Source organism: Sinohyriopsis cumingii, chromosome 8, assembly GCF_028554795.1.
Source record: "Sinohyriopsis cumingii isolate HCF-2022 chromosome 8, ASM2855479v2, whole genome shotgun sequence".
NCBI classification, from domain to species: domain Eukaryota; kingdom Metazoa; phylum Mollusca; class Bivalvia; order Unionida; family Unionidae; genus Sinohyriopsis; species Sinohyriopsis cumingii.
This window is the reverse complement of record NC_142968.1, coordinates 84,709,759-84,998,116: the sequence shown is the minus strand read 5'-3', so window position 1 is coordinate 84,998,116 and position 288,358 is coordinate 84,709,759. Positions and strand designations below refer to the sequence as shown.

Here is a 288,358-nt window from a genome sequence, read left to right as displayed (position 1 = left end):
AACATTTAGCATCCCACTGTGCAGGAATAAACCCATCGCACATGCCCTTTTGGGCGCACGCGATGTAAATCCAAGTAATAAATCAGTCGACAACAAGCTTGAGGAGCTCGAAACATTGTGAAACTGTTTTTGTTTACATATATGTTTAAAAATTTTCTTTTGTACAATCAGTTTGCAGATTTTACTTAGTCACATAAATGCCAAAGACATAAACATATGCTATGCATTACTTAAATGAAGTTGTTGCCACCTGAAGTGGCACACTGTTAAAATGCATATAAGTACTATACACCTTACTGAATTAAAATCCACATTTCTTTTTATAAACCTGAAATATAAAATCAAAAGCACTTAGCATCATTCTAGGCATTCTGGCATACTGAAGAAAGATACAAAATATCTTGGTCCTAGTTTTTGTCAGTTGTGTCTTGAGAGACACCAGTGATTGCATTGAAGTTACTTGCATCATATAAAAGGCATGTACATGCGACTAGATTGATGCTTCAGGTATTTTGTGAACCTTTTTCTTTGATAAGTAATCCAAACCTTGCACATATGTTTCGGATTTTCTCAGCCTTAGAAATTTGACTCTGCTAAGCAGTGGCAAAATAAAAAGTATCTGAACACGAAATTTGTTTTTCTCATCCATGCGACATGTTTTGCTAACCTTACTTTTCTTATCTCAGTCTAGTCATCTCAGATCAGTCATCTCAGTCAAGGTGTCCACGTGCTCAGAAATGCTTTTAAAAAAGAAGACCTTGTCTTCTGCTGTGCCTGACATAGTTGTTCTAAAATTAAACAACAACAACAGCAACAACAAATATATAACAAAAACATAGTAACTTAAGGTCAATCCATCTTTGAGAACACACCTTACAAAAACATTTCGAGAGAGACAAAGACACACACGCATAAGATGTTGAGCTTTTTGGTATTATGCTAGTTCGTTCCATACAGCATGGTCAATTTTATCCTATATGCAGGCCTAGCTCAGTACATTTTCAGGTCACAGTTATTAAATGTAGCTAAAGCTACCTAACTAGTTTTAAATACTTCGTGTGAAACAAATTATATACTGTTAGCTGCATTTAATGATGCTGACTTGAAAATTGACTGTGCTACAGATAGGATACAATTTTCAATGCTGTGTGAAATGAACTATGACAGAAAACACTGATCCAATGCACATAGACTATAGACCTATACACTTCATAGCCTCCCAACTCTCTTAAGAACTATGGAAAACTTAGTCACAGCCAAAAACGTGTTATGTCAGACAGGATTTATTGTAATTTTATTACGCATCTCCATTGTGCCCCAGTTGAATAAAAAATATATTACAATATTTAATGACAAATAATGCATTACCAGCCAGAAGGAATCATTTATCCGTCACCACATTAATCCATAAACAAATATCACTGTAGCACTTGCCATATTTCCAAGATAGAAAAATAATTTTTCAAAGAATCTGTGAACTTGAAAGTTTAGCACCTGGTTATCCGCTGGGGTCTGTTTTTTACATGGGGGTAATTTTACAATCAACATTACGGACAAGACAAGTATGTCACAGTTTCACCTCCTCCAATGAAAAGGAGAGCTATATATGATAGTGACACAGATTACTAATTAACCATGAATAATCTAATGCAAGATGTTACTCTTCATTACAGCTTGTACTAAGTATAACCACCGTAGAGCTGAGTACCCAGTATCGTTTCATTATTTACATATAAACTTTTCAAAATTGGAACTGATGTAAATGAAAAAGTTTCTTTTAATAAATATTAATTATTTATTGTCAGTTTAATATAACATCCAGACATTAAATGTGATAATACCTCATTACTGTGTGACGTTTTATGTTATTTTTCTTTGCTTGCGCATATAAAATTTACTTCGGATGCAAGGGTCACACCACAGCTCTCATTAACATATTTGTATTAATGAGTCACATGTAAACATTTGTACCTGAACTATATTACACTAGTGAAGAGTTCTTTTTACTTTAAAAGAAAATATTAGGTGGGAAAAATATTCTGCATTGGTGTTTAGATCGAGACAAGGAAATCCCAGTCGATGGGTTACATTATATGACTCCCCACGAGGCAAGCCTTGTGGGGAGACATATAATATAACCCTGCGACTGGGATTTCCTTGTCTCGGTCCAAACACCAACATAGATTCTATATATCCCACACTTGCTCAGCAATAAAGGAATGCTCCTGCTTCAAGCTGACTACAAGATTTAATTCTCATGCCACTCATTTTAAAGATACATTATTTCTATACCGAACAATGAATTAAAACTAACAGAGCCTTCAAGCTATTTAAAAAGCTAATTTATGTTACATATTATCTTTAATAACTGAAATGAAAGATTTATGGCTAAGATTGTAAATCCTACTGACATGGAACTGGGTGAAGCTGTGGTTAATGCACCCCCCAGTATTGATAAGGTTAGTTAGCCCATGCCATACCTCAGCATGCATTGCTTTTCATTTTCATATTTGTAGAAAAATCATCACATAACTGTCTTTGACAATTTTTGATGGGCTATAACCTTGAATCTTTATTAACAAATAGCGAGGAACTGAACATAGATTATATTTCAGTATAGAAAACACTCTCAAATCAGACTGAGGCTTTACCTAGTAAGGTATAAGAACAAATGCTAAGATAATCTGTTATACATGTATGTAGTGTGGACAAGACTGTCGCCTGTTGTGGCATATATAACTTAAAAATGTATCATTCTATTTCATAATAGTGATTTTAAAGGCCTAATGTATGCTGGAGGTCATGGGCCAATGTTTGACTTGCCTAATGCGAAGAATGTAGCTGATCTAGCTCTTGCCATATATGAAAAGGGCGGCATTCTGGGAGCCGTGTGTCATGGAACTGTAGGTAAGAACTTTTACTAAACATTAAATAAAATTTTGATAACTTTGACAACAATAACTCAATTGTTCAACATAACTTGAATGACTTGCTCAGTCATTGTGAAAGGAGTTATTTTGTTTGCCATATAAAAAACTCAGAAAAAATCGAAACTTTGACTCAAACATGTTAGCCTGCAAGCTCTTTGAGGTTAAAGTTTTTAAAGTTCTGAGAAGATGCGGTATTGCCAGTGGACGAAACCAGAAAATCAAGAGGAAAAGAATACTCCGATTCGTATCTACTGATATCATTTAGAAGGTAATAGAAAATAGCCCCACCAACCAAGAAACAAACAAACAAAAGACATGTAACAGAAAGAGTGAATGAACGATCTAAGAATCTCTACCCTGATAAACTGTTGGCGATGAATGGTCGACCCAAACTATTGACCATGATCATTTGGTACAGTGCCTGGACCTGATAAACTGTATACTATGAATGGTCGACCCCGAAATATTGAATATCATCACACAGTACAGTGCCTTGATGAAATAAAGCAATCATCTTTTTTTACCATTTTTGCATATGTATGCTGCTATGTATAATTAATTTGCATTGTTTGATAGTTATTTTTTATTTGTTCAAATTTCGTTGTATGCTATGGAAAATTGTATGTTGGACTTGACCTTGTCCATAATCACAATAATTTTCTACTTGACCTGAATCCTTTTATTCAAGAAAAATAATTTATTAAAAAAAACTAATACATAGCAAATAGTTTCTTATGAGTATGGGTTAACTATTAAGATTATTATCTTAGCCTAAGTGAAGAATATTGTGTTTATTTTATGTTCTAATTATAACCAAGATTTTATTTTCGTAAATATTAGGAACCTCTTAGGTTTTTTCCCTTAGGTAATAGAGTTTCTTTTTGATACAAAATGCTGAATGTGACCCGAGGTCAAGATTATTGACTATATAATCTTGTTTTTCTTTAAATTATTCATTCATGTTTTAAGATCTGAGCAGAATCGATTGTATATTGTTGTTTCCAGTAGTTTATTTGGGCTGGAAATTTATTTATTCAAATTTGTATTCACTAGAAATGAGGATTTGTTCTTGGACTGTTTGATTGTAATCCAAAAATAACGTTGGCATATCACCACTACACGAGCAACGAACGACACATTAACACTTCCAGCGTTCGATTTAATTTGGATTTCCCCATAAGGTTTTACAGAACTTTAATCATTAGGACTTGTGTCTGTTATTCCATTATTATTCTGGAATTTAATTCACAATATCATAAGTTCATTTTTTCTTCCAATTTTTATTTTGTGTTCTAGGTAAATAACTTATTTGTTGAATTTTACAAAGCTTGATGATTTTCACGCTTTCTTATTACTTATTGTAAGATCATATAGTTGTAATAGCGTGTGTCATGTCACATAATTCCTTATCCATAATCTAATACAGAGACTTAAATCATTGGTACGTTTGCAGTTCTCCAATCCACTGAACCACCTTCCCCAGAGAAGGAGATGATGAAACAGGAGGGGTTAGGTAGCAGAAAGAACCATGTCTATTTTTCTGCAGATTTTTTTATCATCTTGTAAATTGCTTATGTTATTCGATATCACATGGAACACTTTCATTTTGTTACCAAACAGAATGTGAATATTAAAATCATCTGTGAATGAAAATCATTTGTATTCGCTGTTGTCGGACATGTTGTCCATAATGACCTCCACCCTGGAGTATGATGCATTCTCTGAAACGCATCAAACTCTGCATGATATTTGTAAACTGATTTCACATTTTTAGTTTTAATAATTCCTATTTTCAGCAGTTCACATTTAAAACAGTGTATCCATACTTTACGCATAGACTATTCTCGACCCAAGTTTTCAGGAGGTGGAAAGATTTAATTTATTTGGGTCTTATCCTTCAGCTTTTCTTAAATGTTTCCATTTTTTTTATCACAAACACTCTGAAAATAATATCAAAGTCAAATAGGTACATGAATTAAAGCCAAGTCAGCCACCTCTTAGAACGAGCTATGACAGCAATGATGCAATCGTAAAAATATGGATGTTCGCATACAAGACAAGACTGGATGAAACAGATACTGCAGCCAGATATGTGAAGCAGAGTAGAACTTTATTAGGTCTCCACCTTATCCGTGTCCCTTTTGAATCACCAGGAGTTACTTATATCCTATACTAAAATCTGAAATAAAGATTATTTTTCTGCATATATCTAAGAATTTTAAAATTATTTTAAACAGGTTTTGTTCCTATCAAGCTCAAAAATGGTTCCCCTTTGGTGAAGGGTGCCACTGTAACAAGCTTCACTAACAGTGAGGAAGAAGCTGTCAAGCTTGTGGAAGCCATGCCTTTCCTTCTGGAAACAAAGCTTAAAGAACTTGGAGCAAAATTCGTGGGAGCAGAAAATTTCAAAGCAAATGTCCAAGTAGGTTATATTCATTGCATGTAGTCATTTGTTTTTCTGCTTGTCCATCTCTTTATTTCTTTATTTGCTTGGTTTTTTTATTATCAGATATGACAATTTATGTAGTTCATTGGCTGGATAGAAAGGTATTTGATGCTTTAATGTTTGTGTTTAATAACAAAATGTCGAAATCTATGTAACTGGGTGTTTTTTAACAGTTCTTAGCTAGAATTTTTTTTTTTGTATTTCACCCTATGGATAGAATTTAATCCAAATTTTCTAACTTAAATTAACAATGAGTACGAGATTGAAACTAATGGAAATATATATTGATCTTTATTTGCAGACATATATTTCCTTGCACAAACAATGGAAGAGTTCAAAATATCAATACACACCCATGTTTCCTTTATTGTTAAGAAAAATCTCTATGAAGCCCTAATTGTTTGTAAAACTGTGCATTCTTTTGTTCTTTTCTGTCATAGATGCTTAATTGCAATATATTCCTTCAGAGTTAAAGCAGTGTAGTCATCTGTTTAAACGAGACAGAGAAGCCCAAAATGTTATGGTTGAGGATCTCTATATATTTTCGTATTTAATCAAATGTAGATGCATGTAAATTATATATAGCAGTTATTTGTTTCAATGCAGAACTACAAAGGAAAAGCTATTTCTTAATTTAAAAGTATACTTTAAAAATATTGCGTTGTTTGCATTGTTTTGCTACAATATTCCTATTAATCAATCAATCAACAATATTCCTATTCACAAAGACAAGCATTGGTAGCAAATGTGTCGAATCTAGTTAAGTGCTTATGATTCTTTTCGGACAAAGTGTGGTCGAGAATTAATATAATTTTGACTTTTGATTAAGATCACAGGTCTTATTTTAAAGGCGGCCTTTGTTTAGTGTTTCTCCCTGTTGATAAACTTGTTTTTAATTTATGAGGGTCCCTCTTTTCAACTAATTTCAGGTGAGTGATCGTTTGGTAACAGGACAGAACCCAGCTTCATCTACACCTATGGCAGAAGAGATGGTTAAATTGATGAACAAATAAATAAAAAAGTTTTTGTTTGTTCTTTTACAATATTTTGTAAACAAAAACTCTTTTATCCTTTCTCAAGATGTCTTTTATTTTGTGTTGAAAAGAGGATCGAGGAACACTCTTATTGTTTGCAAGTCAGTGAACTTTAAAGCATTACTCACTAGTCTAAAAATAGGAAAAGAAAATAAACGAAAAAATAATCAGTGTTAAAGTTTTGTGTGAAAGTTAAAAACTCATGTTGACCAGTTGCTGTATTTAAATGACACTTTGGTAACAATATTACTAAATGACTCGAGTTTATACCCTGGTAAGCTAGAATTCCTGTCACACATGCATAAACAGAAGGATATGTCATCATAAGGCTCTTCACAGGCTAGATATTACCTTCCACTAGAAACAAATGTGAAATGTATTTTGCCAGTGGTATTAAAAAACATTTAGCTTGGAGCATAACACCAGTATATTGTGTGGAAATGATTTTCTATGACGAGTCTTTTAAACCTTATATGAACATCTTTTCAAACTAATTATAACTTAGAGCTTTAAATCTGAAATGCTTAGTAAATTCTTATTTCAAGGTAAATTTTGGTTCAGGCATGTAAACGTTATTTAAAAAATACATTATCTTGGTTTAATTAATCAACCTCAGAAAGAACTGTTTTATGTTCACAATGACTTACTGAGTAATGTGGCAAATGTTGTCGGTATGTGTAATTTCTTTTAATGTTAACAGTTGTATGAACAGGGCTACATTGTCATGCTTCGATTCTTTATTTTAAAATTTTTGCAACAATTTTAGGATTCTTTTTATACTTTTTACAAATATGTTAAAAAATCTTTTTTTATGTTAATACATATCAAATTTCAATAAAGCCAAAAAAATATATTTTCCCTGCTTTTGTGTTGAACCCCTCACATCATTCATCAAATAAATTTAGCTACCTAGCTACCAGCTACTGGAATTCTCCATTCAAGTCCAGACTGTTATCTGACCAGTTGGAATAAGTTCCCAGTACAGAATTTTAGCATTTCATCGAGAGAGAACGTGAATGTGTAAATGCGCAGATAAAAAAAAACGTTTTAAAACATAGCAGGGTGTTAAGACATTATTTGTGCCTGTGATTGTGCACTCAGAAGTCACCTGTGTGTTTGTGGGTGTTTTATTCTACATTTCTTGGTATGACTTGTGACATGGAAATCTCAATTTTATCACAAACAATTAATTTTTTAAAAAATTCTGGTACCCATGTTGAGCTGGTGCCCTTAGCACGTGCCCAGTGTGCTTAATGGGTAATCCAGCACTGCATACATACATACATACATACATACATACATATGTATGTACATAGAGCTATACTTTTGTGCACGTTTTATTCTCGTATTCAGTGTAACAAGCACAAAATAAGAACATAAAAATATTAAACCCAAAGAGAATTAAGTGAATTTACCTAGTAAAATATCCAGAGTTTTACGTCCAAATAGTAATATATAGAAATTGTCACCGTTATTCATATAACTTGATCACTTGTGAATTAAATCATTTGCACTATTTTTAGAATTCTTTTATGTAAAATAAGTAACTACATATATTCTCAAGACAACCTGCATTCTTTTAATCGGTCAAGTGACATTCTTTTAATCAGTCAAGTGTCATTAAGTTTTCACTGGGCAATAATGAAATAGATATGTACATCTCAAGATAGATTTCGAGGACACTTTACGAAATATTACACTCAGATTAATGCATGAAACTAGATAAGATATGAATATGATCGTAACAAACAACCAAAACATCATCACCATAAATCATTAGCAACACCACCAACCACTACATTTACTTTTACTGCTACTACTATAACTTATACTGCTATAATGAACATCTGGAATGTTTTACTTTGACATAGAATTGTTAAAAAAAATTATTCTGATAATTATATTGTTTGGAAAAAGTTAATGTTGTAATATTTAGAAATATTAAAATATATTTTAATAAAAGGATAAGGTTGTTATTAAAAGAAATCCCTCATTTTCCAAAGAATTTTATATGCATTTGAAAACCTTGAAGTCTTTTTCATTTGCGAGTATCACCTTTAAAGTTTTCAGTGTTGTAAAATAGTTGATAAAATATATATATTACAATCATATATAAACCCTAGGCAGAGGAATCTATTATAAACCATTGACAAGTGTATTACATATTCTATCATGATAACTGAAACCAGTTTGCTTGTTATTCATCTATGTGATAAAGATACTTCTGAATTAAAAACCTGAAATGTTAGAGTTATTTTGATATTTAATTCCTGTGTGTCAAACATTTGCAAATCTCATATAAAATAATCAATAAGGAAGAAATGTTTGAAATTTTTGAATACTAATACACATCACCATGGACTGAATATCAATTAAAGATGGAAGCCCCATATAAAGGTTTTGCTTTTTTGATTGTTGTTACGACTTTATCTCTTCAATTCAGTAACAGAAAGAAGTGAAATCAATAATTTAAGTAAAATCAGCAAACAATCTATTCCTCTAAGTTGCGAAGTGAAAATTGAAGAGACTTGTATATTATTAGGAATTAAATCCCAAATAATCATAAATGTCTTATCCCAAGTCCAAAAGTAAAGATTGTTCTGAATGAATTCCATTACACTTGAGTGTCCTGATGCAAACCAAATTGTTTTAAAATGATTTCTCAATAATTCCAAAAATAATGTGTTAATCCAACGTCAATAAGCTCTTAGCAATTCCACTGAATAATTTAAATAAATAATTCTTTCGACTTCAATCTGAACACAACTGTAAAATCTTGTGACAAAATGAATTCCAGAGACTGACCTAAGTTAGGATTGACTTGTTTGTTTATCAATTATACACATTTTCACTTGACCTAGATGTGAATCGCTGTAGTGGAAAATTCCAATCAAATTGTAAACGAGTCAGTTTCTGAATATATTATGAACTCGAAAAGTTGTCCACATCTTATTTACAGTTTACAATCATGGACAAAAGAGTTGGCTATGTAAACATGTTTACACATGACCATTATCTTAAAGTGCAATCATGGACAAAAGTTAGGAATGTATCCATGTAGTATGTATGGATTGGAGTAGGACACATATGCAAGCTATTTATATAAGACAGTGTATCGCAAAGTGGGCGGTATAGCCCTTTTGGAAGCGGTGGGATTACATGGGGGGGGGGCACTAATTCTGAATAATACCTTTTGCGGGGTAAGTTAGGGGAGCGCTGAAGATAACCTGGGAGGGGGGGGCCTGAACAAATTTGGGAACCACTGATATAAGATATATAGTGTTATGTATATTTAATTTAATGGTTCATTTCTTATTTTTTATTTTTTATTTTATTTGATTACATGCTACTGTAATGTAATATTGTTTATTGGACTTGATTTTTTTATAATTAAGTTCAGTTCTGTTTGACCTAACTTTTTTAAATTTTCGTTGCTAAACACCTAATAATAGAAACATTCTATCTAGTTTCTGACCTTGATTCAAAACCAGTGATAGGTTTAGTAAATATTTTTTAAAATTCTTTCTCAAAGAATTATTAAGTCAATGCCATACCTGGATTACATGATATTTATCATGTAACAAACTTCAATTTCTAGAAGGTTGACCCCCATCCGGGAAACTATTTTGCATCTTAGACTTATTACTGATGTATTGAGAAAGAACTCAGTCGTGCCTTAACACTTGAGGTGTCAAGTTGTTTATGTTGTGTCCAGTTTGGGCTAATTATTTTATTTTCTTCAAATTGTTGTATTTCAGGTGATTGTTTTCTCTGGAAATACAAGTGCTCTAAATTAATTTTTGAGCAAGAACATTTATCAAAATTTTTAAAGATTTCAAAAACTGGAATAATATTTTCTGTGATTCATAAAGAGACCATTGACACTGCAGTACTTCGCAGGTTACAACAGACGTCATCGTCTTCCATTTTGGATTTCATTGGGATTTAAACTCAGTTTCATTCAGGACTTGTTATTACTAGGACTTCTATTTTTTAATTCTTGGATTATTTTGTGGATTTGATTTGTAAAACCATAAGTTTTATTTCTCTCATTTTTCACTTGATATTCTTGGAAAATAAATTATTTGTTAAATTTTACAAAGCTTGTTGTCTTCACTCTTTTCTGTTACTTTTTGTAAGAGCCTAGACTTAACACAATAGTTTCAAACATTTAGAATTTCAACATCACTCATCTAAATTTGTATAAAATTTTCATAACTGACTTAAAACATCCCATGTCAACCAAAATTGTTTTCAAGCCAACCCATTGTGGATTTTAAGAAACTTATTGCTAATTTGTGGAAGGAGTGTTTCCTTACACGTGTGGGGTCATTTGACTTATCGGTAGATCCAAGATATCCAATCTTACTCATTAGCATATTACATTTTTAAAATCCAAGTATTATATGTTGACACATACTCCATATGAAGTAGTGTTCATTCTTTAGTGTAAACTCAAAATCTTCAAAGGATTTTGAAGTTCTGAGTTACTTAAAAAAAATTGTGATACGTACGTCTGTCTATTAGGTGACAGACATAAAACCTGAAAGTCTCACAAGCTTCCAGTGATGTTTCACACTGCTGCAAGTTTTGTACAGGTCAGCCATCCTTTGGTATGTGTTAAGGTTTGACTGACAAACAGTGATATGTTCATTTACCAAGTAGGTGCTATATCCGGATCTATTTACAACTACATCCAACGATATAGCTATAGCCAGTGCAAACTTGATGCATTTGAAGTTTTCTTGTTAAGGAGAAAGTGGCTTTTTATCTCTATGGGCCATTCAATAAAAGATTTGTCTCAGGATGTGGAATTATGAACTCGCCCTATACATAGTGAATGACATGCAGATCATCTGCTAAAAGACTAACTCGCTACATGTATGCTTCAACACTTTTGACTTAAAAGGTCCTTTTGGAAAAATCCCCCCCCCCCATTTGTAATAGCCCTTTGAAAATTTACAATAATGGTTTAATGATCCTCTTACTTTAGTGGAAGATGTAGTTGAAATTTTTTTAGTCAGAAGCCTAATGTTCTGTGACCCATTTGTAGAGTTCTGGTAGTGATGTTCATTTTCCTTGAGCAAATTATTAGGGAACAACGGACACTTTTCCAATCATATTATTTTCACTATATTATAAAAAACAAATGATTAGAAGACTGGCTGGTATTTACTAGAAGCGGATGTTTTGTACCATATATGTTGTTGTTGTTGTTCTAGGGTTTAATGTCATTTTTCAGCACAAGATAGGCTATACATGGCGGCCAGTATAATTGGTGGAGGAAGAACCCTGGGAAACCCCGGGAAGAACCACCGACCCATGAGAAACTACTGGCAGGCTTTCCCATGTAGCCACGCTAGCCGAGCCTTGGACTCGAACCCACGCAGACAGAGGTGAGATGGCTGTGATCCTGAACGGTGAGCACTTTAGATCACTCGGCCACTCAGGGCCCCGTCTTACAATATATAGTCATGGACAAAAACTAAGCATACAATACATATACACATAACAGGAGACATATTTTGCATTTCCAATTTTGTCAATGAAGCCATCTGTCCTTGGCATTAAAAATGAATTTAGTATAGTGATGCTACAGTTGACTTTCTAAAGTCAGTACACACAATGTTTGTATGGTTTTGGCACAGAGTATACTGCAAACTCCAGTTACTTTTACTTTGTTCAATAAATTTGTTCTCTGAAAAATATCGAATTTCTTTATTTCAAATAGACCTGCTTGAGAGAATCCATCCTATAAGGATTCTAATTCACAGGTCTACAATCTACAATCTACAATCCCAACATCATGACAGATTTAATTTGTATGCTTTGGAACATCTGGAAACAAGTGCTCATATTCACATAATAGCTATTGACTAAAGTTGTGATAATAATGATAAAGAAGAAAAGGAAAATTGTTTCAATGATAAAGCAGAGTTGAGCAAATCCCATAGCCCGCCATCCTGGACTAGTAATTTTTGAAGTCGGACAAGAAAAATTTTCCAAGTCACTAGTCCGGAACAAGTTCTTTTAAAAAAAGTTGGGCTAGTCCTTATTTTCGTGCTTTAATCACTATATCTACATTTATTTGGCCAATCGTGCCCTCCGGGCATACTGAATACTTGATTCTACCCCTCTTCGTGTATACATTTACATCCTGTTACCGCTTGATTGTATATTGGGCTAAGCGACCAAATTATCGGCAAATCAAAACACGTCAAACAAAAGAAAGCCAGTATGATCAATTAGCAGTGTTGTAAGCGGTTTTGTTCCAATGAGTTTACTCAGTCTAGATCATAACGAGCGACTCACTATGATTTTAATTCAGCGAGTCAGTGTAATTAAACTAAGGAAAGGTACTTGACCGACATCAGTGTTGGTTTCCTTTATGAACTGATTAAATGACAGTAATGATTCTTTAATTAATAATTGATTATACAGATAGCAGCAGAGGGGGCGAACAGACCACTTGTCTGAAACCTCATTTGCTTAATATATAAGCTTCTTCCACAATAAAAAAAATAAGATCACTGCTAACTTAACCGAGAGTTTTTATCGAAATTTGTCTTTACGTACCGGAGGTCCCGCCCCCTCTGCTGCTATAAATTTATCAAAATTTTTTATCAAGTCCAATACAATATCTTGTTCTAGGATCATGTAAATTTATTGTTATAAACCCGTACTGGGTTGATTGTGCCTGTGAAAAGAAATTTCTGAATTTAATTATATCCATGTCCCCGCTACACCAAGTTTGATGAATATTTCGCAACGTGTGCATATCAACTCCATTAAACATAACTAAAATATTACAGTTATCTCTGATCACTTTTGGTATTTGTGTGTATCACTGAGTAACAAATCACATCAGTGTTTTTATGTCTGCCACGTGAAAAAATTCTGGCAGGATTTGATTGTTTGTCCAGCATTACATCATCGTATACAACTAAATTATTAATAAATCCATCTAAAACATCAACGCTGGGAGCTTCATCAATGTCGGTTATAAACTCTACAACATTATTATCTTCATCCAGTAATCTTGCATTTTCATTGAAATCTTTAAGTACATCATAACATCATTGATCATCCACAGACGGGGCTACTAAATATAACTTATTCCATTTTAGCGATCTCATTATCAGATTAAGTAATAATTGCGTCTTACCCGATCCAGATGGACCTATTATTATCATTCTGATCGAATCTGGTAACGCATGATGGTGTTAACTGGCTCTTGTTTTCGTGTCGCTGAGAAATCAATTATATCCATATATAAATAATATGAATCTATATTGTTTATGTTGTAGAGTTAAAGCTCCAACTAATGATCTATCTATGGTTACAACAAAAAAAGCGAGAATAGCATATGGTGGAAGGTGTGCAGTATGTAACAGAAAAAAGTTTTCTTTTTTACCCAAAAAAGATGGTGGTGATATTGCTAAATTAATGTCAAATTTCCCAGGAACCCCATGGGCTAAATACCCTGGAGAAAAACATCTACCAGGATATAATTATTGTGGTACTGGTATTCGACTTGATATCAGGCTTGACAATCAGGATCAACCAAAACCAGGTGAGTATCCCACAAATGATATTGATAAAGCATGTCACGTTCATGATGTGGCTTATAAAAATAAAGATCTACAACATAGGCATATTGCAGATGTGAAGTTGATTCATTCGCTAGATTCCATAAAAAATAAAAATATCAGAGAATCATTAGCTAATTGGTTAGTAAAATCTGCAATGAAAGGTAAACTCGTATTAGGGGCTGGTAATTAATTATAAATGGAATCAATTTATTATAGTCCAAGGGGATATTGGAGGGGTAAAGCAGCAATTAGTAAACTCGCTGATGCAGCAGCGGTTAAACAGTCTACTGCTAAAGCGTCGTTATCCAAACAAGCAATATGGCAAATTTACCTACCATCACCGAAACGAATTCAGTACGCGTATTTCGATGTTAGAGTTCTTAATGAAGTTCATCAAGCAGATATTCTGTTTTTACCTTATGATACGATTAAAGTACGTAGACGTCAAATAACATACAAATTCGCGTTAACTGTCATTGACGTTGCAAGTAGATATAAAAAGGCAGAACCATTATCAACTAAAACATCATCTGAAGTAGCTAATGCGTTTGAACGAATTTATCAACGAGGACCATTACGATGGCCACAACTATTACAGGTTGATCCTGGCAAAGAATTTCTTGGTCCAGTATCATCTTTGATGGAGCAACATAATGTCAAAATCAGACGAGGACACACTGCAATTCATCGTGATCAAGCAATTGTTGAACGATTTAATCGAACACTTGCTGAGTGGTTATTTGGATATCAATACGCGAAGGAATTCATTCAAGATAAAAGATCTCGCGAATGGGTTACAAGATTACCAAGTGTGATAACTGCGTTAAATAATGAGATTACTCGAACGACCAACATGAAACCTATTAGCGCAGTCACAAAAAAACATATACCTGTACAACGACGTGATTTTTCAACACAGCCAGTACTGGGTAATACCACCGTAAGATATTTATATGAACGAGGTGAACTTGAAGGTGGTAAGAAAAGCGACTGATCCCATTTGGAGTATTACGACACACAAAATATCTAACATAACAAGATCCACTGGTAGACCAGCAATCTACAGACTAGATTCAACTGCTCCTCAACGTGGATTTGTACGTGAACAACTACAAATAATTTCCCGAGGACACTCAATTACCACCGCAATCACTTAACTAGCACCCCTACGTCGATTACATTCAAGACAGGTCAACATCGTGTTTTCTCGTGTATGGCCAAGATGATTATCTTTCCTATCTACGGTAAATTGTCTTGGATCTTTTTCAGATACCGCCATAACATTATACAATTACAATTTGTATAATGATTATTCTGCTGCTGTTTCAGCGTATTAATAAATTCAACGTCAAGATCAAAGTCACGTTTATTTTTTTATCACATTGTTTATAACCAGCTAATTTTTTTTCTTATTATGTCACCGCCAACATCATCATCATTGATCACTGACTCGTCCAGGACAATCCTTCGTAGTTGAGATATTTTTCTGACTCGAGACACTGCGAGATAAATCAAATTTGACCACTCGATACGATCATCGACGATCCAAACAACTGTATCAGAGATGGTTAATCCTTGAGATGAATGAATCGTCATCGCGTATCCTAGCGTCCACGGGATTTATTTGTTTTTAGCGCATCTTCAACAACATTGACATCAACTGCGACAATATCATTCAACACTAAATTCTGTTTCTCGGTCTGTCCTGGTATATCAACGTCAATATTTTGTCGTCGTGTATCAGCTGGTCGATAACATAACGGAACTGGCAATGTTGGAAACTTTTCTCGTTGTAACTGAAGCAACCGTTGCTGAAGTATGTCTCTGACCATCTTTCTACTTGCAACTATCAGATCGTTTGGTCTCCACGTTTGCAAAAAGTCTTTCATGGGTGTTTCTGAAATCACTTCACGCATTACTTCACATTGAATTTTATTCGGCTGTAGTCTGATTAATTTTTTTAACTCACTTAATTCTGGATCAAGTGCTCTATGATCATCAGCCACTTCTTCGAAGTGGTGAACAAAATCTTTCAGCCAATCATGTGGAGATGGTCCAATAAAAGGTGGTGGTTGACCGTGATCGCCACACATTATCACAGCAGTATTTCTTGTTAATAACCAATGAAGAAATGTTTTTAATGTTTCTAATGATACTGCACATATTTCATCCCAAACGATAATCCTCGGAATATATTTTTCACCCATCCTTGAAGAAGTCCATGCATCACCCTTCCATCGGAAGAAGCTGTGATAAGTAAACGAGTCTATGTGTAGGAGTTAAAACGATCATATCTGAAATCTGAAATAATTCGATTGCTCGAGTCGTCTTACCAGAACCTCCAGGTCCGTTTAGATAAACGGTCTTGTGTCTGGTTATTGGATCGTACACCGATGGTGCAGAAGATAGCTTTAATGTTTGATATTTTTTACAATAAATATCTTTAATCGTAACATCAGCGGATTCGGAATAATCGAGTATGTTTTATTTTTTTATTCTCCACGAACCCCACGGTGCACAAGTATCGATATGTAGTTGTTCTAATAATACTGAATATTTTTTGTTGATATAAAACGAGTCCGTGGCAACTCTGACAGCAAACTTAGAAACCTTATTTATCATCGATAATAGATTTATTGAAACGTACGCGAGCATCGATGATCTTAAATGAGTATACTGAGGTGACTCACCGTTCATGTAGCTCACAATTGTACCTAGTTTAGTTCCATTTGACAAGAAAGCTATTTCTCGACTTATAAACGTGTTTTTCTTCGTTGTATCAGCGATTATTAAATCTAACTCAGCATCGTCCGTGATCAATCTTGCGCAATGTCGTTTATGATTGTATGATCCTCCTTGAGTGAACTTGCCGATTATTTTCTGCCAAGATCTTTTGTAATTTTATTCTCGTAATCTGTTTTATCCGGGTTTTCATCATCAGAATACTGTTTTTTGTGGTAACCAAACTTCGGTTTGTTTCCGATATAATATAATTGCTTCGCTGATCGTCAACGATATTAACATCGCACAATCAAGCAAATGCCATAACAATACTATTGGTACCCACAATTTTTCTGCAAAATGTTTTCCAAGCCAAACATAACAAATTGGATGAAGTCCCATAGCAAACTCGAATGACTCGATACAAGCGAATCCAGTCAGGTCAAAATCCGGTAATGGTCCATTTCTTGATACTCGTGTCATTTCGTGCGTCGGATGAGCGAATCTTTTAAAGTATACAAAACAATCTCCCATCCCGAGAAAACTTGCGGGATAACACGCGAACATATCAACCGAAATAACATCTCTGTGATCGTATTTAGTATTCCATAATCCACCGTGTCCGTATTCGACGCAATTGGATATTATATGATTGAGAAAATTAGACCGAGTTGGTTTCCACGAATTTTTCTTTCTAGCAAAATGAGCCGCAACTGACGAAACAGTAAAACAGTTGCTCAATAGTTCGTCAGTATTATCAGTATATTGCAGTGAAAGATTTTTCATTTTCTCGTGGAGAAGATCTTTTCGATGAATAACGCCATTTGGTCGTACAAACTGATCGAACTTGATTTTTTCTTCTGTACAAATACTTCCATCTGATTCGTCGTTAGAACTCTGAAATAACCATACTGACACAGGATCATCTTTACTTATTTCGTTGATAAAATCAAACATATCTCCGCGGTAAATTCTAACAGTTCGATTTCGTGGAAACACTGTTACTGCGCTGGTCCATGCATGTGCGTTATGATCAATAATTTCGATCGAAACTCCTTTTGATTTATATTTTGATTCAAACAATATTTCTCCTGTTATCGTCGCTACGGTTATTGGGAACTTTAGTTTTTTTCCTAACTCAACCACATCTTTGATTGACGCCCCGGTATCTTTAACCATTTCTCCCCATGTGTTTATTATTTTACGTCATTTATCCGTTAGACCGTTTCCACGAGTCGAAACGGTAAAATTTCTGTTACTCGTTCAGTCACACAGTTTATTTTCTAAAATTTCATCGGCGCCAGTTTATCAACGTTGGGTTTTTCATTTATCACACAGATTCCATAAATAACCGCGGTCACGGGATACGCTCGCTCATGATACGGTTTGTCAATGCATGTCAATAGACCTGGTTTAGAATCTTTACTTAGTACGACAGTTTTTTCACCCTTGTCTACAGGATGATATTTGTCACGGATAATCCAATTACCTGTTTCTGTTAGCACGACAAATTTCATTCTAAAAAGATATTTGCGATTATCAATATAGTTAATGATAGTTGCTGCTCGTTCGTCATTCATCGTAGCGTCGATGACACCGCTGCGTATAATCTTGAACGTTGACCATACATGAGATGCACCATCTGTGTGAAATTTTTTCTTGGCGCCGTGAATTTTATTAATCAAGCTTTTATTTTTCGGATCAACCAGATCTCGCATCGGTAGGTCGGGCGATATTCTGTCGAGATTAAAGTTATCTGCGCTCAAGGGCTTGATTTTGGACAATCCATCGAACTCGCTCATATTATATTTCAAACAAGTATTCAAATCAAAAATATTATGTATAATGTCTCGATGCAAATGGTTGATGATCGGTTCATTAACTCCTTGTAATAAATCCTGTAAAAACGAATTCTGCGGACAACACTTGAAGTGCGTTCACCGTGGAAGCTTGGGACCAATACCGTGCCTGCGATGTGGTGTTGGAGTACGGGGAAAAACACAATTATGCGCAAATTGTGGTGGAAAAAATATCGCGAGCTTAAAAGATACTATGATAAAAAAATTAATGACAGTGACTGATCTATAAAATCCGTAGAGGACTATCTAAATAAGTTTTCAGGCAAATTATGATTTAAACAAATAATATTATCGTATAAATGGAGCAAAATATGAACAACGAGTTTGTAAAGCATCCTACAATAACAAACTACGAATCAAATCGTAAAGGTGTAGTTAGAAATTGTAGGTTGAAGAGACCAGTTGGTACTGTTACTAATACTGGTTATCTCCAGTTTACTGTCGATGGGAAGAAAAGATATCATTGTCATAGATTTGTTTTCGAATATTTCTTTTGGATAATTAAAAATGGTCTTGTGATTGATCATATTGACAGAAATAAACTTAATAATAATTTGTCCAATCTGAGAATTGTCAAGCAAGGTCAGAATTATAGACTTGGAAACACCGGTTGCAATAATAAGAGTGCCAAAGCAGTTTTATCTATAAATTTTGAGACGGGTGAAGAGAGAATATTTCAATCGATGTATGCAGCTGGCAAATATTTTGATATTGAGAGGTTTTCAATACATTTTGTCGCGGAAAATATAACCAGATCCACTTTCTTTAAAAAATATGATCAAAGAATCCTCTTCCAACATCAGCAATGGAGATAAATCCTCAAGTCAGTAAGTAATTACCTCAAATTATATTTATTAACTATTTATTTAATATTTGGGTCTGTATTGTACTCGCATACTACTTACCTGAAGAAGGGAGATAACTCCGTTGAGCATACTCATGTAACTGAGTTACTTCCCTTTGACCATGTCAAGGATCCGTAGACGTGTTTACCATCGTAAGCGGAAAATTGTTGTGCATGAATATAAACTTGTAAATAGTATTTTTTCTATGTATTTCTAAAGTCAGTTGAGTTCGACAAACCGTATTTATTTAATTTTGATTTGTCTAGAGCTGGCTAACGGGAAGAATATCAGTTATTTTCCGTTGTCTTACAGGAAGAGTATCAATTATCTCCCTTATCAGTGACCGTATTTAGCACAAACAATATACTTTTTTTATTTTATTAAATTGGTTCGGTTTTCCTGGTTCGCTACGATGTCTAAAGTGTGGCAGTTTATAGTGATGTCTAGCACTGATTGTCTTCTGCGATAATAAAACAAATAGCAAGTAGCCAGAACGTTTTTCGAATCGTTTTTCAGGTACATATATTATCACGAATAACTTTTTTAAATCTGACTTGTACGTTTTATCTGTGTTCAGAACTGAAAAATCAGTTGTATTTGGGGAAAAATACCCAATACTGATTTCAAGCATTAATTGCCGCAGCAGCACCTGCCGTAGCAAAAGCAGCCGCATTAGGTGCTGTTGGAACAGCTGGTGGAATGGCATTAAAGAAAGCAACAGGGCCAGGATTAAAAAAAAGAGGGACCGGATTAAGATTACCGGGATATTGTTGGGGAAAAGGTCTGAGGCTTCCTGGATCACTTCGTTAATTATTTCAGCATCAAATTTTGATTTACTTGGTGCTGCTAAACAACTAAAAATAAAAAGCTTCAGAGGTGTATTTATCAAGATCAATTGCCGGCCGACCAAACAGCGCTGAAACGGGTATTATTAATCTCGATGATAATTCAGGACCCAGTACTCATTGGACCGCATACGCAATTGATCCACATGGAATCGTTTATTTCGATTTGTACGGGTTAGCTCCACCTCGTGAGTTTATCAAGTATGTTGTGCCACTTCACGCAGCGGTTTGGAATTCAACGCTACCAACACAAACAATGACGGATCCGCCAATATGCGGGAGTGAAGTAATTAATGTACTCGACGCTATATCAAAGTCCTCCGCCGCACCTCATAAAGTCGTGCATGATTATACAAGTAACCGCTTCGTATTGAACGGATCTTAAATTATAATGGTTGATATTTACAGAAGATCTTCTACCAGTAAGAAAAATCCGACATTGATTTGTCGAAGTACGCGACTAAAGATGAACTCGCTGATATTATGAACCTGGCTGGAGTTGACCGAGATTAAGTTGTTGTTTTTCAGGACCGATACAGAAAACTAAAAACGAGCAATATCAAATGGAATGATATAGTTCGACGAGTACTCGGTGTGGTCACGGATAACATTCCTGTGTTTACTGACAGTGGTAGAATCAGAGACTCAAGTATATCGTTTACAACCATCAGAGATGAAATAGCAAAAAGTGTTGCTAATCGCTTAAAAAATACCGGTGACATAATGACAGGTGAACTCAGCATGAACGGAAACAAGATAACAGTGTTAAGAGATCCAACATCCGACGAAGATGCCGCGACGAAAAAATATGTGGACGTTAACTACAATACCGCTGACGGTAAATTATCCACGTTGCGGGCCGAGTACGACGTCGGCTACAGCACCGTAGATGGTAAATTATCCACGTTGCGGGTCGAGTATGATGTGCACGTAGGCGCTTTTGGAAGATTTCGAAGAAATTGGCAAAAAAACGATGAAGCCATAGATAAATTCTTCTTCACTCCGCACGCCGTTGACATAAAACTTTCCGAAATCAAAACTAACCTAGACACAACTAAAAACCACTCGAAGATGTCGTATGTGGAATTCCTGATATCGTTAACAAAATTAGTCTGATTAAAATTCCAGCCCCCGGGCTTATTGCCAATATCGTATGCACGGTGTCATCTGGATTCGCAACATGGTCGCAGCAAAATAAAACTATTAAATATACCTCAACAGTCACTCGCGTGTACAGGCTGTCTGTGTTTAGTGCTGCAAAATTCGAGATTTTCACAACGTACCCATGGCGTCATTACACCGACAAGTTTTCTGGAGTTGTGTCTATCATATTAAATAAAGGAACTGAAGAAATATTTATTCTGGAAGCAGATGATAAGAAATTAACAGCAACATCTTTCTGGTGGTGTCTAGAATTTGTGGCTGAAACACCTCAATTGGTTACTGTATAAAACATAATGAGTACCTCAGCATCGCAACATTACAGGTACAATCAAGCACGTGAATGGCAAACGAACTTAAAAAATCGAATCGAACAATGCAAGATAATGAATCCAATCATCAATGAAGGATTTATTCAGTCATATTTTGATCCTGTTAATTCTGAATTTAGACAATCAATCAAGAAACTAAGAAATTTCTTTTCTGACATCACAAAATACTACAGTGATGATGTGAAACAACAAATCGTTGAGACGATAAAATCAGGTTATATCGGATCTTAGATACATCAATAAAACTATCATTTGGAATATGATTCGCTACGGTGATGATTTCTTTGATCGTTATACAAAACCACGTTCAACAATGACCCTTAAACAGTTGTTCCTCAATCATTACAAAATAACTGAACAACAATTACCAACATTTGTAATACCAGGATTTAATATCGACGAACTAGTAAAATCACTCAACGATATTATCAACGAAAACTTTCCTAAAATCATCGAATCATGGAGAAAAATAGCCCCACCTCCGCTTGTTCTCAGACATGACAATGATCCATACGGCGGCGGCAGACATATTTCACCAGGAATCGTTAATATAACATCGATAATCGAATCTAGTTTGTGACGTAGTCGATGGTAGCTATCAAATAGATCTTGGAAAGTCGAATCAGGCTCAACAAGGATACATTTTATACACGTTCACACCACAAGTACCCCTTGGAAGTTTAACCGTGCAAAAACCAACTAATCCTGTATATCTGCGGTGTCATAATAATATGTTAACACGAATAAATTTTAAACTAACTGACCACCTCGGACGCTTAATTGACCTGCGGGGAGAGGAATTAATTGTGAATCTGTATGTGAAATCGTATATTTTTCAGAAATATTTTATTCAGAAATATTTTATTTATTCTGAAATATTTTATTTATTCAGAAATATTTTATTCAGAAATATTTTATTCAGAAATATTTTATTCAGAAATTGATGGGGTGGTTTGGTACAAATCGATCGGTTTGTTAATTCTGATGGGGTGGCTGGTACTCAAAATCATGTAAATCGATCAGTTTGTTAATTCTGTTGGGTAGTTAGGTACTCAAAATTATGCAAATCGATCGGTTTTGTAAAAAAATACTACAAAAAATATTATTCTGAGATATTTTATTTTGAAATATTTTATTATTCAGAAATATTTTATTCTGAAATATTTTATTATTATTGGGGTAAATGGTACAAATCAATCAGTTTTTTAATTCTGATGGGGTGGTTGGTACTTAAAATCATGTAAATCAATCAGTTTGTTAATTCTGATGGGGTTGTTGGTACTCAAAATCATATAAATCAATCAGATTGTTTGTTTTGATGGGGTAAATGGTACTTAAAATTGTGCAAATTGCAATTATTATTATAATCTGAAATATTTTATTCTGAAATAATTATTATAATCTGAAATATTTTATTCAGAAGTATTTTATTTATTCAGAAATTGATGGGGTGGTTGGTACTTAAAATCACGTAAATCGATCAGTTTGTTAATTCTGATGGGGTGGTTGATACTCAAAATCGTGCAAATCAATCAGATTGTTGATTTTGATGGGATGGTTGGTACTTAAAATTGTGCAGACTGTAATAATTATTATAATCTGAAAAATTTTATTCTGAAATAATTATTATTATCTGAAATGGTTTATTCAGAAATATTTTATTTATTCAGAAATTGATGGGGTAAATAATACTCAAAATTGTGCAAATCAATCAGATTGTTAATTTTGACAGGTAAAATGGTACTCAAAATCGTGCAAATCAATCAGATTGTTCATTTTGATGGGGTGATTGGTACTTAAATTTGTGCAAATTGTAATAATTATTATAATCTGAAATATTTTATTCTGAAATAATTATTATAATCTGAAATATTTTATTCAGAAATATTTTATTCATTCAGAAATTGATGGGGTGGTTGGTACTCAAAATCATATAAATCAATCAGTTTGTTGATTTTGATGGGGTGGTTGGTACTCAAATCGATCAGATTCTATGATAAATAAAAAATATTTCAGGATGAAATATTTCAGAATAAAAAAATATATATTTCAGAATAAATAAATTTCAACAAAAATAAACAGTAGCATGATGAGCGGTTATCAATTTCATGGGTTCCTGCACTAGCCTGTGTGTCTCCATGGGATCCTTTGTTTGAGACTTTTGTCTTCATTTGTCTTCTCGGCATCCCATGATCGTTTCTTTTAGCCAACATTCTTTCTGAATGCTTCTTTTCTGTGGGTACCCATAGAGCTTATACATCCACGCTACTACTTAATTTTGGGGCGTCATAGACATATCTCCGGAGAATTTTTCTTACCGAAACGAACAAAAGATTGTCTATGCGCCATGTACACACCCCAGGAGAAAACCCGGGGTTCAAAAACGGACCCACACTACGTGGTTTTCGTAGCGTGAGATATACACGGGCTGCTGCCGCCCCCACTTTTATACAGGAAAAACCCTACCATAGGTACCGTCGACACTGTGTCCGTTACGAGATTCGAACCGCCGACCCCTTGACTGAGAGTCAGCTGCACTACCACTTGCGCCATGGTTCTAATATGCTTGTTTACGCTTCAGAAGTTATTATATAGTTAGCCATTCGCTGAAGAAATAGCCACGAGAAGTGGAAAAATACCACCTGTTTTAATTGAGTCTTTAACCGCACCCGCAGAGAGATTAAGTTTGACGCCTGTCTTTGATTGTTTAGCGCCGTTGAAATGTTTAAGTTGACGTTCTGATAATGATAATTTATTTTGACCACCCGTGATCTGATCTCGCTTTATTGATAATTTCATTCCGCAGTTTTTTTGCTGAATTTGTTTGAAGGTTTTTAATCTGACCATGAGTCAGACTGACACTGACGTGATGCTATGGCATTTTATGATAATACTCGTGTTTTTAAAGAAAATGATTAAAGATTTTCCACTGGTGCATTAACGACTCTCATTCGACCACTACCACCTTCAAGTAACATCGCTTTGTCACTGAGTATAACCGCGATTGCTCTGTAGGCGGCACCACCACCTGGCGGGTCACTAACACGAGCTCGAAAGTGTATATCAACTACAGATTGCTTGGATAAATCAGGATGCTCCAGCGAAAAGTAATAAATCAGATACAGATTTATAAAATCTAACTGTGATATTTGCAGCCCAGTATCCACGTTTTGATCACGTCCCATAAATGACATCAAACGATGATATGCACGCGCTACGTGAATTTGATTAAAATGTAGGGAAATATCTTCAGCTGGTTCTTGATGTCCATTTATCATAAGGAAACTTCATCAACTCCAAATTTGTCAAATATCATATGTGAACGTTCTTGACTATTCGTCCGATCACTATTTTGCAGCGCAATGAAAATATGTCGTGGCTCAGAAACACCCTGTTGTGATTCTATATGCCAAGTAAATACATCTCTAACAGTACTTTGAACAGCATCTGTGGTTACTGTTAACCATGATAGCAATGATTTACCGCCTTGATCCGTAAAAGAGAGTAATTTTTGTTCTTCAGCAATAGATGGAATCATTACAGGCATCCACAATGAAAGCTTCGTTATATTTACTTTACCAGTATCGGCAACACCACCACCTCGCCAGATTGCATCATTATCATCACCTTTTCTTACGAGCACAACTGTGTGTTTAGCTCCAAAGATGACCTTTCTGACATTTCTGCAAAATCCAAAGATGTGAGAGTGGAATTGCACATGAAAAACTTATATTATTTCCTGACAACGCTGCTCGGCGTGTTGCAAATCCTAAGTTGTAAGTCGCATTAACTTTTCCCATAACATCAAAAGCACCTGCTGGTCTAGGTTCATGTTCAAAATCAACTGGTTGTGGATCGGCTGCAGTACCCTGTGCTGTCCGTATTTTAGTATATTGAACATGATCAGCGTGGTTAGTAATATCCTTAGCAAACATCATTGTTGGACCGGCTGATCTTGTGTAATCATCAGAATATCTCGCTAGACCAATTATTGTTGTAGCAACATCAACATCCTTCTGAATTGATTCAATATTGTTTCCATCAATCATGTATGTGGTGCTATCAAACAGTGCCATAATCACGTTGTTGACAAAACCAACTAGCAAATTGGCATCATATGGCGTATTAGCCGCAACATTTGTTACAAGTTCACCTTCTACTTCAATAAACGCCTCAGCGGGCAAGAAATATCTACTTGTATCCTGAACCTGTAATTCGATTCTCCACCGCTGATTTGGTTGTCTTGCGTCATAGGAATAAAATTGATAATCACGTACTGATTCATCTTTGAGGACCGGTGCATCCATGTCAAATGCTGGGTCGGACATACGCTTGAACATTTTATTATAATTACCAATTTTCCAAATGGTGATCTAAATTATTATTGTCTGACATGAAGACCACTTCCCGCCATTAAATTTGCAGTTATATCTTTTTCTGCTTCTTCAGATAATTCCGCTAGTTTTTGATTTGCGGCTTGATTTATTATTTTACTGACATTTGCGGGCATAACTTCAGTGCTGGCCAGTCTCACCGGTTGCTGCGGTTTTCTTCGTACTAATTGAGATAGACTGTCATTGACTGTCGAGAACGCTTTACTGGCAAGATTACCAATAGCGCCAGGAATTGTATTACGAACAGCCTCAGTAGCCTTCATCCCTAATTGTTTTGCAATCGGTATTGCTTTTGGAGCCATCCTTCTAAATAGACCCTGAACAACATCACCAAGTCCATCTCCGTAAGTTGTTTTCTAATTAGGCAGTCGTGAGTTTACTACCCTGACCATGATCAGTCACGTTGAGCAGTGTGTACAATCATTTTTGCTGATTAATCAATTGTTTAGTCGCTGTGATAATCATCAGCAATTTCATCAATAAGAGAACGATAAATGCTGAGATCCATAATACCGCCTTGAAATAATCTTCGACAAATATCAGATATTTCATTAACAATTTCTGAAGAATTGTTTCTAGCTCGTTTTTCTCCAATCAGTATTTCTAGTCGTTCTACGTCAGAAAGAACATTGTTAGCACAGGCAATAGGACCACTCCCCAAACCACTTGTTGTTTCCGTGCTTTCCTTAAATAGTCTTAAGGGTGATCTTTCTTCTTTCTCTTTTGATTTTTTAAGTAGCTCATCAGCCTTTTTAAATTCCGACATCAACCTTTGCTGCGGTGAAGAAGATTGTTGTTGTTCTTTCTGTTGCAGAGGTGGAGAAAGCTGATAGGAAGGCTCTTGCTGTGGGGATTGCGGTGGAGAAGATTGTTGTTGTTCTGTTTGTTTCAGTCTCTCTCTATAAAGTCTTCGTACTTCTTCAAGAAGATTTATGTATTCTAAATCATTATTTCTGGCTTGTTTTTTGTTTTTATATACGCGATATATCCACTTAAGATTATGATCATTACACTTTCATGTCCGGGTTTTAAAATTCCATGTTTATTAAATATACCAATTAATATTTTTTCAGGTAAATCATGTTCTTCAGTATTTCTAATTTCTCTGATAAAATTTTCATTAAATTTTTTGATTATTTTAATATTTTCTGTTATTGGTTTAGACGCAAGTTCTTTTTTCACGTCGGCGATTTCAGTACGAACTTTACCAACACCTTCAAGTATTTCTTCATCAGGTAGAGGTTGAGCTGCAGCTATTTCAGTTGGAAGACCTCGTAAAATCTTTTTTGTTTTCTTGGTTCTTTCTGATTTTTTTTTTAGCCTCCGTAGCGGTTTGTTTTAATACTTGAAGAATACCCTTCTTCTTCTTTTTCTTCTCCTCGTCCTCGTCATCTTCGTAATCCTCATCATCCTTAAAATCTCCCCATACAGCTTTTTCAGTAATTGTTGTAATGGGTTTAAATAACTGTTCTGTGCCTTCTGTAAATTCATCTTGCGCTTCTTGACGTTCTTGCAATTTTTGTCCAACGGAATCAAGAACAGGAAGAAATATTTTGATTGCTTTTAGTCTCTCTCTAGCTAATCTAGCAGTGTGAGATTCCCTAGCTGGTGGCATTATTAATACGATAATTTTTAATTGATAGCAGCAGAGGGGGCGGGACCTCCGGTACGTAAACACAAATTTCGATAAAAACTCTCGGTTAAGTTAGCAGTGACCTTATTTTTTTATTTGGGAAGAAGCTTATATTTTAGGCAAATGAGGTTTCAGACAAGTGATCTGTTCGCCCCCTCTGCTGCTCAGATGATTAACTTCCACTTGCGATATTGTGTTTGAAGCGAAACAATTACGCTAATTAATGAGATGTTTCAGTTCGTATTTACAAGAGAAAATTGATGTTATGATCACTTCAGAAGTAGGTGTCAAGCAAGCTGATAGTTACTTTGTGGATAAAATGAGTTTGCTAAATTATTTTCACAAGGAAGGTAATAGCGGCGATTCGGAGAAGGTAAATATGTTTGAAAATGGAGGGTTAAAACGTAAGACGGATATTGAGTGTGCGGTAGCTATTTCTGAGTGTGAACGAGGATTTAGTTAAATGAACTTAATCAAGACTTCTTTAAGGAATTCCTTAAACCAAAAGAGTTTACAAATGCTAATGAACATTTCTGCAAATGGACCAGAGCTTGAGGACTTTAACCCAGACACAGCTATCAACTGCTGGCTTAGTGCTGGTGTAGGTGGCAGACATATACATGGACATATTTTCAAATCCATCAGCTAAAACATATATACATGAACCTGAAGAAGCCAAAAGTATAACAACCAATGTTTTTGAAAACTTAAATTCTTTTAAGAAATAATGATGTTGTATATCATTTTTTTCTTTCATTCTATGGATTAAGCACATACGTCTCATCAAATCTCAGAAAGTGATTACCATTTTGGGACCAGTGAAAAGTAAGGTGGGACTAGTGAAGAGTAAGGTGGGACTAGTGAAGAGATATGTGGGACAAATGAATTTTCTGAAACCACTTGTCCTGGACTAGTAGTTAAAAAAAATTTACTCAGCCCTGTAAAGGTTTAATACTATCTGTTATTATTATTATTACTGGTACCATTATCAATCATCACTACCACTTCTATCTGTAGAAAGACTAAGAAATGTATCTGACGTACAACAATACCCTATTCCCTTTTCTAAAGAACTAATGAAAAAGCATTTACCAATGGAATCCATATTTAAATTCACTATACATAAAAATATGCAGTATCTTGAATATGTTTGCTCAGTATCAATTCTTGTCATATGATTCAACCACTGAGCATTTAAAAAAATGAATTAAATGGAAATAAGTATAAGAACATAAAAAATTGTATTTAATTTGTAAACCCATATAAGTTCCATTAATTAAAGCTCAGTAAGTTACCCTCCCATTTATTGGTCACCAGTAAACTGCAAAATATTCAAAGTGCCTTTAATCAAAGGGTGACCTTTAAAAAGCACATAAGCAAGAAAAATGTGCTTCAACTTCCGAAGATGATTCATTGGCAGTGAATAAGAATCAGTTATTTTGGCAATATACAGCTTATGGACTGACATACATAGATTACATTGGGAGTGGACTCTAAATGGTCAAAACCAGTAAAAACTGGAGGAATAACAGTACGGAGTCGAACACCATACCCATATATTACTTACCAACTGTCATGTGATATTACCATTAGTTAAAAAAAAGATTGTGAAAGTGTTTCAAATGCAGCAACAGAAGTTGTTTCTTTAAATGTTATTTCTCCAATTGTATAGGATGAATTCGGGACCTTGTTTTTGTTGGGCTTAATGCCATTTTTCAGCATAAGATAGTCTATACATGGCGGTCAATATAAATGGTGGAGGAAGAACCCGGGAAAACCCCAGAAAGAACCACCAACCCACCAGAAGCTACTGGCAAGCTTTCTCACATACCCACCCTGGCTGAGCCCTAGACTCAAACCCGTGCGGACAGAGGTGAGATGGCAATGATCTGTACTGGTGAGCGCTTTAGACCACTCTGCCACTCCTTTAGGGACCTTGAATATAGGTAAAGCAACCATCAATTCCAAAAATACCTAGATATTATGATATTTGGCTAATGGTCCAATACAGGTCAGGTGAGTGATCTCAGACCCCCAAGGGCCCTAAAATATCCCATAAAATTGCATGGATTATAGAAGGTGAAGATTAAAAGTCAAAGAACCTGCTTTCATTATTTTTGTCGCACATGACGATAATATAATGTTCAAGACATGGACATTTCTAAGTATGTGTGAATAACACTTTTAAAAGCAAAAATCAAAATCCAAGTAATTTTCATAAATTATATGAACTGTATAAAAGATGCAAAGAACAATATGCACACATTGAAAGGTTAACAAATTTCATTATAAATCCCTTCAGCACACATATATAATTCATGGAATAAGCCGACATATACAAACTACAACATGAAAATACCTTAGTAAACCTCACATCCCACTTTAATATTTTGTCTTAACAATGGTCATCAAATGCACTTATATTTTATATGTAAGAGATAAATGTATTGTGTCTTCACATTATGACTTAACAATTATCATCAAATAATGGCCAAAGGCAGTTTTAAGCACTTATTATTTATATGTAAGATATAACTGTACTGTCTAAATATTTGCTGTTCTGTATCATGGGATATTCTGTCATGCTTAAATTTTAACAGCACTGTGTTATCATAGACAATAAAACCAAACTGGAAAAGACAGTTCACTTATAGTTGTCAATATATACTCGGAATGACTTTGTTAATAAACACACTTATTCAATAAATAGGATGAGTTTAATACAACTGCACCGGCTTCCAATTGTATATCATGGATTATGTTGCTCAAATTTTATGTACTACTTTGCAGACCTAATTCAGTGAGCAGATGAAATATGACAGCAAGGTTTCAATCTCTTTTACATAAAGACCTTGAGTCTAATTGGTGAATGACTGGAATTAAGTGGTAAATAGCAAAATAAAACTGTATTTAAATACCGGGTTGTCACAAGACCTGTTACATTCCCTGAACAGAAACAATCTGGCTATGCATAGCAACATGTGGGTAGAATGGCACAAACTGAACATATGAAATTAAACTTCAGTTTCCATGCTGGAGTAACAAGCCTCCCTTCAACAATCCTCTCTACATCGAAGCTTTTTATTTCCCTTTTGCTGGTTTCTTCATATACTGTGAATAAACCATCTTTCATAGAGTACCAATTTTTATGTATTTCATGTTTTCAATCACTTTAAAGTCGCAACAACAGAACACACAAAAATCACTGTGCAAACAATAGAACTCCTTCCCCATATCCACAAAATTTTGTTGTTGTTGTGGGATTTAACGCCATTTTTCAGCACACGATAGCCTATATCAGGCGATCAGTATTAATGGTGGAGGAAGAACCCAGGAAAACCCTGGAAAGAACCATCAAGCTACCGGCAAGCGTTCTCACATACCCACACTGGCTGAATGCAAGACTCAAACCGGCGCAGACAGGGGTGAGAGCAGTGATCCATAACGGAGAGCGCTTTAGACCACTGGGCCACTCGGGGCCCCACAAAATTAAGTACTGACAAAAATGTAATATTTTGTTTTGCCTATGAAAATAGATACCCATAAAAATAAATGAATTCATAGTTTTTACCTCACTTCAGAAAGCATATGTCTTAACAAGCAATTTTTTTTTCTTTATCCCCCAGTTGGCTATTTAAGGGTAGATGCAGTCTATGATTTGTACTTCAAGAGACTGATACTCTGCCTTTATATATTAGAAAAATTGGGGGCGGGGTGACAGAGTCAAATATTACAACAGCAAACTGCATATAAATCAAGTTTGGGGAATCTACCAGGTTATAAAAGACTGGACAAACATGACCATTGCTTCAGTACATTCTGGTAAGAGGAATTTCATTAGCTCCTGGCATATAGTTCTCATTAGCAGCCGGCAGTGTGTTTAAAATCTTTATGTTGTAACAACTTGCAACATTATGCCTATATACCTTACAACACTAACATTTTTTCATTACACTGCTGCAGTGAACCTACTTAATATTTTTAAATTTCAGATGGCAACTTCAAAAAATAATTAGAAGGGCGAATTCTGATAAAAATCAAATACATAGCACGCACAGACTATTTAAAGACAAAATGTTAAAAGTAAAAATACCAAAGACAACACTACAATTAACAAAATAAAATAGCAATTAAAACCATTTGTTTACAATTATGTACAACTGCATCAAGGACATTATATGACAAATACATTTTGGGTGTATGATGTGAAACAAGAAAATAAAAGTAGTATAAAAAAATTTAAATTACCTTAAAAGACATTATTATCTAAAAACATAAATAGCTTTTAATCACAAACAATCTGTGTTCATGTATAAAATGGTTCAATAAGACCTTTTTCACAATCATGGCAGGAATGGAAGAATAATATCGATTGAATTTCTGCTCTCCTTCTATCTCTCTTCCCCACTCCCAATGCACATATACAGAAAACTGTAAATTTATTCATCATATTTCCTTTCCAATGGTTAAGCCCATTTTTGTCTTGAAATCTTATCGGACTGGCCATACCATCTGTTTGAGCTCATGGCACTCCTCAGGCATATACTAAATGTAAAACATACATTCTGACTTACCATATATTCACACATATATCCTGCGAGTTATACAGAATTGTATATACCCTGCACTCCCCTATGTGGTGTATCTCACTGGGCATATACCCTGCATACACACCACCATGCAAGGTATCTAAGTGTGTGTATATCCCACATTCAGGATATCACATTGGGCAGGCTGTAATATAGGTTACTGCATTTGTATGGGAACATATCAACAAGTTTTTCGGATGGATATGCTGCATGACCTTGTAAGTGTAGTATATCCATCCGAAAAAACGAGTTTATATTTGCCCATACAAATGCAGTAACCATTTTATTATATGTTCATTTTCTTATTCTACTTAAGGCTTAATTATATAATAATAAAAACACTACAAGAAACAAAGTGACTGAATTTATGCCACATTCCAGACTAAAAGCACAAGTGCAGATTTATCAGTACACAAAAAAAACGTTATTAATGTGCACATAACTCTGCTTAGATAAATTTGAACTTAGTTGCACACTAGACATAACTTTAAATAGAAAATGGCATTTTATTCTAGTTAAAACTGAAATTTAGATTCATATTTTGAATGAATGCACATTGCAACAACTTTTCCTTTTAGTCTTGAATGAATATATTTTGACTGCAATTATCAAAAAGATGCTATAGAATATGTTTATTTCATTTTGAGTGCAGTAACGAGGATGTAATTGCACTTGGAATATATTCGAAATTACGGTACAATTTGAAAATGTGTATTCAAGCTTGAGAACCTGTGACATTGCTCATGTAATTCGGATTTGCAGAAGAAAGTACATTTTGAAGAAATTCAGGATGTAAAGATGTAAGTATATTTTTGGCCATTCTTATTACCAGCTAAAGATGACAGTTTATTCCTTGTCACTTGCATGTTATTTGTAGAGACCCAGACCTATCTGGTTGTCTATCTCTCGCCTAAATCTGTAACACTGTATCAAAAAAGTTAATGCGGAATGTGGCAAAGCTGCTGGTATGTGGCAGTCCCTGAAACATGTGCTTTAGTTCATACAGAAACAAATTTAACCAACCAAAACGTAAAGCATCTACTACATTAGTGTACGTGATTTGTTCACACAGTAGTTCCTAATACACTATTGGGCACACGTGAGTGCAGTATGAAATGCACATGAGTGCAATATTGTAAAATACTGTATGATTCTTCTGACAATGAAAAGTTAACTTCTGACAATGAAAAGTTAACAGAGAAAAATATGACCGTGTAATAACATTGTTTTTAATACAGCTAGTAGTCATCAGCTTATTTCTAAATGTATACAGTTATAATTTTTAATAATGGTGTTTAAAAACAACATTAGCACATATAACGAATAAAGAATGAATCCTCGCTGCGCTTGATTTGACATTGTTGTGTCCGTGTTGTAGCTGTTATCAATCACATCACACACAAGATTGACCGCGACCACGAGTTATGTTTACGATTTCCGGGGATACATGTCGTCCTTGCCCTTGTGGATCATTATTGTGCCGGAGAATAGTTGCCACCGAAGTGTTTCTTTGTACCGTGCAAGTTTATCAGGAAAGATTTTGTTGATTACATCATTGACTGATTTTCTTAATTCGGGTGCATTATACCCGGGAAATTTAAAATTTGGCAGCGTAGCTTCTGTTATTTTATATTCCGTTAAAAATCGTTGTTTGTGGTCGGACTTTTCAATATTAATTATTGCTTGAATTACTCGCTGGTTAATATATTCCATGTCGGATACGAGCTGATTTAATATTTCTACGTGTTTGATGATTTCGCCGCGTAAAGTTATTTCAAAAAGATGTTCTTGGAAACGCTGCCGTAGTCGCTGTAGTTGTGTTTTATGTTCTTGATTGATAACTTTAAAGTATTCAGTGATACAGTTTAGGTCAATAAGTACACCTCTTTCACTAACTCCTCCTCCATCAGGAATTCGCTTAATAAAAAAGTCCACCGCATATCGTCCTTATCGTAGAAAGCAAAATTACTACTCAACTATGATTCTCATATATCGAGTAAATGTTTTCTGTATCATGGATTAACATCGTGGTATGATTGTTTGTCTGTGACATAGTCAGACTTTTTGGGCTCTGGTGGTATCGGTGGCGCCAGTGGTTGAATTTCAGGCCATCCTAACACCGTTCTGAGCGAACTCTGATATATATATATATATATATATATATATCCACGGCTTAGTCAGGAGAGTTTATCTCAATTGTGGAAGATAGCGTTGGTTCGTCAGCTGTTATTGCTATTTTGGATTCTTTCCCTGTGATATTTTTTATTCGACGTTGTAATTCCTCATTGATTTCTTCGAGTTGATAGCTTCCGGTTGGTATTCCAACAACGTTCCAGTCGGGTGTACAATCTTGTTTATTTTTATTTGCAAACACAAACGAATTATTTTCTGGTAATCCACCAAATGATTTTGATCTGAGTCTGGGCCAGCTGTGGTATACTCACAACTGTGCTAGCGCGATCTCGCTTACCGGAATCGCAGTTGAAAAATTAATACTGAATTCAGGCTTGGTTGAGCTCACTGTTATCATTGTGGTCCTTACTGAAGTTGCATTTGCGGCTATCTGCTGAAGTAATTCCGTCATTATTCATTTTCGTTGTTTTCAAATGGTGGGACTCGGACTGCTTGCAGTCTGTGTATGCCTTAACCATTGACACGAATTCGGAATCTGATATTGTTTCATCGTTGAGGCTTGATGATATCAGCGACGCTAATTTTGAATATGCTGCTGCTGCTGTGCTTAATCGTGTAACCGCGTCATGGTATTTTGTGCTTGTGCACGTTGATATCTTTTTCGCGATTATATTAAAAACACCTGCGATTGCAGCCGATGATAAAACGCATAGTGTTACTGCTATTGCAGTTGTTACTGGCGTTAGCGCTGATAATGCTACTCCGGTTGATGTAACTAACGCGGATACTGAGTATACTGGAACCATAAGAATAACTGCTCGTCGCTTGTATTTTTCTACTTTTATCGTGCACGTGTTGATTCTATTTTTTAACTCTTATTACCATTCGCGCACTTGATTGTATCTATATTGTTGCGCATCTAATGTTGTTGTTGACTTAGTTTTTGTCAATGCCATTATTATTTTACGCAGTGACCAATTGAGGTGTTTCAGCTACATATTCCAAACACCACCAGTAAGATGTTGCGGTTAATTTCTCGTCGGCGGATTCCAGTATAAACGTTTCTTTGGTTCCGCTATTTAACATGATAGTCACAACCCCGGAAAACTTATCAGTTGAATGACGCCAGGGATACGTTATAAATATCTCAAATTTTGCAGCACTGAACACAGACAGTCTATACACACCAGTAACTGTTGCGGTATATTTGATAGCATTATTTTGTTTTGACCATGTTGCGAATCCAGATGATACTGTGTATACGATATTGGTAATATGCCCGGGAGTAACTCCAGGTGGGATTTTAAGCAGACTAATTTTGTTAACAATCCCAGGAATTCCACTTACGACATCTTCGAGTGTTTTCTTGATCGTGTTAATGTTAGTTTTGATATCAGAGAGTTTTGCGTCAACGGTCAATGGGGTACCAAAGAATTCCTCTGCGGTTTCATTATTTTTTCTAAAGTTTCTACGGAGATTTGTAAACGCGTTTACGTGAACATCATACTCGGCCCGCAACGTGGATAATTTACCGTCAGTGGTGCTGTAGTTAACGTCAGTATACTTTTTCGTCGCGGCATACTCCGGGGGTGTTGGATCCTCTAACATCACTATGTTATTTCCGCTCATGTCAAGTTTGCCTGTCATTGTGTCACAAATGTTTTTAAACGAGTAGCAAATATGGTTTCGACGGTTGTAAATAGTGCGTCAACATACTTTTTCGTCGCGGCATCTCCGGGGATGTTGGATCTCTTACAACCACTATCTTGCTTCCATTCATGCTCAGTTCACCTGTCATTATGTCACCGGTATTTTTTAAGCGATTAGCAACATTTTTTTTAATTTCACCTCTGATGCCGGCAATTGATATACTTGAGTCTCTGATATTTCTGCTGTCAGTGAACACAGGGATGTTACCCGGAGTAGCTCCAATAACCCTACGAATTATTTCATGCCATTTGATATCGCTGGTTTTTAGGTTGCCATATCGGTCCTGAAAATAACAATCTCATCTGCGTCTATTCCGGAGAGGGTTAAAAGATTATTGATTTCATCTGTGGTCGCATATTTTGATAAATCTACATCGTCGCGTTTTTTACCTTTACTCGTGCCGAAAGATCTTCCGTAAATATCAACCATTATTCTTTAGGGATTGTTTAATTTATCCTTGGTATACTCGTGCACGACTTTGTGAGGTTCTTTGATTGATTTTGATAACGCGTCAAGTACATTAATTACTTCACGGCCGCATATTGGTGATCGGTTAATGTTTGTGTTGGTAGCGTTGAATACTAGACTGGAATAGGAGTGCCGTATACGTATTTTAGGAATTCAACTGGCGGTGCTAACCCATACGAATCGAAATAAACAATTCCACGTGGATGTATCGTGTAAGCAACCCAATGAGTTCCTGGACCATCGCTGTTATCGAGATTAATAATTCCAGTTTCTGGATTATTCGGTTCACGCGGTAACCGATCTCTCATAAAAACAGCTCTGAAATTTTTTATATTTATTTGTTAAGCGGCATCGAGTAAATCAAAATTTGACATCGGTGTCAGCGGCGTTTGGGGTACCGTGAGGGTGGAGTTCCTGGAAGTCTTAGACCCGCTCCCTTTTTTGTATCCTTTTCCAGTAGCTTTCATTAATGCCATTCCAGCAGCGGTTCCAACAGCACCTAACGCGCTGCTTTTGCGACAGATGGAGCAGCAGCAGCTATCAGCGCTGGTATTGCTGCGAGAAGTGTAAATATACAATAGGTTTTAATCATGTCCTTGATGGCACTTAGAGCCAAATCAAGTTGAACTTCGGTTTTTGCTTGCTTCGCTTTATTGAAATGTTTTAGTTGAGTTTTAGTCAACGATAACTTGTTTGGACCACCATTAGCAATTTGATCTTGCTTTATTGTTATTTTTGTCCCACATCCGCTCGCGTTTTTCGATTGTAATTTTTTCACCTGACCGGTAGTCAGAGTGACATTAACTTGACTATATGACATTTTTAAAATAAACGCGGTTGGTCTAATTTTCTACATGTTTTCCACAGATGCATCAACGACTCTCATTCGACCACTACCACCTTCAAGTAACATTGCTTTATCGCTGAGGATAACCGCAATTGCTCTGTATCCGTCATCGGGACCACCAGCTGGCGGATTATTAACACAAGCTCGAAATTGTATATCAACGACAGATTGCTTGGATAAATCAAGATGCTCCAGCGGAAAGTAATAAATCGGGTACAGATTTGTAAACTTAAACTGTGATATTTGCAGCTCAGTATCTATATTTATATTACGCGCCAGGAATGTCAGCAATCGATGATATACACGTGCCACACGATTTTGGTCGAATTTTAATGATATATTTTCAGACGGTTCTTGTTGTCCGTTTATTCTCAACGAAACCTCGGTGACGTCGAATTGGTCAAATATCATATATTAACGTTCCTGACTATTCAACCTATTTTTATCTTGCAGCGCAACAAAAATTGTCGTGGCGCAGAAACGCCCTGCTGTGATGCTATATGCCAGGTAAATGTACCTTTGACGGAACTTTGGATGGCGTCTGTGGTTACTGTAAGCCATGATAGCAATGATTTACCACCTTGATTCATAAAAGACAACAATTTTTGTTCTCCTGTGAATGATGGAGTTAATACCGGCATTCACAGTGAGAGTTTTGTTATATTTACTTTACCAGCATCAGCAATACTAGCCCCTCGCCAGATCGCATCATTATCATCACCTTTGCTACACTGTGTGTTTAGCTCCAAAGATGACCCTTCTAATATCTCTGCAAAATCCGAAGATGTGAGACAGTGGAATCGCACACGAAAAACTTTTTCTATTTCCTGACAACATTGCTCGGCGTGTTGCAAATCCTAAGTTGTAAGTCGCATTACCACTAATAATTATCGGCTCCACATCTGTGTCATCAGCAGCGGCAGAGTGTTTTTTTTTTTTTTTTTTGGTGGTCTCGTAGTATATTGAATATGATCGGCGTTGTTGGTAATATCTTTAGCAAACGTTATTGATGGACCAGCTGATCTTGTGTAATCATCAGAATATCTTGCTAGACCAATTATTGGTGTAGCAACATCGACATCATTCTGAATCGATTCGATATTTTTCCCATCAATCATGTATGTGGCGCTACTAAATAAGGTCATGATCCCGTTAAAGACAAAACCAACTCGGTCATTAACTTCATATGCAGTATTATTCGCCTTTACAAGTTCACCTTCTACTTCAATAAACGCCTCAGCGAGCAAGAACTATCTACTTGTATCATGAACTTGAAGTTCGATACGCCCCCGTTGTTCTGGTTTGTTTGCATAATAGGAATAAAATTGATAATCACGTACTGATCTATCTTTAGGGACCGGTTCATCTCTGTCTAATGCTGTGTCGGATATGTGTTTGAACATTTTATACAATTGCCTATTTTCCAAATGGTGATCTAAATTATCGTCTGACACGAAGCCCACTTCCTGCTATCACATTTGCGGTGATATTTTTTTCTCCTTCATTAACCCATTGATTTATCACGGCTGCTAGTTTCTGATTTGCAGCTTGATTTACTACCTTACTGACATTTGCGGGCATAATTTCAGTGCTTGCCAGTTTCACTGGCGGTGATGATTTTCGTCTTATTAATCGTGCTAGTCTTTCTTTGATTTCCGAGAACACCTTAGCAGCAAAATCGACAATTGCACCAGGAGCTCTTTCACCAACAACGTTAATAGCTTTCATCGATAATTGTTTTGCAAGAGGTCCCACTTTTGGTGCTAATCTGGCGAATAACCCCTGAACAACATCACCGAGTTCATCTCCGTAAGTTGCTCTATAGTTTGGTAATTGTGAGTTTACTGCTCTGACCTGTACAGGTCTATAATATCTATTATACATGATCATTTTATTATATTTGCTATTGTCTAACAACTAGTCACTGTGGCAATCATCAACGAGTTCATCAATAAATTCCCGGTAAAAACCGATATCATGATACTGCCTTGAAATAATCGTCGACAGATATCAGCTGCTTCATTAATTATTTCTGGTGAGTTATTTCCAGCCCGTTTTCCTCCTATGAGAACTTCTAGCCGTTCCACATCTGGTACAATGTTTTCAGGGAATGGTGTTAATATTCCTGATCCGGTTTTTGTACTAGTCGGCCGTGTTGTTATCGGTGTTGTTTTTAACGGTGTTTTTAACGGTGTTGACAGATATGCGGTTACAACAGGACTTGCAACGACCCTTGCTTTAACATCTTTCTTAAGTTGCGTAAACTCATCGTCGTACTTTGTCGTGACCCGATGAATATTTGTATGTGTAGTAAACACCAACCGTTGCCACTGGTCGTAATTCAACGGTTGTGAACCAGGTTCCAGGTAACGGACATAATCATTAAATTCACCTACAAGATCAAGCGCGTTATCGTAATGTTTCAACTTGATATTTGTTGCCGCATCTTCCCTGATTTTTGCTTTACCACGTTGGTATTCCGGCGGAGCTTTGGCTTCAGGTGGCTTTTCTGGTGCATCTACGAAAACTTCTCCGGGCGGTCTTGTTGCAACTTCCCTGATAGCAGTGGCCGCCCTAGCAGCTGCCTCAGCGGATCTTTCAGCTGCGGCTGCTAACCGCCTTGTTGCAACATTTTGTTGTTGAGCAGTACGCGCTAACGATGTAGTAACATGCTTAAATAATAGTTCAGATGATTCTGCGAAACCTTCTTGTGCTTCCTGCCGCGTTTGTAAGTTTTTCCTAAATTCGTCTCTGACAGGAATACATTTTTTAATTGCTTCTAGTCGTTCTCGAGCTAGTCTAGCTATGTAAGATTCCAGATGTACCATATTATGATATAATATTTTTTTAATTAATTAGGAGCAGAGAGGATGCGCCTCCAACTTGGCACCGACACGATCGCGTATTTTCATTCAATGTATCGCGATCAGAGAAACCTATCAGCGATAAACCAATTCGTCGTTGACAGGGTTGTCTTACGCAGGATATCGCGATTTTTTTGGGAGTTTTTGCCATTTTCCAGGAAGGCGTATTTTGGCAAAATATGAATGAACCAATTAGAGCTTGTCCACCCTCTCTGCTGCTACTTGTCCTGGGCTTGGCTTAGAGAAGAATCTTGTGCAATTTCAACACTTGTATCAGTGTGCATTGTGGCTTTTTTTTAAGATAGCTCTAAATGGTAGTGGGTATATATCATGTTCTTCAACTGCACACTGTTGTCTTCCATTTGATTTGATGACTAACAGCTATACTGTCTACACAGTAGGCCTCAACATCAGGAAAAATTATGTATACTTCAGTTACAACTGAAATAAGTTTTGCATTAGCATCCTGAATCAGGCAAAAAAGGTTGTGTTCTGGTGTGTGAATAGAAATGCCTAATAGAAATACATACAAAAGCCATAAGAGCACACACGTTACATATGAGCAGCACCAATTCGCTTGCATGTGTGGCGTAGAAGTTCAAAGATTTGATTCTTGTTTATCTATGTGCACACATTGTTCAACACATAAGATGTTTTAAGAGCTATTTATCTATTGTATACATAATTCATTTACAAATATGATTAGTGGGCCAAACTGAAGGCCATACTATTAGTTCACTTGGCAATATGGTAACGTCAGCTGAAAAGCATAATCATCCATTAAAAGAACATTATGATATGAACATTAGGTATTTAGAACATATAGATTTTTCTTTTCCAAATGGAGTCCAGGTAAGTATTGCCCAATCCAGGTATAATTTTGTATAAAGAACAAAATAAGATTCATTTGCAATTGATAATACACTTCTTAATGAACATAAACTTTTACATTTATTTTGTATCACTTGAATAAACAATATTTCTTTCAGTTCATTCTAAACTTTTATTTTATATCACTTGAGTAAACAATATCTCTTTCAGTTCATTTAAAACTTAGAAAACAGGTTCTTCCAGTTACAATAATTAACTTTAGAAATAATAAACAAACTAGAACTTTTGACCTAATTATATTACATTTACTAGGGTTAAAACAATAAATTCCTTAACATAATAAATTAACAGTTCCAGTTAATCAAACACAAAATCATCTTTTGTACAGGGTGTGAACTGTTAATATTTACAGCATTAAAGGTCATAGTTTCCAAATCGATTTAAACTTACATGTTGCAGTTGCTGACATATGTATTTCCAGCATGGTTTGCATACATTCCACCTTTAATAATTTTGTTAATTTCACCCACCCACCCCCATTCAGTAACAAGTATAAAAAAAATCAGGATCATTCTAAGGCAAAGTTTATAACTTGTGTACCACAGTCGTCAAAAAGACAAAGATGCAAAACTTTAAGTTGCCTGAACTGTCAAAGGAAGAAAACAGTTTGTTGTTGTCCCAAGTTTGAATTGTTGAACCAGTTAACTTGAATTTTCAGACCATCAATTGCTACAGCCCCACTAATTACAATTGTTAAGGAATAATGAGAACTCACCCTCAATTATCCGTGTGTATATATATATATATATATATATATATATATATATATATATATATATATATATATATATAATTTTAATAACCAAGAATACCGCATGTGTAGAAACATTATAACCTTCAATGGTAAAGTCAGAACTGAGAAGAGAGAATTAAACAAGCATAGTACATGTCATACTATATATGCATAAACTATTGACTGGGAAAAATACTACAGAACACCATTTCTGCTGGCAGTAAGATGTTGGACCCATATGTCATAAATATCAGGTTGGACATATTACATTTAGGACCAGTAATATTCATAATGGGCAGTCCCCCCCCCCCCCCTTCCTAAGTGAGAAGGACCTGATTTGTAATCTCAGCCACCCAACCTATCACAGCCTTTATGGTACTTGAAACAAATATTTAGTAATAGTAAAACAAATTCTGAAAGTTATTAAAACCTATTTGTTATATTTCCATAACTCTGCTTAGTTAGCTGTGCAAGAAGACTTAAACATATCAGTGTATGACAGCTAAATTGAGCTATTGTTAGTTAATATCATCGATTAACAGAAGCTACGAATTCATCAACAAGCAGTGAACAATCATCTTCACAATAAATGTCAAATATTAGCATCCATAAGGTGTCAAGACAAGTTGTTACACTGTATGTATAATCATCCATTTATTTCAAACAAGCCGTGAAAAACGAACTGTTTTTTTATATATAAAACTGTCGGGTCTTTCCAATGTTGATGCCCCCACATAAATATATTATAAACAAATAGAAGTTTGTAGCCTGCCTATTGATAATTGGGTTTGAATAAGATAGACCTGTATAGTCAAAGAAATGGCAGGAAAAGAAAATACACCAGTTTTTCCTATTGCAAAGATTGCATCGAAGTTCAATATAAAGTAGCAGTACATTTATGAAAATCATTTAGGCCAATGCATGAACTAGTCTAACCCAAAGCGGAATACCAATCTACGTGTAACTCGATCTAGCTGGCAATGCCTCACATCCGCTATATGGAATCGGGTCACAATTAATACTTCCAGTTCAGTACCTACGAATGTAGTTCTAGTCTATTTTTAGAACATTTTTCTCTATCTCATTTTGGTGGTGATAGAACAGTTTTATTTATGCTTTTCTGGTAGGGATTTAAAGGTAATTGTTCATTCTTGAGAATATGAGCTCAGAGAAAACTGTTTCGACCTCTCCATAGGTCTCGTCAGGTGGTAGTAAGTAACACAACTGCACATAACATGCGTTGTGTTACCTACGGATTTCCAAACTACAGTTTTCCCTTTTGTACACTCTGTTCTTCGTGGTGTCTTTGAGCACTTTCATTTTGCACATTGAATTAAGATAACGTTTTCTGTCTGCAGTGTCCATTGGCTCCTGCTAAACCTTTGCATAGGATTGATCACCCTTGGTGTCTAGCAGTCCTTTGCAGTAGTCCGACTTCCTATTGCCTTGCTGTGTCCTGTACCTTAGATGGGCCTGTATTATATTTCCTCATTTTGCTAGAATATGTTTCCTGGTTTGTGGAGTCCTTGTTGAAAGTTTACCTTCCAAGTGTGTCACTTTTAATTTCAGTGGTGATCCCAGGCTGTTATTGAGTCTATGTATTGTTGATTGCACTCTTGCCTCAAAGTTTCTGGAATAGTTCACATTTTTAGGTAATGAAACACTGATTTATCTGTCCACCGCCTCACATTTCTGTGTGTTTGTGTTCAGTCGCTGTCTTTCTACAACAAAAATTCACAGGAGAGTTTCATTTTCAGAACTTCTTGCAGGATATTCTTATCATTTTCTGTCATGTTAAGATGAGTCACTTGATGAGGGCCCAGGTATGCTGATCGCATCCACCAGTTGTTAGTACTTCCTCCACCACAGACCTTTGAATAATGCCTGCATTTTGAGCAGTCCCCTGAATAACAGTGCAAAGTGGCATCCAGTACTTGGGGAAGTTTACATTTAATTTTTGTAACATCACCACTATTGTCCTCCATCATTTGCTTGAAGATTAAACTGCAACGTGCTTTAATGTCTTGGCTGACAATTTTCTGTTTGAACCTTTTTCCTTCTCTTCTTCTTATTCCTGGAAACATGTTTTCACTAAATATTGCAGAATTACACCGTTAGAACTGTAAATGACCCAAATGGATGGGATCCGACAGTCTTTCTACTTTCCATATTGGATGCAGAATGGTGTAAGCATTTTGGAAGCCAGCAGCAGCCTGTGCATCTCCATCTGTTGATGCATGTCTAAAGAGAATCTCTTGCAGCACAAACTTGTTTCCCATTTCTCTTGCCATTTCATACTCTGAATGTGGTGCAACTGGTGACAGATTTGCTGTGCAGTCAACATGGCCTCCTGGACATTGCACATCAAAACCTTTCCCCTTCAGCCATGATCCAGTCCAACACAGCTTGTTTTCTACTGTAGTCCCCACAATGTATTGCTTCTCTGTAACAGTTTCGCAGGCAATTACAACAGCTTGCGATGAACTTTGACCAGGTTTCTTTTCATGTCCAAAGCTAATGGCATTGTATCTTGCATCAAAAGCAACATTTATTTGCTCAGAATGCTGAACACCACGTATAACATTAACTTGTCTGACTAGTTTCAGCTTGTCTGTCATGTTCATTTCATTGAGCTCCACATTTGCTTTGCCTATAAGGTAAGAAGCCCTTTGCATAGGTGCTCTGCTAGGTGTCGGAATGTCAGTGGCTGCAAGCAAGTGTCTAGCCCTGGTGTTGCCCATTGGTGTATCGTGTAGTCCAGCTTGAAACATCATATTTACAGCAGCGGGATTTGGGCCAGGTTTATTTGTTTTTATCTCTTCATACAACTTATACTCTGGTGTCTTAAAGCTGCAGTTTTTACACATCATAGTATGCTTCCAAGCAAGTCCCCATTTTATTTCATTAGCAATTTGGAACTCTGGTCTGCCACATATGTTGACTTGATTACCATGGCGATGAATGATATCATTACACATTTGAACATTTTTTCATACAGATCATACGTGTCCCATCGTGCTCATTCAAATTTGTCTCTTTCAGGTCCAGTTTTGCTTTGGATGATGGTCGCATAATTTCTGCAGACCCAGGTGTGCCATTACAGTCTGGTCCCTGAACTGACTTGAGACCCCCATTTCTTGGCTTTGTCACTGCTATGAGAGAGAACTTGTCAGCATCAATTCTTCCGGTCATCGGAACAGATGCAGCACTGGAACTTGGTAGAGTATCATCACTCAGATATGTGACTCCTTTGTTATGTGGAATATATTCAGGTTTACAAAAGTCGTCTTCCTCTTCTTGTACCCTTTCATGGTTTCAGTTACAATAACTGCATGTAAATTACAAGAATTATCCTCTCTCTCTCACTTTTATAACTAGGAGAAGTCATGCTAGCTTGGTTTCAGAGAACTTCAACTCTTCGATACTACTAGAAGCCTAACATCTGAAGACTCCTCCCCTTCATGGGTGGAAATGATGTCATGTACTTGGTTAGACCTAGCTTGTTTATTTAGATGCCACCAGATTTCAGATGTTACCTTTAATTGACAAGCTCTGGTTTAATTGCTTCACACCTGATCAAAAAAAATAAAAACAATTGATGTTTATGACAAAGGAATGGAGAAACTTTGCCATAGAACAAAATTTGTAAACTTCAGGTTTTAAATTTTCATTAACATTTAAGTTAAATTTCAATTTTCATATCACAATATGTATCATTTTTTAAAATTTAATTGTCTAAGAAAGTGAAACAGTCAAGTTTAATTTCTAGTACTTTCCAGATTGGTGTTAGAAGTAAAAACTAATTACAGTTTATTTGAAGTGTTTATCTTGATTAGCAAAATCACAATTAAACTTTAAGTTTTGTGCATTTTTGAAATTCGGCCATTTGGAATTGGCTTGTGCTTGTGTTACAGTGGTGTCAGCTAAAAGCCTCTAACTTTCCTATTCATGGATGAAATGCCTTAAAACTTTGCAGCAATATTTAAGAGACATTGATTTGATCACGGATGGAAGTTTTGTCTATGGAGGTAAAATTGTCTAGCCCTGTCAGGAATCGGGTCACAATTAATACTTCCAGTTCAGTACTCACGAATGTAGTTCTAGTCTATTTTTAGAACATTTTTCCCTCTCTCATTTTGGTGGTGATAGAATAGTTATATTTATGCTTTTTAGGTAGGGATTTAAAGGTAATTGTTTATTCTTGAGAATATGAGCTCAGGGTGTTGCTGTCTGTGTGTATTTCGGCAACAGTGCACAGTGAGTAATAAGGCCTTGGTGATGATCCGGAAGTGAAATCTGTGTTCTGTTTACATGCTGCTATGTTGACAGTCGAGCATCTCAAAAAAGAGCAGGTCAACCTTTGACGAGAACTTCACCGTGAAGTCATCTTTGAAGGTATTTTAGATTAACATATGATTTGTATTGATTGTCACACAGTGGAAAAGTCAGTACTGAGAAACAAATGTAGAGAACATATAGTAAAATTAATTGTGTTCTATGTCCATATGTTCGCTGACTATTCCAAAGGATGCTTTAATAAATTAATTACATAATGTTTAGCGTCTTGTCTTGACAACCAGTTTGCGCCGGCACACCGGAAAGTCACGCTATATATTTGTTCCTTGTGAACGTATTTGTGGGCAGTATGCTTTATATTGTTCCCCGTGAACGTATTTGAGGGCATAATGCTATATGATTGTTCTTTGTGAACATATTTGTGGGCAGGTACTTTGTCAACTTCAACCTAAAGGTCAAAACTGCCCATGAAATTTATATATCTGCCCACGAACTGAACACATGAATAGGACTATAACATAACTATTTATACTTATTTTCAACATATACATAATTACAATGTAAGAAATAATATATATATATATATATATATATATATATATATATATATATATATATATATATATATATATATATATATATATATATATATATATATATATATATATATATATATATATATATTGATTTGAAATTTAAACTATATTATGTCCTTCCCGTAAATGTACTTTCGGGATGACTGCCCATAACGCACCTAAAACTGGTATATATATATATATATATATATATATATATATATATATATATATATATATATATATATATATATATATATATATATATATATTGAAAGTCTGGTCTGGATGCCATTGATATATTATTTGTGCTGAATACATTTTCTGATATAGTGTGATCTTCAACTTCTTTGTTAGACATGTCACTGCTTATATCTACTCGCAACTCAATAATTGTCAGCGACAGAACGTTTTTTGCACATCATGCAATAACTGTTCTGGTGCTTTATTGTAGTCTTCTCTGCGTTTCCGTCGTGTACGCTCCAACACAATCCCTAGCTCGGTTACTTTATCAAGACGCTTCGTATTCGTATTTAGAAACCTGCAAAGCATGTTCTGGACATGTTTTAACGACTCGATATGATGCAATATGGCTAAGCAGCGATTGTTCTGCTCTTTAACGTCACAACCACACCATTGCTCTGGTAATTTAATTTACTTATTAACTTCTTGTATGATTTTTTTTCTTCATAATACTCTACGTGTCAGTCAGTGGTGCTTGTGGCTTTATATATTACTCCTTGTGGTTGTTTAATATAATATTTTCACACAAAAGGAAACTTGTGAATTATATTTCGTTGAGATTTATAACCACTATGCTACCTGACACGGTTGCACACCATTGTCTTACAATAAAAGACGTGTTCTGGTGAGTGTCGATTATGGTGGTGTGAATTTGCAACCCCCAATGAGCCTCCAGTCTGCCCTAATACATCCTAAAGGACTAAGTGGTTGTTTCAGCCCGAACATCGTCTCAAAGAGTTATTATGACTTTGAAGATATTATGATTAACACCGACAGTACATCGCCAAATTTTACATTCATTTTCGTGTATAACTCAACTTGAGATCGATGTTACTCAAGTATAAAGACAAATATGATTTTCCTCGAGCATGACTCGAATGTGGAATGTCTCGATCAAGACTATGATAAGACCAAGCAAAACATTTTATACAGGGGAGAAAAGAATTCATATTTATACTTAAGAGAGCTGAACAAGCAAGTAAGATACCCAATCCCTTGAACAGATTTGAAAACGAATGCGTATTCTTTACTTGGCGCGGTCACCTACAATAATTCGATTCGTTTTCTCATCAGTAGTGGATAAGTTTGTCTGGTAGAGATTTGTATCTAAGGAATTTTAAACTCTTCTCTGAGAATCAGGAATGCAGAACCAAAGATTTTTTTTAAGATTACTCTGTGCTATACAAGCCGACCAAACTTACAAACAATGCAGCTGCAAACAGACATGCAATATATATATATATATATATATATATATATATATATATATATATATATATATATATATATATATATATATATATACCAGCTTCTAGTGATTAGTGCCGCGTTTGTTTCTCTCGCGAGAGGAGCTCATGAGCGAACACCGACATCATGCGAAAACTAACGTTTGTCACCCAAGAAAACTCGCGTGTGCAAAAGAGTATAACCATGAAAAAGAAAGGAACGAAGCCAATAGAGTAATAAAAATCTCAAACTCCTGTTAAGCATTTACCTCATGTCTTATGATCCTGCAATAAGGTATATAGAAATTGCTGTCATGGTGAATCATCCTTTTATTTTAACGCCGAAATCTATTCGACTGTCGGCAGTCTTTAGCCAATGTATTATTATAAACCAAAAAAGTGCGTGACTGAAATGTATTAGTATTGTCAGTTTGACATCATGTAGGTGTACATCCCATTGACATGCGTTCGGATACCTGAAAAACTAAGGGTTATGAAACAATTTGACACGATACCAAAGCGTAGTTGATTACCTGTGGCAGTTTTTAGCGTTAATGGGATAAAAATAATAATTAATAAGTCCCCATAATTCCCGTTCTGGTAAAAGACTGTTAGAAACAAAATATCGCATCAGGCCTATGCATAAGAACAACGGTTGATTCGCGGGAGATTTGTTTAGGAGTGGTATTCTTCTTGCTGTCGTTTTTGTTGTTTAGCTAGAAACATTTGTTGAATGTAGAGAAAGATGCATCAGCAGCAATGGTAGTAGAATAAATAGTGGTAGCAGAGGAAAAGGTAAAACAAAAGTAAGTCAAACAGTCAAACATTCAAATTGCTTTTAAGTTTATTAATGGAACTGACCTTGTTTTCAAGCACGTAATGTTGTCTTAGAAAAGATAAAGTAGCATTTTTCGACTAGTTGAAACTCATTTTTGTTTATCCGATTTCATTAGATGGTACAATTAAGTCAGGGATAAACAATGAAATTTTACAGTTCGTCATTAAAGCAGCTATGTGATATGTTCTTAAAAATGGCTCTTATTTCATGCGAAATACTCTCAGCATTCTAGGTGATCACGATGTATCTAGCATATATTCTACTTTTTTAGCAGTTTGTACTTGACAATAAAACTAAACCATGATATTTTGTCAAAGAAGCAAGTCTTGGGAATCATCAGTTGCTACGAATTCTACAAGCAAATACCGTTAGAATAAAATAGAGTACGGGTAAGTGCAGATAAATAGGTCAAGCAAGATATATCTCCACCCCCACCCTATTCCCACTACCAAAAGAAATAGGAGTTGTGAAAGATCGGGAAATTTAAGAATGCCTTCTGCAGTTAATGGGGATTCGATACTGAATAGCCTGCATACAAATTCAATGGTGCATGACGAGGTGTCATATACAAGGAAGCTTTCTTACTGGGGTGCCGTATACACTCTCGAAAAGTCAACTGTAAACAACAGAGAACGTGATCTCCCGTAGCTTGTGTTATTTGATTAGTTATAACAAAACAGCATAGCCTCTGATCTGCACATGCTTTTTGCGGCGACAGATTTTGGTCTATACTGTTTGCAGCTGCAATAGAACTGCACACGTGCATATACGATTACAGACAAGCAAAGAGCAATTCACACACACTTGAACACAGTGTAAAACGAAACAGATTAAATTAAGGTAAATATAGGAATTCTTTTTGATGTTTTTATTGCAATCACACTGAGAGTCGAACTTGTAAAAGAGGAACTCTACAAATTCAAACACGACTGATATATTTGCTTCTGCAGCTTATTTATAAACAAATATTCAAATGTTTTATATACATAAATCAAATTACTTTCAAATTTTTATCATTATTTTATAGCATGTTCATTCTGAAGCTTTTTTATTATCTTGGGATATTTACGTCATGTGACCTTTGATGAAATTTGGAATTTGCTGTTTTGTGTTATTGCCTTGTGACTTTATGTGCTGTCAACTGAAATGATCAATACCAGATGGAATTCGACAGCACTGATTTATGTTTCCGCTGCTTTTGCATATGGGATATATAGTCATCAATCATGAATAATTAAAAAAAACTACCAGAATGTACAGAGTACCCGAAAAAATTATCATAAATGTAAATATTTAGAACATAATCTTTTATTGCGGCACAGAACTAAATCTCTTTTCGTAAGACGCAAACAAACGTTTTTAAAGCAGCAATTGCCTTAGACCCCATCAATAGATCCACATAGACCCCAGTCAGAGATCCACATCCATAGCTCCACATAGAATCACCTAAGAGAACCATCTTTTACGAATCCACTTTTTCAGTGTCCCTATTAAATTATTGTTAACATCACTAGTTACTCCGACGATCACGACATTGCAAGCACACTGAAAAAGTAAACCTCTTTCTTTACTAATATTTTCCAAACACTTTATAGGTCTAATTTCACAAAGCTTAACACAGATAAACTTACTAGAGTATTGTAATTTCAATATCCCCCAAAATTTAATTAACCGATACCATTGATATTATAACTAAAGTAGTTCTAACAAATCAGAGAATTGAGATGAAATTCATCCCAAACAAATCTTAACTGTCGGTTTGTCAAACTGATGTAATTAACTATTGTATGACTTCCGGACAATTTCATAAGTCATTGAAATTAGTCAAGCTATACAATTCATGGGTAAAATGAAGAAAAAAGGACACATCTGATAATCGACCCATATTTGTTCTACCTGTTCTAAAATAGATTAATGAAAAATATTTCATCAAGCATCTTTTCAGATATCTTGACAAGTACTAACTCCTCCATAAATCATAATTAGTTTTCCGACAAAACCATTAACGTGAGACTACCTTGACGAAACTTATATTGCAGTGGATATTAGGTGTTGGCAGTTTCCTTGATTTTTAAATAAAACAACTCATTCGACTTGTCTAACCATTCATTTCTCATTAAAACGTTGTCAGCCAACGAATTTTTATGTAAACCGCGTTTTTTGGTTTAAATCATATTTCGCTAACAGATTGTTGGTTGGTTATACTGGAAAATATACTTATGAGTCAGATCATATACAAAGTGGTGTTCTACAAGGCTCTATATTAGGGCCTATTATTTTTCTCCTGTTTATCAGTGACTTATCTTTGTATCCCGTGTACCATAACATTGATCTATTTCGATGACTATTCCTCACAATACACATCTTGTAAATATATCAGGTCTATTGAATATAAGCTTCAATAGGCCTCAACGTGTAAACGAACCAAATATAAATCAATGCAACTAAAACGAAATGCACGACAACCCAACCAAGGCAGTTTCTATCCACTGACATGGATGTACTTCTCGTTCAAAATGCCTCCGACATGTAGAGTGTCTCGAATATAAAAAAAAAAAAATGTTTGGTATCTACATTGATGAACACCGTACTAATCGATCACCTATGTACAATGGTAGTCAGAATAATTACTCTCTTAAAAGTAATGTCTCAACTTCTACCCCCCGAGTCGCTTAAAGTTTATTTCTTTGGATATATACTACCGCTAATAGACTATATTGGGTAACACACGTAATCCAGAATTGATTAATTCTAGAAGGAAAAGCTGCGCGAAAGTTTGAAACTTCCTATTTTGACTCCCTATAATGCTTGTTTTCACGTCTACAATTTTACCAATGAAAAAGTGTATTCGTTTTCTTAAAGAACCAAGACATTTACGTGTCACAATAATCTTTCACCTGATTATATCCCTAGTCCAATATAAATCAAATCATCAAATACAGAGCTAAAATCTTAGATCTACCACTATTGATGAACATCTTTAGTCTTAGGTCAAGAACCAACCATTTCAGAAACTCTTTTACAATATAAACATATTCCCTTTGGAATTCGAAACATTTATCAATACGTAATTCAAAATTCCTTTGCTTCATTTAGGATCGCATCACATAAACTCTTTCGTAACCAGCTTGAATGATATGCAAAGGTCCCCAATACTAATTTTAACACCCTGAGATAATGTATTTTATTCTATGTATGTAATATGGAAAGTAATTGAATATTTTGTCTTTCTGGTCTTCTCTTTATTCCAATACATTTTGTTGTTTTCGATGGCTACATGGTCGACTGCTGCCAATCACACGTATCCGTGTGTAACACCCGCCCTACTGTGAATAGCGTTGTCCCGGATATGCCGTCCCATCATACACCAGAAATACCTGGTTTACGCTGTTGGCTTTAAGTCAAAAGCAGAACGAATAGCTCAGACAATATTATCACTCAAGTGATGGGATGGTAGATGTGGATGTATGTTGTAAGCAATGTGTACATATAATACCCATGTCTTTGGGATTTTCTTCCGTCTTATAGAAACATTTTGAGCACGAAGCTCAAGAAGAAAGTCCCAAAACGTTTACAATGTGGGACTTTAATATAGTATAAAGTTAAAATGATAAACCCTTCAGTAATATCTTGACTAAACCGTATAATATATATTGCCAAATGTCCTTGACCTAGATATAATCCAAGCACAATCTCTCATTTTTGGTTTGGAGCTTCAGTTAGAGAACAGTGAAACTTTAATAATGAATAGAACTTTATGTAGAAATACCGAAACTGTTCCAATAAAAAAAGCTCATGTAGATGGCACTGAATCAATCCAAAACAAACTACCGGTAGAGAGAAGTGAACTATTTCCAATAAAAAGAAACTACAGGTAGAGAGCAGTGAACTATTTCCAATTAAAAGAACTACAGGTAGAGAGCAGTGAACTATTTCCAATTAAAATAACTACAGGTAGAGAGCAGTGAACTATTTCCAATTAAAAGAACTACAGGTAGAGAGCAGTGAACTATTTCCAATTAAAAGAACTAAAGGTAGAGAGCAGTGAACCATGTCCAATAAAAATAACTACGGGTAGAGAGCAGTAATCTATTTCCAGTAAAAAGAACTACTGGTAGACAGCAGTGAATTATTTCCAATATAAAGAACTACGGGTAGAGAGCAGTGAACTATTTCCAATATAAAGAATTACAGGTAGAGAGCAGTGAACTATTTCCAATAAAAAGAACTACAGGTTGAGAGCAGTAACTACAGGTAGAGAGCAGTGAACTATGTCCAATGAAAAGAACTACGGGTAGAGAGCAGTAATCTATTTCCAATAAAAAGAAGTACAGGTAGAGAGCAGTGAACTATTTCCAATTAAAAGAACTACAGGTAGAGAGCAGTGAACTATTTCCAATGAAAAAAACTACAGGTAGAGAGCAGTGAACTATTTCCAATATAAAGAACTACATGTAGAGAGCAATGAACTATTTCCAATATAAAGAACTACAGGTAGAGAGCAGTGAACTATTTCCAATTAAAAGAACTAAAGGTAGAGAGCAGTGAACCATGTCCAATAAAAATAACTACGGGTAGAGAGCAGTAATCTATTTCCAGTAAAAAGAACTACAGGTAGAGAGCAGTGAATTATTTCCAATATAAAGAACAACAGGTAGAGAGCAGTGAACTATTTCCAATATAAAGAATTACAGGCAGAGAGCAGTGAACTATTTCCAATAAAAAGAACTACAGGTAGAGAGCAGTAACTACAGGTAGAGAGCAGTGAACTATGTCCAATGAAAAGAACTACAGGTAGAGAGCAGTAATCTATTTCCAATAAAAAGAAGTACAGGTAGAGAGCAGTGAACTATTTCCAATAAAAAGAACTACGGGTAGAGAGCAGTGAACTATTTCCAATGCAAAAAACTACAGGTAGAGAGCAGTGAACTATTTCCAATGAAAAAACTACAGGTAGAGAGCAGTGAACTATTTCCAATAAAAAGAACTACGGGAAGAGAGCAGTAATCCATTTCTAATAAAAACAACTACAGGTAGAGAGCAGTGAACTATTTCCAATAAAAATAACTACAGGTAGAGACAGGGAACTATTTCCAATAAAAATAACTATAGGCAGAGAGCAGTGAACTATTTCCAATATAAAGAACTACAGATAGAGAGCAGTGAACTATTTCCAACAAAAAGAACTACGGGTAGAGAGCAGTAATCTATTTCCAATATAAAGAACCACAGGTAGAGAGCAGTGAACTATTTCCAATATAAAGAACTACAGGTAGAGAGCAGTGAACTATTTCCAATAAAAGAACTACGGGTAGAGAGCAGTAATCTATTTCCAATATAAAGAACTACAGGTAGAGAGCAGTGAACTATTTCCAATATAAAGAACTACAGGTAGAGAGCAGTGAACTATTTCCAATAAAAAGAACTACAGGTAGAGAGCAGTGAACTATTTCCAATATAAGAACTACAGGTAGAGAGCAGTGAACTATTTCCAATAAAAAGAACTACAGGTAGAGAGCAGTGAACCATTTCCAATAAAAAGAACTACAGGTAGAGAGGAGTGAACTATTTCCAATAAAAAGAACTACAGGTAGAGAGCAGTGAACTATTTCCAATAAAAAGAACTACGGGTAGAGAGCAGTAATCTATTTCCAATAAAAAGAACTACAGGTAGAGAGCAGTAAACTATTTCCAATTAAAAGAACTACAGGTAGAGAGCAGTAACTACAGGTAGAGAGCAGTGAACTATTTCCAATAAAATGAACTACAGGTAGAGAGCAGTGAACCATTTCCAATAAAAATAACTACAGGTAGAGAGCAGTGAACTATTTCCAATATAAAGAACTACAGACAGAGAGCAGTGAACTATTTCCAGTAAAAAGAACTACGGGTAGAGAGCAGTAATCTATTTCCAATAAAAATAACTACAGGTAGAGAGCAGTGAACTATTTCCGATATAAAGAACTACAGGTAGAGAGCAGTGAACTATTTCCAATAAAAAGAACTACAGGTAGAGAGTAGTGAACTATTTCCAATAAAAAGAACTACAGGTAGAGAGCAGTGAACTATTTCCAATAAAAAGAACTACAGGTAGAGAGCAGTGAACCATTTCCAATAAAAAGAACTACAGGTAGAGAGCAGTGAACTATTTCCAATAAAAAGAACTACAGGTAGAGAGCAGTGAACTATTTCCAATAAAAAGAACTACGGGTAGAGAGCAGTAATCCATTTCTAATAAAAAGAACTACGGGTAGAGAGCAGTGAACTATTTCCAATAAAAAGAACTACAGGTAGAGACCAGTGAACTATTTCCAATAAAAAGAACTACAGGTAGAGAGCAGTGAACCATTTCCAATAAAAAGAACTACAGGTAGAGAACAGTGAACTATTTCCAACAAAAATAACTACAGGTAGAGAGCAGTGAACTATTTCCAATAGAAAGAACTACAGATAGAGAGCAGTGAACTATTTCCAATAAAAAGAACTACGGGTAGAGAGCAGTAATCTATTTCCAATATAAAGAACTACAGGTAGAGAGCAGTGAACTATTTCCGATATAAAGAACTACAGGTAGAGAACAGTGAACTATTTCCAATAAAAGAACTACAGGTAGAGAGCAGTGAACCATTTCCAATAAAAGGAACTACAGGTAGAGAGCAGTGAACTATTTCCAATAAAAAGAACTACAGGTAGAGAGCAGTGAACTATTTCCAATAAAAAGAACTACAGACAGAGAGCAGTGAACCATTTCCAATAAAAAGAACTACAGGTAGAGAGCAGTGAACTATTTCCAATAGAAAGAACTACAGACAGAGAGCAGTGAACTATTTCCAATAAAAAGAACTACGGGTAGAGAGCAGTAATCTATTTCCAATATAAAGAACTACAGGTAGAGAGCAGTGAACTATTTCCGATATAAAGAAGTACAGGTAGAGAGCAGTGAACTATTTCCAATAAAAAGAACTACAGGTAGAGAGAAGTGAACTATTTCCAATAGAAAGAACTACGGGTAGAGAGCAGTAATCTATTTCCAATAAAAAGAACTACAGGTAGAGAGCAGTGAACTATTTCCAATTAAAAGAACTACAGGTAGAGAGCAGTAACTACAGGTAGAGAGCAGTGAACTATTTCCAATAAAAAGAACTACAGGTAGAGAGCAGTGAACTATTTCCAATAAAAAGAACTACAGGTAGAGAGCAGTGAACTATTTCCAATAAAACGAACTACAGGTAGAGAGCAGTGAACCATTTCCAATAAAAAGAACTACTGGTAGAGAGCAGTGAACTATTTCCAATAAAAAGAACTACAGGTAGAGAGCAGTGAACTATTTCCAATATAAAGAACTACAGATAGAGAGCAGTGAACCATTTCCAATAAAAAGAACTACGGGTAGAGAGCAGTAATCTATTTCCAATATAAAGAACTACAGGTAGAGAGCAGTGAACTATTTCCAATAAAAAGAACTACAGGTAGAGAACAGTGAACTATTTCCAATAAAAGAACTACAGGTAGAGAGCAGTGAACCATTTCCAATAAAAAGAACTACAGGTAGAGAGCAGTGAACTATTTCCAATAAAAAGAACTACAGGTAGAGAGCAGTGAACTATTTCCAATAAAAAGAACTACAGACAGAGAGCAGTGAACCATTTCCAATAAAAAGAACTACAGGTAGAGAGCAGTGAACTATTTCCAATAGAAAGAACTACAGACAGAGAGCAGTGAACTATTTCCAATAAAAAGAACTACGGGTAGAGAGCAGTAATCTATTTCCAATATAAAGAACTACAGGTAGAGAGCAGTGAACTATTTCCGATATAAAGAAGTACAGGTAGAGAGCAGTGAACTATTTCCAATAAAAAGAACTACAGGTAGAGAGAAGTGAACTATTTCCAATAGAAAGAACTACGGGTAGAGAGCAGTAATCTATTTCCAATAAAAAGAACTACAGGTAGAGAGCAGTGAACTATTTCCAATTAAAAGAACTACAGGTAGAGAGCAGTAACTACAGGTAGAGAGCAGTGAACTATTTCCAATAAAAAGAACTACAGGTAGAGAGCAGTGAACCATTTCCAATAAAAATAACTACAGGTAGAGAGCAGTGAACTATTTCCAATGTAAAGAACTACAGATAGAGAGCAGTGAACTATTTCCAGTAAAAAGAACTACGGGTAGAGAGCAGTGAACTATTTCCAATAAAAATGACTACAGGTAGAGAGCAGTGAACTATTTCCGATATAAAGAACTACAGGTAGAGAGCAGTGAACTATTTCCAATAAAAAGAACTACAGGTAGAGAGTAGTGAACTATTTCCAATAAAAAGAACTACAGGTAGAGAGCAGTGAACTATTTCCAATAAAAAGAACTACAGGTAGAGAGCAGTGAACCATTTCCAATAAAAAGAACTACAGGTAGAGAGCAGTGAACTATTTCCAATAAAAAGAACTACAGGTAGAGAGCAGTGAACTATTTCCAATAAAAAGAACTACGGGTAGAGAGCAGTAATCCATTTCTAATAAAAAGAACTACGGGTAGAGAGCAGTGAACTATTTCCAATAAAAAGAACTACAGGTAGAGAGCAGTGAACTATTTCCAATAAAAAGAACTACAGGTAGAGAGCAGTGAACTATTTCCAATAAAAAGAACTACAGGTAGAGAACAGTGAACTATTTCCAATAAAAATAACTACAGGTAGAGAGCAGTGAACTATTTCCAATAGAAAGAACTACAGATAGAGAGCAGTGAACTATTTCCAATAAAAAGAACTACGGGTAGAGAGCAGTAATCTATTTCCAATATAAAGAACTACAGGTAGAGAGCAGTGAACTATTTCCGATATAAAGAACTACAGGTAGAGAGCAGTGAACTATTTCCAATAAAAAGAACTACAGGTAGAGAGCAGTGAACCATTTCCAATAAAAATAACTACAGGTAGAGAGCAGTGAACTATTTCCAATAAAACGAACTACAGGTAGAGAGCAGTGAACCATTTCCAATAAAAAGAACTACTGGTAGAGAGCAGTGAACTATTTCCAATAAAAAGAACTACAGGTAGAGAGCAGTGAACTATTTCCAATAAAAATAACTACAGGTAGAGAGCAGTGAACTATTTCCAATAGAAAGAACTACAGATAGAGAGCAGTGAACTATTTCCAATAAAAAGAACTACGGGTAGAGAGCAGTAATCTATTTCCAATATAAAGAACTACAGGTAGAGAGCAGTGAACTATTTCCGATATAAAGAACTACAGGTAGAGAGCAGTGAACTATTTCCAATAAAAAGAACTACAGGTAGAGAGCAGTGAACTATTTCCAATAAAAAGAACTACAGGTAGAGATCAGTGACCTATTTCCAATAAAACGAACTACAGGTAGAGAGCAGTGAACCATTTCCAATAAAAAGAACTACTGGTAGAGAGCAGTGAACTATTTCCAATAAAAAGAACTACGGGTAGAGAGCAGTAATCCATTTCTAATAAAAAGAACTACGGGTAGAGAGCAGTGAACTATTTCCAATAAAAAGAACTACAGGTAGAGAGCAGTGAACCATTTCCAATAAAAGAACTACAGGTAGAGAGCAGTGAACTATTTCCAATAAAAAGAACTACGGGTAGAGAGCAGTAATCCATTTCTAATAAAAAGAACTACGGGTAGAGAGCAGTGAACTATTTCCAATAAAAAGAACTACAGGTAGAGAGCAGTGAACTATTTCCAATAAAAAGAACTACAGGTAGAGAGCAGTGAACTATTTCCAATATAAAGAACTACAGGTAGAGAGCAGTGAACTATTTCCAATAAAAAGAACTACGGGTAGAGAGCAGTAATCTATTTCCAATATAAAGAACTACAGGTAGAGAGCAGTGAACTATTTCCAAGATAAAGAACTACAGGTAGAGAGCAGTGAACTATTTCCAATAAAAAGAACTACAGGTAGAGAACAGTGAACTATTTCCAATAAAAGAACTACAGGTAGAGAGCAGTGAACCATTTCCAATAAAAAGAACTACAGGTAGAGAGCAGTGAACTATTTCCAATAAAAATAACTACAGGTAGAGAGCAGTGAACTATTTCCAATAAAAAGAACTACAGATAGAGTGCAGTGAACCATTTCCAATAAAAAGAACTACGGGTAGAGAGCAGTGAACTATTTCCAATAGAAAGAACTACAGATAGAGAGCAGTGAACTATTTCCAATAAAAAGAACTACGGGTAGAGAGCAGTAATCTATTTCCAATATAAAGAACTACAGGTAGAGAGCAGTGAACTATTTCCGATATAAAGAACTACAGGTAGAGAGCAGTGAACTATTTCCAATAAAAAGAACTACAGGTAGAGAGCAGTGAACTATTTCCAATAAAAAGAACTACAGGTAGAGAGCAGTGAACTATTTCCAATAAAAAGAACTACAGGTACAGAGCAGTGAACTATTTCCAATACAAAGATTTTCAGGTAGAGAGATAAAACTCAACAAATCTTTGATGCTCTGACGTGCTGAATTAAACCTAAACCCATTTTAAATTCAGTTTCACAAAAGGACCTCTGTTACAAAAAAAACTGTTGAGTTTAACTTTATTTTAGTTTATCTGGAGTTATTATTAAATGATGAACTAATTAGGTAATGGAAATGATTAGAAGAAATGGTGATATCATATTGGCTACCTAAATTGGCCGAGTGCTTTTAAAATCTCGTCTTTACAGAACATTGACATCTCGCCTAGTCCTCCCGATGTGACCTGTGACACTTTTATTTCACTTTGATGATTCATACGCGTGTGCACTAATAACCCGAATGTATACATTGTTTAATTATTTTACCTGGAAGTTAAAGTCATCGTTATTTACTAAAATGGGTCACTTCCTTTTAACAGTATCAACTTGCACACCTTTATTCCAAAATTACTGGTTATACTCCGTGAAGCTATACACCGGCAGGGGTATGTATATTTTCTGCTCCTAAAACATTTTGTATCTTAAAACCGGATATATCGTCCCTGAAAATCATTGTGATGAAACGAAATATATTTTTTAATTTGTACCAGAGCGAAAGATTAGTGGTGTGAGGAGATCGGTCAAAAGAACTGAAGACTGATCCCGACCAAACGTTGGATTATGAGTTTCTATAAGTGAATATGCACGATTATACCTTCCTTTTTATTTGCTTTGACGTTTTGTAATGGAAGCTTCACAAAAAGTTAATTGTGTGAATATAAGCTTCCATACAACATTCATTTGGTTGGCTAATCAGAGAGCCCAACAACATGGCTGACGATTATTTTTTATCCATTAAACGTTCGACTTCATTGAATACAAACAAATTAATCATCATCAAATTTCCGATAATGAGACTGTACTTTGATACAGGAAATATCTTAACCCGATGACAATCGATTGTCGATGGATGAACCAATCACAGATATTTAAATTTCACTGTTTCCACTACCCGCAAAAGAAAGAAATGGGATCGTTCTTGGGAGCAGTAGCTGATTTCAACTGATTCCTAACACTACTTAAGAATCCTGCCTAGAATATTTGTACAAGTAACTTGTGGACCTATAGACGTTTGAAAGAGTCACTAACCGATGTAAGTGATTTGTGCTCTCAGTCACTTAAGCTTGACAGGATTATTATATTACGATTTAGGCATAAACTTCTGAAATCTTTTTTTTTCTTTCTAGCTTTGACATGACGACCGTCTGTCTCAAGCTTTAAAAAAAGGTCAGTTTTAGATTCAATTTAGCACCAACTGATTGTCTGCTTTTTGGCAGATAATGAAATTAGAGTACCCTTCACATGCTCTGCTTCGTATTATTCATGCTACGAACGCATATCACCTAATCACGTCACTACTGTGTTATTTATGTTCAAATACCCATATCATAATTGTAATATAAGCAGCTTTTGAAATAATACGTCAAAAAGTCATTAATTACCTAAGTACATCATGCATAAAGGAAGGGCGTAAAAAGTGAGGCATCCGAATGTATTTAATTTCTCTACACTCTTACTCGGTTTGGTCACAAAATATCAGTACTTTTCTTTATGCAATAAATGTGATCGTGCATTTATGTTCGTTTTAAATAAAAATTTATGAAACTCGGCGATTAATTTCGATGTTTTGCTCGCCAAGGCTCACAAAAAGAATGAAAGTTTTTCGACTCATTTCAAAACTGCCACTTTGAAATGAGCTCTGATATAAGATGTTCTTTTTATGACGACACATTTGAAATAAACGTAAATTCCGAGTTGGCCAAAGTAATCATATTTTACGCTCACTCAACGTCATTAAAATATGAATTATGTACGATGTTCCCATTTTTACGTGGACAGTTTCCTGGTTCAGAACAAACTTGAACCCTTAAGAATATTCGTGAGATTGACCAGAGAGTCTCCACTATCAACTCTTGTGGTAGGATTTTGTTTCAAGAAATGTAAATTCGTTGAATAACGTAAATATTTTGCTCGTTAATTGTTACAGTAATTATATGGTTATTCAAAGAAATAGGATATTAACAATTCCGTGTATTTAATATCCTGTACCTGCGCACCAGGGTTTTGTTTTAATTATTGTTCAGTTCAAACATGTGGATGGAAACTCGGGTCTATATTAAGTATTTCAACATGGACAACCCTTTCTCATTTTCACATCGGGTATGGCAATACTACGAGTGCAAAGATAAATTAGTACATATATGACAATTTTAAGCCACTAGAAAAATTCATTATTCACACACATAAAATAGCATGTACGTACCTGGTTCAATAAAACGTCAGCACATTCATGATTTTGAAGTGCGTATTAAAAGTTAAGTTGCAAAAATGTACGTGGAAAAATTGAGAGAAAACCTTTAAAATTAACATTATTGTGTCGTCCTTCATTATAAAAGACAAACAAAACTCTCATAAACGGTGCAAAAATATTAAGATTAATGACTGCATATATGGTCGCAAATTTTTAAAGGCTTAATAAGCTAATATAACATTGTATCTATTGCAGAGAGTATCAAAGTAAAACTATTTGTCGCATTGAGTAATATAGTAAAACTGTACATGTCGCATTGAGCATTATAGTAAAACTGTATCTGTCGCATTGAGTAATGTAGTAAAACATGTATCGGTTGCATATACTAATATAGTAAAAATGTGTGTTGCATAGAGTAATAAAGTAAAAACAACATAGATGACCTCTTAAACCTTATTTGTCTAATCACCCTAAAGTTCCACGCCTTCAGTACATAATAATTCACGCCTAGATACAAACACGAATAAGTTCAGTCTGCTTCAAAACTGTCGTACAAGAAGGAAATTTCTGTAAAATCCTGTGCTAACGTTTTACTATTTTATCATTTCCTTCATAAAATGGGCTTGAGTTCTGAAGTTGCTTTTCAATGGTCCAGCTGACCTTATATATTCTTTCTATGGCATTGATGGGGTCGCTTTGTTTAGAAAAAAAAATACATTCAACGCTTACTCCAACATTGTCTCGCAATGTGGAAATTAATAGGGACATTTATTGCAAAATGACAAGATGTACTAAAGCGCCACGGTGAACTGAAGAGTTTCACAATCGCCGACAATCAAAGGTTACAAGGCATCGCTGATTGAAATCGAGGCTTAGGTCATATCTACTCGTTTATCTGTACAAAATGCAATGGTCGACTATTGTTGCCGAACAACCTGCTTAATACTGTAATTGGACGTTGATGGGTTTAGCTTGAGCAATGGCTTTTAAAACCTAAGAAAAACGTAAAAGGCATCTCTTGAACCCATCCCGGAGACTACCCCACGAAGGCTCGGAGATAATGTATCGGTCCGATGCGCCATCTTGCTTGTCGTAAGATGCGACTAAATGATACAGGAGTCGCGTTGGTTAGAATGCCAGACTCGCGACTCAGAGGGTGTGCGCTTGAATTCTACCATCGGATCAGTTCGGCTCGGCAACCTTTGTGTGCCCTTGGATAAGGAACTTGAATTCTCTCTTTATTAAATAACGTACGTGTGTGGCCACCCAAGATATTTTGGATTATCTGTAAGGACACTTAAAAGGTTGATATTTGCATTAGATCGTAAATGGAAAATATTTTCTCACTGTAACTTTCATCAGCTATTTGACTTATAAATTTGTGTGGACGTCGGGTTTTGATTACAATAAAGTCAATGGCATTTGCTATTTAAAAAATCCTGGAATATAGAAGCGATAAGAAAATTATTTCGAAGGAAAAAAAGTAATTGCCGAGGAAAACAGAGTATAGAGCTGGTGTTGTCTTTGTTACTGGCAATATTATTGCATGGACTAGGGCCTTCACTCTTGATTGACTGTCTTACCAATCAATTATATAGATTAATACAAAAGCGAGATATATGGTGTATACTGACTAAATAGCCATAATTAAATGGCAATGCACTTAATAAATAAGTATCCGATACGATAGGACGACTTTCGAGAGCCGATGGGGAAGGTGCAAAACACTTAGTATACATACAAAACTTTGTCCTCATACACGTTTATTAACAGAGTGGGGGCGGCGTTGACCCATTAAACCAACTGGCCAGTCATATCTGTTTAATACATTAAAGTATATAAGAGCAGCATGTAATGTTTCACCGTGTCTTTGCATCATTCTCTTGTCAAGCATTGTTTTTGCGTCTTTAGCCTCGTTCTCGATATGATCCTAGAATTGGAGACAGCAATGCTCAGGTTTTATACTGTTAACATAGTATATTGACCCTGCCACGAAATATTTTGGCTCTTCGTATCTTATTTGCATATTCATGTTGTAGAATTTTTTTAATTTGCTAAGAAGTATTTTTATGTTTGGTAACGCTTTTAAAAACAAAGTAACCTACCCAGGAAGTGACTCTCAAAGTTACTACTTTTATTCAGCTATATTATGATCATTTGTCTCAGTGCATAAGGTGTGTGCAGCTAATTAGATCTTATCAGCAATCATTTCTGACATGTTATTGGTCAGTTTATATTTATGTCATGCAGGTGCGTGGAAGAGTGGTAGGATTAAATATATCAACAAAAATAGCCTTCATGAATCAAGCGTGCAAAACTGGTTTGAGTTTTTCAAAGTAAAGATGATACCTTTTTTGATTGACATAGTTATGGAGATTAATATACAAATCTTAACTAAAGAAATCTTAATACAGATATGAGTCAGTGGTCAGCATTCCAGATTCTCAGTCACAAGGTTGCAGGTTTGAATCCTTCCCAGCTTCGTCTGTGTGGGCCTTAGCCTCTGTAGAAGGCACTTTTCCTCCATTTCTCTTGGCACCGTATAAACTTTCCTGTGTCGATGTGCCGTTAACATCCCTGGTAAATAAAACCATTTATTTCAAGACTCGCGAACCACATACCTATATCCACTAGGGGGCACCATGTGGCCGCCAAGTGATCTAAAGCGCAGGTGTTTACCGATCACTGCCATCTCACCTTTGTCTGCGTGGATTAGAGACGGGGTCGGCCAGTGTGGGTTATGTCAGAAACTTGCCAGTAATTTCCCTTGAGTCGGTGGTACTTACCGGGGCTTTCAAGGGTTCATCCTTCACCATTTATACTGGCGGCCATGTATAGCCTATCGCGTCCGGAAATATGGCGTTAAATCCACAAAGACAACTTACATTCACTTAGGTTTGGACGATTTAAACTTCATTACTCAAACAACCATAATATACTCTCCAGTTTTTATTTCTGTTGGCTAGCATTAGAAACAAGCAATCCAAGCAACATTTTTGAAGTGTGAGATATCTTATTGGGTTACCTGACAGCCGATACATTTGGAACACTAAATAACAACATTTCAGAAAAATATTCTACCAAAATGCTGTCTAATTTTATTAGGCAAGCAATTTTAAGTGATCTTGTTGTATATAAACTGGAAGACGTAAAGAAAGAAATTACTAATAGAGGAGTTGATAAAAGTTGAAAAAAAATTTTGAAGACAAAACAACTATTGGCAAAAAATGTGAGGATAGGTTGAAAATGCTTTGGCTATTCTTTAAACAACTGGCAACAAGCTGAAAATATTGTATTGCTAAAATAAATGGACAGCATAAAATTGTTTTGTCACATGTCCAAAGGTATAGAGTATTCAGAATGAAATCCAATTGTGTTCAAAATGAATTCCAGTAGTGTTACAAATTAACTCAAATCTTGAAAGTGCAGATGTCACAATAGCCCGGAAATTTGTTGATGTGCTAACAGTATTGATGTATAATTCAAAATATCTTTAGATGAATCAACAATAATTCCAAAATATGATTTAGTCGAGTCGTAAATAAAGAAATCCTCTCCAATATTAAGCGAAACACAACTAAAACTGATTTCATTTGGAATGAGTAATTATGATGTAAACAACATTTACATTAAAAGTTGAGACTTAATTTAGTGATTATAAGCTCACATTTCGCGTCTAAGTAGAACAGCGTGAAAACTGTGATGTAATATGCCATTTCAGTTTGATTGCAGACATACGCATAATGTTACACTCTAACAAAGATTTCAAAATGGCGGCCTAATGTTATTTTTTTGTTTAGAGGCCATAAATGCTTGACCTGTTTAACACGGGATTCCTGTTAAAGGCGATCTCACCATATAATACTACTTTGGATGCAAAGGATACGGCATTCTAACAAATCCTTTTTTACGTAAATATTGTGTCATTTCAGTCTATCTTGAAATTGTTCTCAATTTCAAAATTCCAGATTCAGAAGGACAAAAGATAGCTTGGTAGTGTCATGTCATTAAATGGAAATCAAGGCAGGTAGTCTAAACAATATTCCAAAACAAATGAAAGAAAGCTCTATTCCAGTTCCAGTACAATGGAGGTTGAGAATCATTTTACTTCAGAGTGTCAGTTATACAACTATTTAAAGATTAAGTACACATATCAGTATTATTGGAAAACGAACAAATATGCTTAAATGTATTATAAAATATTATAATTGTACAACACCTATTTCGCAGCAGTGAACCAATTATTTAGTGAAACCTCATAAATTTTAATATGGTCAGTTGCACTGTAAACCATAATTGTTATAAAGAACAGGGATATAATGGTTACCTCCAAATTTAAAGCAGTTCGAAGTAAATTCGAAAGGCACCGGGCCATCGGAAAAACGATTGCCGTTGACATCCGTACATACTCAGTTGTTGATGATAGTGGCTTTAAAGAACTGATTGATGTACTTGAATCAAGATACGTGGTACCAAGCCGCAAATTCTTCAGTAAAAAAATCATACCTGAGATGTACGATACAGTGAGGGGTCGTGTCCAGGCTGCCATCAGCGAAGCAACTTTTGTGTCTAACTACAGATACTTGGACAGCGCATACAACGACACATCTTTCATAAACTTAACGCACATTTGATCGATGAAAAATTTACACGCAAAGCTGCTGTCCTTCATTGTCAAAAGGTTGATGGACAGCACACTGAAACTCGACTAGCTGATGCTCTGCTGGACAAGATGAATCGCTCGAATATTGAAAAATAACGTGTCCACTTGGCCATACGTGATGGGGGCGCCAACATGGTGAAAGCGATACGTGATGCAGATCTTCCCAGTAACAATTGTTTTGCCCACACGCTGCAGCTGTCTCTGCATGACGCCATTCTGACACAGCCATCTGTTACTGACTTGATAACACTCTCACTAAAGATTGTGGACATTTTTCGACATTCTTCAAGTGCTACCTCGAGCCTTCATGCCATTCAAGAACAACTCGGAGTGCCAAGCCATCAGTTGCATCAGGATGTAGTGACTAGATGGAATTCGACGTACCAGGTGCTGGATCGTTTGATAGAGCAAAAAAGAGCCGTGTCTGTGTATGCCGCTCAATGTGACGAGACGTACAACAAGGCGCTATCCATGACAACAAGCCAGTGGGCTTTAGCAACAATAATTGATGCAATTCTGCAGCCGTTTGAACAACTGACCCATGAAATAAGCTGTAGCAATTCCAGTTTTTCAATGATCCTACCAGCTGTTCAAGCTATCTCATTGTACCTTCAGAATGATGCTTCTGATGAGGGCATCAAGAAGACAGTCTGCGAACTGATAGCATCATTAACGAGGAGATTTTCGGGATTGTATGAAAATAGCATGTATGTGGTGTCAGCTGGCTTGCATCTACGCTATAAGCTACGCTTTGTTACCACTGTGCAGCAAGTACGAGCCAAGACAGATATTATGACTGCTACAGTACTATGCCAGCCAACGTCATCTACAGCTACAGTCCAGCCGTCTGAGGTTTTTTCTGCAGCTGACAAACAATTGCCAACAACAACAAAAAAAAAATGAATAAGGACGACTTTTAGACCTCATGGGATCAGTTGCAGCCTGTTGAAGCACAGAACAAGGACATGTATGTCACCATAGAAACAGAAGCTGGCGATACCTTCAGTGAAACGAGAAGCTGCCTTAATATCGACAACATGGAACGATTGATGTTTTTGAAAGCTAACGCAGCATTCATGCGTTGACTGAACTGTAAGTGACAATTTCTAAGTTTAGTTAAATTAGTTCCATTCCTAGTTTACACAAACTGGCAGAAAGATGCAAAAATTACATGCAGTTAACTGTTTACTTTTAGTTTATGTATTAAATTTACTGAACTGAAACTTTTGCTAACATATGAAATTTTGAATGTTGTCGGTAGACCTATTTTTTACACTATTCGTATTCGGCTGAATGGTGATAATCACCTATTCGGTACAGCCATATATGTGTATGTATATATATATATATATATATATATATATATATATATATATATATATAACCATTTTAAAACTGTCTGTGAGTGATTGCGCTTCTTAGTTAATTTGTTTATAATATAATATAGGTAAGTAGTTTTCAGACGTGTTAACCTTGTTAAATAAAGATTATTATTATTATTAGTAGTAGTAGTAGTAGTAGTAGTATTATGTGCACCAGTAAACCAAATGTGTCAGATTTCCACCTCTGATCGCAAGTACAAAGCCAACCACTAGTCATAATACCTTCTTTATTACTAAAGCAGGTCACTTCCTTCTACCAGTAACAATGACCACATTCAGTATTCACAAATTCTCGGATATACTGGATTGAAGTAAACCTAGGTATTGTTATGTATATTGTTTATTCGTAGAATATAGTTTATGGCTGAAAGCAGGATATCTGGTCACTGACGATCACTGTGATAAAACGAAGTATATTTCTCATTTCTTTACAAGAAGGAAAGATTAGTGGTGTGACGAGATTAGTGAATATAATCGAAAATTAGTCAGCCAGTTTCAAACGGTCAACTGCTGGATTATGATTTTCCATAATGGAATATAAATGAGCATACATATAAAGTTATTTCTTTTTTAATTCTTCCAATTTTTGTAACGAATAATCCCCCTTCCACTGGAACCACCCTAAAACGTATATTACGTGAATAACTACTTCCCGTTTTGGGGCCCCGAGTGGCCGAGTGGTCTAAAGCGCTCTCCGTTACGGATCACTGCCATCTCACCTCTGTCTGCGTGGGTTCGAGTCTCGGATTCGGCTAATGTTGGTATGTGAAAAAGCTTGCCAGTAGCATCTCGTGGGTCGGTGGTTCTTTCCGGGGTTTTTCCGGGTTCTTCCTCCACCATTAATACTGGCCGCCATGTATATAGCCTATCGTGTGCTGAAAAATGGCGTTAAACCCTACAACAACAACAACTTCCCGTTAATATAGCACTTATTGCTTAGTTCAAACCGAGCAGACGACATATATTTGTAAACAGTTTGAATTCAATGGTTGCAAGCAAAGCTGCCATTATCAAATATGTGAAAATGACATTGTACATGAAACATAAATATATGTCCAATATCTCACACCGATAACAATCGACGGTTGGTCGTTTATGGTGAATCGAACATCGATCTTAAAATTTAGAAGTGCCCCCCCCCCCTTAATACTTGAGAATTTGGGCACTCTTTTTACCCCTCCCCCATCACAGCATTTTAGCGTTCTGAGTTTAGCAGATTCCTAACACTAGTAAAGATTAGTGTGTATATACAAGTAATACATTTTACGGAGTCACACTTCAATGCATTCGATTTATCATGGCTAAATGCCTTTTGAATCATTAACTAAAGACCGGACTATTATAGTAGGATTCAGACTTAAAGTTTGAATACTTATTTTTGTCTAACTTTGCCATGACGAACATCTGCCGCAAAACACTGAAATATTATTCACATTGATATACAATTTAGCACCTGCTGTTGTTCTTTTTTGGCGGAAGACATAATTGGTATGAGCTTTACGTGTCTGTTTAGTATATTACGTATCTATTCAGTACATTACTTGTCTATTATTATAATACATAATACGAATGTGTATCACGTTTTTATTTAGTACACTACGTGTCTGTTATTATTATCATCCAGAATACGAATGTGTATTATCACTTAATCACATTCAAGATGGAAAATTCTGTAAACTTCTCTATTCATATTTTATTTTGTAACCACTACCTTTGTCATCAATGCTTGACTACTATAGTCACTTCTAATGTTTCTATTATCCCTACGAATTATCTCTCTGAAAATGATTGGGCCACATACGATAGAAAACAATAATGCAAACTCTTGCGCAGGCATAATCACGCAATTGTGAACACGATATATAGACTGGCTGAACAACTTAAAAGGATGTTAAGACCCATGAAATAGACGAGTTTCACAGTCACCGATAATAAAAGGTAACGAGGGTTACTGAATTACCTCGCTGATCTATATCAAGGCGTAGGATATATGACTCGTGCATGATTACAAAAGGCAATGATGGGGTATGTAGTTAAATAGACTGCTTAGCTCTGTTATTGGACACTGATGGCCCTAACTTGAAGGAAAACCTTCAAAAACTGAATGTAGAAAAAAATCAACTTCCTAATAAGCATCCCTTGATTCTATCCTAGAGGCCACCCGATGCGGGCTCAGAGATGTTGATTCGGATTGGTGCGCCACTCTGCTTGTCGTAAAATGCGATTTAATGGTTAAAAGTTGACTTACTGGTTAGAGTAACAGGAACGTGACGGAAAAGTTGCGTGTTCGAATCATTCCATCGTATCAAGCTGGGTCGTCTACCGTTGTGTTTCTTTGTTCGAGGCACTTTATTCTAATTGTTCTATCTGCGTGAGTTCGAGTCTCGGATTCAGCCAGTGTGGCTATGTGAGAAAGCTCGCCAGTAGCTTCTCGTGGGTCGGTGGTTCCTTCTGGGGTTTTCCCGGGTTCTTACTCCACCATTAATACTGGCCACCATGTATAGCCTATCGTGTACTGAAAAATGGCGTTAAACCCTACAAAAACAACAACAACAACAATTCTAATTGTCTCGTCATTAACTAGCGTACTTGTGTTGCTGTGCCTTAAAACACCAACCCAACACCCATCTCCGAGGCTAACAACTTAAGCGAGAATGATCTGCATGATACAATACAAACGTGCACGCCATATTGAATTAAATATAATAACTCCTCAAAAGCTGATATTTACGTCAGATCATCATTGGACATTGTTTTGTCCGTGCAACTTTTAACACCTATCTGAGTACAAGCAGTGAGGACATGGGGGATACAATGACAGCATAGTCAATGGTATTTGCTTCGAAAAACGCAGAGTTTCTGATTTTGAATAAAGAAGGGATAAAAGAAGAAAAATTCTTTAGAAAGGAAAAGTCATTGCAGAAGAAAGCATGACGAATATAGAGCGACAATCATCTTCGTTAATGCAAATATTTTTGTATGCACTAGGGTGTGAAGACGCTCTTTCTCTTGATCGACTGTTGTACTTAATAACCATATTCCTATCAATATAGAGAGTAAAATTTATGGTGCGTATAATGACCGCATATCCCTAACTTAAACCAAATCATACTAAAAAGAAACCCAACAAATAGCTAACTACATTATACGATACAACAGCATTTTAGAGCATGTTGCGAGATCAGAAGCAATCTAAATTGAGAGATATATAAGGGCTATCTATATAACCAAACTGTATTTTACCAAGAGATGACTTTAATTAAATCCTCCTTTAATGAGTTTAATACAATTAAGGCGACGATGTATCTATTTGATAAAATAAACAACCTCTCCTATGGATGTATTCGACGTTACAGGACTTTCACGCTTGTAATCAAACAGATGCGAGAGGAGTTGGACTAAATGTTGATTTATTTGGTTTGTATAAACCTTTCACAACATTGGTTTCCTTAAACTCAATTCCAGCTGACTTTTTATATTGGAACAAATGTCCAATAAACCTAACACTTTCATCCGAATCCTTTAGGACACAATTCCATTTCAATATTGTCAATCACTTATATTACCTACTAACACTAACTGTTAACTTCGTTAGTTTGGCTGCATTCTTTTTTGAATCGTCTAAATCAGCACAGTCGTCTATCAGAAACAAAATGTCAGTTCCCTGTTAAAGGTAATTAGTAATTCTAACCATTTGTGTACTTTGTCATCCGTATATATCCCAAATAAAGTTTCTTCTCGATAAGCCCTTTGTATAGAGAGGATAAGAAAATGATTACAACATTGTACAAAAGTGATTGCATTCTATTTCCATCAAAGTTAGTTAAAGCTGTGTTTTTCCGAAACTTTTAACATCTTTTGAATGTCTATAAAAGCGCCAGTTACAGTCGGAACGCCCTCGGCCATGGCTTAAGAGAAATCGAGTACTGTGTGTGTGTGTGTGTGTGTGTGTGTGTGTGTGTGTGTGTGTGTGTGATTCCGATTTTTAACGTAGCTTTAACAATTTTTCATTCACATCGCTACGATGTCTGCAGTGTGGCAGTTTATAGTGATGCTTAGCACTGGGGCATCATATCGCAGACATGTAGCACGATGTCCCACCCAGTCACATTATCCTGACACCAGGCCGACCAGTCCAAACACTAACCTCTTAATGCTGAGCGCCAAGCGAGTCAGCTGTTAGTACCATTTTTGTAAGTCTTTGGTATGACTCGGCCGAGGATCGAACCCATGACCTTCCGCATCCAAGGCGGAAGCTCTAACCACTAGGCCACCGGAGCGGTGAAATCGAGTATTGATGATCCGATTGACATTTCCCTCACTGTCGTGAAAAAGCTATCGGAGTTTATCTTGCTGTTAATCTCAGTGTAATGTAGAAATTACTCCTATATCGATTCGTTGCGGTTTAATTCGTGACTGCCTTTTTGTGTTCGAGGGTTTTATAGATGTGCCAAAATCATTCCTGGAAACTATCGTGTCAAAAAAAAAAGAAGGAACATATGGTTTTATCACCGCATTTGATTTGGATAAATGAGCAAATAACTTCAGAACATTCGCAATCAAATTTATAATCTTTCTTTTTATTCCAGCTCCCTTTAATCTGATTGGTATCTCATACACCTATTTATTGTCATTTGCGCTATAGTTTTCTTCTAAAGGTTTAGCGTTGTATGCATATTATGTTATTTGACTGATCTCGCTTTTACGACGATTTCTTGATTTGCTTTTTATTCATTTTGTTACATTTGTTATACTAGTTTTTCAATCCTTTTTTAAATTCTTCTTCAGTGTCCCTGTTATTTGTACCTCCATGAAAACAGCATTGTTTCAAGTCATTTTGGATCCATTTAAATAGCGTAAACTTTGCAAAAGGTGGTGAAGACTTCTATCGAATATTAATTATTCATGCTAACAGTAAAGATGATTACAAGGCAAATGATTATTTCATTGATACTATATTTCATTAGGTATTCGAAACTCTTAAATGCGCACCAGAATGACTGTGAAAATGAAAACAACATGCCCGACAACAAATCGACATTGATTTTCAAAATTCTCTTGAAACTACTTTCTAATACGATCAAATATCATTATTAAATAAATAATATATAATGACTGGCCATGGAGAATAAATAATACATAATGATTGGCCAGGGAGAATACATAACACATAATGATTGGCCAGGGAGAATAAATAATACATAATGATTGGCCAGGGAGAATTTAAAAACTGGGAGAAAGATTATGGTATATCATTAGGAATATCAGGTGAAAAGTCCATTCATTTGAAGGATATACAAATTATAGATCAGGGCCTTCCCGCAGAATAGAAAATGCAAGCACACAACTTGGTATTCGTGTTTGTGTACTTCGTGTCGTCGGGTGATTTAATGAAATATGTAAACTGGATATAAACACAAGCAACAGAAGAGACACAACCAAAATGTACATTGTATTCCACTGTTCAACTAGCACAGACGGTACATCTCCAGATGAAATAGAGATGAAATCGATGGAAGAAATTTTGAATGATAGAAACTTATTTGATAGTAAATAAAAAAGGCAGTTGTAATTCTAGGCAATCACATTATAATTAGAAAACTACAATTCATTAAGGTAGTGTTCAGATATTATTCGTGCATTACAGAAGGGTCGTGTAGTAGTGTTGTGGTAGTAGTGATAGTGGAAAAGGTAACAGAGTAATTCATTGACAGAGTCAGACTAGGCAAGAACAATATTGCTAACTATTTGTTAAAGCTATCACAAATATAGTAGCAGTGTAATAACCTGCTTTTAAAAAGAGCTTGACCTATTGTTATCTTTCTTCTATGGTTATGTCAGTTTGATTATTCAAACATAAGCTCGTTGCGATTGTATTATTGGTCAAAAGCGTATACACGGCAACAAAATGGGAAGCGAATTCGTCCTGTAACCATCGCCTCAGTTTTAAACATTTGTTTAGTTTATCGTGATACATATATTTAACATCCCGCGACCTAATATCTTGTTCATTATCCAGTAATTCCAATTTTTATAAATTGACCACGTTTTCTACAATGTTCTCTTTATCTTTTTATTTAATCATCATTATTAAATCTTATAGATTGTTATAAAAGAATCTTCAATTTAAAACAGCTATTTATGTGCAACACAAATGCAGTCACTCGCATGCCAATAGTGTAGTCTAACTTTTTAACACACGGTTACTTCGCACTATAGGTAAGCACACAAACACTAGCTAGAATTTGACTGGGACAAAGACGGAGTTCTTAAAAACTTCTCACAATGAAAATCATTTGTTTCTTATATATAATTTCACTATTTCAGAATACGCCAAGTATTGCTGCGCTGAAGATGTACTACCTGCTTCTAGAAATATTTATATCCTCGTCTATCTTCATATATAGCACACAAGGTACGTGTATATGTCTAATACGGAAATATTTAAAGTAAATGCAAACTAGCAGGAATACTGACACAATTCCCAGCGGTTGCGATTCATTTTCGTGTATTACATAACCGCAGCTTGATTAATAGTTGTAATAATTCCTAAAAGACTGCCAAGATATTACAATACCTTACATATTTTTATTTTTATTTTCCCTTAAGGTCAGACTTGTCAGTAATATCACTTATATTGAACGATCACATGTCCTAGACAAGTATTTTTTTCTAGATCCCCTTTATTAAAATAATATAGGAATAAAGCATCTTTGTGGCAGCTATATTTCTGTGAGAGCCGTTTATCATTTGTTATTGCATGTACTTTCTAAAGCTGCTTCTTAAATCAACTTGTCTTTATTTGGAAAAAGACAATGTCCGCGAGATTTTCCACAGCAATGTTTTGTCTGTATGTCGGGCTTTCATAAAACACAATTTCTCTCAAACTCTCAGTAAATTAATAAAACGATCACACAGCCCTCATTTTTTCCATTTTGTTTACATAGATTGTATCAGGTTCTACATTTGACGCTTGTTACAGTGTGACCACACCTACTGTTTTTGCATATTGAGGACGTTTCTAGTCATTGTAAAATTTAATCCATTTATCTACATTATACGCATATTTAAGGCAATCGCAATCCACAAATACAACAATGCCAGATCTTGTTAATTTGAATTAAAGTTATAATTTGATTTTAAATTGCATCTATTTAATGCTAGATTGTATGTAAAGTAAAATGCATTTAGATAAATAAACTTCTTAAAATAAATAGATTTAGATCTAAGATGTCTGTAGATGTTTGTGGATTTATTGTGAAATTGGACCTGTGTTCAACATTTGCTCCCTTTTATTGAATCTGTTTTGATATCAGACATTTTAGTGTTAACGTATGATTAATTATTATTCAAATTCTATCTATCTTTCAGCTTACATATATCTATCTTCCACCAGACCAATACGTGGTGGAAATGTCACCATCTACTGTAATACCTCCTCTATCGTGGAGTTTTACAACACTCAAATACAGAATCAATCTTTAGCCGTTTGTTCCAGCTCTTGTACACCTATTACATTTTCGTCAGGTGGTCCGACGATCTACGAATTTGGAACTGATGGTACGATATCTTGGGTGAATATTCTTTCCTTAAACAGAACAAGGGATCAGACAATGTGGAGATGTCAAGATAACGTCAATGTGTCGAAAGCGGAAGTTATTAATCTCACAGTGTACAGTAAGTAGACACTCTGCTAAAGTCTTCATTCCTGATGGGTTATCCAAGACAAATATAAAACAATGTATTTCAAATTCAGTCGTGAATATTGAGTACACATTAATCCTACGGCAGAATTTCACAAAAGTAGAACAAGTAATAAACTCGCAAGAATGACAGAAAGAAATATGGATAGTGGATAAAGAAAAGGACGATAGTAGTGGGTTAGTTTTGCCATTTTTGTCTCCCTTTGGGTCAAATAAATATTTAGCCCCTAGGTGACCAATGCACGTTAATTTTGTACGCTAGGGTGCAAGCACTCCCACACACGTGATCCAGTCATAGAAGGTTGAGTCTTATCCCTATGGTATCGCCGCCAAATTGTTTTCAGAAAATGGCAAAATCTAGCCTTTAGTTTTACTCTGTGATTGTAGAAACAAATGTCCTCTGAGTGTAGTAATTATTCAGGCAAGCCTATTGCAGCCATCAACACACACACACACACACACACACACACACACACACATAGCGAGCTAATGTGTTTTGATCAGTAAGCAGTTGTCTGCGTACATTATTTACTGAGCATAATGAAATTATAATGAATGAATATAGTGTGTTTGTGTCGACAGACAGGCTTGTGTTACTTTAAATAAAAGCTCTGTTTTGATTTTCTTTCCAGTCGAGTATAGTTTATATAGTATATCTTGATTTGGCACTAAAAAAGACGAAACTACTGTTGATATACGAATATTGTGTATTGAAGAGATATATGTTGTGGTTTATTATACAAATTTCAAGCATCCAGGCCACTGATTCATAAACTATACAGAAGGAAGTTATAGAAGTTTGTGGTAATGACGTAAGCCTGCTAAAAGAAAGGAATGTTAATGATGTGGCCGATAAACTATGATCGCTGTATAGTTTGAATACATCATACAGATTCATTAAAGAGGCACAAAAGATGTCGCACCCACTTTTCCGAAAAAAAGTGGGAGTAAATTGATAACTTAGTTAATCTAGGAGTGACCTTAGAAATAGAACGAAATAAACTGTTTGCAGATTTTTTTGACAAATAAACTAGAAAGAATTTGCATCATATCGTGCATAACATCCTCAAAAACCCAAACATAATGCGCCCATTACGTCTGAAGCGAGTGATCTTTTTTATGAGGTCAACGACGAAGATGTTGAATAGCAGGCTTATGAAACAATATTTTATGGGTCATAAAGTATAAAAATGGAATCCGAGCTCAATTCTATTCAGTAGATATACGAAGGGAATTATGAAGACGCAAAAGAACAGACGCCTGGTTATCGACTACAGTCAGTTTTTAGAAGCTATTGCTCAAAGGGACGAAGCAAACACGATTGAGGAAATTTACCAGCGTTCTAATAAATTTTATGTCATTAGATTCCAGCGCACAAAGTCTGGCTGTTTTTGAGTTGGCATAGTTACTCAATGACTTGTATTTTGAGATCCGTGATCGGTTATTGTAACTCATGAGACATTGAATGTTATGACCTTATTTGCATTAACATATGAATTGTATGATACTAATGATAATCACTATCTGTTTTATGTGAAAAAGCCTGATCTAAATCTCAGAATTACCCTAATGTCGTATAATGAACTTTTTAAGACTCACTTTCCACTCAGCGATGAAATAGGGGACAGAACTAAAAAAAAAGCGGCGACAGGCAGACATGAAATGTTGCAGTGTTTCCACCAATTAGCTAGCGCTTGTTTATGTATAGAAAGGTCCATGGCATTAAGACGCAACAAGCGCAAAACTGCCTGCCTCGGAAAATAAAAACTCTGGGCAGAACATGTCATTATGAGTACTGCAAAACACGTACACAAATATTACGTGATGGCCTTTGTAAGATCCTGACTTAATTTGGTATCGGAGTCAAATTACGTAACCAACTTATCAAACCTGAGGATCTGTTCGGGAATATTACAAACAGCACAGAAAGAGATCAAAACCACAAACACATGTGGCTTCCCAAGCACAAACATATACCACAACAACAAATAATAAAACAGAAGTAGATTTAATAATAGCCAGGAGTGAAGCGATTGTTGTTTCTGATTCTAGCAAATTACAAAAAATAAGACAAGCCATCAACAAAATTTATAAATTAGAAAGACGATTCATCATCCCCTTAGCATAAGCATGCCTACTGTGTAACAGCTGAAACAGATCGCACGACAGCGTGGAATATACATACCAAGTCGTATGAAAAAGCAAACATTCTTTAACTATTTAGACCCATATTTGTAGAAAGGCTAAAGGTATTCCACAAGTGATTGTAAAGAACGATCTAAAACACGAACTGTACCCGGAATGTCTTCGAGACCGACGTGAATTTGCAAACACCACAAATATCATCATATCCCAAACACACTGTATGGGTATATACTGATGCATCAAGTGAGCTTGTCGCCGCTCGATACCAAGCGATGGATACTCTCCTATGGAATCACAACCAACGCGATTGGTAATCGTGCTATTATGGTTAGTGCATCAACGTGTTAAAACAAACTGTGGTGTCTTTTCCGTTTTTGCTGGAAGGACTTGCAATTTCTCTAGCGAAATGCACAGCTGGAAGCTTTTGTCCCACCAGATGATGATGGCCCCAATCGGTAACGTGTTGGTTGTTTTGGAGTATCAGTAAGTTCCGAAATGGTGAATACGTCTAGAGACCATATTGGGTCAGTGACATGGCGTTGTTGTCCACTTTCCAACTCTTTAATTGTATACAAAATACTTGACAAACTAGTCTCCGAGTAGATGTAGCAGTGAAATCTATATCTGATTGGAGGCGGGGCTCTCGTGACAGTCTTTTGTCGAATTGCATTGGCTACTTTTAATCCAATTGTGCATGTGCCTTCATAGTTCAATGCTGCTATGATTAGTGGAAGTCGTGCGAACCATTCCTGAGACGACACTGGCCTTATCAACATTTCTTATTCATACTGATGACCCAATAACCGTTCTGCAAGAGTACGATTACAACGTTCCACAATAGCTTGGTCACGGTGTACAATGCCATGCTCGACACGTACTCACACGTGGTGTTTGGCCAGCGTCACAGCCACAGACCGGAGAAATTCTTTGCCAAGATACAATTGTAAACAAACGTGGCATGTAAGTGGTCTTCGTGCATAAATATGTTTTACGCGCATCTGTAACACTTGCATAATCTTTTGATGTCAAAGTCTCCGCTTCAATGTATCGGCTAGCTACATCGACAAACGTTATCGCCTATTTATAAGTGTGAAATCTACCTTGTCGATCGCGGACAATATCGTGTGGAAGAAATAACAAATCTGCTTGATGAACCTTACTAGGTATTAGGTGTTTGGACATCGAACTGAACCCGTGAAATATTTCTTGGTACTGGAAAATAACTATTCCTCAGCGCGTTTTTGCGCAACCATGCTCGGACATTTCAACGAGTGACTTTGGCAGCACAGGTGAACTGTTCCAAGGCGGCTTTATCTCTCCAGTACCCTCGCGTAGAGTAGCATCTTTCGGATAACGTCCTAATTTTTGTGTCCATTGCGTTTTTTAAGTTTTTTTTTTATTATATCAGCATACATTTGATGTTTTTAATGATTGCCACCAAGTGCAGTCTTGGCTTTCATGCCTCCTTTGACGGCCTATCGTGAGATTCGTTCTCTAAATGTTGGATTAATCTCATTGTGATTGTGGATTAGATCCACAGCAGTCCGTTGATGTTTACGGATATCTGTTGATGCATGGTATGTAATATCATGTCCGTAGCACGCAGCATCAACGCGGTTGATAGGTGCTTCACCAGGCCTTGGTTGTTTATTACAGTAGAGTCGTAGATCAAGCCGTGCACCACATTAATTACTGCAATGAATATGATTTTTACCTGGATATTTACTTCATAGTGTCCAGGTATTTGTGTTGACGTAGCCGCTATATCAGAACCGCCAAAACCAACATTTTTTGTTTAAAAACTGGACCCTGCGCGCGAGACCGTTTGCGATACATCTTTGCGATACGTCTTTGTGCGCGACATCGCATACAATATGAATGTATAATCGTAGTATAAGACAATTATTTAATGTTTCTTATTTTAATCACGCAACCAAACCAACATATTTGTTTAAAAACTGGACCCTGCGCGTTAGATCGTTTGCTTTCACCGATGGAACTGGAAGTTCCCATAAACGTAAACTTCTTTGCTCCACATCGAACATTGGTTCCAGTAATTGCGGGTAAAAACGTAAGTGTTATTTGCGATACGTCTTTAGGCGTGACATCGCATACAATATGAATGCATAATCGTAGTATAAGATAATCATTTAATGTTTATTATTTTAATCACGCCAAAGAACGTTCGCAGATTTTTCGTTTATCGAATTTTCCGCACATGCACTTGCTAAACCGTCCGCAAATTTAACCGGAACTGTGTTTCCAGGCTCAGTTTGTGCACTGGTCATTGGCCCTGCACCCTGAAACCGTGTCATGGTGCGTTTAAAATGTTCATAAAGAAGAGGTAACAACACCAAGACGACATTTTCGTCCAACATCAATTTATTTTCCAACATTGACTAAGCTCCTACCAGTGACGATTTAGATGCAACCAAAAACGATATGTGGGACACTGTTATGCTAAAGAACTAAGTTAATCCCGCAAAAATAGTCATTTATTTGACTCACGTACCAAATGTGATTCGTTACAACTGTAATATGCTGATGTTATTTCGTGGTATTGACGCTCATTGTGTTGAAAATATTAGTTGGACTTAGTGTTCCGCCGACCATTCGTAGGATGAATTTCATGACATGTTTGCACAAATCACAAAGGACCGGTATAGTTGTCTAACGATTGGTTTGGCTGTCAGCATTGATAAGATGGAAAAGTATAAGAAGCGCCGCCATAAACTGCTTAAGAACTTGACGATCCGATTCAAAATGTGATAGAAGACCGCACGAAAGACAAAGATAAGTTGTCGCGACAAACGGGGTTCGAACAAACATTTGCGCCGCTGATGAAACTTACAAAGGAAATGGCCGAACGTGCCGATAATATTATAATGACCATCAGATCAAATATACAAGTGGCAAAGCTTACGAGAACAGAAGCAACCCCTGGTCCAGAAGCAACCCACTGATGATATGAAAAAGCCACAAGCGTATGCTAAAGGCAATTGGGGAATTCAAAGATGTTGGTGAAATAAAAGAAACCATTATGGAATTTGAGAAACATGATGAAGACGTTATAGTGTTTTTTTCCAGAATACCAAACGTGCAACCCCAGTGAAAGTCGCAGATACCAACGCCGTCCCATGTTTTTAAGAAAGAAAAGTGCCAGGCTTTATAAATCATGTAATTGTTGCTCTTAGTTTACCTCCTACTCGAGAGACCACATGCTAAAAGTACTATCAAAAACACATGATTAATACATAAATTTTTAAATGCCTAAAACGGTATTCAGGGAGCTCACTGGGATAAAAACAACGAAGCGACTGGTGAACAGTGGGTTCATTCGGGAAAGAACATATAATGCATTTGATGACAATGCCACTATAATATGTTAAACTTTATGGGTAAAATATTTGGCAAAGTATATACATCAACTAATTATACAACCACAAAATTCGGCACAGCAAATTCCTAGGTCCCGAATACCTCGTGCAATGCTAAAACATGTAAATATGCAAAACAACAAACGAATAACTTACACTAGAACAACGTGAAAGGCAAGAATTTATCAGATGGCTGGAGAAACAAACTGTACCTAAATTTCGCTCAGGAAAAGAACAATTCAAATGGCTTAACAAGCAAGTGAAAAAGATTAAAGAAGAATCAAAACATCTTAACAGGAGTATAGTAAAATAAAACAAAATCCTGCACCTGCACTCACACAGGAGTGTAGTAAAATAAAACAAAATCCTACACCTGCACTCACACAGGAGTGTAGTAAAATAAAAACAAAATCCTGCACCTGCACTCACAGAGGAGTGTAGTAAAATAAAACAAAATCCTGCACCTGCACTCACACAGGAGTGTAGTAAAATAAAACAAAATCCTACACCTGCACTCACACAGGAGTATAGTAAAATAAAAACAAAATCCTGCACCTGCACTCACACAGGAGTGTAGTAAAATAAAACAAAATCCTGCACCTGCACTCACACAGGAGTGTAGTAAAATAAAACAAAATCCTGCACCTGCACTCACACCGGAGTATAGTCAATTAAAACAAAATCCTGCACCTGCACTCACACAGGAGTGTAGTAAAATAAAACAAAATCCTGCACCTGCACTCACACAGGAGAAAGAAATTCGGATGAACGAAAAAGAAGAAAAAAGTCAAACGTAAACAAGAGTTTCCGCTAAACGTGGAACCAGGTGATTTGATATCGTTTACGCCAGCAGCACCTGTATATCTGCCAACCGTAATTGTCATATGACCAGCATTCGTGTTTTCATTGTAGATGAAGATGATCACGTGATTTATTTGGGAGTGAAATACAAACTATACATCTGTAAATTAGAGATCGATCTGACATTTGGTAATAATAATAATAATAATAATAATAATATTTATAATAATAATAAGAATAATAATAATAACGAAAAGAATAAAAATGACATATTATGGAACTGGCTCCAATGACGTTGTCGGTGGGTTATTTACATGCGTACCAAAAGCCCTCACAGCCTTGTCATCACGAGGTGCACCCATTGCTAAACAAGCTGCGATGCTAATCGTAGATAGTATTATGTTGTGGATCTATAAAACAACTGAGATAACAAGCATTTCAGGCTCTTAGAGATCAAATGCGACAATTAGTAACACGAATACCATCAAAGGCAGCTAAAATTGCATAACCATCGACAGTTAGTAATGAAGTCGCTCAACAGCGAATGTCAGCTTCGGTGATTGCACACCGGGCAATGTGGAGTGGATTTACGCGTTGTTAAATAAAATCAATAATGTATAGTTTTGTAATGACGCAATTCAGAGGTCTTTGATCCAGCGTTTGACATGGAATCGCCTGCGTTTAGCGGATCGAAGCAAGAGAGATTTTCAGTATTACACATATCCAGTTAGAGAACTCAATCAATTCAAAATAGAATTGCAAGTGCTAGACACGTCTAAGTTTTTCCTTCCATGTGAGGCATTTTGGAAGTTGAGAGAAAACTTGTACGCGGTAGAAATAACAATTGCAATGCCAATACCCTAGTGCAATTTATTAACAATTATATCGTGGCATTGTTTAACAGTGCACATTATTCCATTTTGGACAAAATTGACGTAACCACAACCCATTTTGGACTCGCCAGATACAGCGATGATTACATGAGAACAGCTGGCCCAACAATGATATTTGTCAAAGATGCAACTGATCATGCAGATCATAAACCAAATATGATCAGATGGCCTTGAAAAAATGCCGACAAAGCTGATTCAGGTGTAGAAAATGTAATGTTTCCTAATTCTAATTTCAATTTTGGATTCGTACAGCGTCGATCGCTCATTGGAGCTTCACTGAGATTTTCGTGTGCAATTCCTATCAATCTTTGGATTTTTGAGAAGAGGTTTGCAAGGTTATCTTTAGAGCTAAATACACAGTTATTTTGTTTCGTAAGACAACTCCAGCGATGCCATTTTACATTATGCATGTGCTCCAGCTGGCAAAGTTGTATTAGAAACATTAACATTATGGACGCCTGTGTAATCCCTTTAAGGACTACATAGTCAAGCTTGTTATCGTTTATGCAAACAGGGACCACTTCAACGTTCTCGTTTCTGGCACATACCACAGACGCACACCAACCAACTTCTATTTCGGGACAATTTACTTGGCAAATAAGTACCCATTATACCTTTCAAGCACCTAAACATGTGTTTTAACGTTTCAACTTACAGAGCGAGATAGTTTCCAGACACAGAGTAAAATGATATTTGACAGCTTAGAAGTAACGGAGATTTCTTTGTGGTTAAACTGTCATCAGGAACGATCTGAAGAAATTCGCCTTAGTTATGCAGAAGCCAATCTTCGTATTGCACACAATATGTTGTCGTACATGGACTGGCATCAAAACGATGACACAAGGCTCCAAATTTCCCAACAAATACTTTCGAACGTTTTTAGAAACCTTGGACTTGTTTAGGCAGTCCGCCGTTGACATGTATTTTCATGCACGTGTTGTTAGCTACAGCGGTTCTAGTGGTTACAAAAGCTGCAGCGATAGGGGCTGTTGGAACTGCATCAGGAATGGCTTTGTAAAAGGCAGTGGGAGGCCGTATAGAAAAAATGCCTTCGATTACCAGGCACGAGTCATCGAATACCATTGGTCAAAGGTCTTTGATTACCAGGTTGCAGAAGAGCACGCCATTGACCCGTTCATTGACAAATCTTGATTTACTCGCGATGGCAAAATCAATTAAACATTTTCGTGGTGTTTTATGCGGAATGAACTTGCATCGATGGTGACGCGCACATGTGAAACTGGCATCAGCAATCTGGATTTATCAACATGCACTCACAAAGTCACATCCGTGTTACCACCTCAACATAGATTGTATTTTGACTTTTATGGACTTGCACCACCAGTTCAAGTTGATAATTATTTATCAAAGCGTGGATAACAATCGTTGTTTCATTCGACCATACCAGTACAAACTCGGGGCTAGATGAACCCATGTGCAGTCATCCTTTTGTTGAAGCGTTGAGTGCACTGGAGCGCTCACCAAAAACGCAAATACTTGATTTCACATTAAGATTGTTTAATATCATTCAACAATGACTACCAACATTTACAGTAGTTACTTAGCTCGATGCCACGGTGCTGGTGCAGATTTGAGCCGATTTACCACCGAAGTGGATTTGTCTACTTTAGTAATCGTGTTGTTGTTGGTGTCGATCCAGGTGAAAATGTAATTTTTAAAGATCACACTGGCAAACTGAAAACATATAACGTAGACATTCAAGATATTAATGTCAAGTTGAAAGACGACTTTGTGGTAATGAATCTGGTTGAGATTACTGACAAAGGAGGAATCAGAGACATTGGGGTTTCGGTAGCGTTTATCAAAGACTATGTTGATACAGCAAATATTGCAACAAGACAATAATACGTGCAAGAAGATCTTGCTCACGTGCCCGCACCACATCGCATGCTAACTCTATGGGGTGAAATTCAAGACATATTAGTCAAGGAAGGAGTGGAACACACTATCTCCAATGTCACAGAAAGTGGCCAACTTATTTTTAATTATATTAACAAAGTTTTGGATATACATCAACGTCCCATCTTAAAAGTACCATAGTCCAGGTCATACTTGCTTATCGTAACTGGAATTTTGAAAAATTATAGAAAGCATTTTGATCTTTATCTTACGCCAGGAATCACATATAATAATTACAATCCGGACATTAATGTTATGGATTTGTTCACATTTGTATTTACAGCATCATTAGTTGCCGAAGATAAAATTCAATTCGAAGGATTATACATTTATCAAAACGGCTACTTCTGTGGTGTTAGTGTTTAAGATTAGATCGTATCATTATTATTAAATACGTAATGTAATCTGACCGCGGTGATAAGGCTGCGGAATTTACCAACGACGGGGTGCTGGATCTGCTGCAAGCGGATGTAAACATCGATAACTAGTTAGTTCCACTTGTAGATGAATAATTGCGTCAAAACGGCGGTACCAGACCCTCGTACACACTGAAATATAATATTGTGAAAGGTCAAAGAGAAATCGATAGCTGGATCCAACCTGATATATTAATGCCAACTCGAGACCAGCTTGGAATTATCGCATGTGCACGTGAAAATGCTGAATCGTTCACTGCAGCACCAGATATAAGAGCACTCCAGGATTGCTTCTACAATAATGCGGTAGCATTTTCCGATGTATCCAACCATTGCAAGCGCACCAATCAATATTATTGTCGAAGCTATATTGATTATAACTGATGTCTCTGGTGATACTAGCAAATTAATTTCCCTGCGACTCCGTTTTGAAACTAGTCAATTTTAGTTTATTATCTGAATAAATGTTTGAATCTTTATCTAAACGGGACAGATAAAATAAAGCACCGCTATCTAGATATCGATATATAGTTTAGTTGAAACACAATTTATATGAACAATAGGATACAATAGGATTGGGCACAAGTTCTAGCAACTTAAACTAGCCCTCCTCCTACGTGATACATGTATTACAACAATTAGCCCTCCACCTACGTGGTACATGTATTGCATCAATTAGCCCTCCATCTACGTGATACATGTATTACATCAATTAGCCCTCCACCTACGTGATACATGTATTACATCAATTAGCCCTCCACCTACGTGATACATTTATTACATCAATTAGCCCTCCACCTACGTGATATATTTATTACATCAATTAGCCCTCCACCTAGGTGATACATGTATTACATCAATTATCCCTCCACCTACGTGATACATTTATTACATCAATTAGCCCTCCTCCTACGTGATACATTTATTACATCAATTAGCCCTCCACCTACGTGATACATTTATTACATCAATTAGCCCTCCACCTAGGTGATACATGTATTACAACACATGCAACGTGAGCACATAATAATGAAATAATCATGGGAGTGAGAGAGAGGCACAAAGACAGCAATCACGATTTGAGTAAGTTAATACAATCCTCCAGCAGTGATTATATATTTGCATACATAGTGTAAAATTCTATATTTTTCACTTGCATCACGCCTTCCCGAAAGCAGTAAATCTATGGTAATATTAGCATATGGCACTGAGAGTAATTTTCTCGTCAACTCAGTTCGATATCTACTCTCTTTGGGACAGAACATGAAGAAATACATGGTGGTTTCGATCCCTTACATGGCAATCATTTTAAATATCAGAGATTAGGTTGTTAGTACAAAAAGTCTTGATAGCTACTTTCTCTTTTGGAGTTTTTTTATAGAGTTTCTCGTGTATCCATTGTTAATGATAAATGTATTTTTTCAGCTGCATTTTATCTAGACAAGGAGTGAGAATCGTCATAGTTATTTTTAATGGATATATTTAAACGTCAACCCGAGTGCGGACATTAATTAATCGACCTGGCATCGTTTTTTGATCACGATCCACTTAGGGAATTAAATTTAATACAGCTATTAAACAGTTCAAAAGCTCAACCCGATTTAATATGATTAGTAAAGAAACAAGAACAAAGGTTTTACGAGAAAAGAGAAAATTGCAAATTTTTCAATTTAGTTGAAAATATATTAAGTAATAATGACAATTTAGGAATATTACATTGAAGTGCATTCTTAAATTTGTGTCAGCTTTAATAATAACGTTGTCAAAAGTGATGCATTGCATGTTAGTTTATTTCATTCAAACATACATAAATAACAATAACATTGATCTCTATATTTTTGTTCCAAAAGATAAGTTATGAAACTGATATAAGAAGTCGATTCTCTCTTTGTTCTTATTTCGACTGCTTTCCTAACCTGCATGATTAAACCTTTTGTTTAACGCATATCATTACTTAGGTAAGATTTATACATCAAATATACAAGATGAAAGAAAGAACGCACACAGTTTACACGTGAGCTTGTAATTTGTATGCCAACATATTATAAAGTTTCTTCTAACAGAGAATGGGGGGGGGGGGGCAAAACATATTTAGGGGGCACTCACCAGTTATTATGTACTTTTGAGAGTGTGACGTATGATGGTGAAGTTGTTTGCATTTAAAACATGCACAATGGAGAGAATTTTGGCATACCTACATGCTACATTAATGTAATGTGGATGATATTTTTTCGGATATTGTACTTTTGGAAATTGTACAAGATCTAAGCACACTGCTAACTAAAATGACTGCTCCCTTGTGATAAAAAATTCAGTCTGAATTAGTCTAAAGTACACTATCCATAGCAGCTATTGAAATAGGGAAAATGAATTTTGCCAGACTAGAAAGGGCAATGAATGAATTACCAAATATATAAAATGTAAAAAAGGTATTCGGCTCTTTTTTTTTTAAATTTACCTCTAAAGTTCAGGAAGTGAAAATGACCAAGTGAAGCCAGCACTTTTTTAAAGGTGCATATCTGGAGTAAGGCCAAGCTGTTACCCTATAACTCATATTACACCCATCAATCATACACCAAAATAAAAGTGGCCCCGAGTGGCCGAGTGGTCTAAAACGCTCACCGTTCCGGATCACTGCCATCTCACCTCTGTCTGTGTATGTTCGAGTCCAAGGCTCGGCTAGCGTGGGTACGTGGGAAAGCCTGCCAGTAGCTTCTCGTTGGTCGGTGGTTCTTCCCTGGGTTTTGCAGGGTTCTTCCTCCACCAATAATACTGGCCGCCATGTATAGCCTATCTTGTGCTGAAAAATGGCGTTAGACCCTACTACAACAACAACCAAAACAAAAGGAATTAAAGGTTCTTTGAATTATATCTAAGATACACAAGGTCTTTTTTTAAATAGCCAGTATAGCCAGTGCGGAAAGCCGGGAAAATTCTCTTTCTTTAAAATTCTAACTCTATGCGAAATGCGAAACTGTAGAGCGCCACCTTAGAGTAAAGATCCAAAAGGCTATAATTTTACAATCTGATTCAAATCAGATTTTCAGTGTCCTCCGTGAAGATCTGACAGTGACCCCTTAGAGGTCATGTTCTCGTGACCTATGTTATTAATATACTCGCTAATTTTATCGGCCAGTCAGATGAAGCCTTGTATCATCGCTTTTGGAAGACGCAGTATAACTGAAGAGCATAAGGGTGAGTCAATTCAAGTTTATGAAAGCTGCATTTCCACTGCCTAGCTCAAAAGTCACCAGAACATGACTTCTAAGCGGTCGCAGTAAGATCTTCACCCAGGACAGTGGAGATCTAATTTAATCAGATTGAATTTTTTGTTACTAAAGCATGATATAAGCATATGATTATGAAGTAAGAGGTCACGTAGATTATGTAAAGTGCGTGCCCTTCCTGCTTTATTCGAAAGTAAGCTTCGAGATTTATATTTTGGTTTGGTATGTAACCCTCTCTCTTAGCGTGAACCAACTGATTTTGAATCCAAGACAGAAACCCTGTCATAGTTTATAAAGGATTTGATAAGAAGTGTATTTTTGTAAGTTTTCTTGTTGGTTATGTCCGAAACAATCTTGACACAGTGACAGTATGAATTTACATTTTCAAGCTCTTCCGTCAGCAATGAAATACGTGTCTCCTCTGCCGTCATCTACTGACCTAGCCCAGATTTCTCTGACTCTTGAATGCCAAACTGAAAACTGCACTTATCCAGAACCGCAAATAACATGGCGTTATTCGGTAAGTACAATACAATATGATTTTTATTCGATTCAGGTCACGAATGTGACAAATGAGGATAACACGGTAAATCAAAAGCAGATACATCTGCGAATGAGATCTGCTTCATATTTTGTCACCAGGGCTAATGATGTAGTTACAAGCGTATTGTGTTACATGCGATGTTCTAGGCAATAGAGTTACACATGCTTTTACAATGTTCTTCATCTAATAAAAATAGCTTCAAACATATGTCAATGCATTCTTGGTTTAGATTTAACTATTATTACGACATGATAGAAACATAACAACACATTGGACTCTACATAAACGGTAATTACAAATATTTGATTGACGTACAATTCTTCATTTTCATGGAGTATTACGACTCTATGGTTTCAAACTAAGCAGGCAAAGCCGACAGGCTTAGTAAAATTCAACAAAGAAGTTATTTCCCTAGAATGCAAAAGTTATAATTTAAAACGAACTTACAGTATTGTGAATTAAATCCCAAGATCCTAAAAGTTATATCACAAGTCAAGCGTATAGCGTTCTGAATGAATTCCAGGTATTAAATGTGCTGACATATCAATGCTCTTTAATATGCTGATATACTAAGAGTCTCAATGTATCACAATAATATAAAATGTCTTTGAATGAGTTTATAATCATTGCGAAATAGTGTTTTATTCCAAAATGTCAATTTGAATGAGTAAAAATAAATAATTCTGCTCAAATTATATTTGAAAACAACTAAATGTGATTACGCAGTGACTGGTTTTTAAATAGTAATGAATAATTTTGATTATCAGAACCTTATATGGTAACCCAAAACACAATACGATAACAAATATGTAAGTTATTAGTTCGCTTCCAGAACTTTCTAAGGCGAAAAGACCTTGTCAACATGTTTACAAATGTTATCTAAAAGTATAACCTACACTTATGGACAAAAGTTATATATGTAATATAATGTTTACAAATGACTCTTACAATGTACAATGGTTAATCTATCTATCTATCTATATATATATATATATATATATATATATATATATATATATATATATATATATATATATATATGTCGAAATTTAATTAACATGGAGTGTATTTTATGTGATGGCTGAATTCCACTTGAATCAATAATACTTCTTTTATGTATGTACATACATACATACATCCATACATACATACATACATACATACATACATACATACATAAAAGAAGTATTATTGATTCAAGTGGAATTCAGCCATCACATAAAATACACTCCATGTTAATTAAATTTCGACATTATAACTAATAAATTTATACAACCTTAAAAGCTCAATATCTTTGAGGTAAACATATTGTTACAAAGGATATTTCTTTCAGTTTTAGGTAGAGGATTCTTTTATTTTTGAAATAGGGACAATAACATATATAATGAAGTTAATCACCTTGACCTATTTTGTTCCCTGTAACATAATACTGTCTGCTACGTTCAATTGGAAAACGGTGGTTTGAGGCTCAATTTTTAATTTAAATAATGCAAATGCGTTGGGGTAATGAAACCAATTATTCGCCATTCTGAAGGTTTATTTTCAATTGCCCATAGGCGTTCCTCATACAATTTTGTTTGTGTTCCATATCTGAAGATACATGTCTGTCAGTATGTTCTTCATGCTATTTGTGAGCTATTACTTACTAGAAAACATTGCGAGCACAAAATGTATCCGAATCCACATTCCTCCAAAATAGATTTAATGTTATCGAAAAATCGGTAAATATTAAAACGTTCTTTGCGATGTTTTCAATAAAATATTACAATTGACTTTCACGTATTTTTCTGATGTATTTCAATTTTATCCTAAGAGAAAATGGTTGTCGTCCAGTTTCTTCATAATACATATATAACGATGTACTCTTTTTTCATTTTAAAAACCATCTTAGGATATATGCATAAATTTCTCTGATTATACTGCTTTCAAAGCCACAAATGCTAGCCCAATATAGTAGAAAATGTATTATGATATATTATTAAATGGCAGCCTATAAAAAGGTCAAGTTCCAAGTACGCTTTCATAACAAAACCAATGCTTACTTTTCTTTTAATGTTTGCTTCATAGTTGATAGAAGTCTTCAGGTCCTGATCAGAACAACCCCAACATCAACTGATTCCTTAACCTCTTCCAGTATATAACCTCTGTATGTAAAGGCAAACTTTTTATAAAATCGACACTGTCCACCATACTCAATACCTCCAACGAAGAACCTACATTAGTTAAAGATAACGATGTACGTGATTATCTCCAAGATCAGAAATACTCGGCACGAGTACACACAAGAAACAACGATAGGGAGAGAAGGTCACCATTAGCAAACAATCCGGGCACCTCATTGAAGGACACTGATAAAGTAAACAAACCGATTGAAGTTATCACAACCAACAGAAACTACAGACCACATAAACGAATGAGGAACTCTTATGAACGTCGAGTTCTAATGTCAAGAATACCAGTTGATAGAACAAGAGAGGAGATGAGAACCTGTATTAAAAAACACGCTAAAATTAAAGGGGTAGAAGTAATTGACTCTCAGATATTAAAGCATTGGCGAGTAAAAGGAGGAAAGGACACTTTTACTGTTTTAATCACGGTAGATAAGTTAGACTTTGAGAAAGTTTTAGAGGAAGGTTTTTGGCCAAATTTTGTATGGGCAAGAGAATGGTATGAGGATTATGGTGATAAGGACACCCAGCAGTACTGGCGTAAATAAATAAAGGAGTAGTAAGTAAAATACATATATTATGGTAAATTGCTATATAGTCTTTGCAATACTTGTGTTGAAAATCTATTTTTCGTTAAGTCAACTAATGTCTAGTCATACATTTCGTTTGTTGACGTGGAACGTAAAAGGAGTCATGTACGGGTCACCTTACTTGTATTCTTTGCTAAATGAGGTAGATGTTGCTGTACTTACTGAGCATTGGCTTCTTCCGGAGCAGCTCAATTTCCTAGATAATATACATCCAGATTTTAAATCATTCGCACGCTCTGACAAAAGACTAGCAGTAAATTTCGAAGAAAGGCTAAGGCATACGGGGTTCGGGGGAATAGCAATCCTTTATAGGAAATCACTCCGCGTTAATCCCTTGTCGAGCGCTGGCAGTGACAGAGTTTTAGGGATAGAGGTAAAATGTAATGATAGACTTAAATATTTTATATTCGGGGCACTTTTGCCATCAACTAATTTTCCTATTGCAAGTTACTCCGAAACAATAGAAGAACTAAAAGATCAGTTTGATATTTTCTGCAAAGAAGGCATTCCCGTACTTGCCGGAGACTTCAATGGTCAGCTAAGTTCACTGTTTAGCTCCAAAGCAAATTGTTTGACATCAAACGCTAGAGGCACTATTCTGGAAAAGTTTCTGAGCGATAGACATTTAATATCTGTTAATAGTCAATCCATTTGTGAAGGGCCAGATTTTACTTTTTTCTCAACCGATGGCAAATCAAAATCTTTGATAGACCATATACTATTGCAAAAAAGTAAATTCGATTTAGTGATTAAGGCAGAAATAATAGATGATCATCCTTTGAACATTTCAGATCATCTTCCTGTAAAAATAGAGTTGGTCACACCTTTAGTACATAAGGCAACAATGGCTGACGAGCATATCATTCATTCCATAAATTGGAAGAAAGCCTCAGCAGAACAAATGAATAGATATAAGGAAGCAACACGCAACGAATTGTTAGCGCAAATGCATAAAGCAGAATTAGCGACGAATGTCGATATTGAAATTATTATTCAAGACACAGTAAAGATTTTACATGAAGCAGCATCTAGGTTTCTCCCCATAAAGAGGTTTTGCCCATACGCTAACCCCTATTGGAAACTATTAAACGTAAAAAAGTTTCACACGGAAATGCGGCTGAAACGCAGGGTATGGATTTCTAATGGTAGGCCAAGAGGTTGGGAATATATATCATATGCGAACTATAAGAAAGCGAAGAAATTGTTTGCAAAAGAATTATTGAAAGCTAAAGAAATATACGATAGAGAACAATTTAGTGAGCTTGAAAAGGCTGCAGAGCTCGATATTTCTACTTTCTATAAGTTTATACGGAATAAAAGAAATAAACGCGATTACATTCACGAAATCGAATCAAACGGAAAAATTGTACGCGATCACGACTCTATTAGAGAGTTATGGGCAAATCATTTCTCCAGTTTATCACTGCCTGACAATACTTATCTGTACGATGAAAATCATTACCAGATGGTCTTAGCAGAGGTCAGAAAACAAACTAAAGAAACCTATTCACACTTTGATGAACTTGTTGATAAAATCCCCACTAGAGACGAAATCAGTAGTGCAATTAGCTCTCTCAATAAAGATAAGGCATGTGGCCACGACGGTATTGTTGCTGAGCATTTACTGTTTGCGGACCCTCCAAGCAGTGTACAATTACTTGAAATTATATTCACAAAAGTGTACGAGGCCGAGAAGTACCCGTGCCACTTTAAACAAGGTTTGGTTATACCAATATTCAAAGGAGGGGGAAAGAACAAATTAGATATGAATAATTACCGCGATATAACTATAATTCCAGTGCTTCAGAAAGTTCTAGAACAAATTATATTTAGTAGACTACTTATATTTTCTAAACAGATTTCTTTTCCAAATCCGTTGCAACAGGGTTTTAGAAATAATTGCGGTAGTATCACTGCAGCGTTCTGTATCAAAGAATCTATATGCTACTATTTGGATAAAAATACTCCTGTCTATGCTACATTTCTTGATAATGCTAAAGCCTTCAACACAGTTTGGCATAACGGGTTATTCTACAAGTTGTACAGACTTGGCATCAAAGGGAAGACCTGGCGCATCATGAAAGATTCGTTTGAGAGAGTAACAAGCTCTGTTTTATATGCGGGCAAGCTGTCCAAACGCTTCGATATTATGCAGGGTGTAGGACAGGGCCGTATCTTGTCTGCCTGGTTCTTTCTTGTAATGATAGATGATTTGATCACGGAATTAGATCACACTTTGCGAGGTCTAAATCTTGTTGATCTCCACCTGCCTTGTGTCTTATTAGCAGATGACACAACTGTAATGTCTAACTCGCGTCATTCAATGCAACAGCTGCTAGATACAATTTCCGACTATGCGAAAAGGTGGAGATTAAGATATAATGCAGATAAAAGTTGCACCATCTTGTTTACTAACAAAAGAACGACTGGTATACCTTCTTTTATGCTCGACAAATCTCCAATTCCGGCAGTCAAAAGTAAGAAGTATGCCGGCATACCTATAAAATACAACTTAAAACCAAACGACGCGATAAAAGAAGCATGTGATAAAGGCAAACACTTGTTAAACTCTTTATATTTTATTGGTATCAGAGATGGAGGAATGAACCCTCTAACAAGTCTGAAGATTTGGAAAAGAATTATTCTACCCTCGGTCCTATATGGATGTGAACTATGGTCAGGTATCACAAACTCAAATATAGAAGAACTTGAGTTATGCCAGAGATATGCAGCGCGACGTATGCAAGCTTTCGATAAATATTCGCCTACGGAGGCAACAAGTAGTACCTTAGGACTCTGGTCAATGGAAGCATACATAGATAGGATGAAATTGCTCCTTTTCAACCGATTATGTAGGGCGATTGGACTTTTATCTGGAAAAAGATTTTCATTATGCGCCTATGTCAGTATCTGAACAACCCGCTAAAACAGACGGGATTTATACCTGATATTGACAAAATAACTAAGAAATATGGTATGGGAAATGTTCTTTTAGACTATGCAGAAAGTATACAAACTGAAGAAAAACTCATCTGGAATCGACATATTACTGATATTATCCAAAACCATGAAGAAACTACCTGGAGAGCAAATATGGAACTAAGGGATGATTTAATTCACTTCAGAAACATTCATTTGGACTTAAAACCAAGTAATATATGGTTTCTTGGGCGTAAATATCCATCCATGTTATGGCCTCTCTCTGAAGTAATGAAACTATATATCATGCCTGTTGGTAAAGTTATGGTATGCAAACTCTGTGGAAAAGAGACTGACGACAGAGCGAAACATCTTATTTTAGGCTGCGAAATGCTGCTTGAGGAACGAAATGTTTTCTTTGAGAGAGTGATTGACTCTTTAGAAGTGAGAGACGGGGTTAACTTATTCAATCAAGAAGACGATATATTGTTGGAGACACTTCTTGGAAGCAGGGTTGACTGCATGTCGTCTATTGACGATGACGTATCAGATAGGCTCATGTTGGTGACCGCAAACAGCATAGCTTCATTCTACAATAAAATGTGTGCCCTACTATCAACTAACATGCCCTAACATGATATTAAAAGTAAGTAGTAAATTAACATTAAATATAAACAATTAAAGGCCAAAGTCTTCTTGTCAAATCCGCAAATTTTGTTGTCTGACAGCTGTTTGTGTGTGCGTTTATGTATTTGTTTATGTATTTGTTTATGTTTATTTCCAAGAGATTTCTATATGGTTTTCTGTATTTATATATCTCATTTTGTAAACGCATTAGTTGACGATGTATATATCATCCTTGCGTTCTCGTCTATGATGTGTCTCATAATTCTATGATATGTATAATATGTATCTTAGCAACCTGATATACTCTTTGTTGTAGAGGTTACTAAGTCATTTAGACAGTCAGTCATAGATAAATGCATTCACGCACGCATACGCGCAAACAAGTATATATATGCATAAATACATGCGTCATATGAAGAAAAGAAACTACATATAGAATTACACTGTTATAAGTTTTACATTTCATTTTTGTTGCTATCTCGGACTTAATGTTAAGCACATAACACTATAGACGTATTAACGTTTCGAAATATTATCATCATCAAGCAACTGTTAAAAGATCAGTGGCATGCTCCGCCAAATGATTGCAGATCTGCATAATTGCAGGTATCGAGATATTTCGTTTTGTCAATACGGTAGCTTACACAGTATTACAATTGTATTACTACTGTATCTTTGTCACTTTTCTGTTCTATTTTATGATCTTGTATTATTCTGAATTTGTTTAATCTGATGTAATCTCTTTTTAAAGAGGAAATAAAGTCAGTCAGTCAGTCAGTCAGTCAGTCATACATACATACATACATACATACATACATACATAAAAGAAGTATTATTGATTCAAGTGGAATTCAGCCATCACATAAAATACACTCCATGTTAATTAAATTTCGACATTATAACTAATAAATTTATACAACCTTAAAAGCTCAATATCTTTGAGGTAAACATATTGTTACAAAGGATATTTCTTTCAGTTTTAGGTAGAGGATTCTTTTATTTTTGAAATAGGGACAATAACATATATAATGAAGTTAATCACCTTGACCTATTTTGTTCCCTGTAACATAATACTGTCTGCTACGTTCAATTGGAAAACGGTGGTTTGAGGCTCAATTTTTAATTTAAATAATGCAAATGCGTTGGGGTAATGAAACCAATTATTCGCCATTCTGAAGGTTTATTTTCAATTGCCCATAGGCGTTCCTCATACAATTTTGTTTGTGTTCCATATCTGAAGATACATGTCTGTCAGTATGTTCTTCATGCTATTTGTGAGCTATTACTTACTAGAAAACATTGCGAGCACAAAATGTATCCGAATCCACATTCCTCCAAAATAGATTTAATGTTATCGAAAAATCGGTAAATATTAAAACGTTCTTTGCGATGTTTTCAATAAAATATTACAATTGACTTTCACGTATTTTTCTGATGTATTTCAATTTTATCCTAAGAGAAAATGGTTGTCGTCCAGTTTCTTCATAATACATATATAACGATGTACTCTTTTTTCATTTTAAAAACCATCTTAGGATATATGCATAAATTTCTCTGATTATACTGCTTTCAAAGCCACAAATGCTAGCCCAATATAGTAGAAAATGTATTATGATATATTATTAAATGGCAGCCTATAAAAAGGTCAAGTTCCAAGTACGCTTTCATAACAAAACCAATGCTTACTTTTCTTTTAATGTTTGCTTCATAGTTGATAGAAGTCTTCAGGTCCTGATCAGAACAACCCCAACATCAACTGATTCCTTAACCTCTTCCAGTATATAACCTCTGTATGTAAAGGCAAACTTTTTATAAAATCTAGACCGAAAAGTAGCCGTTTTCATGTTCACATTCATTTTTAATTTTCATTCATATCAACAATTACTAAATTTATTGATAAAAATATTGGATATCTTTGCGGTACTCAACGAGGGTAACTGTATCATTTGCATAAAGAAAGAAAAATGTTTTTAATTATTCACTGATTTCACGAAATTAAATATTCAGTTCGAAGCTATAGCAATGATTTGATTCAATAAATAGATAACAAACAATAATGGTATTAGATGTTCACCTTGATGAACTCCTTTCATGTACGGTATAAATAACTAGAAACATTGTCATTCACATTCAGTTTCCATTTAGCGTCTTTGTCTAGATTTTGAATATACCATTCAAGAATTTCCCTGAAACGCCACTTTTAAATACTTTTTCCATTGTTAATTTTCTTCGTGTATTATCAAACGAATTTATAAAACCAGCTAATAGACAATATCACTTTTTTACCTAATGATTTATTTTTAACAACTTCAGATATTCGAGAAGAATATGTATTTTAATAATAGTGAAAGAATAACCTTTATATAAATTAATACAAATAATAATATCATACAAGTTAGAGAATTTTTAATTCATACTCTACCAAGATTCGAAGGCAGATCCGCGGGTAAACGGCACCCATCGCCTTGCCTGCACACACAAGCCCATATTCCCTCACGACTAAGAAGATTACGAATTAAAAATTCTCTAACCTGTATGATAATATTATTTGTGTTCAAATATTAATTCTGCCTACTATTATCAAGCATTCTTCTATATAAATCCAGGAACAGCACTTTCCGTTCTGTCTGATGTATATTTATAATTCTCTATAATTAATTCTATAGACCTTGATTTCTTTCATCGGAATCCAGAATGACTGTGTAGATACATGATAATTAAGTAATAGATCGTCATGCGAGTGTGTCTGCTACACACGAGTGCAAATAACACCAACTGAGTAACATCATTTTTGGTGATGTGTGCTTAGTCGTGAGGGAATATGGGCTCGTGTGTGCAGGCAAGGCAATGGGTGCCGTTTACCCGCGGACCTGGGTTCGAATCTCTGTACAGTACGAATTAAAAATTCTTTAACCTGTATGATAGTATTATTTGTATTAAAATAATAATTCTGCCTACTATTATCAAGCATTCTTCTATAGGAATCCAGAGATAGCACTTTCCGTTCTGTCTAGTGTATATTTATATATAAAAAAATTCTCTCTCTCTCTCTCTCTCTCTCTCTCTCTCTCTCTCTCTCTCTATATATATATATATATATATATATATGTGTGTGTGTGTGTGTGTGTGTAAGAGTAATAATCGTTTAATCAGTGCTTCAGAGCAATGTTTAATTATGATCCCTTTTTTTTGCATAGTGTCTCCTTTTGTATATATTGGTTTTATTTTTATGACGGTCCATGCATATGGAATTATTCCCGTGTTCAGCTGATGTACATTTTGGTGCAGTTACCTAGGCTAACTGGAAGCTCATACTTTACGTGACTTAGCACCGTATACATACAATATCTAATTGGCCATCATATCATTGTATGTTTTTGTAGATAATGCTATCTTAACGTAAGGAGAAATAGTGAAATATTCATACATATAAACAGGACCAAATAATATTGGCCAGTTCATGGAGATTATGGATGATAATGATACGAAAAACGTTGGGCATCATTTGGTCAAGTTAAACATTATGTTTGGTTGTTTTGCCTTCTGTCTTTAATACTTAACTGATTCACCACTTCGTCCCACATCTTTAAGTATTTTAAAAGATTTGACATTACTAATTTGTTTGTCTTCTCTTTACAGAACGACTCCGTTTCTTTCAACATAGGCAATGTCACCTTGGCCAGTAACAGTTCGACGTGTAGCCAATCAGAGCAAATCTACACGAGTACATTGCGAATACCGCGTGGTACAGTTTTCCCTAGCAACATCCCTATGACGACCAAATTTATATGTGGAGCTCGCTACTCATCGATCAATTCTACATATGACTCACCGCTTTCTCAAAGCGTCATATTTGCAGGCAAGAAATAATATTTTTGCTAAAAGTATATGTTGTCCCCAATAGAAGAAATTACCTTAAATCTCTTGCTCTATATATATATATATATATATATATATATATATATATATATATATATATATATATATATATATATATTAATTAAAAAGAAAATGTTTGTAAGAATGGAAATATGTGCAGTAGCGGTGGTGATGGCCTCTATTATTGGTCTTTTGAGAGATTATGGAGTTGCTCATATCGATATAAATATCTGGGTTAAGAGTTTGTATGTCAAATATAGACTAAATTAAACACATATGTATTTTTTATTTAGATATTTAGTGAAGAGACACTATGATCTAATGTTGTCTCACTAAAAAGCAATGGCACTTTATGTTCGACTATGTTTGATAACGGACCCATGCCAGACGAGCAAGATTATATATATAATTCCACACCAGACAAAAGAAACAAGAAACCAATAAAGAAGACTCCAGCTCTTCGATTTGCAAGCTGGAATGTGCGCACCATGTGTACAGGCATCTCCGACGACCTCAGAGAAGTGGACGACACCAGAAAGACGGCCATCATCGATAGAGAACTCACCAGACTAAATATCAGCATAGCTGCCCTCCAGGAAACCAGGCTCGCCTCTAGTGGCTCCCTCAGAGAGGAAAACTACACCTTCTTCTGGAAGGGTCGAGAACCTGAGGAGCCCCGTCAGCACGGAGTGGGCTTTGCCATCAAAAACAATCTCCTGGCCTCGGTTGAACCTCCCACAGGGGGCACTGAGCGTCTCTTGTCCATCCGCCTCACCACTACTTCAGGTCCTGTCAACATCATCAGTGTCTACGCCCCAACCCTTACGTCATCAGAAGACGTGAAGGATCAGTTCTATGGGCAGCTGGACGAACAGATCAAAGGATGCCCCAAAAATGAACCACTATTCCTCCTCGGCGACTTTAATGCCAGAGTAGGTGCGGACCACGAGTCATGGCCTACCTGCCTCGGATATCATGGCACTGGAAAGACCAACGAAAACGGCCAGAGACTGCTGGAGCTATGCACCTACCATGGCCTGTGCATCACAAACACCTTCTTCAAGTGTAAGCCACAACACAAAGTGTCATGGAAACACCCCAGATCTCATCACTGGCACCAACTCGACTTGGTCATCACCAGGCGCTCTGCCCTTAACAGCGTCCTCTCCACCAGAACCTACCACAGTGCAGACTGTGACTCCGACCATGCCCTTGTGAGCAGCAGAGTGCGACTACAGCCACACGCGCTACACCGCTCAAAACCAAAAGGACGTCCTCGCATAAACACTGCACAGATGTCAGTCCCTGCCAAGGTGGAGGAGTATGTGTCTGCCCTGAACAAGGCTCTCCGGGACCTGCCTGAGTATGACGCTACAGCCAAGTGGAATGCCATGAAGGGTGCCATCTACAGTACGGCTATGTCAACGTTTGGCAAGAAGGAACGACCCAGCCAGGACTGGTTCAATGCACACCTATCAAGGATGGAACCACAAATCGAGGAGAAACGAAAAGCCTTCATAGCTTACAAAAAAATGCCCTAATGAACGGACGCTTACTGCTCTCAGAAGTGCCCGATTAAAAAATTGCTAGACAGTGTGCGAACGAGTACTGGCAACAACTGTGTGAAGGGATCCAGCGCTGTGCCGAGTCCGGACACATCCAAGGCATGTACAGTGGCATCAAGAAGGCTCTAGGCCCTACAGTGAAAGGGGTCGCTCCCCTAAAATCCCTGACGGGAGAAAAGATCACAGACCGTGGGCAACAGATGGCCAGATGGGTGGAGCACTACTCAGAACTATACTCCCGAGAAACATCAGTCACTGATGCAGCCCTCAGCAGCATAAAGAATCTGCCCACCATGGAAGAGCTCGACAAAGTGCCAACCTTAGAGGAGCTCAGCAAAGCAATCGACTGCCTTCCAAACGACAAAGCACCAGGTAGTGACAGCATCCCGCCCGAAGCTATCAAACGTGGAAAACCAGCATTGATTAAACCACTGCACGAGCTACTTTGCCGCTGCTGGGAGGAAGGAGTAGTCCCCCAAGACATGCGTGATGCCACAATTGTGACCCTTTACAAAAACAAGGGCGACCGCAGTGACTGTAATAATTACAGAGGGATCTCGCTCTTGAGTATTGTTGGTAAAGTGTACGCCCGCATCATACTCAACAGGCTGCAGTTGCTTGCAGACCGTGTGTACCCGGAATCACAGTGCGGCTTCAGAGCAGGCAGGTCGACGACAGACATGATTTTCTCCCTACGACAACTCCAAAAGAAGAGCAGAGAGCAAGGTCAACCACTCTACATGATGCTCATCGACCTCACCAAGGCCTTTGACTTGGTCAGCAGGAAGGGCCTTTTTGAACTTCTGAGTAAGATCGGTTGCCCCCCAAAATTCCTCAGCATGATAATCTCTTTCCATGCAGATATGAAGGGAACAGTCCTGTATGATGGATCATCCTCAACTTCCTTCCCAATTAACAGTGGTGTGAAGCAGGGCTGCGTGCTGCCACCAACACTTTTTGGGATCTTCTTCTCCCTGCTCCTGTCCTACGCCTTCGACACGTCCACGGATGGCATATATCTACACACCAGGTCCGATGGGAGGCTGTTCAACCTGGCACGACTGCGCTGAAAGACCAAAGTGAGAGCTGTGTTCATCAGGGAGATGCTTTTTGCAGATGACGCAGCTCTTGTGGCCCACACCGAGGAAGCCCTCCAGAGACTGGGAGACCGTTTTGCTGTTGCCTGCACGCAGTTTGGTCTCGCAATCAGCTTGGAAAAAAACAAATGTCAGCGTGCAAGATACCACCATTGCCCCTTCAATCAAAATCAACGGTGTCACCCTGGAAGCAGTCAACAACTTTACCTACCTAGGGTCAACCATCAGCAACACACTCTCGATTGATATGGAGCTGGACAGAAGGCTTGGAAAGGCAAACACCATCATGGCTCGATTAACAAAGAGGGTTTGGGAAAACAGCGCGCTGACAGAGCACACCAAGGTCCGAGTCTACCAGGCCTGCGTTCTCAGCACCCTTCTATATGGAAGTGAGACGTGGAGTACCTACATGAGGCAAGAACGCCGGCTCAACTCCTTCCATATACGGTGCCTAAAACGCATCCTGAAAATCAGCTGGCAAGACCGTGTTCCACACAGCGACATCCTGCAGCGTGCAAGTACCCCCAGCATGTACTCCCTGCTAATTAAACGCCGCCTTCGATGGCTGGGTCACGTCCGACGCATGGAGGATGGAAGGCTGCCAAAGGACATCTTATATGGACAGCTGGCCACTGGCATGAGAAGAGTCGGACGCCCCTCACTCCGTTTCAAAGATGTGTGCAAGAGGGACATGAAGGCATGCAACATTTCACCCGATGGCTGGGAAGAGCTGGCTGAGGACCGAGGCACCTGGAGACTGATGGTAAACAATGGCATATCAGTCGCTGATGCGAGGAGAGGCCAGTTGGCGGCAGAGAAACGTAAGAGAAAGAAGAACGCAACAGCAACCACAGTAATGCAGACTTCCCAGTATGTCTGCACCAACTGCAGTAGGGACTGTCACTCACGTATAGGCCTGCACAGCCACAGCAGACGATGCCAACAGAGACAGACAACACCCCAAGGGCGCTATTCGCATGGTCTTTCGAGACCGAGTCGCCAATGATGATGATGATATATATATATATATATATATATATATATATATATATATATATATATATATATATATATATATATAATTTGCACATAAACATTATTTCGTTTGGGGTGGTTCAGCCCACAATAATATATTCTTCTGTATAAAAATGTGTGCCTCTGTCTCTAATAGAAATAGCATCCGTTATGCTGACATTCCAAGTATGGTATTTAAATTTCTTGAATTTGGTGTGTATGTATGTGATATTTGAGGAACGTTAAGTGTACAAAATTTAATTCATTGTATGACAGAGGCTTGCTATAATCGAGAATGATTACATTGATGAACTACTAACGATTTTTCATTTGTTCCACATCACGTATTACAAGGAACTCTCGCTAGGATTTCAGAAAGACTTTATATTTGTTCTTTTCTCTAAGAACGTTACCACTCACACAGTTTTATAGTTTCGTTGTTGCTTTGCTAGTGTGATAAACAAAACATCACTGTCGTCATCCAGGAGATACACACATTCTTTTCAAGACAAAAAATAGGGATTGTATTATTACCGAAACGCGTTTAAAATAGCAACATGTCATGAGAAGACATATCGAATATGGTCTTCGTTGGATGCCTGCTTTGCATACATCAATGCAATCTATTAACATATTTACTACAAAGAAAGCTTAAAATGTTATATCAGGTTGTATCTAATGACAAATATCTAATTGACAATCCATAACCTCCTAGATTTGTCGATAAGATTTCTTTTTCAAATCTTTCTAAAACTGGCAGCTTCTTTCATTATTTTAAACTATCTTTTTGTCCACGGTATCTTTCTAAATTTGCTGTTAGGAAAACGCAATTGTCCAGAGATCAAACTTATTTTTCATCGGAATGCTTATTTTATTCCTTAAAAAAGTATTGAACAATAAAATATCTATCATTTTATGAATCAAATTTTCTCTGGCAAGCAAATATCAGTGAATTATAAATAATAACGTATATTTTCTTCCTTTTTCAAAATCAGGGACCATGGCTAAGGGATTAGTCATTTTTAATATAATGTATCGATTAGAAAAATAAATCACTTTATGGCAGTTCAGATACATTCTGAAAGACGTTCCAGTTCATTATCTATCTATATATCTATCTCTCTCTCTCTCTTTATATATATATATATATATATATATATATATATATATATATATATATATATATATATTAAAAACGTGTGTATTTTCAGTATTTCTTACCTATATCAATATATCTGGTCCAACTAACATTACAAATGGTACACAAGTAAACTTCACCTGCGTGACATCGGGGAGCCGACCAACCGCTTTAGTCAACTGGTATCTAGGAAATATTTCGGTCACAACGGGGATTGATACGATCATTAGAAGTACCGCCGATGATATGGTCTATGTGGAAAGCAGGCTTTCCTTTGTAGCCGAAAATACTCGACATCATGACAAAATAATATTCTGTCAAGCTTACACAATATCGGCGACTGATGTTGTGACATCTGAAATACGGAGACTGTATGTGAGAGGTTAGTTACTTTTTCTGAAATGAAATTCGTAATCACTATCGTTGCTAGTATTTAAATTTATTATGTCAACTTTTTTTATTTTATTTTTATATTTCATACAATAAATGAATAACATTTAGTAAGTTACAATAATACATGGAAAACTTCAGCTGATTCATGTTTTTAATTAAAACGATCCGACAGAATTGCACAATCCCCCTGTTATGTATCTTTAATTTGTATTTGTTATTTTTTTCTCCATGATTAAATGTAATGTATAAGTGTATTTTGGACTTGACCTTGTCCGGAATTAACTTCGCTGTGTCCCCAACGAAAGACACTTATGTTAGTTTTGTTTTGTAAACAAATTATACATAGTTAATATTATCTCTATGAGTGTGGGTCTAATGTTAGTATGATTATCAAAAGAAGTAAACATGTTTATTTAGTCTGTGTCATGATTATTGTAATCTCTCCATAAATATATATAATATACCACATTCTATTTTATAATTGTAGTAACGGATAGCTCTATAATGGAACATTTCAATTAAGTCATAGTATTTCAAGAAAATGCTAATTGTGACTTAGGTCAAGAAGAGGGTTTTATAAGTTTGTTTATCTAAAAGGTATTCATTCTTGCTTTAACATCTTTATGGAGAATCTGTCTTATTGTTGTGTTCAAGATTTTGGTTTGGGATAGAATTATTATTAACTTTATTATTCTCTGGAATTATGAAGTACTCAATGATAGTTTTTGACGTAAACATTAATTTGGAATTATAATGAATTCAAACAAGGTTATCTTGGATTATATCATTGTGATTTATTAAAACACTAGTGCGCATTGGCACACTTCAAGCCCTTAGTACTTTAGCACATTTGAGACCACAGGCACATCAACACCTTCAGCGTTGGATTTTATTTCGATCACCACTGGAATTTAATTAGAACTGCATTCATTAGGACTCGTGATAGAACTTTTTGGACTAATCTCGGATTTAATTTACAATACTTAAGTTAATTTTAAATTTCCACTGTGCATTTTAAAGAAATAAATTATTTATTGAATTTTACAAAACTTGTTGGTTTTCGCTCTTTTCTATTACTTAGTTAAAGACTATAGAGTCGTAATAGGAAATTGGGGTCTGTATACGGGATGTGAATTTCTCTAAAAGAATTCAGACAACTTTGTGTTTAAAACTTAAATTCACTTTGTTTCGAAATTTTCTAAGTCATATGTTATTTTACATATTTAAGAAACCAACAGTGAAACTAACAAGCTTTGACAATGTCATCTAAAATGAAGAACTTTATTTTAGATCTTACCCAGGAAAGTTAGAATCCTTAAAAAAGATGAATTGCTTGCAAGACAATATGATTTTTCTGAGACGAAGGCTTCTTAATCGATGCAAGAAATAAAACATATTTGGTCCAGTATTTGGCAGAAAAGAATGTTTTGGATAAAAGTTTTTAGGTTTGATTAGTGCGTCTGCATCTGGTTCTGACTTGAAATTAAAAAAATTGAAATTAAAACACTAGATGGAAATAGAGTTAAGAAAGCTTCAGCTTCAGAAAGACAGAGATGAGAGACCATTGCAGTTGCAGAAGAAGAAAGAGCAGAAACATTGGTGAAAATTTGAATTGGCCAAGAACGCATTGGATTCTATTATTACATAGTGTACTTATTGGAAAGCCATTTGAAGTCTGCACTTCCTTGTAGTTCAACAGTGCTGATTACGATGTGGATAGGAAATCTATCTTGAAGGGTAATGAGTTGGTACCTGAGGCATATCAACAAAGATTAGGAACTATAAGAAAGAAATTGGACAGATCCATGACGAATTTGTAAGAGAATAAAAGCAATTATTTGATAGGTGGTGCTCAGCCAAGACGTTTGGTCTAGACAAAGATAATCTCAGACAATTCATATTACTTGAAGAGTTCAAGAATTTTGTCCACGGTGACGTTGAGACCCATCTTAATGAGCAAAAGGCTGAAAACTTTAGAAATGCTGCTCGTACAGCTGACGATTATTCTTTGACTCACAAGTTTATTTTTGTCAGTACGTCTTCCACTCATCATGTTATTGATAAAAGGCCATTTCACCTCAAAACGAGCACTTCCAAATCTCAAACTGGCACAACTTTTAGGAATCGGGTTTCTGATAAGACTAATAAGAAATCGTTATCTCTTCCTATGTGCAACTATTGCAAGAAGAAAGGGCACATTATTTCTTGCTAGTTATTCTGCCAATCCTATTCCTATTAAACTTTTCAGAGATACATGAGGTTCTCAGAGTCTTTTGTTATCAGATACTTTGCCTTTCTCTGAGAAGTCTTCTTCTAATGAAATTGTCTTATTAAGGGAGTAGAGTGCGGCTTTGTTAATGTTCCTCTCTGTTGTGTAAATTTGTTGTCAGAGTTAGTCTCATGACCCACTGACAGTCAGAACAGGGATCGATGGTATTCATTTACTACTAGGCATTGACCTAGCTGGAGATAAGTTTGTGGTTAATCCATTTGTAACTGACAAACCTTGTTTGGATCAGAAAGTCGATCCTATTGAAAAAGAAATCCCTGGTTTACAATCAACTAGTGCTGTTACTAAAGCTATGGCGAAGAAAGCTCTTGGGAATGATGTTGATCAGTAAATTACTCCTTTATATGCCATATGTATTGGTCAGGCTTTTGATGATGTCACTTTTGCTCCACATTTCGATCAATCAAAAGGTATTGATTCTCTCTTTACAACCCATTCTCTTTGTTCTAATCAGGATGACAAACGACAAACACTTGTCTAACAGGAAAAAGATCTCGATATCCCCAGTTTGTTTTAGAGGGCTATTAGTGAAATTGAAGCCACAGAAGCACCCGTTTGTTATTTTGTTAACAACGGGGTCCTTATGCGAAAGTGAAGACCACCTGAGGTACCGGTTGGTGACGAGAGGTCAGTGAGCTATCAAATTGTAGTTCTAAAGTCGTATCGACTGGAAATACTTTGTTTAGCCCATGATACTTATTTGGCTGGTCATTTAGAGATCAATAAAACTTATCACAATATCTTGAACATTTATATTGGCCAAAACTGAAAAGTGTTGTTTGTAAATACTGCAGATCTTGTTACACTTGTCAGATGGTAGGAAAACCCAGCCAGAAGATACCTGAAGCTCATCTGCAACCTATTCCTGCATTAGACTAACCATTTAGCATAATAATGGTAGACTGTGTCGGTCTTTTAACTAAGACCATGTCAGGCAACCAATACTTGTTGACCATAATGTTTGCGTGCACAGATTCCCGGGAGCAATTCTTTTGAGGCATACTAAAACTAAAACCATTGGAAAACTTGGATAAAAAAAATTTCTACGCATGCAATTTGTCCTTTCTAAATCTATTGAATCTGGTCAGGGGTCAAATTTTATGTCTTCACTCTACTCAGTCGAAAACGAAATTAAAGTATGAAAAAGTTCAAAGGAAAAGATTTTTCAGCCTGGTGATATAGTTTTGGCCCTATTGCCCTTACATCAAAATCCTCTTCAGTCTAAGTAATATAGCCCTTACACAGTTGAAAAGAAGGTAAGTGATTTAAATTAAATCATTAAATACAGATGGGGGGGGGGGGCGAAAACAACAACAACTTTGTCATATAAATCTGCTGAAAGGAGTATCCTAATAGAGATAGCCACGTTAATCATGAAGTCAGTTTAGCTGTAACTGTCCCACATGGTGAGGATTTAAGTGCTGGAATGAAGTCAGACTGTAGTGGCTTTGGAGCAACCAATCTTCTGAATTCAGAAATTATGAATAATTCCATTGAGGGAAAGGGCAAAGGAAATTTCGGCATTCGTAATTCCAGAGAGACTTTATCAGTATAAAGTGATACTGTTTGGGATGAAAGATTCGTCTTGCACTTTTCAACGTTTACGACAATAAATCTATCGAACTGTAATTTCTAACAGTGCCTTTACTTTTCTTTACTCCACGGATTGCAAGTTGACATTAGTTGTGTAATTGATGATCCCATTTCACCCCCTGGTTGTATTGTTGCGGCTATGTTTGCAGTTCTGAATAATGCCATTTTAAACGCTTTTTTTGCAGTGCCTGTTTATAACGTTAGTCTAAGCCCCGCCGATTCCATGATAACTGCCCTGGAGGGTCTAGAGATACCTTTTGAATGCATTACTAGTGCAGGAAGACCTGAGCCTTTAATAAGATGGTGGTTGGGTGGAATGCAGCTATTCAATGTCTCCATAAATCAGTCAAGTATAAATGGAACCCTTGTCTCTTCACAAAGCATTCTGCGCCTTCCTATGAATAAAACTCATCACAATAGAACAATATATTGTGACGCCAGGGTGGTGGACCAACCAACAGTAGTGGAATCGACTAAACCTGTGTTAAATGTCTTGTGTAAGAAAATTCTTAACATATTTCCTTTTGGATATCTTATATATATATATATATATATATATATATATATATATATATATATATATATATATATATATATATATATATATATATATATATATATATATTGTATTACCCTTAAATTAAGTACAGTAAGTCTTATGATTCTAGTATAGAGCTTTTCCGTGTTTTGCAACTTTAACAATCAATTTAGAATTGTTGTCTTTTGACGCTCAAAATAGTTTCAACTATAAAATATCTAATAGCAGAATCACTATGCACAATGTTGGTATCTGTTGTATTTTGTATTTTCTATCAGTTCACGGTAAAGATGCTCAGAATCTCACATATGCATAGATTTTGGAAAGGAAAATTCCATCTGAGGGTGAAAATGATGCGCTTCCCTTAAACTTTGTCGAGTATCGGACACAAATTAAAATTAGGATCCGCAGGGTGGAATTTTCCTATCCAACACTGATGTATCATAATAGATTTTTTCTCACATTCATGAACGAAAACTGAGGTCAAAATCAAAATGACATATTATAATGCTGACTTAAATGTAACCACCAAACAGCAAAACACCTTTTGAAAACTGTCTCACCTCAACACAGAGCTTAACATTTTTAGGTTCGTAGTGAAAGTGTCAGAATAAACTTTAAATGACGTTTAAAGACAGATCCGTGTTCAAAGAACAGTGGATTGGAAAGCCAAGGTGATGGCTGCAAGGTAGTGTATGCAGAAGTTTGCACAACGATGTAAATATGAGTAAGTCCAAACGAACGGTCCACTCTTATCCATAGAATTGAAAGAGACGTTCTATTTGCGTGGCACTAACATCAATCGTGGCTCATTTTAATATGAAAATTTGTTGCAATTAATAATTATTGTGAATATTGTTGAAGTCTGCTGAGGTGATGATGAAGGTCGTGGAGGTTTCTGCCAGTTTGTGTGCACTATGCTCACATGTGATGGTCAAATGAAGAAGCAGGCACCTTATGGAGGATAGAGATATACTCCACTTGTGTTCTACACTGGAAAACATAATCCTAAAGTATAGGAATGTGAGAAAATTTACATGCAAGTGCTTTGTACTATTTTCTTCCAAACGTATGTCCAATATATTTTGTTAACTCCCAAACGTATACACAATATATTGGCATCTTCCAAACGTATGTACATTTTATTGGTAACTCCCAAACGTATGCACAATATATTGTTAACACCCAAACGTATGTACAATATATTGGTAACTCCAAGACGTATGTACAATATATTGGCAACTAACAAACGTATGTACAATATATTGGCAACTCTCAAACGTAGGAAATTATTACAACTTTAGTCTAGGTACTTTGTTGTGCATACTTATTTCACAGTCTGTATAAAAATGTTGCTCAGTTAATTTTAACCACGGAATCAGATGAAATTCGATGGGTCTTTTTTCAGAAGCTGATACTTTTTCAGTTGTTGTAAAATCTAGATGAAATGCAATATAAACGCATTATACATGGACAAAATTTCAAATAATCGGATGTAAAAGTTAGACATGGTTTAACGATGCAAATAGTGAAATAAATACCAATATGTTTTGTATATTAGTAAGAATTATTTCTTGACGTTAGCAAGTTTACTATTCCTCTACCTTAAAGAAATGTATAGTTAGAAAAGCATTAATTACGTATTGTTAATCTCGTTTGGACGTAAAGATTTCACTAATAATTATGTGCATTCCTGACTTCTATTTATTACGAATTAGCAAATAAATGCTTCGTTTGATGTAATATATCTCTTGGTTAATACGGTTATGAAAGGTTTCATGTCGTAAAATGCCAAATTGTATTAGATAATATCTTCCTAATTATCCATTGAGGACATTTTCTATTGTTTAATATTTATTTTTTATTTTTAATTATAGTTTTTAAAAGCCATTCAAATTAACATATGCTACTATTTGATTAATTTAGATCGAAATTATGGATGATACGTTCTAAATAAAATGATTTTCTACAACAATTTCGGTATATTTGATTAAGCCTACGCTTAAAAATAATCTATATTCGATATTCAGATCCACCCTCTGTGCCAATAGTGAAGCCATTTTCGAAAAGCTTTCCATGGCTTGAGAACAGTACAGAACGTTTAGAATGTTTTGCCTTTGATCGAGGTAATCCAAGCTCTTCGGTGAAATGGAACACTAGCAGAGGCACTGAAGAAGCTAATCAGCAGCTGATAATTGAGAAACTTGGAGCGAATGATCATGGGATCCAAGTGTGGTGTCAGTTACAAAATAACTACACAATGTTGAAAAACATTACTTTGATTTCAGAGGCCATTTCCCTCAATGTTGAATGTAAGAATCCTTTCTGATCATTACATTAGACAATTGAGAATAGTGTTCGCTAATTGTGAAAATGAAATAATATTCAATAATTTATTTGGGATAATAAAATAATTCAAGAAAATAGCATCCCATAAAGATATATATATATATATATATATATATATATATATATATATATATATATATATATATATATATATATATCCAACAAATCAACTTAAATTTTACCAAGCCAGTGTTGTGCATAGAAAAATGCAATCTGAATGAAATGCGTCTATCGAGAATGAGGATTAGGTGTTGTAGATAGATCCGTTGTATGACACAAGTCAATCAATATTTATCGAGACAATTTACACATAATATATTTTACTCACATTATGAAGATTAATATTATTGTCAAAATGCAAATGGATAGCTTGTGTCCTCATTTTAGACTTCACTTCACAGTTATAGAAATAATCTGTAATAAATTTGATATTTTCTTGTAGAATAAATGTACTTTTCTACTGAGAGTTACTATTTTAAGTATGTGTCATAGCCTACCATAATTTAGAGAATATAATACAAAAAGACATTATGTCTATTTAAACTTTTATATATGTGTTGAACTCTATCATTTCAGACACTCCCATTATAACTTTGAAACCACCGAATACATCAATTATAGTCAATGAAACTAACAAACTAAATGTAACATGTTCTGCAACTGGGAATCCGGCTCCGAACTCAGTTTCCTGGGTGAACCAGTATCCTTTAAGCACATCACTGTACATATCTGATATCAGACGAAACAGAACTGGAATCTACACATGTGCAGCTCAGAGCACCAGCAATAGCAGCATTACGTTACGTATGACAAAACAAGTAACAGTTACAGTACAATGTAAGTGAACAAAATACTGTCTAAAACATTTCATATTAACTAACCTGGGTGGGCACATTTATTTAATCGTACGCAAACCTTGAAATAAAAGTTTAAGGTGAATTTCGTCTGTTCTTTCTATTGGTGATAACTACTAGAGATAAAGTTCGTACTCCGCATGCGTGGTTCGTTGTCATATATTATCCAGATAATGGTAGAAAGAAGAAAAGAAAGTAAAGATGTTCATCACATTTTGTTTAAATAATCTGGATATAGACACGGCGTATTGAATTAAATATCCTAGAATACGCAATAAAATAGTCACTTAGAACATTCCACACTTACTAGATGTCGAACAGTGTAATTACTTGTACGAATAGAATAAATGACCAGCTGTGTAATTTCTTGGAAGAATATAATATTTGCACAACAGCAGTGTAATTATTTGTACGAATAGAATAAATGACCAGAAGTGTAATTACTTGGACGGATAGAATAAATGACCAGCAGTGTAATTACTCGGACGAATATAATATTTGCACAACAGCAGTGTAATTATTTGTACGAATAGAATAAATGACCAGCAGTGTAATTACTTGGACGAATATAATATTTGCACAACAGCAGTGTAATTATTTGTACGAATAGAATAAATGACCAGGAGTGTAATTACTTGGACGATTAGAATATTTGCAGGATGTGTAAATCCTTCTCTTGATGATAACCTGAAATTGTACACATTATCCTGTCGGCATAGACTTATATTATCAAAAAGCATTTATATTGTACGAAAACAGCATACTATTTGCTCCTTCCTAATAGAAAACATTTCCTTCCTTAGATGCGCCTGATATTTTTGTAAGGATAGTAGATTTGGCACCGAAAGAACAAAGAATATCAATTAAGTGCATTGCTCAGGGAGTGCCGTCTTCTTATACATTCAATCCCTGGGTTCACATGTTTGGAAATGTTGTCGTCAGATCCGGATTACAAGGTACTGAGGCATATTCTGCATCTGTACTAAATATATACAACGCATCCCTGGAAGACATGGGTACATACGTTTGCTCAGCTGCCAACGGAATTACAGGACTGAATGGAAATCTTTCCCAATCGAATGCTACATACCTGAATGTAACAGGTACACCTAAATATGCCCTGCCGTGCATACAGCTTACGTATGAGGCAGGTCTTAAAACAAAAGTCGTAGTCTTTACGATAATCGAACATAGAAGTTAACAAATGGCTTACATTCTTTTACAGATTTTTATCTCACGAAAACTCATGACTCCAATCATTTGTTTAAAAAATACAAGAGAGCAACTTACAGAAAGTATTTGTTTTATTGGAAAGTTGTATGCATAATTCCATTTTTTTTAAAACTATCTGAATTGTTATCTAAGGTGTAATATTCAAAGTTTTAAAAAAAATAGTAAGAAGGTTTAAGAGTTTAAGCTTTCTTAATTCGAAAGTTGATTATATTATTATCAATGAAAATATAAAATATCCGAATATATATTGGTTACACACGCACACACACACATACACACACACACACACACACACACATATATATATATATATATATATATATATATATATATATATATATATATATATATATATATATATATATGCAATAAACTGACAACGAACATTGCGAAGCTAGTATCTAACTAGCCCGAACGCTATCGACTATTTAACGAGTCTTTTTCAAAGGCAAATACAAAATATAGACAAGACAAACAAATAAAACAGATAAACGGTTACGTTGGCACAACTTTACGTGGCTGTTTCTACCTAAACCTTTAACTTTATTATGTTTCAATTAGTTTATTTCAGCTTGTTGCTGATACTGGAAAATATTTGTATTGACCTAGAAATCGATGAGCCATCGAAGCTTTATTTACCCATTCTAAAATGCAAATCAGAACAAATAAATAAAGCAATGAATTTTAGAAAATGTATTAATGACAACCTAATAAATTAGCTGAATAAATTTCATCGCTTGTGATCGGATTAAAAGCAACCATTTATCGACCGAGTTTGATGCCCAAATAATGTTATCCATGCCAGGCATAAAATCTGCTGCAATTAGCTTGTATATGCAAGGAACAAATAATTTTTATCACCGGAGATTTACGCATGTTTTCGCGTTTCTTGTATTTCTAACATATATCAAATGTTAGCAAAACATAACATATTATTTATGTTTTCTGTATCATTTAGGTCCACCTAACATATTTACAGAACAGCAGTACATCATTGGAGAGGTTGGTCAGTCTCTCAACATTTCCATACAGTTCTACAGTCACCCTTACCTGTCTAATATCACCATAAAGAGAAATGGGATATTAATTAATGCTACCGGTAGAATCACAAGGTCTATCGCTTTTTTGAACTTTACCATGTACAATAAGACCGTTCAACTAAGCATCGAAATGGCACATTTTATTACCTCTGTCCTGAAGGAGGAGGATTTCGGAAGGTACACGCTAGACTTCATGAACCAACTGGGTACCAGAGAGTTCATTGTGGATTTAAAAGCATCTGGTGAGCTGTAGATCTTTTGTAAAAAATATATTGTCTAAGTTACATGTGAACTGACTAATATTAACATTAAATACAACAGAAAATTATTTTAAAACTGAGATTAAGTTTCATTCTGCTGTTAAAAGAAAATTCTGCCCAAACACGCTGCCTATACAACTGGACTATATAAATATCACTTATCTCATTGGTTACACATAAATTACAATTATGTAATTTTCTACGACGCATATACCTCAGAAAATCGATGCATTTCGCATTTGCACGGATAGCATTCTCTTGATTACGTATGGGAGGATGTCCCATAAATAGGTGTACGGCGCTTTCAATGGTGGGTGAGTGGTCATATTAGCTTCTTGTATAAACGTTCAATTGGGGACCAAGAAAAATTTAAAAAATTGAAAACTATAGAAAAAAGCCCAACACTTGTGCTATCTAATCAAATATATTGAAATATAAAATATACTGGTACATCAAATAGGTTGGTATACCCCGTGGCAAGGGTGCCGTTACGGGCAATTTGTACATTAAGAATAACACTAAATTGTCGTTGTAAGTTTTTGAATATGAAGCAAAACTGTCCTGCCTCCAAGCTCCTGTAGTTTTGGTGTATAATCTGAATCTTTTGTCTGCTGTATAATCATTAAATAACAAATTGATTTACTTAAAGTTTTAGAAGATAGTGTACAGAACAATACGAGAACTGGATTCACTTTAAAAGGCATGGTCAAGTTTGTTTTATTATCATTTCAGAAACTACTGGAGATTCTCGCGTGGGATCAATTGTGGGAGGAGTTCTAGGCTCAGTTGCTTCACTTACAGTTGTTGCAATAATTGTGTTTGTTTTGAAAAGGAGAGGGTTGGAGCTTAACCACAGAAAAGTCATATCCTACATACAGAGTGTGTGTATGTTTACATATGTGAGATGAAAAAGAGGCTCGCAATTATTCTGTCAGAAAAGTCATTGTTTTCGTTTGAAATGAGAATGAAATGTATGCCAATTGTCTTTGGTTTTGCTATGTTCTTGTGCTTAAATGATTATTAAAGATTTATTAGAGAAATAAATAGATGGAGGTATTTTAAAAATGTTAAGAGGAAACAACTACTGTGCATTGAAAAAGAAAAGTAAAATTTAGTCTAGTGATTACTTGATGTGCCATATATGGTTCGAATTTAAAAGAGCAATCTCTTAGAATGCAGATGTGTTTGAAAGTGAAACATTTTGCAAAAGTATTTCACGTGAAAGGCCATACCTTCATCAGACCAATACTACTGAAAATAAATCCATGGTAAAAAAAAAAAAAATATTCGTTTCTGATCTTACATTACAGGTAAATTGACAAAGAAGAGTGACCACGATAGGTAAGATCAACCGTTTCCCTTTCAAACGAAAATAAAACTGATCTGGTTATAGCTTGTCCTTGATCTTTGATGAGCGTTATCTTGCTGTAACAACCAAATTGCTATTGGATCCCATGTGAGGACATTGAGGTGTGAAAGAATTGTTTAAATCGTAGATCTAAAGTTCTAATCCATCAAATATAATATTGTGTTAATCAACCGATATATATATATATATATATATATATATATATATATATATATATATATATATATATATATATATATATATATATATATATCACATTACAATTGTTAAATAGCATTCCTCACGCACCTCTCGCTAAAACCTCACGCTAAAACCTCAATTACCTACCTATAGCTGTATTATTAAAATACCTAAAGGACGATATCATCATCCCTGAATAATGCTTCTTGTTTTCATTTTTCTAGCCTGAGTTTCAAATCAGTAAATTGTCTTCGTTGTAAAGCAAACAAACAACAGAACAAGATAGCTTTAGCACACATCTGTTCCTCCTTTGATGTTACTTATTGTTATTTTATTATTGGAATATTATTTTTATATCTTTGAACATTATTATACGCTAATATTGTCAAGTTGTATAACTAGTTTCCTTGGCAAACAACTTTTGCTACAAAAAATAAGCTGAGCTTTAAATTGGTCTTTAATTGACTATAATCTCCAAACAAAAGTTTTGTTTTCTCTTTTGATGAAAATAGCTAAAAGAAATGAATATTTTGAAAATAGAAAATGCCTGTGCTATCATTGTACATGATGTGAATTAAATTTTCACCACAGCTCAACAGGAAATATCGAACCAGAATACGCCAATACTGTTCATAATAGCACTGAAGACGAGAAAACATACGAGGATCTCCGAAGACACAGATCGAATGACAATCCATATTGTGGAATCCACGGCAAGCATATCTTCAATGAAGCATTTGATCTCATTTAACAAAATAGGAACATTGTAAATATTTAGTGAAATGTATTCCTAGCAGGATGAAGAAGTAAAAAAGAAAACCAAACCAAGTGCACTAAGCTATTGTTTTTATAAGAGGTCTGCTATTTGCTGTCAATCATTTTATTTTGAAAATTTCAGTGGATGGTATACTTAATTTTTCACGTGATTATGTTGGAATTATTACGTACTGTAAGATGGAGGGTTAAGATGAGTCGTATATCTGGCCAACATGTTACTATACGAACTTGAAACACAAATATAATTGATGCAACTTGGTAACTGTACATTTGTAAGAATAATAAAAAAGTCATTGTAATAAACATTTCACTGAAAATGAGACATATTTTTGGGCCAAATACTGCATGTTTGCCGGAGGTGAATAGAACCCCTGCAACCCAGGCCCAGTGGGAGCCCAAAATTTCCACGAAAAGACATTTTTATTTCTTTCATTAGGATGAATGACAGAATTACATTTCGCATGGGGGAGGGGGGATTTCTTGCTGTCAATCATTGTACCACTAATTCGTATTATACACCAATAAATGAGAGGTTGTTTGTGTACTTTATGTTAGACTGTCAATATGATCTTTAAAGACATGTTTCGAGTAACGAATTAACCGAATGTGGAGTGTGATTTCGAATCAGAAATTTTGGATGAATGTTATTCGAAGCTAGCAGTAAACAGCTTTTTACCAGAGTATCTCATTGGCCTTGTATTATGACAGACGTTTTCTTTTTACAGCGGATAACAGCAATGACCAATATAGCAGGTAACTAATTAAAGCAGATCAGATGTTTAACAATGTGTGTGTGTGTGTGTGTGTGTGTGTGTGATTTGGATTTTTAACGTAGCTTTAACAATTTTTCAGTCATATCGCTACGATGTCTGTAGTGTGACAGTTTACAGTGATGTCTAGTACTGGGGCATCATGCCGCAGACATGTAACATGATGTCCCACCCAGTCATATTATCCTGACATCATAACCTCTTAATGCTGAGCGCCAAGCGAGGCAGCTGTTAGTACCATTTTTATATCTTTGGTATGACTCGGCCGGGGTTCGAACCCGCGACCTCCAGCATCTGAAGCGGACGCTCTAAGTACTAGGCTACAGGGGCGGTCTTGACGATTTGTAACTTTTTGATACTATTTGGCTAATTTTCTCATATTTAATAGTCGAACTGCTTCATAGGACTTGTTATAGAGTTTAACGCCATTTTTCAGCACAAGATAAGCTATACATGGCGGCCAGTATTAATGGTGGAGGAAGAACCCGGGAAAACCCCGGAAAGAACCACCGATCCACGAGAAGCTACCAGCAAGCTTTCTCACATATCCACACTGGCCGAGCCCGAGACTCGAACCCACGCAGACAGAGGTGAGATGGCAGTGATCCGTGACGGAGAGCGCCACTCGGGGCCTCCTTCATAGGACTGACAGTATATCGCGCTTCGTTATATATAATAAGACCATATTAAATGTAATACATTTCTACCACTATAACTTGTGTCCTATCAGTTATTTTTGGCAAGAATACAAACATGTATAATTTTACTTGTTATGATCAGTTTCTGAGTTTATCATTACCTGAATAAAAAAAAATTTTGTATACCTATTTATCTAAAACAAGCTACTGCAAACATTTATCTAGCTCAAGTAAAGTGACATTTAGCCCATTTGTAAACACAGTGCCTTAAGTTGGAGATTTTCTCACCTACAGAAACAGACGGTGCATGTTTTTCACGCATTTGTTTTTACTGAATTATCATAGAAGTGACTATTGCAACAACTGCTGGATCTACATCTAACTTTAAGTTTACTCTGCTTCTGAAATAAATTCATTAGTTAAACATACTGCAACACTAATTTAATTATGAAGAGCAGAAAATGCATTTAGATATCCACGACATATACCTGAAGAAAACTTACTTGTTTCATTTTCCCTTCATTTCCTTATATGCGCAAGCGCGATTTCAGCTCCTCGTGGTCCCACAAGCTCTACCAAGTTAAATAAACAGTATGGAATGAATATGATTTATGCCGGCTATTTAAAGAAACGCATTATCCAAGTCGATGTCGATTATTGATCTTCAGACTTTTGTCTTGAAAAGAACTCAAACATAAGAAGTCGCACGCGTTATTTAAATTTTAAACTCTGTTTTTTCTAAGCATACAGACGAGAACTGTAAGTACTAGAACTGTTAATTATTGCTGCTACTTATTATTATTATTATTATTATTATTATTATTATTATTATTACTGTTATTATTATTATTATTATTGATATATTATTATTAGGAACTAGGAGCAAACGCTACATATATATATATATATATATATATATATATATATATATATATATATATATATATGTGTGTGTGTGTGTGTGTGTGTGTGTGTGTGTGTGTGTGTGTGTGTGTGTGTGTGTGTGTGTGTGTGTGTAATTATTAAAGTGAAATTCGTTTAACATTTCAGGGGAACTGCAATTTATGCAAATCAACAAGAGCAACCATATTACAATGTAGAAGTACATACATATGGCAACATAGGTCACATAAACCACGATGGTAAGTGAGCAATGACTTTATTTTCCTGTTTAAATAAAAAGATTTGCCTTTGAAAGCAACTGTGTGAAAACGTGCTTCAAACTTCTTCAAACAATTGTCATTCTTTCATTGTTTCTTCCTGTCAATCTGTCTTTTGTTCAAACATTTGAAAAGGGCGCAAGGAATTTGAGTGACAAATATATATTTCAAATAATCAATAGAGTAAAAATATAGTTTCAGCGAAACCTTTCAGACTGAACACCTCCATACGAAGAACACATGTCTATAATAAACATATTTTATCAATCGTTTACAACTTGAAATACATTTTATATGCATATCAAGGACACTTGTCCACATATGATACAATTCTTTCTTGCCTTGACAGTCCTTTCTACAATGGTTCCACTAATATATTCATTTAAACGACGTGATTCATTTTATTTCTCGTATATATAGTCATCATAGCTATTCACCTAGCAGCTGCCTGCAGTTTGACATTTTATCATTTTTCAGGAAATATTCTTAATGGGCACTCAAGGAAACACATAATGATTTTTATGGGCAGATGTCCTTTACTCAGATACAAAAAAATGGCAGCAAATTTGGCATACGGTTACTTTTTTTTATAAATGATGCCCTTTATGACAATGTGACTATTACATACACGTGTCACCGGTACATGTATAAAATCAAATCCGATCAATCAGACAAGCTCCTCAATGTAGTAGAAGAATGTTGCCGCAACCGGATTCTTGGAGAGATCTGTCTGAGTATATAGTTCTATAAAAGGATTAATTTCACTTCGACCGTAAAAGACATAGGACAGAAGAGTACAAACAATCAGTAGGAAAAAGAAACAAAAACTGGTGAAATAAAAACAGTTTAGAAAATGGAAACCGTAAAAATTATCTTTAGTAAAACACGTTGTTAAGTTTTGGATAACGCTTTTTAATACTATGGCGCCTAAAGTGCAATCATGCAAAGTGACTTTGAATTGTAAACTTTATATATGAAACTATGGGTCTTTCATATATATACAGTGTGCTATTTTGTAGGATTGAAAATGAACGATAATTAATTAGCAAGTCTCGATATCTTTTTCAGATAAAATATACCAAAACACATCTACATGTCTATATGACGACACAGTCCCATGATATCTGGTCCAGAAGTTGATACAAACTGGAATGGATGCTGCAGACTAAAAATACTCTTCTGTGTTGATTACTTGTCAGGCAGACATACAACACTAACCGTGTGAAATTAGTCTGGCTGACATGAGCCCTAGATCTTTTTAATACTGTAGGCCACCTACCCTCCAGTCCTCTGAATTATGTTTACAAAAATTAGGCTATCCACCTATCCATCATTTTCGCTTTGCGAAACCTATCGTAGAAAAAAAAGTTGTTGAACCTGGCATTTTGAAGGACCTTTAAGGCGTAGATCCAGCACTCTAACGGGCACAGGAGATATATATATATATATATATATATATATATATATATATATATATATATATATATATATATATATATATATATATATATATATATATATATATATATATATATATATATATATATATATATATATATATATATATATATATATATATATATATATATATATAAAACCCACCACTCTAGTTCATTATCCAGACTGAGTCCAGTCAATCTTAAGAAATGCTTCTTAAGGACATATATCCTTCCTTAATTGTATTCATTAAAGTCATTAATTTAAAAAAATAAAATATGAATCATCGAGACCATGAATCTAAGTTGCTTATTTAGTAATGTGAGGATCTATCTGACGAACAGTTTTTTAACGTCACAAAGCTATCTATGTAACTACTCCAATTTAGAGTTAGTCATTACAATTAAAAACGTCAAATAGGAACCTAATTACTTCTGAAAAAGAAAACCAGCAAAATCAGCGGCCTCGCGCTTCCTTTTTTTCTTTAAAATGTTATTATTTCTTAAAGATTTGATATAACCAATAACATTATTAGTTACTGAATATAACTGTAAAGAAAACCATTTCTATAAAAGTAAAGAACTTCCAATTTAAAACACCTACCATCAGTGCAATGTATTCATGTCCTGCATCTTGCTATAACTTGTTAACTCACTGAAGCAAGTTATCATAAAAAAATAATGTAGCGAGATAAAAAAAAAAAAATACACAGAAGGCAACCTGTTATATAGGCCTCTGAACATGCTAGATCATTCCAGTGTAAAATCGATAACAATAATTTAATGAATACATACAGACCATAGTGTGATATCACAGTTTGTTTAAGTCAGTTAAACAGTGCAGTCTCGGTGGAGGCATCAGGATGTGGAAAATCTTACTGTCATTTATCTATTGATAGTAAAATCGATTTATAGGTTTTTACCTCTATTTTCAGATATAAAAACTCTAGTCTGAATTTTAAGTTCCTTTTCCTGATGATCCAGATGTATTATTCCAGCAAGCAAGATCATACATCTAAAACAGTTTAACATAATTTGTAATGGATATAATTAAAGAAACATTTCATGTATACGTAAGTTGTTTCGCTATGTTCATAAATATATATATATATATATATATATATATATATATATATATATATATATATATATATATATATATATATATATGGCAAATGAAAGCTAATTAATACAAGAATTGACATAATGGACATTACTAGCTAATAAATAAATACCTCTCCAGCTACTCTAAATGCCAGAATATTACAATACAAATTATACCATGCAATATAGTTGCTGCTTTCTATAGCTAAATGAAACAATTGGTTGGTTGTATTTTTCGCATCTCTTATAAGTTTAGTAATGGATGGATCACTATCTCAACCGTTAATTATATTACCCTTCCTCATCCCGCTATTAAACGATTTACAAAATTTGCCGTGCTACTTGCTACCATCACATAAGAAATGCCTTACTCCTATTTCTGAAAACAGTTGTTGTAGCTTTTCCTCAATTATAACTTTTGGGAGTTAAAATTTGACCCCGTCTTGTTAATATTATATCTAATGTTATTTTCTACGTCTGTGAAATGGCCCACTATTTGTGATCTTTTACTTTCATTTAAAAGAGTGCAATATTTCCTTTAGTTCAACATTTCTGTTTTCATCTTGACTGTTATCTGTAAGATTTTAAAATTTTCATGGCATTTAGACCACCCTTTAGTTCTCTTTCGACTTGCTCATTAATCAATGTTTTGAAAATCTCCGTCTCGAGTATAACCTCTACTCAATATGTTTAAGTTTTCAAATTCCATTTTTAAGCTTAGCATTTCCCATTATTTTTTCTCCTGCATCATTTGAAACTTCTAATTCAATTTCATCACAAACTCGTATTGGCTGCTTGTTTGCAAATGTTGGCATCTGAGGCAGTTTTCATTTTCAAATGCAGTGTTCATAAAGCTATGTTTCTTCAGATTGAATTTTATACGTATATGTTTGTATTTATTGCCTTCTCTTTCACAACGTAGAGTAGAGACATATACAATCGCTTCTATGTGGTTTATGTAGTCACAGAGTTAGTTAACGATCGCTCATTTTATCCATCCATTTTAGAAATTTTGGTGTGTTCTTAATGTATACGTATGTTGTTACATTAGCATATAATTTACTTCATTCGTATTCAGTCCATGTCTACTAAATATTTTTAATACTCATCATTTAAATATTATTTCACAGGAGACGAAGTTGTAACTAATTTCTCTTGAATTTTCTATGATTCGATATTTTCTAATGATCGACTGTGTTCTTTATCATCTCTGATTTAATCTTAAAGGTCATCAGAATCTTCCACTTCCTCCCCACCAAAATATGACATTTTACACTATGTAAATATATAATAATAAGCTTGATAAAGAATTACACTTTGTTGAAGACACACTAAAAGTGATGCTGAATAAAATTTTGAAGAAGAAAAGAAAAAAATAATTTTTGTCGCAAATGGCAAACACAAGGAAATGGTTAGTAATTCGAAACTGAGAAAGGAATATGATACAAAGGATTAACACAAATCACAAAACATCCAACACTTTTGGAAATGTTAGTTCAACTAAAGTGTTTTTGAATGGAATTGTATCCTTTTCATGTATGTTTTATTAGCCACCATATATTGTATATTTGAACAGGGAATACATTTGCTTGCTTTTTCCGGACAAGAAAACTCCAAAGGAAGAACATGACTTTTGTGAAATTGAAAATCCCTTATTACATAATCATTTGATACTCAATGTTGTATCTGACTTTGTGCCTTGTTTTATAGTATGTAAAAGTATTTCTTGTCATGTGAATTAGTGTGCAAGTTTCATTTTGATTGTACATTTGTTTCATGTATTTGTTCTAATATTTAATACCTTATTTTGTTCACCTTTTATGTTCACCTTTACACAAGTTTTGCAGTAACCGTTTTAACCCAATTCATTTTTTCCCATTTATTTGTTTGTTTGTGTTTTCATTTAACTGATGCTACTATAATTGTAAAGTCATCAACTAGCACCATGATTGTAAAATGAGTTAAGTTGAAATACGATTTTGGTTGAAAAATAATGTTGAATAACTTGAAACAAATTTTACAATCTCGTTAACTTTTCGCACATATGTTGGCTTTGCCGTTGAAGTCAACTTTAGTTTTGTTGAAAATTAAATGGAAGGTGATGAAAGCAAAGCTGCAAAAGACTCTTTGTTCGGTGACCTGCATGATAAAAGTATTTTAAAAAACCGCTTAAATCACCAGAATATGTAACTTCACAAAAGCTAAAGATATCCCCTTAGATTTGAACTGGTACATGTTCGCAATATTTTGAAAACTTCCAAGCAGAAAAGGAAGAACATGACCAGAAAGTTGCACAAAGACTTAATGCATGAAAAGAAAGAATAGCAAAAAATGAAGGGATTCATGATGTATTTTTAAACACGATAAACTAATCATTAACAAAAACCTACTATATCCCATAAGCAACCTCAGAAAGAAAGAAATAAAAAAACATAAAGTCATAAAATACATAGTAAAAAGTATCACTATTTACATTGCAACATTACATTTAGCGTACTTATAACGTACATTTGCATGTATCGTTAAGATTCCAATAGATTCGCCAACTTAGATGGACATAGAAGAGGACATACAGTTGGTTGTTCGATTTTTTCGAGATAGATAATGAATGATTGTTTAAAGCACAAGGTACCAAACAAAATAATTAAGTATACAATTATAATAACAACTAAATGTGTGTTATTGGACTTCATCATGGTTGCAATTTTACGTTAAAAAGAAACCTAAGAAAACGAGACACTTTATAAAATATTACACAGACACCGGAATTAAAACATATCAGAATCAACACAAGCACCAGATCAGCCCTAAATGTCTTCATAAAGCTGACACAACCCCTGGTGGTACGAGCACTAGTGCTGTGTTTAAGTTGTCTATTTTATACCCATAAATAGTAGAGGATATATCAATGTGTATCGCTGTTTAGCGTAGCCCAACCGTGTTAGCCAATATCAAAAACCTACACATAATGCTATTTTTTTCTGTGACGAAAATGAATGAATTTAACAATGATTGAGTTACAGACTTAGAACAACCAAGGCTCACACTAAACATCATATAATTGAGGTGGTGAGGGTAACTGGATAAAGAGAAACACAAAGAAACCAAACTAAACAGTATACAATGTTTCTGGGAGGTGGGGGTAACTTGGTAGAAATTAGCATAACGACTGCATCGGTATGTATGGGTATGCCAGTGTTAGTTTAGGAGTTACAGGACTAGTTACATGATTTCTAATTTCTTTCGCTTTTAATAGATTTTAGTGTCAACTGGTTTATTGTAATAGCTTTAAAGGTTAACTTGTCAAGCACGATGAGATTGTAACCTTTGTTTTACGCTAGTTGAACAGTATTGAATCGGAGGTGAGTAAATCAATAACGACATACATCATGGGGAACTTAATGTCTACAAAAGATACAACAAATTAGAGAATGCAAAAAGAAGAATGTTGGTGACACTGAAAGCCAAAAAGTGTAGAGGAGAGCAAGAAGGTCAAGAATTTGCAGAATTGTTTATTATACAATCTAGGTTTGACATTAGTGTGAACTAAATAATACCACAGTGCAAACAAAGAGAGACAAAGCATATAGTGTACCGGAAGATATATATATATATATATATATATATATATATATATATATATATATATATATATATATATATATATATTGTTTTTAATAAATTTTAACTGTATTATTTAACATTACTTATATGCAAGTCCATAATACCTTGGAAGGACGACATGCAAATGAAAAATATATTTTAAATCCAACTGATAACAGAGATGGGAAAGAATTCAATTACTTACTTGGAATCTGCATTGTTTCAAAAATAAACATTCCAGTATATTGTATTACATGAAAGAAAAACTGTTGTGATTCCAAGATATATCGTTCTTCTTTAAAATTAAGACCTAATAACAATAGTAAAAAAAGTATTAATTTTGAGGGTTTAATATATAACTGAAAACGTTCAGTAACACCGAGTAATAATTACGTCATGTATATAAGCAACTACAACTCAAACGTTTTAGGATTCTATAGTCATATATCTATATAAAGATCTACTGACTCAGATCTGAAATTTTATTCTTTTACTTGAACAAATGAATAAAGCGAACATTACTACAACGTCAGTTCCGCTTGCACATTTAGTTCTCCAGATCTTTAAGAGCCACTATATGTTCAAAGTATTCAAGGTGATATATGTATATATGAAAAGCTATTATCAGCAGTCCCAAAGATTACTATAAACAGAGTTTACATCAGCATTAACGACGGAGATGTAATAGATTTTAACGGTATGATTTGTTACTTCTGTACAGCGTGTAGCTTGCGAGCGAATATTTTGAAGTCAGTCAGCAAATTAGTAACTTGCGTGATGTAAATTATATAAATATCTTTAAAGGTCGGGTGATTTTACTTCATAAGCAAGGACTTAAACTTGAATAAGAACCGTATTCTATATTTCGTAGATAAGATAGAAAAAAGGCTGCACACATTAACCATATTATACAATCTAGGTTTGACATTCCAGCACTTAACAGTGGGTTCGATCTCCAGCCGAGTAATGCCAAAGACTTAAAGAAATGGTGCTAACAGCTGCCTCACCTGGCGCTCAGCATTAAGAGGTTAGTGTTAGGACTGGTCGGCCTGGTGTCAGGATAATGTGACTGGGTGGGACATCATGCTACATGTCTGCGGCATGATGCCCCAGTGCCAGACATCACTATAAACTGCCACACTGCAGACATCGTAGCTATATGACTGTAAAATTGTTAATGCTACGTTAAAAATCCAAATCACACACACACACACACATTTACTTGCTTGTAAGTCAAATCAAACTGCAGATTCAGATCTGCCATTGCATAATATACTGGCAGTTCTGTGTCCATGCAGTTATTTAGGAATAAATATGATCAGTAAAATGAACAGCATAGACCCTGATCTATTAACACATTATGCAACAGCAGATCAGGATCTATGTTTGAAGTCAGACTTTACTGTTAGCAAGTACATGTATATACAGCACTCATTATTTTTGCTAAGCACAATACTTGGTTTTCCTTGAAATTAATGGATTTTCTAGAATAATATTTCTATTCAGATAATATTAAATTAAATTACCGAAAAGTGTGTAAACTGATTTTGTAAAATATACTCTGGGCCATTTATATAATGTATAGGAATTTATATAATGTATTGGAATCCAGGGATAGAACTTTCCGTTCTGTCTGGTGTATATTTATAATTCTCTGCATAGATAGATATATGTATGTGTGCTTATTCGTGAGGGAATATGGGCTCGTGTGTGCAGGTAAGGTGATGGGTGCCTTTTTGTGTGCTTAGTCGTGAGGCAATATGGGCTCGTGTGTGCAGGCAAGGCGATGGGTGCTGTTTACCCGCGGACCTGGGTTCGAATCCCCGTAGAGTGTATGATTATCTTCTCTGCTTATTGAAGTAGAAGTCATAAAGAAGCAACTTATAAAATGTAAATCCATCATGAACTGGCTTGTTAAGTTTAATTTCTCATTCTTTAAACTGACTAATACAAAGTCTTTTTTACTAGATTCCTGCAAAATAAACATCCTTTAAAAGTTTTAAATATTTCTTTTCATTGGTACATATTATTACATTCATTCTCATAAGTAAATTTTTAAATTGTTTTCCGAAGACAACGTTTTTCACCAGTTTAAAGAAATCCTTCACGAAATATATTGTAAAAGGCTAACCAAATAATGTCAGTTTGTCTGTAGTATCGGTGCACGGTTACTCAAGTTCTAATAATTAACAATAGGACCCAATTTTATTTTCAGACATTTTTATCGTGTACCGTGCATTCTTTGTCGGGGGCGGGGGATAAGCACGGAATCTTCATTGGAGTAAAGAAAGCTGTTTATTGGTTCATTCAGTCTAATGATATATTCAAAGACATAGCATTTTGGACGAAAGCATTCGGGATATTTGGAAAAGAGCCCAGCTGTTATATACAAGTGCCGACATAACACAATTAAAGACCAGAATAATAAGGAAAGACCGAGTCTGGCTCCCTCCAATTCCTAATACTTGCTAAAATTGAAGGAATCAGACTCATGAAAGACATATTTTCATCCTGCATGTGTTCAAAATCTTAAATTGGCACTATTAAGAAGACACTTGCTTCTTTCTGAGCCCACTTCCGTTACCTGGAGTATGGTTTTTCTCCTAAGCCTAATTTCGTTACCTGGAGTACGATTTTTCTTAAGCCTAATTCCGTTACCTGGAGTACGATTTTTCTCTTAAACCTAATTCCGTTACCTGGAGTACGATTTTTCTCTTAAACCTAATTCAGTTACCTAGAGTACGATTTTTTTTATCTCAGGCCTAATTATGTTACCTGGTGTACGATTTTTCTCTCAAGCTTAATTCCATTACCTGGAGTACGATTTTTCTCTCAAGCCTAATTCCGTTACCTTAAGTACAATTTTTCTCTTATGCCTAATTCCGTTCCCTGGAGTACGATTTTTCTCTCAAGCCTAATTCCGTTACCTGGTGTACGATTTTTCTCTCAAGCCTTATGCCGTTACCTCAGAGGTGGGCAAACTTTCCAGTGCAAGTGCCGCAAACACGAATTTACACCTTGTCCCGGGCCGCATAGTTCATTAAGTAAAATAATTAATATTTGAAATAGCAAAAACAAAAGGTTTTTCTAAATAACTTCTAATTAATTTTCAGTTGTTAATATTTGAAAACTTTAACTCAAGCTTCAAAAGAAGCACATTTATTTGATAAATAGAGTAACATAAACAGAGTCAGTGCGAATGATGACTTGTTCCTAGGCCGCATGAAAACCCTTGGCGGGCCGCATGCGGCCCGCGGGCCGTAGTTTGCCCACACCTGCGTTACCTGGTGTACGATTTTCTCTTAAGCCTAATTCCGTTACCTGGTCTACGATTTTTCACTTAAGCCTAATTCCGTTACCTGAAGTACGATTTTTCTCCAAGTCATACTATATTCTGTTGCATCAATCGGAACGTGAAATGTGTTTTAGGGTCCATATGAAACCAAGAACAGAAAACTTCATATCGTGATGTTTGTTTATTAACACTTACCAGTTGCAATTTGCATAAAGATCAAAAACATTTTACTCCAGTCAGATGTATACTCTTCCATAGTTAAAAACACTTGATACGTACAAAGTTATCCTGATAGTATTCATGTTAAAAGGAAAGGATGCACAAAAATAAATGAAAGTGCAGTGCAAACGGGGACGTTATTTAATTTTATGTTCTTATTAAATTAAGATTTTCATGATTTGAAGTTGGAAGGCTTATTCTATAAAAATAATACTATCTTGAACTTTCTAAATGATTCACATTCTCTACAAATATCTTTTCTGCTTTTGCATGTTGTATTTTGTCACATTGGGTAGCTGTGTTCTATAAGAAGACACAATTTCTTCCAAGTAATAATAATAATAATAATAATAATAATAATAATCCTCATAATGAAAGTGAAATCATTGTAGAGCTCTTAAAAAGTATGTCCATTTTTTATCGAACAAGCTATATTGAATTTTTTTAAATATATTTTTATGAGAATATTTAGCCATTGTTGAAAATGAAAAGGCAAATATCGAATCAGTTGATCTAAGTGTTTATTTCATATACATATATGAGAGAGGGGAGAATAATATTTTAGAATTCGATGAGGCATTTACACTGAAATTTAACAATGACTTGTAATATTTTTACAATGCTGTGTCCCAATTCTATGGACACTAAATAACAGCATACCATGTAGATGTTACGATAGATCTTGGTAAATCAACTGAACACACAACAATGAATGGAAGATTTGTTTGGGTTTTGTTGATAAAAATAAAGGTTTATGATAATTTACATTTTTAGCAAGAAGTCAGTAAATTCTATGGACCAAACCAAACTAACCTTCCGGTTTACCTTTAAACATGCAATGGCTCACTCTTTCGACTGGTGACAACACCACCACCAACAAAGAATATTTCCAACCATTACTCTAATAGAAATAAAGCAATGAAAATGTTGTGAGTTCTCACAACAATGGATAAATTGGAGACTGAAATATAGTTAATTTAACTGTTATTGCACGTTATTTTCACTCTGTACGTTTTACTGCAGTGATGCACATGTACACGAATTGCATGGTAGCAGAATAGTTGAGAAATAAAATGTCTACCACAAATATATATTCTTAATTGTTCAGGTTTGTAATAAAGATATTCTCAATAGGCCGAATATTTTCTTCAAACACGGAGAATGCAAGTCTTAAATTTAAAATAAGTGGCGCCAAGTGTGGACTCTGAACTGGACATTAAAGAGCTACCTATACGTGTTGACAAAAGCTTGACAAAACAAGCAAGGCTTAACTTTCTAAGGTGCATACAATGAAGGAGAGAATGAAGGAGGTTGAGACTAGTATACAGTTTTACTCAAATAAGGCTGATGAGCTGGAGACCAAACAACTTTGCAGGATGAAGGAGCTGCTATAATCAGTAAAGGAACTTGCATTAAAAATTAGGCCAGAATAGGCAAGGATGCAAAGTAGTTCAAAAAGAGACTTCTTAAATTTCAAAATGTTCAGAAAGATTAATTTCTTTATGGTGTGCCTCATCGAGGAAGTCATGCAATATCTATCATGTTGCTAGTGACTTCCTTATGGAGACAGTTGAACTAGGTACAGAGCATGTATGAAACACGTGGTTTGCTAATGCACAATGGCTCACATTAACGTATCTGATCCCAAACAATTTATGCTTTCTGTAGATAGAGAGTGTTACTAAGTACAGCTAAGAGGCTATCATAAGGGTGTGAGAATTACAAGTCGTGAAGAAAAAGAAGGATGATCGTGTACCATCGTCGCAAGCCATAGGCAATAATCCACCACGCCCCTTTATTACCCGTGCTTGCATTGCGCGTAGTTTCTAGTTTCTCATGAATATGCATAAACCTGCCCACCCAGTGATAACTTTCCTTATTGTATACTCATTATTTTCTCCATTGACTATACGCTGTCAAAATTGCAGTATTTTTCCATACTGCATAATATGTGTTTAAAAATAGCATCGTCTATTGGGAACTACTTTCGATTGTAAACAATGTACCGTCACATAACAGATGCCATAGCTTTTGATTTATTCAATTTGTCTGTAGATGAACTAAAAAAGCTGTTTGGTCCATTTGAAATTAGTGCTGAAAAAGTTGACAATGTGGATGATTTTACAAAGTCACAAAAAACAACTCTTTCAACTAAGCAAACGAATGAATGTTATACACACTGTGTCCACAACAAATGCAAGACACGCAGTACTGAAAATACAATTCTGATCATTTAAACAGTTATTTAGGAGAAACGCTCAACTTTTCGAACATCGAATGATTCAGACTAAGCGCCGTGCTCTCAAGGGTCTATACAAATATAGTACAAAGGCTAATTAGGTCACGGGCTATCAATTACCTGAGAATTCCATTTAAATTCAGCCCAAACACTATTTAACAAAATAGTGCACTTCAAGAGGTCGGGTTTTGGTGGAAAACCAAGAGCCTTAGAGCTAATAAACCAAGACAACAATGAAACCTTAATGGGCTTTCACATCGCAGCTGCTTTGCAATTTTCCCAGTTTCTTGTTGTTGTTGCATGGTTTAAGGCCATTTTTCAGCACACGATAGGCTATACATGGCGGCCAGTATTAATGGTGGAAGAAGAACCCGGGAAAACCCCGGAAAGAACCACCGACCCACGAGAAGCTACTGGCAAGCTTTCTCACATACCCCCATTAGCCGAATCCGAGACGCGAACCTACGCAGACAGAGGTGAAATGGCAGTGATCCGTAACGGACAGCGCTTGAGACCACTCGGCCACCCTTTGCCAGTTTTAACTTTCTTGAGAAATATTTGGATTGATTGCAGCGATGCGAGTCACCAAGGTCATTAAATAGATGAAGTCCTTCCAACAAAGAGCATGCAAGTGACAGGACATAAACATGTCTTTAGCTGATAATAGCAATGACAATTAATATATTTACCATTTTGCATCTTGCATTTTCTCAAAGCGTACTTTCTTAGTTATTTCTGCCAATCATAATTACATGGGTTCCTAAAATGGATCCACACCGCAAAACCGTACTGTAACTTTGACGTTTTAAACAGAAATAATTTTCTCCTTGTTGCAATCAAAAACGAAATTAATGTGATATTCCCTAGTAAATACTATTAATACTGAATCTTTTTTGAGAATTTCAATTAAAATAATTCATATTTTCCCACCACATGATTCCAAAATAGAAACGACAGAAAAGAAGCAAATGTTCAGTTGCAGCAAGGCCAGTCCATCCAGTCACATGTACATCATATGGAATTGACCTAACTAATAAATCCATTTCATCACACCTAGAAGAGAAGAATTTATTTAGATCGACAGGGAAAAATATCCCTCTATTCCAGACCAACTGGAATGTTATTTCAAAGCACATACATTCATCATATGACTCAAAATTTAAATTTTAAGTAGACTATAATAAAATTTACTGTATTTTGAAACAATTGATTGAGAGTACAATACGCTACTAAGTTCAGAGGTCGCTTGGTGGTACTATGTGCACATTAATAGGGGTACTATGCAGTGTTTAAAGTACAGATGTGTATTTACTTTGGAATCCAGCATAAATTCAATTACTTCGTTTCTTGTAGTTTGTTATTTTTTTTGTTGTTCAGTCTTAGGAAGAAAAGCAAATGACAATATAATAAAAAGTTTACTACATTCACATGGGAAAATATGAATTCATTTTTTTCTGAGTAATAATACTACACTCATAACATCGTGCAGTACTGCTCAGAAGAACTTCTTCATATTTTCCCATATAAATGCAGTAAGCCGTAATTAATGAACACAGATAACGTCATATTATACCTAAGAACTGATCCATGCAGTTGGCATCATGTGATGTAGGACTACTTTCAACATAAAGTAGGACATGTTGTGTAGCTAATGACAATACAAGCGAAGCCGCTAAATCTCAAAATTTTGAAGGAATTCATTGCAACATAAATGTTGCGATATCATGGTTATTTTGAATATTAGAATGAACCATAGATATTAAACCAGTCACTATCAGTTTTACAGACAATAACACGAAATGGCAAAAATCGGAAGTGAAACTTAAAGGGACAGAAACACATATTTTTTATAATCTTGAGTTTATTTTGTATCAAAATACAGAGATCCGCAACTTGAATATGCTCAATTAAGATAAAATGAAAAACAAGGACAAAGACAGAGTATCTGTATGTTCGCCATCATGAAAATTGTATAGCTATGTAATAAAAACAGCTCCATTGACATCATAAAGTATGAATGAATGGGTCGTTCATTGAGAATTTCTGACCAGCAGAATTGTTCATATTAGTCACATGATGATGCCTATTCTATTAGTCACATGATGATGCCTATTCTATTAGTCACATGATTATGCCTATTCTATTAGTCACATGATGATGCCTATTCTAACACTATGTTTCTGTTAATATTTTAATGAAATACCAACCTGCAAGCTCATTGGTCACTACCAAAATAATATGTGTTCACTTGGATTTTCCAGTACAAGGTATTGCCAATAAATGTAGGGGTTTAATTTACAGACATTATGAGGCAAACAAACTACAAATGAATGTGAATATGATTCCTTTATGTGTGATTTTGATTTTGATTTTTTAACATAGCTTTTTTATAGTGATGTCTGGCACTGGGGCATCATGTCCCACCCAGTCACATTTATCCTGAAACCAGGCCAACCAGTCCTAACACTAACCTCTTAATGCTGAGTGAGGCAGCTGTTAGTACCATTATTATGTCTTTTGTGTGGCTTGGATGGGGTTCGAACCCGCGACTTTCTGCATTCGAGGCGGATGCTCTAACCACTAGGCCAGCGGAGCGGTCTTGATTCCTTTTGCAACAAATTATAAAGTTCAAACAGGTTTGTTATTATATATATATATATATATATATTTATTCTAACAGGAAGTAGTTTTGCGAAAAAAATTCTTATTGTATTAAATAAAACAAAAACTAGTTATGTTAAGCTTTTATTGATAAAAGTAATAAATACTTCAAGGATAAAACCATACCTTAAATAATTCTATATAAAACATCAAATATATATTAACATGTGCTTGTGAACAAACATTATACAATATACATATATTTACAAGCTAATAAAGTTGTTCTTTCTAAAAACAATCTTTTAAGTACAGCTAAAAGTATTTTTTGAAATGCTAAGACTGCATTAAACTTAAACTTAATTTTGAAATGATTTTGAAAAACTTTGCTCCAACCTACACATAATCCTGTAGTTTTATTACTGTTCACCCAAACCACCCACCCCATCTTGAACTCAAAACCAGTTTCTTTTTCTAATGACGTCTATGCAAGCAAGATCCAAGCCTAAATATTTTTTAAATTAAAATTCAATACCGCTGTAACGCTGTGGTACAAATTTACATGTTTTAGTGAAATCTGCATGTAGTTGTACAAAGTCTGACTTTTAGATAAAACAAAATATGTATACTTTGCTCCATAATCTTGCGTCAGACAGAACAGATTCAGTACATCACTATAAAAGTATATACAAAATGTGTGTACAGTACATATTAAATACCATTTCAAGCTATGGACGGAATATTAAATAAATCTGGTATGTTTAGGTGCTATATATACTGGCTTAAAACTCAGGTCCAACTTCAAACACAAACTCTGATCTGCTGTTGTATACTGTGCTAGGAGATCTGGGTCTGTGCAGTCTGAAGTTAGACCCTTCTTATAAGTGAGTACATATGGTATGGCTGAATGATTTCTGTTACTACACATCTCTGATTCAGATGAATGTAGAAAATTGATGTTGCATCTTTTCAATACTGGAAAAAAATCACAAACATGATTAAACTTTTGAGAATATTTAACTTAAATTAATATTTTTCAAATCATCTAAAGTTATTTTGTTCTAACTCTATGGGACTGATTGACAAAAAAACAAACAAACACGAGACAACTGTTCCATGGAGAGTGGTCAGTGACCTCAGAGTAGTGTTATGATGACACATTCTGCTTTCAAAAGTGGGACTGAAAATCCCTGCACATATGGAACAAAATCAGACAACACACCATACCATAGACCCTCTGCTCTATGATCAGTATTGATTAAAATGGCAGTGAACAATTTCTGGAATGTTTAGAGGAGAAAAAATATTTCCTTGAAATTTTTCTTGGGACAATAAAACTTGGCCCTGATTTTGTCAAATTCTCAGTTTGTAGTCCACATCAACCAATTCATTTTGAAAACTCATTTTATGTATTTTTTTTTTAAGCAATAAAAACAGTAGATTGTACCAACACTTTTCAATGAAACAACCACATTAAAAAAGCTTGTACTTTTCTTATCAGATATATCATCTAGATGAACAGAACTTAGCAGTCCAAAACATCAAAAGTAATTTCTATACAAACTTCAAGGCAAGTATTTTTATGCGATGACTGAAATGGAATGGTCTAGACATATCAGAGTGGCCCCCATAAACAGATACATGATGTGTATATTTATGCTACTGTATTGATATGAAACTCACAATACACACAAACTCAAAATACACACTTAGTAAGTCTTGCAGTTCTACTGTAACAATCCAAAGGATAAATAGTGTACATTTTTCAACAAATACTGCAGTAAAGTAAGTATCAGCAAATACTGAAAAACTATCATGCAATAAATAAATGTACTACTTCATTTTCATTGACTTTTTTAAAAGTTTGAAATATAAAGAATATTCCATCTTGACACCCTCACAGTAAAAAAAAAATGGAAGGGTTGCTAATGATAACAAAAGAGTCTGGGTTCTGTATTCACCTCAAATGACATAAAGAACTTATATTTATATTACTTTAATCAAAATTGGGTATAATCTATAAATAACAAAAATTAATACAGGCCAAGTTTTCAATGTTCTATTAATGTTTACATCTGAATGATCTTTGTTTCCAAACCACTGTTTAGTCTCTTTGTTAACCATTTGTGAACCATTGCACTAGAATTGACCAGTTTGCAGAGTGCTGAGTTTAACCAATTTCCAAAACATCTGCTGAAGTTAAGCCCCTTTCAGAATTACTCATTATAATCAAGTGTACTCAGTTTCAAACAACTTATAATAGGCTTCTAAACCACTTTACATGAGATAAGCTCGCATCTGCACCAAATACCCTCTAATTAGGCCCGCATCTGCACAAAATGCCCTCTGGATAGGCCTGTATCTAGACCAAATGCCCTCAAGTTAAGCCCATATCTGTACCAAATACCACTTAGTTAAGCCTGCATTTGCACCAAAATGCTCTTGATTATTTAGTGCAATGAGGTTTAGCCTGGTTATAGATAAAGTGACTGGAGAATATGCAGATTGTAGGAAAAACTTCCAACCAGAGTTAAACAAATAAGGACAGTTTAATTTTTGTTATAAATGGAACAGAGAAAAACTAATTTATTTACAATCAACACAAAGATTTATGATTTAAATGAAAGCACCGGAAATATATAAATGCAATTATATAACATGATGACAGAATTTTCTGAATCTGATTCTTTCAGAATCTTGTTTCATGTGAAACACAGCCTTCAATGGAAAAAAGTACACTCCCTTTTTTGTAAAAACTCTGCAGTTTAGTTTAAAGAGGTCTAGGCCATTTGTGTAACTGTTTCTGATCTCTCTCTACACTTGTAGCATTGTCAAAGCAAAATTGGGATGATGACAATGCACAGAGAAGCTTTTATAAGTTACCATATATACTTGCTTTGTAGTCAAGTCCATATGAAAACAACACAGACCCTGATATGCTGAGGCTGCAATGTGCCATAAGATCAGAATCTATGTTGTTTGTTCTACTCATGTCTAATAACAATATGCATAGAGCCAGATCTGCCAGTGCATTATGTGCAGTTTGCAGATAGACTTGTCTTGCAAGTATTGATTGTAGTCGAAATAGAGATTGCCCTGAGACGTACATACCCATCTTGATAGTAGGTCTACAGTAAATGAAGATAATTATTCTTGTTTCGAATTATTTTCAAACCACCATCCATGCCTTACAATATGGCTACAATCTCTTGCGCATAACTATATAAAAAATAAGGAAATATTTTATTTTTTCTAATTTGTACACAATTTGGCTGTAAATTATTTAAAACAAAAAAGACAATGACAAGTAATCAATCAAATCCAGGGTCTAAAAGATTATCAATAAAGTTATATTTTTTTTAGGTCAGTAACCTTCTCCACTGAATGTTTCATTGCAAACAATGATTCATGCATTTATACAGCTGAAAAAACTTTGAAAATTTCTTACTTGTTCATACACTGTACGAGTGTCAAATTTTGTAATCACATTTTATATTAAATTGTAATGACCCAGCAACAATTGTCATTTCTAACATGTCATTACCAGTGGGAAACAAATATCCCCAGCTCTAGTTTGAAAAGACCATGCTGCATGAAATAGTATCAACAGATTATCTGTTACCATTCCTTCCCTTTGGAAACTGAATTACAGCAAAATGTAATTCATCAAAACAGACGAAAAATGATGATGTGAACGCATTTAAACTGAGAATGAATATTTGTTAATTACAGTTTTATTCACTAATAGCCAGCAAGATTATTTTAATATTTTGATGAAAAGGCATATTTTTAAAAAAAATGAATACTACTGAACAGAATTAATAAAATATTCAATTTTAAAGAAGCATATCTTGATTGTATTGTCTTCATTATGATACCACTATGGTTTGTTGATTGATGTTTAATGGCATCAAAGGTTACATCATGCTAAGGCAAAATACTTTGCTCAAAATAAGACTACAGAGGATAAAAGTTTTGATAGGATTCAAACTTAGATACATGGTAACAGCATGCTAACACCTATGCCACCCTGGCATCAAGTAATTATGAAATATTTATTTTGAATCATTAACCATTCAACCCCAACCCGTTCTAACTTTTGAAACATCTGAATAAATGCAAAGAGTATTTTGTTATCAAAACTAGTACCCACATTGGCCAAGCCCGAGATTCAAACCCACACAGACAGGTGAGATGGCAGTGATCCGTATCGGTGAGTACTTTAGACCACTCAGCCACTTGGGGCCCCCAGAAGTATGTTATGTTGTTTAGATGAAAATAAGCTCAGGTTCTAATGTCCCAAAAGGTCTCATTCCCCAAAAATTAAAATCCTTATAAATGTGAAAAATTTCTATTATGGAATGAAATCTGATCATCTATATATTCATACAAACACTCATTCCAAACTTCATTTTGTCTACTTTAACATGTGTGCCTAATTATACTAATGGTATTTTTGTTAAACAGGTCTGACTGCATTCAAGATCAGTATGTCCATGCACTCATGTCAACTGTTCACAAAAGGAAGGAATGTTGATTTCTTTGGAAAAGAATAGTTTCACATATTAAGTTTATTGAGATATGTATATATTGTACTTAAGTTTGAAAAATAACCTAACCAGTTTCAGCTCATTTTGCAATGTGCAATAGTCTGCCCTGTGCTAATTTTGAATTTTACAAACATGTTTGACATGAATTCAGTCAAAGTCATGTCACATACGTATTAACAAGATCTTAGTAAAGATAGACATGACCTGGAAAGATTTGTACATGTATCTAAAGCTTTTGGAGTTCAACTATATACATCATAATTGCAAGAATACTCACTTTTGTAAGGTTTCAGAGAGGTAATTCAGTTTTCAAGATAAAGAAGTTTTTAACAACATAAATGGCATTCAGGGCTCAAAGTAGCATCATATTTAACTACTTCATTCAGTGGACAAGTTTTCAAGACAAACTAAAATGGAAAAATCCTAAGCCCAAGAATATCTTCAATATAAAAGGCAACAGATTCTGTATGACAAAAAAATCATGCACAGTATGTCAAGTTTAAGTTTACTAAAGAAAGAATGTGATTCTTCAAACTCTGTCTATGAATTAAACTTTTCTTTCTTCATCTGGAAACTATAAAACTCTGAGGCTGAGTTTGAAATTAAGTTACCTCTACAAGTCAATCGAGGCATTTTAAAGGTAAAATGACTTGTGACTGGTTGACAAACTCTCAAGCGCAATCTCAAGCTCAACAATTTTATGATTTCCTGGTCAGATCTATTGGCAAACATTTTGAAGTTAGTAAACTATGATCCTGTTATCAACATGAGTAAGATTTCTGTCAAACTGCCTATTAAAAAATTTCAATTCATGATGGCATAAAAGGTAGAAAACTCTTCAAGTCAGCCAGCAGAAATATTAACTAATTAAAATTATTTGCACACTTTAAAATTAGATTCTAATACTAGCATTCAAATAAAAATCTAGGGGCAAATACTTCGATATCAAGTTGGTAATTTGATCGGAAATAAATCAGTGCTCCTACTTTCTTCATGGATTAAAGATATATTTTTATGTTTAAAGCATGAAAGCAATGTATTCAATTCATGCAAGACTTGATCCCATAGAAATACAGATCTCTATGACAAATTATTATGGAGGCTTACAGATCCATCTGTATTCTGGTTGATAGGGACAATGGTTTGTAAGTGCGAGCCTTTTCTGACAGACCTAGTTTGCCAGTTTTGTCTGAATCAATCCCTGATTTATTTGCGATAGTGTTTAATGTACGAAGTTTCCCAAATTGAATAAGTGGCAAATTCTGCTTTGAAAATGTGGGGGTGGAAAATTGCCTAGACGGAGAAAGGTGATGTAATGTGTGATCTGTTGATTCAGTACTTGTCGTATCTTGACCATCTCTGGTAAAATCCAAGCAGGATTTGGGACGGAATTTTCGTGGAGTGGTCATTGGAGATTCTCCAGCATCGTGTAACCTACTTCGATCTGGAAATGGGGAATCTTTACTAGTATCAGATGCTGTAAGGTCATACTGAGACAAGGCAAAATCCTCAAGAATATGCAAATCTGTTTCCGACTTGCTATTTGATCTTTTCAGATTTGTTCCTGTTGGTTCCTTTAAGCTCTCTTTTAATGAGGTATATTTGTATCTATCACTAAGCTGTGGATCAGCAGAACTCATCCATAGAAAATTGTCTTTCAAACGAGCATCATTTTCATCACAGCTAAGATCTGGTACAGACACTGGCCTGTACACAGGGGAAGACATGTTCTTGGATTCAACATGGGAGGTAACACTTGTTGCCCTAAATCCTATGTTAGGAATTTTTGGTACTTCTGCTGACTCACTCTCCTTCCCAGCCAGCTGGGCATATTTGCCAGCATGAATATCTTTAGTAGAAATAATTACCCGTGAGGATTTCTTCCCTTCATTGAATCGTGGATCGGAAAATTTGGAACGATCATCAAAACGGTCCCTGTTCTTTTCTCGTGTTCTTCCTGTTGACACACTGCGGCTTCGGTCTTTCTCAGGAGTATTTATCATTGACCTCCCTCTTTCTGAGACTGATTGAGTTACCTCCCTTCCCATTTTCTCTCTGTCATCAAGAACTAGTGTGACCCTTTTGGGGCTCCTTGGGGAAATTCCAGCATCTCGAGTGTAGTTATCCCTTTCGAAGCTTTTATCAGGAAGGAACTCTCCTGATTTTGGAGTTGCTGATCGAGAATTTGGATTACTTGCCAAATTTTCAAGGGCCTCTTCTACAGCTGCAAGCTTCGATTCAATGTTTGATCTGTAAAACAGAATGCAAATATAGATGAAAGCCATCACAAATATCTACTTCATTATCTATGAAAATGTGACTTTTTACAGACACACATACCCTTCATCAGCAATGGCCTACAACTGGGCTCCATTCAGGACCTGAAACTTTGTAATCACAAATTAACTCATCTTCATGAAATATAACAAAAAATAATTCCTCTCTGTGGATGGAACTCAAGTACAAACTTATACCTCTCAGTCCCTATCTTTTTTCCTGTCTCTTGAGGCTGCATGCAGGATCTGAAACCTGTGATGTCGTCCATTCTTCCTTGTTAAACTTCATATCAAATAAAATGAACTTTTCTAAACTGTGGTAGACAAAGTTGTAATTAACTGACACACATTTGCATAAACAAGCAGATGAATGAACATGATAAACAATATAATAAAGAATATTGACAACATCTGCTTAATAAAAAAATGTATAAATATAAAATTAATCTTGGGTTTCTGCCAGAAACAAAATGTGGATACTTATATATGTGTGAATGGGCAGGACTGAGGATGGCTAATATATTACTGCGTTATATGTAAATGGGCAGGATGGAGGATGGCTAATATATTCATGCGTTATGTGTGAATGGGCATGATGGAGGATGGTTAATATATACAACTGTTATATGTGAAAGGATAGGATGGATGATAGCTAATATATTTGTGTGTTACTGTCTATGGGCAGTAGGGAGAAGAAGATGGCTTACATTTTCACGTGTCATGTGTCAATGGGCAGGATAGATGACTAATATATTCATGGGGTATGTGTGAATGGATATGACAGAAGACAGCTAATGTATTTGTGTGTTTTGTGTCAATGGGCAGGATGGAGGATAGCTAATATATGTGTGTGTTATGTGTCAATGGGCAGGATAGATGGCTAATATATTCACATGTTAAGTGTCAATAGGCAGGATAGATGTCTAATATATTCATGTCTTATGTGTGAATGGATAGGATAGGAAATAGCTAATATATGCATGATTTTATGTGTCAATGGTCGGGAGGGAGGAGAGGATGGCTAATATATGTGTGTTATGTGTCAATGAACAGGATGGAAGATGGCTAATATATTCATGTCTTATGCATCAATGGGCAGGTTGGAGGCTGGCTAATATATTCACGTGTTAAGTGTCAATGGGCAGGATAGATGTCTAATATATTCATGTGTTATGTATGAATGGACACGATGGAGGATGGTTAATATACTAAATAATGTCCCATCTGTGGGAGAAAATGAGGTAGGTGGGTGGGGGAATAGTGTGGGAAAACAACTCATGTGATAACTCTTAGAACTATGGGACAGAGAAAAGGAATTTAAATTTTGTTGTTTGTTTCCTTAAATTTCATCAAACTTGAAGGGGAAAAACTGGTTTATTTTAAAATAATTATAATATTGCTTTAATAATTATAGGGGAAGCTGCCTCTGATGAAATAGTTGGGGTGTTATGTATGTTTGATTTAATTATATCTCATTTAATTGTTTGTAAGTTTTAAAATCTTTTTACTTATTTAAATTGCATTAAATGTCAAAATAATGTAGTTCAGTTTGTGGAACTCATGCTTTTTCCAGAAAATAGTGTACCCTGACTGTTCGTTTTAGTAAACACCAGGTGTTGACCTAGATCCTGACCTTGTAACAAAATTAGTAGCAGCCATGTAAATAAGTTCTATTTTTATTTTAAAAGGAGATTGGTTGTTGTTGAGGCCATGATGAGACTACATGGTTTAAGATGTAAACAATTTTTTAAAATTTTATTTCTTAGAGTAAATTGATTGGTTTTTGTTAGGGTCATTTTAGGCGTACGTGATATAAACAAGATTGCATGATCCTGACCCCCCTCCCCCCGCTTCGATTTTGCAACTTGGGGATTTTCGAAACTGTATTATAGAATACATTATAACCTTTGTTTTAGAGAAATAATCTAAGTTAGGCTCTTACACTCGAAAGTGACTGTTGTGCCCTTTGGAGTTATTTCATATTATTTTGATTCAAAAGGATTAATTCTTTTTTCCTGGAAAAATATGTGTGCTCATATGAAATTCTTGAACAAAGACAGGTCTTATAAGAATTTATCTGGATTTCCAAAACTGGAGTGATATTTCTTGTTTCTACAAAGAACTGTAGATTTCAACACACTACAGGTTACAGCATATGTTGTCATGTTCCATCGTGGATTCTTCATGGGGACTTGAACTTGAAATCATTAGAACATTTTCTTATTAGAACTATTAAAATTTTATTCATGGATTATTCTTGGATTATTTCTGGATTTGATTCTGAAAACCATATGTTCATATTTTTTCATTTTTATAGACTTTTTCCAGGGAAATAAATTATTATATTTTTCAAGCTTGTTGTTTTCACTCTTTCTTGTGTTACTGTTTATTCGAGCCTGAACAAGTAACAGGGGTCCACTGCTACTGACCATGTTAGAGTGAGAATGAAAATAAATTTTATTTCTTAGAGTAAAATGATTGGTTTTTGTTAGGGTCACTTTAGGCGTACGTGATATAAACAAGATCACATGATCCTGATAACCCCCTTTCGATTTCGCAACTTGGGGATTTTCAAAACTGCATTTTAGAATATATTATAACCTTTGTTTTAGAGAGATAATCTAAGTTAGGCTCTTACACTATAAAGTGACAGTTGTGCCCTTTGGAGTTATTTCAAATTATTTTGATTCAAAAGGATTAATTCTTTTTTCCTGGAAAAATATGTGTGCTCATATGAAATTCTTGAAAGAAGACAGGTCTTATAAGAATTTATCTGGATTTCCAAAACCAGAGTGATATTTCTTGTTTCTACAAAGAACTGTAGGTTTCAACACACTACAGGTTACAGCACATGTTGTCATATTCCATCGTGGATTCTTCATCGGGACTTGAATTTGAAATCATTAGAACATTTTATTATTAGAACTATTAAAATTTTATTTGTGGATTATTTTTGGATTATTTCTGGATTTGATTCTTAAAACCATATGTTCATATTTTTTCATTTTTATAGACTTTTTCCAGGGAAATAAATTATTATATTTTTCAAAGCTTGTTGTTTTCACTCTTTCTTGTTACTGTTTATTCGTGCCTGAACAAGTAACAGGGGTCCACTGCTACTGACCATGTTATGTATCAAACCATGTTAGAGTGAGAATGAAAAAAGATTCCATGAAACACATATAGGTATTGGGAGAGAGGAGGGGTGGTAGTGGTGGAAAATAAACAAAATGACAGTCAAAATATGGCAGTAATTTTAAAACCTTCCAATTTACATAACAGTCAAGATTATGACAGCCAAATGTTTCATGAAAATTAATCCTGGCTATGTAACATTACTAATTATGATCTTTAGAGGTTTCTTTAACTTTACTGAATTATTTTACATGACTGTGAGCCTGACTGATGTCTTGTATAGTGTCAGGAAGAAAAGAAATCTAAAATAAAAACATAATCAGCATATCTGACTTTGTGTTATATATAATAATAGCGTTACTGTCTGGCTTCCCCTGTAGCTTCCAAATTCCTGTCTCTTGCAGATTTCTTTTATTAAAAAGGTGGCAACATGCAGGTATACGTACCCAATGACTTCAGTTTCAAATATTTTGCGAATATTGCCCTTATAAAAATCCTTAATTTGCTGAAATGTGGAAGTCCTCTCTCTCAGCATTTCTTGTTTGACAGTTTCTGCAGCCCTCACATTAGTTTCTGTGATATGCTTCATCACGTCACCTGAAATGAGAGAAATATCATAAAATTTATTGCATGTCACTACTGCCATGGCATTTCATAATTCATTTCATAAAATTACATTTTATTGGTCTAAATTCACATTGCATAAGATATGTGTGTGTAGGGCTGGAAAATTTCATTCTTGCCACTTTCCCTATGGAAAAGTAAAATATATTTTACTTGTACTGCATCTCATTGAACTTGCCAAGCAAATAAACCTCTTCACTACGAAATGTCAAGTTTCACAACAGGGAGCACCTTATTAATTTTTCAGCATGAATATAAAAACTTTACATATTTAAGACATGTCTTTTAAATTAAAACAATACCTATTTAAGCACAATAAACAAATGCGCTATGCATACTGCTATTGATAAAATTATTATTTTTGCTGGAGTCACGGTAGTTTGTTGTTTGTCCATCAACTTACTGATCATTTATAAAAAATTTCTAAGATATAAAAGGCAAGTTGTTTCACAAAATCATGATGATACCTATGTTATTAAATACAGATCTAAGGTATGTAAGTAGAATAAACTCAGTTCAGCTTTGTCCCTCAACTGTGCAGATGAAAAACCCATTGAATGCATATCTGAATTATGTACTGGATTATTTCATAGGTAGTGTATAATGCTCATATATTATTCTCAGATTGTTTTGATAGGTGGACTGACCTCTTACCTGCATAAGTACAACCATCTGGTTAGAAATACCTCTTTATCTGTGGAGAGGCAAGGGATTATCTCAGCTTTAACTGAATGATCATTCCAATAATCCTTTTGTTCTTTATTCACTGTTTTAAGTGTAAAGTCTAAATTGTCAAAATTACGTGTTTACGTTCTGTTTTCAGCTTAAATGTGTTTACTTTCTGCTTTAAACTATGCACAGAAAAGTGCATTTTTCTGGTCAAACCAAACATTGCTTTAATAAATCATGAACAGACCCCATTTGGGCAATCTGGTACTGAAATCTGATTCAACATATGACTTAATAGATTAAAATATAAATTTCTTGCAACTGAATAAATTGTAAAATATACATGAAACATGTTTTTATCTCCTGGTGTTTAAATTCTCACTAAGCTGAATACCAAAAGTAAACACCTTTGAGTTATGTTGATTTTTGGACTTTACACTTGAATCAATGAATGAACATATGAATAATTTGAATAATTATTTAATTAATTCTGAGATAAAGATAGATTTGTAACTACTTTTATATTGGTATTTAATTAACACAAGAGATAATGATCAATTTCTAACCACTACTGTACAGGTAAGGGACTGGTTTTCACTTGTCTACAATTAGTTTGTAAGCAGTCCACTACCATTGTATCTCACACAGATGAGAAGTACTACAATGGCTCACACATTACGATGGTTCACACAATATGATGGTTCACACTCTTTGATGGTTTACACAACAAAATGGGAATTCTACCAATAAATATTCGGCTGATGTATAACAATCTGGAAGATACAAAAAATCTGATTACAATCCCAAAAGTGTTGATACTGATGGTGACAAATATTGAATTAAAAGCACACAAATATTTGAACAGCAAAAAGCTTGACTGACATGATGTGCTCATGGAGAAGTGCATTTGCCCAACAAGTTTTAAACTTGTCAGATTTAAGGAAAAGAAATTTTCTAGCACTCTGCACAGTAACCAGAAGTATGTTCAAATCGAATGTAGTCTTGTCGCCTTTATATGGCATTTGTTTCGCTTTTATATACTGCCACAAATGGGAATGAATTCTTCATAAACTTAATGTATTGATTTGGCACTGACCTTAATAACAGGTTTTTAGTGGCAATGATTTGTGTCATATAGATAACATTTGAATGTATTTCCTTTTTTAATCCAATGTATATTAACATAGGGACTGAAATGTCATTTAATGAAACTAAGTTTTAGTAAAAGCTAATTTCAAGTGCAATTTTCAAAGTGAAATTAAAGGTTGATGTTTTCCTTACATATTTCTTCCTGCAGAATCAAAGATGTAGAATAGACCTGATGTGCATTATGCATCTCACAAGAGGTGACTAATGGCAGCAAACATTTTGTCTTAGGTTGCATCCTATGATGTTGTTCCAACTAAGAACGCCATGCAGTTTTTAACAAGTGCTGATCATGTAAAATTATTCTGGCCTTGTATTTGAAAGATTTTACCATTTTTCTCCTTTATCTTTGTTTGGCATGCCATTCTCTGGGAGCTCATGCAACATCTTTGTCTTTTGTCTCATTGTTTACTTTTGGCAGGAATTTCTCTTTCCTGAGGATTTTAGCAAGGTTTTTTGCTTTTATATGTTTTGCTACCTTGAATTTGCTTGGCACTCTAAAGCCTGGATTGTGCTAATGTGCTGTCAAACTCAATACATACGTACATATATACATACATACATACATAAATACATATGTACATACATACATGCATACATACATGCATACATACATACATACATACATAAATATGTACATACGTACATACATACATACATACACATACATACAAACATACATACATACCTTACTTATGATAAAATATCACTATCTGCTTCACTTTGTAAATTTCATATTAGACAAGCACATGACTGATTATATCCAACTTTCTACCTTGACTACACCAACTCTTCCCCACTGTTTTCTTAACCTCTTTAACCTTTAACATTTAGTCAATCAATGATTAAGTGACTGAAGAGATCCTTATCAATTATCCTTATTTGCTTGTGTATATAAGGAACACAAATGTAAACAGCTAGACTTGCTCAAATGGAGTACAGGGTCTGATATTCCATTATGTTTCGATCTGTACCATTAATCCTAAGTATCAACAGATGTAACAGTCAAACAGCCACACTCGGAGAAACAAAAGAGAACACTCATGTTTTTGCCAAGACAGCGCCAACATATATATCAAAGAATATATTTAAAAAAATGTATATTCAATGTATTCTATAGATCCTTTCTAACAATAGTTCTATTTTTCTTTATGTTTCTGGAGGTAAATTAAAAGCAATCTTTGAAATATACTATCAAAAAGAAATTATGACTCATTTTGGAAACTTAAGGCCCATCTGTGTATATTCTCTTAAAAACCTACAGTTCAAATAGCTTGATACAGACAATAACTATCATGATATTGGAAAAGAATATAACCCACAACCTAGGCCCTTATAAGTGTCTGATGTGATATTAAGACAGAACATGACCCATAATCTGGGTGCTGTATATTACAAGTGTTTTTAGAAATCATGATATTAGGACAGAACATGACCCATAATCTGGGTGCTGTATATTACAAGTATTTGAAGAAATCATGATATTAGGGCAGAACATGACCCATAATCTGGGTGCTGTATATTACAAGTGTTTGAAGAAATCATGATATTAAGACAGAACATGACCCATAATCTGGGTGCTGTATATTACAAGTGTTTGAAGAAATCATGATATTAGGACAGAACATGACGCATAACCTGGGTGCTGTATATTACAAGTGTTTGAAGAAATCATGATATTAGGACAGAACATGACCCATAATCTGGGTGCTGTATATTACAAGTGTTTGAAGAAATCATGATATTAGGACAGAATATGACCTATAACCTGGGTGCTGTATATTACAAGTGTTTGAAGAAATCATGATATTAATGCAGAACATGACCCATAACCTGGACCCTGGATACCATAAGTGTCTGAGGACATCTGACAATCAACATTCCTAAACTACAAGCATTTAAAGTGATGCTAAAAATGTGGGTCCAACTATATTTTTTTTAACAGCATATTTCTCTAAATACCCACCTTTGATCTTATTAACTGTCACCAAATATTGGTCCCTTAATTCTTGCACCATTTCTTCATCTAAGTCTTCATCCTCTGTCTATTAACAGAAAAATGTGGTAAAATATTAATATTTCCACATTCTATACATCAAAAAATAATCCAGAGACAGTCATTTCTTTTACATCAAAGCTTAAATGTATGGGCTATTATGACCTGCATAATACCTCTGAGTCATATTACTTAACTTGTACCCATAAACACTGATATACATAATAGGGGATTTAATAATAAAATAACAGGGTAATTCTCTATAGCACAGCATGCCTAATCTCATAATATCTCAAAATTACTGAGTGTGATAGGATACAAGTTAAAGGAAACTATAAAGACAAGAGTGAAAAGTGATCAATACTGTGTTTATTGTAATACTTTTAAATTAAGAAGTAAAACCTAAACAAAAATCCTGTACCAAGGATAATAAAAAAATCCAGAGAAATACAAATGGCTGTTCATGTCTTCAATTAGTTACCTGCACAGGTGTGGTGGTCACTGTGCGCTGGTTTTGCATCAAGATTTGACGTGCCAACTCTTCTTTTTCCTTGCTGTGCTTTCTCTTCTGTGCATCCAATATCTCTACATGCTTCTTCTGTAACTCCACCATCTTGTTTTTCATGGTTTCCATGGCAACACCATTCTCAGTCTCGAAAGATTTCCTCAAGTTTTCCAGGCCTACTTTATATTTGGTTTTAATGTCGTGCAGAACTTTATCCATTTTTGACAGTTTTGCATTAGTTTCCTCATATTTCTGTTTCTGCTGAGCTAGCTCTTCACGAAGAGTACTCTCCTGGCTTTCCATCTTTTTCACAAGAGCTGCATTCTCTTCTTTAGTCCTCTTAACTTCTAATTGAAGTATATCTAAATTCTGAACCAATTTATGAATTTTAACTTGATTCTCTTCAACTTCTCTCTGGCTCTTCTTTGTCTTATCTTTAGCGTCCTCAAGCTGCTGTTTCAACATTTCTGTAAATTCCTGTTCCTTTTTCAGTTCGACTTTTGTAGTTTCCAAATTGACAATCTTTTCAATCTTGTCATTTAATTCAGATTTCAAGTCCTGAATTTCCTTCAGATACTTTTCCGTATCTTCATACTGTTGATCTTTCAGTTTCTTTAACTCAGAATTGACCTCACTCAATTGTTTTTCCAACTGAAGTCTTGCCCTTTGCTCACTACTTTGATTTCTTGTAAACTCAGTCTCAAGCTTTTGTCTGTATGTGGCCATTTCATTCTCAAGACGTCTCTGATATGCAGACTGAAACTCGCCTTTCAGTTTTTCGATCTCTTTCGAAAGATGTTGATCAGCTTTCCCCAGGAGTGCTTCCCTCTCTGCAATATCCTGACAAAGTTTCTCACGCTCCTCAAACCACATGATTCTCTCCTTCTCAAAGACAGACAAGCTCTCAGAGGTATCCTGCAATTTATTGAAATGAAACAGTAAATATATCAAAGTACAAATCCAAAATGAACTTTCTTAGCTTCATAATGATTCATCCCAAGTAAATACAAAAATCCATCATGGGATTTAGAAAATATAAGCAAAAGAAAAACTTTAACCAAAATCTTCATATAAATGTTGTGACTGTGACCTTGAGCCCATCGTCACAGCAGTGAGCAAGCGTGCTCAAAAATGAATTGTCTTAGCTTCTTAATAACTGGTGTGAAGTATGAAAACCTATGGAGATTATCAAGCAACGGCAGAAAACCCCATTCATGGGACTCTTGCAGCTTACCTGGCTGGTATTGAGAGCATCTTTAAGCTGCTGCTGTAGGTGTGTTTCTTTCTGCTTCAGGATTCGTATCTCAGCTTCAAATCTCTGTTCCAACTCAATCTAAAACACAGAGATCAAGCTCAGGTTCTGGTTTAAGATGGACACAGACTAGCATAAATATATACAGACAATGAGATATAATACACAATAAAAAAACATTCAAAAGCAAACAAAAAGAAAGATATCACTGTACTGTATCCATTTAATATTATGTCTTAATATTCAGTATGAAAGTGCATCCGAAAATTACCTATATTTGGTTTGCAAGTATATGACACAGTTGGAAAGATGTCTTTTAATCAAGAGATAACATATTTTCCCCAAAATATAAACTCAAAACATACCCTGGTGTCCCATACCTTCTCTTTATTGTGTTGTTCCCTAGCAGACCTTAATGCCTGTGTAAGTGTATCTTGATGCTCATTTATAAACTGACGATACTCATTCTCATGCTGGTCCTGTACTTCTCTCAACGCTTTTTTCCGCTCGCCATCTTTCTGCATGATTAGTTCCTGGCGTTCTTCCATCCATTTTTCTTCCTTCTTTAGCAGTTCTGATTGCATCTCCTCAGTCTGAAGTTTAAGGTTTTCCAACTCCTGATAATAGAAACAAATACTTAAACTTAAGTACAGCCATGTTGTTGGTGCAAAGAGTAATCAAATACTGTAAATCAGCAAATGCTGAAACTCCTTGTTGTGGATGACTGGTTCCTCAACTTGTGGCACAGCCAGTACCTAGAAATTTTCTCATTAAACACTAGCACCCTTCTGGTTTTTTGAAATTCATGAATACCATGCCATATCGACCTATAGCAATGTACTTGGTCATGTGTGCAACATCTGCAAAATTATCAAATGTTCAACACTGCAAGTCACTGGATTATATACAGCACTAGAATCTACTTTATTTATCATCTGTATTTGTATGTGAGAGAGGAAAATATCAACTTTAAAATATTTCTCTACCAGTAACATTTATAAGTCTATACCTTAAATATTCTCAGCATGTTTTTTTAATGTTTTCTAATTTCATGGTGTTTGTTTTTGTAATCATATCATTATATGTTTTTTATCCTACAGGTGTTGTCTAATGTTGTAAAGCACTAAGAACTTCTAAAGATTAGGCGCTACACAAAGTCCTCATTATCATTATTATACTGCAATCAAGGAACTTTGGAGTAAAAAGCAACCATGGTACTTTTTCTATCAGTTTTAACTTCAGTTTTCACAATCTTTCTTAATTCAAACACTACATGCTGAGCTGAATTGTTTTCTTTTCACATTTATAAATAAAGTCTGATCTGTAATGGATATGGAAACGTGGAATGTGATTCAAGCTCTAACACTGCAATATAGTGAAAATGAAAAAAGCAAAATCTCATAAAATTAATATCTCGCATTCCTATAAAGGAACTTTAAAATAAAATCTCAACCAGACGCAATAAATACTCACTGTAGTTCAACTACAAACAACACAGATCATCTGCCATTGTGCACTGCACCAAAAGATCAGGGTTGATGCTGTTTTTTCTACTTATTACTCATAATAATATGCAAACACCCAGATATACCAGTGCATTATTCAATGGCAGATTTGAGCATGTGCAGAATATATTTGGTACAATATTTAGGCATCACAATTATTAGTGACCCAAAATGGAACCTTCACATTAAAAAGATATTCATCAGTGCAAACTGTACTTTAGGCCTATCATCTTTCTCACAAAATGTCAAGAATTTTCATAAGCATCTACTAAGGCCAATTTTCAAATTCTTGTGCAGTATGGGACCCGCACTCCCAAGAATTATGGGATCATCTTGAAATAATCTAATGGTGAGTAGCCAGGTTTGTAACATCCAGTTATGACAACAAATCAGGGACTATTACCTCAATATTGAATTAGGCTGTCTTGGATGTACTTAAGCCAACATATATGGGAATACATACTAATACCAGTTTTACATGATTTAAAGACAGCACAAAAGTTCCCTGCTATGATTTGTGCCAAAACAAAAATTTAGAAGAAATCAGCATTAATATATACTGATTTTTTTAAAGGATAGCAATAAATTTAGTCTCTTGTACAAAAACATCGAAGACTGGAATTTGTGTTGCCAGTTAATAATAACTGCTGAATCTTTATAATATGCTACTGTTACATTTTTTAAATAAGTACAATTTATTTTCTTAACCCTTTTTTAGGGGACACGCAAAGTACATGAATGTCATCATGATGTATAACTGAACTAATCATAATCACACATGTCTGTCCAATTTTCTTCTCAACCATGAATGGTTCATGAACGATCAGCCTGACTATATTAAGAAAAAACATCTCAAGAACAAATACTTTATTTTTTAGGGATGAACTGCATAATACACAACACAAATACCTGCAATCAGACATTTTAGAAAGTACTACCAGAGTTAGTTAGCAGAGGAGGCAACGTAATAGGTTTTGCCTTAATGAAAATAACATTACAGAAATATTGCTGTATTTGTGAATAAAATTGTTAGAGATGAATAAATATCCTACCTTCCCTTGAAACATAATGGATGTATCCTAGTCTACTATGCACTATCAGTAGGTACATCTCTTATCACAGCATTGAGCTACATGCTGAACAGCTTTTATCTCATTATAAGAAAAAAATTACAAAACATGCTCTGTTTTACATTCCCAAACTATGCAATGATAGCAATCCATGTCAATTTGGAAATACCCATGCCAGCCCTCAAATGCATTATTGGTGTGTGGAGATGCTTGTTCTTGCCCTCAAATGCATTATTGGTGTGTAGAAATGCCAATGACAGCTCTCAAATGCATTATTGGTGTGTTGAAATGCCCATGCCAGCCCTCAAATGCATTATTGGTGTGTGGAAATGCTTATTCTTGCCCTCAAATGCATTTTTGGTGTGTGGAAATGCTTATTATTGCCCTCAAATGCATTACTGGTGTGTGGAAATGCTTATTCTTGCCCTCAAATGCATTACTGGTGTGTGCAAATGCTTATTCTTGCCCTCAAATGCATTAATGGTGTGTGGAAATGCTTATTCTTGCCCTCAAATGCATTAATGGTGTGTGGAAATGCTTATCCTTGCCCTCAAATGCATTATTGTTGTGTGGAAATGCTTATTCTTGCCCTCAAATGTATTACTGGTTTGTGGAAATGCTTATTCTTGCCCTCAAATGCATTTTTGGTGTGTGGAAATGCTTGTTCTTGCCCTCAAATGCATTACTTGTGTGTAGAAATGCCCAATCCTGTCCTCAAATACATTACTTGTATGTGGAAAGACCTAGTCCATGATTGGATGTTTTTCTTGAGGTAGTTCCCAAAAAACAACTTTGATGGTATCCATGACTGAAGCAATAGGCAGAAATGCTATAGTCACTATCAGACATACCTACCTGTAAAGTGAAATGTTTGTCACTCTGTTTACACTACTGGAGATGATACTTTTATGTATTGTGATGAAAAGTTTGCAAGAGAAAGATATTTTTCCTATGAGGTTACTGTCCATAAATTTGTGTCATAGTGATTTTTGTCGCAAGGAGGGGGTACTGTTTCAGGTCCCCGTTAATTCTGTCCCCACTCCCCCATTGCAGGGGATGCTTGGGTGGTTGATACACCACTGAAGCCTATACATACATCTATACATTCAGTAACAAATGAAAGCCAACGAGAATAAATGGTGCATCCATTCCTCCAATTTCAGACTACAGATGTCAGTTACCATAAAGCAGGGCTAAAACACTTGGCCTGCCAAGCCATATCCTGTGGCCCGCAAAATGACCGGCATCACAAGGTGTCATGAGAGATAAACAAAAGGTGATGCAGCCCTTGGACCATTGAAAATGGCCTCATGCGTCCCTCAGGATGGTTTGAGTTGGAGACCCCCTGCCCTACTGAATTATAACAAGAATTAATCATGAATTATCTGCATATGTTTTTCCTCTTTGCTTCAGCCATCATCATTCACCTATTTATAGCCAAACAGTTAGTTTCTTGTTATGTACATTCTATTTTTGTGTAGACTGATAAACTAAATTCTATATAACAGTTTATCATATTAGTGCTATTCTACTCTGTCAACACTGAAACCTCTTGTTCAAAATTTACTCGTCTATTAATTCCACAAAATATGTTAAGGCTGGCATCTCTGCAAGGGTGACACTACACTACCCTTCCACTAATATGGTGGGGTGAAAGAAGTGATGACCATGTCCAGACTTTATTGTTGTGAGTGGTACTGACCTCCTTAAGCAGACTCTGAGAAACCTCAGCACTCGATGTGTTGATTGACAGCTCCATGTTATGTTCTCTGTTCCACTCCTCTCTTGCCTCCTTCAAGACTTGCTTCATCTGAGAAAGACAAAACAGCTGCTTTAATTAATGAGTTAAAGACTAAGACTTGTTGTTGGTGGTTTAATGCCATTTTTCAGCACATGATAGGCTGTAAATGGTGGCCAATATAACTGGTGGAGGAAGAACCCCTTTAAGAACAACTGACCCATGGGAAACTACCCAAAAGCTTTCACACATACCCATATTGGCTGTGCTTGAGATTTGATCCCCTGCTGACAGAGGTGAGATAGCAGTGATCGGTAAAGGTGAGAGCTTTAGACCACTTGGTCAAACTAAAACCGAGCCATGCCTGTTCACAAATAAGTCTGCATATGAACAAGGACACTGGACTTCAAATAAAGGTAGATTTCACGGGTCACATGACCATGTGAAATATAAAAAAATTAGTTTTGAACTACCTGATTTCACCAATGAAAATGGATCTTATGCAACAATGAAGTTGTCTTGATTATATTACCTGTTATAAATTTAGGCAACAATGAAGTTGTCTTGATTATATTACCTGTTATAAATTTAGGTAACAATGAAGTTGTCTTGATTATATTACCTGTTATTAATTAGGCAACAATGAAGTTGTCTTGATTATATTACCTGTTATAAATTTTGGCAGTACATTGAATTTGATGTGGGCAATCAAGAAGGAAAAAATTCCACACAGCAAAACTTCAGTCAATCAATGGAATCAAAGGGAAAAAAAGTGATATTTAAAAGTAATAACTGATAGTCAAACAAACTGTAATAAATTATTGGTGTTGATTAAGAACTGCCATCTCAGCAAGTTACCTATTTTTTTCCATCAGCAAATTAAGTGTAACTTTTCATAAATAGGTGTTTTACATGTTCAGAAAGACTTTTCTTCTACCAAATACCATTTGATATTACACAAACTTGATCCAGAACATTTACTAACATAGATACATACAAATAAATAATTTGCAAAATATTTTAATCAACAAAATCTTTGCGCCATGTGCAAAGCAATTTATAATTTGAGTAAATTTGATAAGGTTAATTCCCATCATTGTGAGTATATACTGATGCCGTCAGTGTTTGTATAATTTGCATTTATAGACAAGAAGAGTTAGCTCCCTTTCTCTCTCTCTCTCTCTCTCTCTCTCTCTCTATATATATATATATATATATATATATATATATATAGAGTTTTACACTTTGTAAGTTGTGTCTTTCCTAAAATGACTGTTCCCTGCAAAATCTGTTTTTGATACTAATAATTTAAATCACAAAGTGACAAGGAGACAACAGGTTGTTGTGTAGGTTCCAAGAATATCATGATGTTTTATGTCGAAAGAATGAAGTAAATTTGTCCCTTCTTTCCTCATTAAACTTGGGATATATCATTAAACTCTAGAAGAAAGGTATTAAATACAGACAAAAGTATGCAAAGAAACTGAGGGAGGTAAGTAGAGTTAAGGAAAGGTTGGGTATTGGTAGGTATCACTATCAAGAAAACTTATTCATGTATATCTGTATTTTGTCAAGAGAAAATATATTTAATGAAATTTTTACATGCACTTATTTTAAGTAATGTAATAACAGGTAATGTAATTTCAAGTGTTGGAAAATTAAATTCGCCTAAAAGAAAAGGTTTATGAAAACTGAAATACACATGAAAAAAAAAAAAACAATAAAGATAACATACTCAGAAGAACTATTCATTTGGTATGCATATTTTCATTCCAGTTTATTATCTGGTATAATTCATGGGTACAATATAGACTAATAAAGTCTCCCTATTACGCAAAACTCGTCCCTGTGACCTTTTTAAGGGTCGAATTCTGACATAGCTTGATCATGGATTTAAATATATATGGAAAATTTACACATGGATTTTGTCACTTTCATGACCTGATTAAATAATGACAAAAAAAATGTCAACCACTGAATAAAAGCAATAACACTAAAAAATTAAAGAACCCTCACTCTTTACATCATGTTAGATAGGGGCAATAACTCTCAACTGTGTTAGGTACAGAAACATCATATAGTGAGAACAGTGGTAGGTACCTAACTACAGTATAGTAATAACTGCATATGTACCAAACTACTGGGGAAATGATTAATTCTCTCAAAAATAATAATTAAAAGGAAATAAAGATATAATACTAAGCTTTGTGTTGTTTTCTTTCAAACCTTATTGTCATACATTTTCTAAACCAATTCAAACACAATGGTCTAATTTTGGTCATGTGGTCCATAGAGGTACTGTGTTATAACTGGAGTCATATTAAAGTAATGCAAGTCATGACTGCTGACCTTTAAAATCAATCTCAAAATGCTGATCGTCCAAAGGAATACAACTAAATGCAAGGTCTAGTCACTTGCATATTTACAAATCATTCTGTTCAGTAACTCAATGAAGTACAAAAATGCAAGCAAAAACCTTTGATATGACACCAAATTCAATTAGGTCTGGTTTTCAAAACTCCTTCAAAACAGTTCCGATATCAGATATGCATCAGTCAGACCCAATTAAATATTTTCTAATGAAAAACTCATATCCATGCCACCATTCATGCATTAAGAGAAATGACAAGATTTTGAAGATGTCTATGGTAAAATATGGAAGATCAGATCAGCTGTATTTTCATTAGGATTACTTATGTGTTATAATTGTACTTTAGTGAAAACCCCATGTCGATACGACCATTTGATCAGGAGGAGTAGCCGTAAATTGATTTTCAAGATAGCCATCAAGGCTGTCATTTCAGAGGTTTATCAGCATCATTTTGATATAGGAACAACTATATTACAATAAAGAAGAGTTTGTTTTATTTGATGTCAGTTAATGTCAGTAAGGCCATCCAGTGTGTAAATGTAGCCTTTACAAGACTTGTGAGATTTTGGAAGGTCACACTGATATCATTTTCATTTAGGACCAACAAGATATAGGGAAAAGTGTTTATTCTGAGTGAAAACCACATCAATATGAAAATTACTTGAATAGGCATAGTGATAACAAGATTTTCAAGACGACCATCATTTTGGATATTGGACAAGTATCATCTTTTTGTTAATTAGCAACTAGATAACATAAGAAGTCTTTCAGTAAAAAAACACAAAAAAACTTATGCCACAACAAAAATGTCCATTTGGAGAAGCAGTTAAAACAAAATTTTAATAATAGCCACAACAGCGACCAAATGTCATATCAACACCATTTTTATTTAGGATTTCATAAATTTTTAAAAGAAACCCTAATGTTGCTATGGCCACCCATTTAGAAGTAGCCAAAACAACATCTTCAAGATGGCAAGAATGATTGCCATACTGTATGTCAGACTGTCATCAATGTCATTTAGTACACACAAAACATGATAAGACAGCACACATAAAACATGATAAGACAGCACACATAAAAACATGATAAGACAGCACACACAAAACATGATAAGAAGTCTTTTGGTAAAGACTTCATGTAGCTATGACCGATTATTTTATAAAAGTCACAAAAAAAAAATCTGCCAACCATTCTGGATGTGTGTTTAGCATAATTTTCAATTCAGTACTAAATAGTCGCCATGAGTATTTGTAGAAACCTCAGGTAGATTCAACCATCTATTCAGAATGAATAGTAATAGCAACATTTTCAAGATTTCCACTGTGAAAATCCATGTTGTACATCTGAGAGTACCATTTTCATTGAGGATCAAGGAAATAACATAAAAAGTCTCCATATCAGTTGGGCCATCTGTTCAAGAGTTGCAAGATCTCCACTGTAAAAGCCATATTGTACATATGAGAGTCCCATTTTCATTGAGGATCAAGGAGACAACATAAAAAGTCTTTTTGCAAGAGCCCTATGTCAGTTGGACCGTCTGTTCAAGAAAGGTTGCAAGATTAAGAGCAAATAGCAACATGAAGATTTTCAAGATGTCTACTATCGCAGCGATGCTAGATGTCAGAGGGGCACAATTTTCACTTAGCATCAAACACACATCATAAAAAGATGTTTTAGCAAATACCCCATGTAAACATTACCATCTATTCAGGTGAAGTAGCAAAAAAACAAATTTCATAATGGCTGCTGTGGTGGCCATATTGGATATCCTAGGGGTCACCATTTCATTTAGAACCTACTAGATCCTGGGGTGAATGTGTTTGCATAGTTTCATGGCAACCTCTCTGCAGCTTAGGAGGAGCAATAACAAAGTTGTGCAAATAGATCGAGGATGACAAATGAAAGGCAATGGCATAAGCTCTTCTGGCCTATAACCAACTGAATTGAAAATAAAAACATTAGTAGTTTGCATAAGCAGAGAAATACAAGGCAATTTGTGAGCTTGATGATCATATAAATACAGCTGAGGAGATTTAAATGAATGGGAAGAATATACCATGTTTACTATTACATGACTGCATTTCCACCTTGATAGTTCGAATTCTTTAGCTGTGGTAAAATACAACCTTTAACCTCTTACACCATTGTATAATAAAACTAAGACCTTGTGGACTATGAACTCTGTGCTGTGGTATAGAGAGACTGGTGAGCTTGTGATCTGTGATATAATGAAGCTAATGACCTCCTGCACTGTTGTATAATGAAAGTAATAACCTCTTGCATTGGGGTATAATGAAAGTAATCACCTTACATTGTGGTATAATGAAAGTAATAACCTCTTGTACTGGGGTATAATGAACGTAACAACCTCTTGCACTGGGGTATAATGAAATTAATGACCATACATTGTGTTATAATGAAACTAATGACCTTGCATTTTGGTATAATGAAACTAATGACCTATTGCATTGTAGTATAATGAAACTAATAACCTACTGCATTGTGGTATAATGAAACTAATGACCTATTGCATTGTGGTATAATGAAACTAATAACCACTTGAACTGGGGTATATTGAAATTAATGATCTTACATTGTGGTGTAAGAAACTAATGACCTTGCATTGTGGATTGTGGTATAATGAAACCAATGACCTCTGGGGTATAATGAAAGTAACAACCTCTTGCACTGGGGTATAATGAAATTAATGACCTTGCATTGTGGTTTAATTAAATCAATGCCCTCTTGCACTGTGGTATAATTAAATCAATGACCTCTTGCACTGTGGTGTAATGAAACTAATGACCTTGCATTGTGGTTTAATGAAACCAATGACCTCTTGCATTGTGGCATAAAGAAACTAATGAACTCTTGCATTTTGGGACAATGAGACTAATGACCTCTTATGAACTTTTAACTTGTTTTTTCCTAAATATTACAAGTTATACCACCCCACATTACCCATACCTCATTTTCTATCCTCTGTTCCATCTCATCTTCATATGCTGCTTTCTGCTGGGCCAGCTGAGCCTCATATGCAATCCTCAATTTACTTTCTGTCCTCTCAATGACAAATTTGAGTTCCTGTTCTTTCTCCTTTTCGAAGTTTTTCCTCAAGTCCTCGGACAACTCTTCAATCTTATTCTCCATCTCCATCTGCTTCCAAGTTTTCATTTTCTCCTTTTCATGACAAAGCCTGGATTCCAACTCTGCCTCTGAAGCTGACATCCATTTCACCTTTTCATCCTCCAACCTCTGAATAAACTCTTTCTCTTTCTCGTGCATGTTCCGACTAATAAACTCTGCCTCTAAAGTTTCCATCCATCTCTGCTTCTCAGTTTCAAGTCTCTGATGGAACTCTTTGTCCTTCTCATGTTCCATCTTGCTTTCAAACTCTGCAGCTGCAATTGCAGACCATCGCTGCTTTTCAGCATCTAATTTCTGCCTGAACTCTGCTTCAAATTCCTTCCTCCAGTTGTCTCTTTGGAGTTGAAGGGTTTTCCTAGCACTATCTTCAGCATCAATCTTCCATTTCTTTTTCTCTAGCTCCAATTTCTTCTGCCAATCGTCTTCAACTTTTGCTTTCCATTGATCTTTCTCTCTTTCTCTTTCCTTTGTCTCTTTCTCAAAAAGTTCTTTCCATGTTGCCTCTTCAGCAACTAACTTTGACCGCAGTTCATTTTCAAAATTTCTTTTTAATGTCTCCTTCTCCTTTGCAAAGTGATTGCTAAATTCCTTGAGCAGTCGCTCTGACACAGCTTTCTTTTCTAATTCAACATGTTCCTTCTTTTCTTTCTCCATCTTTTGTTTGAGCTTTTCCTCCTCCTTTGTAATGAGCAGCCGCAGTTCACTTTTTGACTCTGCCTCCAGAGTTGCCCTGATGTTCTTCAGCTTCTCTTCGAATTCCTGAAAACATAAAACAATGAGACAAATATGAAAATATATGAACAAGGAAAAGTTATTGACAAGAAAAAAAAGGTTGTCATTGCATAAAGAGGTTCTGTACAGAGTGACCACTGCAATTATGTATACTTCTCAAACTTTCAAAAACACAAACTCGTAACTGATAGAAAAAATGCTACTGATATTGCAGCCACCAAAATGCTGATCCCTATACCATACTGCCTAAAAACCTGACCACAATATAAAAAAAAGGATAACAAGTCTTTGCATCATCTACTACTATTACTAACAGCACCCTCAACATTGAAATCCTGACTAATAAATGGGTTTCGCAACTTACTTGATACATTTGGTATGTCAAATACAATTCTTTGTGCCAGCATGTGTAACATTTAAAAACAAATTAAAACAGGTTTTAATTCTATTCCACAACTAGATCTGTCAAGAGCATATGGACTACACCCATTTTGTCTATGTATTCACCCTCTCTGGAAAAAGAAAATCATTTAAATCAAAACCTTCATTCAGAAAATGTTGTTTTAAGACTTTCTTTGTGAAAAATAATAAAAGCCTGCATCGTCACGTAAAAATCATGTGAGGAATAGTTTCATTTCAACGTATTATCAAAATAGCATAATGCAAAATAGTTATTTCATGTCCTTCGTATACTGTTATGAATGGATTAAGTTACAGAATGTAATTTAGTATACAAATACTTTTATAAGCTTCAGTACCTCGCCCCACACAACAGAATGAATTAACTTGTTCTCTGATTACTTTGCTGTGTGATCTATGGGATAATATAATATTGTATGTATGAGTCTGCAGCTCCATCCTAAGAATTATTTCATCCCTTTATTTTCAGACACTGAATGAAACATAATTATAGTGTGCTTGAGGACCAAAAAACAGTTTTGCCACCTGAAACCAGGCAGAAAACATGGCATGAAGTATAAATAAAATTGTGTAAAAATGGCATAGCTGAATCTTTCATGGGACACAACTCTTGTCACGACATAAATACAAACCAAGTTTCATTGAAATACTAACTGGAGATAAGTATATCTGATGAATGAACGGATAGACACAATTTGTAATTAAAATGTGGATAACTTAAAATGGTTGTTGTTGTTGTTGTTGTTGTGGGGTTTAACACCATTTTTCAGCACACAATAGGCTATACATGGCAGCCAATATTATTGGTGGAGGAAGAACCCGGGAAAACCCCGGAAAGAACCACTGACCCATGAGAAGCTACTGGCAAGCTTTCTCACATACCCACATTGGCTGAGTCCATGACTCGAACTGACACAGACAGAGGTGAGATGGCAGTGATACATAACAGAGGGCGCTTTAGACCACTCGGCCACTTGGAGCCCACTTAAAATGATTATCTAAAAGACTATAATGATAAGGTGACACAAACTCAAACCAAATTTCATCAAGATATATCAAATGGTTCAGGATATATCAATTAAACAAAAGTGTGATGGATAGAAATGCTGAATCCAGTAACTTCCCCCTACCCCACCAACCCCCAAAACGGACAACTTATATTAGTACTAACTGCTCTTGACGGTCAAGGTAGGGGTATTATGTGGTCCAGATGGTATGTGTAAGTAGTCACAGGGGTCGCATTACATGACCCATGCAGGATTAAGTGGCCCTTTATGTGATGGAAACTAGAGAACTCCCAAGAAAACCACTGACAGGTGGTAATTACCTCTTGCACATACTTGTGCAAAGGATCAAACCTGGGATCATAGAGGCCTTGAGCGAGTGTATTTCTACTTTGTACTCCATGTACCTAACATGTAGCGGTAAGCAAACAGCCATTTATGGTCAGTGTTTTTCTCTAGGCATTTCGGTTTCCTGTGTACATATCAAAATCATATTCATTGCTGCTGTCTGTAACTTCCTGAGTACTTAAACTAGATGTTTTTAAAAAAAATACATATGCTCCCAATATACATTTTAAAAAAAAAACAACGAGAGCTCCACGAATGACACATTATTTGCTTGCTGTGTTTAATAGTCCTCTACATAATACTATCATACATTTTTGTGCAGAAACCACATTAAGTTTTCAATCATGATAACCATGATTGTTGATACCAAAGTTATTTTAGGATTTTTTGTTACCCCAAGTTTAAATCATCCACAAAGTTTGGTCCAGGCCTGTTTCACATATGTAGAACAAAAATTATTGTGGACAAACAATATTTCTTTTTCAGTCAGACTGACCATGACCTTTTGAACTTTGGACCTTAAAATCAAAATAAGCTTCTTCTTTACCCCAAGTGCAAGCCATTCACAAAAATATGGTTTAGGTATGTGATGTAAAAATAATATAATTGTGCAGAAACTATATTTCCTCCATCAGTCAATGACCAAAAGTGTTCTTCCTTACCCAAAGTGCAAGCCATCCACAATGTTTGGTAACTACAGATCGTGGAGAACTCACATTATTGTGCAGAAATTATTTTTCTTATTTACGTCAAAGAAACTTTAATCATTCACTATAAATCAATAATGCTTTTCTTACTCCAAGTGCCAGTTATAAACAAAATGTGATAAGGCCACAAAGAAAATATGTGTTAGTTTTTAGCTGCACTGGTTTTATAATTAGAGTAGGTAGGTAAGTTGTTTGTTTATTTTTTCAAAACATTATACGTATTATAATGATTAGTATATATAATATATTAAGTGCTTCAATTACTGGGTTAAACAAGCTCAATCAGATGCAAAAATCAATTTCAGAAAAAAATGGTTTTTTTTAATTAAAATTATTTTTTTTTACCCTGGGGGAAAAGGTGGCAGTGAAAAACTGGGAGTGGTCAGCTGACAAGAAACAATTTTTTTTGGCCTAACTGCAGAAAGCGGAGAACTCGAGTTAATGTGCAAAAATCAATGTTTTTTTCTTTCATTTACAGTGATCTTGGCCTTAAAGCTTTTGGCCCCAAAATCTATAAGGTTCACTCTGGCCCCTAATTTAATCCATTCACAAAGTTTGGTCACTCTGTATTGTGAACTCAAGTTATTGTGCAAAAACAAAATTGGTAATAGAAAAATGGATGTATAAATGGATGGATAGATGAACAAAACAAGATAATATACCCAGTCTTATGGCAGGAATATAAAATTAGAGAATGTAGAAAAACTGGAAAAACTGCTACAATGTCAACAAAATCCATCTATGACATCTACAAAGAAGCACAGCAAATTTCATGTCTGCTTCAAGTGGTTTTTGCTAAATCATGCTGATAATCTTTTTGTTTTTAAAAAGGTTCATAAAATTAAAAAAATGATAAAGATGGTTTAAAAAAGGCTGTAATAGCCTGAAATGTTACTTAATCAGCTTTTTTAATGACTGCTATAAAGTGTGTAAAACTGAGAGGCTTTAAATTTAAATGTTTTTATGCTATTACGCTAGCACAGATCTGGGACAGACAAATGTATGGCTGTGTAGATGTATGGTTATAGAACAGCAAAACAATATCCCCCCTTTTTAATATATTTCCATCTGATGTAGTAATAAAAAAGGGAGAAAAATAAACCTTTATACATTTTTTGATTCAGTTTGAGGATTAAATGTAAGAAATGTAGTAAAGTCAGCTCAGGGCCCAGGACTGTGAATGATGTACCACCGGTAATACTCACTGCATCCATTATCTTTCTCTCCTGGTCAAGGGTTGAATTAATCTGCTCGTCAAGTTCTTTTTTGGTGCTCTGTAGCCACTTTTTCCTCTCCTTGTCAATCTCTTGTTGTAGTTCTGACATCCGCCATTTTAATTTCTCTTCTGTAAGCATCCTGGCAAATTCCTCTGATTTGTTCTTCTCCCATTTCTTTTGTTCTTCTTCCAGCAACTGACTTGACTCGGCTTGCCACTCAAGCTTGGCTGTGATTAAATAAAGGACACTAGATGTTTGGACAGTAAAATGGAAAATCAATTTATGTTTGCCTAAGATGACAAAATATGAGTTAGTGTTCTGAACAAACAAGTTCATTAATGTTTGACAGCGGTGAAAATATTAATCATAAAGACCAAAATGTAAACATGTATTTTATTTGTAATAAGAGATACATAAATCAAATTTATTTCAAAGTACCAAAATAGAATAGTTTTATAGATTGCTTACATGCTGAGAATGAATATATGATGCCAACTGTAACATAAACAATGTGAATGACCTTCACCTCACAATAGACGAACTGTCAAACTGCGAAAGTGGCATCACATGATAAAGAATTAGCAGTAATGCTTGAGTAAACTAAATCTCTTACATTCTAATTTCCCATAAAACATGCAAAGTTAAGATAGACATCATTGAGTCTCATTGCTCTAATAAACCAAATCATCACTCCAGACTAATTAAACATATCACATGATCTAGCCTTAATTACATTTTCCATTACCCAAGTATATCCTTATCACAAACAATGAGTTGGACCAATTTAATGGATGTCAATTAAAACCACACCACTCTACCTCAGTCACGCTGATCTGATACTGTTAATGGGCAATGATTCCATTGCATTAATGAGAAAAAACTCAACTCTATGTTTTGCCTGTGACCTATGTTGATATGATGCAGCTCTCTGCTTACAAAGGAAAGATAGGAACTCCTAGCATGCCTGATTACAAAGAGCCCCTGATCAACTGACAACAAAATACCAGTACTGTTAATCGGAATAATAAGCATATAATCTTACTTTTTACATTTGTGACGGTTTTAAAAACTTACTTTTATACATGATTATCAACAATGAATGTAGAGCTTTCCAGTGTCATAATACAGTAGTCAGGGTTCATCAACACTGACAACATTATGTACCTAATCACATTATGCAGAGTACTGCGATATATATGGAAGTGCAATATATTGAGAATAGTGTCATATTTGGAACCGTGGTACATCAGGCAGTATCAAAATGTTTTGAAAAACTATCACTGTAGGAACAACACAATTGCAAACTGAGCACATTTTTTTTGCTTAAACATTATATTTTCCTTCACATGTATCCACTTACATCTGCTAAAAAGATATAAGAAGGATTGTATGTGATTATTATTTTGTATAAACTTAGTTTGCAAAACAATACACAAAGCTCTTTCACTATGAAGACCTTCAATATATGCATGTATAGTCATGGATCCAATAAATTGGTACAATTCATTTTATCATTTCTACTTGATGTAATTCACTTGTTTCAGTTTTTCATTCATTATAGTCAATTATAATGTGATTTCAAAGTAAAAGTAATTTACTCCACCTTGATGTTTTATCACACTATTATGACATAACAATGACGACATATTTCAGTACATTGCTCACTCACTAACAGCTGTCATTTCATGACTTTAATGAATGTTATCATGAGTACACCATATGAAATGTATAAGCAAACTGTCTCACCCTCATTTAGCCTCTGTTCTGATTTTGCCATTTCTTCATCTAATTTCATCCTAAGTTCGGCTTCGGCAAGCTTGACGGCATTCTCTATGGCCTGTTCTTTGGTTGACTTGTGTTCCTCCAACCATAACACCTTAGACATAGCAACCTACCAATAAAGACCAGTAAATAATTAATTTTAACATGCTTATAAACTAAATAACATGCTTTATCACTATTTCATGTACATATCAAATGTGATCATGTCATATAACTAATAAAATATGTAAGGTACTTGCATAGTGACGTGAAAGAGATCTCATAAAGTCCTGTATTTTAATGGACAAGATTCAAGCACTTCTTAGCACTTTTTTCCTATTTAACATGATAATATTCAAGCATTTTTGAGGACAGATATAAATCTTGCAAACATAAGCTTTAGAATTACTCTCTTTTTGGCATTAATCTTAAGATTCCATGAACTGTGAATCCATATTACAAATGGAACACAACCACATAGTACTAACCATAAAGCATTTGTGTGTATATACCCTCCTGGTTACCTGTTTTAGAATTCTGATCAAGAACAGAGCTTTATGAAACAGCAAACCAGTTTAGAAATCCTAAACCACACTAATGACATCTAGTGACAGCTAAGAGTAATGGCCAAATTCCATTGTGATAATTATGTTTCCAAGGATGTGTATAAATAAGGATTCAGTTACATGAGCTGACCATGTCACTGCCCATTTGGCCATGTCAATGTCCAGGATGATTATACAAACTTATTTTATCTGATAGTTTTCAAACAGGACGGAAGATGTAGGTCACTGGGACCTGCTTGTAATACAGTGGTGCACACTTCCTTGTTATGTACAATTGTATGCACATGTCAAGTTTAATATTTTTACAAGCAACACTGTCATAAAAATGACCAAAACGTACTTGGTAGTACACATATTTGTCAACACCAGTGACAACAATATCCATAAAAAACAACTAGAATGATAACACCAATGACAACAATATCCATAAAAAACAACTAGAATAATAAGAGTACCATATATACTCACTTATATGGTTGAATCCTACTCCGAACAATGTAGTTTGGTTTTGTGGGTTTAACACAATTTTTAAGCACATGATAGTTTATACATTGTGGCCAATATCTGGTGCAGAAAATTGTTGTAGTTGTGGGGTTAAGTTGATAGGATATACATGGTGGCCAGTATGTTTGTTGGAGGAAACCTGGGATGAACCACTGACCCATGGCAATCCATTGGCATGCTTTCTCACATACCCATATTGGCCGAGCCGCGCCCCAGACTAGAACCCTATACAGAGAGAGATGAGATGTCACTAATCTGTAAAGGCAAATGCCTTAGACCATCTGCCACCAATAACTCCTGATGCAAAAAGAATCCAGGAAGACCCACCAACCCATAGGAACCTACTGGCAAACTTTCTCACATACCCACATTTACCAAGACTCAAACCCTCGTGGACAGAGGTAAGAAGGGAGTGATTTGTAATATTGAGGACCTCAGACCACTTAGCCCCCAGCCTCCCCCTCCCCAATAGCATAGACCCTAATATGCCAACTCATAATGCCCCAGCAGGACAGGATCTGTATTGTTTGTTCTACTGATTACTCCTATAGTAAAACTCGTGACGGTCATGTATATGCATTTATTCATCTTGAATTAAATATTAAATTGTTAAAATTTAAAACTAATTTTGTTTAATCAAAGTCTGTTGAATGCTGCTTATTAAATGCTCTGCACTTTAACTGTCATCAAGAAACTTCCAGATGAAAATTATCGATCGCAATGGACTTTTATAATGGTGGCCAGGTACTAAACTGGGTCAAGAAAAGAGCATGTCGAGTCTAATTGTCACAATATAGGATAGTATCAATTTGTGTAGCTTTCACTGTGACATAAAAACATGAGACATGCGGTCCTGATTGTAATGAATCACACCTTTAGGCTGATCTTGTCCAAAACTGTCCATGTACTTTAACATTGATTTTGCTGTTTATACTTCTCAGGGCATGTAAATAATGACCTTTGAAAGGAATATGGATGTATGAGGAACCAAATAAAATGAATAATTGTCATTTAAAGGTATGCAGAATCAAATTCTAAAAAATGATACCAATTACTGACACAATCGGTGTAGAACACATACATGAACATATTACTTTTATTATAACAAACTAAACAGACCTATATCTGCTGGTGTATTAAATGACTGCATATCTGAGTCTATTCAGTTTGCAGCTAAACATAATTTTTAAGTGAGTATATATGGCATACCATGTACCATATGCACTCACACAAAAAACATTTCATATTACGCTTTCTAAAGTCATACTTATTGGAGGTTGGGTGAAATGGATCATTTTACATCAATATCAGAGGGTTATATTTTAGATGGAATAATAAGGAATACACTGTATTTTCTACCTCTCGGGAAATCATTCTTTTTGGTGAATGCTGAACTGCTCTTGATTAATAACACTTTATCAAGGACAGGATAAAATAGCTAACTTCAGTTTTAAAAGAGAAAAAGAGGAACAAGGTATCAAACTATGTGATCAAATCATGTCATTTAACTGACAGACCAGTCTGCTTCATACAAAAATAATAACAGCACAATGATGGCTTGTATTAAAAACAAATCCTTGCACCCACTCACCCCAGTGTGAACTTAACTGTGATTGGCTAACGTGGGTTTACAACTGCCAGTCAAACCATGTATCGATAGTAGTGGATAGGAAACCATGGTTACAAGAAGACTTTATTCTTCAAAGACAATTACATTTTCTTCTTCAAATGATTTACCAGTACAAAAAAAGATGTGCCATCAGGAAGGAAGAAACATTAATTTTGGATACTACATAAATCTAGAGATTCTGTTGTGTCTCTTACATACATGCTGAGAATGGAGACAGAAAGCATTATCATGAAAAGAAATAGAGGGCTGTTTGCCTTTCTATTTGTTTCAAAGTTGTACAAAATTATTTTTAAAAATGTTACATGTAATATCTGACGTATGTAATTTAATTTTGCAACTTCAATCGCAAACTACTAAATCAGTGAAATTTCTCCAGCACTGAAATAACCCACTAAATAACATTCTGACAAGAACTACCGTAAAAAATATTTCTTTGAAATTTAAACCATGCAAATATGAAATTTGCATCCCCATATCAGCTAGACCAGACAGTACATGCAATCATGATAAATGGCATATATAATATAGAGTAACGATATTTCAATGCCAAACAACCTGCCTCTTTATGTATACTGATTGCTTTTGTTCAACATACCTTGATTCCACATCATTGTTAGAGGTATATAAAGTCTTGTTCAAAGGCCAATGTAAAAATTACATATAAAACAGGCATGAAAATACTCCAATACTGAATATCCAATGCTGATTAACTGAACTGTGTGCATGGCCTGATTCTGAATTAAATCTGTTAAGACAGAACACAAGATCTTTGTTTTAGATCAAGTAAATACTTAAAGAATCCAATGCACCAGGTTAAAATATCAATAATACACTGGTTTTATCCTAATGCTATCAATTACAGGGAGGGCATTGGTTTCTGATACGATGGTATGTTTTGATATACAGGTATCAGTGATTAGAGCACATACAGAATAATGTATGCACATTAGATCTTTTGTTTTAACTTCTACAGTCAAGTAACCAAAGGCAGTGTTCAAAGTATCAAATCAGAAAATACCAGTCCAGTCAATTATAGGTAATCTATATAAGCTGTACACTTATTCAAAACACGTAAAAGGTACAAGCCTGAAATCAGTAAATACCACAAGGTTATCGTGTAACAAAACTTCATACACAGCCACCAATCTCCTTTATGCACAGTGAGACTCTTTTAATAAAACTAAGAAAGTAATTATTTAATGCTGACAATACATTGTGTTATAAAAGTAAAATGGGCACCACTATTTTTTACATATCAAGTATTAAATACAAAATCTAAGAAATTTGATATGATTTGACCTGTTAATCACATCTTCAAATTTTTTTGTAAATGTGCAGATTAAACTGGTGGCAGTGCTTGCCAAAGCTGAGATATATCTGATAGAATATACACAAGAGGTTCTGGTGAATATAAATGAGCATTAAGGTGAATATAAATGAGCATTAAGGTGAATATAAATGAGAGTTAAGGTGATTATAAAAAAGAGTTTAGGTGAATATAAATGAGCATTAAGGTGAATATAAATGAGAGTTTAGATGAATATAAATGAGAGTTAAGGTGAATATAAATGAGCATTAAGGTGAATATAAATGAGAGTTTAGGTGAATATAAATGAGAGTTAAGGTGAATATAAATGAGCATTAAGGTGAATATAAATGAACTTTAAGGTGAATATAAATGAGAGTTAAGGTGACTATAAATGAGAGTTTGTTGTTGTTGTTGTGGGGTTTACCGCCATTTTTCAGCACACGATAGGCTATGCATGGCGGCCAGTATTAATGGTGGAGGAAGAACCTGGGAAAACCCCAGGAAGAACCACCGACCCACAAGAAGCTACTGGTAAGCTTTCTCACATACCACATTGGTCAAAAAATGAGAGTTTAGGTGAATATAAATGAGCATTTAATGTGAACATAAATGACACTTAAAGTGTTATATATCAAATTTTGCACTCAAGCATCAAAGTAAATATTGCTATACTAATTCTTTTCATAAGAAGACCATGCCTTGAGTAACATTTGCCTATACAGGAACAGAGAAAATTTATAGCAATGTGCTACACTGCAATGAAAGCTGATCTACATTGCAAATAAAGGAAAGTCACATGTATTGCTACATATACTTTGAACTGGGTCTGTTTAGTAAACACCCTTCATCTTCATATATCATAAGACCTACACAATCCTCTCAGACCAGTAATCCAACAGGTTTGATTAATCGATTAAAACTAATACCAAGAATAAAGCACCTATCCCCTTATCAGTACTGCCCTAACAGAACTACACATGCCCACCATGTTAAATATTTCAACCCTTATATAAATGGACCAGAGCATATTTTACAAAAATAGTTTACACACATTTTGGTAATTTAATTTAATATTATCTGAATAGAAATATTGTTCTAGAAAATCCTTTAATTTCAAGGAAAACAATGTATTGTGCTTAGCAAAAATAATGACTGCTGTATATACATGTACTTGCTAACAGTAAAGTCTGACTTCAAACATAGACCCTGATCTGCTGTTGCATAATGTGTCAGCAGATCAGGGTCTATGCTATTCATTTTACTGATAATTTTTATTCCATTAAAACTGCATGGACCCAGAACTACCAATACATTATGCAATGGCAGACCTGAATCTGCAGTTTGACTTGACTTACAAGAAAGTAAATAAATTAAGGCTACAACAATCTATCATCAGTACATTTTACTTTCTCTTTCATTTAATGCTAATGAGTCTGCTTTCAATGATTCAACCTTGACCCAGACAGTGATGTCAGAAATCATTACTATTTGTAAATAAAAATATTTTTTTAAAAAGCCACAGATTTCATCTTGCATTAACTCAATGGCAACTGAAGTTTAAAAGCAAAGCTGTTTCAGTGTATGAAATCGTAAATTTTGAATAATTTTTGCTTTGCATAAAATATATCTTAGTTTACTGTTCTGGTATTATCATATTAGTATGAATAATGATGACATGCAGCTGATTTGACATCTAACTTTATTCATTTCAGGCAAATAGTTCCTTAACAAAGTCACTGACTAGTTTAAAACATACAGAAACTTGTTACATTTAAAATGCAATTTGAATATTCCATCACAGCTGATGTCTAAATCTGAAAGTAAGATACAATTATATTATTTACCATCTGTCTCATTCAATAGAAAAACCTAGGGAAAAATTTGCAACAGGTGTAGTTCTGAGCTGAAAGTAACACATTTTATGCACAGATAGAATAACTGAAATCAAAGGCCTTGTTCTTTTTGTGTATTATTATTATTATTATTATTATTATTGCAGAGATATGCTATTTCAAGCACTTTCTTAAACTTTTGACTATAACAAATAATCAAAAATAGGCTACAACCTGTTGCACTGATTTTTAAGCTTTCATGAAATACTTTAATATTATTGCTACTGTACTAAATGTAATATAAACAATATAACAGGAACTAATACTTACAGTTAATACTGAATATCCATATGAGCTTAAAGTATCTACTTTTTTCTACTTATTCTGACTGCTGGGAATTTGTCCCGATTTGAGACAAGAAATTTCATTCATCATCACAATTTAGTGCACCTGATTATTAATACAGAATACATGAAGTGATTCCCAAAACAACCCTGATAGTAACTGCTGTACTATACACAAGATGGTAATTCTACAATGACTGGTGGCAAGACCAATCATGCAGATAAGGTTATGAACACCTTATATTGTGATAAGGCAAACTAATCACAAAGCAGAATTAGGCACTGTTCAATTTCAAGGTGTGTTAATCTATAAAGAAAAATAATACATCTTCATTGGTATATCTCTTCATTAACAATGTCCTTGTTCCTGTGATCTTGTTTGGTATTCTTTGAGGGAGAGGACAATATAAAAGACTACTGCCTAACAAGAGGTCTTATTGTACACAGTCATAATGTCATATATTTCAAAGAAACCAAATAATAAAATAAAAGCAGGGCTGGTCAAGAACTCTTTCTCCCATTTGCAGATGCCTATGGACAATCAATGGCTCCCACTTTGAAGACCAGATCTGTACAGAATGCCAACTATTCTGATGCCTACTGCAAATGGTCCAAAAACATAACAATGTCGTATAAAAAAGGTCATGTTTCAATAAAGATATATGTCATTCTTGCCATAATTTTTTCTGACAGTGAGTCAAACTCTGCAAGATGAATATAACTGTTAAGTTTCATGAATACTCATCAACCAGTTCAGAAAATGGTTCTAAATGTGTAAACTTGGGCAATTATAGAGAAAAAAATTCAGAACAACAATAACTACAACAAAAACCATCGGAAAAATATTAAGTAAATTTTCCCTGCTGTAAGTTTTCCAGGCAAATCAAAACAAAAAGCTTAATTAAATTTTACCTGCTTTAAGTTTTCTAGGCAAATCAAAACAAAAAAGCTTAACTCTGACAACATCTGTTTTACTTCAATTTTATATCTTATTAAAAGTAGGTCACAATCCCCTAACATAAAAAATGTTGACTGATGTATATATTTCATCTCCAAACTAATTTATAATGGGACAACTATGAACCTGTTTCTTTAGCTGTTAAGCAAAGCAAGTACAGTAGGTCACAGTGACCCAGTTGTGAGAAAGATTATACATGTAATGTGCTATGAAAGAGCATGATGGATGCCAACTAAAACCAGATATCCTGATATGAAACACTCTTGCAGCCTTGATATAATTACCTCAAAATTTGTCATTCAGAATTGACAAAATAATCATGTTGTACAGTTGCTTTACACAAGTATAAAGTAAAACTGAGTTTCAACCAGAAATGTTTTTCTAAGAACACAAATGCCCTTAAAACACAACTGTATGACACTGCAGCTTGAGAAACTGCTCTGAGACAAATTACACTTACACAAAATGGCTTTATGCTTCATAAATCATGACCTCAGGTAAGTGCTGGTTATTTTTCATGCTTTAGAATCAAGTATTTTAAGATATGCCATATTGTGGACAGCAGGTAACTCAAATTATTGTGCACAGACTGTTCATCTTCTGTCAGTAACAGTGAACTTGACCTTTGACACAAAAATCATCTAGCCATCTACAAAGAGTGATCTGTGTTGTAGAACTAATGTTATTGTAGAGAAACAATTTTTCTTCTTTCTGTTGCTGACCTGGACCTTTGAGCTTTTGACCCCAAAATAAATAAGTTTCTTCTGTACTCAAATTACAAGCCATTCACAAAGTTTGAGGTAAGCGATGCACTAATGTTATGGTCTGCAAACCAAGTTCATTCTTCCAGTCACAAAGACCTTGACCTTTGACCCCCCCAATCTATAGATTTCTTAATTACCAAAGCCATCCACAGTCTGATAACTGTAGATAGTAGTATGTAGTATATATCTGTATTCAACACGTCACAATATTAATGGCAGGGCCCTGAGTGGCCAAGTGGTCTAAAGCACTCACTGTTCCAGATCACTGCCATCTCACCTCTGTCTGCATGGGTTTGGGTCTCAGGTTCAGCTAACATTGGTATGTGAGAAAGCCTGCCAGTAGCTTCTAATGGGTCGGTGGTTCTTCCCATGGTTTGCTTGGGTTCTTCCTCCACCAGTTATACTGGCTGCCATATATATCCTATCTTGTGCTGAAAAATGGTGTTAAATCCTACAACAACAACATTAATGGCTATAAGGTAATAATTATAAGATAATCTATACAATGCAGCCCAGTGGAGGAAGAACCCAGAAAAAACTCCGATCCTTGGAAAGCTACTGGCAAGTTTTCTCACATACCCATACTGGCTGAGCCCGAGACTTGAACCCACGTAGACAGTTGTGAGATGGCAGTGATCGGCAAAGGTGAGTTCTTTAGATCTCTCAGCCAACCAGACTCCCTCAATTTACTGTAAATAAACCATTCTTCTTCTTTCAGTCATAGTTACTTTGACATTAGACCATTTGAACTTGAAATTAATATATATTTGGTAGAGTAAGAACCTGGGAAAACAAAGGAAGAACCACTGACCCATGGGAAGCTACAGTCCAGGGCTCCTAAGATGACAGATGCTTTAACCCATTTCATGGACTTCAATTTATTGAAATACACCTCAGAAATAACGTTTTTCATCAATGTACAGTGACATGTGGTAAAATTAATGAATCAAACTTGTAGCTAGACCTTATAAATTTAAATGTTTGGTAGTGATAACAAGATATGATAGGTACTTAAAAAGGTCTGAAAATCAGTATGCTGTACAACAGCACACTTTCACAATCAGATTATCCATTTTATTAACTGTCATTTTCAACAAGTTTTCTGCTACGCTGTTCCAAATTTGGAAAACTGCACTACCAACTGCATCGTGGCTTTCAAACTGTTAGCCCCTCAGCAAATCTTTGTTAACGGGATTCCGCCAAAAATTACTGGAACTAAATCAGAGTTGTACGGAAAATGCAGCAAAATTGGATGCTGTACTCCTTAAGGAAGTCTTTTATGACAGCACATTTACATACTGCAGTATTGTCAGGGAATAGATGGCTATCTTGGGTACTTCTGCATAGAAAAGAAATTCATTAATGTTGCACAACTTCTGGCAACACTTTAAAGACATTAAAATGTCTAGTGACACTAGCAGTAGAGTCAGGCACATGTTTCTGGTCAACCGGATCTTGTGCATAAAAAAATATTGTGTATAAAACTCTCTCGACAGCTTGACTACACTGGACAATCTGTGTACCCTGCTCATTTCTCCAGCCGAAACTTAATTTTTTTTTTCTTGAGTCAGGTTTCAAAAAGCAATTCCTGTGACAAGGCCATTCCAATGCCTCTGGTCATTCTTTTCACATTTGGTGAGTAACTATTTGGTGAGTAACTATCTAGTGAGTAACTATTTGGTGATTTTAACCCAAGTCTGAATGTGACCGGCCATCAACAAATGCAGGACTCACCATTCACAAACCTCTCTGAGCTTCATACGACTCTTCAATGTATTAAAAACAACAGATGAATTAATGCTCCTGATAACAGAAATATCTTCCAGTATGTATCTGTATCAACTGCCACTTCCTGTACAGCAATCACTGCCAAGTTTTCCAGAATGTAAGTCATCTCCCATGGATTTGCAGCCATCTTTAAATCAATGAAACCACCTCAAAATTGTAGACATGACAGACAATGACTTCCAAAAACTTTATCCAAATCTGCCTTGACATCAGTCAGCGAGAAACCTAATAGCAGCTAGATTTTAAAGCATACTCTTTGCTCAGTTACAGAACTATTCTCCTGTGGCATTTTCAGGTCACCATCATTTGCCTATGTTACATCACACACATATATCTGAAGGAGTCTGGCATGCTGTATGAGCAGCTGCTATTAATTTTATAACGTATTTATTTTATTTATCAATCAACAGATTCAAAGAAAAAAGACAACAGTTATAACAAACTATTTAGAACGTTTCAAATATACCTAGCACATGATTTGCTAAAACCTATGGGAGTATTAAGTGAACTGAGCGGTTAAGAAGAAACAAAATACAAAATGATAGGTGTTCTTGTTGTTGTTCAAGGTTTAACGCCATTTTTCAGCACAAGATAGGCTATACATGGCGGCCAGTATAACTAGTGGAGGAAGAACGTGGGAAATCCCAGAAAGAACCACCGACCGACAAAAAGCTACTGGCAAGCTTTCTCACATACCCACACTGGCTGAATCCAAGACTCAAACACATGCAGAAAGAGGTGAGATGACAGTGATCTGGCCACACCGGGCCCCACAAAATGATAGAGAATAATAAATCAAGAGAATCTAAATAAATACAGCTGCAAACTTACAATTGAGGCAGGAATAATATGAATCAAGAACAAATTTGTCTTTGTAGGTTTACAGATATAAAATATTATTTTCTTGCATCATTTGCTCTTCGAGATTTCTTCCATACTGTATAAAGTCAGCCAATTCTTTCTCCACTGTATAAAGTCAGCCATTCCTTCCATACTGTATAAAGTCAGCCCATTCTTTCTCCACTGTATAATGTCAGCCCATTCCTTCCCTACTGTATAAATTGTGCCAATTCCTACCATACTGTATAAATTTAGCCCATTCATTCCATACTGTATAAAGTCAGCCCATTCTTTCCATCCTGTTTAAAGTCTGGCTATTCCTTCCATACTGAACAAATTATGCCCACTCCTTCCATAAACACGTTTTTGTCTAAATATTAGATAATAAATTAAGGGTAAAACTTCATTATTTAGATCTGATACAAAAAACGAACCATACTTGTTCATGTTTCTGCTTCAGAGCACGTAAAACTAATAATGTTAGGTCTGTAAGGGAGATAAATCTACAACCGCAAAATAATCGTCAATAATCACACTTTGCTGTAGCATTTCTCTGGAAGGCTGGTGACATACACATTTTCTCAAATAATTTTAATCAACTATTATTTTACAATGCATATGTCGGGGAAAAAAATAATTTTGCAGATTCTGAAACATTGAATTTTTAATGCATCTCAGAAGTCCAAATTCTGTAATGGGGAGATAATTCAGATAAACTTATTTTTATTTTTAATAACTATAATTAGCATAATGGCCATGTAAAACTAGATAATTATTTACTTTCAACAATAAAAACAAACTTTGTCCAAAAGTACACTTATACAGGTTTCACACACATTCTCCGATTGTCCACGGAATGAGCATAAACAGTTTTATATAATCTTGAAACTAATGACAAGATACATTTTTGCTTATTTTTCTGAGCTACTTGCATGCAATATTCAGTTCAGGAAAAATTAACTTGTAGAATTGAATGGTGTAATTTGCCCTTAAACTTATCCAAGGTGTGATGTTAAATGGTAGCACAACACAGTCTTCTGTATTCATTGTTTTGCATAAAAAAGTTAAGATGTAACAGTTTCTGCCTTGATTTCCATTCAAACAAGCATGGAAAATAGGTCACAGTGATCTGAGATTGTGACCACACTAGAGACAGTTGCAGCAGGTGCATCACAAAAGGCCCCTCCCACTACTCTTTTCAATAATGACATAGAATGCTAGAACTAATTAAAAGTCTCATCAGTATATAAAAAAGCATAAAACTGGCTGAAATGCAATATTCCTTAATAAAATTATGATGCAAAAAGCAAAGTTAGGAGGATAGGAAGCCCGGGATCAAAACTCATTTATGTGACAATGTGGAACATTTCAAAGTAAACTCAATAAAGTCTTATCAAAATAAATCTGGATGCCAAACTTGATTTAAATCTAACAAAACTATGTGAAAGTTACTGCGTGGAAACCAAAGTCAGGATGATACTAATTATTTTGCAGCAAGAGAACTAGTTTGTGGCGGTGGTGGAGAGGAAGAGTCCTCTATATTTTGAGATGCACCCTTCAGCTTCTAAATGGATTTATTTTTTTATTCCATTATTCATTTCATAAAATTCAATCTATGTACTACAGTTGACAAAAATAGTTACTTTTATTTTGATATTCTGCATTTAATTTCTCTCTGACAACTTCTCATATGAATTCTTGTGGCAGGGCTATCTTATTAGGTGCAAACCAGAAAGTCCCCTTGTTTAACAATATAAGATATTTCTCTATCTCTAATGAATGTACAGTTTGTATGCTGCTCTAACACATAAATTATTTTTTTTTATTACTATATTCACATCACGTTCTGTAAGAAATAAGTTAGTCTTCCAATTTCTGACTATAAGGGACTTTAACTTCTGTAAATGATGTCATGGAATGCACACAAAGGCTCATCTATCTGAGACACAGGCCAAATCTTGCTGAAATCCAACATACTTTGGTGAAGTGACCTTGCAAAAACCAAAGTCAGGAAGATGAGAAACCATAAGGCAATAAACTCTTCTAAATGAGACAAAACCCATCGAAGTTTATTAGACAATTTGGATCAGATCATACTGAATGGTTGTTGAACTCTGCCAGGTTATTGTTGTTGTTGTTCTAGGGTTTAACGCCATTTTTCAGCACAAGATAGGCTATACATGGCGGCCAGTATGACTGGTGGAGGAAGAACCTTGGAAAACCCAGGGAAGAACCACCGACCCAAGAGAAGCTACTGGCAGGCATTCCCACATACACACGCTAGCTGAGCCATGGACTCGAACCCACGCAGACAGAGGTGAGATGGCAGTGATCCGGAATGGTGAGCACTTTAGACCACTCAGCCACTCGGGGCCCCAAACTCTGCCAGGTACTAGCAACATTCAATGTGAAGATACAAAGTTAACCATCAAGGACCATCATTCTGTTCTAAATAGAGTTGACAAGAATAAAACCCATACAAGGTATAGCTACGTCTTGAGACAATGTGCACATAATATTGCATCTGAACATGTTGAATGCTTACTCAGCTATATGCTGGTTATAAGGATTTAATATTAATGCAAAAAAGAACAAAAACTCCACCAAAACAGGATCTGAAAAGATGAAGCCATTTAAAGCACATCAGCATGTAACAGACAACTGACCTACCAAATGGCATCCAAGCATGAGCAAGGGTTGTTGAGCTATGGTGGTTACAAGCTGTGTGATTACACTGACAGATGGACAGATGGAAATGTGATTACTGTAGAGTTCCCAATATTAGATACACAACCAAGGACAGCAGAATGTACGACCTACTAGACATACAGTATTATAAAGGTAATAGGAAATGGGGACTTCTTGTGAGCAAAATGGGGAATTCTGCATGATTTTGGTACATTTCTAAGGGGATCCATTATCAGTCCCTAAGGATCTCAAAAATAATTTCCTGTCCAACAATGTATCTATAAATATTCACACAGAAATTTGCAAGATTTTTTTATTTACAATTTAATTAGATATCACAATACTGATATAATTAATTAATTAATTGAAAAGAGGAGAAAGGAGAAGGGTCAAAATGCATAACTTTGCATCTACTTACATATTATAGGATCCAATCGCAAACTGCATGGACCTACATTTGCTTGTAAATCATTTGCGGACAAATCTTGGTCCCTGCAGTCTGGTAGGAGTATCAGTAGAACAAACAACACAGACCCCGATCTGCCAGTGTAATATGCGATGGCAGATCATGGTTTATGTTTGTTTGCAGCTCAATCGGTTAGATGAGTGTATACGGTAATGCTAAAAGCTGACAGTTAATGAGGACAGAGCAGAAGAGGCAAGAATAAGTGTGTAAATAAATTGAAACATTTACAATTCATGATAAAATCTAGGTAAAATAAAACTTTACCTTGGCATCAAGCGTTTTCTTCATTTCTTCCTCCATCTCCTTCTTTAGCTCACTCCTCACCTTGGCCTTCAGGACCTCATCCTCCTTCAAGGCCTCTTCTCGAGCAAGTTCAACCTCTCGCATTTTTGTTTCCTCTAGCTCCGTACGAATCTAAAATACAAAAGGGCTAATTGTAGCATTGTAAAACTCTCTATAAAGTAGCAATATTAAAGCTCTCTTTATTCAAACTTGAAAAGAAAATAAAAACAACTTTTCAATATACAGCAATTAAAATAAATTCACCAGTAAAATGTTATTGTTACCAATAAACAAAGTTTAATCATCACTCTCACCATCATCATCCTTCCATCCATTCATTCTTCATCTGTCTTAAGCTATACCGTTCAATGACAAACAAAAAAAGTTATAACTAACAGTGTGGTAAAAGTGAACAATCAAACTATTGAAAAATACTGATGCTCAAAAAGAATTTCCAAGATTTCTTGGTAAGATCATTTCTTCCTTTTAATTGCTGATTGTTGAAACCACCTCTGATATTTTTCAGCAGTAACAAGATTTTTAAATTACTGCTGTGGTGTATATTTTGGATGTCAGATTGGTAACATCTTCATTTAGGATGACTGTGACATCATGGTGGAAAACCCACATTTTACGTGACTTTCCATTTTGATGAAGAAATGATAAAAAGATGTTCAAGAAGGCTACCACAGTGGTCATAGTAGATGTCAGATTGGACCCATTTCAATTTAGGACCAACTAGACATAATTAGTCTTTTGAGGAAAGCTCAGTATCAATAACTGTTATCTAGGAGAAGTAGCAATAACAAGATTTTCAAGATGGTCATTTTGGTGGACATTTGGAAGTCAGATTGACACAACTTTCATTTATGACTAACTAGAAGTCATAAGAAGTATTTCAGTGAAAACTCATTCCCAAATCATCTAATATAATTATACAATCAAAAGCTCTGTAATATGTGATAAATGGACTCTTACATTTCTTTTCCATTCCGCAAGCAATAAATGAAAAGTCGCTGATAAATACTATGTGCAGCATGCTCTAAGAAGCCAGTTACATGGCATCATACAACACGTCATAACTTTTAATAATGATCCACCTTGTAGAAGGCCACCATCTCCACTCCACGTCTGCATTGATAAGGTGGGCTTGTTGGCATTGTAGACTTTTGCAATGGGAACAAAATAGTAAAACAGTTATATGTTGGCACACACCAAGATGATCCATCTCATGAGTGGCCTCATAACAAAGGGTCTACTTTATAACTTTGCCATCTATGGTTAGTGTCAAACCTACCTTGTTAAGTTTTTGACCCATCTCCTCCTCTAGCTGTGTCTTGATGTTGTCTTTTTCCTCACACACCTTGACATACTCCTCCTTCACCTTCATCAACTCTTCCTCAGTTGCCTCCAACTCTTGTCTGAAACAGACACAAGTAATCAATAAGAGGATTTGCTAACTGAAGATTGTCTTCAGAGGTGGGTCTTTAATTTCAAGAGGTTGTGAACCAGCCATGGTATCTATTACAATAGGCATCCCACAAACAATGGCAAATTCAAAATGTGTATCAAAATGCGATTAAATTTTTACTTCTTTTTTCAACTTTATATTAATGCCTTATGTATATAAAATTATTAGTAATTTATTAGTGATGGAATGGAATAAACACTAAAACAAGTTTGACATACTGTGATTTTAATTATTGTGGGTATCAAATTCTCTGTTTTTGTAAGCAAAATGACATTTTCTTCGCTATTTAATTGTATTGACTGGGGATGTGGGTTCATTTGTTCCCTCTGAAGGATAATTATTTATTGGTTTTGTAATGTCATTTGAACAGCCATGTTTAAAAATTGGTATTCCAAGAATAAGAGTAAATTCAGTATTTTAGTCACAGCTTCTTAAGTGATTAATTTTTAACACAAGACTGCTATAATGTTATATGAAACACATGTATATTATAATAGGTTTATATTCACAGATATCAATTATTTATTTTTACCTCAGTTTACTACATTCATTTTCATATCTGTTGATGATCCTTGATCTCTCAACATCAAATTCCAAGGTCAACTCCTGACGAAGCTGCTCACGTGATGTCTCACTAACCTGTTCACATGCTCTCTGCACACTGAAAAAAAGAAGGCAAAAAACCGAAGAATCAACACTTAGACCACTGCATAAACTGTTTGCTCTTTCTAATGAACTATTTAACATTTTCTAAGGTCACAGACCATTCAGGGTGGAACAGTCATAATTCAAAACAGATACTGGCAATTATATTCCTATTTTACTATTTTAATATATTTTAATGTTGGCAGGTAAGTGGAGCAAACATCTGATTTCATGCATTTATACGCTTTTAATGGCAAACATGAAAGAAAATTATTTCGGTTCTTATGTAGTTTTCATCCCACATCATCTGTGTTCCATAAAGGGGCATAACTAAAGAGACATTACTCGTACATGTAAATCTCTAATCCAGAGCAGTTGAAAAGGAATAGAACATTACCTCTTTTTACCATCACATAATGCTATCTGTATCACAGAAATAATTTGTGATAAAAAAAGCATCTAACTTTCATTAATGATATGACTCTACACATCAAATGAGGGAGACAATGTGATATATAAGTAGGACAACATTGTTAAACCCAGTCTGATACAATATTTTAAGTAAAAGTTGCTGAAATACATCATTCATGATATTGTGTTACAATATATAATTTTGGAAAAATAGGCTTAATTTTTTCTAATATTAACTACTCAAGTATCAAGAAAAGTTAATAAAGAAAACCTTAACATGGGTAAAGTTGTGCATGTTACATTTGATATACAAATGTTTAATTAGCAGTTATAAATAACAAACTGATTAACTGATTAATAGTTAGATTGAAATTTTCATTGATAAAATTGAAAAATAGAATATATCTCTTGGTGGAAGGCTTGGTGGAGGGTATGATAACCCATTTTTGATGGAACTTTAAGTGAATGGACATTCTACCCATTTGTATACCTAAAGACTTTTAGGTGACCTAAATTGGTAGCCAAAAACAGGATAACTAAACAGGATAACTAAAAATCCTTACCCAGAATATTTTAATTGTTATCCATGACCAAACTCATATTCAATTTACAAGTTTAAAACAAACAAAAAATAGATAATATAAACAGGCTCAAACACTTGTTTTAATTAATGGTTAAGAAAAAGGTCAGAATGACACAATTAGACCTACCCTTTGTAGTGGGGACAAATTTATTTAAATTTTAAACTATCTAAGTAGCCATCTGATTGTCAACTTACTAAATTACAATTTAATTATCCCACTGATCTACATGTACATCTCTGTAACATTTTGTGTTATAATGTTGATCTACATGTACATCTCTGTAACATTTTGTGTTATAATGTTGATCTACATGTACATCTGTAACATTTTGTGTTATAATGTTGATCTACATGTATATCTCTATAACATTTTGTGTTATAATGTTGATCTACATGTACATCTCTAACATTTTGTGTTATAATGTTGATCTACATGTACATCTCTAACATTTTGTGTTATAATGTTGATCTACATGTATCTCTGTAACATTTTGTGTTATAATGTTGATCTACATGTACATCTCTTTAACATTTTGTGTTATAATGTTGATCTACATGTACATCTCTGTAACATTTTGTGTTATAATGTTGATCTACCTGTACATCTCTGTAACATTTTGTGTTATAATGTTGCACAGGCTTAAACTTGTTAATTTAATTTTGAGCTACTACTTCAAAAGATAATGAACAGCTACTAAACAAAAAGTATCCTCAGCCACCATAAAACATAAGTCTCCCTATGAAATAATATAAGAATTCTTTATTTCTGGCAAAATAATCAAAATATCTAAATTAGATATAAAGTAAAAGTATTTCAGACATGAAACATCATGTATGTATGTATGTATGTATGTATGTATATATATATATATATATATATATATATATATATATATATATATATATATATATATATATATATATATATATATATATATGTGTATATATATATATCTTACATACAAGTATACAGACCCATCTACAACAATGGACTGTGCCCTGCATTGGTAAGAATGAAATTATGCAGCACATTTAAAGAGTAATTTGTTCCATCTAATTATGAGAATTTAAATGAACGTCACAATTCCAGAGATTTCAAGATACAGTTCTTACTATTATATATTATTGTCATCATTGAGAATACATACTTTCTCATTACTTCATCAAAACTGAATACGTTATAATTTATAAACATGTTGGAGGCACAGTTCCATCTTGGAAGACCTAACAGAAAACGAAGACTATTATTATAACCAATAACTAGTTTTTTTTCTCATACATTCACTAAAGTCTGTCCACAGAGGAGCACAATACATTGTGCAGCAATAATATTTGTATAATCTAATTTGTATATTTAATTAACAATACATAAATTTACGTAGATGCATGTTTGTTTGAGCACAAACATATATGTCATATGTTATCATATCCTCACATCTGACCCATTGGATTTTAAAATATGACCCAAATATGTGTAACTGTTGTCATATGCAAAAACATGGCTATTAAAATGTACAGGGGAGGAGATGGTAATTTTAAAGAAGTTAACTGAAAGACCATGCCTACTGATTTTTGTGTAATACAGATGATATAATTCTGTAATGCATATTGTTAACATATCTTAAATTAATAATTTCCATAAACCTGTGACAGAAGGACTTATCAATGACATATTAGCAAAACTAACAACAAACATTGTTAAGAAATGACAGGCAGTATATGTGTGACATTGGCCCAATTTTCAATTAAACTCATCTATGCATATATTAAATAACAAAGGGGAAAGAACACCTCCTGGTCTCACCCTATTGGTTACATGGAAGGCACTGGATACTGCACTTCCCCAACACACACTGTACAACTGTTTGCCATACCATATAACTACAGTATGAATCACAGAGCGAGTATTTGAATATCAAGCAACTTTTTAAAGAATTTCCAACGAATGACCCTATTAATGCATTACTTAAAATACTAGCATCTAAAAAGCATGCAAACACTGGGCCGCCATGTTCTAAAATAAAAATATCACAGAAATATACAAAATTATTTAGTTGTTATTTGCATATAGTATCAAGGACAAAATAAACACTGTGTGTGTGTGTGTTGTGTGTGTGTGTGGGTGTGTGTGTGTGTGTGTGTGGGTGTGTGTGTGTGTGTGTGTGTGTGTGTGTGTGTGTGTGTGTGTGTGTGTGTGTGTGTTGAGTTTAACATCACATCAGTTTAGTCCAGGCTATATTAGTGCTGAATAAGTTTAGGCATAACCAAAAAGGAATAAATACAATGACAAAGGCTAAATATCATAAAATCCTTAAAATGTAAAGTCTAATTGAATATAACCCCATTTCTTTTAAAAGTCCATGATCTCAGCATGAACATGATCAGGGAACACACCACAGGTGAAAAAAGTTGCCTCCTTTAGTCATCTCTAAAAATATCAAAGAGGGCACATCAAGCTAATTCTAAATCTCAGATCCCCTAGGAGGCAAACTTAGATAAATACATCTGATTAGAGAAGACCTGATACACAAACTATACAACTTAAAAACTGCACAGTTTTGTCCGCATTACACATGAACAATCGTTCTGCCGAATTTGGGGTCTTGTGATGACATAACTTTCTGTTTATACTCACAGCATATCTGAATATAAACTTTACACATATCATAAAATTATCGCATTTTTAAAGTTCAATGCTGAAAAACTAATGTAGAAGAAATGTGAGTTGCTAAATTATTCACAAAGGATCTTAAAGTTGTTGACAATGATGATAATGCTGCCAACACTGCTGGGAAATTGATATCCATATCTAATGATTCACAGGCAAGACAATATATAATAGCAGTAAATGTTTTAACAGATGTAGCTGATTCTGAACTGATGCCATCCATTGTCTGATCTCATCACTGTCCCAGACAGAGCTTATACTGGGTGTATGCCATCCATTGTCTGAACTCAGCATATTCACAGACATAGCTATTACTGGGTGTATCCCATCTGCTGTCGGATATCAGCATTGTCACAGACAAAGCTTCTAGTGGTTGTATGCCATCCACTGTCTGATCTCAGTATTGCCACAGACCCAGCTTATACTGAGAGTATGCCATTTATTGTCTGATCTCAGCATTGCCACAGACAAAGCTTCTAGTGGTTGTATGCCATCCACTGTCTGATCTCAGTATTGTCACAGACCCAGCTTATACTGAGAGTATGCCATTTATTGTCTGCTCTCAGCATTGCCACAGACAAAGCTTCTAGTGGTTGTATGCCATCCACTGTCTGATCTCAGTATTGCCACAGACCCAGCTTATACTGAGAGTATGCCATTTATTGTCTGCTCTCAGCATTGCCACAGACAAAGCTTCTAGTGGTTGTATGCCATCCATTTTCTGATCTCCATACCGTCTTAGACTATGCTTACATATTCTTATACTGTGACAGACATAATTTATACATGCCATCCATTTTCTGATAATGTCACAAAGTTTACACAAACCATCCATCTTCTTTTCTTGTACTGTCACAGACAAAGCATATAAACTCCTTCATTTTCTGATTTCATACTGTGCCAGGCATATCTTATACAAGCCATCCATTTTCTGATCTTGTATTGTGACTGTCATAACTTATAAATGCTATTCATTTTCTGATTTCATTCTGTGACAGACATCTAATACATGCCACCCATTTTCTAATTTTATATTGTGACAGACATCGCTTACACATGCCATTTGTTTACTAATTTTGTATTGTCAATGACAAGCCCTCATATATTAATTTGATTCATACATTAAGATGCTTTGTGATACTAGTGAATGCCAGTAAGGTCCCTATAATACATCACCATCATGATCCTAGTGCATGCTGACAAGGTCCCCATAATCCCTTATCATTGTGACTGCAAGAGTATGCCAACATGGTTCCCATAATACTTCACCATCATGACCCTAGTGAATGCTAACAAGGTCCCCATAATACATTGCCATAATGACCCTACTGTATAACAACAGGGTCCCCATAATAATTCACCATCATGAAACTAGTGTATGGCAACAAGGTCCACATAATAATTCACCATCATGACCCTAGTGAATGCCAACAAGGTCCCCATAATACATTGCCATAATGACCCTACTGTATAACAACAGGGTCCCCATAATAATTCACCATCATGAAACTAGTGTATGGCAACAAGGTCCACATAATACTTCACCATCATGACCCTAGTGAATGCCAACAAGGTCCCCATAATACATTGCCATAATGACCCTACTGTATAACAACAGGGTCCCCATAATAATTCACCATCATGAAACTAGTGTATGGCAACAAGGTCCACATAATACTTCACCATCATGACCCTAGTGAATGCCAACAAGGTCCCCATAGTACATTGCCATAATAACCCTACTGTATAACAACAGGGTCCCCATAATAATTCACCATCATGAAACTAGTGTATGGCAACAAGGTCCACATAATACTTCACCAGAAACTGAGATATTTAATTATGTCATGTATATTGTTTTCAGTTGAAGTATAGTCCAGTAAAGTAAACAAAATCTTAATCAACTGACTAAAGCACTAGTGAAAGTAATTACAAAGATATCTAGCCCAGAAGAATCTCACTACAAAAAAAATGAAAATATATTTAAAGATAAAATAAAATAAAAGAAACTGATTCAAAAGTATTTAGCCTCTAAGAAAATTTATATTCATGTCAGAAATAAACCTATTAGGATGCAAAACTGGAAAGTTCTCAGTGTCAGTTAATGTGACAGACTCACATTTATCTGATAAAACAGAAAAAAAGGCTCAGCTTATATTTTATGCAAGCAAGCTAAGGATTGTCAACAAATAAATTCCAAAATAATTTCCCTAGCCAGTAAATATCTACAGGACAATTCTAGTGTAAGAAAGACTGATAACATATAAATAATTTCTTTCATAAGCTCAGACACATTTATACCAAAATACTTTTTTTAATTCAGCCAAGAGACACTACAGCTAAACCACCAAAATCAGAGAATTACAAATCTCACCTTTCACACCCAGGGTATGTGTATAATCCAAAGCAATTACTGTAAATAAGAACCCAATTGTTACCTCCAGAAGTTAAAATCCTCTGCAAATAATTTTATCTTTTTTCTATCTCTATTAAATATTTCATTCATTTTTTTTACTGGTTTCTTAAGTGTTTTCTTAATTAGATCATTACATTACTTTGTTATATCTTTTTGTATAAAGTCAGATCAGTGATAGCAGTTAATGCAAAATGTGCTGTGTGATGTGATTTTGATTTTTAACGTAGCTTTAACATTTTTCAGTCATATCGCTACGATGTCTGCAATGTGGCAGTTTATAGTGATGTCTAGCACTGGGGCATCATGCCGCAGACATGAAGCATGATGTCCCACCCAGTCACATTATCCTGACACCAGGCCGACCAGTCCTAACACTAACCTTTTAATGCTGAACGCCAAGCGAGGCAGCTGTTAGTACCATTTTTTTAAGTCTTTGGTATGACTCGGCCAGGGATTGAACCCACGACCTCCTGCATCCGAGGCGGACGCTCTAACCACTAGGCCACCGGAGCGATTTAATGCAAAATAAGAGAAACTTTTTAATCAATACATGGTTCTGGCAATAACCTTACCTATTAGAAGAAAAATCTTCCCATATTACAATGAATGCACAGAAACTGACCATCACTGCCTTTCTAAAGCCATGTACAAATTTAAGACCAAATGACACACTAACCTAATTGTTTTTATAAAGTTCAATTTTGAAATCTTATTACATATATTAGTATGGTGTCAGATAAATTTAGCATAAAATAGTTTAACCACAAAGACAACAGTGTACATAAAATGTGTACTAATTTCAGCAAGTTTATCCACTCAAGGTGGAGAAATGGTGACTGTATGGGTGGGCAAACAATTCCAATTTGTCAAGCTAGTTTATGAAATAAAACTTCAAACTGGATTTGTGTTTGCAATAGTCTGCAGTCAAAAATGTCCCAAGGCACACAAGTTAAAAAAATATACATGAAAATGTGATCATGTCGTTCGTGTATGCTTTAAAATTTGGTTTGTCTGAATCAAGTAGTTTTTCCAGAACTGTGCTTACATGCCTAAATAGCACCCAGATGGCTGTAGAAGACCAAATCAATATGTTCCACTGCAAGCAGTGGGGACACAAGTAGTTTTTGCAGAAATGTGTTTACATGCCTAAACAGCACCCAGATGGCTGTAGAAGACCAAATCAGTATGTCCCACTGCAAGCAGTGGAGACACAGTAAATTGCATAATGCAGAGTGAGCATTAAACCACTCAGCTAGCCATGAATTGTTCAAAGCTTACCGTTCTATGGCCATACGTTTGTCCTGATCATATTCTATCACCATATCGGATATCTGCTTGTTCAATTCCTGGTTGATTTCTGTTAACCTCTCCTCACTGGCTGCTACCTCCTCTAATCTTTTCTTCATCTCCTAGTAAATGAGAGATTTTGAGAAAATGTCAGCAAAAAACCTAAAACAAAGGCTACAGATGGATTAGAAAAATCCCCATGTGCTCAACCAGTTATATTAACTGCTCAATAATGTTATGCTGGCATTAAAGCACATTAAATAAAGCAAGCATGATGGTGATATGGTAGTCTAACAAGATGGCCATGACAGCAACTATAACAAAGCAGACAACCAGCTTAAAAGGTTGGGGGGGGGGGATTTTCTTTATAACCAACTCATCTGAGCCAATATCTAGTCATTATGCAGGTATAACAATGCATTTATTTCCCTAATTCTAAACCTACAATCTATGGATCGGTTCCAACATATTAAATTTACAAAAAAGATAAGCTTAACTTTTATCAGCTTGTACAAAAATTACAATTGAATCATTGATTGCTTATAACATGATCGCATGGGGAGTTTTGTTTATGTCTGATGAAAAGGCCCACCCTGCGGATGAACAGGAGTTTTACTTTTGTCTGATGAAAAACAAACAGGAGTTTTATTATTTGCCTGATGAAAAATCCCACCCTGAGGATGCATAGGAGTAAAAAAATTGGGGACATAGAATAAAAAATAGTGCAATGCTGCATCCTGTAATACACAGTAGCTCAATATGCCTTTCTACATTTCCATGTCCCAAGTTAAATCATTATTGATTTTGTTCCTACCAAATATGTCAATAAAATTTAAACTCTGAGCTATTTCTCTGATATAAGCTATGACACAAAAACAGCTGTTGGTGGAGGAGATTCATCAATATGAAGCAATGGATGCTGACCACTAACCTATGCATTAAATGCTTTACTAAAATCACATCACTGATATTGATCAAATTCTCAAATTCAAATGGAGTTCAAATATGCTTTTGTTAAATTACTTACACATTTACATACATTTGAAGTACATCTGCTACCTTGAAAATTCAATCCTCCTAAATTAAATAAACAACATTCAAGACTTCTTTTGGTTGTCTTTTGCATAATGAAAGTCAAAATGAAAGTGCTAAATGGCCATCTACTTGTCAGGATGAGAGTCAGACAAAAGTGGTCTTCCCTTACATAGAGGGCTTGGTACCAAGTCCTCTCAACTGACTATTTACTGGAGTAGATATGCATGTTCTTCTATGGCTACACAGAAGGGAGTGCTTATGAGGGTGTGCATGTATTATGAATAAATTAATATAATCAAAGAACCATATTTGACTCTAAAAACTGGTTTCTTCTTTAAATGTTAGCTGATTGCAATGTGTAGTCTTTTTGACTGCAACTGGAGATAACTTCTTGATTAGCCATAAAGATGAATTTAACTATTTGTGATACAAGGATTTTTTGGGAGAGATGTTTTGCTCATACCCACGGGAGAAAACTCTTCATTTCTCTTCACAGGCCTTCAAAGTTGTGGTCCTTTTTGCCAGAGCAATTCTTCACTTGTTCACAGAAATGTTTTCTTTCTTTCCAAATGTTTGTTTGATATAGGTCAGGCAAACAGGCTCAGCATTTCTGGGTTGGGAAGACAAACCTGCATCCACATCCATTTCAAAATTTCTGGAAAAGGCACGATGTTTCTCTGAATCTTCACTATTAGATCCTGGAGGTCTCTGATGCACAATTCTTTCCACTTGAGAAGTGCAGAAATCAGTCAAGAACTCTGTGTGTCCTTGCCTGTGACTTCTAATCCTTTTGAAAGATTTACCTATCCTATACCTATCTGACATGTTACAACTTTTCTTACCTCTAGATCTTCTAGCAGAATCTGTTTTTCTCTCTTAAGGTTTTCTATATCCTTCTTCAGTCTGTTCTCTATCACATTCACCTTATCTCCTGGTCTCATACATTCCTCCAACTCTTGAATTCGCCGCTGAATTTAAATTATAGACATGGTTATTATTTAAATATTGGCAAATTTTTCTCCATCATCTTACAGAATCTAGATACTGAATGATATGAATATTGGAATGGGAAATGGCACTCTGTTTAAAAGCCATAGTTCAAGCTCAAAAAACTGATCACAGTTAACTGCAAATTACTGAAATATCTAGTCATTATGAATGTATGCTATCAACACACAAAATCTGGATCTTGTTGTAATCAATGTAATCTATCAATATATAATTTCAAGATTTTGTATTTCCATGATGAATGTGTCCAAACAAACTCAAAATTTTATCATCATGAGTGCATGATATCAACACAAATTCACAATGCTGTCATGATGAATGTATCCTATCAACACAAGACCAACATCACGTCATCATGAATGTATGCCATCAACACAAATTCAAAATCTTATCATCATCTTTGCATGCAATCAACACAAATTCAAGATACTGTCAAGATGAATGTATGCTATCAACAAAGAAATTCAAGATCCTGTCATCATGAAGCATGCAATCAAAACATATTAAAGATAAATGATGAATATATGCTATCAAAGTAACTGAAGTTGTAGTCATCATGAATGCATGCTATCAACACAAAACCAACATCTAGTCATCATGAATGCATGCTATCAACACAAAACCAACATCTAGTCGTCATAAATGCATGCTATCAACACAAAACCAACATCTAGTCATCATGAATGCATGCTATCAACACAAAACCAACATCTAGTCATCATGAATGTATGCTATCAACACAAAACCAACATCTAGTCATCATGAATGCATGCTATCAACACAAAACCAACATCTAGTCATCATGAATGCATGCTATCAACACAAAACCAACATCTAGTCATCATGAATGCATGCTATCAACACAATTTTCAAGATCAAGTCATCATGAATGCATGCCATCAACACAATTTTCAAGATCAAGTCATCATGAATGCATGCCATCAACACAATTTTCAAGATCAAGTCATCATGAATGCATGCCGTCAACACAATTTTCAAGATCAAGTCATCATGAATGCATGCCATCAACACAATTTTCGAGATCATGAATATATGCTATAAACACAAATTTGAGATCAAGTCATCATAATCTTTATGCTATAAACACAAATTCAGGACACTGTCATGATCAATGCATGTTAGCAACACATGTTCCAAATCAAGTCATGATGCTATTAAATGATAATTTGATAGTGAAATACTATAAACTCATTTCTTTTCATGGGAATCAAATTCTGTGTTTTCGCATGCAATTTGATCAGGACTTAATAGTATGGATCATGACAGGGATCTTCTAGTTTCCAGAGAAGAAATGATTATTCACGAGGAATTGAAATTGTGGTTTGTAGCAACCATTAAATCCACAAATACAGGTATCACATAGTCCATAAATACAGGTACCCCACACTCCATTAACACCAATATCCCACAGAAAATAGTGAATTCGGTGCAGCTTTCTATTACACTGTATACTGGTACTCCACAGGAAATAGAGAATTCACATTGCAGTCTTTCTATTACATTGTACACCAGCACCCATCGAAAATAGTAAATTCACAGCATAATTATTCTATTACATTATATACCTGTATCCCACAAACAATAGTCACTTTACAGTGTAGTCTCTATTATAATTATGTACAGTACATTCCATATCGAAAGAAAATCAAGGTTTAACTCAACAGCTGGTAGCAGTCACATATTTTCTCAGCAGCATTTTGGCATGATGAAATGCCAAGTGGCGTTTTAATATTTTAATCAAAGTGTAATAAATCCATTTGTCTCAGGTTTTTTAATTATTTTTTAGACAAAGCTAAGCACTCATACTTTTTGCTCCTCAACAGTTTTCTCTGCTCGTTCGCATCGACTTTTCAGTTCAGTCACCTCCTTCCTGGCAGCTCGGAGTTCATCTCTCATCTCCATCACTTCCTGTCGCTTCTGACGATTACTGACTAGACACCGCTCCAACTCTGACTTCAAGTTAGATACAACATCATCTGAGCTGGAGGTCAAGGTCATTGTCCTAAGAAATAATCACAAAAAGACTAGTTGTCAGCAAAATGGAACTCGCACAATATACAATATATTTTTTAGTAATGTCAAGAGAAGTCAACAAAAAAAACAACATAGAATGGAAGGATGAGATGATGAATGCATACATGCATGCACAGTAATAGTAAATGCCAGACAAATACAATCCATTCATAAAGCAGAAGGGGATGAGAAGTGGAAAAACATCTATCAATGCACTCATATAGTCCACTAAAATAATTGCCACTTCTGTACACACCTAAATGGATCAATATTCTCATCTAATACCATGCCATTTCCCACCTGTATTTTGATCAAATATATATTTCATGTCCAGATCCAAGAGAGATTGCACAACTAGATAGAACGTGAGCAAAATACAGTAATGTACAGTAAAGATTTTACTTGGTACTGCAAGGGAAGTTTCCCATTTTGGATTATTTGTTACTTATTTTCTTGTAACTCCAATTCAATATGACTGACATAACAAGATTCATATTTTACATAAAACAATTTCAAGGAACATCAAAAGGGCCAAGGTCCTAAAATTCATAATGATAGATTCGAATACTGTACAGCAAGTAGCATAATCAACTGCCACTACAGATTTCTAACCTGGAGAAAGGAAAGATTAAATAATAACCAATAAGCCAGGACCTATATGTGAAGCTTACATTCAATGCATCACTTTACGAATGTAAACTTGACACCAAAGGGTCAATGGTCGAACTAGCATGTCACAAAAATGTCTAGTATTAGCATCTAAATGATTCATCCTAAAAATACATCAAAGGCTTAGTAAATAAATATAAGCAAATGAAAAATATGTTACCAAAACCTTGAATCTTCTATGAGTGTGACCGTAACAAGTCAAAGGGGCAAACAACCGTGTCTCAAAATGAATTCTCTTAGCTTAATAATTGATACATCCCAGCTATGAAATAAATCCATCAAGGAGTATAGAAAATATAAGCAAAAGAAAATCATATCTTTAATAGTTAAAACTAACTGGTAAGGGCTGTTCCAGTTAAATATACATGGGACCCAGAGAAGCCATTTTTAATGTGGAGTAGTAATCCATTGGTGCAACTAGGAATTCTGAATAACGTTCATATGAGCTCTGGATAATAAGAGTAGCCTGGCATATTATTTTTTTAAACTGATTTCCCTGGGCACCATGTATGTTTAAATGGAAAAGCCCTGAAGAAAACTATTCCTGCTTTGAATGTAATTTACTTTTAAGGAGCAAGTAATGGACCAGCAAGCATATTAATGGCATTTGTCTTTAAATTAGAATATAATATATTTGTACAAGCAAGTAAAGAAAACCAGCAATTATATTAAAAGAATTTGTCTAGTGCTGTGTGCAGAATCAGCTTTGGAGACTGTTTTAAAATTAATTTTAGACAGTTTTGACTGTCATTACACAATCAGATGCCTTAATTTTCACAGCACATTGTTAATCCAGTAACTGACTCCTGACATCATGTGATGGGGCCATACGTGGCTGCATGGTCTACAGTGCTTGCCTTTACATATCACTGAAATCTCACCTTTTTTCGCATGTGTTAAAGTCTTGGGCTTGGCCAACGTGGGTTATGTGAGAAAATTTGCCAGTAGCTTCCTGTAACCTAGTGATTCTTCTGGGTTTTTTTCTCCAGTTTCTTCTCCACCAAACACGCTGTCCACCATGCACAGCCTATCATGTGCTGAAAAATGGCATTAAATCCAAAAGAACAACACAACAACAACATCCTGATCTTACTGGGACAAATAAAGTGCCTAAAAGTTGTCCATGTATGTGCTGATAATGATGCATTTACAATACAGTCATAATGCAAGCTAAGTAGTATAGTTATTTACTTTGGAGTATTCCCATTTGAAGAATATGAAGAATCAAAGTCCAGTGTCTTCTTAATTCCCAGATCACGAAGAGAGTCATCATGAGCTGTTCCACCATGAATTGTCTGCCCCTGACTTAGCACCCCAAGAGAAGAGGCAGATTCAAACATGCTTAATTGTTCTTTTAGATCTTTTATTTCATCCTGAAAGTATTAAAAAAAATAAATATAATATACTACATGGTCCATTGTTTTCAAGAACATATCAGAAATTCTGCAAAAGGAATGTCTATTCATGACCCAGCATGAAACATGAAAGCAATATTCACATACATTCAATCAACAGGCTAACGTAACACGCCCCAACAGACTAGTACATAGCAATGACAATGATCGCCAATTCTGAAGCCAATATACATCCTGTTCAATATTACAAGAGACATGCATAGCTTTAGTTCAGTGACAGGTGCTTGGAGGTAAAGGGTTAACAGAATTATTTCTTCAAATCTCTCCAGTTAGATTCTACTTACATAGGATGAATACAATACTGTCTAACAGCCACATACAACAGCAGCATGGAAATAATCCAAGGAAGTAAACATTACAATCAGTGCTAAATACACAAATAGACTACTGGCTCAAAAACAATGACTTATGACAAACATTTTCAAATACCTTAACATTTAAAAAAATCTAAGTAAAACAAAAGGTAAAAGAATGCTTGGGAAATGGAAATAATTCCATCAGAGCTAGATATTTTAAATTCTTACTTGGAGACTTTGACACATTTCTTCAGAAATGGATTTTGAGGCTCTAGCTTGCTGGAGTTGAATTTTAAGTTGACTAACTTCCTGGGAAGCAGCTGTAGAATTGAAAAATTCAGTAAGCAATAAATTCTTTGCTATAATTATATTATACAAGGTAAACTACAGGCAAATCTTGGAAGCGCCTGTGATTTTCTCATTTATGCAGTACACCTCAACCTAATTCTACAATACTGTAATTTTGTATACATGTAATAACTGTTCTCCATAGGGCCATTTACTGTTGCAGTCCTAATATGCTATCATCTCCCACTTCTGACCCTGCCAATATGCTATACACCAGTACTGACATACTTGTATGTTTCCCTCTATCTTCTAAAACTTATTCTGATAAAGAAACATTCTGTTACATAATTCCAAGCCCTATCACTCAAATGTTACCTTTCCTCATGTCTTCTCAGTGATACTATTATGTGCTAATCTGAGAGATCTTAATCTCACTTTTTTGAAGTAACATGATGGTTGTTTTTTTTTTCAGACCGAAAAAAAAATCAAAAAGAGAAAATTCTAAATAAAGCACCCAGTAAAGTACCTTCAACAATAATTATATGAGGCAAAGAAAGACACTAGCTGAATGGAGAAAAAGATTAAATGAATACTACATACTATCCACAACTCAATGCCTTGCTTTTCAAACAAAACATGGTTCTAGTAAATATATATCTCAAACAGTCATCTGACATAGCCACATAAAACTTGCTTATGCTTTGAAAGCATGACAAATCATGGTTCCAGTTGCTACATAATTTAACTGAATTGTAATTTGGCATAAATAAGTTTTTCTCCTCAGGGACCATGACAACCACAATCCACAGAATACTTACAGGACTCTAACAAGTTTCTACATCGTTTCTGACTCTCTTCCAGACTATGTGTCAACCGGTTAATTGTCTCTGCCCGAGATATTTGTGCCTCCTCTGCAGCTTTTACAGCACTGGCCAGTTTTTGTTTCAATGTGCTGATCTCAGTGTCCTAGACAAAGAAATGAATTGTGGATAATGCTGTGGTGACAAGCTTACTTTGCACCTGTACAAAATATGGGTTCACGTTCCAGTTCTGAAACATGAAAGTGTATGTGGTTCCGAATCCTAAGCTGGTGGTGTTCTAAAGCTTCATATTTACTCCATCTTAAATATCATGTTATGTCAATATTTAAGTTTACGTGGTTCCACATATGGCTCTGGTATCAGAAGAAAACAGGTGTATGCAGGACACTAGGTCATGATTACGTACATGATATAGATGATGGCATTATCAGCAGAAGTAATATATATGTCTTGCTATCTGCAAATGAAGGTATAACAACACAAAAGTGTCTCTCACTAAAAACCAGCTCCGTATAAAACCCCTCCCATTAGAGTGAAGGTATAGCCATTGGTTCCCTTACATTTGTTAAATTTATTTCTATTGTGGCTTGATTTGATTCACATGATTCTTTACCATCTATGTTAAACCACATACATACATACATACATACATACAACCATACATACATACATACATACATACATACAACCATACATACATACATACAACTATACATACATACATACAACCATACAACCATACATACATACATACATACATACAACCATACATACATACATACAACCATACATACATACATACAACCATACATACATACATACATACATACATACATACATACAACCATACATACATACATACATACATACATACAACCATACATACATACATACAACCATACATACATACATACATACAACCATACATACATACATACATACAACCATACATACATACAACCATACATACATACATACATACATACATACATACAACCATACATACATACATACAACCATACATACATACAACCATACATACATACATACAACCATACATACATACAACCGTACATAAATACAACCGTACATACATACATACAACCATACATACATACAACCATACATACATACATACAACTATACATACATACAACCATACATACATACATACAACCATACATACATACAACCATACACACATACATACAACCATACATACATACATACAACCATACATTCATACATACAACCATACATACATACATACAACCATACATACAGACATACATTCATACACACATACATGCATGGCTGTTGAATTCTAAAATTAATGTGGCTTCATACCATTCAATGCCTATATTTCTGTGTGTAAATATATATATATATATATGTATATAGAGAGAGAGAGAGAGAGACAGAGACAGAGAGACAGAGACAGAGAGAGAGGCTACTGTCAAAACATTTCACTGTACAAGGTAGTCTCATTTGTAACACAGGTCATTGGTATGGTTTCAATAAGAGAGGAAGTACTGTACAGAAGTGGTTTTATGGTACTGAAGTAGTTTTTTGGTAGTGAAGCAGTTTGTGCTAGTGAACTGAAGTAGTTAGTGGTAGTGAAGTAGTCTGTCGTGCTGAAGTAGGTTTTGGTACTGAAGTAGTTTGTGATAGTGAAGTAGTTCATGACAGTGAAGTAGTTTCTGGTACTGAAACAGTTTGTGGTATTGAAGTAGTTTCTACTTATGCAGCCGTGTCATAGTATATAAACTATAAATGCAAAGAAAACTTATGGCAATGAGAGATAAATGAACATCATGAAAGATGAAAACTGTCTTTGTACACTGACACATTAACATGATAACCCTAATTTTTTTGGTGTGAAAAAAAAGATGCAAATTTTCCTCACAAATTATATTTTTAGTTCATCTAGTGTACCTTTTCTTGTCGTTCTTGATTCAGTTTATCAGACTTCTCTTTCAAGATCTTAATCTCTTTTTCATATTTCTGCTGCAGCCCACTGATGATGGAGTCATGATCGTGCCGTGCACGGGTCAGAGTTTCTGAGTTTCCGAGCTCTTCCAACTGATGAGTCAGGTTCTCTATAGTTGTCTCTGCAGTTTGGAGTTTTTTTATAAGCTAAAAATAAGTTAAAGAAAATCATTTTAGATATTTATATATTTCTGGTCATTTCTTAAGAAAACTCATTAACCATGTATCATGAGAAAAACATTGTGTGAGTGCATATTTCATATAGTATTCATTATTATACTTGGTGAGCTTTGTCAAGCTATACAGCTAGACAAATTTTATAAACATATGCAATGTACACAATTCTAAGTTCATTTAAAAAAGCATGCAAACTGTTTTAATACAAAATTCAAAACAATTAGACAAGTTACACCAATGCACATCAAATGTTAAGCAATAATAAACATTGTGCCAGGGTCGTAACGGCAGTTTAGGTACCGTTACATCGACCCAAAGCAGGCATATTGACAGGTTTACATCCTATTTTGGTGTGCTGACTAATCCATTTGAAAAATTTCTATGAAATCTCTATAGGTTATCTACCAAATTTTATTTGTCTATCTTAGTGTTTTTGCTTAATGTCTAATTAGGTCATCTACATAAGGATACAAATAAGCTAGTGTTATGTCTAGGAGTTTAAACTTAAGTAACAAGATTATGTCAAACCCAATTAAGCATTCAAGTTTACCAAAATAAAAATTTATTTCAATAAAATATAAAATCAAGCAAAGTGAAAGAATTAAAAATAACTTACAGTGTATGAATCCCTATTATGTAATCCTAATTGGACAATCAAATTCATCACTTATCTGGAAACAGTATGATGAACAAAGCTTCAAAAGTGCTTGTAAATTACCATAATAACACTACTTAACTTTATGATGTTACTTCAACGTAATCTCATGAATGAAGAATATCACAGATGTCCTTAAATATTTAGCATAATCCAATTGAATTAATTAAATATTGACTATAACTGCATAATCATAAAGTATTGACTGTTTAAATCAATGACTATCCACTTGGCTATATCCCATGAACATAAAATGGGTGGGTGTGATCTGGATTTTTTACATAGCTTTAACAATTTTCAGTCATATTGCTATGATGTTTACAGTGAGACAGTTTATAGTGATGTCTAGCACTGGGGTATCATGCCGCAGGCATGTAGCATAATGTCCCACCCAGTCACATTATCCTGACAACAGGCCGACCAATCCTAACACTAACCTCTCAATGCTGAGTGCCAAGCGAGGCAGCTGTTAGTACCATTTTTATAAGTCTTCTGTATGACCCGGCCAGGGATTGAACCCATGACCTCCCGCATCCACTCTAGCCTCTAGGCCACTGGAGCGGTCATAAATAAAGAGGTGCGTATGGTCATTATATACTTTCATTTGTGTTTCAAATAAACAATCTCTGATTCACAGTAATTTCTAGAATAATTTGAATCATATTATTCCCTTTCACAATAGCTTTGTCATTAACATACACAAACAGTCCTATTTTGACCTTTAAATCTTACTGAACCAATCAAATGCTAGAGCACGTGGGATAGTTCTCCAAAGGGCAATTGCACTTTGACTCACATGTTTTGTTTGTGACCCCCATTCCTACATGTCATTCTTGACGAGCTTAGCGGCTGACTTCACCTTAGCGAACAGTCTTGTCATGAATGAAACTGTTATGATGTTCTATACGTGTACTTTCAGAATAATATTAACCACTGAATTAAAGATTTAAAATTTAACTTCGTGGTCTCCAGTGATATAAATTAAAATTATGTTATGAATTCAAAAGATAATGCACAATTCCGTAACACTGGTAAAATTTAATTTGTCTTAACTGTGTGGTTTTCTGTAATCTTTCTAACAAGCGCCACAAGATCAATGTACAGTCATCTGCATGGATGGACTTGACCAAATAGGTATCAATGTACTGTCATCAGCAAGGACAGACATGACCAAATAGGTATCAATGTACAATCAACCACATGGATGGACATGACCAAGTAAGATTTTTAGTAATACTGAATTTAACTGGTAATGAATTGATACTTGTATATTTGTTGGCACCAGAATATTCAACCTCATAATATTTAGGTACTCGTTATAATTTCAAGAAACTTTATAATTCCAAGAAACACAAAATAAAAGTTGAAAAATTATATCATCAAATCTGATATTACTTTTTTTTTATTAAACTGAAATGGAAATGCTTCAATAAAGTTATGTGATAACACTTTTTCATTACCAATAAATTCTTAATATCACTTGGGTCTATGATGTGTTAGTAATGAAAATACAAATAAATTTACTGCTAGCCTAGTGCTGTTTAGTTCTACATTCATTACTGTACAAGAGGCAACAAAGAATTACCTCTTCCTTGCCCTTCTTTAGGCCTTCCAGTTGTGCTTCTGCTGCATTCAATTTGCCTACATACTGGGCATTCTCAGAATTGGACTCAGAAAGCAAGCCCTGTGAATTCTTCAGGCTAGTCTCAAGGCCCTCCTTTTCACCTATGGAGAGACAAAGTATTTTAAGGTATGCACAAAGAATCATCATTCATTTCATATCTGGCAACATAATTTTAATGAGAAGATGCCAAGTGGTTGGATCTATGGATGAAAAGGTCCTGGGTTCAAGTCTAACCCTAGTCACTGGTGTTATGTCTTTAGCAAGCCACCTAATCTGCTAGCACAAGTTATCCAAGCTGTAAAATCATTACCAGTTGAGGGATTCATTTGTCATGGTCGGATATCAACATCTAGGGTCCGTTTGCAGTTTTGGTCACTTTACACCAAGGAAAATACACACTCTCCAACCTTATGATCACTAGAAGGCACTGGAGTACCATAACCATCCAATTTTGCTAAACATGTTTAATGCAGTCATAAAATGAGTTTAGGTCCTGTGCCAGAATACTAAATTGAGCTGTCATTTTGTCTCTGACATGAGACTTCTAGTTGAACATATGCCTGATTGGTCAAATATTGTACATGCCCAAATGTTCTGATATACAGCTCAGACACCACACCTGTACTGATGTTTGAAAACAGTTTTTAAAATAACCATCTTAAAGGTCCAAATCTTACAAAATCATACTCGTCTCTTGATCAACCAGTTCCAGTCAACAATTACTAATTGCCTATCCAGCCACTGGTTATACTTTGTATTGTTATTTCTTTGCTTATATTAATTTTAATAAAAATGGCTCATTAATAACATATCATGTACACAAATTCACTTGTAGGTAGAAAGTTTTGTAATGTTGATGATAACAAAAGCCAAGAAATAATAATACTTATATATAAAAAGTAGCCTTACCTTTTTAAACTATTAGCTTGATATATTAATATAAGAAAATTTACTTGTACTAGCAAGACAGACTTGAGTCTCGTCTGTATGCAAATGTTCAAAATAATAAAGTTCTTGACCAAACAAGTTCATGTTTTACACAATCCACGATATAAATGAAAAAGTACTGTGGAGCTGAACAATCTATTTGCCCAACTCTAACATCACCTAATAACACTAAATAATCTTATTTACCAGGATACAACTGGACTCAGTGACAGAAGGACATATTATTATTGCAAATAATTTAGGGCAATCTAGATATATGAACCTGTCTCACTAAATTGGAATGCACACTATTATAACAACAACAACAAAAATAAACCAAGAATTTTCAAGCAAGGATCAACATTTTATGTCAATGTGATGACTTCAAATGATAGATCACCTACCTTGCTAAACCATATTTTGTTGGTAAAAGATGTGGTCTCCCCTTATACACACTTCCCTGTATTATTTTTTACAGCATATAGGTGTTCCAGATTGATCAATCTATCTGATTATATGCTATAAACCAACTTCAGGAGGAATGGTGTCAAACTGGTTAACATGCTAAACTTGTGACTGAAATAGTGCAGGTTCAAAATCTACAGATGGATGGATGGATGGATGGATGGATGGGATCTCTTCTAAGACGCACAATGGCAGGATTCACAATCTTATTTCTAAAAGGTCATGCCCAGAAATCAATCAAATGCATAAATTACGCATATTTTCAAGCTCTACCTTTCTAAAGTCTCTTCTACATTCAGAAAATTCACCCATATTTTGAAAGGATGGACAGGTGGGGTATTTTTACCACAAAATTGCTCCCTTATTAAACGAACCCTGGTTAGAGAGTTTAATAAGTAGTGGTCCAAGACAGTTTCCTAATTAGCGGTCCTAGGATATAATTATGCTAACCTTTTGCAACAGACAGTTGATGTTTAAGGATACGAATCTCCCTTGCAGTTCCCTGCTTGAGGTCCTCGAGGTCTCTCATTAACTCTTCGACCTTACGACCTCGTGCCTTGTAGAGAATCTGTAACTGGGCCACCTGTTGACCTTCACCACTTCCATCTCCTACGTAAGTAAAACATTGTAAGATGAATTTGTCAAGTAAAAAATTCACACATTTTGACTCTGAAAAGGAATCACATTTTTAGGTTTTGATCACAAAGGCTGGGTTTTAGATTTTGATCACAAAGGCAGATTTTATTTAGTAGAAAAAATGTATTTTATGAAACTCCTCATATGCACACAAGATGAGATGTGTATGTATCAAAAAACCTAACTCAAATCCCCCCATCCATGGCTCTTACCAGGGTAATAAGCATGGGACAGGAATGCTACAGGGACTAAAGGAAGAATATCCATATGAATTCTTGTGGAGGATACCTGCTACATAGCTATTTATAGAACAGGGGATTCTCCATCTGTAATATAATAGCTATGACAGCATCAAAACAAATAATTCTAACAATGGTAGGTGAACTAAGGTTCTGAACGTTTAACAGCATGGTCTTAATATTTTCTCTAAATTGGCACATGTGTTTTGGGTAGAAGTTAAATTTTCAAAGCAAAAGATGTGTTATTTGTTTGACATGCAATTTAATTAAGAAAAGTGATATGATATGATGCCTTCATGAGTCTTGGATGAATCTTTTTTTTCCAGACATGTGAGTAACCAATTTTTTGGGGGCCCCGACTGGCTGAGTGGTCTAAAGTGCTCTCCGTTACAGATCACTGCCATCTCACCTCTGTCTGCGCTTGTTCGAATCTCGGATTCAGCCAACGTCGGTACGTGAGAAAGTTTGCCAGTAGCTTCTCGTGGGTCAGTGGTTCTTTCCGACGTTTTCCAGGGTTCTTCCTCCACCATTAATACTGGCTGCCATGTATAGCCTATCTTGTCCTGAAAAATGGTGTTAAACCCCACAACAACAACAACAACCAATTTTTTATTCTTTAAACAGTGTTCATTAACTGTTTAGACTTGCTAAGGGGCTACTTACAAATGAAATGAGGATTATTGGTAAATGGTTATAGCGAAGGAGGTCCCATAGTCAAACAGAGCAAGATGTCCCTGACAGTTACAATGGGGGAGAAATGGGGGAGAAGCAGGATCTATCTCCCACCCACTCACCCCACATTATAACTATCAGAGTCAGCATTTTACACCGTAGTACTGTGAGTCCAATTGTTATAATGTTAGTCTTTGAATCTCACTTCTCCCACACCTATATCAATTAACCTTTATTATTAAATTCATTTGTAATGAGCCGTGGTGAAAGTGCTGCAACCCCAATGTTCCACATGGTAGATTTTGAGTTTCCCCAGCCTTATATTTCACCAAATCTAGTAAAAGAATTACTCATGTTCAGAAAAACTACAAAGATTTGTTGTTTGATTCTGACAAATCAATTTATGCAATTTTCTAAATAAAACATAAAACCCACCATTTTTACTTCATTTTAAAGACATGCAGCGTGCATGCTTTTTGATTCGTTATTTACGTTAGTTACTTTGCATGTGACTCTATTTGTAGAAGTTAGTATAAGCTGGTTCGATGTACAGTTTATGCAGAAATAAACGCGACTGGGCCTGATCACAAGGTTAAGTTCTGACCTATGGATATCTTTCCTACCGTTATCAACTGATGCAACTGCAAGTATGTATGTATACAAAGTCATGTATGAATGTCTGTATGCTACCTGCCAGCCGGCAGGACAATGACATGGACAGATGTATGTATAGATGGATTAGCATTTAACAGCACCTCACCACACTAATGGCTATATGGTGTCAATTAAAAGTAAAAAATCCCCCGAAAGAATCACTGACCTAAGAAGAGAAGCTACTGGCAAGCTTTCTCACATACCCACATTGGCCGAATCTGATACTCGAACCCACGCAGACAGAGGTGAGATGGCAATGATCTGTAATGGTGAGCACTTTAGACCACTCTGCCACTTCAGGCCCACAAAGCCAGGTGAAAACTGTTTCTGTGAAAATTAATTTCAGATGACTATCTTGCCTGAAACATACTGGGGTCTAATCATCTTGAAATATTTCCTAAAAATTCATGTCTGATTCTTAATACGGTCTCATGCAGCAAAATAGATGGGCCAATCTATCAGAGATAAGAAGCAAACAGTCTATCAGGACTGTCAGTACAGAGCTATTGATGTCAGACAAATTAAGTATTTCAGTAATCTTGCAAAACAAATCCTTTTCACCTGCTATAATAGAACCAGTTTCTGCAGATAATACACTCTGTTTTAAAGAGGAATTGTATTATTAAACTTTCTCTGTCTATACAGTGTTACCAAGCAAAAGGGAAAGTCAATTATCAGGATTTCAAAAGTTCCCTTATATGCAATTTCATCATCTGACGGAAGGGAAAACTGCATATGCCACAAACTTATGGGTAACAAATGCAAATCTACCAATTGTATACATTAGAAATGCAGAAGGCATACCTTGTTGAAAAAATTCTGCTTCTACATCCTTTGGTGGATTGTTCTCTTTAGTTTTCTCTGCTGGTTTTTCTGGTTCCTCAGACCCCAGTATTTCTCTGGCCCCTTTCTTGTACTTCACCTTATAGCCTTCTGCAAAATCTGTTTGTTGTTTCTTCACTGAAGAGTTGGCTTGTTGAGGAGCTGCCTCCTGTTGAGAAGGTGCATTATATCCAATACTGTTAGTGTGGGATTGAACAGTCTGAGTCTCTGCTATGCTTGGATTTGTATAAAAACCTTGATCTGTATGGTGAGCATATGCTGCTGAAGAATATATACCCATATGATACCCATAGTTATCTCCCCTAGCTTGTGGATGCTGCATGGCGTCTTTATAGACACCCATGTTACCATGGTGAACATGGTAATGATGTTGCTGATCAAAAATATTTTGCTGTTCGACATTCCCACCCTCTGTTTCCTCCCGACCATTTATGTTGACCTGTGGTCTCCTCTCATGCCCCATGTATTGATTTTGATGCGAATTGTAATGATAATATTCTTGTTGCCCTTGGTTACTGTAACCATGGTTACCATGAATGCCAGTATCATATGGTTGCTCAGCCGCATATGGAACATGATGGTGCCACATGATATGCTGATGACCAACAGCAGGATAGGAATGTTCTGCATTGTGAAACTGTCCATCATAGGTCAATTTCCTCTCTTCATCATCTCGTTCAGCATTCCCATGATGCATGTGCTGGTTATTATATTCTATTTTTCCATCCTCATCTAACTGTTCAATACTTCTTTGTAATGTACTATCTTCTTCTTTCGAATGCTGCTCCTGAATAGTTCCTGAGTCTCTGTACTGACGCCTTGCGTTTCCACATTGATTAGTCACATGATATATGTTGGTGTTTGTTTCAAAGTCTTGATTACTACCATAATCACTATCAAGCTGTTCTCGACTAGCACGAACACTTGGATTACTTTGAATATCAAACTCATAGTCCTGGCTTTGGCGTAAACTCTGCTGAAAATCTGGAACTGAAACTCTCTGGAAATCCTGAGTTCTTGACAGTGGTTTGCCGTTACTAAAACTTGGGGAGATAAGGGGTAGAGCTTGCATGCCAAGCATGGGTGTGGAGACAGCACCTTTAAACATGGACCTAATCCAATCATTTTCAGCAGCTTGTTCGCTGATGCTTTCTCTAAAAAAAGAAAGAAAGAAAGAAGCAATCAAGGAAATTATTGCCATTAATTGTACTACAAAACTATTTTTGAAAAATTTAAATCATTGCATAACATGATAGCAAGGACGCATGCCTTAGAAGACTTCAATACATGATGGAAACAAAAAATGGATTTTTATTCTTTTAATCAAAATGGAGGAACTCTAGATGGGTAGGTCACATGGTCCTAGTTTTAGTGTGAGATAAACCTCCATCCCAAGCTGTATTGAAAGTGAACTCAACTAAGTAAAATGGTATGGGCTTTGGATCTTGACATGATTTTCAACGAATAATGAATGAACTCTGGAAAGAAGGACAGAGCAAATTAGCTTTGGTGTGCAAAATGCAGACAGGCCCATTAAGTGCAACCAGATAAAGGCTGCAATACTGATCCTTGGTATTACCATTGCACTGCATTGTATTTCCACTGCATTGCATTATAATGTCATTGCACATAATTGCATTATGTTACCACTGCATTACATTTTCACTGCATTGTATTACTATTGCACTGCATTGTATTGCCACTGCATTGCATTGTATTGTCATTGCACTGTATTAACACTGCATTGCTTTGTATTATCATTGCACTGCATTGTATTTCCATTGCATTGCTTTGCCATTATACTGAATTGCACTGTATTATGATTGCATTGCATTGTATTTCCACAGCATTGCATTATATTGTCATTGCACATAATTGCATCATATTACCATTGCATTGCAATGCATTTTCACTGCAATGTACATGTATTACTGTTGCACTGCAATGCATTGTATTGTCATTGCACTGTATTAACACTGCATTGCTTTGTATTACCATTGCATTGTATTACCAATGCATTGCATTGCATATTATTACCAATACATTGCAATGTATTAACATTGCACTGCATTGTACTTCCGCTGCATTGCACTACCACTGTATTGCAGAGCTCCAGTTAATATTTCTGTTAAACTAGTAACGTACTCATACTTCTGAAATGTAATGACTAACCAGCTATTATCTATAAATAATGTAAGCTTCATTAAACTTTAAAACCCTTGACTTTGCTGGCTTGCTATTGTTGACAAACCCTTTTGATGGTAATTACATTTTATTTTTCAATTATTGCAGGCTTCAAGAATGTGTCTCCAAATATTGTACACTTACTTAGACTTTCTCAGTGTCCTTTAATTTTGCTGCAAAATGGACTTAACTTTTGTGTACTTTGGTAGACAATAGAAGTACACAAAGCAACTGTGTGTGTGTGATTTGGATTTTTAATTTAGCTTTAACAATTTTTCAGTCATATCACTACGATGTCTACACTGTGGCAGCTTATAGTGATGTCTAGCACTGGGGCATCATGCCACAGACATGTAGCATGATGTCCCACCCAGTCACATTATCCTGACACCAGGACGACCAGTCCTAACACTAACCTTTTAATGCTGAGCGGCAAAAGAGGCAGCTGTTAGTACAATTTTTATAAGTCTCTGGTATGACTCGGCTGGGGATTGAACCCACGACCTCCTGCATCTGAGGCAGCAGATGCTCTAACCACTAGGCCACTGTAGCAGTCACAAAGCAACTGAAATCTTTGTATGTTCTTCATTGTCACGTTTTATGAACAAGCATATGAACCTTTTGATACTGTAACAAATTATGCCGCACACTTTGGTTTTGTAGCCAGTCCATATGTTTAGGCATGTATGAATCTGGCTGTTAAAGTGAAGTACTGAGAATCACTTTAGTTCCATGGATAACAGGTTTCATTGTCTTCATAGGCAAACTGAACTACGAACTTTAAAGTCATAACGAAATATGAACCAAAATGATATTAAATTAACGTATCTCCCTCCAACCCTCTCTTGGATACCATAGTAAAGCATCACTTATTCTGCTTGTTGTAATACAAATGGAATTTTTAGTACAGAGACATATACATGTAAATATCATGATTTGCTTATGAAAGCTATATGACAGTGGTTCCCAACTTTTTAGAGTATAAAAATCCCTTCTCAACTTTATAAAGGTTTTGCAGAATCTGACATGCTGCAATACTTGTATCGTAAAACGTCCTTTGAATAACCTCACAGCCCTCAGAGGTCTGCGCCCACAGTACCCGTGAATATGTATTTTTTAACCCAAATTTAAAAAATCTGAAAACCATTAAATTAAAGGATTTGCAGTTCGATCTAATCTTAAAGTTACAGTTAGTCACACAATTTCCTGCTAGTAACATATTTTCATGCTGGAGAGAGGGATAATAGAGATTTTTTCAGACATTAAAAAACACAAAGGCACTGGTATAAAATAAAATTTGACTGCATTAAAGAGACTGCAAGAATGAAAAAAGATCCTTAACATGTATTTTAATAACTAAAAATTTAATCAAAACTAAATATTTCCTGATTCACTGAAATGTCTTGATCCAGTGCAATGGATAAATGAATCTGCTGAGAATTTTCACTGATGCAATCATGAGTATTGAATATAGTATGAAAGAAAAGAGATCTTAACATATCCAATAGAAGATATGCGACTTCATGCATGCAGTTTTGGCAGAAAATGCATATTTGGACCACAAGCCATCTGATACTCTACATAATAAACACAGCCAAGTGAGTGTCACTCACTTGACCTTACAACCAGGTGAACCTAAAACGACAGAATCTTCTGTAGTCTTCATCTCCTGTCAATAACATACAATTTTTGTATTATTACAGTGCTGTTAATTTTCATGTTATTACTGTTAATTTTTGGAGGAATACATGCAAATGTAGTGCATATACCAGTAATTTTTATTTGACATACTGCTGATCAACAAATCCTCTATGGAGTTTTATCTAATGTAGCAAGTTGTACTGTATGTCTAAGTAAGGGAAAAAGCTGTTGTGAATAGAATTCTTGTTATGGAAAGGAAAATACCTCAAACAATTGGCAAGAAATTTCTGAAAAACAGTGAATTCTTATATTTAATAATTTAAAAAGCAACCAATGTTTATAATATGCAAAAAAAACCACATTAAAAATTGTCTTTAAATGTCAATGATATGTGGACTGCTCCGGTGATCCAAGTGGTTAGAGTATTTGTCTCAGATGTGGAAGGTTGAACCCCAGTCAAGTCATACTCAAGACTTATAAAAATAGTACTAGCAGCTGCCTGGCTTGGCACTCAGAATTCGGAAGTTAGGAATGGCTGGCCTAGTGTGAGGACAATGTGACTGGGTGGACATGATGCTACATGTTAACAGCATGATGCCCGAGTGTTAGACATCACTATAAACTGCAACACTGCACACGTTGTTGTGATGTTGTTGATGATGTTGTAAGGTTTAATGCCATTTTTCAGCACACGACAGGCTATACATGGCAGCCAGTATTAATGGTGGAGGAAGAACCTGGGAAAACCCAGAAAGAACCATCGAACAATGAGAAGCTACTGGCAAGCTTTCTCACATACCCACATTGGCCGAATCCAAGACTCGAAACCACGCAGACAGAGGTGAGATGGCAGTGATCCGTAACGGAGAGCGCTTTAGATCACTCGGCCGCTCGGGGCCCCTACAGTTAAAAATGTTAAAGCTACATTAATAATACAAAACACACACACACAATAATGTGCATATATTCTTATGTGTGTGAGATTCAGCAATCCAAAACATATCAATGCAATGCTGTCACTTTTTGTTTAAGGTTTTTTCTAATTTTTGTAACAGCAGCTATATTTAAGGATCATTGACATCATTTGCATAAATATGAAAGCTTTTATGCCAGGATGATTTCTTCAGAGTTAGGTACATTTCTGCTGAACACTTCTTACAAGTCTTTTAAAAGCTTTCTACTTTTAGTAATGTCAACCATATTTGATGGCAAATCAGCATTAACTTTACTGAATTTAATGCCTTCTATGGAAGGATTTATTTTGTCAAATTTGGCCTAATTCTGTCAAGTCTTTTGTTCAGATGTCATTTAAAGCTTTGTTTGTAATTTCTATTAAAGGTGGTCATAATTTATAGTGGATCAAAATAATCTGTACTCATCTGAATTCCTTATATGCCAGGAAAATTTCAAATTTGGGCATATTCTGTTGAACGGGTCTTAAGATATTGTTTAAAGGTCTTTCTATTTTTGCACTAGCCATATTTGATGATGCAATATGTATCATTTGTGCAAAGTCCCTCTAAGAAGCCTCCATGTGCAGGTGATTGCTTCTACAGTATTTGTCATAAATAAGAATATGAGGACACCTGACAAACTACTATCTAAGAAGAATTTCCAGTAATTCTCAAGAAGTCCAGTTTTTCTTTTTGACCATCTTGGATATTGTTAAATGACAAATTTTCAAATTACTAATGTGGCAGCCATACAAGATGTAAGACCAGAACCATTAGGACAAAACTAGACACCATGACTTTTGGTGAAAACCCCATGCTGATAGGACCATCTATTCAAAATTACTGACAAAATTTTCCATTATGTTCATTGTCATGGCTGTATCTGAAATCAGATTGGCACCCTTTTCATTCAGAGCCAACTATATATCATAATTAGTCTTCTGATTAAACCCAATATTGACATGACCTACAAAGTAGAATCACCCACAGTGGCCATGTTGGCTGTCAGATTGGCACTATTTTAACTCAGTACCAATAGCATCATAGGAATTGTTTTTGTCTGAAAATCCAAAACCAATGACTTTTTATCTAGCAAGATTGTCAAGATGGCCACTAGTACTGGCCATAGTAGATATCAGGCCAGCATAATATTTATTTAACACAAAAAAACATCATCAGAAATCTTCTGGTGAAAATCAAATACTGATAGGACTTTCTGTTCAGGAGTTCTATGCAACAGCATTATCTTCAAGATGGCTACTGTGGTGGCCATATTGGATGTCTAAACTTCACCATTTTCATTTAGGTCTGACTAAACTTTGGGATGAACATGTGTCTGTGCCTGACTTGCAAAAACTTCAGCATAAACGTTAACAAATAATACCATGTCACAACATTAATGACAACAACAATGGCCTAGCTTCCAGAAGAAAAATGAAATATTTCTTGCAATGGGCAATGAAGATAAGACCAAAAGTGTACATGTTATAATCCAATCAAATCTTTAAGATGCAATTACATATACAGAGTACTTTTATCTACATGCAACTTAGTATATAAATAAATTTACTAATTATGAAATGAACAATCTGAATCATCCAGGTCACATTTCTCAATCAGCTGACTTATTGTTATGTATTATACACCACAAATAGGACTATAAACAATAAACAATGCCTCTAGTATACATCTACTTAAAGTAATACAGTGGTTGTACTACACTGGTATCATTAAATCCATACAATGAAATCAGTGGGGTCCACATCAGCAATTATCAAGTCATGCATATCACAGTACAATGGAATAATGCTGATCAGGTCAACATCTGATCACAGCTCAATAATGCCAAGTATTTTAATGGGCAAGTGGGAATGGAGCCTTGATGTGTCATTCTGGTAAACAATTATACCAACTGGAAATAAAGTTTCAAGACTAAACTACTAAAAATTGGGAATTATGCATAATTCCAATATCTTTCTCAATGTGAAAGTGGTGCATTTTTTCCAGTGACAGCCCCCAACCATGCATACTAAAAATAATGTCCACTGATTTTAATTTGTAACAAATGCAATCGTAAAATTCATAATTGGCACTGAAACATATTTTAAGTTTTGCACAGACTGGCAAGGATTTTTCTAAAGGACTTTTCAAGAAGTCTTTATGAACTTATAAAATTTGCGAAGAAGCATTTTTTCTTAAAGGTCACTGGCCACCTATATTGTACAAATGTGTCATATTATTATAGTCATAAAAAAATGCATTTCTTATGTATTCACACCATAAAAATGTTTAATTCAACTTAAAAATCTGCTTTTAAATTACACAATTATTCGGTAATCTCTGTAAATGACTGACAATTTCCGCATGCCAAAAATAGATATGACACACATTTATCCCTTCTAATCAACATTGCCATTCAAGTGTTTAATTTCCCCATATAAATGTCTATGTGATATATCTTGTGATCCTGCTTTTGTGCCACAAATATGGTGCACTTTGTTGCATAAACGTAACCAAAATAGTGATAATGGGACAAAAGGTTTCTTTCTTTTTCCAAAGACCCTGTTTACCAGAAAGAAAAGTGGATTGAAACTATGGGATTGTATAGGGTGAGGGATGGGAATGTTGCACTATTTATGCCAGATTATAGTCAATTTAGCCCAACTTAACAATAGTTTTAACAAGTTATTTTTCTTCAAACAACAAGCAAATAATATGTAAGATATATATAATTTAGGGACGACAAAATATTTTTAAAATTTTTATAGACTGTAAATTAGAATAGGTTTTAGGAAAAAAATTGAACAAATTTAAACAAAGTAAACTATTATGATATTCTTTATAAAGAAAATAATGAACTTCGTAATGTACATACATATAAGAGAAAACACAAACTGACATAATTTGCTCATTCTAATTAAAATATTTATATGCATTCATTTTTATGCTAAAAAACTATGTATCTGCAAAACGACATTCTCAATTTAAGTTTTCCGGTTAAATTACCAATACTGATTTATAAAACAATAATACTTAACAGATAATATTCTACAGCATATGTATACATTTTCTAAGAGTAGCGACATCATAAATGAGATATTGTGACAAATATATTTAATTTTAGGCTTCAGGTTGTAAAACTGCTTTTTATAATACACATGAGAGAGAGAGACAGAAAGAATGATGCTGAGCATTTGTCAGTTTTAGTTTTAGCAATATGAAGCTCTTACCAGTTAATTTTATTTATTATTTTTATTTTTCAAGTTACTAATCAATATTGTCAATCACAGTTGCTCCATTCTTTTGTACAAATAAGAAAACTAACTAATTTTGTGTTGAATTTGTGCCCACCCCACTGCACAGTACAGTAAAATAGATAAACAAAACACTTATTTGAAAATAAAATGAAAGAAACTAATTTTGCAATATCATTTATTTGTCTTTTGCATCATGCAAAATGTATTAAAGAAAACTCTGCATATGTAGCGGATGCCGGCTGGCGTATACATCCTTATTGTAGTGTGTACTGCTTATGTCATAAAACAAATTGGCAAAAGAGACAAGAATATCACCCGATTGCTTGAAGGCACCAACCATTTATGCATGATAAGTTACAGAGTGTAAAATGACCAAGATTGTATTGTATCCAGATTAAGTATACAACAGTATCATGCAGATAACAATCAGTATTTGAAAATACATTTACTGTGAGTGCAAATGATAATCTTTTCGCTAGCATGGGTTACAAAAAATATTAATAAGGCAAGTTACTGCTGTGTATACTATTTACCCTATAAACATCAATGCCATCTGTATCAATTATGGTTACATATGGCAAACAAATAGAAGCCCAGGTGATGAATAAACACAACTGGTAGCAAGCAATAAACTTCTTGCTTTATGGGGGGGCACTCACCAGTTATTAATGTACTTTTGAAAGAGTGACGTATGTAAGGTGAAGCTGTTTGCATTTAAAACATACACAATGGAGAGAATGGTGGCATACCTCTAAGCTACATTAATGTAATGTGGATGATGTTTCCTTGGATATTGTAATTTTGGAAATTGTACATGACTTAAAAACACTGCTAACTAAAATGAATGCTCCCTTTCACTAAAAAAAAATCAGCCTGAATTTGTCTAAAGTACACTATCCATAGCAGCTATTAAAATAGGGAAAATGAATTTTGCCAGGCTAGAAAATACCAGCTTCTGAAAGGGCAATGAATGAATTACCGAATATATAAAATGTAAAAGAAGTTATCAGTTCTTTTCTATACAATTTACCTCTGAAGTTCAGGTAGTGAAAATGACCAAGTGGAGCTAGCACTTTTTTGAAAGGTGCAAATCTGGAATAAGGCCAAGCTGTATACTCTATAACCCATATTACACCCATCAATCATATACCAAAATAAAGGGAATTAAAGGTTCTTTGAATTATACCTAAGATATACAAGGTCTTTTTTAACACATTAACTCCTGGAGCTTTTTGTCATTTTTGCCTGAAAATCAAGTAGGAAACACATTTTGAAAGCTATTTCTGAATAGACTCAAAAACACCAAATCCCCAGTCATCTTTCAATAACATACTGCCTAGCTGTGTGAGAACCATCATTTTTCGTTGGCTATTTGACTCATTTTTCGTTGGCTATTTGACTCATGCATGAGCAGAAGGGTAAAAGCTGGATTTTTTTGTTGATTTTGTTTGCTAAACAGAGCAATTACTTTTGTATGGAGACCACTCTTTATTCCAAATGCCCATCTTATCCTACTTTTTGCAAAGGCTCATCTGTCTGTTTGCAGTTCATACCAGTTTGCCTTAGATCCGAGACCAAAAGTATAAAATCCAGACACAAAATCGGATTCCGACCACAGGCGAATTTTGGGTTAAAAAAAGTCAGGTCCAAAAAATGAGGTTTTTCTATCTCTATTTTGTAGTGCAACTAGATATTCCAGATTATTTGGTATCACTGTAGAGCTACATCTGTCTACCTTTCTATAATACCACCCACTTTAGTGTATCATGCATGACCATGATGCTACAGAGCTTGGCAGTAGGCTACTACCTCCTGCCCTGTAAAGTCGTCGCTAGGGGTTAATGTGTTAACAAGGATTTTTATTTTTTTTTAAAATCGTCAAGGAATTGCTAAATCTGTAATTTATGTGCAATGTCGAAGCACAAGTGATTAAATACGCAAGGAATATTCAAATTTTATGACATCATCAAAATGGACTGTTTAACACATTAACCCATGGAGCTTTTTGTCATTTTTGCCTAAAAATCGAGTAGGAAACACATTTTGAAAGCTATTTCTGAATAGACTCGAAAACACCAAATCCACGGTCATCTTTCAATAACGTACTGCCTAGTTGTGTTAGAAACATCGTTTTTCGTTGGCTATTTGACTCACGCATTAGCAGAAAGGTAAAAGCTGGATTTATTTTTTATTTTTTTGCTAAACGGAGCCATTATTTTTGTATGGAGACCACTCTTTATTCCAAATGTCCATCTTATCCTACTTTTTGCAAAGGCTCATCTGTCTGTTTGCAGTTCATACCAGTTTGCCTTAGATCTGAGACCAAAAAGTATAAAATCCGGACAAAACTTGGATTCTGACCAAGGGCGAATTTTGGGTTTAAAAAAATCAGGTCCAAAAAATGATGTTTTTCTATCTCTATTTTGTAGTGCAACTAGATATTCCAGATTATTTGGTATCATTGTAGAGCTACATCTGTCTACCTTTCTATAATACCACCCACTTTAGTGTATCATGCATGACCATGATGCTACAGAGTTTGGCAGTAGGCTACTACCTCCTGCCCCGTAAAGTCGTCGCTAGGGGTTAATGTGTTAAATAGCCAGTATAACCAGTGAGGAAAGCCGGGGATCTTCTTTTTCTTTAAAATCCTAACCCTATGCAAAATACAAAACTGTAGAACGCCACATAAATTTACCAACAGGATATCAAATACAAAAGTTCTTTCATTACACAGCAAACTAACTCCAGAAACTGACTTTGGATTCTTTTAAGTGTGCAGATTATTTTAATGGAGTCGGCTGACATAAGGAAGCCAACTTTGGTTCCTTTGATTCTTTTAATTCTGCCAATTGTTTTTTACAAAGTTGTCCGACATAGGGAAGCCAGCATTGATTCTTTTTACCTGTATTAATGGGAATTTTGAAAATAAATTGAAACAATGGAACAGTTTTGAAAGTGCAATGCACATCGATATAAGGCTGATCAGTAAATTAGTTTTCAATAGTTTCATCAAGTGTTGTGATGTGATTTGAATTTTTTACGTAGCTTTAACAATTTTTCAGTCATATCGCTATGATGTCTGTAATGTGGCAGTTTATAGTGATGTCTAGCACTGAGGCATCATGCCGCAGACATGTAGCATGATGTCCCACCCAGTCACATTATCCTGACACCAGGCCGACCAGTCCTAACACTAACCTCTTAATGCTGAGTGCCAAACGAGGCAGCTGTTAGTACCATTTTTGTAAGTCTTTGGTATGACTCAGCCGGGGATCGAACCCACGACCTCCAGCATCTGAGGCGGATGCTCTAACCACTAGGCCACCAGAGTGGTAATAGTTTCATCAAAATGTTACCTATCCATCATTGTGTTTCATTTTTCGACAACAAAAAGTTTGTACTTCAACTTGTAGAGATAAATGTATGTCCTTTCTGGTTGGTGTCCTCTATAGGTGGGAAATTGTAGCTAAGTGGAAGTAACAGCATTGTATACTTCTATTTTGAGTAATTAAATTATTATTTCTTCTTTATACTTGATAATTTTTTTAATTCTTTTTGTGCAATTATGACTACTTTTAATGCAAATCTGATGTAAAAAGAAAAATGTTGGAGTATGGCTGGTGACATTTAATGCAATTACTTTATCACTGCATGAATAGTCACAACCATAGAAGAAAAATACAGAACTGTACCACTAAATCAAAGGAATACTACTCCATCTAGTAGATAGAATTGTTTTATTTTTTTATTACCTACTCATGGTTATCCAATTTTACTTATTAATTATTTTTGAAAAATATGTTAATAATAACTTAGTATTCTGAATTTAAAAATAGGTTTTATTCAGTTTAAACACTTGCATTCATTCAAAATCATTCAATGAATCTTTTTCAACAAATTCAAGGATAAACAAGCTTTAAGTCATTCAAGAGTTTTCATGGCAGCCACTCAAATTTAATGATTTTTTTTTTTCAGGTTGCATAAACGATGTAGTGTGTCTTATGTCCCCCAGGCAGCATATTTCTGAAGAAATTCTTACTTACATAAATCAAACAATGTACATGTACCAGAATGTGTGTGTGTAATTTGGCCGACCAGTCTTAACACTAACCTCTTAATACTGAGCACCAAGCGAGGCAGCTATTAGTGCCCTTTTTGTAAGTCTTTGGTACGACTCGGTCGGGGATCAAACACACGACCTCCCACATCCGAGGCAGATGCTCTAACCACTGTACCAGAATAAAAGTGCATCTAACCATATATATTCATAGCATATATGGAGCATCCTGTTTCATTTGTCACTGTCAATACCATTTCCTTATTTACTTCAGCAAACCCCAATACATTATTTCCAAATAAAAGCAGATACCTGATTTCTGGCATGGGCTGAAGCATGCTGTCCTCACGGGCCTGTGACAAACTGACATTGCGTGAGTCCCCACCTTCCTCTGATGTGACAGACAAAATATCATCTTCATCCATCAAATCATCAAAGGCATTTGTCAGCAGCTGCCTCAGCTATAAAATATTTGTGAAAAAAATTGCTATAAAATATTTTATTTTAAAAAGCAGGCTAAAAGCATACTTTTTAAAAAAAACAGCTTCAGAAAAATTCTGTTAAGTAAGCGTACAAATGTAAAAGTGTACCATATATACCTAAAAGTCAAGTTGGACTGCAAACAACAGATCCTGATCTGCCATAGCTTCTGTCAGGATCAGGATCCCTATTGTCTGTTATACTGATTACTCCTAACAAACTGCACAGACCTGGATCTACCGGCACATTTTGTAGTGACAGATCTGGCCATGTCCAGTTGGACTTGTCTTATGAGTGAGTATATAGGGTAACACAAAATTTAATATATGACAATTACATTGAGGTTTTGCAGCAAGAGGACAACAGTTACAAAAATGGCCACATTTCTAACAAATGCAATTCAAGATATGTTTTAAGCAGGTCCGTTTGGCCTCCTCGTGTTATTCAGGGTCTATTCTAAGACAAGTATTTTTCTGTTCATTTTGCTAAAATTATTTCCAAAAGTAATATGCCCATTATATTTTTAAGCCCCTACTTTTATTTCTTCATAAAATCTCTCCTATGTTCAGAACATTCTCCCCTTTTAGGGGTAAATGGGGTGGAGGGACTCCTCCCCTATATATTCAGTTCTAGAACAGACTAGTTATTTATATCTATAGAGTGCACATTCAAACCTTGGTATAAAACATCCATCTGATAAATATCCAAGTATGAAAAACATATACTATACTTATACATGTAGTATGACACATTATCAGTCAAGATGATTTGAAAAGTACTTGATCAGTAGGAGACTGTCATTTGCAATTAGTGTAAGATGCCAGTTTAATTCATACAATATCTAATATCACATGAAATTAAAACAAGATGGCATTCCTGTAATAAGTATCTTTTCATACTGGCTTTGTAAGCAAATTACATACAATTTTATTATAAAGGTCATTGACTGGTAAATTTAATGGAAAAGATAATGTTGTTTTGGGGTTTAAGACCATTTCTTAGCGCAAGATAGGCAATATACGGTGTCCAATCTAACTTGATGGAAGAATCCAAGAAAATCCCTGTAAGAACCATCAACACGCTCGAAGCTTCTGTCAGCTTTTTCACATAACCACACTGGCTCTTTGCAGTTTGACTTAACTCATAAGCAAGTATATAAAGTAAATATATTAAACAGTGCAAATCAAACTGAGTGCAAGAGCATCTGACCTGAATGCACCAACAATCTTTCAGTTAAGACTAACACCTCGTCTGTAATAGTACTAGTCAAAGCTACCTTAGAATTTGTAGTATGCTCATAATTGTTGGACAGGTGGGTGGAATCAAAAAAGTCAATTAAAACATTATACCTAACCTAAAGCCTCAAGTTGACCTGGCAAGCTTTCAGTGTAGCTGCACTTCTTGAATGACTAGAACTAGTCAGTGACTATGTCAGGAATTCATTGGAATGTGCAATATGTTAATGTTTTACTAACAGGTGGGGTGAGTCACAGACTGGTCAATAATACATCACACTAAAGTCCTAAAATGAAATTTGTCTGGTGTCAACTTCCCTATCATAATCTAAGGGTATACCAGAAATAACAAATGCAAATAAAGGTCCCATGAAAAATGTATTGCATTATTTCTTAAACATAATACGCTATGCACCATCATATACCACAATTAGTGAATTACATTAAGAACCACAATTATTTATTAAAATTTGGCCTCTCAAGTAGCTGGATAAAATATCTTGCTCTGATTTATAGCAAAGTAAAACCATATTATTTCCATATTATTGGAACAAATATAATTATCTTGAGATAATGGAAACTAAAGTACCTTGGCTAGAAAGAAAATTAAATGGCCAGTACTTTATTATAGATGAATTAGTGTTATGTTAATTATTGTATGATGTCATCTAACAACTGTATTTATTGTTGAATGAATGAGCCTATACTACAGCTGACATGCAGGGGGTCCCAAGTGGCAGAGTGGTCCAAAGTGCTCTCCATTATGGATCACTGCAATCTTACCTCTGTTTGCGTGGGTTCGAGTCTAGGATTTGGCCAATGTGGGTATGTGAGAAAGCTTAACAGTAGCTTCTCGTGGGTCGGTGGTTCTTCCTAGGGTTTTCCTGGGTTCTTCCTTCACCATTAATACTGGCCGCCATGCATAGCCTATCATGTACTGAAAAATGGTGTTAAACAACAACAGCTGACACCCTGTAAAGATCATTTTGCTGCCATTAGAGGGCTTGTTGATAAAAATTTGAAGTACTGACACTGATGCAGACAATTTATTCCCTATACTATTGATAAAATAAGCAGGGAAACTTAATTGGACACCAACACACAGGCAAGAGATTTATCAGAGGGCCAGTAAACATAAAACACAGTGACTCAACAAATTAGACAATATTTTGAGGACTAGAGAAATTATGTAAAATGCTAACAGAAAACTGCTCTCTTGGAAATCTTAGAATGATCTTACAAAGGAACATGTGTACTTAACACATTAACATAAACCAGTAAACAACTAAAAGAAATTATATTTTTTCTGTTTCTGATCTTATATTTTTTCAAAAGTTGGATATGGCCCAAATATCTTTAACTACATATGATTAGGCCACCATTTGGTATATGCGACAAGTGTCAAATATGGGATTAAAGGTTCATAATTTGTAATATTCAAAATCAGTTTGTGACATATATAACTATTTTGTAAAAGCATTTATAATTTTTGTTTAGGAGAAAAGAAAACATGCTTTTAACATGAAATTTATAACAATATTACTCAGACCTAGATGTCCAATTGAAGCTATCAAAATAACAAAATATGGAATTTTCAATACATACAGTAGGCACAGAGCATAGTTGTTTCTTAATTATACCCAACTTCACAATGTTAATTCCAGATGTTACGGTGAAGTTAGTCATATCGCTATAATGTCTGCATTGTGTGACAGTTCATAGTGATGACTAGCACTTGGGCATCGTGTCACAGACATGTAGCATAATGTCCCACCCAGACACATTATCCTGAAACCAGGCCGACTAGTCCTAGCACTACCCTCTTACTGCTGAACACTAAGCAAGGTAGCTGCTAGTACCATTTTTATAAGTCTTTGGTATGAATCCGTCAGGGTTCACACCACCTTTGAAGATGAAGTCAAATACTAACTATTCTGTGGAACCCAGTTGCGATCCATATATCAAGTGGAATCAGCAACTGCTGAGCGAAGTACAAGAATTCCTGAATTACACTTTTATGACACTGAACTTCACTCAACATCAGTCTTCACCAGCATGAGTGTGGCATGATCATAGGTATTTGTAAACTTGTTACTTATACAGGGTCTTCCATTAAAGTTGGAGAGTGAGTTGACAAAGTAGGCAGGGGCTTTGTGGGAGATCCCCCAATGGGGATACAGGTATTTTATTTTTAAGCAGCTGGGTGTAAAATCAAAGAGCCAGGTAAAACATGAAGGTTTGGACCCTGCATATCAATCCCATGACCAAAGCATTGATGTAAAATGTAACCTTGACCCTCAGCATATCATAGAATGAACTGTCTTAGCTTCATAATGATTTGCCCAATTATGAAGAAAATACATTAAGGCCACAAAAAAATGTGCTTTCGATTGCAGTGGTTTTAAAATCAGGATAGGTAGGTAGGATTTTTAAAAAAACAACATATATTATAATGAATAGCAGTACAGGGATAAACCAGCTCAATTAGATGCACACATCAGTTTCAGGAAAAAAAATTTACCCTGGGGGAAAATATAAGCTAGGGTAGGCAATGAAAAACTGGGACAGTCGGCCAACCAGAAACACATATTTTTCTGGTCTGAGGTGATTAGGGAGAATAAGCAATCTAAACAACAATAGCCAAAACCTAAATACAAATTTCCTTAGACTGTGACCTCAGGGCTTGAGAATCATTGTGGTCAGCGGTCCAGAACCAATATTTTGGCTGTGAACCTGTCAAAAATTACAAGATCCAGTCTATCAGACATTTAATATTACTTAGTTGCACACAGAAAGTGAACAAAATGTGCAGTTTAATCTTTAAAACATCTGAATAGTGGTGGTGTTGATGTTGTGTGGTTTAACGCCATTTTTCAACACACAATAGGCGATACATGGCGGCCAGTATTAATGGTGGAGGAAGAACCCAGGAAAACCCCAGAAAGAACCACCGACCCACGAGAAGCTACTGGCAAGCTTTCTCACATACCCACATTGGCCAAATCCGTGACTCAAACCCACGCAGTCAGAGGTGAGATGGCAATGATCCGTAACTGAGGGCGCTTTAGACCACTTGGCCACTCAGGGCCCCCATCTGAATAGACTCCTAAAAGTGCACACCTGCTAGTGACATCAACTGTTCAATAGTAAAAGACCGGTATGGATAGTTCCGATTTTGAACATTAAGCTCCACCCACTTAGTTACTGTTGCTCTGGCTCACAAGCTATTGTGACAATGGCAGATCCAGTAGCATCAGCAGAATCATTGGAAGATATTTTCAACAATACTTCTGAAACATTCTTACCTGATTGCAAGATTCTGTCAGATAGTGCATTTAAAAAAGAAAAGAGATATAACTTGTATCTCTCCTCAAAGACTAACTTTGTTTCTCTATAAATACTTTTAATTCATGGGCAAATAGTAGTAGTAGTAGTAGTGGCAGTGGTACATTATCTGGATTGTTTTATGTGTACTGTACAGCAAAATCATACATGTAATTACAAGTACATGTACATATTGTTCTCTCCCAAATGTTTTATTCCATAAAAGATGACTTAAATCCTGCTCATCCTATACACAAAATCATCACAGGCTTAAAATATACACTTGTCTTAGCTTTTTCATGCTTCAAAAACAATATATCAATTTGTCAGTTGCTCAACTCACTAATACAAAAGAATACAGTCATCTTATGTGAGAAGCCTGTGATGAACAGAAAATATAAAAAAGCTGTGTACGATTATCCAATGTAACCCATGGACAGAAACTTCATCTACCTTTACAGACACATTTTGAATACTGAATGACCACTGAGCCTAATGGAAAGTGATATAACTTGTAGCCCTCCTAAAAGGCTAACTTTGTTTCTCTACAGCTTTAATTCATGGCCAAATAGATGAAGATATCTAACTATATTTGTTACATTGTCACAAAAGGTGAATTCCATTTTTACTGCAATAACTCAGCTACTTTTCCCACCATCCTGTAAAAAAATTCCTTTGACTTCAATGTAACAAAAAAATGTAATGAAATAAACTGACTCACTTTCAAATTAGCACAGTGACACCTTTGAGTGACTGGAGTCCAGTGAGTACATGCGAGGTAAGAAATGTTTGTATGTCAATTCACATGATATTTATTTAAACAATCCCTTCCTCATGAAGCAAAAGGTGTTCACTGCTGTAGATACAGTGACTGATCAAGACAGGGAGAAACCATTTTTTGGTTAGGAAATACTTGGCTGCTGACCACATATGGTAGTACTGACTGCTACTGTACATACTGGAAATATAGAGTATAAATGTACAGACTTTTACTTTTACCTGCATGAACATCCACTGTCTGCTAAAAATAGCATTTCTTTAACATTGGACTTGTTTTTAACAACTATATTTCTCAAAATTAAAAAAAAAATTGCAGATGGATCAAGGTTTGATTTGAAATTTGCAAAGTTCAAAGTTATTAAATAATCTTCAGCTAGATAGTAATTGCAGCCCATAGCTTGGATAGAATTCAAAATGGACTGGAGACAGCCTATAGTATGCAGCCCATAGCTTGGATAGAATTCAAAATGGACTGGAGACAGCCTATAGTATGCAGCCCATAGCTTCGATACAATTCAAAATGGACTGGAGACCGACTAAAGTATGCAGCCCATAGCTTGGATACAATTCAAAATGGACTGGAGAGAGCCTATAGTATGCAGTCCATAGCTTGGATACAAATCAAAATGGACTGGAGACAGCCTATAGTATCCAGCCCAAAATATGCAGCCCATAGCTTAGATACAATTCAAAATGGACTGGAGACAGCCTATAGTATGCAGCCCATAGCTTGGATACAAATCAAAATGCACTGGAGACAGCCTAACATATGCAACCCATAGCTTGGATACAATTCAAAATGGACTAGAGAGAGCCTATAGTATGCAGCCCATAGCTTAGATACAATTCAAAATGGACTGGAGACAGACTATAGTATGCAGCCCATAGCTTGGATACAATTCAAAATGGATTGGAGACAGACTATAGTATTCAGTCCATAGCTTGGATACAATTTACAATGGACTGGAGATAGACTACAGTATGCAGCCCATAGCTTGGATACAATTCAAAATGGACTGGAGAGAGCCTATAGTATGCAGCCCATAGCTTAGATACAATTCAAAATGGACTGGAGAGAGCCTATAGTATCCAGCCCATAGCTTGGATACAATTCAAAATGCAGTGGAGCGAGCCTATAGTATGCAGCCCATAGCTTAGATACAATTCAAAATGGACTGGAGAGAGCCTATAGTATGCAGCCCATAGCTTGGATATAATTCAAAATGGACTGGAGAGAGCCTATAGTATGCAGCCCATAGCTTGCACACAATTCAAAATGGACTGAGCTTATAGTATGCAGCCCATACCTTGGATACAATTCAAAATGGACTGGAGACAGACTATAGTATGATTAAAAACAATTTACTGTTATATTTTGGTTTGATTTCAATCATTTTTTTTATTATCACAAAATACAGAATTTGAAGATTAAATTTACTTGATATAAAAACAAATCCAAATAAATGTCCAGATGAGCTGATTACTCATTCTTTGCACCATCTGCCATGAAATTTGCTGACCTCGGACCAGTGAGCTGTTGGCAATTTTACATGCTGGTTAGAGTGGTGAATTGAAGAACTACATGATGAAACATTCTGGGCAAAAGTTATTAAAATGTGAAGTTTGTTAATTAAATATTAAGTCAGTTTGGTTATTTATGAAAGCACATGCAGACAGAAACACAGTGGAGACTAACATTCAAATGTGATGTTTCATGTGATGAACTGAAACCATTCAAATGTGAAATTTGTGATGAAATGTATAGCTCCATAGTAATCTGATAACAAGCAAGAGGATACACAAGGGAGGAAAACATTCCAATGTGAAGTTTGTGATAAAATGTTTAGTCAGAGTAGTGACATACGAAGCATGTGATGATATATATACAGAGGAGAAAACCATTTAAGTGTTTTGTTTATGATATTCTGTCAGTGTTAATTTAACAATCAACATAATGATGCATACTGCAGAAAAAAGTATTCAATGTCATATTTGCGATAAAATAATCAGTGAGAATGGTAATTTGAAAAAGAACACAAGGTGACATTGAGTGAAGTTGACCATCAGGGTAGGTGGGACTTTATAAGCAAATGAAAAAAAATATTAATGAAAACAAACTGCATATTTTAACAAATGTGCCTTACTACCAAAATCAAATGGATGAGTATGCAATTTGTACAGCTAATTGTCTTAGCGTGATAATGGTTCATATCATCTTAACTGTGATGCAAATCAAAGGTTTTGGGAAATAATAAAGCAAATGAAAAGCTTTAATGAAAACCGTAACAAACTGATAATGATGAAGACAATAGAAAAATGATTGCTGTGCCTTTCTTCCCACTTAAGTTGACTCCACAAAACAGTACTCTATATACTTACAAGTCGCATCAAACTGCAAACTACAAAGATCATCATCTGCCATAGCATATTGCACCTGCAGACCAGGGTTTATGTTATCTGTCCTACTGATTATTCCTAACAAACTACACAGACCCAGATCTGCCAGCACATTATGTGGGTCTGGGTCTGTGTAGTTTGTAGTTGGACTTGAATTAAAAGAGAGTACATACATTATGAATGAGCAACGATCATATTTAAACAAACACTATATAAAAATTTACTTAACTTCCACTCAGTTCTATCCATTGCTGCTATAAGCTTAGGGAAATATCTTCTATATACTTCTTCAGATGCATCCATTTTTAAAAATTCACAAATTTCACCACAAGGTCATAAAATATGAAAACACTTTTTTCAAGGAAAAATTACAGCTTTTACAAATTTAAATTCATTTCCAATCTCCTTGACTCCTCTTTAAAATACTTTATGAACAAAATTTCCATCCCTCAGTATGTTCCATTATAATTTCAAGCCTGAGAATGTCTTAAAAGATTCCACAGTCCAAAGGCGTTCTGTTCCAAGTTCAGCACAATTGATTAGTATAATGAAATGTTTGAAAATGAAATTCCTTTCCCTTTCTTTGCCCTGATCTGTCAGATGGTGAAATGGTGTAATCCTTGTGTTCTTTGCTTCACACCTATGTAAACCACTGCAAGAGGATATCAAACTAAAACAAACATAGTAAATTATCCTTGACACGGACAGACCACTTTGGAAATGAGAATAAAATGGGATTATCGAGGCCATAAAAAATACTTAAGAATACATTTGTTACAAATATTTACTCACTGCAGTTAGGGTCACACATGAGTGGTGGGGAAGGGAAGATCATAACTCTTTAAAACACTTTTCTTGTTATGCAAAAGAGTAATACTTTACTCTCGACACTGAATCTGAATGTCCCATCTAACAATGAAAAATCTTGATATCCCATATAACAATGAAGAATCCCAATATTCCAGGTAACATTTATGTTTCAGTAGTGTGCAAACTCGCAACCTGAAGGGTACAGGTTCAAATTCTGACCCAGACCAAACAGGGTTAGACACTGTGGTGTGTCCCTTTACTTGCAAAACTGTACTTGACTGCCTCTGCAAAAATGTAACCAATTATGTGTTGACGTGCCCTTTAACACCAAAAAAAAAAACCAAATAAATGTATGTATCCAGACTGGAATGGTGTGGCCATCAATTTTCTACTATACATGGTCAGATATGAAAAATGTTTCCTAATTCAGGTTACTTTTGTGCAAGAAATTCTTTTTAAATCTTTGAAAAGAGTGTATCAAAATTTTTCTTTCATTTTTAATGCACTATTTTCCTGCATATCTAATACTGATTAAGCATGCCTATATTGTACCAATGTAAAATATGTTAATAACACACATAGTATGCTTTTGACATGCACAAAAGAAGCTGACCAAAGCCTCAATACTGAGCCCCTACCTGAGGTTTTGGTAAAATGGTGTTGTATACATAAACACGTATCCAAAAACCTGGTTAGCAGCCAATTCTTTCTAATTCTTTCCCTGGGGAAACTTTCGGAGGGGGATAAATTTGACTACTACAGTGGTTACATGACTCTGTGGCCAACTTTACTTAGGACATTGATCACATAAAAATTCAACATTGGTGCTGACAGAGTGTGGATGCATAACATTGGTACTGACAGAGTTTGGATGCATAACATTGGTGCTGACAGAGTGTGGATACAAATCATTGGGACTGACAGAGTGTGGTTGCATAACATTGGTGCTGACAGAGTGTGGATACAAAACATTGGTACTGACAGTGTGGTTGCATAACACTGGTACTGACAGAGTGGGGATACATAACATTGGTACTGACAGTGTAGTTGCATAACATTGGTACTGACAGAGTGTGGTTGCATAACATTGGGACTAACAGAGTGGGGATGCATAACATTGGTACTGACAGAGTGTGGTTGCATAACATTGGTACTGACAGAGTGTGGTTGCATAACACTGGTACTGACAGAGTATGGATACAAAACATTGGGACTGACAGAGTGTGGTTGCATAACATTGGTACTGACTGTGTGGTTGCATAACATTGGTATTGACAGTGTAGATGCATAGCATTGGTGCTGACGGAGTGTGGATACAAAACATTGGGACTGACAGAGTATGGTTGCATAACATTGGTACTGACAGTGTGGTTGCATAACATTGGTACTGACAGAGTGTGGATGCATAACATTGGTACTGATATAGTGTGGATACATAACAGTGGAACTCGGACAGAGTGTGGATACATAACATTTGTACTGACATAGTATGGATGCATAACACTGGGACTGAGTGGATGGGTGGATTAATAGATGCAAATTGGGCAGATCTGCTCCCATAAGCCAGTGTTTGCTCTAGAGCTGGGTTTGGCAAACTATGGCCCGCATGCGGCCCGCCAAGGGCTTTCTTGCTTAGGAACAAGTCATCATTTGCACAGACTCTTGTTTATGTTACTCTGTTTATCAAATAAATATGGTTCTTTTGAAGTTTAAGTTTTCAAATATTAACAACATATTAACAACTGAAAATTAATTATGATGTTATTTAGAAAAACCATTTGTTTTTGCTATTTCAAATATTAATTATTTTACTTAATGAACTATGCGGCCCGCGACAAGGTGTAAATTTGTGTATGCGGCACTTGCACTGTAAAGTTTGCCCACCTCTGCTCCTGAGCATAACAAAATGTGTCATCTGTTGTTTCAAGCACACTTTAAATGTGTCATGCATCACACTAACACTGACAATATATTAAGGCCATCCTGGAGAACATTTGCTTGATCTGAATTCATCCAGCCAGGGTGATCTTTGCTATGGTGCAATGAATCAATTCAAAATTCATCTAATCCTTTTTGCGAGAAGGTACATGTGGGTGCCACAATAGCTTAGTTGGCACAGCTTTGATCTCATAACTCAAAGATTGCATGTCAGTACCTGCCCTGGTCAGCCCTGGATATTTGCCTCAGTGTGTCATTGGGAAAGGAACTAAGTTCCATTTTGTCAGCATAGTAAAATCAATAATGTGTAGCAAGTGCCATTTCAATAATAATAAAAAACAAAAAAACACAACAAATCAATACAAAGTGAAGTGTACCAACACCTCTTTAACCACTGCCACATCAGTGTACTTGCATGTTTAACCTAGCTCAAGTTTGTGATGTGATGTGATTTGGGATGGGATATTTAACATAGCTTTAAAAAAATTCAGTCATATAGCTATGATGTCTGCAGTGTGGCAGTTTATAGTGATGTCTAGCACTGGGCATCATGCTGCAGACATGTACCATGATGTCCTACCCAGTCACATTATCCTGACACCAGGCCAACCAGTCCTAACACTAACCTCTTAATGCTGATCCCCTAATGAAGCAGCTGTCAGTACCATTTTTAGAAGTCTTTGGTATGACTCGGCCAGGGTTTGAACCTGTGAGCTCCCACAGCCGAAGTGGATACTCTAACCACTAGGCCAAACAGAGCGTTAGCTCAAGTTTGTACATGGTGCAAGCTGAGAATGTTTTATTTTATTACATTTACTACCTATATGGCAGAGACACAAATTCAATTCAGAGCAATTTGTTTCTTCTACATGTACTTGAACCGAAATTGGAGTATTGTTATTTCATTCATTTACAACTTTAGTAATATTTCACATGATACACTTGATATTTCTGCTAGTACTACAGATATCGATAGGACTATGTATCTACTTTAATTTAAAACAGGCCAGCTAAAACACACTTTTACAAATGGAGTAAACAGACATGGGCAACTGTAGAGCAGTTAGGTGGCACAGGTCACCCAGTAATGGACTATTGGTCATTAGTTTTCTTTGACGAATCAATGAGTGATTAAATAATTGATTTACTTGTTAACATGCTATCTTGTCAAGCACTTAATCTAGTCAAAACCAATGACTTTTCCAGAGGCATTTTGGTAAATAGATAATGCAAAAGATTCTGCAAAATTAAAATGAAGATTTTTTTTCACCCAAATCTGTTTCCTTAAATAAAAAAGATATAAAAGGGAATCAGCAAACAATACCAATAAACTCAAATTATTTCAGCCACAACACAGCCAAACAAGACTGCATCAAAAAGATCCCTGCAATGACAAAGCCAAATTAGACTGCATCAAAAAGATCCCTGCAACAACAAAGCCAAATTAGCCTGCATCAAAAAGATCCCTGTACTGACAGAGCCAAACTAGATTGCATCAAACAGACTCCTGCAATGACACAGCCAAACTAGACTGCATCAAAAAATCCCTGCAATGACACAGCCAAACTAGACTGCATCAAAAAATCCCTGCAATGACACAGCCAAGCTAGATTGCATCAAAAACATCACTGCAACAATACAGTCAAACTAGATTGCATCAAAAAGACCCCTGGAATGACACAGCCAAACTAGACTGCAACAAAATGATCCATGCAATGACATAGCCCAACTAGACTGCATCAAAAAATATCCCTGCAACAACACAGCCAAACCAGACTGCAGCAAACAGATCCCTGCAATGCCACGGCCAAACCAGACTGCAGCAAAAAGATCCTTGCAATGACAAAGCCAAACTAGACTGCAGCAAAAGTCTATCACAGTAATTGTAACGGAATAACTGGTTATTAAAAGTGACAGCTTGTCAAAATCAGTTGATGGGAAAAGCTGTATTAAACAGTAATCTGAAACTACAATTTTTCTGGCTTCAGATTCGTATACAATACAGTGAATTAATGAGTCATTTTTGTGGGCCTCAATTTTCATTGTTTTGCACACACACAAAGTTACATCAGTACTTAAATTCATGGCTTATAAAAGAGTTATCTCAACTTTACAGAACAATCACTGCTAGATGGTTCTTAAAATTCAGGAATTAAAACCAAGAATTCCACACAAAAATTTACCATACGAAACTTTAAGAATTCACAATGTCACACTGACTCTACGTCTTATTTAACAAGCCACAGAATATAAAATATAATTTCCACTCCTATTCTTGCACTCTGGTCTCTGTATGTGCTCTTATGTAAAAATAAAAAGCAAAAATCCTAACACTTCAAGCCAGGTGAGTAAATACCATATGTACATGCTTAAAAGTTGAGTCCGAATGCCAAAATCATATGCTGGGAGATCTGTGTCTATGTTGCTGGTTCTACTAATGAATCCAGACAAAATGAATAGACCCAGATCTGCCAGTACATTATATAATAGTCTTATGTAAGAATAAAAAGCAAATCTGGACCTATGCAGTAAGGCGGGTCCAACTTATACCAGATTTAATATAGTACATGAAAAGATAAGTCGTCAAATGTTTTAAACAAGGTGACCAAGTATAACAGAGGTACCTCATAACAAACGTAGACGTGACTAACCAAACCAGAAAGAACATAATAAACGTAGGAAAATACAAAAAGTTAATATAAAGTTCTATTAAATCCTTATGATGCAAATCTGATAACAAATAAAACATGTTCATAAGTCATAAAGTTATTTTGCTTAAAAACTTTAATTCAGCGTCAATAAACATGTGAGCAAAAGCAACAACTGGTGCCAATTGAGTTGTGTGCAAAATACCTGAAAAATATTAAAGCATTGAGAAGCAAAACAGTCTTTTATGCAAATGTTTGTAAAATACACCAACACCAATCCAGCAAGAGATACCTATATGTTTCACTTGTGAGAAAGAAATCAAGAACATTCAATCTAGTGTCATTTAGCATAACCTTGAAATCTAACAAGGGACTCAAATGGAGACTGACATATCCTCAAGAGAAACAATAATTTGAAATATGACAATGTCAAGAAAATCTTGTATTATTATTCAATACTTTTTTTGTATGTGTTGAATTTAATATCTCTTTTAACACATCATCGGCTATATCGCACCAAGGAAATGGGAACTAAATGCCTTTCCAATGTCACACTGATAGGTAATCTCCAGGCCCAGGTAGTGTTTTTCAATGGAGAATCCCAGAATTACTAAACAATTACTGTCTGATCAACATAATTGTAAAAGTACTTGAAAAAAATTTTTGTTGCAATTTATGATTCATAAAATAACAGTAAAAGTATACTGGCCCTTATTTAACCAGCTGACCTGAATGGGACCTTTAATACTACATGGGCATACAAAAAACAATGATTCTTTATTTAATGCAAAGTTTCATATTTTCCATTTTCAGTGCAAACAAAATATGTGAACAAATTATGTGAATTCTGTGTGTGTGTGTGTGTGTGTGTGTGTGCATGTGATATGGATTTTCAACATAGCTTTAACAATCATACTGCTGTGGCAGTTTATAATGATGTCTAGCACTGAGGCATCATGCCGCAGACATGTAACATGGAGTCCCACAGTTATATTATCATGACACCAGGTCAGTCAGTCCTAACACTAGCCTCTTAATGCTGAGTGTCTCACATGGAAGTTGTAAGTACCATTTTTATAAGTCTTTGGTATAATTCAGCCAGGGGTTCAAACCCGCGACCTCCTGCATCCCAGGCAGATGCTCTATCCATTAGTCCACCAGAGCAGTTTAATGTAATATGTAAATATAATTAAAATAAAAGATGCTCTCTTTTGCAATATAATATAAATCATTATTTTCAAAACAAAGATTTTTAATAAAATTAGATTTTTTAAAAATTCAGGTATGAGTCTAAACTTTCCACTCAAGAACAGCTGTAGACTAAATTTAATCAGCATCGAACTTTACTTAGTTTAACTAAATATTCAATCCCCCACAAACAGAAAAAAGTTGGATGAAATTTACTTTTAAATAAAAACAAACACTGTTTCTTAAATTGTGCAAATAAAATGAGTACCTTAGGCAGACTGACATTGTCTTCCTAAGTAACTGTCTACTAATCAAACACAAACCTTATTAATGAATGATGAACCCTTTCAGTGCCGATGTTTAACACCAATACCAGTTAATACTTGGGCCTCTTTTTTTTCACTTTCTTTTTCAACCATATTCTTCCATGCAAACATAAATGTGAACTAGATCTGTTTTGTAAAACATGCATGCCCCACACTGCAAAGTCAAATTAATAAAAAAAGTGTAGACTAATTTGAAATTGTTTGCCAAAAAGACATGGAAAATCCAATCATGTTACTCTAGAGACATATATGCACAAGAACATTCTACCAATTTTCATTTGTCCACATGCTGTGTTCTTTTGGCTAAACTGTGTAAAAAAAAAGGATTTTGTCAATTTAAGTATAAATCCAAATGTTAAAAATTGAGTTGAAAATTGAGAAACTGCATGTCATTTATGTAAAACTTTAATAAAGTATGTATAATTTCATGGCTGAAAATTGCTTTTATGTTATCATGCTAAAACAGATTTGGGACAGACACACACAGATACGCGGATATATAGGCTTGTGGACCAACACACATACAATAGCACAACAATAAGCCCCCTTCTGCTATTGTAGTGGGGGCATAACTGGAGTTATCCACTTTTATGTCGATACACACAGGCTTCTTTTAAGTCAACATTTAACTGGAGTAGGTGGTTACACTGAAGAACTGGCGCTAAGACAGGCAGCAAAGTGACAACTAAACCAATTCCCCAGGGGGCTGCATCAGAAATGGAAATCCATTGGCATGGAAGGTTACTAAGAAATATGTAAGAGTTTTTAGATTAAAGAGAGTGCTTTCTTTGTTCTTCCTTTGATTAACAGCAAACATTTGCTCAAATGCTTTTCATTTTGGGCAAAACTTCCAATCAAATTAATACCACTATATCATTTAGTTCAACAATTTTGAGACAAACTGCACTCCACCTATTTGTGCCACCTATATACAATACTACCTGATACACCTGCATTACTTGTGTTTTTCAATGGAGAATCCCAGGATTACTAAACAATTATTGTCTGATAAACATAATTGTGAAAGTACTTGAAATAATTTCTTTGCAATTTATGATTCATAAAATAAAGTAAAAATATACTGGCAAAGTTAAATACTGAATGGTTTAAAGAGGATGTGATGTGATTTGGATTTTTAACTTAGCTTTAACAATTTTTCAGTCAAATCGCTACAATGTCTGCAATGTGGCAGTTTATAGTGATGTCTAGCACTGGGCCATCATGCCGCAGACATGTAGCATGATGTCCCACCCAGTCACATTATCCTGACACCAGGCCGACCAGTCCTAACACTAACCTCTTAATGCTGAGCGCCAAGCGAGGCAGCTGTTAGTACCATTTTTGTAAGTCTTTGGTATGACTCGGCCGGGATCAAACCCACGACCTCCTGCATCCGAGGCGGATGCTCTAACCACTAGGCCACTGGAGCGGTCCGTTTAAAGAGGAAATTCATTGGGGTTAATATACTTTTAGCACTGCACAAGGGATGGTCTTTTATACATCATCCTACATTAGCTAGCACCAGTTTGTTATAGCAACTCCTCCTAAACTACTTGCAGGATTGCCATGAAACTTTACACAGGGGGCGCTCACCAGTTATTATGTACTTTTGAGAGAGTGATGTATGTAAGGTGAAGTTGTTTGCATTTAAAACATGCACAATGGAGAGAATGTTGGCATATCTCTATGCTGCATTAATGTAATGTGGATATTTCTTTGGATATTGCACTTTTGGAAATTGTACATGATTTAAACACACTGCTAACTAAAATGATTGCTCCCTTGTGCTAAAAAATCAACCTGAATTACTCTAAAGTACACTATCCACAGCAGCTATTAAAATAGGGAAAATGAATTTTGCCAGACTAGACAATACCAGCTTCTGAAAGTGCAATGAATGAATTACCAAATATATAAAATGTATAAAAAGTTATCAGATCTTTTTTATACAATTTACCTCTGAAGTTCAGGAAGTGAAAATGACCAAGTGGAGCTAGCACTTTTTTGAAAGGTGCACATCTGGAGTAAGGCCAAGCTGTATACTCTATAACCCACATTACACCCATCAATCATACACCAAAATAAAGGGAATCAAAGGTTCTTTGAATTATACCTAAGATATACAAGGTCTTTTTTAAATAGCCAGTAAAACCAGTGAGGAAAGCAGGGAAAATTCTTTTTCTTTAAAACCCTAACCCTATGCAAAATTCGAAACTATAGAGTGCCACCATACACATTCATCCCATGGTCTAGTTTGTCCCAAAAGATAATGGTGCCACTAGGAAACACAATACGGCAGCCACAGCAGCCATCTTAAAAATCTTGTCATCACTACTACTCATGAATGAACGGCTATATCAACATAGACTTTTCACTAAAAGACTTAAAACAAATAACTGGTCTTAGATGAAAATGGTGCCAATCTGACAACATTGCTACCACAGCAACCATCTTACAAATTTTATTATCGCTATTAATCCTGAACAAAAATTCACATAGACAAGGTCCTCAATGAAAAAGGTGCAATCAATGTGACCAAAACAGCAGCCATCTTGAGAATCTTGTTATTGCTTAACTGAATGGTTGGTTGATCAACATGTAGTTTTTACTAAGTGACTTCTTATCACATCTAGATGATTATAAATGTAAATGGTATAAACCTGACCTCTAATACAACTGCAACAATATCCATCTGGAAAATCTTATTTCACAACTTCTCCTATCTCAGGCTGGTCATATCGACAATGTACTTTCACCAGAAGACTTTTTATGATGTCTACTTTGTCCTAAATGAAAATGGTGCAGATCTAATATCTATAAGTGTGTGATTTGGATTTTTAACATAGTTTTAACACATTTTCAGTCATATTGCTATGTTCGCAGTATGGCAGTTTATAGTCATGTCTTGAGGCAGCTACAAGTATAATTTTTATACATCTTTGGTATGAGTCGACTGGGATTTGAACCAAAGACCTCCTGCATCCGAGGCAGATGCTTCAACCAGACGTTTCACGTTTTTAAAGTCTTATTATTATTACTCCTCCAAAATGGAAAGTCCTATCAAAATAGGGTTTTCACCAGAAAACATCTTGGTCTTAAATTAAAACTATGCTGATCTAAGTCCAAATATGGCCACAATAGTGGCCATCATGAAAGTTTTGTTATTGCTACTCCTCTTAGATGGAAAGCCATTGTGACATGGAATTTTCATCAAAATAATTCTCTTGGTGTTTAGCTGGTCCTCAAGGAAAATTATGCAAACTGACCCTAAATATGGCAACCAAGGTGATCATCTTGAAAGTAATGTTAACTCTATTCCTCCCAAACAGATTGCATATCATGATGTGTTTTTATGAACAGACTTGTTATGACACCCAGCTCATCCTAAATGAAAATGGTGCCAATGATAATACATCAATATGGTTGCAATAATGACGCCTTTTTGACGGTCTTGAAAATCTTACTGTCACTACTACTGTGTTGCACAGTAGTAGCAGGCTCAAAAGTTTCTCACATTTTTCTCCCATGTCCCCCAAATCTTGACCCTCAGTCCCCTTCTGGGTGCAAATTTTTGTTAGAAAAAAAATATAGAATAGTATGTCTCCAACTTTTTATTTGTGTATGTACACACATCTCTGTTGGCATTAGCAACATTTCACCCGACAGCTGGGAAGTGCAGGCAGAGGACCGAGGCACTTGGAGACTGATGGCACGTAACGGCACAGCAGTCACTGATGTGAGGAGAGGCAAGCTGGCAGCAGAGAAACAAGACAGAAAGAAGAGTGTGGCAGCAACCCCAGCAACTCAGACTTCCCAATACATCTGCACCAACTGCAATGGAGACTGTCACTTGCGCATAGGCCTGCACAGCCACAGCAGATGATGCCAAAACCCCAGAGACAGACGAAACTTCAAGGGCGCTACCTGCATGGTCTCTGAGACTGAGATGCCAATAATGATAAGCTTTTAAATATATGTGATTGTACCAAAAGTATAACAAAATACCATTTTGGATATTTATGTGCAGTACAGAAACCAGCCAGAACCAGTCTAGTGAGTACCACCACTGTTCCAGCAATCATTTCAACTGGTGCAATGTGTCGCCTAAAGGGATTAAGACCAGTGTGTATACAAAACAAGTGCTTATTTAATTACTTTACTGTTGTAATCTGAAGAGATTAGGCCAAATGCAGGATGTTTTTCAGGCAATATAAGTAATAAAGGGATCAAAATGTGGTCGTGTTGGCTTTTGAGTCTTTAATCAAATATCGTCCATCCTTTGGCGGTGTCGAGATAAAAAGGAACAACCAAATAAAAATAACTTGAGCAAGTATTTTGATTTTTAGTGTTCTTTTTTAATTGCTGTTGCATTGTTCAAGATGTTTTAAGGTAAATTTTCATGAATAATAATTAAGCTGTCCCATGCCCATACATACACCAGAGTAATGCAACACTGGTTAAACCTATGATGAACATCAAAAGTGTAAAGAGAAATTATAAATCAAGATCCGCTTCAGATGCCAATTAACATAAGCCCTGTTAAGGCCCACTGAGTAAGAAGGACATTGATTGAGCAAGTAGACAATGGCTGAAGCCAGGACATGGAAAAAAACATTGTTTTAAGTGAAATATTTTGTGATCCCAATAAACACATAAGTCAATCCAATATATATAAAAATTCTTCATATTTGGCATCTAGCAACTGCCATGTTTTCTTTCAGTACTCTGGACATTAAATTTATCTACAAAGGGTTGATATAGTCCATTTCGTCAGGATATTTCCATCTTAAATTAGTACAAGAATTACATATACATACAAAATGGAACTCATCTTCTACACACTTGATATTTTCTTTAATACAGATTTTTAAAAATCTTTTTCAATTTGAGTATGTCTTTCTCATTCAAGCATTAAATCATGTTTAGAACATCAAAAAGATGCAGATGTATTTCTGTAAATGAAAGACAGATCTAATGTCAAATATTTCTCAATTTCCAATAATAATATGTATTGGCTATAATGATTTTGTAGAATCGCCTAATTTACTTGACCAAATCTGTAATGAGTAATCAAATAGACATCTGAACATGGCAGGCAAAATGTTCCTATCACCCATTTCTTGTGCCAGCCAGGTCAAACAAAAACTATGAGAAAATATAACAAGTTTAACTCGACTGGAACATGTGTTTTTTGCAGGCATCCAGTTTCTCTAAAATAATAAAACACTGGAAAGGATATCTGCTTGTCAACATATGTATAATTTTAGTCCAGTACTTCATACATCTGAATATATAAGTTGTCCTCAAAGGGTATATCCCACTTTCACAGAGACTGACATAATTATTCACAGTATTTGGCTCATTATAATATCTTGACTGCTATCAATTATTTCTTGATTTGTAATTGGTTTATCAAATTCAAAATCATCATAGTCATTTCTTGCAGTACCTTCATCATCATCTGTTTTCATCTCTGTTAGACATTAATAAGGAAAGAAAATAATCAAACCATTCATTCGTTGTTAATTTAAATTTACTTTCATTTGCCATGTTATAATATTTTCCCTTTAACACTTGCCATAATTGTTTTAGGTTATTTACTGATTGTACAAATTTATCTCTCACTGAGTGTCAAGTGTCGAATTTTGAATTGCAGTGAATTTTAAAGTTGTATGCATTGAGCATTTAAATTTTATCGCATTTAAGCCAGAGAAGTCATTGTGAAGAGTCACTTCGACCTTTCTACATTCATCTCCCCCATGCTAGTGTAAACTTCAGAGAGGCAGCATTCCAACTCATTGAAACTGACCCGGGTATCTTAACACGGTCCTTAGAAAGTAAACATTTCAGCTACCAACCCTAACCGATTGGTAGGAACCTATGTCCACTTATCATTTTTCAATGGGAAATTGTCATGTACTGTCGTTCACAGATTCCGAGCTGTCTAAACCTGATGAAAGAAATTATATCTTTGGGAAAAATTAGGGACTGCTGCCTACGATTCAGCAGAATAAATTAGGGCATACACTTTAGAGCAACCAGACTTTAAAGTGGCGATCTTAGTCGAAATTCTTTAGTCTGAAAATTTCCTGAAAGAGGAAACTTAGTCAACTCTGAGGTACCTAAAGAGAATAGAGCTTTACTCGTGAAACAAGAAAGGGATCAGGTTGGTCATCTTGTAAAAAGAAAGACAGGTTTGGTGCTAGGATGCACAAGTTCTGAAAGAGAACATCAATAAGAAACAGCTTTCTGAGAGAAAAACAGGACAGTCTGAAGACAGAAGTCAGCAAAAGAAAGTAGGACGAGGTCAGAATAAAAGGACCAGGAAGTCCATGAAGGGGCAAAGCATAGAGCTAAGGAAGGACAAACTAACAGATGTTGATATATGGTCCAGACAGGAAGGTTATGCTAACCGGTCATTGGCATTGTGCTTTTATCATCTATCATTATGATGATGAAATAAATCCAAATTAGACACACCTGTTAAATTCTACTGATATATTCCAACTTGAATTGGAATTGCCGTTATTAAATTGTTTTTTTAACTAAATTTATTATTTTCTTATCAACAGGGGCTAATATTGCTTTATTTCTTCCCAGTTTTCTCACTCAGTTCTGTTGAAATTCCATTCTTCTTTCACTCCCACCAGGCTATAATATCGAGGGAGGTCCTCCTCTAGATCACGCCAGCCAACTCCAATTAACCACACCTCTTACTAAGAGGGCAACATTAAACTGAGTTTACATATAAAGAGAGAGAGATGAAGAGAGTACAATAGCTGTAAACTATATGTCATGTTTACCCCGACCCAGAGTAGCCCAGTTTGAAACATGTATAATCAAGGCAATTCTGACAGGTCATTGTTTGATGTCGAACATTGCTGAAGGCTAGCACTAATCCGTTACGTAAGATTGTTGTGGCTAGAATCGAAGGACCGGACATTGGAGTTGCACACAGCCAATTATCACCTAGGTGTCGAAATGTTTCCAAGATCAAAAGAAATTGCCTGAAGAAGTGGGAGTGTCCTAACTTCTTTCCCCTGCAAACAGACAGACAGGTTGAACTGGCCGCTAAGACGATTGGACAGGGGCACAGCGCCACCCAATCAGAATTGAGATGGGGGGAGACCTTGATTTGGGTAGAATGATATCCCTGCGTTTTCCGGCAAAAGTTAGTTCGCTGAGAGAAATTACCCAGAGAAGAGGTTAGCGTAACTCCGAATAGCCATTCGTTATTGGTGGGAAAATCTTAGAGCGGGAAGGTCTAAGTACAGAAAGCTTCAAAAGGTCAGTAGATATTTGTTCGGTCTTTGTGGAATGCGACTGCATTTTAATTCTAGGTCGTATGTATACTTTATTATTACTAGAATCGTAGTACGAAGAATTACTTTGTTTTGTTAATATGTTTGCATATTTTGAAGAAATGAGTTGATATTTGTAAAGAATTATATAGCTTGCTAGCCGTCGTAAGAGTTAATATTGTAATTTACTATGTGGGTATTTTATAGTAGACTAACACATATGTTCATATGATTATAGATTTTGCCATTGTTGAATATTTGTAATGTACAGACATGCGTCTGATTTTGTCAGATTGTAGTACGATGAGATTAAATATATATGTGTATATACTGACGTGACGCAATGTATTGATGTCTGTGTAACCATTCGCTGATACTGTGTTATTACGCCATTGTTTACCCAGCAAGAAGTGTGTGGGAATTTCGATGTGTATGCATGCGTGGCCGAAACAGTGACAGCTATCTGATGGTTAATTGTCGTTATAGTGTGAGGTGAGGTTCGATTAAACATTTGTTAACGCCTTGTGGTTTTTCACAGGAAGCTTTGAGGGACAGACCAGTTAAAGTTTGGTCCCGTTGTCTCGGATAGAGAGACGGAGGAAAGGAGGGAAGAAGAGGGTGGAGTTGAAGTCTGGGAGCGGAATTGGAGGAGGAGATAATAAAAGGAGGAGAAAGGAGAAGCTGAAGTCTGGAGCGAAGCTGGAGGAGATAGTAGAGAGGAAACAGAGACAAAGAAGGAGTTAGAGGAATGGAAAGAAGGAAGAATCAGCGGGAAGAAATAGATGAGTAGTTGCAAGGACGGGGAAAATCGAACTCACACTGTAAATCACGGGATGAATTAGGCTGTCACTTGGTCGAGGGAAAGACGAGTGATTGGAAGTTATCGTTTTTAAATTATCACATTTATTAAATTGTTATTGATTGAATTTCATCTTCGTGTTCTCTATAATTTAACCGTCGGCATTGCTGACTGGGGGCTCAGAGCTGTAAATCTACATCATCACTAATTTAACTTTCTAACCTAACGAGCCAGGGTGGAGCTTTCAATTTAATTTAATTAAATTATATTGGGAGAACCCCACCCCAATACGACAGAACGTCACAGTGGGCGCTTCGTCCGGGATTTGAATTAGACATAAATATTATTTTACGACCTAAAAGTTTATTTGTTAGGAAGTATTAGTGTACAGTGTGAGATATTTTCCATCCTATGTATTTTGAATTTTTATGATTTTCTCATCTTGTGTTTGTTATATTTGATATTTGCATGTTTGGTAGATCTTTAATTACTTGCAGTAATTGTGAAGCAAATATCGAGCAAATATCTTACCTGAATGAAATTAGTTGTCGACAGGTAAGTATTTGGCTGGGAACTTGTAATATCTGTCCATTGTTAGTAAGGTCGAGACAAGGTATCACTTCCTATTAGTATAACAATATGGCTACAGAAAGGCAGATGATCAAGGAGTACCGTGCCATGGGTTCGGAAGATCTCGGCTACGAGGGAGATCGCCTGGTAGCATTTATTGAAGAAAGAATCAAGGAATGGAAGGCAGAAAAAGCAGCGGAGAAGGAGCTGGCTAAGATAGCAGTGGACCGAGAAACCCAGAAAGAGCTGGAGCTGGCCAGGATAACCGCCGAAAGGGAAACACAGAAAGAGCTAGAGCTGGCCAGACTGGCTCACACTCTCGAAATGGAAAAGGTCAGGTTAGCGGCTAGGGACACCGATCGGGACGACGCCAGCACCATTTCTGGAGGGACCGGACGACCTTTCATCGACCACCGAATGGTCCAGATAAGTATGCCGCGGTTCAGCGATAAGGAGGAATCTATCGACGATTTTCTTGTTCAGTTTGAGAAACTCGCTCACGCTCATAAAATTCCTGAACAACATTGGGCGATTAATGTCTCAGCTTTTTTGCAAGGTGCAGCTCGTGAAGTCTACCACGGCTTAGCTGCAGACGATGCTGACGACTATAATGCGCTCAAAAAGGCCCTTCTCTGCCATTATCGGCTGACTGCCGAAACATATCGTAAACTTTTTCGGGACTCGGCGAAAAAGGCAACAGAGACCCACTCTCAATTCCACACCCGTGTTCGAGGGTTATTTGAGAAGTGGATGAAGATGGCCGAAGTCGAACGATCGTACGATGGGCTACGCGAGGTTATACTCAAGGAACATGTCCTGAGTACTTACCGTCGCGAGTTGACAGTCTTTCTAGCAGAGAGAGAGAGCACCGGACGCTCGAAGAGATCGCTAGCATGGCGGTGCGATACGAGCAGGCACACTCGAAAAGTGGAGGTTCCGGGGGTGCGGATCGACCCCGACCCACTGAGTCGCGCCGTGTGGTTGAGGCAGAGCCGGCTGTCCGTAACCGTCAGGGCGACGGGAGGGTCGGAGAAATTCTACAGGTAGGGATGCCAACCATAGACCTGAACAGGCCTCACCCACGAAAGCGGGACTTGCAGGTTGGCGAGGGCCGCCGACGTGTTACAACTGCAAGCGCCCGGGGCATATTGCCAGGGACTGTCCCAAGGGCAGGCAGACCCAGGTGAATGCCGTCGCTAGGAAGGAGCGCGAGCCGGAGGCAAGCTGTAACCCAGCCAACCTCGCGTCTGCTACTGTCAACGGAGAAGGTGCCACCATCTTGTATGACACTGGGTGTAGCGTCCCAGCCCTTGTGGACAAGAAGTACGTTAAGTCCGAGGATTACACAGGGGAGGTAATCGAAGTTCAGTACGCGAACAGCGCGCGTGACTCATTGCCAGTGGCTGTCATTGACCTCGATTCACCGTATGTGAAGGGGAAAATTGAAGCTGCATGCTTGGATGGTTTATCACATGACGTCATACTGGGATGTCGTTATGTGTTGCCACAACCGAACCCCGAAACCTGCACACCGATGCCGGTGAGTGCTGTGAAAACCAGGTCCAAGAGTCGACAGACGGAAGCGAAGCCGATGGAAGTTACATCGACACCGGTGAGTAACGTTCTTCCGGCCAAGCTGAGGAAGCTGCAACAGGAAGACGCAACTCTGGCGCAGTTGCACAAATACGCTGCAGCAGGAACGGAGAAAGAGACTCCGAATGGCGCGGTGAAGTTTGAGTACAAGAAGGGGATCTTGTATCGCCAAGCCAGGAAAGGCCGCAAACACTTTAAGCAAGTCGTCGTGCCGAAAGAGAAGCGAGGCGAAGTGTTAAAACTCGCGCACGAAAGTCTCATGAGTGGACACATGGGAATTGCCAAGATGCTTGACCGTCTTGTCAGAGAATTCTACTGGCCAGGGGTCCAGGGAGACGTTAAGCGGTTCTGTCTCTCCTGTGACAAGTGCCAGAGAATGGCACCGGAAACGGCTCATCGACCCGTCCCCTTGGGGAGTAAACCCGTTATCGATGAACCATTTCGATGCGTCGCGATGGATTTAATCGGACCGATAAAACCCGCATCGTTGCACGGGAATCGTTATATGTCGCGTACGGCAGTCGGAAGTTGTCAGCTGCCGAGAAGAACTACTCCGTATCGGAGAGAGAATGCCTCGGAATCGTGTTCGGTATATCACGGTTCGAGCGGTACTTATACGGGCGGAAGTTCATCTTGGAGACCGACCACCAACCACTCGCGTATCTCGCGCAGGCGAAATTGTCGAATGGACGATTGATGCGATGGTCGCTGTTCTTACAACAATACCAGATGCAGATCAGGTACGTGAAAGGAACTGAGAACGTAGGCGCCGATTTCATGAGCAGGAGCGCTGGAATGATATAGATCGCTGTATATATATATTCATGTTTGCACTCAGTGTGTAGTGTCGCGATAACTTTGTTCTTTATTTCGTGTATTAATGCCATTGCATTTGAAGTAATTTTGTGGGAATAAAATCCTGATTTTATTCTCAAGCGTGGGGGGGTGTCATGTTTACCCCGACCCAGAGTAGCCCAGTTTGAAACATGTATAATCAAGGCAATTCTGACGGGTCGTTGTTTGATGTCGAACATTGCTGAAGGCTAGCACTAATCCGTTACGTAAGATTGTTGTGGCTAGAATCGAAGGACCGGACATTGGAGTTGCACACAGCCAATTATCACCTAGGTGTCGAAATGTTTCCAAGATCAAAAGAAATTGCCTGAAGAAGTGGGAGTGTCCTAACTTCTTTCCCCTGCAAACAGACAGACAGGTTGAACTGGCCGCTAAGACGATTGGACAGGGGCACAGCGCCACCCCAATCAGAATCGAGATGGGGGGAGACCTTGATTTGGGTAGAATGATATCCCTGCGTTTTCCGGCAAAAGTTAGTTCGCTGAGAGAAATTACCCAGAGAAGAGGTTAGCGTAACTCCGAATAGCCATTCGTTATTGGTGGGAAAATCTTAGAGCGGGAAGGTCTAAGTACAGAAAGCTTCAAAAGGTCAGTAGATATTTGTTCGGTCTTTGTGGAATGCGACTGCATTTTAATTCTAGGTCGTATGTATACTTTATTATTACTAGAATCGTAGTACGAAGAATTACTTTGTTTTGTTAATATGTTTGCATATTTTGAAGAAATGAGTTGATATTTGTAAAGAATTATATAGCTTGCTAGCCGTCGTAAGAGTTAATATTGTAATTTACTATGTGGGTATTTTATAGTAGACTAACACATATGTTCATATGATTATAGATTTTGCCATTGTTGAATATTTGTAATGTACAGACATGCGTCTGATTTTGTCAGATTGTAGTACGATGAGATTAAATATATATGTGTATATACTGGTGTGACGCAATGTATTGATGTCTGTATAACCATTCGCTGATACTGTGTTATTACGCCATTGTTTACCCAGCAAGAAGTGTGTGGGAATTTCGATGTGTATGCATGCGTGGCCGAAACAGTGACAGCTATCTGATGGTTAATTGTCGTTATAGTGTGAGGTGAGGTTCGATTAAACATTTGTTAACGCCTTGTGGTTTTTCACAGGAAGCTTTGAGGGACAGACCAGTTAAAGTTTGGTCCCGTTGTCTCGGATAGAGAGACGGAGGAAAGGAGGGAAGAAGAGGGTGGAGTTGAAGTCTGGGAGCGGAATTGGAGGAGGAGATAATAAAAGGAGGAGAAAGGAGAAGCTGAAGTCTGGAGCGAAGCTGGAGGAGATAGTAGAGAGGAAACAGAGACAAAGAAGGAGTTAGAGGAATGGAAAGAAGGAAGAATCAGCGGGAAGAAATAGATGAGTAGATGCAAGGACGGGGGAAAATCGAACTCACACTGTAAATCACGGGATGAATTAGGCTGTCACTTGGTCGAGGGAAAGACGAGTGATTGGAAGTTATCGTTTTTAAATTATCACATTTATTAAATTGTTATTGATTGAATTTCATCTTCGTGTTCTCTGTAATTTAACCGTCGGCATTGCTGACTGGGGGCTCAGAGCTGTAAATCTACATCATCACTAATTTAACTTTCTAACCTAACGAGCCAGGGTGGAGCTTTCAATTTAATTTAATTAAATTATATTGGGAGAACCCCACCCCAATACGACAGAACGTCACACTATACAGCATTTGAGCCACTTGTTAAATATATATAGTAGTGGTTTTATTACAGAGGATATCAGTTTTGATACATTTATTGTCAAGACAATGACAGAACAGTCACTGGTCTCTTATTTTATATCACATGAGTCTCTTGAATGGATGGAATGCAAAAATAAATACTGTAAGTCAGATTAATAAAAATATATGTGTTCCAGTGCAGACTACATTGAACAATTAAACAGGAAAATTAGTCAGTGTTCATACAGGTTTGTGTGGACAAAAATTCAAGGATATTTCACATGGGAAACCAAAGTCTCAAGAAGTAACACACAGTCAATGTACAGTTGCATAAGCTAAAAAAACTCCAAAATAAGTACAGTACACAAAAAAAAAGAAAATAACTGTACTTGGAAGACTGAGCTGTATTTGCTATTACTTAAGTGGGACTATAAGTCATGAAAAATCTGCAGCAAAGACCTACCTGAATCAACAAAATATGCATGGCTGTTCAGTGCAGACTCCAATTATTAAAATATCAATGTGCTTTATACATGTTTTTTGTTCATGCTTTTGGAACTTTTTCAAAGCCACTGTATTTTCATGCCACAATTCATGATAGCAACAAGAATCCCATTTATAGTAATGGCTCTTGATCAATCAGTTTGTTTAAGTTTTACTCATAGACCCTTCTAAAAATAGCAGTATCTATCAGTAAATGATCATGCAGTACACCATTTATGAAAAAAAAGAACTGTACTCCCAGAATGTACACGCTCATTCAGGATGCTTTATAAGGGAGACAATGTACATACAGCCCTTTACCTCACACAAGTGTTTTTAAATGCTTCTACCGCATTCTTATGGATGCACATTGTAAGCCTGTATGGAGGCATGCTTCCATACTGTCAATAAACATCAACCATTATGAGCTGGTTTTTGTAGCATGACCTTTGGGAAAAAACCATATCACCCACTACAGGCACAAAGTATATGACCATTACATCGCATCATGTGACTGCCATTAATTATAGAACTATAAATATCAGATTTTGTTCTTAAAACTTATTGATAACAAATATGTGAGAAGAAAAAAACGGTAAAATGGTTAGAATTTATGTTGAACATAACATTTACTATACTGCAATAAGTTCTACAGGCAGGCCTATTCCACTGAGTCACTTGGGTGACATGAATCCTACTTATAGCACATTGCACTGTGTATATCGACAACCTACCCAGTTATAGACACTAAGAGGTAATGGGACAGCAGATCACAGACTTGCTTGCTGTCCACCAAAAAAAAACTTTGATGCAGATTGTTTCAAAATATGAATAGAGCAAACAAATGCACAAACATGGTTCAAAACTTGTTCTTCTCATTTTCACACTATTCAAGTATATTCAAGGATACAATCAACATCTGGACAAAATACAAGCAAATCTAAGGTCATGAAAAGGGATTGCAAAACCCAACAACATTCAAGGTATACCCAAGGCACATATGAACCCTGTCAACAACATTTCAGGTGTGTAAAGATTTGTACTAATAGCTTCCGAAAACAGTGGACTGAAAAACAAGAATAAGCTAGAAAATGACAAATGTAAAAAACCAGTAGAAAAGCATTATTTAAAAAAAAAGTTGTGTTCAGGGTTGTTTTCAAGCTAATTCAAATTTTTCACCATTTCATCAAATATCTGTAACACAATACAAAAGGATGATAGACAAGTTACATACACAGATACATAGATACATACATACATACATACCTTACCTTCATACATACATACATACATACATTTGGATAAAAAATATTTAACGTAGCTTTAACAATTTTTCAGTCATATCACTATGATGTCTACAGTGTGGTAGTTTATAGTGATGTCTAGCACTGGGGCATCAGGCTGCAGACATGTAGCATGATGTCCCACCGAGTCACATTATTCTGACACCAGGCTGACAAGTCCTAACACTAACCTCTTAATGCTGAGCACCAAGCGAGGCAGCTGTTAGTACCATTTTTGCAAGTCTTTGGTATGACTCAGCCGGGGATTGAACCCATGGCCTCCTGCATTCCAAGTAAATGCTCTAACCACTAGGACACCAAAGCGGTCACATACATACATCAATCCATACACATATACAGTGAATACACTGAGCATGTGAGGTTCCTTTGGGTAATATCAGTTATGTCCAAATAATTCTGTTCTACCCAAAAACAAAAAAAAATATTTCATACATGTCTTTGCAAGAAGTAAAATTCCTAAATGTACAATAAAATCCCTTTCTTCAATAAATACTTCTCTGAGAAATACTGCAATCAATTGTATTCCCCAATGTTACAGTCTGCTGTCCTAGTTTTCTCTTCTGCAGAGGATACCATGAAGTTGTGTACTGAAGAAATTCAGCAAATGGAAATCAACTGAATAATGTATTCAATGATGATTTCAGTCCTTCCATAACTTGTATGTTTCATTCATTATTATTTCATATTCTATGATATTTTTCAGATATCAAGATTGTGAATTCATAAAAGGGTTAAAAATAATCCTAACTGTAGCACAAAATGGCTATTTTATAGCCAAATATAATGCCATGAGCACGTGTATGTTTATTTAAATTAATATTAAACATGAATTGCAATTACAATTTTCAGATGTTAATTTTTTGCCATGGCATTCTCAAATCAACTACTTTTTTGAATTTTTTTAAAAACTTTGGGCCAAAACAAGGTTTTATAGTACCTACCCCTTGTTAAGAATGGAATTTTATAGCAATATTTTTTTAATACCCAACCACATTTTCACACTGTCAAACATTTTTGCCATTCAATAACTTTCAATTGTCCTAGGCTATGGATTTATATACCTCCATAGTGGAATGGTCAACAATTCACGTAAATATACACAGACCTTTCCCATCCCATGATGGACATCAGTTTTGTCAAATAATGGTACAACTCTCCTGAAAATAGTACAAGTACAAGGACTGGTCAATATGCATATCTTCTCATGATGACCACAATATGTACTTAGAGGGGTGCAGTAACCCATTCTGTCTTGTCCAAGTAAGTAATTTTGATTCTTATAGGAAAGCAAATTTTGCAAGGTTACCTCTCCATAAGCATGTAAATTTTGGCCTGTAACTTGAGAGAACTACAGTCATCATTTTATTCATACCATTCATACTTATCAGCAAGCATCATATGGATGCTTTCTTTCTTATCTACTTAGTGTGTGTTGAAGTTCATCAATCAGGACTAAAAACAGTCACAGCTTCTATGCAGAGATGCTTCCAGGATTATATTATAAAAAGGGGGAGGGTTTCTCCCCTTGCCATATAAATAAAGGGGGGGGAGGGTAGAATAAAAATGACAGGGAAGAAGGAAATAGCCATTGTTCAATATTTACATAACATTTCAATAGCCATTTCTCTTTCCTGCTCCACTTTGTAAGACCCCTCGTTGTACACAAAGCAGAGTTCATTGAAATCAAAATCTTTAAAATATGTTGCCTCTAATTCTATAATATGTTGATTGTTTCTGAGCTTAAATCTGTTCCTTGTCTGTATATGAATATTGTTTTGTATAGAGAATCCCCTTTCAGTCTGCTGTCTGAAGGGTCATATACATAGCTAGCTTAGCCAGCTGGAAAAAGTTTGAAAACGGTTCTTTATGGTTATTGTGTACAATTTTCCACCACACACAGGTATTGTCTTTTGGATACTTCTGTTCCAAACAGAATTGTTCACAAACATAAGCTCTGAGAAAGGCTTACCTTTCCTGAATTAGCATTCTAATGTCATACAATTAAATTTAAGAATATACATTATATATTATATATTAAATCAGATATACGTAACACATAGTCTACTTGTTCAAACAGGTATTTTGATCATATAAATATCTTCACTTCTAATTTTCATTTTTAGATTCTTACTTATTACATTAATTGTAACCTTTATGCTAGGGCTATATGTTTTTGTAGCACACGATTCCACAGGCCTAACTTGTGGCAAGAAACGAAGTGAAAATTGCACCCTACTTTTCAATTGTCTGTATTGCAAGTCAGTTTGTTTGTCTGCCTTTTCTAACTAAATTTTGAAATACCGCTGAAATACAAGGTTGAGAATCTTGCTGTCATCCAGCATGTACAATATACTCAAATTTAACACCAATTTCAGGCTCAAAATCACTCAATGTTATCTCCAATAAGTCTTTCCAATGCCAACTCTGATATACTTCCTTTAAAAATAAACTGCTTTCATCACTAAGATCAGTCATTATTTGCCAAACAAAACTGAAGATGAACCATACTGGTTATAAGCCATTTTGGGTCTTCAAGATAGCCATGTTAGAAACGCACACTTGCATTTTCCTCTCCCAAATCTCAATATATCTGTCAAAGATTAACATAACTTTGAAAGAGTTAAATGAAAGAGAATAAAACATCATAGTTCAATATCTATACATATCTGGTTTAAAACCATGTTAATGTATCATGGATTTGCTAATACATAGATGTGTAAAACTGCAAATATATAAACCATGTGCAAATTTTTTGAATGAGAACAGGCTAAATATGTTCTGGCATGTCCCTTGAGAGAACCATTTAAAATTTGCAAAACAAGCTTAACAAATAAATTACATGGAAAGGTTACATAATCCATTTAAATATGGCATTTGTTTTGTTCTAGAAGCAATACTGTAATATGAATGGCAAATTAAAATGGCATACACTGCTATTCCCTGAAGATCTAACACAGCAGACTCATTACCATCTCATAAGCAGACGTATTCTTTAACTACTACCATCATACTTCCAATGGACCGTGTGCTGGTTTATATATATATATATATATATATATATATATATATATATATATATATACACACACACACACATGCCACTCCCTCGCTAACTCATGCACAAAGGGGTCCAAAAACATGGACCGCACTATGAATGAGGGTATGAGTTACCTAGGGACCTCCCCCACCCCAAAAGTCTGCTAGACATCCAGAAAACAGTGGGGAATGGGGGTGGGAAATGGGCTGTTTAAAGATTGAATCCTCATTTTATTATTGCATCAGGAATAAATATCAATCAAGTGCTTTTTCTGATGAAGTTGTTCATTATTCTGAATAAATTACATTTATTTTAAAATGTCCAACATCCAACTGGTATCAACCGCCATCATGTGTATGCGAAACATTTGAGTATTGTCAATGCTTTTTGTTTTGTTCATTAGTCTGTTTTCCCAGAGTGGTATGAAATAGTATTGTATGAAACAGAGAGTCTGTGAAGCAGGGAACTAGAACAACTGTTAATATACTACAAGATTCCTTTTTTCCAAAAACATGCAACATTTATTTCATGAGACATTCATTTATGTCGAAATTCACTTTTGTATTGTTCAATTAGTGAAACATTGATGCTGTGATTTCACTGCAAGTAATAACGAAACTTCTTATCATCCTTGAGGATATCGCTAATTGCCAATTCAGGAATTCTCTGAAACTCATTTTCCCCACAATCGTCAGTCTCTGTGAAACAAAGCCCTTTATTTTACAAAGTATTCATTTTGCTTGGTTGCCTTGCTATCTCTGATCACAGCTATGACTGAGTAGGTTATTTTTTGTTAGCTTCATTAGATAACATACATAATAACATTCATAACAGTGTTCGACTGATCAACGAAAATGAGTTCTTCCGACATATGACCAGGGACACTAGATCTTAAGCATGTAGGATTTGCATGATTTTTAACTTTTTAATTCCACATCCTTTATTTGATTCAAAAGACGTAATTAACGTAATAATACAAAGGAGTCCAGCTTTTAATTCAGTGCAACAATACAACAAATGCTTCTGCTAGTCAGGTATCAAAACATGGTGTGCACTTAATTAGGTTCTCAAAGAAATGCTCGCAGACATAGCTGTTATGGTAGATTGACACATTTTAACATTTAAATACAAGAAGACACATTGCATGTATGATGACTGCACTTAAAAGGAACTAAAAGAGAGTATAACACAAATTTCACTTGATAAAAATTATTTAATTGGTATTTATTTATTAAAGTACTGCCTCCACTTGGTGTGACAATTTCATTGATCAAAATATCCTAGAATATCTTTCATTACAGTGTACTAAGAATGTTGTTCAGAAAGATAATGTAAAAAATTATAAGACTTCATATTAAAAGTTGATATTTTATAATGTGATTAAAATTTTCAGGTCATATATACCGTTTTGACGATAAGATGAGCAATATATAAAAGTTCCCGTTACCAATTTTGATCGTGATTTACTTCAAGTTCAACAAACGGATATATTTTGGGCTATTTTCTGGTTTAAAAAATGGGACCCACACCTGACCCTGCGTTATAAGCAGGTTCGTGAGCTATCAGGGTGTGAGTTATGTCATAAATCATCGCTACAGGCACAACACCTCCCTCATACTTTCCCTTTTTTTTGGAGGCACAACACCTCACTCCTACTTCCCCACCCCAACAGGCATAAGAAAAGAAGATAGAGTAAATCTAACTTTTTGAAACAAAATTGAATACAAAATTCTCTGCTCGATATCATCTTGATTTAAATAAGAAGATTTTCTTCTATTTAATTTCTGTAAAAGAAGGAAACAATACTGAAAATTAAAATGTCTATTTATTGATAATTTGCATCTTTTATTATTGAACTAAATGAAAACTATTACAAATTCAAGAAATTCCAACCAAGCCGTTTATGAGGAAATGTGATAATGGAAATGATGGATGGACAAATATAACAAAATCCCTGATGTTATTTTTAAAAGCATTGTGGGAATAATAAATGAGGGACAAGATCATGATACAAATAGTTACAATACAATGTGTTAACAGTAATGCCTACAAGCTGGTCCACACAAAAAATCTCTGCTCTGTACACTAATTGATAAAACCTTTTTGCAAATTGTAATACAGACCTCATTTTGTTGTTGCTCTTCCTCTTTTCTGTATTCATCCTCTTGAGCATTCTGCAGAGCCTGACCATCAAAATTCAGACTGGTCCCTGGGTTCATCAAACTAAGATTACTCATCTTCTTTGACGGGATCACTCAGTACCAGTCCAATGTGAAAAGTATACTACTCTTATCACATGATTACTGACTTACTCCTTTCCTTAGAAATCATCATGGCTTTTAAACACCTACAAATAGAAAAACCAAATGAATTAGATACCACTGCATAATCACCTCATTAGAGCCCACATCTGCAATATAACATCAGTCAACAGGGCTTGAAATGTATTTTTTTTTTACTAACCCACAGGATCATTAAAATGAAATTTTGACTGATCCCACCCAAATTTCACTGATCCTGCAAAACTCAAACAGATGCCAGTTGAGTTTTAATTCAAATTTACTCATTAATGTTAACTCAAAACAATTACAACTGTATTTCACTATTTCACCAACAAGACTCATATAAGAAGTAACCCATACACTTTCTTATTTCTCCAAACACTCACTGTTGAAAGGCACATCATAGCCTCTCCTTGGTCATACTATAACCATTTGTATTTTTCCCCCAGTACTTCTAATACTTTCTTATTCTCTCCTCTGGATCACATTTGCGATCCTGCTCTCTCCTGTCATCATGTAATTTCTGTCGTTTTGTAATGAATGTATGCTTTGCAGATACTTCTGTATGTTTACAATTGTCACTGTAGAAAATACACTGAATGTTTATCTACAATGGTATTAAAACATGCAGTTTAGTATGAATCTGGATTATTCACCTAGTCAGCGAACACAACCTTTCACAATGGGTCAGTAAATGTACTAGCCTACACCATTTGTTTTTATCACCAGTAATGAAATCTGTGCCTGGTGACAGTACAAGAGGCTAGTTCCACATGTAATAAGACTGTTTTGACCATAATCACAGTACTTACTTGTGAGTGGATTTGTGGTTTAACACAAATCCATTTGCAACACAGACATTTATTGTACCATGTAAAGTACAGGACACCAGCAAGTACTCAATTATTGCAATTATAGTGAGCAGCAGTAATATTAACTCCTCCATTTTTGTGATCTCTTGGAAAATTCACTAACCAAGGGATAAAAGACAAGTGTCAATTTTGAACACTGAGTCAATTTACATGTAAGCTTGTGAAAACTATTCTTAGATGTCGAGTTACTTTATAACTCAGTACATAAATCTGTCATACTTCTTTGTATCTGCTACTCTGACTCACTTCAAACTGCAATTAAATATGGACTGCTGTACTCACTTAAGTTACTTTCCAGTTTTCTCAGAGAGTGACTTGAGCTCTGACTTCTATATTTTCACTATATTTGGGTGATTGAATTCTCAAAGTCAACAAACCTAAGTGACTCAAAATGTTAAAAACTTATCAAAACTACGTGGTTCAGGTATAATTTCATTCCATGAAAGAATCAGACTTTTTGTCTCAATAAATGGATGCAACAATAATTTCTGTTGCCCATACTCAGTCAAGTATGTGAGGATCCAAATGACTACCATATATACTCACATATAAACCTGTTTGCATATAAGCCGACCTCCCAAACTGAATAGGTATAAACACTAAACAGTGCATGACCCACATATAAGCTTACCCACAAGTCCGAGACAACATCACAAGATGCAAGTGGTATGTTCTAAATGGATATATTTAGGCAAACTTAGAGCTTAAATTACACATATACCACTCTCAGGGTTGGCATGCATAATTATTACATAGAAATTGTATCAATTTGTTTTAGAAGTCAATAAATTTATTTAATTTTCTGTTCTTACTGTTTCTACCTAATTCAGATTTGTGTATAACTTGATCAGATGATGACAAGAATTGAGCATTCACAGGTTGCTGTAATACTACCTATCCCTTTTGACTCAATTATTCATTGTTTATGCATTATTGCATCAAACTTTTTATATCAGTGCGCTGGTAATTATGCTTCTATTTTGCCTTGAAATTGTAAATACCTCACTCATTAAAATGTGATCTCAGTATGATAACAGCAAACAACAAAAGGTCTGATTCAATGCTCGCAATTAAGCTAGTGAGCATATTTACATATTGGCTCCACCACATGTACATTGTAGTTTTGAACATGCGCTGAATGAAATACATCTCTTGGATTAGAATCATGGGCACAACTGTACTAAACTTTAATGATATTTCCAGAATACAATAATTAAGTTTAAAAAATAAAGCTTGGAAAATTATGCTAACACCATAGAAACTGAGTTATAGTTTGCTTTGATGTAAGCAACCTTACACCCCATTTTACAAGACTACAGCAATTGTACTAATATTATGGAGAGAAAGGCAATTACACATCAAAGATTTGGTATAGTTGCTGGTCCAAATTCTCTCTTAACTCAAGCAAGCTTCTGTTTCAATGATTAACCAGCCAGTCTTGCTGTCAGAAAACAAAAGACAACCATGCCAATTATAAGCAAAGGAGATGCAGAAATATCCAGCTTTCAAATTGTGTGGAAAATTATGATTTTGTTCAGTCAAAACACAAAAAGAAAATAGATTGATGATGATCTTACTTGATCTTTTTTCAGAATTTTAGCCTTTATTATTGCCATTCTTTCATGAACAGTTATGCTGGTTACGTGTCTTGCAAAACTGAATGTGTGTACCTTTCCAAAAAGATAAACTTATTTCACTGAAAAAGAGTAACTCATGAGTGCATGGATCAACATAAACAAAACAGCTATTACCGACTAGCTGAAATATTACCATGAAGAATGCAATTTGGTCGAAACAATGAACAAAGCTAAATCTGCATCTAATATGTTTGGGAATAAATGAGGTTTAAAGTGACACTAAGCACCATTTGCACTGTGCAAGTACTGTACATTACAGTACAGCCTGGTCTCCAGGTAAACTCAAACTGGCCCATGAATTACAAAGTCTTTATTTACCTTTAATTTCATGTTGGAGAAATTAGAAAATATGCACATGCAAAATAATAACAAAAACAAGCATAGTAGTTTATAAGTTTAGTAAGTACTCAGACACAGAGAATGTTTTTTATTTTATATTTTGCATGCATATACGTCTTAGAACGCAGAAAAAATTATGTTTTGTGTCCCAAGATTTCCAGCCATTGCAGTAGTCAATAATGATATCTTAGACACTTTCAAGTTTAGACCTTGGCCTGCGGATAAGCCAACCCCACCCCCCCAAATCCAGGCCTTGATTTTTCCAATCTGGCTTAAATGTGAGTATATAAATAGTCAAGTGACCACATTAAATATAGCAAGAAAAAGGTTGATACACCTCTTCCTGAGAACTCATAAATGAGAGAGTCCATATATATCAATTGTAGCATACATGTGTGTGTGAGACAATAAGGTAAACTTTTGGTTAGGAGTTTGGGATACATGGGCTGGGTGTGTGGAGTCATAGGCCTTAAACCAATACATATACCATCTACGTCGATAAAGCTATCAACTCCACTGTCTAACACAATTATTCATATGACAGACTTTTAATATTTGTGGATATTAGGTATGAAGAAATCAAATAAGCTGATCACTGAATTTTAATATAAATAAAGCTGACATGCAGTATTCATAAATTTGTGTATCAGTAACAGCAAAGTTGCCTCCCTTCTAAGGACAGAATAACTATTTGCTGTATACAAACACCAACGAAGTAAAGCTACATAGCTAGAATTACACAAATAAACTGCCAGACTCATCAATGTGTGAGCACCATTTAATTCCTCATGATGGCAATTTTAAATGTCATAAATAGCACATGACAATAATGGTATGAAATCCTATATGGTTTGTTCTAATAAAAACATTCAGCATATAGCAAATGCACAGTTCAATTATAATCAGTTAGACAAAACTGGAAAATTGGTGACTCACTAAGCCAGTTGCAAATGACAAGTGAAATTTTTTACGTAAAGGACTGTTGCTAAGTTTGTAAAAAGTAAAAATATGAGAACTAATGAACCTACATGTTCTGCTGATGACCAGAGATTATACAAAGTCACCAACTGTAATGTTTATCCTTAGTAATACTGGATATACCTTGTACATGCTATCAGATGCATTAATTTAATGCATGATGATCATACTGAACTGGTTATGATTTTAAAAAAATGGATATCCAATTTGTACATAACTTTCAAAGTTGTATGGATGTATGTAAGCATTTCAAATGATATGAGAAGATAAAAAAAGAATCTGTTGAGAAGTTACAAATATAAAAAGTATTAAAAAATCCTTTTTTCCATTTAATATGCCAAATATACATAATCATGCATAATTAGAAACACTTAACAAAAATTAGTAATAAGTATGCTTGTATCACTGTCTGCTTGATGATTACAAAATATAAGTGTTTCTCTTTATTCAAAATCAGACAAGAAAGCTGATACATTAGTCTGCTTCATGAACAATTCCAACTATAAGCTCATGACTGTCAAAGAACAAATGACTACTGAGATTTCAGTTTTGACTAGAGATTTTCATTTTGGCTCCTGAGATAGTCAGGTCAAGGAATCAGTTTTACATTTTTCAAATTTTACTTCAACTGGCACCATATAGCAATCATTGTACTGATTGCTGTAAAATACTAAGGCATACATGCATGCAATGGAACCATGATAAGTCATCTACTGAAAACACCATGTTAGTAAGACTTTCTACTTAGGACACATAGCAACTAGAATTTAAAAATGGCTGCTATGGTGGTCATTGTGAGCACTCCATTCAATTATGAACTTCTGGGGGGCCCCGAGTGGCTGCGTGGTCTAAAGCGCTCACCGTTACGGATCACTGCCATCTCACCTCTGTCTGTGTTGGTTCAAGTCTCGGATTCGGCTAATGTGGGTATATGAGAAAGCTTACCAGTAGCTTCTAGTGGGTCAGTGGTTCTTTCCGGGGTTTTCCCTCCACCATTTATACTGGCTGCCATGTATAGCCTATCTTGTGGTGAAAAATGGCATTAAACCCTACAACAACAACAACATTATGAACTTCTGAGAAAGTGACAGGTGTATGGTGAAGTTGTCGACATTTGCAACATGCATGATGGAGATAATGTTGGCATACCTCCATGTTACTTTCATGTACTGTGTTTGGAGCTTCTCTGGATACTGTACTTATGGAAACTGTACATGGTCTAAGTTAACAGCTAACCATAATGTATGCTACTCCCATGTGCTCAAAACATCAGCCAAAATAAGTGAAAAATACACTATCTTTTATCAGTGCTATGAATGAATTACCAAATAATGTATAAAATGTAAAAAATGTAATGGTTCCTTTTTTTCCTAGTTCAGAGCTAGTAGTATTTTGACAGGTGCATATCTGAATTAAGGCCAAGCTGCATACTCTATAACCCATATTACACCCATCAATCATACACCTAAAAATAATGGGAATGAAACATTCTTTTAACAATGCATTATATACACAAGGTCTTTTATAAACAGGCAGTATAACCAGTGAGGAAAATGGTGGAAATTCTTTTCTTTTAAAATCTAACCCTGTACAAAATGACACTGTAGAGCGCCACCATATTGGATGTCAGATCGGCAATAATTTTATTTTGAACCAAGTAGACATAATGAAAAGTCTTCTCATGAACACCCATGCCTATATGGCCTTCTTTTTAGCAGCAATACCAATAACAAGATATTTCAAGATAGCAGCCACGTTGGCCATATTGGATTTCATATCGCCACCATTTCATTTTTGATCAACTAGTCATCCTGATGTCAAATACGACCTAAAAGGAGTAATGATAAGACTTTGAAGATGACCACTGTAGTAGTTATAATGGAGCTCAAGTTACTGCCATTTTCATGTTGGACTGACTAGACCATCACAAGAAGACTTTTAGTGAAATCTCATGCTGACATAATCATCCTTGCAAGAGACGCAGCTATAAGATTTTCAAGATGGTCACTGTGATGGCTATATTAGATATCTGAGCACCCCAACATTTATTATCAGATAAACCCTGGAATAAAAATTAGTGTTTACAGTTTAATGGCAGCCATCCAAGTAGTTTAGGAGTAGCAGTACTTGTGCAAACATATGAATGATGGACAATAGGCCATCCCATAAGCTCTTCTGATCTATAACCTGTGGAGCCAATTAATAAAATACATATACAAAATGTAGACATCTACATTTTTTTTTATTGGTCACTGAACTATATATTATTTATTTATTTAAATTCCATACATATCAGATAACTATACATTTACATTCGCATTGACTCATGATTTTCTGATTTTTCCAAACATTTATAATATCCTGAGATCAAATATGAAATAAGGTCTCTAGAAGAAGAATGTTTATAGTACCCATCTTACTTATATCACAGATTGTGCCTTTTCTCAAGTGGAATGTTTGCTGTTCTGCAATATAACGAATACTGTACTATTTGTTACAGATAAATTTCCTGTGTTTGATTCTAGCTCACTGATGTATCAATACTTAAACAATTTCATCTACAACAGTCGGCAAACCCATAGAGTAGATCCATGGTTTTAACTGAGGTTGAAGAAACATAAATGTCTGATGAATAAAGCTCAAGAGTGGTACTCCATGTATTGGTTGAAACTTGGCCAATTTCTGGTAATCTTACCAGCCTCTCACTATCAATCAACGTCACTTGCATCAGTGCACTTGTAGGACACCTTTTGTACTTTTTTTAAAAATTAAACAGTATACTTATTCTATTTATTGGAACAATCAAGAAATAGTATAGGTCTGATAATAGTGATGGCAATATATATAACGAGTCTGCAACCCGACAACCCCAAAAAATAAAACTGATGGTGGATCTAGATTCTCTGTGCATACAGAAAGCTTCAGGCCTTACAAGGTCAATATCAATAGACAAAGAATGCAAAGGCACACAGGAAGGGAGTAACACTCAGTGTACTGCACCAAATCAAATCACAGAGGGACTGATAAAGAAACAGTCACAAATAAAAATAGTGGATACAACAGATGCAAACATGTGAACAATTCATACAAAACAAATATCTAAGCATTTAATGTTAAACCAACAGTTTGTTCAGCTTTACTTTCTAGGGCCATCAAATTACTGTTATTATTAAAACGGCTTTCCAACACAGATGTTGTAATTACATTCGAATATGTTTTGCTAGTATTTAAAATTCAATATGGAATGACTAGATGGAAAACTAATAAACAGCTAAAGATGGCAACCTTAAGAGACATAGTTATAGGTAAACTAGTTCTGATAAACTGTCTTGTGCAATCATACTTCAAGCTTCTATTTAAAGCAGCTTTCTCTGTTCACCTTCAGCAGAGATGTGTTGCCCCTTTTATGACATAGTCAATTCTATAAATTTGTTTTTTTTAATAATAATTTTAATTACATGACAGCCTGTGTGTAAATGTCTCTACTTTTATGTAGTATACTTCATAATGCCCCCCGAAAAAGCAATAGTGTTTAAGAAAATGTACAAACTACCACATCAATTGCCCACTTTTAGCATAAAAATGGGCTTGGAATTCAAAAGTAAACAAATAAATTCTTTGTGGGTAATTTTTCTTTTGTTTTTATAAATTTATTTGGGTATTTATTGGGCTAATTTTAAATAATAAGCCAATTTTTAAGACAAAACGTCACATTTTTTTGAAATATGCCTAGAAAAATTAGGATAAAATGCATTTCGACGAAACAGCTGAGAATTGACATATTAAATTGGCATAACTTATATTAAAATCGCAACAGTTCTACTTCGCACCGAAAAAATTGCCAAACATTTACCTTTTAGGTGATACTTGTTACCACGATCCAACCATCGGCGTGCTTGACTGAAATGTCAATTCGATTTCAAACATACCCGAGTCTAAGATCATGTCAAAACCTGTTCGGCATAAACAATACCCTAAATATCTGGTTTAACTGATAGGTTAGTCGGTGATTATAGATAAAAATATGACTATTTATTTTGAAATATGTTAAAAATTGCCTAATAAGTATAGTCACTATTCTACTTTCAAAAATATTCAATTAAAAGTCGTACGTTTCGTTCAATCAGCTTCAAAGTCACCGCCATTACAAACATTTCCCATAATTCCTAATCAGGACACTGAATAGACAGACAAAAGCATAAGGTAAAAACACGGAAACGGAAATATTGCTCTTTCACGTACTACGTAATATGGCCCAAGACCTGTCATTTTAATCAATATTTAGGAGGAAAAATGGCACTAACATTGTGTTGAACTAAAGATATTTGCTTATTTTTGTTGACGCCAAGTAAATTTCACAAGTCTCGAGTAGATGTAAGTAATGTTTTAAAAATAATATATTATGGTGACAAGTATGTCACATTGCATGTAGTTTTTAATCATTAAAATTTATGTTAAACAGATCACATTGCATATAGGTTTTCACATGTCTGGTATACCAAAAGTCATTCTGACCGACTGAGGAAGATCTTTTACCACCCTTGCAATACCAGTCACTTTTTCACACATTTTTCAGTTATGTTGAGTACTCATAAATTGTTCGAAAATGAATTTAATATTTAGGACCCATGTCAAGCGAATAACTTTAGATCATAGATTATAATATTTAAAGCATAGTCTCTCTCTCTCTCTCTCTCTCTCTCTCTCTCTCTCTCTCTCTCTCTCTCTCTCTCTCTCATAAACATTACAAATGCATCTTTACAACCTACTAGTTACGACAATATATTTATTGCAATTTATTTTATACAGACTTTCTTTAACACAGGAGCGTGCCGGGTTGTTATGCCGCCACTGTGGTAGGTGTCTTATGGTTGGGGTGTTGTGCTCCCAATATCCTATTTAAATTATTGTAGAAGTTCCACCCAGGCTTAGTTTTGGTTGGAAGTTAAATTAGTAAAAGGTAGATGTAAAGCTCAGAGCCCCCATTCAGCAATGCCCACGGCTAAATGATTGAATATACAAAAATAAAATGAAATTCAACGAATAAAATTCAACAATAATTCAATAGTCAAGTGCTTCAAAATTTCCCAAGTACTCTCCTTCTGCTCAACCCTAAGATAGCCCATTGCATCATTTGATCAGTAGTGTGAGATAGATTTCCACCTGTCCTTGTATTCTACTCATCTGTGTATTCTTCTCTCCTATTCCTCCAATTCCTTATCCTCTTCCTCCCGACTTTCTCCAAATTCCTTCTACTCCTCGAATTTTCTATACTCATCCTCGACTTCTCTATACTCCTCCTCCTTCTCAACTTTCTCCTCCTCTACTCTTTTTCCTCCTCCTTCTTCAATTTTGTCCCCCGACTAGACTTGCTCTGTTAGTTACACTTCCGTCTCCCCTCTTAGAGAACCGGGACTTAACTGAACCGGAAGTTCTGTCCCCCCCCCCAAGCTTCATGTGAAAACCCAAGGACAGTTCAATATTTTCATTAGCCTTCTCATCCCACACTACACCCAGCATATCATCAGATAACGGCTATTAAATTTCTTCGGTCACGCAGTCATTCACATCGAAATACTCATACGTTCTTGTATGGTAAAACAACGCCGTAATAAAAGCCCGGAATCAATTACTTCTCATACATACGTCAATAACTTGCGCCACATCAGTACATATTCCTAATCACATTATACTAAACAATAGCACATCAATCAGACGCATTTCTTTACATTAGAACTCATACAAAGTACACGAATATTCAAATATACATGCTCTGATATATCCATACATCCATATTAACTAATCTTGGGGCTTACAGTAATGGTGGCTATAGGTGGAAGCTAGTAAAGTGGGCTCTGTAGATTCTGGCGGTTATAAGTGGTTATTTTACAATGAAATGGTTCATACTTGTTGGGATGATGTGTGAATATTCACGGAATGCAGGGCATAGAACACTACTGGTAGTTCATAATCAATTTTGAAATACAAATGTGTTTTTCCACTCAAAATTTGATTATAATGGAGTAGAGATGGACGTTTAGTGGTGCAGTTTTTAGACATTCCGTACCTGATTTGTTTGACTCATTTACTTATTTCAGTGTAGTTTGCCTTCAATTGTAAGAATTGTTTGGCACATGATGAATAATAAATGTCATTGTTACAACTGATTTGTGAGAAAAATTTATTCCAAAAAAGATTATCTACAAGCATGAGTGGAAAGAAAGATCAAGGCAAGTAACAAATAAAAACCAGATTACAGAGTGGCACCCTAATGGGGACATCTGACACAAGTATGAGTGAATCAACCTTGAGTACAATTCAGCTGGACTTGGATGAAATAAAGCAAAGTCTCAGAGGGAGCAGTTCAAAAGCAGATATAACATCTTCTATTGCTGACTTGGTGAAAAAAGATGACCTAACAGAAATTGTCTCAACTATTGCGAGGAAATTGTTAGAGAATGTGAAGGAAGATCTGAGAAAGGATATAGTTGTAGAAAATGAAAGGATAGTAAATGAGAGGACCGGAGAGTTGATGAATATGGTGGATTCACTAGAATTCGAAAACCACAAATTGCGAGAAAAATTACAAGAGGCAAAGAAGGAAAATGATAAAATGAGGAGTGACGCGAAATGAAAGTCAGAGCGAGAATTCCGAAATTGGTGAAGGAAGTCACAAAGATTAATTTGGACAACAGGGACATAATGGCTGTGCATAGGATCCCAGGTCGACAGGGACAACCAAGGCCAGTGATTGTCAAATTTTTGAATCTGGATTGTAAACTTCCAATTCTCAAGAAGCGGAAGGATTTTAAACAGTACAAAGGAATTAGACTGGTAGAGGATGTGACCAGGATGAATACTGAACTTACCAATAAATTATCCAGGCATCAGGAAATTGACAGTGCATGGTACTTTAATGGATCTGTGTATGGTAAAACCAAATCAGGAAAAAGGATAAAATTTGACATATATGATGAAATTGATCAGAAAATTAGATTATAAGTGTAATATGCAACTCTGTGAACTTATGAAATTGACCAAATAGGTATGTGAACTTTCTTTTTAATACTCCTCTTTCTACTTTAAATTTGTTTTAATATTTTGTTTATAAGACGCTTCTTTCCCTCACCAGTTTTGTCCTTAATTAATATATTTGTTTATTTGCTCTTCCACTGTGTCACATCTCTCCCTAAGCAATTCTCTCACTTGTTCATAAATCATCTTTCACTCATATACACTAATATACAAATTTACTCAGTCGTTTACTCACTACTCACCTTTTTCAACATTACTCTTCCACGTTTAATTTCTCAGTCTCACATTCATGCTCATACATTCATTCACCCACCACTTCCATGTATGCGCTCATTCACGCTTTCTTTTTCTTTCCTTTTACCCCTTCCTTCATTCATTAATTTGTAATTTATATTCTTATTAATCTGTGCCGTTTGGTTTACAAAACTGTCTTAGCTCCGGAAAGTTCTGTCAGAGGAGCATAAGAGTTATTGCAAATGGAGTTGCTTCACTTGTTGTCCATAGTATACTGTATCAATGTTAAATGCATCCAAATCTACAGCATGTACTTTAACACCATGGGTGATTTTATTATGGACGTTTGTATTCTGTGTGATTGTGAGTTTGAAAGCTATGCATATGATAAACTCAAGGTGATAATTACTTCATACATTCTTGTACAAGAACATGTATTTGTACAATTTCTGCTGTTTTCTTGAATAATAACATAAAAATTATATCTATTAATGTTAGAGGCCTGCAAGGTTCAGTCTTAAAACGAAGGGATATTTCTCCACAGGGTAAAGAAAAGAATGTATCTACAGTATGCTTGCAAGAAACCCATAGTAAAAAGAACGATGAAATATACTGGGCAGCTGAATGGGGATACAAATGTATATTTAGCCACTGCTCTAGTAATAGTGCTGGGGTTGCAATATTTTTTAGAAATACTTTTGAATGTATAATTCATAGAGAAAGATGTGACCGTCAAGGGAGATTTATTACTTTAGATATTACAAATAATGGCAACAGAATAACCCTCATGAAAATGTATGGTTATAATGATGATAATCCTAGCTTTTTTAGAAAGTTAAAGGAGATTTTATTTTTTGAGAACTCATCAATTATAATGTGCGGAGACTGGAAGACTTAGATTTGGATACTTATAATATTTTACATGACAAACACCAACACTCTAGGGCAACGATTCAAGACCTGAAAAACGAATTGGAATTAATTGATCCCTGGCAAAATTCCAATAAAGACTTAAAGATATATACCTGGAGGCAGAAATCTCCCTTGAAACAAAGTAGATTAGATTACTTTCTTGTATCGGATGACATTCCTATGAATACAGCTGATGCGTGTATCTTACCAGGGTATAAGACTGATCATTCAGCTATTGTTTTGGTTGTGGCGATTTCAACATTTCCACGGGGAAAAGGATATTGGAAATTTAATGCCCAACTGTTGAGGAACATTGAGTATACTGATTTGGTCAAAAAGTGCATAACTGACACTGTAAATGAATATTATGTAGGGGGAAATAAAGATGACTCTCTCCATGTTTCTCTTTCCTGTAATGACCAAATGTTCTTTGAAATTCTGAAAATGAAAATAAGATCTGAAACTATATGTTATTCTATTAGGAAAACAAAAGAGAAACGGGAAAAATTAAAGAAAATTGAGCAGGAAGTAATAGAAATTCAGGGGGGACTGTCGAATAACATAGATGGGGAAACTCTGGAAAATTTCGAGAGAAAAAAAAGCAGAATTAGAGGAATCTAGGAAAAAATACATACAGGGTGTTATATTAAGATCTAAAGCTAGATGGTATAAATTTGGTGAAAAAAGTACAAAGTACTTTTAAAATCTTGAAAAAGAAACTATGCAGATAAGACAATAAAGAAAATTATTTTAGATGATGGGACAAATATATCTGACCAAAAAGATATTTGAGAATCTCAAAAACAGTTTTATATGGAATTGTTCAAAAGTAGAATTGCTCAGCTTGATGACGAGGTTACTCAAGAAACTCGAAACAGATTTTTTAATCACAACATTAAAACTTAGTCAAGAGGAAAGAGAATCATGCAAGGGTCTGCTTACAATTAATGAATTCGGAATGTCTCTAAAATGGATGGAAAATGGAAAAAGTCCTGGCTCGAATGGATTCACTGTAGAGTTTTATGAATTCTTTTGGAAGTCTCTTGGGGGATTTATATGTAGATCAATAAATTATGGATATACTGTAGGAAAACTTTCAGATTTTCAGACTCACTGAGTCATCACATGTATACCAAAGGAAGAAAAAGACAGAATATATTTTAAAAACTGGAGACCTATATCACTTTTAAATATTGACTATAAGATTGCTTCGGGGGCAATTGCAGCTAGGATTAAAAAGTTTCTTCCATCAATAATCAGTGATACTCAAAAAGGATATATGAAGAGTAGATTCATTGGAGAAAACACCAGACTATTATATTATATCATGGACCAACCTGAGAACGAAAACAGATATGGTTTATTATTGTTAATAGACTTCGAAAAAGCCTTTGACTCAATTAACTGGATCTTTCTGGAAGAAGCTCTAATTTTGGGGATTCTGTTTGTACGTGGTTTAAACTGTTTTGTAATGACTCTAATAGTTGTGCTATAAATAATGGCCATATGTCATCTTTTTTAGACTTGAAAGAGGATGTTATCAAGGAGATCCCCTTGCACCTTATTTGTTTATCGTTGGGGTTGAGATTTTAGCTATAACTTTAAAGCAAAATGTGGATGTACGGGGATTAATCTTTGACGCCAGTGAATGTAAATTGGGTCAGTATGCCGATGACGCTTTTATTCTTCTTGATGGATCTCAATTTTCTCTTGAAGCAACTATGAATATCTTGCAAGTTTTTTCTTCTTCTATTATCTGGACTTAAATGTAACATAACTAAAACGAAAGCTATTTGGATTGGAAACAGGAAATTTTATAATGAAAGAATATGTCCCGAAATGGGCCTAATTTGGTCCTCTTCTAATTTTACACTCCTTGGCATAGAATTTACTCCAGATTTACAACAGATGGAGGAAATTAATTATATGAAGAAACTAACAAAATCAAAACGAATACTGGCAAGCTGGAGTCAAATACATCTGTCAATAGTTGGTAAAAAGTAATTGTTGTAAAATCTCTTGTTCTGCCCATATTCATACATCTTTTTCGGCACTTCCAAACCCATCAGCAAAAGCTGAAGCAGAACTAAATCGCACGTTATTTAAATTTGTATGGGGTGAAAATGTAGAGAGAATAAAACGTGATATACTAGTTTCCCCAGAAAACGAGGGAGGACTAAATATGGTACACATATTTCATTCATTAGGTATACTAAGATAAGATGGGTTAAAAGATTGCTGGAAAACGAAAATGGAATGTGGCAGAACTTAGCCAATAGAACTATACTCGGACATAAAAAGGATATTTGGAATTTGGGGAGAAGGAAATTAGAAGAATTTAAAAAGTTCATTAAAAACAGTTTTTGGAGAGATGTAATTTTGGTAGTATCTAATTGGAATGAAGAACCGCAAAGTCCTAACGAGTATATATCCATGAGTATTTTAAATTCTGTCCCCCCCTAACATGTTCTATCAATACAAATCCTAGACAGAAGCTGGTTTTGAAATTCTGAATGATCTAGTAGATCATCATGGTAATTTAATACCTTTTGAAATAATAAAACAAAAAACTAGAAGCGACGATTTCTTGAAATACTTCTCCTTAATATCCAGAATTCCAAAAGCATGGAAAGATGTCATAAAAAAAACATTTAGTACATACTAATTTTGATAAGCAGGAGGATAAAATAATGAACTTGCGAAAACAAGATTCACTCAAGTTTGCTTACAAAGATCTTTTGCAGGAACCTTGGGATGGTTCCCCGACCCATTGGTCAACCTATTACGGGGTTAAAAAAAAATATATTAACTAGTATTAACACACTTAAATCATTTTCCAAATTCACAAATCAAGCATGTGTAAAATCTAATATATAACATGAATAAATGCACTAGTTACTACGAAGTAACCTATTAGCAAATGACAAAATTAATTATGATCATAAGCTAACAATCTACATAATTATCTACATAATACTCAAGCGCAATACGCATGTAAATTAAACACTACAAGGGTAATTCTACGTATAAACGATCATATTAATTAAGTATAGATACTACACATAATTACACTAACAATGCCGTAATATTCTGCAAAAATCGAGCAAATAACTTACTCACCTTTACGAAGCTTTGTCTTTACTTAGAATCTCTTCCCTAAGTTTTACCGCTTCAGAGTAACCCTATATTGGTCAGCAATCTTGCTTGTTAGAGGTTATAATTCGGATCGAAATTGTTATCACAATTCCGATTGGAAGTCGCTTTGACCCGAATCAATCAAACTTAGCGGAGAATGTCCATCTCGTTGTCTGTCGCCGTGGGGACGGATTTAGAACATGCCCCGGTCCCTCGCGGGTTCCCCTGATCTTAAGATCAAGATGTAACACATAGGTGGGAAGTAGCTAGATCTAACGTCTGTGCCGATTCAAGATGCCGAAACTTCTCTCTGGTCACGGTAACCTTGCGTAAGAGATTAACTGTAGCCTGCGGCAATGTTCAGACATCAAACCATGACTTGTAATAATACTTTAGATTATACACGACTTACGAACTGAGATACATAAACTGAAGGGACTGGCATACATGTAATAATACTGGTCATGGTATAACGGTACCAATTGCGCAAGTCCAGGTGGGCGGAGCTTAAGGTGTATGGAACATTGTATTCAGAATTAAAGAACAACACTATCTGTGATTGGTGCATTATGTAAGAGTTGTACTTTCTGTTTGGCTTAAAATAATGTTGAGCCTCTTGGCAACATGTGAGTTTGTGTTAATTTCTATCTAGATCATATTTTGTATTTTTTATGATTTTTTTAAAATATGGTACACATGGCTGAAAATGTGCTTGTTGTGACTAGATAACTCTTACCCCTGTCTAGTTCCAGTAGAGTTATCTCTCTTAAATGCAATGGAGTACCTGGTTATGTCATTGTCAAATTGACAATCTAGCATTGTTCTATATGACAGTGTGTGACATGCATGCCCAAGTAGGACAGAAAGTATATTTATTTCACAAGACATTAGCATTGAGGTATATGGAAAAACAATTGGTACCGTGAAATAACTCCAAAATGCATTGTCCTACAGTTATGCAGAGTTCATTTTCTTTACAACTCGATTGTTTCATCTCAGTTTATGTCACAAGTCTCTCTGTCTCTCTGTGTCTCGCTCTCTGTCTCTCTGTCTCTATGTCTCTCTCTCTCTGTCTCTCTCACAGTCTGTCTCTGTCTCTCTCTCTCTCTCTCTCTCTCTCTCTCTCTCTTGCGCTCAGTGATATTCGTCTCTCTCTCAGAGCTTGAAATAGGCAAGATCACTACATTTTGATAAAAGAGTATTGTTTTTCATATGTATGTATGTATGTATGTACAGGCATTTCGTTTCACCATTATCTACCCCCTTCTATTAATGTATTTGCCTACCATAATCAAGGAGAAACGTTAAATAATTAAATATTAAAAACATTCTTTTTAATACTACCGCACTAATTCATCGTGTTACATATTGTGTTTGTTGTCATTTATGTATCTTGAACTCATTGGTAAAACCATATATATATATGGTATATGGTTTTACCAATGCGCCTACTTACCCGTCTAAATTTGAGTTATAAAGTCATGTACTACCAGAAAATGATTTTCATTCGGCCTTCTGGTTTTTACATTTGCTGCCATCATCTAACGGCAGCACACTTGGACGTTGGATCTGTTCTGGTTCAAAAGTCTCCTACATGTTCTCGCAATTTTAGTGCAAATTAAGATACGAATCCTGTATGCAGACATCTCGAAAGCTGGAGACAAGGTTGCAACTGGTATTTCAACACCCTATGGCACCATCTTGAGCCGGCTAGCGGATAAAGCCTATATAACAACAGCTGACATTTTCAGTCATAACCACGTCTTTTTAACTAAAGGGAAACTTCTAAAAAGACACCTAAATTTAATCATTACAAAATTCTTTCTACACTGAAAGCATTTCAAAACCTGAAACTTCATGTCCTATTAATATACAAATTCTTACAAATACACAATCTGGAGATACTGTCTGGAAAAAAGGAATCATGTTCTGTATTCAGAATGGTACTAAGAAGAGTCAAAAGGTCAGCTAACCAGTCGTATCTGCCTTTCAGTCATCTGTTCTAAATATAATGTTGTATCTAGTGGCTTCAAAAAGTATATAAATAGGCATGATGTCCATACTGTAAAACAAAACACTTTTGAATGAAAAGTCTACAAACAAGAGTCGGAACATCAAACCCATACCTAAAAAACGTCGATCCTCATGCATAACAAATCGCAGAGATACGGTGGTATTGTTCGATCGTGAATAGGACAAACATACTTAAATTCTGCATACCTCCTGATGGGCGAACATCGAACATAGTGCATACCCTGGCATTATACACTAAGAGTGGAACACATTCTTGAATAAGTGTATCAACGTTCGTCCAATGAGACACGAGGTCAATTGTTTTTATAGGTAAACTCTACCAGAGAAATATTGGACATTTCGACGGAATGCGGTGTATATAACATTTTAAATCTTAATTTTGAAGATTTTATATTATCGTACCACTATCTTTTACTATATATATATATATATATATATATATATATATATATATATATATATATATATATATATATATATATATATATATATTCCCAAGAATATTTGATATTTTCTCAGCATGTATCATTCCAAAAGAACAGAATTTAATTGAAATAATTCTGATTCTTTTGAGAAGTACATTATTAGCCAATATTTAATGTAGCAATTAAGCTGAAAACATGTAAAATGTTAACATTTTGTAGCTTTATATGGCAGCTTGGAAAATCTACGTTAATCACTATCCTTTGAACTGTCAAACTCAAGATTCCATTATCTTCTAGTAGCTAGTATTTCATTGTTTCCAATCAACCAGTCATCTAAAATTCAACACTTCTTTTAATAGTATTCACATCATGAATAATAGAGTATAGAATCTATAATAATTAGTGGAAGTTTCTGACAGTGTATTTTAGTTATAAAGTGCAGAGTATTCCTAGCGACACAAGAGCAAATGTTGCAGTCAACTAAAACTGTACTTGTGGGACACTTGTATAGACTTTCAACAAATTATCTCCGGGGTCCCGGGTGTCAGAGTGGTCTAAAGCACAGGCTTTAACCGATTACTGCCATCCCTCCTCTGTCGGCGACGATTCGAACCTAAGGTTCTGCCATTGTGGACACGAGAGAAGGCTGCCAAAGTGGATAAGTGAGTAGCTTTCTGGGACCCTGTGGTTCTTACCAGGGTTTTACCTGGGCTTTTCCTTCACCAGTTATATTGACTGTCATGTTTAGCCTCTCTTGCGCTGTGAAATGGCTTTAAAACTAACACAACAACAACAAATTATCTCCCCGAAATGTAATTTTGTGTTGCGCATCTTCACCTTATTTAATCCAAGACGCCAATGTCAAAAAACACAAAAAAACAATAAACTGATCGATATATATATATATATATATATATATATATATATATATATATACATACATACATACATACATTTGATGTAAAGGAATTTCTAGATCAGTATAGCATGTATTTGTCTTTCCAAGTAACCTTGTCTTCTGTGTAAATGCAAGGAAATCTAAATAAATGGAACATGTATAGATTTAACAGTTGGTGACACCCCTGCACCCTCTGAAGTTTGAAAGTGGGAAGATACGTTTTCGTTTGCATTCTTGTGAACTTGTTGGTAATCAGTTCTGAAGCTTTGTACAGATGTAAACACAATGTAAGATATAATCTTTAAATGTGATAGAACGTAAGACACACATTTGTATTTCTCTATATCTACAGTTACTGTAATAGTCTAATGTCTGAGATTTTGTTGTACATGTTTGAGAACTTTTTCGAAATTGAGAAACCATTTGTTTTTAATGACGGTTTAATCATCAATGACATTTGAAAGTTATTTATTTAAAAAAAGGAAATAATTGTGTATATTTGATATACATATATACTCATATATATTGTGTGTGTGAGAATTGTTTTTTATTTTAATTTTTTTTTATTGTATCTGTTATTATTACTTTTTAGTGGTGGATGGGTGGGTATTGGGTGGGTGTGGGCAATCAAGTTGTTTTTCTACCTGACTATTGTTCTCGCGCGTTTAAGACTTGTAAGACCTTTCAGTGTGCTGTGCATACATTCTCATTTGCCTCTCGTCTAGTTCGGTGTTACCGATGATCTGAAGAGAGAGAGAGAGAGAGAGAGAGAGAGAGAGAGAGAGAGAGTGTGTGAGTTGACGACTGATTTAAATTTCTCTTATTTTCAGGTGGTTGACTGATTTAAACGAACTACTGCTCTCATGCTGACAAAAATAATTATTGCCAGTACTTGTCGCCTCAGGTTGTATAAAGTAACAAAATGATACCCATATTGGGCTAAATAGAAGAATTTGAGGTGTGTAAATACTGTAATAGGCTGATAGGTATGGTCAGTAGAGCATACGAGGTAAAAACAATCTCGAGTCTTTACGTCTTAAAGAATGTGTGTGCTATTTGGATTTTCAACATAATTTTTTTTTAAAATTCAGTCATATCGCTACGATGTTTGCAGTGCGGCAGTTTACAGTGATGTCTAGCACTGCGGCCTCATGCCGCAGACATGTAGCACGATGCCCCACCCAGTCACATTATACTGTCACCAGACCGACCAGTCCTAACACTACCCTCAATAAGGTGCGCCAAGCGAGGCAGCTGTAAGTACCATTTTTGTAAGTCATTTGGTATGACTCGGCCGGGTATCGAACCGACGACCTCCCGCATCCGAGGCGGACGTTCTAACCAGAAAGCCACCGGAGCGGCTACGTCATAAAGAAGGCTAGCCTTTAAGGTAAGTTGTTTTTAATGAAACAGTTGAAAATAAGGATGATTATTTTTATATAATTATTATCGAGTTCGAGGTTAGGACTATTACTTTTAAGAAGACATCTTATCTTTACACTTCGAGATGTACGATATTGAATACAAAATCAATTTGTCCACTTCTTGTCAGAATATTTAGAAGGAGAAAAGGAAATAAAAAATAAAGAACACATTAAACTAGCATTAGAAGTAGGCGACAGACCTAAACAAACTGGCGGCCGACATATTTGTGTTATCTATCAATAAACCCACATCGTGGAATCAGACGAGTCTATGAACAAGAAACAAAAAACATTTCTCGCAAATGACCTGAATTTATACGAGACTCACAGAGTCAACAATACTGTAATTCTGACCTCAAAAAATCATAAGGAGGTGCCCCCGACAGGCTGATTGACGTTGGCTATCTCTTAAACATGGAGTAATTTATATTTTTTGATTGTTGGATCGCTGAGTGCGAATTTTTATTCAGAGAATTTTTCTTTTTCCATTTTTCTTTTTCCGTTGTGTGTGAACACCACCTCCCGCCCCCGTGAATCACAAAGTGCGAACCGAACTATTAGAGATTCAGAGGGTTATTCACGCTGAATGTTAGTTTCGTAATTTTATGATCAAGCACGCAGCGCTCCCAAGTGAATCCCGGGCGTTTTAAAATGAAACGCCCCTGGGGGAATCAGGCCGGGTCAGGCGAGTTGTACCTATTAGTTTTTATTTATTTACATAATTACCCATTTAAGTATATCTCGTCTTTTTTCGATGCGTTGAGAGTTCCTCCAATTACAATATCATTTTATATTGTATATTTGTGTTTTCCGTTTATTTTCACGTTTACCATTCTCACTTTGTGTGATTGCTTGAAAATTTCCAATGTGGTTCTCTTTTCTATCGGAGTTGATATGGTCGATAACAGAACTATCGACTATCACACCATTACAACATTCATATACGAATTTGTGGGAAAGATAGCTTTGAATTTTTTATTTTATTTTTGTCACCAGGAATCGCAATACCAATGAGGTACCCCATCTAGCTAACATTTCCAAAAGGTTTTTGAGACGACAGTTCCTGGTGACACCACCTCGGTTACCTTCATATTTATTATAGATCGGATGACATTTAAATTCATCAAGATCAATTTTTTCAGAATCCTCCATTATATTTTTTTAAATCATTTTTCTAATACATTATTATTTTGTTATGTATCTCTCTATGTAGTCTTGAGTGTCTTTTATATTTACGTTATCATCAGAGTTAATTATTTCAAAATATCTTTTCAACGGGCGATATTTTTGAGTAGCTCACCGGCAAATGGCCGTTTTTAACACACAATTTTGATAAAATTCTACTTCAAATTTCAGCAATCTCATATGCAATCTCATATATGACACTACATTAATGATTTCTTGTTTCAAATTATCATTAGGATATTCAATTATTTACCGCTCAGAAAACTCAGATTGCTACGTGCATTTTTACGTTCCTGCGTTATTTTATCAATAAATGATTTACTAGAAATCTCCCATTCGTGCCATTGCTCTAGTTATGATTTCGTCGCTTTTACATCATCACAATGCCAATCGGGTTAAATTATACCTTTTCCACTATAGTCTGTTCATCTTTCCCTATGTTACTCACTTCCAGAACTTTCTCAATGTTTTGTCAGTTTCATGGAATCTTACCAATATTATACTTTCGTTATCTATCAAATCTGTATCTTTCTTTTTCTACCCGATCTTTCCACTGATAGGGTTGTCAAAGCTCCGGAATTCTGAATGTTGTATATTTGCCTAAAAATAACCAGATCGTTGTGGTCCTGGTAACAAACTGGTGCTGCCACCGGCCATCTCAGCAGTTCTGATCGACGATTTGCATATGTCAACGACGTAATCGTCGTCGATATTTCTATGGTGGCACTCAGCGTTGGTTCATGTACCCTGATAGAGATCTTTGATTCTTTTCCTGTTATTGATTTGATTCTGCGTTCAAATTCATCTTTGAGTTGTTCGATTTGATATAATCCTGTTGGGATGGTAACAATATCCCAGATCGAGGCTTGCCCACCAGCTTCATCAGTTGAGGTTTTACGTGCAAATACCAGTGAATTATTAGCGTATAATCTACCAAATTATTTTTCTCTGACATTTGGTCAACTATAATAAAGTCGTATTTATGCCAGTGCGATTCCATGTGTCCGGCTATTGGGAGCTCAGTATAGGAGTTGGAAAACCAATATCGAATTCTGGCTGTGTTTGCGTTCCTGATATCATTGTGGTCTTCGTCGGTCTTGTGTTAGCGATGATCTGCTCTAGTCGTGTGTTTATTTCTGCGGTCATCGTTATCTATACGGCAGATTCTAAATGTGGCGTTGGCAGCGTGGGCAACATTGCTGCCCGCCACGGTGTGTTGACGTTCTTGTGATGACGATAATAAATATCCCTAATTGCGGAAAATTCACTGTTTGATATTACACCGTATTTCCGCTTGTACTTGCATATTTTATTGGCACATGTAGATATGTTTTTCACGATAATATTAAGTATACGATCAACACCGACAGCAACAACAACGCCGATTCCAACCACGGGCGGTATCACGTGCGTCGCTGATAATGTGCCGATTAACGTCATTGTTTTAGCAACCAGCGTGGAAACCGCGTATACAATATCGACGATGACGATGATTCGTCTGCGATATTTGTTTTTTGTCTTATCATATGATCGTAGATGATTTCCGCTAGCAATGCTTTCCACGCACATGATTGTTGTCGTGCACGTATTTTTTTGTTGCCACGACATCGTCTGATATTGGTTCTCTTGCAATGATAATTTTATTTATCCTCATGTTGAGATCCCCATATATTATGTCTCCAATTGTTCTAATACGTTCATCAACCTCCTCCGCGATTTTTTGAAGTGATTCCTTTGAATGTTTAATTTTACCGGTTTCAGTAAACACCACTAATTTTTATCTTCAGTAGCGCCTGGAATTCTCAAAATAATATATGTCAACGGGATATTGCTCGTCTTTAACCGTCCCTGCCGATCTTGAAAAACAACAACTTCATTGGTGTTAACATCGGCGAGACGCAAAAGATCAGTGAGTTCATCTTGTGTTGCATATTTAGATAAATGAATGTCACCCAGGGCTTGTCGATGTCTACCATTATAAACCATTAACCACTTAAAACGACGTGCGGTATACTCATGCACAACTTTATGAGGCGGCAGACCACCGTCGATGGTCCATGATGATTTTGATACGGCGTTAAGTACTGCATGCACTTCTTAACCTCATATTGGTGCATCCGTTATTGTCCGTGTTGGTAATGTTGAATACGATATTGGTATGTCACTAATTCTTTCGGTGGTGCCAATCCATGGGAATCAAAATAAGCAACTCCACGTGGATCAACCGCGTGTTCAACCCAATGAGTACTATGGCCAGATTAACGATACCGATTTCAACACGATTTGGTTTTACCTGTGATTGATCACGCATGAAAACACCTCTGACGTTTTTTATGTTTAATCGCCAAACAACATCAAGTAAATCAAAACTGGACATGGTGAGTTTTAGAGAAACATCTCCAGCAGCCGTAGATCTTGCCCATACCGTGTTGCTAATAATCTTAGACGTCGTCCTTTTTGAGGTGTTTATACCCTGTCCTATTGCTTTTTTCAGTGCCATACCGGCAGGTGTTTCAACGGCACCAAGTGCAGCTGTTTTTGCAACAACTGGAGCATCTGCTGAAATTAACGCTGGTACCGCCCTAGAAACTGAAATATACCGCTGGTTTTTTGTTGTTTCGCTGATCGCATTCGCAAAAAAATCAAGTTTCACACCAGTTCATGATTTCTTGCCGTTATTGTAGTTCTTGAGATGACGTTCAGTCAACGATAATTTATTTGGGCCCTTCAACGCCGCTGATTTCAGAGTTATTTTTGCTCAGAATTCTTCTTCGACGCGGATTGAATTTTTTTAAAAATCTGACCAAGTGTCAGAGTAACATTGACATGATGATGTGACATTATAACATCATGCATTATCTAATTACATGTCTTCTACGGGCGAATCAATGACTCTCATTCGTCTGCTATCACCTTCAAGCAACATTGTTTTGTCTGAGAGAATAACAGCGATTGCTCTGTAATTAGCAATATCACCTGGTGCTACGCGAGCCCAAAATGTATGTCAACGACATATTGCCTAAGCAAATGCAAATGCTCCAACGAGAAATAATAGATCGGATACAACTACCTGAAATCTCGCTGAGATATCTGCAAACCAGAATCAACATTCTGATCACGACCCATGAGTGATGTCAACTGATGATATACACGTGCAACTTGATTATTCTCAAAATTCAGAAACACTTCTTGAGATGGTTCTTGATGACCATTTATCCTCAGAGAGACCGCTGAAACTCCCTGATGTTATGCTATCTGCCAACGGAAATAACCCAGAAACAATACTATGTAGATTGTCTGTGGTCATCGTCAACCATACCAACATTGACTTTCCGCCATTTTCCATGAAAGAGATCACAAAGAAAGAGATACAACACAACGAATGTTTTGGCAATATTGCTTTACCAGCATCACCAACAGGGCGCCAGATTGCATCATCGTCGGTTGCTTTTCTGGCAAACTCACTTGTGTGTTTAGCACCAAATATAACTTTTCTAACATTTATTCAGCATCCAAAGATGTGAGATAGTGGAATTACACATGAAAGTTCTCTGTTATTACCTTTAACTTTGATCGCCTTGCTAAACATCTCAGGTTGAATTCTGGATTGGAACTATGTAGTGTCGCAAAAGCAGCGGCGGGTCGTGGTATCGTTCCAGCTGTTGAACTTTGGAACTATCCTGTGTTAATTGTACCATGAGATGCTGCCTATTGTCAGAGTGGTCAGCAATGTCCTTGGCGAACATCATTGAAGGACTGTGAATAATCATCAGAATATCTTGCCAGACTTAGTATTGTCGTGGCAACATCAACATATTCCAGATATGATCCATTGTTTTTTCCGTCAACGCTATACGTGGCACTGTTAAATAATACCATAACACCATTATTAACAAAACCAGCTCGAACTTCAGCTACATATCGTGTATCATCTGTTATCAGACGTCTTCCTTCGATCTCAATGAATGCCTCGGCGGGCAGAAAATATATGCTTGTATCCTGCACTTATAGCCCGATTCGTCAACGTGCGTCAGGTACACATGCATCATAATAATACTACTGATAATCACGCACTGATTCATATTTGAGGACTGGTGCGTCCATGTCAAATGCTGGATCAGATACACGCTTTTTTATTATAATTCTTCGTTGTCTAAAACGATATTCTAACACTGATCAATGTAGCCAACGACGATGGGCCAGACCACTACCCGCTATTAGGTTTGCGGTTATTTTTTTGTTTCTATCTCAACTGCAGATTGTTTCGTCGGTGATGGCACTCCAGGTAATTCTTTCAACCGCTCATTTGCAGCTTGATTTATTATTTTACTGACACTTGGTTGCATCACTTTGTTGCTGGGCATTTTGACCGCAGAAAATGTTTCACCAGCAAGATTTTCAACAGTGCCAATAGCCTTATCACGAACAACTTCGATGGCTTTCATATCTAATTGTTTTACAATCGGATTAACTTTTGGGGGCCATCCTTCTAAAATAACATTGAACAACATCGCTGAGTCCATCTCTGTAGATCATTTTATAAACCGGTAATCGTAAATTTATCACACTGATGCTTTCAGGTCCACTTTGCTTATTGTGCATAATCATGTTATTTGTTATCAACTGTCTAACTGATCACTCACTGTAGTAATCGTCGGTAATTTCATCGACCAGCGCCTGATAGACGCCACCGGTAAATAAACGCTGAAAAATAGCTGCTACCTCATTGATAATTTCGTTGGAATTGTTGCCAACTCGTCTTCCACAAATCAGAATTTCTAGTCGATCAACATCAGTTGGGATGTTATTGGGACAAAGTTTATCTTGAATCACGATACAGCGATTACATACCATGGCGTTTCCTACGAAGTTGATCGCGACTGGCAAGGCCATTTCCGGTTGCCCCTTCAGGTGGTCCTTCTTTCTTTGTGGTAAAAGCGTTAAAAGTGCTCAAAATTGTTTAAAAAATATATCCGATAAGTTTTAATTTTAAGACAACTGGCATTGACACTATCTTTGCTTGCAATATTTTTCTTATCTTTTCTTTCTGCATTTTGAAACGAATGAGAAGTAAAATTGCGCGTATTCGAGTGTTTCGGCGTAGACAGATAAAACTTATCGATCTCAAAACTTTGTAAAACAATGATATAACCTATTACTGTGATGACTACATACCTGCTCGTTTGGGGGTGGGCAGTGTGTAAGAAGGTCCCATAATCTGACTCTTTATTCTATGTTATCCTTTGTGATATCACATGCTTTCCAAGAATCGTTGATCAATATCAAGTGAGAGCTAAACTGGCGTAGCGTCTTACTCATAACAGGTGGGTCGCCAGTTCGAACCCCAATGACGACATTTTTTGCCTCTGATTAATTACTTATTTGTTTGTGATAAAATATAGGCGATGACATCTAAAGTTGCTATCTGAAACCAAAAACAACTTTAATTAGAATGATGATGATGATGATGATGATGATGATGATGATTATTATTATTATTATTATTATTACCAAGTATATCCATAAATCTTCCAGTCAAGGTTCTCAAACACAAAGAAACTCGAGCAAGTCATATAATTTCCGTATAAGGTGCGCTAAATGGAGATAATCAGTTCTCCGAAGATCAAGTTACGGATAAAAAACAAACCTTGTGTGTACCACCTGATTTACAACAAAGTCATGTCAGATGTCAACACTCTTTTCATCAGTGTTTATTACAGTACTCGTATACTTCAATGATTCAAGTACCTGTGTGCAGCCAGGAATCTAAACACCAGGAATAAATTAAACATGGATGTCAAAAACATTTTCGAGTCAGGTAAGTTTCATACGAATATATTATTGTACATGTGTTTTATGGCGGTGGGTGGGGTGGTAATATTTGAGACGCAATGAAGGCTTCACACAATTAATTGTGTGAATATTTAGTGAATAAAAGACGGATATATTAGAAGGTAGGGTCTTTATAGATGGTGTACTTATGGAAGTTTAGTCAGACATGACTGAGTCATTCTAGTATTATAATTTGAATCAACCCTTCAATTTTGTCTATGTGTGTGTGCTTATCCTGGTTTTTACTTAATTTGTATATTAGCAGCGAAAAATACTCATCAGAAAAAGGAATGTTATGTTTTTGCGTCGACACTGCTTTACACACACACACACACACACACACACACACACACACACACACTAATAATAATAATAATAATGAGGACTTTGTATAGCGCCTAATCTTTAGAAGCTCTAAGCGCTTTACAAATTAGACAACACATGTAAGATAAAAGAACATATAATAATATTATTACAAAAACAAACACCATGAAATTAGAAAAACATTAAAAAAATAAAAGACATGCTGAGAATATTTCAGGTAGGAAACATTATTAGGTCTTTAAGTTTGTTCTTGCAGTCGAAATAAGTGAGTTTTGTGAGCCCTCTTGAATGTGATCACTGTGTCTTTGTGTCTAAGTTTAGTGGGCAATTCATTCCACGTTGCTGGGCCTTGGTATGCAAAAGAACGCTGTCCATATGACTTTGTTTTCATAGTGGGAATAATGAGTATACGATTGACAGAGGAGGAGCGTAAGTATCTTGCTGGTGTGTACACATGGGTGAGATCGGATGGGTATGTTAGACTAGAGTCAGACAGTGAAACGTACCACAGAGAACAAATTTTGTGTTTGATTCTGGATCGAATGGATAGCCAGTGTAGGGTACAGAGCAACGGGGAGGTGTGCTCTGATCGTGGTACTCTAAGTATGATCCGAGCAGCTGTGTTTTGAACTTTTTGAAGTTTCTGGAGTTGATATTGAGATGAACCAGACAGAACTGAGTTACAGTAGTCCAGTCTTGAAAGTACTAATGAACACACAAGTGTTTTAGTGGCATCAACTGAAAGATATTTGCGAATTGAGCTGATGCGTCTCAGCTCAAGATATGCAGCCTTGCATATGTTCATGACATGTTGGTGCAATGTGAGAGTACTGTCAAGAGTAAAACCTAGGTTTCGTACTGATTGTGTGAATTTAATGTCGGCGTTGCTGACACACACACACACACACACACATATATAGTTTGTTTCAACACTTTCAAGGCAATAGAGGCAGCCGCCGTAACACATTTGGTAGAGCATCTGTTATTCAATGATCGCTTGTCCCGAATAGACCATCAAGGGTCGGTTGCTATGTGTATTCTTCCATTTACTTGCCAAATAATAGTCACATAAAGTGTTCAACGTTTTGTCAAAGCCAACTAACCGATTTCCAATGTTATTTTGTCGTGAACCTTAAGCACCATGCAGAGAAACTGGGTCAATATAGTTAAAACACCATTACCAACTGTGTAATGCTTCGCGGATATATTTTCAATTAGCATCAGTAACTTTACACGGAAATAAAAAATAATTTTTTATTAGACATGTATTAAAGAAAATCTCACCCTAAGCAGTATTTTCAATCAATGTGCGCAGTTACGCCCCCAAATCCAATACTACATATCACACAGGTGCTTTCGGCGAAGATTTGACGATCTCTTAAAGATAAATTCATCCAGTCAGGAATCTAAACCTTGGTGGCTTTGGCTGCAACCGTTTCAGGAAATATGAATACTTTAAGAATGATTTCTAAAACGAATACGTTACAGTTTCTTATTTTGTTTTTTAAATGGTCCAAGGATTCCGAAATTGCATGTTAGGTCAACAGTTAAGCTTCAGTATTGGGGAACCTCTTGAATGTTAATATGTACAGTTACTCTGTAAAATATACATGTAATAAAAAAACCAGGAAATAAGTTTACTTCCGAACTGAAAGAGATTTTAAGAAGACGCGATGGGCAAATTTGCGCTTCGATTCCACCCTATGGGAAATGTAGGCTCATTGGTACGAAAAATGTATTCGCCTCGGGCCTTCGCCGAATACTCGTCTCAGGGAAGAGTTTCGCCACTAGTGGTACTACTCGTCGTATACGTTTCCGCTACTAACAATAAAGCTCGTCTTCAAACATTACTAGAAAAGTTGTTGAAGACGAATATTTAATGCCAGTTGAGGAAAGATTTTGAAACGACGATCTACGCCATGCAAAATGGGTTTCTTTGTAGACCCCTGTGTATTTTCTCTGCGTTTCTATCATGGCTTGCTCTGCGTTTCTGCAGGATATGCCACGCACCTTTTGACCCCGGCCAGGACCTCAAAAGCCCAGTGCAATAAAGGTATCCGGTCGCAATTAGTCTTTTTTTCAGTATATAGTTACACTCCTGCAATATAAAACACTTAGTCTGGGTACATAAGGTTATTCTATTTCGCGAAACAGCCGCGCACCATAGAAATGCCGCCTCGAAGCTTGTCATGTCAAACCGAGGCTTTGGTGAGCATGGCTTCTTCATCGTAAATGTCATCTAGACCTTGTCGGGCGTTCCACAGTTGCGTCGTCAACACGAAGCTAAACTAAGGGCATTTCAATTTTCCGAACGTACTACCGATGACGATCTACCCACTAGGTGCCATGCCATTAAGAAATCACAAATGGTCTGCTTCGAACCTCTCTTTTCTGACAGAGTGCACTGTATTATTTCACAATCATGTCCACTCCTCACTGCCGCTCTATAAAGGCTGGCAGGGCCAAAGCAGGAAACCCGTATAGAACAGGCCACTCATAATATATCGCGTAGAAAAGGCCACTTGGCTGGAGGCTCATCCCTGCGCCTTGAAGCATGAATTGCGCGTTGGGTCGAATCAAGAGGCTCAACCTTGCCAATAACAACCGGATCAAAAGTCTCAACCTTGCGTCTAGTAGCCGGAACTGAAGCTGGGCTGGCTGATGAACTCTGCTTGCCAGTAAGGCGTCCAGCGCGACATTCTATTTACTTTGTGTGATCTGCTCTCTTCAGAGAATCTAGTTCAATCTTTTACATCAACTAATATGTGTACTCTACCATCAATAATCCTTAAAATAAAAATTAAAAACTATCAATTTGCCTGCATCTCACAAAACTGCTTCTTTGCCATCATTTCTATATTTGTTTCAAGTCTATTGCCATGGTGTTACCTCCACAGCCCTTTACCTCCACAAATTAACACCACATTTCCAGTAGGTCAATATCACAAATCCTTTTCTGATCTCCGCAACATGAACATGGCAGTATATTGCCAATTAGTTTTCCTCATATATCACTATGGTTCCCACCTGTTTTAGTAAATAAACACTATTGTCAAGCTGTATACATTCGCCCATATGTATTTAAAATTAAATAATTTGGTTTGGGCAGGCTGGGTTGGAATCGGCTGGAAAAAAACTGTATTTTGGACCCAAATCTTTGAGACTAGCATTATTTTTCATGTGATAAAGCTTATCGCAAAATATTATTAGTCGCAAAATGTTTATCAGACGAGCAATAATGCTAGTTGGAGAAGGATTTTCAGAATGGTATTAATATTCGTTGTGGAAAGTATCTTAAGGTGAGTAATTATACCAGTCGCTGAAGCTGTTTGAGACGATTATGCATCAAAGACTTTACCAACGAATCGGTTCTTCGTCCCGGCGAGCCTTCTTTCCTCACCCTCGCACAGGGATGGGGGGGGGGTGGAGTCAGGTGCGTATTAACCATTAAGTAGACTAAGCACGTGCTTAGGGCACCAGGGCCAAAGGGGGCACCACAAAGTTGAGAAAAGGGTAAATAGAAAAAAAAAACGAATGAAGATTTGTAAAAAAAATTGATAAAACTAGTGCAAATTGATCATAATGTTCTGTTTCTTGATCATGGTGCACCCTAGGGTTATCTTCCCAGGTGTACGTGGAAAGGAGGGGCGCACCAAGATTTGTCAGTGCTTATGGCACCAGTGAGCCTTAATCCGCCCCTGGGTGGAGTCATGGCCTAAGGTATCCTTTCACATCTACTATTGATCCAACGGCTTGTATTGCGTTCCTGCACAATAGACTAAGCCAATGAAACTGAAGCAATCTCATTACAGATTCACATATATAGTAAAAAATAAGTAAAACAAAACTAAATATATCGCTTCTGCATGGAGCCGTTAACAACTATGACGTAGCTGCTATCATCAGCTGTTTCAAGAACCATAAATGCTCGCTTAGAAGTCAGGTCCAATTGCAAATAACCTAGATCCGTATCTGCCATTGCATAATGCATAGTGCTCCTGCAGATTAGGGTCTATGTTGCTTGTTCTGCTAATTATAATTTGACATGTTTGTACTTTTTTGTCTCTTTTAGAGTGATATAAAGCATTATCATTAGGTGGCACATTTTTTTCTAGTACAAATTGTGAACTTCATGCAAATGTATGATCCTGTCATAATCTGATTATGTATGTATTATGTATATATTATGGATCTGTCATGTATGTATCATGTATATATTATGTAATAGTATGTATGTATTATGTATATGTTATGTATGAATTATGTATGTAATATGTATATATCATGTATGTGCTACGTATATATTATGTATGTATTATGTATATAATATGTATGTACTATGTATGTGTTTGTATAAATTATGTATGCAATATGTATGTATCATGAATGTATTATGTATGTGTTATGTATGTATTATGTATATATTATGTATGTATCATGTATGCATTATGTATGTATTATGCATGCATTATGTATTTACGTGTTAAGTGGCTACAGTCCTATCGGGGCCCACATATTTTTATTAAAGTTGATCTCGCATGACTCTACAATTTAGAACTTTATACCAGTTGATTTCATTGTGACATCGTTAATTAAATCAGAAATCTATTCCATATGTAGCACGTGGTATGCACACCGGTAAATAATCGCTACAGGTGTTATTGATCCTTTTAGGGATCCATCAACAGTGTAAGAATTGTATTAATGTTGTAATTTTCGTATCAGTCCGGTGTACATTGCATGGAGTAGGTGTGAGATCCCCCTAAAAAAGGTAGGTATGAAAATCAATGACTCGGCACCAAAGCATAGCAACTTTTGAGTCTCAAGACTTCTTCAAGGTCAATTTACATCACAGCTGAATCTTGCAATTGAGTTCGTATAGTTTGAACTTTGTTCACGCACTTGTTGAAACACCTTACATAAAAGGTTTATATTCGTCTCATATATTTTAAAGATATGTAGTAAATTCTCATTATATTGGTGTGTGTTTTGTGTCAGATATCTCTTCCCCTTTCTATTAATGTATATATGTGTGTATGTATGTATGTATGTATGTATGTGTGTGTGTGTGTGTGTGTGTGTGTGTGTATGTATGTATGATTGGTTTGTCGACCTATGACTTCATGAAAACAATACCAGTACAGAACCGTCTTACAGGTACAGTTATGTGTATTCGTAAACCTTTACTTGAAGACGAGATAAAATTCCTTTATATCTATTTTCATCACACTTTAAATTGTTTTCTATTTAAGAATGTGTATAGATGGCCAGGATACAACAAATGGGAACATGAGTAGTGGTTGTTGCATAGATTAATAGATAAAGTGAAGTTCACTATCTTAGCCTCTAGAAAAACTTAATGAACCTTATATCCCCCCCCCCCCCCCCGTCTCGTATTAATACTTTACATTATGGTATATGGTCAAGTGCCTCTTATGTATTTAATACGTGGTAGAACTAGTGAACATGTATGTGTGTTTGATAATAATGTATGCATAAATAGTTTGTTTTCTATCCTTACTGTCTTGTTTATCCTTTTTTGTTATTTTATTTTCTGAGCTTTCAATAACTTTGTAAATTAGAAATGTTCAAGATATAAGTAAATTCCTCTCCCCAATATATTTTGTTATGTTCTGTCTGCTTTGTTCTTCTATGTTTGTCAATGTATCTTCATGCAAACTTACGCGATGAGAGTATGTAACGGGGGTGTTTGAGGGTGAAACAATCAAATCTAGCTTTTTATGTGAAACAAGTTTTTCAGTGGATTCATTTGTGTAACATTACGTCGACCCCATAGGCGAGAACACTTTGCGGCAAGGGGGTTGAGGCAATTGCCCGCCCCGCATCACTCCTCCAGATTTCACTCCTAAACATGTTTTGACCTAAATTCGTACAACTTAATAGCTGCTCACTAAATGTTTGCCACTCCACCCCCCGGTCCTCGCCCAAAAAAATATTCTGGGGGTGCCCATTGTCTATTCTCTAGAGAAAACACTAATGACTAATCATCACACGTTAACCTCATGTGAAAGATTCTTCACTGAGAATACTGGAGAGGCTAAATCATCTCGGTAGTTGCTAAAGGATCTTTATAAAGCCGTTGTAGTCCTTTGAATTTCCAGGCAGCCAATATACAGACATTTCGCTAAGTGTATGTGCTGTCATTTAAAAGCACACACTGTGGAAAACTTAAGGGATTCTATTAAAAAGTGTTTTTTGACCATATAATGTGCTTTAAAATAGGCTGTTGTGAATGTATGAAGTATGAAATACAGAATCAAAATTGTTTGGCTGTGTCTTAAAAGAAATGGCTCTTTGCACATTGACAGCTGTAAAAGTACGTAAAAAACGTTATGTCGATCTGTAAGACTGGGTGTCATGGGTCATAGGTATTAGTTTGCTGCGAAATTGCAAATTATTTATTCCTGATTGATTGATTAATTGAATTTTATTATTGTTATTTTCGGGTTCATCGGGACATGAAATGTTTTGCGGTGTGAAGGCAATTGGATAAATATGTCTTGCCAAGAGATTCACTACGACATCTGACCAGACCTAGGGTCGGGGGAAGTCGATCCCACATCAATTTGGTCGCATGCTGATTTATTTTTGAATTCCCTGAAATATAAATCTTTGTTCTTTCAGTATCCGTTTTTGTGAGGAGTAAGTGGAGGAAAATGGGAGCCGTAATGGGTCTATTGAATCCGCAGCTTTCTGATTTTCAGAAACGGAAGCTACTTCACGAGTTCCACACGTTTTTTGGTAAGTTCTATCCGTGTGTGTGTGTGTATGTTTGTGTGTTTGTGTGTGTGCATACTATTTATGAATATCCCAGTGAAATTATCAACGATATGAAAACGGAAGTAAGTTAAGACAAATGGAGAGTTCAGATATTACCATATATGTTCTGGGTCCGTAACAATTCTGTCGGAATGGAAAGAAAGAAAATGTCTGCTTATAGCATATTAATTTGTGTGGTCAAAATTTATAAGCGAACTAAAGGGCTGAACTCCGTCCAGACAATTAAGTTAACTAGGGACAATCATCCGTCATATACAGTTGTTTGTACAATAGATCATTTTGTCTGCTTCTCAAATATTTACTCACAATGTTTTTGAAATTCAAGATTTTTAATAGATATGAAAAGTGGCGAAAAGGAGAAGATTAAATTATTCATCATCCACTTATATATATATATATATATATATATATATATATATATATATATATATATATATATATATATATATATATATATATATATATAATGTCTTGCTGTAATACTTCTCACTGTTCGTTCATCCGTACACTGCTAGAACCTTCTTTGTTGCATTTCAATAGTTGTGTGATAGTGCTTGCCACCTGATGTTGTCAAGCTCTTAGATCAAGCACACATTGTAGTCGAAAATGACGACTGAACCACTGCTTGGTCTGTTAAGCTAAATCTGTAATTGTAAGATTAATTAAGGATGAGCATTCCGTCCTATTATCGCAGATATGAACAAAGATGGCACTCTGGAAGCGAAAGATTTTGAATTGGCACGAGAGGTAAGTCATTTGTTTCTCTTGTGTCCGAAACTTTATTCATTAACAATGGAAAAATAGACATGGTGTTTCATTTGAAAATAAATATATTGTCAAATTACATATAGGTTAGTAAAGCATTGTTATTTGTTTATTATTAGTCTATGAGGGATGTTTACGCAGTTGTTTTCACATTTTTGAAAGCCTATGGGGCTGTAGTGTTCATCCCCGTCTTATACCGTTAAATATGCAAAGTGAATTAATAACGAAAGATAGTATAATAGTTTACGATATTTATTTTCTGAGAGGACAAATCTATAACTATTGGAAGGGCAATCCTATTTGAACATAGAAAATGTTCCAGTAGGAATACAACTGAAAGGTGCTTTAAATG

The 288,358-nt window shown here is 35.4% G+C and overlaps 5 protein-coding genes and 1 long non-coding RNA gene across 10 annotated transcripts in view; 5 read left to right on the top strand and 1 right to left on the bottom strand.

Annotated features, from left to right (window-relative positions):
* The window catches only part of LOC149794038 (uncharacterized), an 18,142-nt gene extending 10,881 nt beyond the window's left edge, over positions 1 to 7,261 (top strand). For all 3 annotated transcript variants that reach the window (XM_089967979.1, XM_089967982.1, XM_089967980.1), the window contains exons 4-6: positions 2,771 to 2,907; positions 5,168 to 5,352; positions 6,306 to 7,261. In XM_089967979.1, coding sequence (XP_089824105.1) covers positions 2,771 to 2,907; positions 5,168 to 5,352; positions 6,306 to 6,389 — 406 coding nt within the window. In that variant the 3' untranslated portion in view covers positions 6,390 to 7,261. The remainder of the gene's footprint in view (positions 1 to 2,770; positions 2,908 to 5,167; positions 5,353 to 6,305) is intronic.
* A 59,475-nt stretch (positions 7,262 to 66,736) lies between these two features.
* LOC149794037 (uncharacterized) lies at positions 66,737 to 99,186 on the top strand. Its single transcript, XM_089969081.1, has 5 exons — positions 66,737 to 67,456; positions 74,314 to 74,401; positions 75,358 to 75,663; positions 88,858 to 88,988; positions 98,956 to 99,186. Exons 1-5 carry the CDS (start codon positions 66,737 to 66,739, stop codon positions 99,184 to 99,186), a joined length of 1,476 nt encoding a protein of 491 aa, XP_089825207.1.
* A 4,929-nt stretch (positions 99,187 to 104,115) lies between these two features.
* Positions 104,116 to 116,931, top strand: LOC149794036 (hemicentin-1-like). Its single transcript, XM_089966499.1, has 9 exons — positions 104,116 to 104,391; positions 108,471 to 108,782; positions 110,854 to 111,135; positions 111,749 to 112,009; positions 112,830 to 113,129; positions 114,218 to 114,541; positions 115,292 to 115,444; positions 115,870 to 115,900; positions 116,700 to 116,931. The coding sequence occupies exons 1-9, from the start codon at positions 104,256 to 104,258 to the stop codon at positions 116,857 to 116,859; spliced, it is 1,959 nt and encodes a 652-aa protein (XP_089822625.1). The 5' UTR covers positions 104,116 to 104,255; the 3' UTR covers positions 116,860 to 116,931.
* Positions 116,932 to 117,609: 678 nt separating this feature from the next.
* On the top strand, positions 117,610 to 120,873 carry LOC149794035 (uncharacterized). The gene is made up of 3 exons (XR_016422606.1): positions 117,610 to 117,638; positions 119,344 to 119,435; positions 120,522 to 120,873. It is a non-coding gene; the product is annotated as an uncharacterized LOC149794035 (long non-coding RNA).
* A 13,208-nt stretch (positions 120,874 to 134,081) lies between these two features.
* Positions 134,082 to 261,169, bottom strand: LOC149794034 (uncharacterized). 2 transcript variants are annotated; one of them, XM_089967977.1, is made up of 26 exons: positions 261,115 to 261,169; positions 253,018 to 253,241; positions 218,430 to 218,578; positions 205,984 to 207,176; positions 203,429 to 203,587; positions 201,548 to 201,687; positions 199,077 to 199,277; positions 197,139 to 197,286; positions 196,261 to 196,352; positions 195,513 to 195,694; positions 193,446 to 193,641; positions 191,453 to 191,578; positions 189,567 to 189,697; positions 182,098 to 182,226; positions 181,392 to 181,515; positions 180,077 to 180,226; positions 166,109 to 166,253; positions 164,351 to 164,589; positions 159,755 to 160,693; positions 154,378 to 154,485; positions 150,466 to 150,717; positions 150,083 to 150,181; positions 148,825 to 149,763; positions 148,314 to 148,392; positions 144,355 to 144,505; positions 134,082 to 140,747 (listed from the first exon to the last, which is right to left on the bottom strand). In XM_089967977.1, exons 2-26 carry the CDS (start codon positions 253,129 to 253,131, stop codon positions 139,601 to 139,603), a joined length of 7,332 nt encoding a protein of 2,443 aa, XP_089824103.1. In that variant the 5' UTR covers positions 253,132 to 253,241; positions 261,115 to 261,169; the 3' UTR covers positions 134,082 to 139,600. The 2 variants fall into 2 exon arrangements, with proteins under 2 accessions (XP_089824103.1, XP_089824104.1); XM_089967978.1 differs by having other exon boundaries at positions 150,481 to 150,717.
* An 18,803-nt stretch (positions 261,170 to 279,972) lies between these two features.
* The window catches only part of LOC149794033 (calexcitin-2-like), a 14,842-nt gene continuing 6,456 nt past the window's right edge, over positions 279,973 to 288,358 (top strand). Inside the window, exons 1-3 of one of the 2 annotated variants that reach the window (XM_089967975.1) lie at positions 279,973 to 280,102; positions 287,086 to 287,202; positions 287,936 to 287,988. In XM_089967975.1, coding sequence (XP_089824101.1) covers positions 280,075 to 280,102; positions 287,086 to 287,202; positions 287,936 to 287,988 — 198 coding nt within the window. In that variant the 5' untranslated portion in view covers positions 279,973 to 280,074. Of the gene's footprint in view, positions 280,103 to 285,111; positions 285,212 to 287,085; positions 287,203 to 287,935; positions 287,989 to 288,358 lie in introns of those variants that run through there. The other variant, XM_089967976.1, reaches the window with a different exon arrangement.

What these genes read in the sequence shown, in the direction of transcription:
- LOC149794037 (XM_089969081.1), top strand. Translation starts at nt 66,737, where the DNA reads ATGGTGAAAGCGATACGTGATGCAGATCTTCCCAGTAACAATTGTTTT. An exon ending in CTACAGTCCAGCCGTCTGAG is followed by an intron (nt 67,457 to 74,313) that starts GTTTTTTCTGCA and finishes TCACTATTTCAG; the next exon opens with AATACGCCAAGTATTGCTGC. An exon ending in CTTCATATATAGCACACAAG is followed by an intron (nt 74,402 to 75,357) that starts GTACGTGTATAT and finishes TCTATCTTTCAG; the next exon opens with CTTACATATATCTATCTTCC.
- LOC149794036 (XM_089966499.1), top strand. Translation starts at nt 104,256, where the DNA reads ATGGTCTATGTGGAAAGCAGGCTTTCCTTTGTAGCCGAAAATACTCGA. An exon ending in CATTTCCCTCAATGTTGAAT is followed by an intron (nt 111,136 to 111,748) that starts GTAAGAATCCTT and finishes CTATCATTTCAG; the next exon opens with ACACTCCCATTATAACTTTG. An exon ending in AGTAACAGTTACAGTACAAT is followed by an intron (nt 112,010 to 112,829) that starts GTAAGTGAACAA and finishes TTCCTTCCTTAG; the next exon opens with ATGCGCCTGATATTTTTGTA.
- LOC149794034 (XM_089967977.1), bottom strand. Translation starts at nt 253,131, where the DNA reads ATGAGTAATCTTAGTTTGATGAACCCAGGGACCAGTCTGAATTTTGAT. An exon ending in AAATGTGTCAAAGTCTCCAA is followed by an intron (nt 195,695 to 196,260) that starts GTAAGAATTTAA and finishes TAATACTTTCAG; the next exon opens with GATGAAATAAAAGATCTAAA. An exon ending in AGAAGGTATGGGACACCAGG is followed by an intron (nt 150,182 to 150,465) that starts GTATGTTTTGAG and finishes TCTGTGTTTTAG; the next exon opens with ATTGAGTTGGAACAGAGATT.